The following is a 230,509-nucleotide window of genomic DNA, read 5'->3' as shown; positions in this document are numbered from 1 at the left end:
TGAAAAAGATCAGATTGTCCATTTTCACTTCAATCATAGAAACCAAAATTTGCAGTTATGTTAAAAACCATAATGATAAAAAAAGTTTGCAAAGATGTCAAAAAAAAGGAAAAAGAAAAAAGATGTAGATGCAAACGTTTTTTTTCGGACCTGCCGTTGTGTTTTCAGTGAAAATACTCTTGTGGCTCCAACAAGAGGAACTGTTTGGTCTTGAGATGCCTCTTTATTTTTGAGGGTTTCAGCACCTTGTTTGAAATTAACCTCACTAAACTCAGTGGGCTTTGGATTAGAGTCGCCGCAATAAACAGCAATAATACCCCTGACTTGATATCTGCTGCCTTTTCTCATTAGTTTATGAAATTGAGTTTAACTACTCAGGTCGCTGATGCTCGGCCAGAAATCAAACGGAGATCGTCGCTATTAGTTGATGGCTCGTCTGTTGTTTTTATCAGATGATATCAGAGCAATGAGAGTCTGTAACGAGTCAGAGGTTATAACAGGCAGAGTATACAGCGCTGATGTACTGGTAGAAGAAGAGCTATTGATGAATTGATGAATTCCATTGTTTTATCATAAAGTGTGTTCCCACCAGCAGTGAACTGAACAGGGTTGGGTTGCAAGCAGACTGCGGGTTCTGTGGGATTGTTTACACGTCAAAAAAGTTTGATAGGTCCACACCGAACTACGCTGGAGAAAGCTCCCTGAGGAACCTCTCCGTCTCCGGAGCGCGTACCCGCAGCTGCGTTTCCTCAGACTGACGACGTCTAATTAGCCTGTGACTGCGGTGTCTTTATTTATGTCTCTATGTCTCTACAGGTCCACTTCAAACTACTCCACCCCCGAGCTCAGGCCTGTGGACCACTAGAGGAGGCTTCTTGGCCCACTGGTGGTCCACAGCCCACAGGTTTAGAAACCCTGCTCTACAGAGATCTGCACATTGTAATACAACACAATTACTGTTTATTTGCTGAATGATTATATTGAGGTTTTATGACACCCCCCCCCCCCCCCCCCATTATGTTCACCTCAGCAAATAAAAGAAATTGCAGAGAAAAAAAGCCATATTTAACGTTCTTCCCTCAGATGTTGTGTAAATATTTCAAACTGTTTCGTTGTTGATGATCGTTTGACCGGGGGTGCATATGACTGCGTTTATTAATGGAATGAAAACCAGTCAAATGTGACTGGCGCCAAATCACTGTCTGTCCAGTTCTTCAAAAGAAAGCGAGTGCGTCCATGCCACCAGCCTGTCCACTTCGCTCTCCCAGCATTCCTTCGTCTCTGGGTCACCGGCAGAGTCGTTTGGTGCAGAAACATGAGGAGTCAGCAGGTCTACAAGAACATCCAAAGAGAAAATGGTGAGAATGCAGCCCATAAAACCAGCATTACTGAAAGGGGTCCAAACAGGCGCCTACAGATTTCTATGTTTTTAAAAGTGGAGCATTTACTGACTCTAAAGTGTACGACGCGTTTTGGGCCACTGTTAATACAAATAAAAACAGTAGACTTTGAGAAAGAAGTTGTAATATTATGAGAGAAAAGTCATAATATTTGGAGGATAAAGTGGACTAACTGTAGGGGGTCTGACTGTAGGGGGGCTACTATAGCGCGAGGGGTCTCGGTTGCTGTCCTGGCGCTGAAGCTCCACTCACTCCTGTCTCTCTGTGGATCATTTTGATCTTCATCCTCACTGTCTGTGAAACTCCATGCCCTCTTTGAATGGGGGGAGATGAAGCCCCCCGATATCCGTGTAGACGACCCTGCCTGAGATTCTCCTTCAACAACACAGACAGACGGTTTCCTCCGAGTCCGTCCGGCTCTTTATTCTAGATAAACAGTTTCCTGCCCAACCGGTTCTTATACTAATACCAGGCTGGTGCTGATGAGCAGGAGAGACGGGGAGGCTGAGTGTTTCTTTATGGGGGAATTTATATGAAAGTGCCGGTCCACCAACTCAACGCCCCTCATTTAACACCAGCAGGTGCTGACTTTCTTTCTGGAAACGCTTTTTTTCTCAAAATGCTTCAACTTTTTTCTTGAAATAGTACTTTTTTTATCAAAATATTACGACTTTATTCTCGAAATATTACATCTTTTTTTCTCAAAATAGTACGATTTTTCTTGAAATAGTACAACTTTATTCTCGAACTCTACTGGTTACTGGTCTACTTTATTTTTTATTAACAGTGGCCCTAAAACGATGTAAATAAATGTGTCTGTAAGCGATTTTCTCTTTAGTTTTGATGGTCAAACCAAAGCACTGTATTCCTGATAGACCGTCTCAAAGACATGTTACCTGGACTTCTACAGAGCATGTAGATCTTTCTCATTTGGTTGACTCGAGCCTTTTTCTTCTCACTGTGCTTCTTCAAGCGTCTCAGCCCCGGCCCATACATGATATCTTTAAAACTGACAGAAGAACAGATGGATATAACTATTAAACATCACTAGGTACCACAGGTCCCAGGGAAAAACTGTAAGCCAGTGGTGTAGCTTTAATGACTTTCCACTGCTTTAATGACTTTCCATTGAAAAAGTCCAGCTGGAACAAAATCCTGGGGAGGATTTTTCCTTCTTGGACCTGGATTACTCACCTCTAGTCCTTCAAAGCTTATTGTCCCTGGTGTAAGTTTTATATGATAATGGAATCGCGTTGGTATCGGCAGAAAAAAAATGCACTCTGGAAGAGCGGAACGTTCAGGTGACGGGGGGCTACTGCACTAAAACATCTGCAGTTTATTCATTCTCCTGTGTCACCTACAAATAAGCGGATATCTTTAGTCCTACTTTCTGTATTTTATAAATGTTTGGGTCTAGATACTGTAAAATATGTACACGAAAAAGAATAGTTATCAGGACTGATCCACAATTCCCATATGTGTGCAGCTCCTTCACCAACTAAGTATTGTACAAGAAGTAAAGATGCACTAGTATTTGGTCTGATTGGTCAAAAGTGGCATTATTATTATTATAATTATTATTATAGTTGTGCTTTGGATGAGCATCTAACAGTACATTTTTTATTGCATGTTATTATCAGAATCAAATAGGGGTTTTATATTGTTTTGGTAAAAAAAAATCAGGCCCCATGTGACTAAAAAACGAAATAGTAAATTTGATGGGAAAACTCGTTTTTGACTTTGATCAGTTTGGAGAAGTGAAAACACGTGGACCTGAAGACCTGAAGACCTGAAGAGGATAGTTTTGATCTGTCAACTCACATTTGATGCTGTTCTTGAGCACAGACATCTGACCCGCTGGGCGGCCTGCCGTAACACGCTGCAAACCTTCCTGGACACTTCATCAGCTCATCCAGGGCTACAAAAGCCAATGAGAGATCACACAGGGAGTGCAACCTACAGTTCACCAAGAGGGTTGAGATTTCTCTGAGATTATACTAGCTTGCTGTGTATATATGTATAAAATCCCTATGGTGTGGGGCTGTTTTTTAGGAGTTGGGCTCGGCCCCTTAGTTCCAGTGAAAGGAGCTCTTAAAGCTTCAGCACCAAGAGATTTTGGACAATTTCACGCTCCCAACTTTGTGGGAGCAGTTTGGGGACGGCCCCTTCCTGTTCCAACATGACTGCACACCAGTGCTCAAAGCAGGTCCATAAAGACGTGGATGAGCCAGTTTGGTGTGGAAGAACTTGACTGGCCTGCACAGAGTCCTGACCTCAACCCAAACACCTTTGGGATGAATTAGAGCGGAGACTGTGAGCCAGGCCTTCTCGTCCAACATCAGTGTCTGACCTCACAAATGCTCTTCTGGAAGAACGGTCAAAAAAAATCCCATCAACACTCCTAACCCTTGTGGAAAGCCTTCCCAGAAGAGTTGAAGCTGTTATAGCTGCAAAGGGTGGGCCGACATCATATTAAACCCTATGGGTTCAGAATGGGATGTCACTCAAGTTCATATGTGTGTGAAGCCAGACGAGCCAATACTTTTGGAAATATAGTGTGTGTGTGTGTGTGTGTGTGTGTGTGTGTGTGTGTGTGTGTGTGTGTGTGTGTGTGTATATATATATATATATATATATATAGACCCATCAGGCATAACATCATGACCACCTCCTTGTTTCTACGCTCACTGTCCACTTCATCAACTCCACTTACTGCATAGCTGCACTTTGTAGTTCTACAGTTACAGACTGTAGTCCATCTGTTTCTCTGATACTCTGTTACCCTGTTCTTCAGTGGTCAGGACCCCTATGGACCCTCACAAAGCAGGTACTATTTGGGTGGTGGACTTTGGAAATGGAGTGTCCCATCCGTCTGGTGCCCTCTTTTCCTCGCCGCCTTGGTGTTCATCTTCACTCACCAGAAAACTCACAACTTATAAAGGTGTGGGCGTTCCCAAGCTGTTCCCTGAGGTAACACCACTTCATAGTCAATTCACATACTGCTATATGGCCTTTGGCGTGTCAGCGTACATACACAAGCATTTATATGTATGTATATGTTAGTATGCCACTTACATTCTTCTCTCATCAAAAGTCCAGCTTTCGTGGTGGCCATCTTAATCCAGGCTCTGAGATACTCCTCAAAGGCGATTCTGTAAACAACTCTTGAGATACAAATTAGTTGATTAGCAAAGTTTCTTTATTAAAAAGAAACTTCCACGCGTCTTGAAGGACAACGGGTCAAGCCGAGCTGTACTCGAAGCTTGAAGGGCTCGAAGGACTCATTTTCTTTACGAAAGAACCCTTGAAGCACCATCTCGTTTAAGAGTGTAGATGACTGGAGAGAGTGAAACACATTTTTACCTGCTTTGAGATTCCAGTCCAGCATCACCTACAGCTTCCATGACGGAGGCTTCGTCTGGATTCATGAAAACCCATTTATTTCTTTGACACGAGTAAATAGCAGTACATGTGCATCTGAGCTGTTGAAATACTTCCAGAAGATAATCAACTGCGGCTGCATGATTCAACTGATGAGGTGTAAACTGAGTCATTCAGAGTGGGTTTGGTGTGAAATGGTTCAGACGTCTTTCAGTGGTGGTGATGGGAACCAGGTGTCACCATGACTACAGCACAGATATAGACACTGTATTGACCATCCAGAAACACCAGAGAACCTACACGAGTCTTCTGAGTTTATATTTGGAACGATGACGATGGTAAAATAGAGCAAAATCTAAAAAATAAAACTTTTTTATCCTATCACCACCACTGTGAACGATTCTGACTAAAGCCTCGGCTGTGTCTCACCGTTAGTGATGGACTGACTGAGGGCACCTGGATCAGTCATAAGAGCATCAGGAGCCTCCATACTGGAACCACGAGGTACTCTAGAACATATAAAACAACACGGCAATAAAGCGGGAGAAGCTGCTGTCCTGTCAACTGGAACTGGAAGATATTCACTCATATACACAGTACACTCTTAAAAAGGTTCTTCAAGGGTTCTTTAGTAAAGAAAATGGTTCTATATAGAACCATGAACACTCTTTGCATGCTTAAAGGGCTCGTCGCATAATGAAAGGGCTCTTCAGATAGATGGGGGATGTGCCGTAGATGGTTCTATATAGAACCTTTTTCGAAAAGGGTTCATCCGTTGATACAGGCCTGACATCGTAACAGTAGAACCCTTTTTGGTGCTACACAGATCCCTTCTCAAAAAGGTTCTGTATAGGACCATATAAGAAGCACTGTCCATGAATCTGAAGAACCTTTTCACGATGCAAAAAAACCCTTAAATCATGCCAAGGGTCTCACGGTTCTACACAGAACCCCTTTCTTTACTAAGGAACCTTGGAAGAACCATCATTTTCAAGTGTGTGGGGTCCAACAGTTTGAGACCACGCTGAGAATCTGTGACTTTTGTCATTGAAACATGCAAGTGAACAACTTCTGGACAGGGCTGTGAAAAAGTATTCACTTCCAGTTCAATTCAAATCCAGTTGACTAGTGGGCTCATTTTCACTGGCCACACCAAGGCGTGGTCACTGTTAGACCTGCTGAATCTAAACATCCCTCAAATAGAGCCTGTCTGGCAATGTGAATCAGGCTAGAAGGTCTTACAAAGCAGCATGCGATGCCAGTGCTAAGGCTCTGGGACTCCAAGCAAAGCAAACTGGCAAAAATAGAAGAAAGTAGGTGAGGGGCAAAGCACTGCATTTGTAGATAAACAAAATTGTGAAATCTCCTGGCTGGATTTTGGAAGCGCTACAGTTTGTAAGAACTTGGTTGAATGAGGCCATTTCCAGTTCTAGCCCAGCTGAAAAACACACAGCAGCATGAACTCCATGCTGGTCTAGCGCTGGTCTAGCTGGTCACCCAGCATGGTCATGCTGGTTGACCGGAATATCAACATCCAAAACACCAACCTGTGCTGCAATGCGCTGGTTGTTCCAATAGGAGTGCTGTAGCTTTGAGACATTACAAATGGACAGTAAGCCTGTTTTCACAAGTAAAAATCACCACATAACAACAGAGGAAATACAAACAAACACAAATGCAGGAAAACGTAGCAAGATTTATGTTTAAAAGAGTCCAGTTCAAGCGCAGTTCCCCTATATTTTTCAAAATATCTGAATAGCTCAGTGGCTATTGGTAAACAGAGTCATTCTGAGTGGGTTCGGTGTGAAATGGTTGATTGTAGAGACTCAGATGTCTTTACAGTGGTGGTGATGGGAACCAGACGTCATCTTGACTACAACACAAATATAGACGTTTTATTTACTGTCCAGAACCACCAGTGAACCCACACGAGTCTTCTGAGTTTTATATGGACTGTTGATGGTGGTAAAATAGTCATAAGTCTGAAAATAATAAGTTTTCTTTGGGGACTATTTTGCCTCAGAACGTCCTGCATGTACACCTCCGCCGTGAATGGATTCAAATACATTTTAAGCCAAAATTTTACCACAGAACTACAATAAAACAACGTCTCCGACAACAGACAGTATTATATGCAACTTCACACAGCTAAATATCTTCTGTTGTGACTCAGTAAGTTTCTCTTGCATGGAGATTTGAACAGAAAACTGGTTTACGTCTTTAATTATGCAGACTTTTTGAAAAAAAAGAGTTCCCCTTTAACGGTTGGTTACTGACCGATTAGATGCACTAACTTTAGCTACTGGATGCTAACTGTTAGCGTGTTTTTATGAACAAATAAAAGCTTACTGCCCGTATTTACATTCATTTTCTCAGGGCTTTCGCCCAGTACTGTTAGGTCACCCTCATTTATGTGAAATATGTAGGAAACTGAAGCCAATAGTGTCACTTACAGCTGTAATTTATGTTTGAAGCGAAGCGCCAGTGGCGGTTTGTCGTTGCTAGGCGACACTAGACGGAGGCTCCGCTCCAAACGGCATACGCGCTGCCTGCGTAGGGAGGAGGGAGCGAGTCAGTCTAGTGTGGAGGGAAGCCACACTTACTGGACACCCACCCCAAAATGTCTTTCTTTGAAAAGGCATTTGGAAACAAAATACGGCCATAAAACTATTTAATTGTAATTGTTTCATTTGTGTTAATTCGTTAAAATGTCAAATTACTTAAAAACAAAAACAAAAGGGGAATTATATATATTCAGCTGAAGCTGTTGTAGCTGCAAAGGGTGGGCCCACATCATATTAAACCCTATGGATCAAGAATGGGATGTCACTCAAGTGAAGTGATACTTTTTTAATCCCACAAACGGGGAAATTCCACCTCTGTGAAGTGAAACACCACATACACACTAGTGAATAAACACACACTAAGGGGCAGTGAGCACACTTGCCCGGAAGGCAGACGAGCGAATATTTTTGGAAATGCCATGTGATACTAATACTGCATTATCAGCAATCTGCATTAAACATTATTATGTAGTGATATATGCTGCATTAGGTGGAGTCAGTCATGTTTTAATAAACTCTACGTGAGGTCACTGGAGCTTCCTCCTTGTTGTGGTACCAAAAATCAAATTGACTATTCACACATTCCAAAGTATTGAATTGAATTGTGTAATTCCAGGATCATGACTAGAACTAAGTGCTTGATAATGACCAAACAGGCAGTATCAGTGTTCCAGATACCGACCGACTTTTCATAGAGGAAAACAGAACCTTTGCTGGGAATCGAAGGGCAAGTGAGAAAACACCAAATGGTCCTTCTAAAATCTAGTTTTATTACAAAGGCAAGCCACAAAAATACAAAGTGATATCATGTAATAACTGTAGGACTGCTTCTTCCCATCCTCTCACGCAGCTGAGACAGCTTCAGTGCGATGGTGACCAGCTCGGCCAGCTTCACCTGTAGCAGGATTAAGTTCAGAGGTTGGTCATAGTCCACAGTTGTACACAAACCAAATGACATGTTTTCATGAACTTCTAGGTGAGAATAAGGTAACGTCCTCTACAGCAGTGGTCACCGACCCTGATTCTGGACATCGGTCTTCCTGAGGAGTCCACTTCCAACCACCAAATGGGCAGAAGTGTTAAGCAGTGGTCATCAGAGCCGGGTTGCACCAGGTTTGTGTAGATTTTGCTTGAGCTTGTGCATCTTTGCTAAGTCCTTAGGTACACTAGTTAGTTTCAAACCGTCCTTTCATTGAACCAGAGTGATGATCAGAGCTTCATGCAGAATCACAGCATATAGTGTTCAGAATTTTCAGCTTAGTTAATCAAAAAAGTCATGTTTTTAGTCTTCTTTGTGCTTTCTGCATGGTTTCTGATGGTTTCCCCAAAACGTTCACCTGCTTGGGGGGGCTGTAAATATTTAGTAACTCATAAGCTCAAAGTTAAAACTTGTTTGTGTGGTGCATCTCGTTTGGATTTAATGATGCATAAACCTGAACTTAGTAAACACTTATGATACAACTAGTCTACGTTTGAACTTATGTAGAGCTGGTGCATCATCTGGCCACAGCCCTCTTCCTTGAGATCTGCTTTCCTGCTGTTTAGTGTCAGCCTGCATCTAACATGCTGACGCCCCCAGGTACCTAACATTGCTGTGCCTGATCCAGCCAATCAAGAACGTCTGAAGACGTTAATCAGCTGGAGCAGGTGTAGCAGATGGTGGCAGATCTCCAGGGCCAGGGCTGGTGACCACTGCTGTAGAAGATGTGTTAACTGTCCTTATTAGACCAGAGTCGCCCAAATGTTAGAATGACACGTGTGCAGTTAACCCTAGAAGTTGACACTGTTACGTTTACTCGCTCCCTGTAATTATTTTATGCCCTCAGTTTGAGCAAGATTACGTCGAATACTGTTTAGGTCTGTAGTTTTGTAAGTTTGTAGGCATATGTAAAATTAAACCAGATAAAAAATGCTTCGGCCATGTACCTGTGGGTCTTGGAAAATCTTGTTTATGTCTTTCTCGTAGCTGTCGACATAGAGGCGTATTGTGGCCCCCGAGCTGCCGGTTCCACTCAGACGGAAGATGATGCGTGAACCATCTTTGAAAATGATCCGCAAGCCCTGTAGAGGGTAAGATTTAATCTTAGCGTGTACGCAAAGTGGAAATACCTGCCTTGTAGTTAAATGTGTCAGAGCACTGGTTCTCAAACCGATCCTCATGGACCCCCACGTGTTAATCCCTGTGTGTTTTAAAATGGATTGGAGCAAAATCTGGATCATCAGAGGGTTCCTGAGGACCAGTTGCAGTACCACTGTGTTAGAGACTGCAGCTTAAAGCCAACCTCTACCCCAAGAGGAGCCCTGTCCTGGTCCTGGACAACTGCCATCCTGGAGAATTCAGATCTATCTGACTCTATTATTCAGATGCACCGAAGTCCTTCATCATTGGATCAGGTGTTTGTTTAGGGTTGGAGCTAAACTCTGCAGGGTATCTCCAGGACCTCCAGGACCAGGACTATGCTACCCTGCTCTAGCCTTTCACCAATGGTCAGTTTCTAAATACAGATCTGCTCTTGATTGGATATTTTTTATATTTTTGGATACTGAGTTTGACTATGTAGGTTGGGCTGGGCTCACATAGAAAGTGCTTGGACTGTATTTGGTTTCAAACCAAATTTTAAGACCTGATTAATGCCATGTTGGGAATGCATCACCACCAACGTGGAGTACATCAGTGGTCAACAACCATCTTCCTTGAGATCGACTTTCCGAGTTTAGTTGCAACCTGCATCGAATGTGGCGCCCCCTTTATCACCCTTTAACACTAAGGCATCTGGTCCACCCAATCAAGACTGTCTAAAGAAGAACTCCTCAGGATCTGCAGGACCAGGGTTGGTGACCACTGTTGTACATCATACATCAATTGGACGGTGAGTTCACAGTGGTTGGTGGTTATGAAATACACAGAAATTAATTAGATGACCTGGTTTCTTGAGATGCTTCCATCCACTGGGTCATTGTATTCAAAGTTGTCTGCTCTGTCCACCTCGTAGGTTTTCTCCCCTACAGTAAACTTCTGGCCAATGAAAGCCTTGTCCAAAATGATCACTTCGAGCTCCAGCATCATCTCCACTGCTGCGTCTATGTCAACCTCCTCATAATCGTACCTGCAACAGGTTAGAATGGATCAGTCAGTGTGTGGTCATCATAATGGAGTGATAGGCTGCAGAAAACATTGTGTGGCATTATAATAATGTGTCTTATTGAGATGTTTCACTGTTCCACAAAGAAAGAACAAAATAGGCCACTTTTGAATGTTCAACAAGTTGAATGTCTACCTGGTGTAGTAGTTCCTGCCATAGGTTTTCCAGTGTTCTATCATGACCTCCTCAACGCTTTGCTTTCTGGTAGCAAGAATGGAGAGCCATGCAAGCACAGCCCAAAGTCCGTCCTTTTCACGTATATGGTCAGAACCTGGAGAAGAGCAGAACAGGGTCAAATCAGGTCAAATCTTATTTTTATGGCATTTTTGTAGTAGATATTTTTACAAAGTGGCTTTCCACAAAAGTGGGTCTAGTCACCTAATGAGCATCACCAAGAGAGGAGTGGCAGGAAAAGCTTGAGTAGAGCACTTAGAGGAAAAACTTAGAGGATCCAAGATGAGAAACTCTCTAAGGGTATGATGACGAACCACTGAAAGAAAGAAACAAAGTCTTACAAGGAAAACTAGGAAAAAAACACTGAGAGGAAAAAAGACTCAATAGGAGAAGCTCCGTAAGATCAGGAAGAAGAAATAGAACGGACTGAGGGGAACCAAGACTCTTCCAAAAACCAAAAACTTTCTAAGGGCATGAAGAAGAACCACTGGGAAGAACCAAGACTCAGAAAGAGATACTCCATAAGAGCATGAAGAAGAACCACTGAGAAGAACCAAGACTCAAAAGTAGAATCTCTGTAACGGCACAAAGAAGAAACTGAGAGGAACCAAGACTCAAAAGGAGAAACTTTATAATAGCATGAAGAAGAACCACTGAGAAGAACCATTACATTACATTACATTTAGCAGACGCTTTTATCCAAAGCGACTTACAAATAATGAGGTACAAAGAACAAACATAGTCAGGCCTTAAAGGAGGCCAAAGGGTAATAGCGGGGTAGAGAAGGGAAGGAGGGCAAGAAGGAGAAGAGGTTGGTAGAACCAAAAGGAGAAACTCCACAAGAGCATGAAGAAGAACCACTGAGAATAATCAAGACTCAAAGGAGAACCCATCCTTTTCTAGGCACCGTAGCAGAATTATAATTGTGGACATTCATAAAATAGTCTATTAATATATTCAAAAGCCTGTTATCTTGACTCACACGTTAGCTACCTGTGCCAAAGCTCTCCTCTCCACACAGTGAAAGGCGACCAGCGTCCATCAGGTTCCCGAAGAACTTCCACCCAGTTGGTGTCTCGTACAGTTGGATCTTTGTTGCTTTAGCCACACTAAGAAATGACAAGCACTGTGTTACCTGAGCTCATCAGCATTTACCTTAGCAGTCAGTCCTGCCAGTAGCATCAATACGTTTATTTTGTATGAATTATTTCTCACTTGAAACAAGTTGAGAACTTTTATTACAAGTCCAGATTCTACACCTTCACGTACCACATTACAGAATGTAATTCACAATGAGACTAACTGTAATTTAATCATTAGTTGTCTTGTATTTACTTGTCCAGTGCTCCGCTGGTGGGCATACTCCTGGCGAAGCCTCTCACTCCCATGTGCTGGAAGTAGGGGATGCAGAAGATGTTTGCTGCAATGACAGCAACTGAATCTGAGGGGCTAATGAAGAAGCCGTGCTTTCCCAAGATCATATTACGATCCTAGAGAGAGAGAGAGAGAGAGAGAGGCAGACACAGGGTCAGGCAGGGTCAAAAGGGTTTGTCTAGGTCACTGAAAACTTAGAGAGCTTGCAGTACCTTCAAACTTAAAAGTGGTCATCACACCAATACAGCTACAAACTGTGACCCATCTGTCAGTTTGACAGCCTCCCCCAAGCCCAGGGGTTTCAAGCTACCAGCAGCCAACATTTGGCCCACGAGACAGCTTCATACGGCCCATTAGATGTTTAAAACATATCCTTAAACATGGGCCACAAATTATGTTTTGTTTTCTGCATTTTTATTTTGAAAATGTAATCTCACCTTTTTGTAAATATGTGCTTAAAGGTGCAGTGTGTAAGATTTAAGGGGATCTTTTAGGGGTCTATTCATTTCATTAGTGTATAATCACCTGTAATTGCGAATCTGGCACTGTAGTTCCAGTTGGAAGACGTAGAAAGAAGAAGAATCAGTGGTTACTGCCAGTGCTGGCTGACCATTTTGTGGTGTGAGAAGTTTCAGAACCCGAATTTTGACAAATACAGGATCATATTTAATATTTAGCACAAGAAAAAGGAACTGAGGGTGAATCCTTGTCGTCAAAGAAGCGAAAATATGAGGAAGCAAAACGAAATCAGGATAGGTGATGGCAGAAAACCACCGTAGGTTCTACTACACACTTGAAAAGGGAGGGGTGAGGGAGGGGGGTTCAGTTGAGTGCAATCTGCAACCTCACCACTAGATGTCATTAAATCTTACACAGTGAATCTTAAAATGACTTAAGTTACAGTTTATATCAGAATCGTTGCTCTCCTGTAGTTGTACAGATGCCCCCCTTGGAGAAGATCTGCTGCTGTCGAGACATTATTTGGACCGTTCTCTGCACCAGTGAGACACCAAAATATCGGCCACTGGAAGCCCACCAACAGGAGGGCTGGGGTGAGTTCTTTACTGATGCTGGACATTTTGAAACTTTGGTGTTGAAACAGTTCAGCAAATCTGAATTACAAGTTTTAACCATTGATCACGTCAGATAAAAGCATCATCATAACAGTGTCCCCCACACTATTAGTACAGCACAGGAGCTGCTGTTATTATTAAATGATTGTTTAAGTGTAGTTTCGAATGCTATCGAAATGAGGACTGTGTGGTTTGGCTTGATCTACGGTTCACTCACATGCACAAAAAGCTCTGCGCAGAAATCAAGGGCTTTTGTTCTAATGGAGGTAAGAAACGGGTCAAGCTCAGCTGGTGTGCATTGAAACACTGATCGCAATGTAAGCATTTGTGTTCTATGACGAGTAAAAAATGCTTCAGGAGCATGTCTGATGTGAATTGGTCATTTTCCATGCATATTCACCGATTTGCATTGCAGTATCACAATGTCACCATTCATTGTTACACCTCTGCAAATGGGCTAAAATCAAATGGCAAGCTGGACCTACAGGGTAGGTGTTTCTAATAAAGTGTCCGAGACTGGATTTTCTCAAAAACAAAAAGTCTCAAAAACACCCACACCGTCACCATCGAAGGCAGCTCCAAAGTCATACTGGCCACTCTTCATGCTCTCAACAAGATCTGCAGCATAGGTCAGGTTAGGATCCGGATGCCGACCACCAAAGTCCTCCTGAGGGACGCAGTTAATGGCCGAGTTGGCAGGGGAGCCCAGCTCCTCACACAGGATTTTTTTCACATATGGCCCAAGCACTTTGGAAGGGACACAGAGACAAATTTAGACAAAGAATGTTGAGAAAGATGACAGATATGATATACATAGAGAGTAAAGGGATGAGTGGGTTACAGTGTGTGAGCGGGACTCCTGAAGATGGTTTTGTAATTTTGCAGCCAAATTTAAATTTGCTGTGTTTACTAAACTAAATTATTTGTGTGGTGCACTGCAGAAACCCTTAACTGCCCTTAACTGACTAATCCTGACATTTTGGACTTTTGGAAAGTTGGAAATTTGGAAAAAATTGTTTTGACAATGGCAAAAAAGATGGCAATTTAAGGGCTCTCTAAAAACATTGGTTTAATTATGGCATTTTTCTGGAACTTTTAGTGCAACTTCTTGGAAACAAAGAAAACGTGCCTTCATGTTTGTACAAGCCATACTTTTTATTAATGGTAAATTTAGTAAATAAACATTAATTGTGCGTTCAAATGTGCAGCATTGTGTTCTCTGTAGAGGATGTGTTCACTTATTTACACGTAGAAAATCAAAAGTGTCATTTGACCAGAGGTTTTTTCACGCGACTGTAGCATGCTAGCTTTGGGTTACGCTGGAGATTCGTACAGAGTGAAAAGGTGGGCAGTGCATAGTTTTGTTAAAGCTATGTGGGCGGGGCAACCTACATCAGACTTGTGATTGGTGAGGGACTAGGACCACCCAGTTTATGCCAAAAGGGGAGAATTTTGGCAAAATATAAAGGTCATTTATTTGGACGAATAGACAGACAGACAGACAGACGGACGTTGTGCCAGCTAGGTTAGCTTTCGCTTGGTTGTTAGCTTCAGTTACACTTGCACCCAGATTTGTTTAAATGATAACCTGTTGGTTTTCGTCTTTTTCAGGGCAAAGAATACGCAGGAAAGGCAACAGCAACATGGATGCTAAAAGGCTAGCTTGCTAGGTATGTTACCTTGCCTACACTCTTGTGGTTCTTTAGTAAAGACTGGTTCCATATAGAACCTTGAACACTAAAAGAACCACCTGTATGCTTAAAGGCTTCTTTTCCTGGTGAAATTGTACTTCACATTGATGGCGAATGTGTTGCACCAAAAAGGGTTTTTCTGATTAAGCTTCTGTTACAAGCTTGACGTCGTAAGAATAGCAGAAGCCTGTTTCTCCATCAATCTGAGGAGCACGCGAATGGTTCTTTGAGTGTTCAGGTTTGTAAATAGAATCAGTCCTTACTAAAGAACCCTTGAGGAACCTTCTTTTTTAGGAATGTGCAACAAATAATGAGTCGTGTTTAAGAAACTGCAACAAATACAAAATCAAAATGTTGTAAAACCTCATTTTTCCAAAATGGATTATTGTTTTTGTATATAGATGTCACCGACAGGCTCCTGCACGTCTCCACTAAATACTGTATACAGTAAATACAGTACTAAATACTGTATGTTGGTCTGTCACTGGTCCAGAATGAATGACCAGAGAATCTTATTTTGAATGCTGACCACTCCTAGGCTAAGCTATTTGAACTCCTCTCGTGGGATTAATGGCAGGATATTGGATATCCTGCCGTCTTGAAATGCCATTCATTTCGAGAGTGCATTCAGTGTTACTGGGCTTCCTTTCTGAAAGGGGAAATCCGCCTCTGGTTTCACTGTTATGTCAGACATCTCATCTTAATCATTTGGTGAACAGCAGGATGGAAACTCTATCTGACCCAAACCTACATAGCCAGGTCCTCAAGAAGTGCACAGCTGTGCCTGGGACTAGATCCTGTAAATCTGTAAATGGACCTAAAAACATCATATAGGCAGAGCATGTGTCAGTCTAAGGCTTGATCAGAAGACCTAAGGTCCATAGTCAAACAGCTCCCACCTCCATGCATGGCATCTAAGCGTATGCGTATGTGGTTCTCGCCGGACAGCAGCTCCTTCAGGACCGCGAAGTCAAAGATGTTCCTCAGCATGTTCGCGTAGGATTCCACCGAGTCCACAATCTCAACTGTGTGACGGATAACAGAGAAGGTATCACTGGCTGAGCCCACTCAGTATCTCCTTCCAACAAGCCTTACTAATGTAATATTGAAGCTCTAATAGGGGTGTCACAAAATCCAGTATTCAGTTTGATAAATATTTCGATACACTGGTTGAAAATGTGCTCAACGTCAATATATTAATATTTCCATTTTCAGTTTCTGAGAGCCTTCAACATCATAAAAGAGCAAAATTTGAAACAAAAGCTGTCCCAATCTAATGTTCTAGCCACAATCTGACAGGCTAGTCACAATACAGCGATACTACAGGCAACCTTAAAAAGATGGTTCTTTAAGGGTTCTTTAGTAAAGGAAATAGCTCTGTTTAGAACTTTGAGTTCAATACAGAAGCTTGCTTGAATAATTCTTTGCCTGGTGAAATAGTTCTTAAGGTCGATGGAGAACGTGTTGTATATGGTTCTACATAAGAGGGTACAATCTTAGCATCGTAGCAGTAGCAGAACCCTTTTTTGTGCTTATTCAGAACACATTCTCCATCAAGCTGGAGAATCATTTCACCATGCATAGAACCATTAAGCAAGAAATGGTTCTATGAAGAACTTGTGGTTCTAAATAGAACCATTTTCTTTACTAAAGAACCACTGAAGAACCGTCTTTTTTAAGTGTGTACAGTACACAGCGATGCAGTTCAATACAGTGCAGTGAGCTGGAAAGGCCTTCACCTGTAAATGGTTTGAATTTGTTCTCCAAGTCGAAGGTCTGCTTCCCAAGGGTTGCCAGATCCAGTCTGAGTTCAGGGCAGATGGCATATTCTTCGATGGTTCTGCTTATTTGGAAGATTTTTTCTGTGACCGCTTCCGGAGCGGGTCCTGTGTTTGAGACATAATACAGAAACACTGTTATTAACTCTATTTAAATGTATACACCAACCATCCATAACGTTAAAACCACCTCCTCGTTTCTCCACTCACTGTCCACTTTATCAGCTCCACTTACTGTATAGTTCCACTCTGTAGTTCTACAGTTACAGACTGTAGTCCATCTGTTTCTCTGATACTCTGTTACCCTGTTCTTCAGTGGTCAGGACCCCCATGGACCCTCACAGAGCAGGTACAATTTGGGTGGTGGATCATTCTCAGCACTGACGTGGTGGTGGTGTGTTAGTGTGTGTTGCGCTGGTGTGAGTGGATCAGACACAGCAGTGCTGCTGGAGTTTTTAAACATTGTGTCCACTCACTGTCCACTCAATTAGACACTCCTACCTTGTCGGTCCACCTTGTAGATGTAAAGTCAGAGACGACAGCTCATCTGCTGCTGCAGTTTGTGTTGGTCATCCTCTGTCCTTCATCAGTGGTCACAGGACGCTGTTGGCTGGATATTTCTGGTTGGTGGACTGTTCTCAGTCCAGCAGTGACAGCAAGGTGTTTAAAAACTCCAGCAGCACTGCTGTGTCTGATCCACTTGTACCAGCGCAACACACACTAACACACCACCACCACGTCAGTGTCACTGCAGTGCTGAGAATGACCCACCACCCAAATAGTACCTGCTTTCTTTGTGTGAAGATCAATTGATTATAGATGCTGGTCGGTAATACAGAATGTCTTACTGAGTGAAATCCTCCTAAATCTAATATTTCTGTTTGAGGTTGTCATAAGAATATAATTTGCTTATTTATTCCTAGACACTTTGTTTTATTTTCAATATTTCATATTTAATATAGAGGGCGCCACATTATTTTGCCATTGATCTTTTCTTTTTATGTTTCAAGTATTTTCTTCTTGTAGTGTCTGTAGATTAAATGACTTAAAACCTACAAAAAAAGAAGTTGAATAAACTTCCATCCATCCATCCATCCATCCATCCATCCATCCATCCATCCATCCATTTTTTTTATTACCTCCATTAGCAATATTGAACTTGATGCCAAAATCTCCATCTGGTCCTCCAGGGTTGTGACTGGCGGTGAGCAGAATTCCACCAATGGCTTTGAACTTCCTGATCACACAAGACACAGCCGGTGTGGACATGATGCCATTCTGACCGATCACCAGACGGCCTACCTGAGAGAAGTTAGCATGGTAGCACAGGTGAGCTTCAGAGCAAACTGATAAACCGTAAAAGATCACAACTGGAGGACTTTCGCTCAGGCAGTTTACTGGTTTAGTTTCGGCTGATCGGTGTTGCAGTTTTACGAGGCAGTCTGAGGCAGGTAAGTGTTTGAATGCTGCTGCTAGGCCGAACTGTCGTCTCGCTGTGCTTCTCATCCAGTTGCCTCTCACTTTATTTGACTTCATTTTTAGTTGGAAACTGATTGTTCACTTAAGAATGAAAAGTTTCTGTTTTGGCTTGTCAAAGAGCAAATGGTGTTATTTGTATTGAGACTTTGGCTAATAGAACATTTCTTCTATTCCCTTAGACCAGACAGTGTGATACATCCTTAATACAGTCCTGTGAAATGCCAGAGACCATCCTTATTATTATCCTCATTATTCAACAATATGATATCATATTTCAGTATTTTTGTCCACTTTTGACCTTCATTCCAGCTTCCATTCTTTTCAGGAGACTCACTTTCAGTTCCTCAAAGAACCTGCAGACACACCTCCAAAGTTCAGTCTTAGAAGCTGGTTGATCATTTTCTGAACTAATCAAACCCATTCAGTGGTGTTGAGGTCTGGACTCTGGGGTGGTCAGTCCATCGTTCAGCTTCTTTGTTTGATGTGTCCGTCTCCTTTTCTCAGCGAGGTTCTTCTTGAACAGCTACACGTCCTTTCAGACCCACAACGCTGAGTGGTCTTCTCACAGTGGAAGGATGGACAGAAACACCTGTGGATGTTTTCAGATCTGAAGCAGCTTGATCTTCTCCTCTCTCTCAGAGATCAAAGCTTTCAGTTCTGTTTATCTGATGGGGAAGTTTTGGTGTCTACCAGGTCTTCCAGGTGGTTGTTAGGAGGCCCATTTTCTCTGGAGCTTTTAATGATTATTTGATCTCCAGTTTTGGAAACCCTTTCTTCTGTTATTTTCCTTTGACTTACATCTGCATCTGTATGGTGCTAGTGGATAGTATATCTCATTTTATCTTTTATGGCTGTTTCAACTGGGAATTTAGTGAAGGAATTATACAATAATATGATTATAAAAAACTGTAGGTGCTACCCCTTATAAACATGAAGGTGTCATTTGGCCCAAAATTACAAACCAGAATATCAAATTTGTTTACCAAAATTGTTTACAATGACCAGAAAAACACAGCAATAAATTGCTGAATTTAAAGCTATATATATATATATATATATATATATATATATAGTCATCAAACCGACTATAGCAGTTTACTTAGCACTTAGTAGCACTTTTCTAACATAGCTTCTCCACCTGCGCTGACAAAATTAGAAGGCCATTTATAGTTACAGGTGTCATCGTGTGTAATTTACTTAAAATCTGCCCTATATATATCCTCTACCCCGCTAGGGGTGTCGAATAAATATCTTTGTGCCAGATTTAGGATTGGATAGGTGACAACAACAAAGCAGCTTTACATAATTACATCTATTTAAAGCTATCATGCACCTGGCTCCCACTGATCATTTGAAATTGGATGTTGGTGTAAATGTCAATTGTTTCTTTTCTATGTTCTGTAAAGTTTTATGCTAAATTGAGGGACATTTGTCATCACAGACATCCAGAGAAAGTGAATCTGATAGGTGGTAGAAAGCTGGCCTTAGCATAACACGGACAAGGACTGCAAACAGACTGACAGGTTGACATTTAGCGTAATCGATACCCTGCCGACCGACTCCAACCAACAAAACTCACTGAAATCCGGCAACTGACCCCATTGGCTGCAGCCATTTGTACGATGACTTGGATGGCGGTCGTGTTGAAGTAACGCCCATCACCTCCCACCACCATTGTTGACCCTTGGCGGTCTCGCAGGTCGATGGAGGACAAGGTACTCTGAATGAAGTTGTGCAGATAGTTCCGTTTGGACTGGAAGACGTAGACCTTCTTCCTCAGGCCGCTGGTGCCAGGCCTCTGGTCGGGATACGGGGTGGTGGGAATGGTCAGCACCTGCAGGGGACTCTCATCCATTGTGGAAGGAGAGAAGAAGCTCGGAGAGGTAACCTGCCGCTGCACGCTCCCCTTTCGCGGGGCAATGGGAATGGGCAGGCAAGAGGAGAGGAGGGAAGCCTTATGGCAGCCCGGAGCATTCCACAGGCTGGCAGCGAGGCTGTTAAGGATCCAAAAATAAAGAGGCGAGGGAGGACAGTAACTGAAGACGGGCTCCTCCTCGCACATGTGCAGGGGCATCACTGTCAGACTTCCTGCTCACCAGTGACCCATTGAGGAGGATGCCTAAGATGATCGGAAGGCTGAAGAGATACTCTTTTATGTTGGTCACTAAACTGAGCCGGTGTTGAGCTAATAAGCTGATAAGTAATTGTGGCGTCTTGAGCTGTCATGACTCGTACATGCAGCATCTGGAGTGGTTTTAATATACACTCACTTGCCACTTTATTAGGTACACCTTGCTAGTAAAAGGTTGGACCCCCTTTCGTCTTCAGAACTGCCTTAATTCTTCATGGCAGACTTTCAACAAGGTGTTGGAAACGTTCCTCAGAGATTCTGGTTGGTTATTTGAGTTCCTGCTGCCTTTCTACCATCTGGAACCAGTCTGCCCGTTCTCCTCTGACCTCTCACATCAACAAGGCATTTTCCTCCACACAACTGACCGCTCACTGGATATTTCCTCTTTTTCAGACCGTTCTCTGTAAACCCTAGAGATGGTTGTGTGTGAAAATCCCAGCAGATCAGCAGTTTCTGAAATACTCAGACCAGCCCGTCTGGCACCAACAACCACGCCACGTTCAAAGTCCCTTAAATCCCCTTTCTTCCCCGTTCTGATGCTCGGTCTGCACTTCAGCACTGCACTTAAAAACAGTCTTAAAAAGAAAAATATTAGATACTTTGACTAGATTTCCCACAATTTCACCTGCCAGAATAGCATTTTTTGGTGGTTTTGTGCTTCCAGTGAAATTAAACAGGGTCGTTTTTCTCCTACAATTAAATGGTTAATATGTTAACAAAGTCCTTGAGAATGGTTTGATATGAAATGTACCATTCTAGAAGTTACAGAGTCAGAATTGTTCACAGAGCTGGTGATAGGAACCAGATGTCCACTGCTAAAAGCTCCCTCACAGAAAGTTATCACAGTTATCACAATAGATATTAATATGCTGCATAATGCTTGAGACTTTGATTTATTATAGTTTTATGATATGAAGTTTTGGTATGTGTATATATATATATATATTTTTTTTTTTTTTTTTTTTTTAAACCCACTGCAGGAAATGATAGCAAGTAAAATTATCTTAAATTTTATCAATACATCTAGAGTAACTTATTTTGATATTGTTGAAATTATACAATTTTTTCATTCATTTACAGATATTTTTACTTGTTTTAGTGATTTTAGTAAGTTAAATCATTTTATATTATGCCTATATATATAGTAGGTCATACATATGTATATTGGAAATAAGATAAATAATAAACGCTTAAAATAATCCCAAAATGAGAAATCATTCAGGTTTCAGACTATTTCACTTGCCAAGATATCATTTTCTGTAGTGCAGACATCCAGCCTTTGGATGATTGTGGTTTATTGTTGAATCAAGAAACCTGCAGTTGTTATAAACCATTTTTCCGATTGTTTTGTATTATATAATCAGAAGCATAAATCCAGCTATGAGCAATTTATTAACCTTAGCATCCTTATGAATATGGTTAGGAATGAACATGTAAAAATTCTTGAATGCAGGTTTTGGAGAAGCTGAGATTTTTGATTATGAATATGGGGAAAAACTGATTTTGAGGAAAACTTCAAACGGGTCCTTGGAACTGCAGTGAGACCCCTGAGAACGTGCACCATTTGTGTTCTCATGAGCACAAACGTATTTGAATAGTCTGTTTAGATTCTGCAAGAAACAAGCTTTTCAGTGACGTATGCCTCAGTGTGGTCAAGCCAAGTGTGGGCGGAGCTAAGCCTTTATTAACTTTGCTAACTTTTAGGAAATAGATGTGAAGTAAACACAGTAAACATAATAAATATATTTAAATATAGTGAATATAATTCTGTTTAGACATTTTTACAATTACAGTTTAAGAGAAGATATAGATAAAACTCTTCCAAAAATCTGAAAAACTATAATAATAATAATAATAATAATAATATTATCATGTATATTTATAGAGCACTTTTCATACCAGTGGCTGCTCAAAGTGCTTTACAGCCAGGTGATAAAGCTTAACAGGAATAGAAGAAACTGAGTATTAATCTAAAATAAGACAATGACAGATCTAATTTAAATAAAGATTAATGTCATGAGATGTAGAGGCCTAATCTCATTTCTTATTTTTACCCCTGCCCTTTGTTTTTCGGGCATCATCTTTCCCCTTGGAACTGAGTTCCAGCGTAGTGGTTGAACTCTTGCACTGAGCTGGACAATCAGTCCCCCCCAAAAAACGTGTGTTTTCAGATTTATGACTATTTTACCCTCATCATCAGTCCATATAAGCCCAGATGACTCGTGTGGGTTCACTGGTGGTTCTGGATAGTAAATAAAACGTCTATATCTGTTTTGTAGTCATGACGACGTCTGGTTCCCATCACCACCACTGTAAAGACGTCTGAGTCTCTACAATCAACCATTTCACACCAAACCCACTCAGAAGGACTCTTTACATCTCAAGGACTGAATTACACACAACTTCAGAAAAATAGATGAAAAGGTGTGGAAATGTTTTATTTTTATATTGATACAGTAAATTTTCAGAAAGTTTGAGGAATTATTGTCGAAGTCTCATTTGGAAGCCTCAGAAAGAAGACAAAGTGATTCAAGAAGATTCATCCGATTTCAAAGCGCCTTATTTTTTACAACCGCGAGGCGTCGAGGAACCAATCACACTCCAACTGTAAGAGGGGGTCCCAGAGTTTCTGACTGGTTCCTTCAGTCTGAGAGGAGATGAGACCCCTGAGCAGAGCGTTCTGCGTTCTCCACGTCAATAAGAGTGAATCCATCATAACTGTGCAGCCTGATTTTCATCAGCAGTGAAGCTCCAGCAGCTCAGAGCGTTCGGCGCTGGTTCCACAGCACTGGATGATCTCCAAAATCCCACTGAAAGAGCCATGAGAGCAGCGACGCCCGACACACTCAGTCCAGTCTGGGATGAGTTTGACTGTGGTGTTGATGTCGTCCGTCCAGCTGGAGGAGGTTCAGACTGAGACCTTGTAGAATTACATAATAAACTTTATGCTCATTTACACTGTTTACAGCTCACTGCACTGATCTGTGATGATTTACAAGCCAAATAAATCACTTTGTATTCGGATGAATGTTTTTTTTAATTGCTTTTTAAAGGGCTTACAACACAAATACAAAATAAAACATTTAAAGACAAAAGTACTAAAGCAACAACTACAAAATGCAGCCTTATAATCATGAATCAATATGCAAATAAAATAACATGAAAGGAAAAATAAAGAAATAAATCAAAACATTAAAAAAAGGGGGGGGGGGGGGTATTGTGCGTTCAACAGGGGGGTTACCAAAGTCCTCCGCAGGAAGCTGCGGGAGGGAACTGAAAAAGGTGATGAAAGGTGACCAGCACCTATAAAAGAACCCCTCAAACTAAACTTGATCTTCTCGAGGCGCAAAAAGAAAACAACATAAATCTTTTTGATTCCCTCTGTATTATAATCCTGTAAACATCACTGCAGGTGGTCTGTTTAGTGAGTTACCTGTCCATATGTCTGCTGCACTACAGCACCAGCTGTCCCTGCTAACATCACGAAACGCATTAATAGAAAAGCAGAGAAACCGTCATCTTTCCAGCGGCGGGTTACAGAAGTCCTGTCAACCTGGAACGTCCCATAGAACAGAGGAACGGTGTTGATGAAATTTTGTCTTTGACCACAAAGCGGCAGTAGAATGACTGTCAACAAACCGAAGTGAGCACCACCAGCGTGACCGGCCCTCTGTTCAGTCTTCAAAACAGCTGATGATTTTAGATCGGAGACGAAACACTGATGTTCTCTCCATTCCTCTGATTTCCCTCACTGCAGTATGGAGGTGCTCAGGGTGTCTGACTTTTGGTTGGATCGGATTATTCAGACAAGATCAATGATGGACCCTGAGCCACAGCCATGCTCTTTTTTGGGGGAGGGTGACTTTTGTAGGCCAGATTCAGGATACTGTGTCACGGTGCTCAGCTGTACAGGTCACTCGGGAAGCCCGTGTCAGCCCTCACTGTCCCAGGTCGGTGAACGTTGTGTAATAACGAAGGCAGAGATAGCAGATCGGATTTGGCTGCGACTAATACTAGGAGATTTTTTTAATACTTATTAACTGTCAGTTATATGATTCCTCACAGTTTTGGCAGTAGATGCTGTGTAATCATGCATTAAGTACCAGGCTTGATATGGTCAGTGCATGATACCTGTAATTACTGCCTGGTCAGATGAGTTTGAGTGTAGTTTTATGTGACTCTCACTGAGACCTGCTGATGACATTTTATAGCAGTAAAGCACAGCCAGGACCTAGAAAGATCAGAGTAGGAGATAATAAACTCATAGCTAACACTTAGTAAGGTGTGGGAATTAGATCATTAATTAATGGCCATGCCATAGAAAGGCATGGCAACAAAATAATGAACTCATCGTTGATAAAATGACATGATTATATTGTTCTCAAGCCTTTCTGAATCGTGGCTATGAATTGTCTTGTCTCACTAAGTTGTGAGAACAAGATAATTATGTCAGTCACAACTTAGTCAAGTGTGAAGAAGATTATAAGCTATAGCCATTACTCAGTAAAGTGTGGGAACAGGATGATGAAGTCATAGCCATTCATTGATAAAGTGTGGGAACGAGGTAGTTATGTTATAGCCGTTACTTAGTAGAGTGTGGGAACAAGATAAATTATAGCCATTAGTAAAGTGTGGGAACAAGATAATTAAGCCATAGCCATTACTTAGTAAAGTTGGGAACAAGATAATTAAGCCATGCCCATTACGTAGCAAGGAATGGGAACAAGATAATTCAATCATAGCCATTACTTAGTAAAGTGTGGGAACAAGATAATTAAGCCATAGCCATTATTTAGTGAATTGCGGCAACAAGATAATCAAGCCTTAGCCATTACTGAGAAAGTGTGGATACAGGATTATTAAATCATAGTCATTAATTAGTAACGTGTGGGAACAAGATAATTAAATTACAGCCATTACTTAGTAGAGTGTGGGAACAAGATAACTAGGCCATAGCCATCACTTAGGGAACAGTAAAATTAAGTGATAGCCATTATTCTGTAAAGTGTGGGAGCAAGATAAATAAGTTATAGCCTTTATTTAGAAAAGTGTGGGTACAAGATAATCTCATGACATGAGAATGAGCAAAAGAATATTATACAGCCTTTAAAGTCACCAAACTCCAACAACAAGCTCCACACTGTCTGCATCAGACAAAAGACTCGCGTAGTGGGACGTGTGACGATACAAACGAGTGGATCAGACTTGCGTGGCGTCCTCGGTCCATTAAGACCATCTTTTTGCTACAGCTGCCACAGACTACATCATGATGTAAAAGCAATAGGTCCACAGTCTCTGCAAGGGAAGCAAGCCTTTATTAGAAGTCGTGTAAAAATAATAACAGCTGTGAATAATAAAACTGCGGCAAACTCAAGCCTCTGGGATTGTCCACTAAATAAAGCCCACATTAACGGAAGCAGATGTGTCCACCGCGTTGATTACGATGTCATCAGGTTACCACCCTGCTTTAAGATAAATATAAATATTCTGTGATAAGTCTCTGTGCTGATTGGAGCCGCCTGCTTTAGGAAGACACCACTGACCATTAGGTCAGCAAAACAAAAATATAAATAAAATTGACCAAAATCTTTTTTTTCCTTTTAGCTTTTATTCGTTTTCTTCTACCTGTGATGGGTCATGTTTGAATAATGGGGCATGTGTTAGCCTGTCAAAGGGCAAAGCGCAGTAATGCCTGTTTATAACGGTTATAGTGCAGCTAATATACAGCACAAAAAGTCAAAGAGAGAGCTGTGGTGACATCACTGATATCCTACTAGTGTCTTTCACGCCGCAGATGTGCAGGCTAAGCTTTTTTAGCATGATGAATGGAGATCTGTGAGGATTTCAGGTGGCCTTGTCCTTTATTGTGCTTCCACTGGATTCCCTTCCTGCGAGGTCTGCTCTGGATGCACCTTCCATTCGGGTTGATATCGCCACAAGCGCTGAACCACCATCCTCCTAGAAAAGAGCCGGAGAAGACGCTGTAAGCAGTAGGAAGCACTGCAGTGTTACTGTAATGATGAATGAAGCTTAGAGAATGCAAATCAAGCGTTCGAAATTGTGTAACACAGACTTTTCAGAAGCTGGTCTGAACAGTCAGATTAAGGAAGGAATTTCCGGAAGCTGATATTCCACAAAGAGTATACTTCACTTTTTTATAGTCAAATATACGTCTCTGTGCTCTCTGACAGGATAAAAACCAATACCACCTTAATTTAGTCTGTGTGTGACGTGTTTCACAAAAGGCCATTTTTTCTTGCACCCTAATTGGGAATTCCAATGTTATGATAGCACCAAGTTAACTTGGCATATATTTACATATTTACTGTTGATGCATGTAAAAAGGAAGAATAACATATTATATCGTTTTTATAGTTCAGCTCAAAGATTTAAACTCAAAAGCTGTTTCTGGATATTATTAAAGCCCGATAGCATGAGCATAACTGCAATGGTGACAGTATGAAGGCTGGGTGAGTGGGCGTGGTTATTCAGTGACAGTATGAAGGCTGGGTGAGTGGGCGTGGTTATTCAGTGACAGTATGAAGGCTGGGTGAGTGGGCGTGGTTATTCAGTGACAGTATGAAGGCTGGGTGAGTGGGCGTGGTTATTCAGTGACAGTATGAGGGCTGGGTGAGTGGGCGTGGTTATTCAGTGACAGTATGAAGGCTGGGTGAGTGGGCGTGGTTATTCAGTGTCAGTATGAAGGCTGGGTGAGTGGGCGTGGTTATTCAGTGACAGTATGAAGGCTGGGTGAGTGGGCGTGGTTATTCTGTGACAGTATGAAGGCTGGGTGAGTGGGCGTGGTTATTCAGTGACAGTATGAAGGCTGGGTGAGTGGGCGTGGTTATTCAGTGACAGTATGAAGGCTGGGTGAGTGGGCGTGGTTATTCAGTGACAGTATGAAGGCTGGGTGAGTGGGCGTGGTTATTCAGTGACAGTATGAAGGCTGGGTGAGTGGGCGTGGTTATTCAGTGACAGTATGAAGGCTGGGTGAGTGGGCGTGGTTATTCAGTGACAGTATGAAGGCTGGGTGAGTGGGCGTGGTTATTCAGTGTCAGTATGAAGGCTGGGTGAGTGGGCGTGGTTATTCTGTAACAGTATGAAGGCTGGGTGAGTGGGCGTGGTTATTCAGTGTCAGTATGAAGGCTGGGTGAGTGGGCGTGGTTATTCAGTGTCAGTATGAAGGCTGGGTGAGTGGGCGTGGTTATTCAGTGACAGTATGAAGGCTGGGTGAGTGGGCGTGGTTATTCAGTGACAGTATGAAGGCTGGGTGAGTGGGCGTGGTTATTCAGTGTCAGTATGAAGGCTGGGTGAGTGGGCGTGGTTATTCAGTGACAGTATGAAGGCTGGGTGAGTGGGCGTGGTTATTCAGTGACAGTATGAAGGCTGGGTGAGTGGGCGTGGTTATTCAGTGACAGTATGAAGGCTGGGTGAGTGGGCGTGGTTATTCAGTGACAGTATGAAGGCTGGGTGAGTGGGCGTGGTTATTCAGTGAGACAGCAGTACCTGTGTAGTCACGGACACAGCTTTCGTCATGATACCCATCATTGTGGTCTTTGGTGGAGAATCTCACTGCATGGAAGTCTGTATCCCGGGTCGGGTGCACTAGCTTGAGGTGGATGGTGTAGTTGGAGTCAGGGCCTTCCAGGTTGTACTGGAACTCCGTGGACTTTTTCTCCTGTTTCCAGTCCTCCATTTGAAGTCGCAGGAGAGAGTCACCCTGCCTGGCAATGGAGAGGATCTTTGTCAGGCCGAGCCAGAACTCACCTACAAATGAACACAATTAGCAGATTCTTGATCTCTGGAAAGTAAGCAGAGATATCCAGCTCTCTTTCTCAATAAAGCATCACACTACTGTTACTGTCAATAGGAGATTAAGTGGCAAAACATGACTATTGAGGCTAAGTTTTCAGTTTGGGCTGTAAATGTCAAAACTTGGTCAAAATATAAGAGGAAAAATGAATAATAACAGTTTCTGCTGGTACCACCCTGGGATGTTAATAGTATGCCAGTGCTAAGCTAAGAGTGGTGCACAAAAAATTAAACGAGGAGATTTCCTAATTATGTTTGTGGTTAATCTAAGATGCATGGCCTTCAGCTCAGCTCCTGAAGTTCCTATCAGAATACAGTGATAGCACATAGAACTAAATTTTGATTGGATACTTTGGATGGATGTTTTGATAGTTTAAAGCTTTCTTTAATTACATCAAGTATATACACTTTGTCGATTAAAAATGAACAAAATATTACATATATTAGTTCCCGTAAACCATTAGGCCTTCTGTGAAGGTCCTGAAGGCCTTGAGGGTTCCTAGCTTAGGAGAGTGGAGATCAGTGACATCCCCTTACTATATTTAAAAAACACTAAACAACTATAAACAACTGCTCTAACTTAGTCTGGGTCAAGTCATGCTTAGTTTGGGGTGAAATTTTAGGATATACTAGAGGCTGAGGAAGGCCTGAAAAAGGCTGTGACAGTCCAAAGTTGCTGAAATTTAAGCTGTCAGGAATGTTAACGTCAAGTCAGAGTTCTCCACTGTGCTCCTGGCTGCTTGTGTCCGTACAGTGATGTCAAGAGGAAATCTCATTCATGTGTTCCTTGCTGCAGGAGAACCAGCATTCCATATGCGCTACTCACTCCTGAAGTCTCCAAATCCATCCTCATAGCTTTGCCAGGACAGGTTGAAATTTACAGAGCCGTCGTGTCTGCGTTGAATGACGGTGAACGCCCCCTCTGTGGACAGCAGAGGTGAAGTTAGGAGGTTGTCTACATACAACTGGTTGAGAGAGTCACTCCATGCCTGGAATAGTAAATGTGTGTTCTAACCCTGTGTGAATTCGCAGTACACAAGAAACGGCTCTGACTGGTTTGGTTTGATGGCATAGAGGCCGCTAGTGTTCTCTCCCGTGCTGAAGACCTCGCCACAGTCCCTTGGGAAATCTGCAATAGCACCATTCTCAGAGATCTGCAGTCCAAAAGCCTTTTTACACAATTTTTACAAAATTTTTCACTCATCTCAGACGTTGGCCAGCCAGGACATGACTTGTGTCCAAATCTTGCTTCTTTAGTTTAGCGCTGGAGCTACGAGGCTAATGTAGCTAACACTAGAAGTCAGTAGTCACCCAAATACATCCCCAAAATGTCTCTCAACCTCCTCAAGCCATGTGGTTTAGAACGCAGGTTGACTTACTGTAAGCTATAATACAGCAGGCAGCCACTGTAGACAACGATTCTGACTCTCCCACATGCATCACGCAAGCACTTAGACACTAGATTACATTCACACTTTCTGTTTGTATTTATAAACACATTTTTCAGTTTGAAAGTTAAAGATGAGCAGTTATTGATAAAGAGAGTTTGCGAACAGAATCTGATGCATCCGTTTAAGTGATTAAGTGACCCTAATTAGTCCCACAACGGGGGAATTTCACCTCCGCATTTAACCCAGCCGTGCTGTGAAACACCACATACACACTAGTGAACACACACACACCAGGGGGCAGTAAGCACACTTGCCCAGAGCGGTGGGCAGCCCTATCTGCAGCACCCGGGGAGCAGTTGGGGGTTAGGTGCCTTGATCAAGTCAGATACTGTCAGCTCAGAGGATCAAACTGGCGACCTTTCGGGTCACAAGGCTGGTTCTCAAGAAAAGCCATGCAATCAGTTACTATATCATTTTGAGTTGAGCTGACCTCTCGTTTTTAACAGTATGTGAAATACATGCACAAATCGGAATTCAATACTTGTCTAAAATTCACATCGAAAAGGCTGTGTGACATCACTGAAGACCTGGATGCAGGTTGAGAGAAGCTTTATATAAGCTATATTTCTAGAAAAGATTTGGGTGACTATTGACTTCTAGTGTCAGCGTCATTTGGTTCACAGCAGCAGTTTGAAACTAAAGAAGCAAAATTTGCTCACCAAGTGTGTCTCAGCTGGCCGACAACACATTCCCTTAAAATAGTTGTTGGTGTCCTCACCACTCGAGAAGCTTCCATCAGTGGAAGAGTTAGACAGGTATTCTGACATGCTGTAGGTTTGGGTGTCCCATTGAAATTTAGAGGTAGTTTCTTGAAGACTGGCAGAGTTGAGCTAAAATGTGACAGTTTTACATATTTTATGCGTCACACATGCATGTTTGAATACATTATATATTTGTTTTTACAGTCATTTTCGGACGGGCAGGCTACACCTACAAGAGGTCTGTTCAATACATTTGAAATCCAACCAAAAAATTCTACCTTATTCTCCAAACCCTTGATCTTGTTTTTCTGGTAGTTGAGATGCTCACTTTGTTCCTTCACTGCCTTCAGCAGCTCTGAGATACTCCGCTCTTGGGCTTGGATCACCTCCTGATCAAAATATGGTGTTTAGGTGTTTGCCATTTTATCTCCATTTCATATCTACTGTCAGTCATAACTTTGGACAGAGCTATACAAAAAGGGTTTTTCTTATTTGAACCATTTCACACATTTTAGAAAACATCAAAACAATTAATTAACACATATGGAATTCTGCAGCGAGTAAAAAAAACAAATTCAAGCTGTTTTTTTTGTCATGATCCAAGTTAACATACTCTTGGCATTCACTCAAGCAGCTTCATGAGTGTGTATATATATACACACACACTATATTGTCAAAACTATTTGCTCATCTGCCTACACGCACATATGAAATTGAGTGAGATCCAACTCTTCTGGGAAGGCTTTCCACAAGGGTTAGGAGTGTTTATGGGAATTTTTGACCGTTCTTCCAGAAGCGCATTTGTGAGGTCAGACACTGATGTTGGACGAGAAGGCCTGGCTCACAGTCTCCACTCTAATTCATCCCAAAGGTGTTCTATCAGGTTGAGGTCAGGACTCAGGTCCAGTCAAGTTCTTCCACACCAAACTGGCTCATCCGTGTCTTTTTGGACCTGCTTTGTGCACTGGTGCGCAGTCATGTTGGAACAGGAAGGGGCCGTCCCTGAACTGTTCCCACAAAGTTGGGAGCATGAAATTGTGCAAAATCTCTTGGTGCTAAAGCTTTAAGAGTTCCTTTCACTGGAACTAAGGAGCCGAGCCCAACTCCTGAAAAACAACCCCACACCATGATCCCCCCTCCACCAAACTTTACACTCGGCACAATGCAGTCAGACAAGTACCGTCTCCTGGCAACCGCCAAACCCAGACTCGTCCATTGGATTTTCAGATGGAGAAGCGTGATTGGTCACTCCAGAGAACTCGTCTCCACTGCTTGGAGTCCAGTTGCGGCGATTTACACCACTGCATTCCACGCTTTGCATTGCGCTTGGTGATGTAAGGCTTGGATGCAGCTGCTCGGCCATGGAAACCCATTCCATGAAGCTCTCTACGCTGTTCTTGAGCTGATCTGAAGGCCACATGAAGTTTGGAGGTCTGTAGTGATTAACTCTGCAGAAAGTCGGTGACCTCTGCGCACTATGCCCCTCAGCATCCGCTGACCGCTCTGTCATTTTACGTGGCCGACCACTTCGTGGCTGAGCTGCTGTCGTTCCCAATCGCTTCCACTGTGTTATAATCCCACTGACAGTTGACTGTGGAATATTTAGTAGTGAGGAAATTTCACGACTGGACTTGCTGCCCAGGTGGCGTCCGATCACGGTACCACGCTGGAACTCACTGAGCTCCTGAGAGCGACCCATTCTTTCACTAATGTCTGTAGAAGCAGTCTGCAGGCCGAGGGGCTCGGCTTTATACACCTGTGGCCGTGGAAGTGATTGGAATTACAGGAGAAAGATAAAACCTATTTAACTATATTAACTTTTAATGTAAGTCAATGTCAAGAAGTTATTAGTAACCAAATAGTATTCAGATTGTGCTTCAAAGGTTAGCAGATTGCTAAACTGTAAGTGAGTATTCACACAGAACAAATGCATTTTAAAGGTGCAGTGTGTAAAATTTAGGGAGATCTATAAGCAAAAATGGAGCATAGTATAGAAAACCATATTTTAACTGTTGTATAAACACCTGTAAGCACAAATTGTTGTTTTCTTTAGCTTAGAATGAGCCCTTCATATCTACATATGGAGCAGGTCCTCTTCCAACAGAGGCTGGCGTGTTGCGCAAGAATGTTTCCACAGTAGACCAGAATGGACAAACCAAACACTGGCTCCAGTGATGCCTTTAGCATTTTTACGTTGAAGCAGCAGCTTGAATTTGGTGGTGCGGGAGCTCCAGTTGGAAGACATAAAAAGAAGAAGAATCAGTGGTTGCTGCTGGCGCTGGCTGACCATTTTGTGTTGTGACAAGTTTGAGAATCCAAGTTTTGACAAATGGAAGATCATACTTATTATTTAGCACAAGAAAAAGTGAGGGAGGATGAATCCTCATCAACAAAGAGGCGAAAACCTGATGGCCACCAAAGGTTCTACTACACATTTGGAAAGGGAGGCGTGAGGGAGGGGCATTCAGTTGGTTGCATTCTGCAGTCTCACCACAAGATACCACTTAATCTTAGACACTGCACCTTTGAGAAGGCCAGGGTTCTGCACTTTTTCTAAAAAAGACCAGTAACTTTAATAATACCACGCTAAGCAACGTTTCAGGCACAGTCCAAATGTTACTTCTTAGAGTTACATAAGAGTTCATTCCTAACTAAATATGCCTGAGGGTGATGCTTTAGCTGATTAGTGACCCACAGTTGGGATTTAAGATTCAGCTCAAGTTTCAACTGTGTCAAGCTCCACCTGTGCAGGAACATTAATAGGGTTCTAGCCTTTTTCTTAGTTTCATGACATAAAACAAAGTTGTCTGGCAGGCTCAGAGGCTTAGCATTAGCACATGCGGCTGAGAAACTTCACAAGAGTGCCCACCTTACCTTCAATGCAGTAATTTCTGCAACCTGATCTGCTGAGAGCAGGCCATGAGAAAGCCCACTCATCTTCTCCTCCAGCCCTCCGACCTGTTCCCGCAGCTGGGTTCTCTCCATCATGATTTCCTCTACTTTGGAGTTTATCTCCAGCGACAGACTCTTGATCTCCTCGTTGTTGGCTTTGAGGACCACCGTGGTCTTTTTTAGCTCCTCTTCTTCCTCTTTGATCTCGCTGGCCAGAACAGAGAGCTGGTAGAAGGACTTGTCGAATATGTTGAGCTTTTGCAAGATGTCATTGATCTGGCCTTTTGTCTTCTGCACGAAGTCCCTCAGGTTCTTGCCGAGCTGCAGGAGGCCATTCGCTATGAGACGGACATCATCCAGGCCTGCAAAGGTTGACCGAGTCCCTACTTGAGGCAGGTCAGGCTCCTCAGTGCCCATATTCTCTGCTGCTAGGATTGCATTGGTCAGTACAATCAGTATCATCAGCAGAGCCAGCTTCATGGTTGCCTTACTCTTTGCCATTTGTTCACACAAATGTTGTTAGTAATGTTCTTTCAGTGCTTTGCGTCAACAGGCCCTTTATATTTGTACTGTCGCAAGTTGGGTTGATCATTAAACAGACACAGGATGAACTGATGTGACTTTGTAAATGCCTCAAATGTGCAAACAAATCTTTGAAGAGCAACATTTCTTCATAGGCTACTTCAGATTAGCAGAGGTTATACTGTCCTTTGATTATTTGTACCACAGTCTTCTTTTGGAAAATATGTGAGGTGGCGGAAGTGCACAAGTATTCATATCACAAGTGTAGTACAGGGAAACCGTCTGTTAAAATCAATAATTTAACATCACAGTGTTTATCACATAGTCCAGGAGTGCCTCAGGGCTGTGTCCCGGTGGCTTTTTTCTCTCAATATCAATGATCTTGAATCTGTTGAAGTTGCCATAGAATGGAAAACCGTGTTTGCATTGGCATGGTTGAAGAAGGAGAGTTCGGCACATGGAACTTATAGCGTGAACCTCAAACACTGCTGTCTCCTTCAAATGCAAATCCCGCATTTGAAAGAAGGAGGTAGAACAGGCCAGTTCCAAAACCCTGAATATTTACACCCCCAAAGAAGTTGTACTGTTCCAGGCTGTAAACGGGATCTCGTCACTTTCCATTCCCTTCCCAACGAACCAAAATGACAATATCGAGCAACTTCACTCAGCGTTTGACACTGAAGAGACTGAAGAGACGGAGGGAAAGTTCCAGCTTTACTAACATCACAACCCCAACAGCAACCTGTAAGCAGCAATGCTGTGATTTTATCCAAAACAGATCATATTACATTTACTTTGTGTTGTTGTAGAGATTGAAAGCAAGTAGCTCAAAGAACCTTTGCATGATTAAAGAGTTCTTGGCATCATGAAATATACATAATATAGCACCAAAAAAGGTTCTTCTATGGTTACAAGCTAGATACCGTACCATATACAGCACATTCTCCATCAATCTGAAGAACCATTTCACCATTCAAAGTACCCTTTAACCATGCAATGGGTTCTTTGGGTTCTTTGGGTGTGCATGATTCTATATAGAGCCAAGTGTTATGGTTCTTTAAGGGTTTTTAGTAAAGACAGTGATCCTATATAGAACCATGAACACTCACAGAACCATTTGCATGCTTAAATGTTTCCTTGCAGGGTGAAACGGTTCTCCAGATTGATGGAGAATGTGTTATATGTATATTGTGCTATATGGAACCTTTCTTAAAATGGTTCTAGGTAGCACCAAAAAGGGCTCTGCTATTGTTACAATGTCAAGCTTCTATATAGAACCATATACACCACATTCTCCATCAATCTGAGGAACCATGTCACCATGCAGAGAACCATTTCAGCATGCAAATGGTTCGTTGAGTTCTCAATAGAACCACTGTCTTTACTAAAGAAACCTTGAATCTTTTTAAGAGTGCACTTAAAGTAAAAAATAAAAGTTTTTTTTAAAGTTTCTAATTAAATTTTTGTTAATTAGATGTACGTAGGCATTACATTAAAGTGTAAACAGTGGTTTAAGTTGTTAGACTTGCTTGCATCTGTAAAATCATACAAATAACTGACTTGGATATGAGCTTTATCATCTTTTTGCAGCGCGTACACCAGGAATAGTTTTTAACCCACCAGGTCTAATAGTTTTTTGTAAGTGAGGCCATGGATGGGAATTCTTTTCTGACGTATTTGCACCTTCCAAAATATGCACTGGCTCGCTGCTGTCGCTGCCTTTGGATTGAAGCGGCAGAACATATTCTGCAAAAAATCTGTGTCTGAACCGCAAGGAATCCGCCTGTAGCAGCTTTTGAACAGTGGAGAAGGAGCGGAGTGGATCTTTATGGCCGGTGTTCAGTTCAAAACCACCACACACATCATGCTAAATAATCTAGCACACATTCTGCTTCTTTTTGGAGGTGAAAGACTGGGGAGATAAAATCCAGCAACATTTTCCTTCTCAACCCACATGAGCATTAGCACTGTTAGAGATACGGCCTAGAACACCACCGCTAGACATGAGACACGGCATCGTATCGTGGTGCCCGCCACAGGCCACGCTGCTGTGGGGAGCTTTGGCCATGCAAAGTGGCTCTCGGGTTGTGTCACACTCCTGGTGCAAAATGAGACATTTCATTGCTGTTGTTATCAGTGAAGCAGTTTGTTTTGTTTGTAGCTATTTGTCACGATTGGCCCCTCACAGTCCTGTCCTTGTGTTTTGGTTTAGCCCATGTGCGTTTGTTTTGGTTTAGCCCCCTCGTTTCATGACTCCACCCTTGATTGTCTCCACCTGTTTTTCCGCCTGTCCCTCATTTTCCCTGTGTATTTAAGCCCTGTGTTTGCCCCTTGCGTTGGCTGGTCTATGTTGGTGTTATCTGCTGTTGTTTGTACTGATCTATGTACTGTTGCTTGTTCTGTTGGATTCTGGTGTCTGTCATGTCTGCCCCCCGATCTATCCGTGTTGGCTCTATGACCATGGACTGTTATGACTATGACCCTGGATTTGCCCTTAATAAATCTTGCTTATCTCCGCATATGTGGTCCGCCTCCTCGCTCCCTGTTACACTATTACTTTAATTGTGACCGAGCAGGGGGTGTTGGAAGTGTCTACCCTCCTCATGTTTCACGTCTGCCCATTCCATCTCTCCTTCTCCTTGTTTTGTGTTGGTTTAGCGCTGAACTGCATATTTCCTTGCCTCTGTTGAGGTGCCGGGCATTTCTTGAAGAAAATGCAGAGTGATTGTGCAGTTTAAGCTAGCTAAGGTTTTGCCGTGTGGTTGCTGTGGTAGCCCAGGTGGTTGCTAGGAGTGTGCTATGTGGTTGCTATGGTATCCCAGGTGGTTGCTGGTGGGTGTTGCTAATGGACTTTTGCATCAACATGAAAAAAATTGGGTGCACAAACTTTTGCACCCTATTAATTCCTAAAATAAAGTTTTAAAATTTAACAGTCCCAATCAGACCAACCATAGAACCAGATAGAACATGATCTCCATCAATCTGAAGAACGATTTCACAGTGTAAAGAGCCATTTAAGCATGCAGAACTAAGCTATATAGAACTCATGGTTCTAGAATCATTCCCTTTACTAAAGAACTCTTGAAGAACCATCTTTTAAAGATTGTACACCGGGGGTCTCTGACCAACAACAGTACTTTTCACTAATTGTTGCAAGTACATCTAAGTCTCTACCCATAGTACACGTTGTTTTTACAGACCTCGTTCTCATTAATGCTTTGATTAAACACCACTTTACACCTGTTACTGTTCATAAATATAGACGAGACCATTTCAGCAGGCACCAAGAACATTTATTAACCTTTAGAAACCTAAAATTTGGGGGGTTTTTTGGTATTTTTTGGGTCAATTACAATGATAACGTATTTACATGTGGCAGTCACAGACATGCCATATGTTGAGATGACCCTGGGTTACACAGGTATGCCATTGTCTGATGTAAATGCTAACAGAAATTTGATATCTTTATGAATTTGCATCATTATTGATCAAAACTTTAACTAGCGCCTGCTAAATTGTGTATTTTTTGTTAAATTATAGAGATCTTGAAAACAATTTTCACCTCAAAAATTGTTAGTCTGTAGTGGCTCTGAGCTGAAAGTGCAATCATTTTGATGGTGATTCATTCTAGTGGTTATTATGAGTAAAAATAAACAATTTGGATGTTTTTTTTAATTGATATTCTGTCCTCATCTATTCATGCAGAGTGCTAAAAGTCTGATACACAGCAAGACAGGCTTTATTTTTAATTAGAATTTGAGTTGCATATTTACTATCAGATATTTTTAATGCTCAAAATCAATGTAAAGTGAAAGCCCTTTGTTTATAATGTGAAGGCTATAAGCAGAGATATAACAGTAGCGAGTGTGGTTTGGGTGATTTTGGAGCTGGACTATCGGCCGATGGTCGATTTGCTCGCAAATTGTGGTCTCCTAAGAACAGTTTGGAAAATAGAACAGAATCTTGTTCATAATTTCTCAAATTAAACTAATAACGCTGCAGAAAAACATCTCCTAAAAGGTTATCCGCACTTTTCTTTAATCTACTGGTAACCAATGACAACAAGCAGAAATCCAAACAAGCTTTCCGACAAGGCAGAGCTACAAAGCAAATAGTCAAAAAGCTTTAGAAATGCTAATCTACGTCTTTCATTATGTGACCTAGACTGTTACTTTTCCATCAGATGTGTTGATATTTTGGTTCCTGGCTCACAATGAGTAGCTGACATTAGCAGGCTAGCTAGTTGGGTGTCAATCATCGCATTACCACATATTCGAGTAGTATTTTCTAACATGCTGAATTGCATTGGACACTTAAAACTGAGCCCACTGACTGAATTTTCAATAATAACACATGAATCTTTGAACAGTATTAGTTGCTTTGAGTAGACGGCATGTCCAACCAAACGACACCAAGGTTTGAAGAAATTTAGAAAGCAAAACACCACTTTTATTACCGACTGTGGAGCCTTTACATTCTCAACGCATGGTGTACTCACAGCTGTTACCGTGGGGACTGGGTGGGCGGAGCCTGATACAGCTCCATGACTTGCCATTGGCAGAATGGGCTGTAGTCTGAACTTGAGACGTTCAACAGACACACACTTAAGAACGATATGTGGTTTTCCTGTCAAAAATAGTTATCTAGTTTTTTGAGTTTTTTGAGATCTGAGCCAGAACGCTCTTCTATCTCAACTATTACTCCCAAATTGGGGTTCTGGTGTGTTCTGGCCCATTTCCATTTCTGGTCATCAAGTAAAGGTTTATGCAGATGTCATTACTGCCCTTGAACCCAGTGAAGGGCTACCAATCATTCTCATGATTAGGCCTACATTGACTTTAGCACAGAAACATGACACATCTGCAAAATAACACCAATATGTACTGCTCCTGTGTGGTCAGCATGCATTGAAAAACTTTCAGAGCCACTGTCGACACTCAGAGCATCACAAACTACCCTTTCTCCTCGACAAAGAATCTTCTTTTCCATAAGATGATGCAACACGTTGCCTGATTTTCTTCCTGCCATAGTTGCAGTGGCAGCGTGCCATCCGAAATTGAAGGGTAGAGTGTTCTCACTCTAGTGCACTGTGGTCACCCCGACAGTGTAACCCTCTGTTTGCCAGTGATGACTGCTTTCAAAAACGTCTATTTTGTGTGGACAGCACACTTCTCCATCATGTGGTCTCTAATCCTCAAGTTTAATAAGCCTTTAACTGTACCATTACTTCCTTTGTTTGAGGAGTGACCCTTCATTTGATCAGAAGTGTATACCAAGAGTTTCCACTTCCTGAGGCTGCATTTACTTCACTTTGACATGAGAGAAGAAGCGAAAGCCAACTAACAGCTCAAAAGGGAGCCTGAATCAAACCCACACTTCAGAACCTCAGATCCTCTCCAGGAACATTCATGTCCAGAAGGCACCTAGTTAAATATTAACCTATATTAGGATGAGTCTGCGTGTGCAGCAGACCTGACCATATGCCCTGTTCGGGAAAAAAGATTGTGCCTTTGTGTGGACAGGACTGAAAATCTACCTTCTCTCTGAAGTCTTACAGTTACTAATGGCTTTCAGGTCAACATGAAACGGGAAAGTAGTTTTCCTTTTGTGCTGTGACGCATTCATGAGTGAGACGCTGTATGACGGGGGTCTCTGAGCAGGCTGAGCATGATCGGCGAGGGTGGTGGAAGGGAGAGGTGATGATATTGTATTGTTTACTGCCCAAGCATCAAACACAAGGCCTGTGGGCCAAATCCAGCCCACGACGCAGTCCTCTCCAACCAGCAAAAATATTTACATTTTCTATTAATACTAGCCTGTTCCACAATACGCTGTGCTACAGTCCCCAGCATACTAACCCCATCCCTCAAAATAAGACTCCTTCTCAGAATAATCCAAAGAATAAACGCTCTAAAACACTTTTTGAACACTCTACGATATTATTGGTTAAGATTATTTTGCCCCACTCACTGATACCTGGTGATGTAATCAAAACTCAGAAGATGTTAGAGGTGGGAACAAGATTACAGGAAAACTATATATGACTGTATGATTTTAGCATCACTGCTAGGTCGAGCGCTGTCCACCCCTCTATGGTTTTTAGGGGTGGACAAGAGCAGCTCTGCGGTCATAAACTGACCGTGAACGAATAGCAAGAGCAAGGGTCTCAAACTACCAGCCTGGAGGCCACATCACAAGCTTCATATGACCATTCACATCTTTATCCTTTTATTTATCCTTAAATATCACCCACAAATCTTTTAGTTTTAATGTAATTGCTTTGTTTTCATAGACGGCTGCTGGACAGGCAAGTTTCTTTTCCAGTTGACTAATTATAGGCCTCAAAACGTGCCTGTAACCAGGCAACAAGTTTGGCCACAACAAACCTACTTGCAGCACATCTACAAAAAGTCTGGATATGCACATGTGCTTGTTTGCCAATGATGACAAACATAAGCCTGTCCTTGACAACATGTCTTTTTCAAAGCATGAAAGTCGTGCTCAAATGATTGGCCGACCCCTCTGGGAGAAGTCCACCTGACTTCTCACCTGGCTCCTAGATAAGCTGAGTTAGAGATCCCTGGGTTAGAGGATGGGCAGCCTGTGCATTAACAGATGAGCTACAGCCTCTAACTGCACACCATATGTAATATTTTCAGTTCAAAACTGAAAGTGGAATTACTGAGAAATTATTATGTGATTATGTTATTACTGAGAATCTTATTATGGAAATAAGAACACACTAAAATGTGGTGAGCATGCGAATTGTCCTGTGAAGCTTGAAATAATCATTTAAAAATCAGAGATAACGGGAGGGATTTGGTGGGAGTTTTTTCAACCACTCTGTACGTCTTTACGTCACAGGTGCAGGCTCAGAAAGAACATCTAGCTCGACGTTACACCGATGAAGATATGATGACAATAGAAGATAATTCATTCATGCCGTGATTCATGATTCATCCACCAAACACAACCAACATCACAAAATCTTTTCTTGCACGTTGCGTGCAATTACATATGTACGCCAGAGAGGTCTCCAAATCCCCAAATCCTACATAGTGTTGCTTCAACTCTTATTTTTCTCATTTAAATCTGTAATTCTCTTTGCAAGAGAATTGTCATGCTTGCGCCGTAAACGAGTCTCGTGTCAAATGGGAAGTTTTGCATGTTGTTATTCTCACCATGACGGTGTTTTTTGTATACACTGGCATCCTTATCTGGAATGTATTAAAGTGCTTGAGGCCAAAACGACAATCCACGGAAAAGATTCCATTTGTGTAAAATGACTCGAGGCGTGAAGCCAAACAGTCAGTTCTGTGCACAGTTTTAGGTGTTAGCACTCGAGTGTGAAAGGCTTGGCTTGTTTACTGTCATTTTTCCACGTCCCCTCGTGATAAAACCGTGAAGTCAAACTACGGAGCGAAGAGAAGATTACAGCTTTTTCCATCATGGTGAAGCAGTTCTGAAACTGCAAGTACGTAGGCCGGAAAAGCTCCAGTCAACTTAAGTTAAGTTGATTTTTTTGAGATTGGACGTTGGCTGTGCAGTGACAGCCTCGCCATTTCCAACATTTCTTTGGAAATGAACAGCGTGAACAGAACATTTTGTCTTACACTTTTTGCTACGTAAGATTTTAAAATAATACCTGGAGAAAACATTCGTGGCTGCCAAAAAATCTATGCAGCTATAATCATGGACGACTGCTTCCAAATGCTTTCTGTAGCATTCCATCTTTAAATGATTGGCTAAACTGTCAGCACTGCCGCCTGTACTTTCCTAGTGTAATGGTCAGTTAAGCTGCTTTACCCTTTCACTTTAACTCAGCGGTTCTTAGGGGTTAACCAAGAATCATCGTCAGAGCAGAGAGCAAACATAATGTATGTATACGCACACACACACACACACACACACACACACACACACACACACACACATATCTTCTAAGCTGCTTCTTTGTCAGGGACAGGGGGTGCTGGAGCCTATCCCAGCGGTCATTGGGCGAAAAGCAGGATACACCCTGGACAGACACATTCACTCATACACTCAAACCTAAGGGCAGTTTAGCATGTCCAAACGGCCTGACTGCATGGAAACCGGAGAACCCGGAGGAAACCCACGAAGACACGGGGAGAACATTCAAACTCCCCACACAGAGAGGACCCTGGTCTCTATGTATACAATCAAATCAAATATATAATCAAAATCACAGAAACAAGGCAGAAATCTGTTTACTGCCGTTATGCATCCTACATTATTTTCTTTGAATGTAGGTATCCCTGGGTTCGTTTTAATCTAACCAAGTCAGGACACACCCTAAATGCCACCATTTGACTGTTTGGCTAGTTTCGAACCTTAGTCTGTGGTCACTGTAAAGTCTGAAAAAGTAAGTGATTCAGCTTTAATGCATTTACAATCATGTCATTGTGGCTTTCAGCACCACTGTGCAAAGCTACCAATAAACTTGACCCTATGAGAACCTCTTTAGTAGAAAACATTCATGTACATGGACTGAGTAACAAATTAATTGGACCCTGCTACATAACATTGACATGAAAACGCCATAAACATATCATAGCAGACTGTGTCCAGTAATATAAAAGTGTCATGTTACGATTGTTGGTAACTGACATGGCATTTGCTATTTGGTATCATGGCCCTAATTAACCCTTTGGGGTCTGAGGGCATTTTCTTGATTTTTTTCATGTCTTTTTAAACTGGCCTTTAATGGCACTTACATACATGTTACACATGTTTCTTATCAAATCATTATCGTCACTACTTTCTAGTAGCTGGAAACTCTCAGCACGGCATTTAACACGAGTCTCCGATGTGGACTGAAGGGTTTCTGGTGTGACAGTGAGTCCTTAGTGATTTCCTGAGTGTCCATTGATCAGTTTCACACAGAATGTAGACGGACACACGAATCCACCAGTTCCACGCCGTGAGAGGCAGATGACATGTAACTCAGCCCCTCTTCATAGGCTCATAACTCCGGATGTGAGTCTCGTATGAGCTCCTGATAAGATGGAATGGAAAGGGCGAAGGGTTTGAACTTTAATGAGCTGTATTATCACAAAGAGAGAGAAACAGATACTGAAACATTGAATTCAGGGTTCATGCACCCCAGAGGGCTACAGTACACTCTAGGTACTCTGCTCCTCTGTGTGGCGACACTAAAGTGGTTAATGTTCTCTTGAAACCCTCTGAGGTCTCTGAACGGTAGATCACAGTGCACAACCTTGCTTCACAGGGCGATGGACCAGCACAGAGTCTACCATAAAAGCTTCAGAATATCAGCAACCCCTGTAACCCCCATGCTCGCTTTTACATAAGAACAATTAAACGGTTTTATACCGTGTATTTGTTAGCACAAACTTAATAGTGGATCAGATGGATTAGATTGGATTAGACATCGTTCCTGGTCCTGGAGATCTACCTGGAGATCTACCTTTCACTCCAGTTCTGATTCTAACTCACCTGACCCTGTGAAGGCTTTAGCTTGTGAATATTAGAGTCAGGCATGTTGGGTCTGAACTCTCCAGGTTGGTAGATCTCCAGGACCAGGAATGGGCACCCCTGATCTGAGGGATACTTTAAAGGTACAGTATGTAAGGTTTAGGAGCATCTATTAGCAGAAATATAGAAATATACAAAGCCATGTTTTCATTAGTGTATAATCACCTGTAACTACAAACAGCTACAAGTTAGCTTCGAACAAGACCTTCACATCTACATATGGAGCGGGTCCTCTTCAACCAGAGGCCGGCATGTTGCGTCGCTATGTTTCTACAGTGGTCCAGAACTGACAAACCAAACACTGACTCTAGAAGGTGCCTTTCACGTTTTTTACAATGAAGTGCCAGCTTGAATTTGGTTGTGCTGTAGCTTTGGTTGTTGCCGGTGCTGGCTGACCATTTTGTGTTGTGAGAAGTTTGACAACCAAAATTTTGACAAATGGAGGAACATACTGACAACTGAGGAGCTAAAAAGCAAGAAAGGGTGAATCCTCATCGTCAAATAAGCAAAAAACGTGGAGAAGCAAAACGAAATCGGGACGTGCGATGGCAGAAAACCCGACCGCCACTTGTAGGTTCTACTACATGTTTGGAAAAGGAGCGATGAGGGAGAGGGATTCAATTGACTGCGATGGTGATGGGAACCAGACGTCTTGAAAGAGTTTAATGCCTCTAAAAGCTCCCTTACATAAAGTTATGACATCAAATGGTTACAAATACACCGCCAGATGCCTGAGACATTGCTTGGTGATAGTTTTGGCCTAACATTTATTTTTTAATCCCATTTATGGTGAGAGATAGATGCAGAGTGTTGTGAGGCAAAATAGTCCCCAAAGAGAACATATTTTTTCAGGTTTTCCACTATTTTACCATCATCAACATCAAACGTGTAGGTTTTGGATGGTAAATAAAATGTCTACATCTGTGTTGTAGTCATGGTGACGCCTGGTTCCCATCACCACCACTGTAGAGACATCAGAATCTATTTACATTTTAACCACTGAATTATGCAGAAATGTTGAATTCCCCTTTAAGGTGAGTGGCTGTCTGTGAAGCCAGTTAAACTGCATAAGCTCACAACAGAGGTGGGAGTTGCAATTTGCATCAGATAAGTTTGAGAAAAGAAAGCAGTTCAGAGTTTAGCTTTAGGAGGGCTTTGTGAGTTTAAATGTATGAAGAGAAAAATAACAACAACTTTACAAATAGTTTGTGGCCAGGCTGATCCGGGCCTACAGCTTTTATGGTAAAAGACGTTGCGGTTGCCAGTCTTGCAGACGCAGCAGGAATGCTGTGGTGCATTTTATTAGGATGACTTTACTGTTTTAGGGCAGTGATTGAATTTGAAGACCCCAAGAATCAACACTGATCAGCCGCGTTCTGAGCTCCTGTGTTTAGATGGCATTCAGAACTGTTTACAGGTTGATAATTAACCTGATGGTGTTGGCATCAGAGGTAAAGGAGTTACTGTTACTGTGAGTTTTGGGCAGTTGGGAGGACGCCAGCGTTCAGGATCAAAGGAGACTGGGTTTTGTGGGTCAGTTTCATCACTCGTCTGCTCTATTAGGAAATCCACCATATCATTAGCTTGGGACAGTGATCAGCTCAAAATGACTGTGCGGGTTTGAGTAAGAGCTCATCCAGGCCAGATTTTGAATAATTTGCAGTTTTACAGTTTTTACAGCATGACCGCTTGAACCCAGCGGTGGAAAGCTCACAGTTATATACAGTTTTGGCGCCCTGGGTCAAGTGATGTCTTGTTGTTGTTCTAAGTGGAAATATGTGAACATATCCTCTACAGAGAACACAATTCTTCACACTTTAATACACAATTACTGCTTATTTGTGGAATTTAATTTACTTTATTTATTTTAATTCACATTAGGGGAAAATATAAAACATACAATAAATAGAAATAAAGTTGAAAATATGTTTCTGCGCATCCAGAAAGGATCAGAAAGGATGTGCAGCCATCAAGAAGCCACTTATTGGAAAAGGGAAGAAAAAATAAACAAAGAAACTGCTGGTGTTCTCGGAACAGTGGACTGACCACCCCAGAGTCCAGACCTCAGCATCACTGAAAATGTTTGCTTGCGAGAAGCAGAAAGTGTTACAGTGTTATCTAACGATATCTTCTTCTTCTTCTGTTTCGTTTTTCTTTAACACCCTAGCACCCACCTGGGATACCATAGCAACCACCTAGCAACACCCTAGCACCCACCTGGGATACCATAGCAACCCCCTAGCAACACTCTAGCAACCACCTAGCAACACCCTAGCACCCACCTGGGATACCATACCAACCACCTAGCAACACTCTAGCAACCACCTAGCAACACCCTAGCATCCACCTGGGATATCATAGCAAGAACGTAGCAACACCCTAGCAACCACATGGCAACTCCCTGGAACCCACCTGGGATACCATAGCAACACCCTAGCAACCACCTAGCAACCCCCTGGGTTACTATAGCAACCATCTAGCAACACCCTAGTACCCAATTGGGATACCATAACAACCACCTAGCAACAACATAGCACCCACTTGGGATACCATAGCAACCCTTTGCAACAACCTAAAATACCAAAATACCATAGTAAGTGTTCTGCACCCTAGCAACCGCCTAGCAACTGCTTAAGCTGTGCATTCAGTCTGCATTTTTTTAGGAAATGTACTTTTCTAGTTATAATGGCTGTTTGGAACATTTTTAAGCAGAAAGTTACTGTAAAATAGTAAGTGACCTATTGACAAAATACAAGCTTTGGGGAGTTTCGCCATTAAAAGAGTCTCTAAACTCTTCCCTGAGAATCTCAGCTCTGTCTGCGGTGAGAACGCGGGAGATTTCATCAACACATATATAACAGGGACAAGGTGTATTGAGGGAAAAGGAGACCTAATGGACTTCCTGAGTACTGCTGGACCCTCAAACGAGATACTCGAGAAGCAAAATACATCAGAAAAGCCTCCACTGTGGCCTTTTAGGTAATGCATTTTAACGTAAATATGTATTTTACAATTTTCAATCATAATTTGAAATCATGAACTACTGTTAGTCATCTTATTTAGTTTATGTAACAAAAAACATGCATCATCCCACTTTGGTGCCCCTCAGCCAGCCCAGTCTTATTCTTTCACACACAAGAGAAGAAAAATAATTCATTCATTTTCATCAGAAAAAAGTAGACTTTGTGTTTTTAAAACATTTTAAAAAGCACATATGGGGCCCCCTAGTGGCTCAGGGGCCCCCAGGGATTGCTTACGGTCCTTATAGCAAAACACAGCCCTGTTTATTTGTGAAACTCATGCAAAGAACTTTGCGTATTGGTGCCTTTTGGAGGCCAAATGTGCTGTTTTACTGGATGACGAAAGTGTTTCAGGAATTCTGTTTAAGCAAATAAGCCCTATTGTGCTATTATGTACTTTTTTTCCTTTTTTATCACTGGTATGTCTGGAGGGGGTTGAACAGATCTACCCCCTTCTGAAAGCCCCTGTGGTATTTTCTCCATTACAGTGAATGGCGATTCCTGCTGTGGGGTATTGAATTACACTCCTACAGCGGAGTGTGCACACAAGTGTGCGCATGGACAGAAGTATGTGCGGGCTTTTTGACCACCCTGGCTGCTCTGAGACCTCGAAAACTTTGCTCTGACCCCCTCCCAACACATGGGGGTTGTTTTGATGAATGCCTCCCCAGCGCTCCAGCGCTCGACAACCAGCCCACATGGCCTTACTGGATGACCGGTTGCAATTTCACCCCGCCCAGCTACTCCGATTGGCCAGAAGGGGTCGGTGAGAGGCGTGAGGGCCCGCACTCCAGCCTCCCCACTGTCAACTCACAATAACGCTGCTTATGTTTTCAAAGAATTTCACGTCTGCTGTTCTGTAGCAGCTCTTTCACTCAGTACAATACGTCTGGTGAGCGGATGGAAAGGCCGAGCTGGGCCGGGATCCAGGTAGGCAGATACCGGCTGAGAGAAGGAGGAGGAGGTGATGCTGAAGTTGCAGTTTTTGAGGTAATGGATGTTTTTTATGTGTTTCATTTGAGATACAAACCTTTCTCTTCATATACACTCTTTCCTATGCAACTCGACGTATACACATGGTACGGTTTCCTTCATGAAACATTTAAATTTCCACAAGACGAAAAAGTCATTGTCCTCCCTTGACAATGGACAGAGATCCGCTCCAAGACAGCACAGGATGATGTTAGATATAAACAGCCTAATGTCATTTCAAGTCGGAGCTGCTGAGATGTTGCTCTGATATCGTCAAGGAGCCGCATCGACGTTGGCTTCTGCTTTGGGGTGCGTCTCATGTAGCTGCTGTGTGTGTGCACATATTGCTTTTGGCAAAGAGCCTGGATGATCTGCGTGATCCAAATTCTGTGGACATGGGGGAAAAAAGAGTGAAGACAGAGAGGATGAAAGGCAAGAGGGAGGGAGAACGAAAGAAAGAAAATGGAGTAGGCTTTGGGAAGATTTGGAAAAAGAAGTGAAAAAAACAGGACAGTGCAGACTGTACAGTGTTGACCAAGGGAGCCCAAACCTTTTGCCTTTGGGGTCCAAAGTGCACCGTTTGTGGTGGGCTGAGGTCCAAAAAGACAATTGGTAACTTTATAAGAGAAGAAAAAAACACTTTTATGTCTCAGTGGAGATTAACGCAAACAGGTTTTATTTCAGGTCATTTTGGAGCTTTTCGGACGACCCATGAAATCTTTTACACAGTGTAAAGTCCAGTTGACGTCATGTAAAATGATATACAAATGCTATACAAACAAAGAGCACAGGTATGTTTGAAATGGAGTTGTATAATGTAGAAAATGTATAAAAACCAGAAAAAGAAGATAATGCATGCAAAAATTCCGCGTTTTCACAGATTTTCTAAGTGAAAATAAGTTAACACATCCTCTACGCTCCTTAACAAGATGGTTCTTCAAGGTTTTTTAGTAAAGAATGTCTTTTTACAGAACCATGAATGCTCAAAGAGCCAGTTGCATGCTGAAATGGTTCTTTGTATGGTGGTTCTTCAGATTGGTGGAAAATGTGTTGTATGTGACTCTATATAGCAGAAAAACGGTTCTTCTACTGTTGGAAGCTTGACAGGAATAGAACAGCATGTATAGAACCATTTTCAAAAAGGTTCAGTATAGGGCAGTTGTGGGCTGGAGGTTAGGGATCTGGCCCTGTGACCTGATTCGATCCCCAGGGCCGACAGTCCATGACTGAGGTGTCCTTGAGCAAGACACCTAACCCCCAACTGCTCCCCGGGCGCCATGGTTAGGGCTGCCCACCGCTCTGGGCAAGTGTGCTCACTGCCCCCTAGTGTGTGTGTTCACTTGTGTGTTTCACTTCATGGGTGGGTTAAATGTGGAGGTGGAATTTGTGGGATTAAAAAAGTATCACTTAACTTATAGAACCATCCACAACACATTCTCCATCAATCTGAAGAACCATTAAACATGGAAATGGGTCTATATTGAACTCATTGTTCTAAATAAACTGTTGTCTTTAGTAAACAAGCCTTGAAGAATCCAGTTTTTTTGCTGAATTTAACACATTAGAAAAGCTAAAAATGTGTCAAAACTTTTGAAAAGGCCACATTTTGTATTTTTTTTTCTCATTTCAGTAAAAAGACAGCAAGTGCGTATTAAAACGTGCAGATGTCTGTTCTCCGTAGAGAACGTGCTCACTTATTTACACTTAAATCAACCAAATGTGTCATTTGAGCAGGGGTGCCCAATCTTCTGCCTATGACTGTGTATACAGTATAACGTGTTAGTGCTCTCACTGGGTGAGTGGGTGGGGTTAGCGCACCTTTGTGGTGGGCCAAATTAAACAGCAACTCTGTTCCACACTGTTGTAGGCTGTTGAAAACAGACTCCTCACAGCAGAGGCTACTGGATGTGCTTCCAGTCCAGAGTGGTCAGCGGAGGAGACAGCAGGGCCTGCCACACCCTCTCTGCTCAGAGCGAAGGCCTGAAGGGGTCAGGGAGGGGCAGGCCCAGTCTTTGGCCTTCATCCTGAACCCGAACTCCAAATAGAGGAGGAGGAATGAGGTTCTGTGCCGAGGAAACCACACCGCTTACGGGGCCAAACAGGAAGATCAGAATGGCTCTTAGCGCTGCGCTCCATTGTGTATGTGCACGAGAAAATGTGCAGGACAGGAGAGGCTGAAACTTTCACTAAAGCTGCTTCTACACGCGCAGAAGAGTTCGCATAAATGACAGAACAATCCCTGCCGCTCTCAAGCGCTGCGTGTGTAGTTGTAGAGAAGCAGCCCACTCACTATAAACATAGGTGGTGACATTTCTCTGAATCACTGTGGGCAGAAAGAGTATATTCCCCTTCTGGCACACAACAGAGCAGCAGGGCCGAAATTCCCTCCGCAGAGTAAAACGCTCTTTGCTCCTCTCAAGTTTCCATAGTGTGCATTTGCCCCCCTTCCCTGTCGCTCGACCCAAAAGCAGAAAAATGTCCGTTCTCTCTCACAGAGCGCACTGTTTGAACGATTTGGGTTTTTAAGGCTGGAGCAGTTTTTAAGCTGTCATGAGTTCAAATTGAATTTGTGGTGCGAGCAGGAATGCAATGGAAATAAATGTGTTTAATGAGAGCAGGGAGTACTTGCAAAAAATAGTTGCTTAAAGGGAGCGACAATTAAGACCGAGAGAACGGAGAAAATGTTTTATGGAACAGACGAGCTTGTTTCAGTTGGAAAAGATCTCTTTCAGGAAAAGTCTGTCTGGCTGACACTGGGGTGGGGACCGTCAAGCATGTCAAACGTGCAGAATAACTGTCAGTTAAGGATCATAATTGTACCATGTTCCTATTTTTTAGGTTGTTCGTACACTTTGAACTTAGTCTACACCTTTAAACTAAAGTCTAAACTTGTCGATAAATGATTTTACGATGAATCATATTTTTCATACCAGCAGGTTACACTATGTGGCCAAAAGTATGTGGACACGGCATCTGTTTGAGCTCGGTGTACATTCTATTCTAAAACCAGGGGCAATTTGTACGGAATTGTACCCTATTGCGGCCATAACACCCTCCACTCTTTCCACAAGACTTTGGAGGGTGTCTATGGGAGTTGCCCATAGTGCCCATTCAATCAAAAGAGAGCTTGTGAGGTCAGGCACTGATGTTGCCTCAAGATGTAGCATTAACATCACCCTTCAGTGGAACTAAGGAGCACAAACCCTGAAAAACAGAACAGCCCATTATCCCTCCTCCACCAAACTTTATTGGTGGCACTTCTGTTGGCAGTTCTCAAGGCTTACGCCAAACCCACATTCATCCTTCAGACTTCCAGATAGTGAAGCATATGTTATCACTCCAGAAAACACATTTGCACTGTTTCAGAGTTCAGTGGTGGCACTGTAGATGTGACAGAGGATGAGTTCATCCTGCAGCCTGTGGGTTTGCATGGTTTATCAGTTTTTTATGAAACAGGTGAGGTTAAATGTAACAGACTGAGGTAATATAACAGATGTAGATATACCAGCTGTACAAAAGGCTGGTAAATCAGGGCAAATTACTTCAATATAAATCTATGTTGTTTGCAAAGGATGAGCTTTCCAACTTATATATATGTGAAATAAAATACACAAATATTTAAAAATATTAGCATTAAAATATGAGAAACATTTGTGAATGTGTAAAACAGCTAATCAAGTTTTAACCACAAAACTCGAAGAAAACTTTAAGAGGCTTAGTTTTAGCACTGTGTTAGAAAGTACCATGCTACAGTAATGTGATTACTTTGTACTTCACATTTTAAGTTCAGTTTAAACATCGATTAAGACATTTTTAAGCACGGGTGCAAAGTTGGAGATGAATATGGATCAACGTATTCATACAAATGGCAAAATAATAATGCTAAAAAAAGCTGAATTATGGCCCTGTTTGTTTCAGACTAGCGGTAATGAGAACTTCATTTCAATCTTTTCCCCTTTTCCCATTTAAACCACAGCTAATCTGTAAGCATTTCTGTTGCTGGTGCTGTTGTTCTCACTTGGCTCATGCTTCAGCTAAATGAGTGGAAATTTTCTCATCAGGAGTGGAAACATTCGGAGGCAGACCACTACATATGGCATAACTAGGATCTTGTAGGTTCAGTGCATGGCCTTTCATATGAAAAAATACTTTAGATTAATAAAAATTAATTAATAAATAATTTGTTTACTAAAAAGCTGAACCATGCCACTCCACCCACCAGCATCTATCCTAAATGTCCACATGTAGGATCTCAGAGTTATAAATGATGAGTAAATTACGTTGCATGGTCTTATTGAAAACGCTTACCAGTGATGAGATGCATTATGAATCAGAAGGAGATAAACAGACACCAGGGTACAGTTGACAACATAGTGCAAATAGTGCAGATGGCCCTACATTTATTTAATTTCCAGTCAAAACAGTCATAAAATACAAGTTATTTATCGTTTTCAGGAGGCATTAGTGAGGAGAATCGACACAAGATAAACAGAAAATAACAGAGTTTCCAAAACTGGAGCTCAAAAAATGATTAAAAGCTACAGAAAATGGAAGAGCTGGCAGACACCAAAACTTCCCCCATCAGATAAACAGCGCTTAAAGCTTTCGTCTCTGAGAGAGGAGAACATCAAGCTGCTTCAGATCTGAGAACATCCACAGGTGTTTCTGTCCATCCTTCCACTGGGAGAAGACCACTCAGCGCTGTGGGTCTGAGAGGACGTGTAGCTGATCAAGAAGTACCTCACTGAGAAAAGGAGACGGACACGCCGAACAAAGAAGCTGAACGATGGACTGACCGCCCCAGAGTCCAGACCTCAGCACCACTGAATGCATTTGGAAGCAGAAAGTACAACCAACTTCTAGGATTGAACCCCCCATCCCCCCAAAAAAGCAAGGATGGTGTAAATAGTGGGCTGATAAAAAATAATATTATAGTATGTACTGAGACTTCTTTTATAGATATCGCTGCTGTCTGAGCAAAACCTGCTCGGTGTTTTTAGTTTGTTTTTAATATAATTAAAAAATGTCTGCTGCCCTTAATAGATTTCACGATAAATGGCCCAAAACGTCTGGGAAAAAACTCAGGTTCCACTGACTTATACTAAAAGTGAAGAAGATTTTTTCCTTCTCCTGTAGAGTTACTATTTTGGAGATATGAAGTTTTCTTCACAGACAACAGAGATATGTTTACTCTGTTTATCTGACGCAGTAACTTATAGTTAATGGCTGTTTTGAGTGGAAATGAAATAATGAAGGTTGCTCTCTGACATTCGTACAGGACTGTATGTTGCTAAGAAATTTGATCTTTCGGCAAGTCCTGGGTTACAACTGTGTCAGCATGTATATGAGGGGTCGCGGGACCCCTATGCTGTGTATTTCCCCACCCCCTGCCTCCCACTCAGCTCCGCAGGGGGAAACTGCCTGAACGTGGAACAGGGGATGCAGGAGATGTTGTGTTTTGAGTTACGTTTCCTGCTTTAGGACCCTGTGCGCCCCTATTTTCCTGTTGGTGAAACTCAGTAGACGTTGAAAATGAGTGCAGGCCCTCTGTCCATTTTGTTACTTCAGCTTTCCTTCAGATCAGCCGGCCAGGTGTGGAAAACTGCCTCTCATCACGCCAAATGATAAGCCCCTATTGCTGGGAGCATGTGCTCTTCTCCTGATCTTATCGGTGGAGTTGGACGTAACTGGGCTGGAGAGATATGAGGATTACATGGCTGAGATTTTTGATAAGATGGCCTTCACTTCTCATAGAGTGAGCTTTTTTAGAACCCGGCATGCATGCTGGGTATTTTGTGAGAGTGAGTGGAAGTGTTTGGTCTCAGCTGTTTGTGTGTTTACTGCATAGCTCACATTGTTTGGGCTGTGGCTGCCTTTGTGGTGCCTCCACTGTGCCGCGTGGTCAGACGGCGAGAGTCGAGGTGGGGGTAGAGAGTTTGAGGAGAAAGGCACACAGAGTCTTCTGTGCAGGACAGCTGTAAAATTCAAAAATAAATGCACACACAACCTCTGTCCCTATTCCTGTCACCTTAAATTCAGTACAATCTAATTACTGTTGTGCTTCTTTTATTCTCAGGTATTAAACCAGGAAAAAAACCTTTCTGCAAGTGAATAAAGCCAATGACTGAAGCCTACGAGCAATGGATACACAAAAAGGTATAAATATGAACACCTATAGTTTATCTCTACTGTCTGGAGAACACTGGGCCTCATTAACCAATATCCTCCCAAGTTTCTGCTTAAATCTGTTCTTCAGAAAGGTCTTAAGAAATGTGGCATTTTTAGTGTGCAATTTACATCAGACAGTCTGTGTGCTACTGTAAGTGTTTTAGGCTGAAACTAACTAAAATACAACAAAAGATCTTCTGCAGTGACATCCTCGCACCCCAAACAACAGCATCTGCCACTAGAACTAGCCCCTATAAGCAAGCTTCTAACAAAATACTTTTTACATGCCTCCAGAAAACTCACCCTTTTTAAAACTTGGTAATGATGACTACTCCACTACTGTCAGCTGGTAAAAATGAATAACTGTGCAACCCCAAGTGAGTTGCAAGTCATATGATTTCCATAGAATGAACACGTTCCAGTTTGCATCCAGTGAGAGCAACGGTGGAACGGTGGCTGAAAGTCTCAACCAGTGTGTGTACATATACAACCCCAATTCCAGTGAAGTTGGGACATTGTGTAAAATATAAATAAAAACAGAATACGATGATCTGCAAATCCTTTTCAACCTATATTCACTTGAATACACTACAAAGACGAGATATTTAGTGTCCAAACGGATAAACTTTATTGTTTTTTGCAAATATTCACTCATTTTGAATTTGATGCCTGCAACACGTTCCAGAGAAGTTGGGACAGGCATGTTCACCACTGAGTTACATCACCTTTCCTTTAACACTCAATAAGCGTTTGGGAACTGAGGACACTGATTGTTGAAGCTTTGTAGGTGGAATTCTTTCCCATTCCTGCTTGATGTACAGCTTCAGTTGCTCAGCAGTCCGGGGTCTCCGCTGTCGTATTTTGAGCTTCATAACGCGCCACACATTTTCAATGGGAGACCGGTCTGGACTGCAGGCAGGCCAGTCTAGTACCCGCACTCTTTTACTACGAAGCCACGCTGTTGTAGCACGTGCAGAATGTGGCTTGGCATCGTCTTGCTGAAATAAGCAGGACGTCCCTGAAAAAGACGCTGCTTGGATGGCAGCAGATGTTGCTCCAAAACCTGTATGTACCTTTCAGAATTAATGGGGCCTTCACAGATGTGCAAGTTACCCCTGCCATGGGCACTAACACACCCCCACACCATCAGAGATGCTGGCTTTTGAACTTTGTGCTGATAACAATCCAGACAGTCCTTTTCCTCTTTGGCCCGGACGACACGACGTCCATGATTTCCAAATGAGGACGCGTCAGACCACAGGACACTTTTCCACTCTGCGTCAGTCCATCTCAGATGAGCTCGGCCCAGAGAAGCCGGCGGCGTTTCTGGGTGTTGTTGATATGTGGCTTCGCTTTGCATGGCAGAGTTTTAACTTGCACTTGTAGACGGAGCGACGAACTGAGTTCACTGACAGTGGTTTTCTGAAGTGTTCCTGAGCCCAGTTATGGACTGTAGATGATGAAATCCCTAAATTCCTTGCAGTTGCATGTTGAGAAACGTTGTTCTTAAACTGTTGGACTATTTGCTCACGCAGTTGTTCACTAAGTGGTGAACCTCGCCCGTCCTTGCTCGTGAACAACTGAGCCTTTCAGGGATGCTCCCTTTATACCCAATCATGACGCTCACCTGTTTCCCATTAACCTGTTCACCTGTGGAATGTTTTTTGAGCATTCCTCAAATTTCCCAGTCTTTTGTTGCCCCTGTCCCAACTTCTTTGGAACGTGTTGCAGGCATCAAATTCAAAATGAGTGAATAATTGTGAAAAACAATAAAGTTTATCCGTTTGAACATTAAATATCTTGTCTTTGTAGTGTATTCAGATGAATATAGTTTGAAAAGGATTTGCAAATCATCGTATTCTGTTTTTATTTATGTTTTACACAACGTCCCAACTTGGAATTGGGGTTGTATATCAACAGTCAGTGGTTCAACTCCTTCATGATTGTAGCATTTTGCTCATTCATATAGCACATGAATTCTGCCATAGTCCGCTGGAGGTGACTATGGAGGTGAGATTTTGTTTTAAAAGGCATTTGAAGGCTGTAGTTGAACGAGAGGGCTACAATTACCAATTCTATCATAACAACATACAGCACCCTTCAGCTGGGCTTCAGCCTGCTCTACTACAAAAGGTCAAAATAGAAAAATTACTTAATGATGTTCAAAAAAGTGTGTGTAATGTATTATTAACTTTGACAGCCCTACTTTACTACATTACGTACTATATGTAAAACCTAATTCCATTTACCTGTTTTCTCAGTGAATGGTGTATCTCCAAAAGAAAATGGAAGTCACAGAAGACCACCTTGCTATTCTGTTGAGACACCTTATGGATTTCATTTGGACTTAGACTTCCTTAAGTATGTTGATGACATTGAAAAGGGCAACACCATCAGGAGGGTGCCGATTCAGCGTAGACAACGTGGGCGGAGCAGTGGGTCCCTCTCACGTAACCTTAGCCTACCTGGACATGGGTGCAGGCCCTCTCAGTGGAACTCAACTGGCATCTTATTTCCCAAGCCTCGACTGGCAGACTCTCACCAGCGCTATGAGTTTCGGTCTACTGACAGTAGTTCACCTGGTTGTAAGCCTTCCTACAGTTCCTTCACAACTGCTGAGATGGATGCCACTATTCAGGCTTTTGACGAGCAGCCTTTAGGACTTCACGTAAGGCCAAATTTACTGCGGGCCACTAGTTTACCACTTACAGTGTTACTGAGGAAACGCTCCGAATCCAATGAGGACCCAATCAGCCCCAATGGTTCAAGGGACTACCTTACACAAGAAAATGGATCTTCTGAAGACGTCTTCCACAGCCAAGAAAGAAAGACAGGAGGGGTGAATGGGACTCTTCAGCGACTTACTACAGCTTTACAGCGAGTGGGAGAACTAGAAGAGGAGATCAGGGTTATACCAGATCTCAAAGCACAGATTTGCATCCTGCAAGAGGAGCGAGAGATGCTTCTGCACAAATTCCAATTTCAAAATGACAGCAAAGGACCACTGGACGTTTCTACTGGTGTGCCACAAAGCTCAAATCATTCAGGCCTTCCAGCACAAGTTTTGGAGAATCAGAACAAAGCAAACGATGACTGGATGAATCGAGAGTATGATCAACTGGAAGAGAATGTCAAGGCTTCCTCTGAGCAAGTTGATGCAATGGTGATACCCTTAACCTCAGAGAGAGAGGTCTCAGTGACAGGAAATCTCATTAAGACAGTCCATGAAAACAGAGATCCTTTGGATCATGGAGACAGATACAAGTCCCTCACTGAGACGCTGCAGAGGAAAGTTGTAATGCTGGAGCAGAAGCTCCATGAACTCGAGTCCGAGCTGGACAAGACAAGAGATCAACTAAAGGAGCAGGTGCAGGAGAGCCGTATGAAGAATGAGAGAATCAAGGATCTGAACAAACAAGCTGAACAAGTCTGGGTCAGAGCAGAGAGAACGGCAGTGCATCCAGACAATGCGATGAATGGACAAGGCGTACAGATTTCACCTGAGAGTGTGTCTGAAAAGTCTGAACCATCTGTTCAAAATCAGTCACAGGACTCAAGTAAAGGTGGCCAAGTATGTTTAGAAGAAGGAGGTAAATCTCATGCATCAAGGGGACCTGTGAGGTCGCATGCTGAGATGGAACATCATGTGAAAAGAGTAAAAGAGCTCCTGCATGAACAGTGGGAATGTCTCTGCAGGAAAGAGTCATCAGGAAGAGTCCTGTCTTCTGAACACCTGCCCCCACGGGTCTGCTCCATCCAAGAACAGCTGGTCACTTTAGTCAGCCTCCTTTCACTTTATGTATCCCCTGCAGGAGAGGTACCACTACCAGGTAAATTCATAAATTAATGGGAAAAGAACACCACTGCAGGAATTTGGTAACAGTAGCTCGTAGAAGTGGCTAGGAACTTTCCTTGCAGAAAGGAGAAACTGCATGTTAGAAACAGGCTGACAACTTTGTGGGTAGGAATTCTTGCTTCCACTGGTACCAGCAGAAATGTACATCCAAGGTGTGAACTACAGGGGGCCCTGAGGGGTCTGGGACCTCCAATTCACCTTTTGGACCTCCTGAACCAAATCAAAATCAAAGTTTAAGGGGGGGTCACATTAAGATAAACTTAATGATGCTATGCTGTCTTTTAGGAGTGAAACAGACACTCAAATGCAAATTCAGGGAAAGGTCTTTGTTTATCCCATTTCACACAAAGTCAAGGTTTTGTGTTTGGTATTCTTAACTAACTAGAGATGCAGCACTGCTCTGTTTCAGAGTGGCACTTCAACAAATTAGTTCTCCCAGTTGGTCCTTCATAGCATAGCAAATGTAACTACGCCTGGGATACCTCTGAAAAAATTAACAATATTCCATAATATATTAGAATCTGCACTATGGTGAGTTAGGAGCCAGCCAACCCCAGAGAAGCCAGCCAACATGGAACCCCCCAAATACCAGGGGGTATTTCGCACACTCTGTACATTCTTCTGGTTCATACCTGGTGGGGCCTGAGTGCTATAAAAATACAGATACTAATCCTAGCAATGGCATAAACAAAAAACTTTTATTGGCATGTCACGGGTGCTATTTTGCTAATACTGATAAAACCTTGGATTGTCAATTGTGAGTCATTTGATATCGGTCAGACCTTAATAGTTAGTAGCCCTTCTGTCAGCTACACAACATGCCATGAAAGTGTCAAGAATGCCCCTGTTTCTCTTTGTACTTCTGCAATCATCTTTTATTTTCACACCTATCTAAGCTCAAGAATCCAAGATGGTGGACCCACTTTCTGTGGCGAATAAGTCCAGGACAGAATGTCCTACAAGAGTTGACGCAAGAGCAATGTAAGGACTGTGACCTGCTGTACACTTTCAGATATATGAGTTGATTCATAATATTTAGTAACTCTGGAGAGTAAGGTTTAGTAGACGTTACAGTAGGCACATCTGTTTGATTGATTTCATTGTACGAAGCTGACAGATTCACTTCAGCTTGTTCAATCTTGGCAGGTCTGGTGAAGGAAAAGATGAAGTGGAGAGTATCATCAGTCCAAAGGAACATGCTGAGAAAGAGTCTGACCACAAGATTTTCCACAGAGAAGCAGAGCAGGCAAGCAGTATACTGAGCACCAAAGAGGATCATACTCATGGTGGAGGTGACTCAGAACAGATTATGAAAGACGTACATCTGCTAGAACAGACAAGTGGAGCTCAATGTCCAGTGAAAGATGAGGACAAGCAGGGTAGCTCATGCTTAGGAGCTGAGTCTGAGGAGCTATCACAAGAGGGAGGAGGCAGGTGAGATAACATTTATATGTGCTTGTTTTTATAAACATATTTGGAGGTTTGGCATCATCACGTCATCATCATCCTACTAAAATCTTTTTTCCCAGGGAGGCAAAAATTGACAAAGACTTCATGGCTGCATGTTACTTCTTAGAAGACCACATGAATGAAGTGTCCAACCCAAATGATGAAATGGTAATTCAAACACATACACAGAGGTCCTTGTTTGTCAAAGCTGGGTAGACACCAATACACCCAGAATGACATGTGAACTAATACAAACTGCTCCCCGTCTGATTCATCGAAACGCCACATGGCATTGATCCGAGCGGTGATATGAATCAGGAATCAGGAACATATGAATCAGGTTCAGCTGCATGGAAACAGGCACCACTCACACTATATTGCCGAAAGTATTTGCTCTTCTGCCTTCACACACATATGAAATTGAGTGACAATATGATGTCCCACCCGTTGCAGCTATAACAGCTTCAACTCTTCTGGGAAGGCTTTCCACAAGGGTTAGGAGCATGTTTTTGGGAATTTTGACCGTTCTTCCAGAAATGCATTTGTGAGGTCAGACACTGATGTTGGGGAGAAGGCCTGGCTTGCAGTCTCCACTCTAATTCATCCCAAAGGTGTTTTATCAGGTTGAGGTCAGGACTCTCTGCAGGCCAGTCAAGTTCTTCCACACTGGTTCATCCGTGTCTTTATGGACCTGCTTTGTGCACTGGTGCTCAGTCATGTTGGAACAGGAAGAGGCCGTCCCCAAACTGTTCCCAGAAAGTTGGGAGCATGAAATTGTCCAAAATCCCTTGGTGCTGAAGCATTAAGAGTTCCTTTCACTGAAATTAAGGGGCCGAGTCCAACTCTTGAAAAACAACCCCACACCATGATCCCCCCTCCACCAAACTTTACACTCTGCACAATGCAGTCAGACAAGTACCGTCTGGCAACCGCCAAACCCACATTCGTCCATCGGATTTCAGTGGCGGCGCTTTACACCGCGGTTCTTGAGCTGATCTGAAGACCACATGAAGTTTGGAGGTCTGTAGTGACTGACTCTGCAGAAAGTTGGTGACCTCTGCGCACTATGCCCCTCAGCATCCGCTGACCCCACTCTGTCATTTTACGTGGCCGACCACTTTGTGGCTGAGCTGCTGTCGTTCCCAATCGCTTCCACTTTGTTATAATCCCACTGACAGTTGACTGTGGAATATTTAGTAGTGAGGAAATTTCACGACTGGACTTGCTGCACAGGTGGCGTCCGATCACGGCACCACGCTGTAACTCACTGAGCTCCTGAGAGCGACCCATTCTTTCACTAATGTCTGTAGAAGCAGTCTTGTAGCACTACTGGGTTTTTTTCTCCATTCCAACTGATCAGATGTCTGAAAAAAGAAATATTGTGACATATTGTGTATGGTGAAAATTTACTGAAGTATCACAGCATAACATTTTTTTCCGTATTGCCCAGCTCTACTATAAAGTAGAATGTGTGATTTTGCTCAGTTCGGTCATCCCTTAAAAGTTTACTAACACATATTAATAACTGGCTCATCACAGTGCTTTATCTGTCTACTCAATGCATTTATGCAAAGAAGCCATTTTTGAGGTCTTTAAAGCAATAGTTAATAAACAAGCATTGATGATGTTTCTTCTAAAGATGGAATATTTATATATTTTTTAATTTAGTGGGTACATATGCTGCAAGTATTTTCCTAAAAATGTAAAAAATGAATTCTGAATGCTGCCTTTACAAAATGTACCTTGAACTAAATACAGATACCTCATTTCTGTATTTTGAATATATATATCTCTCTCTCTCTCTCTGTCTCGCTCTCTCTCTCTCTCTCTCTCTCTCTATATATATATATATATATATATATATATATATATATATATATATATATATATATATATATATATATATATATATATATATATATATATATTCCCAATAACCAATACCAAATACTCAATGATTCTGTTACATCCCAACCCTGGACTAATAGAAAACTAATATCGTATCAGATTTTTTCACTTCTATTGAAATAATGGTGTCTGTTTTTCTGCAGAGGCAGGCTCTCACAGTGGTGTTCCAGCAGTGGTTCCACGTGTCTGCTGAAGAAGACTCGTGTGCAGACACAGTCGCTCTGTATCTTAATGAAGTGTCCACAAAAACACCCACCATCCTTCAGTTTCTGGTGAACATGGTGGACGACAATGGGAACACGGCCCTGCATTATAGCGTGTCCCACTCTAACTTTAGCATCGCCAAGCTTCTTTTAGACACAGGCAAGTGAAAATACAGGACCACCGAATATTAAATCAAATGACTAACATATCAGCTGACGAGAACATCTCGCTATAGAAAGCACACGTAATTAATAATCCTTCTCTGAGTTCAGACACATGAGCTCTGCAAATACACCGCAGCTGCTGTCCTCAGCTAGCTGGGTTTTGGTTTGGCTTAGTACAGTAGTAGTTTCTCATTTCTTTATTGTTTCTTCTGCTCTGCCTTCCTTTTAAAGGAGAATTCCCGAAATTTAAACTTTCTGCATAATTAAAGGGTTAAGATGTAAACAACGTCATTCCAAGTGGTTTGGTGTGAAATCCTCCACAGTAGGTTCTACATAGAACCATAAATACTCAAAGAACCATTTGCATGATTAAAGGGTTCTCCAGATTCTCCAGTGAAATGGGATTGGGCCTTATGGTACTTCACATCTGCTTCTTCTCTTTCAGGTGGGTGTGAGGTGGACCTGAGGAACAAGATCGGATACACAGCCATTATGCTGGCCTCTCTTGTACCTGTGGATTCTCCAAAGGACATGAAGGTGATCCAGAAGCTGATGGAGCTTGGCGACGTTAATGCGCATGCAGGCCAGGTAAGAAATAAGCTGCTTTATCGGGAGCCCAGAAGGATAATTGCACACTGATTTGGTGGGTAATCCGAGTTCACTGATTAAAGCTGTCTTCATTAAATTCCCTCTAATATAGTTTAGTTCTGCCAGTGCTGCTGTATTTATGCTTTCTCACACCTTTTTAATCTGCCTTTCCTCATAAAGGTGGGTCAGACAGCCCTCCACCTGGCGGTCAGACACGGCCGGGTGTCCACAGTGCAGCAGCTGTTAGCACAAGGAGCTAACATTAATGCTCAGGATCAAGCGGGAACCACCGCACTGATCAGCGCCTGCGACCGTGGCCACACCGACATCGTCCGCATTCTGCTGGAGCACCCCGACTGCGACATCAACTTAACAGATAAAGTGAGTCCAGCTCAAATTGGGCACAGTTGGGGAAAAGTCCCTAAATTCAACAGACTGGAAAACATGTCTGCATAACTGAAGATAATCAAAGTCATTCCGAGTGTTGCTAGAGAAGCGCACTGAGTCAGAATCGTTCACAGTGGTGGTGATAGGAACCAGATGTCCACCTCACACAAGGGTATCACATGACATGGCTATGAATTCACTGCCTGATGCCTGAGACACTGTTTTACGATAGTTTTGAGAAGGTTTCTGTTCTAAAATATATTTTTGACACATTCATGTCGAAAATAACAGTGAAACTGCAGCTGGAACCTCTTTCAGTGTCAGCGCTGAGGAATTTTTTGAGTTATGTTTATATATAATCTGCCTTTGATTTGCTGTGAATCACAGTTGTAGACTGCATTTTGTAGATTGGTGCTTTGTTTTCTGGGTGAATACAGAATTAAGTAAGCGCCCCCTAATGGGAAAAAAAAAGAATGAAGTAAGTGCCCCCTAATGGGAAATAAAAAGCAGAATTCAGTAAGCGCCTCCTAGTGGAAAAAAACAGAATTCAGTAAGCGCCCCCTAGTGGGAAATAAAAAGCAGAATTCAATAAGCGCCCCCTAGTGGGAAATAAAAAGCAGAATTCAATAAGCGCCCCCTAGTGGGAAATAAAAAGCAGAATTCAATAAGCGCCCCCTAGTGGAAAAAAACAGAATTCAGTAAGCGCCCCCTAGTGGGAAATAAAAAGCAGAATTCAGTAAGCGCCGCCTAGTGGAAAAAAAACCAATTCAGTAAGCGCCCCCTAGTGGGAAATAAAAAGCAGAATTCAGTAAGTGCCCCCTAGTGGAAATAAAAAACAGAATTCAGTAAGCACCCCCTAGTGGACAAAGACAGAATTCAGCAAGCACCCCTTAGTGGACAAAAACAGAATCAGACAATCAGAATTCAGCACCCCTTAGTGGACAAAACTAAAATTAAAGTTTACGTTCTGAAGGTCTGGATTCTTTTCTGCCTATAACGTACAGTAAATTTACATCTACGACTGTTTATATACTTTAGACATTTATTTCATAGGGACACTGGACAGCTTATGTCCCAGAACTGACTATGAGGTCAGTTGTATCCACTGTTTGGGCAACAGAATGATTTATATTAACCAGATTGAACACTGTGGATTAGATTCTGAACACACCTTCACAGAGTGAAAGAGAAGGACAGCTGTAGAACAAGGCAGCAGCCTAATCACTTTCTTCATTAGGGAAAATGTGATAATCCAAAACAGACATGGCTTATCTTCTCTCCCGAGACAGAGGGAGCTATCTGGATGCATGCAAGACAAAATGAAATCTGTCAAGCTCCTCCACAGCTGAATCTGCCCTTTAAGTCCAGTCACGTCTCCCTCACATTAGTCTTGGAGGGCTGATCAGAGAGCCCTGGCATGATGTGCAGTAAAGTCTCTGAAGCCAGTAGCAAAAAAGCTGTCTTTCTTGGCTGAATTCCCGCTTCTGATACCCACCAGTGAGGCAGTATAACTTTGATAGCAGAAGATGAAGAGACTGCATTACCTAAAAAACGCTAATAATGTTAATAATGATTCCTTTACTAGTTAGCATGTGCAAATGAGGTCATGCTAAATGGCCTTCATGCATCGTCAACCAAGGAAGCATTTGTTGTGAGTAATGTATTTAAGCAAGCTGTTCGTGAATTATACATTCGGATCAAATTCCCCAGCACACCTGGTCTGATGCTAATTTGGTGTAATAAAACAAAGTTCTTAGCTGAGCTTGCAGCCATTAGACTGCACTATATTACAGGGAAGCCTGATCTTATCTCTTCCCCTCTGCTCTTTTATAAATCTACTGTTATATCATAGTTCAGTGTCAGCGTTTGGCAGAAAATCCATTTTAGGCCAAACGCTGATTTCAAAACTATTGTAGAACAGTGCCTCAGTATAAGATAAGGCATCATATTCATAACCATTTCACGTGAAGACTTTCTGTGAGGCTTTGAACACTTCAGACGTCTGGTTGCTGTCGCCACCACTGTAAACAGTTCTGAAGTTTCTTTAGAACGAAACATTTTATACCATAGCAATGTCCTAGCAACATCTTAGCAACCAACTGGGATACCACAGCAACAGCCTAGCAACACCTTAGCGCCCACTAGGGATAGCATAACATAACACAGCTTAGCAACCACCTGGGATGGCCTAGCGATGACATAGCACTGGCCTAGCAAAACATTATCAACCACCTGGGATAGTATAGCAGTGGCCTAGCAACATCTTAGCAACTGCCTGGGATACCATAGCAGCGCTCTAGGAACACCTTAGCGACCACCTGGGATATCAAAGCAATGCCCTAGCAAAACCTCAGAAACCACATGGGATAGGATAACAGCAGCCTAGCAATATCTTATTAACCAACTGGGATAGCACAGCAATGGTCTAGCAACACCTTACAAACCACCTGGGACAGCATAACAGCGGCCTAGCAACATCTTAACAAACACCTGGGATAGCATAGCAATGGCCTAGCAACACCTTAGAAACCACCTGGGATAGCATAGCAGCAGCCTAGCAAGACCTTATCAACAACCTGGGGTACCATGGCAGATGCCTATCATCGACTTAACCACCACTTGGGGTGACATAGCAATGGCCTAGCAACATCTTAGCAACCACCTGGGATAGCACTGCAATGGCCTAGGAACACAGTAGCAACCACCTACGATGACACCATAATGGCCTGGTGACCCTTTTGCAACCGCCTGGGATACCAGAGCAACAGCCTAGCAGCACCATAGCAACCAGCTGGGCTTCCATAGCTACAGCTTTATCAAGCCAACCTAAAGTTTGTTCATAAACTTCCCCCTTTTAGTTATTTTTATTTTTCATTTCTCCCCTGGTGTTAACTGTTCCGTGTTTTTCTGTGCAGGGTGGACGCAGTGCCCTGTCACTGGCCACACAGGCCTCCCACACGGAGATCGCTGACCTACTCAAAGACCGGGCCAAGAACAGAGGCCCCGACAGATGCAAGATGGCTTAAAGAGTGCCTGCTTTCTCTGAATGCTTTCTCCTGTCTAGTATTTCTCCATGCATGCAGTAATCGCTTTCTGACAAACGCCACAGTCTATCCTCTAACGGGTGGTCGTATGCAGTTTGTCCAGGCATCAGTACAGATTCTGACATATTTCATTGTTATTATTATTGTTTATTATAATTTGATTAATTGCAGTGATATATATGCTAAACTGTTTAGAAAACCACTTTCTACAAATTGCACTTGCCAGGAAAATAATACCACATATATGATAATCATATTTAGAGTCTGATGTGCTTTTGAATCAATAAGCAAAAAACGTTTTTCATCCCTGTGATGTATTTGATAAAAGCTTATTTTGCACAATACACAGAGTCATTGCTCTAATCACTGTCGATTTGTGATTACTTCAGAGTCGGTTTGTTCTTCTGTCTGTTATGTAATTAGCGAGCTGAGCGGTTATTGAACTGAGCAGATCCAGAGGCGAACGCTCCAGCAGACTCATCTCACACAGGAATGCTGTAGAATTACAGGCAGCGAAGCAGCAGAACGTCCCGCGAGACCTGCTGACCCACATCAACACCCACACGAGGAAAACACAAACCTGGCAGGCAGCTCTGTCTTCATTCAGTGTCCTCATTCATAGTTTGATTATACTTCAGAGAAGTAAATGAAACTGCAGGAGCCTGTATGAGGGTCCACGCTTCAGCCCCTCACTGCCATAACATAACTCATAAGATTGTAACTTACACATTCATTTTACAGAAGACACTGAGTCATTTATGTGTTAATAATTCACAGAGGGAAATGAACAATGTACAGTAGTTAATGAATAAATCATGTAGTTAATGAATAATGTACAGTTGTTAATGAATAAATCATGTAGTTAATGAATAATGTACAGTTGTTAATGAATAAATCATGTAGTTAATGAATAATGTACAGTTGTTAATGAACAAATCATGTAGTTAATGAATAATGTACAGTCGTTCATGAATAAATCATGTAGTTAATGAATAATGTACAGTTGTTAATGAATAAATCATGTAGTTAATGACTAATTAGCAGTAGTTAATGAATAATTTACAGTAGTTAATGAACAATTCAAAGTAACTAATTCATAGTAGTTAATGAATAAACTATGTGGTTAATTAATTTATAGTAACTGAATAATTCATAGTAGTTACTGAACATCTAGTAGTTATACTTTACAGTAGTTACTAGTTACTGAATAATTCATAGTAGTTACTAAGTAATACACAGTAGTTCATAAATAATTTATTGTAGCTACTGAATAATTCATAGTTACTAGTGAATAATCTAATGCAGTTAATGAATTACAGTTAATTTACAGTAGTTACTGAACAGTTCGTAGTTGGGTCACACTTCATTTTGATATCTACTTTCAATTTTTTGTACATAATTTACTTTCAAGTTACATTCAACTAAATATGTACTAAACTGACCATAATTGTCTTTAAATCTGAACCTGCTCTAATCCCAACCCTAACCTTAACCTCACCCCAAAACCTAAACCCAACCCTCACCCTGGTCCTAACCCTGACCCTGCTCCAAATCCTAACCCTGACCCCACCACTGTTTAGAGTCATAAGAGTTTCAATATATAGTTTGTTAACAATTTGGACATCTGTAAATGATCTATAGGAGACTATAGTGTTCTATCCAAATAAGGTGAGACCCCTAGTTGTTACTAAATAATTCACAGCAGTTCATGAATAATTCATAATAGTTACTGAATAATTTGAAGTAGTTATGGACTAATCTACAGCAGTTCATGAATAATTTATGGTATTTACTGAATAATTCATGGTAGTGAATAGTTTCTCAACAATTTATCTTAGTCATTTATATTAACTGAACAATTTACAGCAGTGACTGCACAATAAGTCTCAAAGCGCTCTTAAAACATGTTTATACGGACTGCTTTTTAAATGAGGCACCATACAAAGAAGCCAATGAGAACACATCTCATTTACATATACCAGTTTTAAAGGTACAGCAACAAAAGCAGCCTCTTCAATTGTAAGGGATCAAGAGGGGTTATGTAAAACTGAGTTATGACATAAAACCATACAAACTTAAGTGGATAAACGTGTAAAAATGCATTTATTAAAAATGTAGGATGTCACGTTAACTAAACGAATAAGCCTCGAGTTAAAAACGTGAGATGATCTACCTCAGCAGGAAGCTACGGAGCCCTGCTGGTGACATCCCATATAAAAAAATATAATGCATGGCCCAGCCGTATTCACGACTTAGTAAAGCATGATAATGAGATAATTAAGTTGTGGCCACCACTTAGCAAGGCATGGGAACAAGATCATGCCTTACTAAGTCATGGCCACACATCAGGATCTTACTATGTTATGGCCATGCATTGGGATCTCATTCCAATGCCTTACTAAGCTGTGGCCAAGACTTAATTATCTTGTTCCCATGCCTTACTAAGTCATGGCTACGCATTATTTTTAGTTATACAGGATGTCATCAGCAGGGCTCCATAGGATGCAGTCTTTAGTCCCATTTCTTTCTAGGTGTCTTCTGTGTCCTCTGTATTACAGGTTCTGGACTCTCTGGACGCTGTTCTGACCTACTTATCATCATCTGCACAAAGACACACAGTAAGTTAAGACGAAAATATATAATTAGTCATAACAGGAGAGAACTGAAGCTCTAATTTCGTCCACTTGGAGGCGCTCTGTCATTGGTCACAATTTGTTGTCCATTATCACTGCAGTGCACTCGGTGGTGAGACCATTAAATCCAAAACCTTCTTAAACCCTCTCAGACGGCTCTCATTAGCTTTACAATGATTAAAGAGGAAAGTGAGCGATTCGAGTGAGGAGCTCGAGTGAAAGGCCAGAAGACGAGTGGGTTCAAACATTGGTATTTTTATAACAATATATATATTATAGAGAGAGAGAGAGAGAGAGAGAGAGAGAGAGAGAGGTATCAAGAACAACAACTGATACAAATGCCACAGGAAAGAAATGCTCAACTGAGTGAGGAACCCAACAATAAGAGGTACGGATGCAAACCGAAAAACAAGGCACAAAAAAACCCTTTGATAAAATAACGCTGTATACAAAACACAGAGCAATGAGAGCGCAATAAAAGTGATCTATTCAGAATGTGCCATAACAAGGAGTGATGTAAACAGACTAAAAAACACTAACACAACACTTTGGCAGAACGTAAGATATATTTCCAAAACTCATTTTATACAAATAAATTAATTCATGATCAACAGTGTCGTCGAAAATCTTATGTACATTTTTACACAACTGTATCAAAAGTATTTGTATGAAAACATATCTACAACACTTTCACACCACAGAGTACTTCACACTCGTTTCCTCTCACTAACACACACACAGCCTAATCCAAGCCTCATCCCCCACAGCTTTTATTCTGAATTCTGCTTCTAATCCGCATCAGTGAGGTAATGTTAGAGTACAGAGAGTCTGTGCTTTATAGACCAGGATGTGACGGAGGGGGAAGGAGTGGCTGTTTTTGGGATTATCATTTTATTTGATGAGACTACTTTCAGATGTCTGCATTATTCAGTGGTATGAACATTCTGAGTGGGTTTGGTGTGAAATGGTTGATTGTAGAGGTTCAGAAGTCTTTACAGTGGTGGTGATGGGAACCAGACGTCGCCATGACTACAACACAAATACAGACTTTTATTTACTATCCAGAACCACCAGAGAACCTACACGTGTCTTCTGAGTTTAGATATGGAATGGAATGGGAAGTTTTCTGGGGGGACTATTTTGCTTTATAAATATGTTTTAGGCCAAAACTATCCTGAAACTATCCTGAATTCATTACCATTTCATGTAATAACTTTGTGTGAGGGAGCTTTTAGAGGTGGATGTCTGGTTCCTATCACCACCACTGTGAATAGTTTCTCTAGAACAGAGCGTTTCACACCAAGCCACTCTGAACGACTGTTTACATCTTACCCATTTATTTATGCAGTAATTTTGAAAAATCGAGAAGATTTTGGCCTAAAACATTTGTAAATACCAGATGGCAAGCGTCTATCCGTCTGCTGGCTTGGTAATGACAGCATTATCTGGCCCTCAGACCACCCACATTTTTGTCCTTCTTACAAGGACACAGCTTTTTATTTGGGAAAATAAACTTAGACAAATATTACAAACAACTGAGAGAAAATATATAATAGTCCTAATATAAATTGATTTTGTGGGCTAGAGGGGTTACAGCTGTATACAGCTATTAAAATTATTTCCAAAGGATAACGAAAGAAAGAAATGAGGGAAATGTAAGTAAACTGAACTGTGAGTTACTGAAAAGTGGAATTCTGTCTAACGCTCTGCTTGACCACCAGTGGGCTGCCTGGTAAATGCTGAGCAAAAAGCCAGTGGGCCGCCAGCTTTGCTGTCAGTGGGCCAACAGTGGCCCGCTTTCCTCTTACTGTCTAGGGATGTACATGCAGGGTGTTATAGAGGCACAATAGACCCATTTTAGCATCATCAGTAATCCATATAAAACTCACTAGACTCGTGTAGGATCACTGGTGGTTCTAGATATTAAATAAAATGTCTATATTGTTGTTGTAGTCATGCCAACCCCTGGTTCCTATCACCACCACTGTAAAGAAATCTTAGGCTTCTCTACATTTGACATGAAGCCACTGTGAATGGCTATGCTTAACCACAGATCACTGAATAACGCGGAAATCTTGAGAAAAGTGTTTTCCTTCTAAATGTTTATAGAGTTCGACTGTAGACCACGACCTGCTTTAACATACAACACTCTGCATCTGGTTGTGTGCGAACAGTCAAAATCATCAACATGACAAATGCTGTGTTTCATATAAGTATGACTACAGTATCATCACGGACCCTTAAATGAAAGCATGAAAACATACAGGGGGCTAAAGCAGCTGTTCCTCCTCTGTTAACATGGCAGCAAAGCGCTTACGTTTCCTCCTCATGTGGTTTAACAGAAACCAGAGAACCTACGGATTATAAGTATGTTACATATTGCAGCTGTTCACACCTTTTCTGTGTTACAACACTCGGATGTCATTAATATATAGTGTAATATCACACACACACACACACACACACACACACACACACACACACACACACACACACACACAGAGCGTTCCATCTCCCTGAGATGATACTGCACACATCAGTCCACATATGAGGTTGTTATTGTTTCCCCCAAACAGAGTAAATCTGTACCTGAAACTTTCAGTTACTAGCAAACAAGACAAGTGATCCAACTCTGTTCAAACGGATAGTTTGGGTCATTCAGAGAGTGTTGAGAGGAAAACTGCCACTCAGTAATGTGTTCTAGGTCTGCCAGATGCTAGAGGGCGCTCCCGAGTCCAAGATGAATACTTCCCTGCGGAGATTTTGTGTGTAACTTTCCACAATGAAAGGAAGTTCCTGCATAAATAGCTACAAACAAGTTAAACGCTCCTGTTATGCTGTGGGTCAAAATGACTCGTTGAAAAATACAGGAGAAAAATATTTCTAATTTTTGGGGCATGAAATCTTTTCTGCTGGATTTTTGGTTCACTTGGTGTGATTTGAATTGAAAGAGTCAGTTTGACCCAAACTTTTGACAGTTTGTCAAAAATGTTGAAAAAGTCTAAATAAGAATAAAAAAAACAAACAACAACTGTGTTGAATGTCCACTTTTTTCCAATGTCCAAAAAAAAACATACAGAATTAATTTCTTAATAAAACACGAGCGCATCATTATAAATAAACTAGGATCTGAAATGGGTGAAAAACATGATTGAGCTAAACATTGATTCCATTGATTTTCATTAAAAGCTAAAGATCATGTTTATGAAAAAAAAAAAAGTTCTTCTTTCGGATGGTTAAACATGCACTGGGTTAGTTTGACACATCATTGCTGTTCCTCACAGTCGAACATCAGAGGAGGGTTCATTCTTTCATTTTTTAACTCTTTATTCACCCCCATTCATTGCAAACTCACTCTGCTTATCTAGAGCAGATCAACAGATCACAAGCAGCTCAATCACATGTTAAGCCAAAGCTTTTTTTATGCAACGCTGCTTCAAGAGTCCAAAGTAACCATTTTTCTCTCTGGACAAAAGCTCCTGATTTAAACTGGTACTGCCTGTGCGTTTTGCAGCCGCTGTACTTTTTGTATGCACGATGTAAATTCTTCAGAGCGCTTAGAATAAAAGGAATGTTTTACCTACACACGTCACAACTTAATTCAGGAGGTAGAACCACAATTTAGGAGTTGGATAAGAAGAGAATTCATTTGAAATCTATGAGTTTGTGATGGTTTAGGTTCGTGCGGATCCTGTTTACGTCGCTCTAATGAGACACTGGCGAAGCGGACGTGCACCGTAAAGCTGCGGTCACATCAGACTTGTTCGTTTCTTCTCCAGGGTGGAACAAAACTCTCAGGAGATTGCAAGTTTGGTCGACGGTGATGCCACAGCCAAGAGGGCGCAGCTGGCCTCGCTCTCTCTGGGTGAGCAGAGTGGGGGTAACCGAAAGCTAACGTAACAGAACTGGCAGTCAGTGTTATTGTACAAGTGTGTTGAGCTGTCCATTGATGTTGCACTTGGCAGTGATAGTATCGTGTGACTGGGGGAGACTAAACTGGGGAAAAATTGGGGAAAAATGATAAAAAAATCTCTGGGTTCTCACAAATCGCGATCGACTGGCAGGTATATTACATTTTAATAATGTTTATCATCATCTACCACTTTTTAAACAAGTAGCACTTTTGAGATATGTCCAAAGGAGGCTTAGTAAACCGAGAACATTAAAAATGACTAGGCAGAGACATTTTTCTGCGGCTCCCCAGGAGACCTAGACGAATTTGATAAGGAATTAACTGCTATGGGAGTTTTCACCATTCAGATGAAATGTGGTCAGTGTGACTGCAGCCTAAGGGCAATGAAGAAAAGAAAAAAAAGAGGGACAGAGCAGAAAAGACATTTAAACTCATAGGCATTAACAACTGACACTGAGCTATAGCAAGTGGCTTAAACCTTCACAGCTTCACACAGTGACTGACACATTTCACAGCATCCGCTCCACTGATTAACACCACGGATTGTCCCCGTAACTAAGGTGCTGCTCCAGATTCACATCCCTGCCAGAAAAAGCCACAGCTCTGAGGAGAATAGAGAGCATGTTGAGGACACTGAGAGGGAAATACGTTGATCTGTATGTAAACAAAGCAAAATATTATTAATAGTGTCCAGTCCAGAGAGAGAAACTGGACTGTATGGTCCATCTGAGTGATGATAGCATGATGAAGATCACCACTACTGCTCCTGTCGGTCTAAAGGCCATCCTGGAGTGAACCTCACCTTCGTCATCTTATGGTCAGACACTGTGGACTTATGCGGGCTGTGACGCTCGGCCTGGCTGACGCTCGGCCTTATCTCAGTGTCTTGTCACTTCAGTGGTCAGACCGACTCTGGCTAAACATCACTCTGTTGTCTCGTAGCGTCCGTGTGCCTCCATCTCTCCTCCTCACTTTGCGCTGGATATGGTGGGCTGCTCGGCATACCAGTGTGTCGCAGGGTCCGGCAAGCCGCTCCCAAGAGGAAGGGCGATGAAGGGTGTCCCCGCACTCACCCCGCCCACGCCCACCACGGGCACTGGGTAGGGGTGGTGGTGGTGATGATGGGGGCCGGGAAGGCCCTCGGTCGTCCGTCCGATGTGGATCTCGTCCTCCTCGGCGTCGCCGGTGGTCTTGCGGTACACTGGGTTGTCGAAGTTCATGCTCTTGGTGCTCCGGCGCCTCCAGTTGCGGTAGATGAGGTAAACGGCAGTGCACAGCAGGCCCAGCACCACTGTGGCAACAATAGGAACTGCATGTGTTTAACATACAGCCACGGGGAGGGGGGGAGATGTTAACGAGCGCTTGAATAGGCGGCGGAATGACTGACAAGACAAGGATGGGGAGACAGGAGAAGACCAGAAGATAGAGGAAAGAGAAAGGTGGGGCAACAGGCCTGGGTGCTAGTAATATTATTAAAATAATGTTTTTTACACTGATAACCCATTTTGGCTTTTTCCATTAAACATACTGTTCTTTTCATCAGTCTGAGGGGTTTCAGAGGTACTGGCAGGAGCTTCAGTTGTACTGGAAGAGGCTTCATTTGTACTGGGAGGGGTTTTGTTTGTACTGGGAGGGGTTTTGGTTGTACTGGGAAGAGTTTTGTTTGTAGTGGGAGGGGTTTTGGTTGTACTGGGAGGGGTTTGGGTTGTACTGGGAGGGGTTTTGGTTGTACTGGGAGGGGTTTTGGTTGTACTGGGAGGGGTTTGGGTTGTACTGGGAGGGATTTTGGTTGTACTGGGAGGGGTTGGGTTGTACCGGGAGGGGTTTGGGTTGTACCGGGGGAGTGGTTTGGGTTGTCAAATGTGTCATAGAGAGACGGATGTGTTTACGGTGCTATAACATGTGGCTGAAGTCCACTGCCTGAAGGGGTCTGAACGATCGAATTTGTATCTGATTCAAATGCGTCAAATGTGTCTTGCATTTTTATGTGGCTTGGCCTTAACCAGCACTGTCCATACTAAGTCTTATGGGTGGGAATTTAAGGTCCTCAAGGTGCTGACTGTAAAGGCCCAGTAAGTGTGATGTTTAATTCGTATTCACTGCATCTTTACATACAGAAAAACAGATAACGGTAGGACTATATCGCTCAGCCCCAAGCCAGTCTGAGAGAGGAACTAGAGAAAGCAGCAGACAAAGAGCAGATACAGGTGGAAAGAGGTGAGGAGCGTCGACTGAACTTGAAAGCATATAAAATGCAAAGGAAAGAGAAAGACATGCAGGGGATAGAGAGACGAGTGAAAGAGGAGTGGAAAGGCGAGACGAGCATAATGAACAGTCTGAGTAATGAATAGACTATATCGGGGCACAGACCCCAAGTGCTTGTTTTTCATGCAATTTGAAAACAGCAATGAAAAGGCACAGATACTGAAGTCCTTATTGTCTTTCAGACCTACACTGACCATCAACAGTCTAAGGCCAGCTAGTGTTTACTGAATGAACAGGTTTTCTTTAAGCACTGAGAATGTAAAAGACTTGGCTCATAAATGTCAGTTGTTTAAACCAGCTTTGGGCCAAAAGAGGATCAGCACACAGCTGCTTCAGGCTAACTAAAGCTTTGGAGGGATTTTTTCGTTATTGAAAATGGTGAAAATCAAACACAACTCGGAAAACCTCCAATGAAGGCAAACTCACCAAAAACGTTGATGGGCAGTTTTTTTTGCTTTTAATACCTTTGGGCCAGATGTATGTAAGAGCAGAGGTGCAGTGCAAAATTTGCCTTGATGCAACCGCAATGACCTTATTCATCAACGCTGCTCACAGTCAAATCATCAGAGTGCATTCTGGTTGTCACGTCCGGTAGGAGTGTGCGTTAATTTCAACGTAATATTTTGACAGCCTGAAAAATGACTAACTATTCAGAACCTGTCTCAATAACATTAATGATATCAGTAATAATAGAAAATAATGATAAAACTGTGTGCACAGCAATCGTCGTACTAAAGTGGATGTACTTATGTTTACGTGCACACTGACATAAACAAATGCTGCAATTGTGTGTTCCATTCTAAGACTTTTGCTTAATAGTACTGATACAGTAAATAACTACCTCCCTAAAATACAAAACACAGATTACTCAGTACAGTAGAAGCTTATATACTGCAGTCTTATTATTCAAGAAACTGTTATGAAACTGGCTTACGAAATCAGTCAACTCTCTGAAAAAAGGCCATGACATTTGGTTAATTTCATCTCATTGTTTTCAGTTGTAATTTTGACTCTATAAAGATATGTAAGCTCTGGCCAGTAGGGGGCAGGAATGCACAACCTCAAACTCCACCTATGAGGCTATACACTGGCTCCAGAGTGTATTTGAGTACTTTCCCTCTGTTGGCTCACTGTTGCTGTATGTAACCCATACCGATATGTAAATAAGCGCGTGGGCGCTTGTTTTCACGCACTGAAGCTGATTTCTATTGCGGCCGAATCATAGTTGGTTCCACTGTTGTACAAGGGTTCCTGTTGTACATCAGATGCAGAGCAGAGCAGTTCTTACACTGTTCAGGACATTCAGCTTTGATGAATAAAGGCCTGTGTTTGAAATTGTGTTTGAAAAGCAGTCATACAGTCACTAATAGGAGTCTTGCCCAAGGACTCTTATTAGTATAGTGTAGGGTACTTGCCCTGGTGGGGGACTGAACCCCAGTCTACAGTGTCGAAGGCAGAGGTGTTAACCACTACACTACATCAACCACTACCTGCCACAAAAGGCTGTGTACGTTGGACCTTTTGTATTCTGCATGATCATCTTGTCATTTTTTGATATAATAATGTAATTATTTGATATAATAATGTAATTATACATGCTTTGTTGATTTTCTAAGCGAAAATAAGTTTCCACATCCTCCACTTCTGCAAATTTGAATGCACAATTACTGTGTTAACTGACTGTCCTCTACAGATGCGGCAGATAAAGACTTCTGCTGGAGAGTTCTCTTAACCTCGTGCGGACTCTCCTCTGCATTGCAGTACAGAGTCTCGCTTGATCATTGTCACCCATTCGGTGATACTGCCAAGAGAGTTTGCGTGTGATAAATCTAAAATCAGTGTACAGTGGACACACACACAAACTGAATTTCCATAGAGCTGAGTTTGCTGCCCCAGGCTCAGCGGTTAGATCAGAGAGGGAGACAGCTGGACACTTAAAATAGCCACACGAGCAGCACCTGGGGGGCAGAGAGCAGCAGGACGTACCTATGGGGATTACAACACCAAGCACAGCCACCGTCAGACTGTGGCCCAGGAGGAGCAGATCATTGCCAGCTGGAGAAAACAGACAGAAACAGAGGGAGAGAATTGAAACAAAAGCAAATGGATTAATATTTTAGAACCATTGACTCCTAAATTGTACTAAAGCAATATTTATAGTTGTACCGATATCACTTTTTCCCCTTCTGTGCCACAAAAAACAAGCTAATCTTCATTAAATGGCAGTTAAAAATATATTAATAATAATAATAATATTATAATAGTATTTAACAAATCATGTAAATGGAAATACTTTGAATTCTTCCAAACTTAAAGTATTAGATTCATGCCATTAGAAATTTGAATTTAAACACAAAATTCTCAATTTGAATTTTCTTATTTTCAATCTGTGTCATGCCATCAAACTGAATTCGGAACTCAAATTTCATTTTAAGCTTTTAAAGATGAACATAAAAGCAATAAGATTCAAATTCAGAATACTCACAGAAGCCTGACTCAGACATTCAGGTAAAGCACTAACGTTTTTTTGTACTGCAGGTGTGTTATTTGTGGCTAAGAGCAGAGTTTCAGCTGGTATTTTACAGCCTGCCTACCTGTTAGCCATCTGCTGAGCTGGTCTGTACAGAGCTAACTGTAAATGAAATAAACGGCTGCAGCCCCTTAAAAAACTAAACAAAACAAAAAGTTCTTCTGTAGTTTGTTTAGTAGTTTAGTCAGGTTTGGGACGTTTACTTCATGTACACGCTCCCATCTTTCCGTACTGGGTGCATTTGACGTGGCCAGCCAATCAGATTTTAGAATTTAGCAAAAATTCACAAGAGGGTAGCATTACAATGATTTTACCCCAGTAAAGGGATGTTGGTAGAGAGATGAACTGCCACTCATTACTGTCCCCCTAGTTATCGAGTCCAAAAGGAGCAGCAAAATATTTCAACAATGCATCCCCCCGCGACCCTGACGGAGAAGCGGATTAGAAAATGGATGGATGGATGGATGGATGGTGTTATATATCCAGTTAGAGGACTTTCTAATGATGCTCCATCTACGTCCATGTATTTTAGTAAGAGTGAACCACTGGACTCTCAGTAGCAGTAATGCTAACCAATCAGCACTCAGTAGCAGTAATGCTAACCAATCAGCACTCAGTAGCACTAATGCTAACCAATCAGCTCTCAGTAGCAGTAATGCTAACCAATCAGCTCTCAGTAGCAGTAATGCTAACCAATCAGCTCTCAGTAGCAGTAATGCTAACCAATCAGCTCTCAGTAGCAGTAATGCTAACCAATCAGCTCTCAGTAGCAGTAATGCTAACCAATCAGCACTCAGTAGCAGTAATGCTAACCAATCAGCACTCAGTAGCAGTAATGCTAACCAATCAGCACTCAGTAGCAGTAATGCTAACCAATCAGCACTCAGTAGCAGCAATGCTAACCAATCAGCTCTCAGTAGCAGTAATGCCAACCAATCAGCTCTCAGTAGCAGTAATGCCAACCAATCAGCTCTCAGTAGCAGTAATGCTAACCAATCAGCTCTCAGTAGCAGTAATGCTAACCAATCAGCTCTCAGTAGCAGTAATGCCAACCAATCAGCTCTCAGTAGCAGTAATGCTACCACAATCCTACTGCTCAAAACAAAAACATTAAATTTAATCTTTTTGCTTTCCAAAATTAAAGCATATATACCAATGTTTAATAAAACCATGAATTTATCATTAATAATCTCAATAATTTCAATAAATAATTAAAACAAAATATTTTGTGAACAGCCAATAATTTGCCACATTGATGCAGAGCTTAATTGATTGGAGGTGTTCATGTGTGTCCACTGAGCACTTTACATCAGTTTTAATGCTGCTCAGTCAGGCTTTACAGCAGAACTATCTGTTTTATAAAATATCATCTAAAGTCTAATATTAACAGACTCAGCTCGGGGACGTTTCTCCAGTGTATGAAGAAATACTCCTCAAACATGTTTCATCATTGATCTCGCGCAGGAGAGCAGAGGCTTTGATTCAGCAGCAGACAGACAGACAGACAGGCAGACAGACAGACAGACAGACAGACAGACAGACAGACAGACAGACAGACAGACAGACAGACAGACAGACAGACAGACACTGCGCCGAGCTGAGCGCTTTAAACTTAACTGGATTTCATTCATCGACTCATAACTAGATTCATAACACTGGAGAAACGGCTCTCCTGCAGCAGATACAATAAAACCACACAAACCAGGGAAAACAAAAGCGGTACTCTATCAGTGTGTCCCACAACGATGGAGCATCCCTGCTGGAAGTCCGTGATGTTTGAGGAATGGAGGTTAAATCAGAGACACTGAGAATCTACACAAGCAGCCGTACTGACGGACACACACTGAGCATGTTAGCATTTTAAAACTGAGGACATTCAGTGATCAAAGGCATTAAATCACTATTCAGTGCCATTTTAAACGATACAAACAACACCGTTACAAAATAAAAGTCTTGCTGATTCTTAATATTACTGCTATTTTGTTTTACTCTTTTATAACAATTACATGGAATTAGTTACACTCGACTCTGCACTTCTGACTTTTCTGGTTGTTTGTTTGAATTTTATTAGAACGTCACTCTGGATATGAATTTTATTAGAACATCGCTCTGGATATGAATTTTATTAGAACTTTGCTCTGGATATGAATTTTATTAGAACTTTGCTCTGGATATATGTATTATTACAACTTCATTCTGGATATCATTTTAGAGTCATCTAATGTTTGGTCATCTTTTTTAAGCTTTGTAAAACGCTCTGAACGCTGTGAGGTTTTTCAGCTCCGGCAGCACAACAGAATCACTGTATACGTTACTCTACACAGCTGGATAAACTACTGAATACAGAGATTAGCAGCTTTTGAATGGTAACGCAGGTGGTGTCAAGTGCAGGTCTCTCACAGTGATGAGACAGGTTGCTGGTGTCTCCTGACGCTGTGATCAGTAGCACCGCTGGACTCGGGGAGGGGGCTGCTGTGGTGTTGGAGGCTCCAGCTGGGTCGTCTGGGGTGGGCCTGGGTGAGAGGGGGGTGAGATGACCTGTGTCAGGCGCACTGTCTGCCTGAGAGGTCACTGTGTCCGGCGCGTCAGGGGAATCAGAGGGTAGCTCGGCACCAGCCTCTATCACCGTCTCCATGGTAACGTTACTTGAGATGCTTGAGGGTGGGGCTGTGACATTTTGGACTGGGAACAAAGCAAAAGACACACAGTTACATCATTATATCATTATTCCGTACACAATTATAGTCAGAGGTTAAACCTTTATAGTGCTCATTTCTACTTGTGCCTCTATGGAATTTCTACTATGTCTTGTTATCACTAAGCTGAGCCATTAAATTAAAGCCATTAACTCATTTGGCTGTTCTACATTAAACATGTAAATTTGAAGCTTGCAAAAGACATTAATATGTGTTTAATTTGAAGCTTGTAACAGACATCAACATACATTTGAGCTTGTTTTTATCAGTTTTACAGTGAGTCTTTCAGTAAAGAGTCCTGGCGCAGAGCTGCAGCCGCTGTTTTCCATTCCTAACAACTAACCAAAACCTGGTTAGACTATGACTTGTCTTCACAATCAATGATGTATCACAATTGGTCTATGAACGTGATGTTTTATTCTCACAAACCTGGCCCTACCTACTGTAATCAAACTGTGATTGGCTGATGCCACTATACTTTGCAATTACGCTGTTAGATAATCTAAAGTGTAAAGCGTATTGAGGTCATTTACTTCCAGCAAGAGGAGACAGCATGAACGTTGGCGAAGTGGGCGGAGTCGGCGACATGACAAAGTTGAGCTGGTGTGAACGCAGGGTAAGGCTGTCGGTCCAGCTCCTGGAGTCCTAGATCGCTTGGCTAAATGCCTCAAACAACAAATGTAATTGTACTATTTTTTGTGATGGGCGTGTCAAGAATTCAACCCTTTTGTTTCCAAGCAAAACTTTTCACTGACTTAATTTTTTTTAAGTTTTATATTTTTTTACAGAGATTTTATAGTTTTTTTGGTTCAAAGAAAATACTACGCTTTCTCTAAAAGCCCCGAGGATTTCCTCTGGTCAAAGTAGAGTAAATGCCTCTTTTCCTGTCTGGAAGAACTCTGCGACTGTCAGCCTTCATTTGTTTCATTTCCAGAACTTTTCTTTTTTCAGGAGATCTTTCTGAGGAGATCAGATATAAGATCCACTTACTTTCTCTTTCCTTATGCAAGTGGAAAAAATCTGAAGTTTCCAAAACTGAAATGATTAAACGCTACAGAGAAAATGAGACTCCTAACAACCACCTGGAAGACCTAGTAGACACCAAAACTGCCCCCATCAGATAAACAGTCCTTCTAAGATGGAACTGATTTCTTTGAGAAACTGAAAGTGAGTCTTCTGAAAAGAATGGAAGCTGTAATAAAGATAAACAGTGTTGCACTAAAGTTGTTGAGTCTTCTGTTTATGCTTTTCTAGCTTCATATGTTGGATCTGGCATCGTAATCGACTCTCATTTATACAGAAATGAGTCATGTATGCAAATGAACTATACTTGTTCTGACACTGTCCTGTCAATAACTTCATAACTGTTGTATGAAATTCACTGAAGTAATTTTATTGTCTAAGATACTTTCAAGCACCAACAGTCAGCAGCATTAGAATACGTCAGTACACACTGGTGGGTGGGGAACTCTGACTGACTTTGATTGAAATTTCTCTGTTATGATAAAAGACAAAGGCTAAATAACTGATGACAAATAAATCAAACAATGACAGATCAAAGAAAAAAAAATGTAATATTTAACCTCTGCATTGGTACTTCAATTTTCAAATCTTTTGGCAGGATATTAGTCCATTTATCAAATCACTCTCATTTCTATCTCTTCGCTTCATTTCATTTGTTCTCTCACTCTCTGATGATGGTGACTTATTATCCACAGTTGCGTTCTCCGTGCTGTTTGCATATAAATGACTCAGGGGGAACTGTGTGATCACATAATGAAGGCTGTGGGAATAATATGTAAATATGCAAGAAAAAAAGTCCAGCGTTATTCTTCACTGCCAACCAGTGCAAATATATATATAAAAACAGTTTAGCTTAGCATCTGATATAAATCGATATTCAGTGTTTTCTTCAACAGTCTTCACTGCAGGTTGAGGCCCCATACAGGCCTTTAACCCTCTGTATTAATGCTTAATTTCATGGAGGTCATTCTATCTAAGGCTGGCTTTACATGGTGACACTTTCATGCAACTGTATTTGCTTGAAATCCACATGAAACTAAATTGCACTTGAGTTGCACAATGTAAAGTATCCTGCAACTCGCTTGAAACTCAACTGCCACAGTTGCAAGCAACTCAACTACATGAAACAATCAAAACGGCAATAAGCATCACAAGGCTTAACTACTGCAACTCGCTCTTGGCTGGTCTTCCCATGCAGACCATCAAGCCTCTGCAGCTCATCCTGAATGCGGCAGCACGACTCGTCTTCAATCTGCCCAAGTTCAGCCACGTCACCCCACTGCTGCGCTCCCTTCACTGGCTTCCTGTAGCTGCGCGCATCAGATTTAAAACCCTAACGCTGGCCTACAAAGCCAGAAATGGACCAGCCCCTACCTGCTCAATGGCAATGGTAAAATCTCGAACTGAACCACGAGCCCTTCGAGCTTCGAGTCCAGCTCGGCTTGACCCGCCATCCTTCAAGGTGCACGGAAGACGAGCGTGGAGAATGTTCTCTGTACTGGAGGCCAGGTGGTGGAATGAACTCCCACTGGCTGTCCGAACAGCAGAGTCTCTCACTGTCTTCAAACACAGACTGAAGACTCATCTTTTTACACAGCACTTAAATGAGCACTGAATTATAGGCTGCACTTATTTTATTTATTGTATTGTATCTTATTGTTATTGTATTGCATTGAATGGCACAGAGTTCTGCGTTCAACTCTGTTTCTTTTTCTCTTGGTGTCCGCAGTGACATATTTGTATCTAGCAGTATCTGAGCTCAGGACTGTCTTTTCTCTAAGCTACTGGTAACTGGCAAAGATACTTTCTCTAGATTGACAAAGCACTTCTTGTAAGTCGCTCTGGATAAGAGCGTCTGCTAAATGCTGTAAATGTAAATGTAAGATCATGACAAACGACATACTTCCAAACTGCTGATCTCACCAGATGTATAGAGAAGAAAATCACACAGAAGACGTCTACTACACATTCATTTTGAAAGGCTTGAGTTAATATGTAAGCACATACTTTGAGTTTTTTGTGTTTGTGTGTCTCTCTCACAGTCCCTCCCTTCACAGGTGTACCGGCTTTGTCATGTGAGGAGGACCTCCGACCAAGTAGAGGCCTGGCTGGTGTAGCTGGGGGGAGCCTAAACCTTCAGGATAGCTAAAGGGAGAGACGACTGAACATGGGCAGTACTTCTTTTAACGTGGTTTTCATGAGTTTCTCTTACTTTAGTTTTGGTGTTTGACCTGCACATTTTTAACTTTTGTTTTACAAGAGATTATTTGATCATTTGTACCACCTACGGTTTCAAACAGGTGATGTAGAGCTCTACTCTGTCTAGTTCCCTAGGTCAGAGGGCACTGACACATGCACTTCTGAGGATTGACCAGGGAAGTGTGGAGTAGTTAGCTTTTGTTTGTCAGCTAAGTACATTTCGTTTCAGTGTTGGCAAGCGCGGTTAGGTTTTTGTCTTGTTCTTGTCTTTAGTGCTGTCCACAGTTTGCTTCTTCCAGTGTGGTACTAGATATAAAAACACAGTGTTTTATTGTGGTTGGTGTCAATAAAATGGCCTTGAAAGCTCTACTGGATGGCTCCACCAGTTCAGTCTTTAAATGCCATATGTTACTGATCCCACAGCGCTCTAGACAAAATGTGGGGATGTAACACTTGACATACACACAACAGACAAAACACTCAAATATAAAGACCTTTAGACAGACAAAAGACAGATATATAGATGGGGGTGGGGGAAGAACAGAAATGACAGCTGGGAAAAAACAAACAAAACATACATGACGTTACACAGCGAGGGCCACTAGCTGTTATTTTGGCTAACTAGTGGAGCATGACTCTGAATTGTCACATGCAATTTTGTTTATGAATTGCTTTGTGTAACTGTCAAGTTGCATGGAAATGATGCTGCAAGCAACTTCCAACATGCAACGAGTTGCGTGAAAGTTTCCCAGTGTAAAGCCGGCCTAAAGCTTTGTGTAATTAAATCCTGTTGTCAGCCACAGTGCAGCAGATTCTCTAATAAAGAAGGAACAAATTAAATGATGAAGAAAAGAGATAATATGATAACTGGACTAATCAACGTATATAGTTTGATCATTATAGTAATTATGCTATGAACTATTTTCAAAAAAAACTTTTTTCTTTCTCTTTTACTGCAATTTACAAATAAAAGCTGAAAATTTCCAGTAAAGTTCCAATAAATAAAAATCTCTCTCTATAAATCTGTCATTGTTATTAAATCATGACTTTTTCCTTCTTCTCCACCCCTCATTTCTTTAATGTCCAGTCAAAACAGCTGTAAATATTCTTAAACTTATTCATTGTCTGAGGAGATCAGATATAAGATAATCCACGTGCATAAGAGAGGAACGTTAAAGAAAAGTAAGAGAACTTTTGGAGTTTTGGAGAAATTTTGGAGGTGTGGAAAACTCAAAAAATGACTAAATTGTGTCTGTTTTGACTGGGAAACTAAACAAGTGATGGATGGTCCCTGCCTTCTGCACAGTACTGTATGGCATTATGACTAACTAGACGATCTGAACCGTATCAAGACTACTGTAGAACATTTTTGAGTAAAGCTGTTTCAGTCGGGGCATGAGGAGATTTCTCAGGCGTTCTTCAGGGGTGGAATGAGAAGTCTCAATAACTTAAACACTGAAGCTTCCAGAAAGAACACAGAGGAACCGCACAGGAGCTTTAGGCATTGAGATTTCTGTGAAAATGGACCGTCTGAACTCAGCCCAGCGTCTAATCCCAGCGCGGCACGAGTGTGTGATTATTCCAGCAGCGTACAGCACAAACAAAGTGCACAGAATACACAGCTGTCAGTGTGTGTATGTATATATATATATATTGTATATAAAATATTGTTTACAGATCTGATTTTTTGCTAGAATAAAGTTTAAATGCCTTTGTAAGGCGGGAGCTTACGTGTTTTGAATTTTGCCTCAGCATTTGGTGGAGAGAGAGAGAGAGAGATGAAATGTGCAATACGTGGATGTGGCCAATACTGGGGGACAGCCGATGTTGGGGGTAGCTATGTTATGCATGTATCTATATAGCATCTATATGAGATATTTCGATATGCAGAGTTTGTTGCCTGTGTGTGTGTGTGTGTAACAAAGGTGTTATCCTGAGATCACTAGATAATTAACTTGTTATCTTAACAATCCAGAATATTACAGCAACAGGTGTTGCTGTAATATTCTGGATTGTTAAAATAACAAGTTAATTATCTAGTGATCTCAGGATAACACCTTTTGGACTTCTTCCAGGAGCATTTCTGTTCTGGTGTGACTCACTTTCTTTGTGTGGTGAGCTGAATGTGTTTGCTGTATTTGTCGTGTGTTTATGAGTTTGCAATGCATTGTGCTGTTCGCTGGGTCTCGTCTGCTGTAGAAAGCGTGTGTTCACCTGTGTAAAAGGGTATGAACATTACAGAAGCGCTGTGGTAAAATAATATAAGCTCCCCTCTCCGTGTAGAACTAATCCCATCCGAATAGCAACGGCTTTTCAGTTCGATGAGCGATGGTGTGCTAGGTAAGACAGGGTTAAAAGAGAGCTCAAGTGTATTAAAAGAGGCTCACCAGGGACACACAGGCGGGTGTCTGGACTCAGTTCCTCCCCGTCGGGACAGGCGCAGGTGTATTTGGGTGAGTGTTCACTGATCTGAGGCGCGCGCAGGCACAGGAACGCGCAGCCACCGTTACTGACGCCAGCCAGGTTACAGCTGTCCGGAGCTGCAAACAGACCACACCATCACAACAGTCAGTGCATTGTTACAGCCAGCAAAGCGGCCAGTCTATCTAAACCTGGGCTGTCCAGCTTTGGTCCCGGTGGTTTCCTGCTCAAACAGAGCACGTAAAATCACCAGACTGTGATGGACACTGGCCCGTCAGGACCAGACAGGGCAGTACTGATCTAAGTGCTTCCATAATCAGGGATTCAAGCTGTGTTTGCACTGATATGGTGGAAATGAGACTCTCAATATGCTGTGAAGAACTCGTAAAGCACCTGTTTAAACCAGAGAGGCCGAGTTTTCTGACTACTGTTCAATGGTTCTTTAGTAGAGGAACTGGTTCTAATACAGAACCATTTCATGCTTAAATGGCAAAATGGTTCTTCAGATTGATGGAGAATGTGTCTTTTTGCAAACGGTTCTATACAGCACCAAGAAAGGTTCTCCTATTGTTACAAGTGTGACATACACACTTAAGAAAGATGGTTCTTTTAGGGTTCTTTAGTAAAAAAAAAGGTTTTATATAGAATCATGAACAGTCATGATTAAATCATGAACGCACATTGCATGATTAAACTGTTCTTCATATCGTGAAGGGTTCTACAACATCAAGCTCATAGCCTTGCAGTCTCAATAGACAAACACGGGCAGTTATAGGATGCCCCCTGCCACAAGTTTGTGAAATTCCTGCCCTGCTAGATCTGCCCCTGTCAACTGTAAGTGCTATTATTGTGAAATGGAAGCACCTAGAAGCAACAAAAGCTCAGCCAAGAAGCGGTACACCATGAGAACTATTACTATACATTCCATACAGGGCAGATTACCTGATGATAGTCCACGATATCACCAGTTTATAGTCAAAAATGTAAACAAATGCCCACTTTTAGACATACAGGTCTTACAGGTATATCAAATTCTGCACCCACCTGCCACACTAGACCTGAACGCTTCAAATAATATTCTGCTGGTTTCTGTTGGCTGATCTAATAGAGGCACATCTTCCGTTTACACCTGAGTGCTGAGTTTAACTTCCCTTGTTCTGACCTTCTGTTGACTGCCCTCCTTTCCCTGCAGGAACCCCAGGAGCTGACAGGTTTCTGCACAGGCTGACGGGGTTGCGGCTCCAATGCAGCAGGAGCTCATCCCAAGTGGCTCTGGACCTTCATTATAATCTCTACACCTTCATTTTAACCTCTATATTGTCATCCTAACTTCCACCAGATCCCAGCGTTGCCTGCGGGCCACATTACTGCAGCTCTTATCTCTTCACTCAGGGTGAAAAATACCAGCTGTACTTCAGTAACTTCACACAGTTATCGTTAAACTCACTGGAAAAAGGTACAATAGCATATACAATTACATAGTGTGCTGTACGAGAGTCTTAGAGAGGCATGAATATTCTTAAAGCCTTTTTATCTGGACAGTAAGGGTGGTTTTGCCAATACATAACAATAAATACAAACAAACACAAATACAGTGAAATGAACTAATATTTGTCATTGAAAGATAAAGTTAGATGTTGGTCGAATGCAGTTAGAAGAGCCCAGGTTTGGTCCAGGACCTCTCGCTGCATGGCCGTTAAATTTGTATTTATTCTAATGTCAGTGGGGTTGTAGGAACAGATAAACACTTACTGCTCAGCAGCTTTACATATCATTTTCTCCAAATCCTGAAGACCTTTTCTACAGCGCTGTATATATGTATATATACCTATGCAAAGGTTTTGGCACCCCTGGATGTTCGAAATGAAAATCAGGTTTTAACACAGCCTCTACAGAGCCACACTTCTGCACATTTTAATACGCAATTACTGTTTACTTGCTGAATTTAACATCTTGGAAAAAAAAATAAAACAGAATGTGGACTGTGCAAACGTTATGGACCATTTTAAAATTTATGTTTCATTTTTTTTACATAAAACTCAAAGTAAAAGAAATAAAAATTAATTTTTAAGTGTGTTAATTATCTACGAGTTGACATGTTACCGTGTCAACTTGTGCTAACTTGTTTTCACACACACAGGGTGGCAAAACTTCTGCATATGATATATATCTACAGCACTGTAGAAAACGTCTTCAGGCTAAATTATACGTAAAGTTGTGGTTTGATCTGGGAAGTAAGTATTTATCTCTTCCAAAAATCTGAAACCCCACTAACAGAATAAACACAAATTTAACAAATCACTATATATATATATATATATATATATATATATATATATACACATATTCATAGTATTTATATATGGACTATACATATATAGCCATTGTCCCAAGAAAAAAAATAAGCGACCTCAAAATAAAAACAATCTTAACTTTTAATGTAAGTGAACGTAAAGAAACTGTATTTTTTCTTTGTTGCTCTAAACATGAGAAAAAACAGATGCTTTTCTCTGGACACTGACGATATATGTAGTCCATACTATACTTCTTCAAAAATGTAAATATATAAAAGTATACAGTATATAAATAGTATTTTAAATATTTACACATTCAGGACTTTTTCATTGGGGGGGTGTGGGGGGGGGGTGCAAGGTGATAACAACCACGAATTAAAGAAAATAAAGTAAAAAAAACCTTGGTAAATCTGGCATGCCCCTTTCAATCGCCTTTACAATAATCTTGTTAAGTCATAAAATCACCTGTCATTAGGCCACTTAATATGTCTATTATATTTTAATGCCATCTATATTTGAGATTTACACATCACTTTGCCTTGGATATATGTAGTACCCATCCTTTCACCCAGTTTGTACTCAGCACCCCCAACCGTACATATTAGGCCTACAGTATAAAGTCTATATATAGTATATAAAGTGTATACAGTGCATTGTATTATAATATATGTATTATAAATGGCTAAAGCTTTCTCAGAATTAAACATTTGGCTCCAACAAACCTTGGGGCTGGCTCAGCTCGTGGAACACCACTATATCATGTGGGTCGTTTAGATGTTCAGCCAGGCTGGTCACATCCTGACCGGTCAGCCTGTTGGCGCTGAAGACGGCCTCCTTCTCTCGGTCCGTCCAGTACACTCGGTCCTGAGCGAGGGAAGAAGAGAGACAGCGGAAAAACTGAGAGGAGCTGAGGTTAGACAGGAAGAGCACCAGAGCAGCAGGAGACAAGCAAAGCTGCACAGTTTGGACTGTTTTGTGAAAAAGATCGAAGAAAGCGGTGAGTGAAATCCCACATGCTTGGTCCAAGCTGTTTTCATGTAGTCCTGCCAAGATACTTTAAACTGAAAGGCATCACTGTTCTGCTCTTTCACAACAACCTGCTGACAGACTCTTTCATTCCAAGACCACAGTTACTATATTCTTCCTTTGTACTGAGGCTCTGCTGTCAGAGTGGGAGGTCCACGAGCTCCACTCAAGCAAAAGCTGCATGCTGAAAAGCCTTGAGTGCCTGTGGGTGGGGACGGTAGCGGTGAAATAAAGGCCGGGTAATCACAGACTCCTGATGGAAACAAGTGAGATGTCATTTTGCTTTTCGTCTCCAGAGTAACAGGAGCCTCTCAGTCGGGCTCTAAAGAGATGTTATTGTAGAACGTCAGGTCAAACTGACCAAACCCACAATAACTTCAGAGCCACGATTAAGGGTGAAGTCCTGTATTTACCTGTTTCTCCTTATCAGTGCACCAACTGCGTTAACATACGGGACCTGCTATGATACACAGGGTGCAACAGCTGTTCTAACTACGATATTGTTGGTCAGAAATTAAGCTACGTTTTCCTGTCAGTCGAGAATCTCCCTTCAGAATGCAATGTAGTACAGTGCTAGGCTCAGTCCCTGTCTGGGAAACTGAGCCTAAATCTTCTTAGAACATTAAAAGGGGCAGTTGTGGGCTGGAGGTTAGGCAACTGGCCCTGTGACCGGAAGGTTGCCGGTTCGTATCCCCAGTGCCGACAGTACATGACTGAGGTGTCCTTGACCTCACCCCCAACTGCTCCTGGGCACCATGAATAAAGTGTAATAAATGAGAACAGATGATCATATTACACAACATCACAGAAAACTATCAATCAGCAAAGCACTGTTTAATTAAAGTGTGAAATTAAGAGTAAAATTAAAATCTAAAATGCAAGCATGAAAAAAGCCAATACTGGCTTGGCTTCCGTGGTACGTTCTGCAGGATACATACTGTGGAGCAGGTTTTATAAATAATAAATGTGTATTTTCTTTACCAGCATAAATAAAACAGCACAAACTTTAGTTTTTTAGCCAGATGCGTCTTGACTTTCAGCTTTGGTTTGGTTTTCTTTTAACTTCATTACTGATACGCATAATATCATTAATATAATTTATATAAAGTGATTGTAGAGGGTCCATGTGCATGACTAGATATTAGTGCATGACCAGCAAGATGTTATGAAGGTCATGTCAGTTGTTAGCAATTACACTGAGAATCAGTTTGTCTGCGGGGTGTATTCCATTAGGGAACCTATTAAAGAACACTAGAGTCTGCGGTTTATTCGTACCAGACTGTCTCAGCTAACTGAGCTGCTGCACTACTCTGAGCTCAGAGTGCTGTACAAACCTGCCACATGAAGAAATGTTACTACAATAGAATACGACAGCGAGGTGACAGAGTCAGCACTCTCATTAATTCTACCATCACACACACACTCACACAGCCACACACACACACACACACACATTAGACTGCTGTGTCTGTGTGTGAGCGATAGGGCCAGGGAGTAATCACGGAGTGTGTGTGTGTGTGTGTGGGTGTGTAGTGGAGCGCAGCATAGAGGGTGGACTTGGAGCTGTTTAAACTGGTGTGGGGACTACAGATGTGGTTCTGTTGGCTAAAATCATGTGGGTGCCTATGTCATTATAGGAATGTTTAAGGTTGAAAAACATTTTTAATCATTACTAATTAAGTGTTTTTCTCGCCAAAGTGCTGCTGTGGTTTGCCACAAATCTGGGCACTCCTGGTCCAATTACACATTTCACTGATTTCTGAAGTGAAAACAGGGCTGCTGTACATTTTGCTGTACATAAAATTCAAGCTCAAATTCAAAATCCAACTCAACAAAGCTTAAATACTACCATATCGCACATAAACGCAAATATGAGGTATTAATTCAAGCCACTGTACTGCAGTGCCCTTGCACAGTGTGTGTGAGTACAAACTGAGGCCTCATCCACACATACTTGGATATTTTTACTATTTTTTTCTCTGTTTTCCATAAAATCTTTGTCCACATCAGCAGGGTTTCCAAAAATGTCTCCATCCAGACCAAAAATGCTCACATGAGCATGCTAGCAGGGTAACGGGCAATAACACCTCCCAAAATTTGATGCAAAAAGCCTTATGTCAGCATTAAGATTAAGAGACCCGTACTGGTCCCACAACGGGGAAATTTCACCTCCACATTTAACCGTGCAGTTAAACACCACATACACACTAGTGAATGCACACATACTAGGGGCAGTGAGCATGTGAGCGGTGGGCAGCCCTATCCGCAGTGCCCAGGGAGCAGTTAGGGGTTAGGTGCCTTGTTCAAGGGCACTTCAGTCACTTACTGTCGGCTCAGGGAATCAAACCGGCGACCTTCCGGTCACAGGGCTGGTTCCCTAACCTCCATCCCAGGCAGAGACTTTCCAACAAAGTGACGGCAGCATTACAACTACAGTAAGGTTTGACTTGCAGGCCGTTAGATTCAAAGTTCGATTTCGACCAGAAAATAAAAGCTTAAAAACTAAAAGAAAGCCAACTGCTTGCTGCTATGTGGCTGTGTGCTTTACCAGAGCTACGCCACTGTCTCTAAAATGCTCACAGAGTTCTGATCAAGCAGAGAATGTTGCTCAAAATAATTAAAGTGATGTAATTAAAATGTATTATTATCGATTATAGTGATGTCAGACTCATGATACACCTCTCACATACACACCCCATCCTCTGCGGTTCAGGACCTTCTTTAGCTCATACTCTTTTTGTAATTAACTAATTAAATCAAACGCCAAAAGAACGTTTGCTTCTTTGGGCAATAAACTATTTTGAAACACAAACTGACCTCAAACACGGCGAGGGCGTAGGGATGGCCGAGTCTTTCACTGGACGACAGGATCACTCTGCGCTGAGCTCCATTAAAGTCCACACTGGAGATCAAGTGGAGCTTCGAGTCCACCCAATACAAGCGCTTTCCCACCACGTCTGCACACACAAAGAAAAACATACTGACATTTGGAAGAAGAGACAAAACAGTCACTCTTAACTCAGCTCTCTTCTCCAAAGAGATACTTGTAGTGAGTCTGCTACTCTTACCCAGCGTGATTCCATTCGGCCACTCGATGCCCTCAGACACCAAAACCTGACGGTCCACTCCATTCATGCCTGCTTTCTCAATCTTGGGCCTCATTCCCCAGTCAGACCAGTACATAAACCTGTGAGGAACACAGAATATATTACATGACTTGTGAACAGAATCAACCAATCAACCAATCTATCAATCAATCTATCAATCTATCTTCAATACTGTACAAAAATCAGGGGCCACTCTTCATTTGTTTAACTTCCATTAAGCACAAGTTATTTTCAGAAGATATTTATGAGGAAATCAGATATTAGATAATCCAGGAGAAAATTAAGGAGGAGTTCAAAAATGTACTAAAAGCTACAACGAAACTGGAGCTAACAACCACCTGGAAGAGCTGGTAGACACCAAAACTGCCCCCATCAGATAAACAGCAGATAAAGCTTCCTCTTTGGGGAGAAAATCAAGCTGCTTCAGATCTGAAAACATCCACGGGTGCTTCTGTCCGTCCTTCCACTGTGAGAAGACCACTCAGCGCTTAAGGAGTAGAAAGAAGCAGCCTTTCCCCCTAAACACTACACAGAAGCTCACCCTTGCTCTGGATCCACAGCGATGGCCCGTGGTTCACTCAGCTCCGTGTCGATCAGAACTCGCCTCTTGCTGCCGTCGGCCGAAGCCACAGAGATGCTCCTGTCGCCCGAGTCCGTCCAGTACAGGTTGTGCTGAACCCAGTCGAGAGCCAGGCCCTCCGGGGAGTGCAGCTCAGAGTCGATCAGAGTCACGTGACGGGACGGGTCAGACGCCTCGTGGATGAACGCACTGAGGAGAGAAAAACAGCATTTAACTCAAGATCGTCCTCTTTACTGTAGATCCATCGTCTTTCCCTCGTTTACTGTTTTTGGACGCAGAGTATTTTAGGGTTTGTAAAGAGCAAAGTGTAAACACCCCTGGTCAAATTAAACGTGTTAACACGTCCTCTACAGAGAACACACTTACGGTATTGAGGTATTTTTCAGCTAATTTTAGTGCTCAGTTTCTATGTATTTGATTGAAGACAGTGAAAATAAAACACAAGATATAAAATGTGCCAGAACTTTTGCACAGGTAACATTTTATGTTGCATTTTCTCCTGAGAAAACAGTAACTGTGCACTAAAATGTGCAGAAGTGTGTTCTCTGTTGAGGATGTGTTCACTTACTCACACTTGACCAGGGGTGTTTACACTTTCGCCCAGTATTGGATTTCTTCATTTCTGAGAAGATTAGACATAAGATAATCCAATTCCACAAAAAAGGAAAAGAGTTTGCAAAACGAAAGACCACAAAACTGATTAAAAGCTCCAGAGAAAATGGGCCTCCTAACAACCACCTGGAAGACCTGGTAGACACCAAAACTGCCCCATCAGATAAACAGCGCTGTAGGCTTTCATCTCTGAGAGAGAGGAGAAGATCAAGCTGCTTCAGATCTGAAAACATCCACAGGTGATTCTGTCCAACCTTCCACTGTGAGAAGACCACTCAGTGCTGTGGGTCTGCGCTATGGGCGTTAACAAAGGCATGCTGTAAGTTTATATGAATTTATATTTAGTTATTTATCAGTCATTTTTAATGATTTTTAACCCATATCACATGTTCGTAAGTAGAAGGGGAGATGTTTTATTATGATTCTAGTCTGATGAAAAGCAGTGCTGTATGTATATGTATAATGCGTTATATAAAGTAATGAATTTTGTAATATAACTGCATTTAAACATTTATGAATTGAAAGACTACTAAGGGTTAAACTGTGAATCCGAGTTTTTGACCTAGAGAGATTAACCTAGTGCTAACACTGAATTTTGACAAGTACTTTCAGGCTGTCCTGAAACACTCAGTGCTACAATTACTTTCATGCTAAATATCGACAGTCTATTAGACTTTTCAAGCATATGAACAGCAGTCAGGGCTTGACCAGCACTCTCCATATTTGAGGACCTGTCTCTTTCTCAGAAGAGTGATCAGTTCCGGGGGTTTCCCTGGAGTACTGGACGATGCTCAAGGTCTGTGCATAATCATAGCCGCAAAAGGTCAGACTCACTTCACAGCTCTGTAGCAAACTGGTTCCGACTCACAAAGGAGTGGCCCTGAAAACTAATGACTTTGGCTTTTATCAGAAGAGAAGCCGAGAGACAGGGCAGGGGTGGAACACCGCCTTTAATAAGACACCCACTGAGGTCCCTATTATTAGGAGAGAGAATGTCCCCAATTAACCAGAGCTCATGGGATGGCCGGCAGGTAAAAGAGAGAACGGGAATGATGTGTGAAGACAGCCTGAGCAATAATAGGAAGTGCATAGATTAGGACAATTTGAAACTGAATAAAGTTCTGTAACTAGGTTGGATCCAGGGGTCGAAACCACTAATTTAGCATCAGCACTTCCCAAACAAAAGTGGGCGAAATCTCAGTGTTTTAGAGCATTACATCTTAGAATAGGAGATATTAGTCCATAAACAACCTCACTAAACACTTCTACATACTACAATAGAAAATATTAGTCCATGAACAACCTCAATAAACATTCTTATATGCTAGAAAAGGAGATATTAGTCCATAAACAACTTCGATAAACACTCATATGCTCTAGAAGAGGAGATATGAGTCCATAGACAACCTCAATAAACACTCCTATACTACAGAATAGAATACATTAATCCATAAACAATTTCAATAAACACTTGTATATGCTAGAGTAAGAAATATTAGCCCATAATCAACCTCTGTAAAACATTTCTATACACTAAAATCGAAGATATCAGTACAAAACAATATTAATAAACACTCGTATATGCTGGAATAAGATAACAACCTCTGGAATCATTTTTATATGCTGGTATAAGAGTTATTAGTCCATAAACAACCTCGATAAAACACTCCTGCTCACTTGAATTAGAGATATTAATCCACAAACAATTTAACAAACACTTTTTTACATTAATCCATAAAAAATGCTCCTATACAATAGGAGATATGAGCCTGCAAAGCAGCCTTAATAAAGAATTAGAGATATTAGTCCCATAAATAATCTCAATCAACACTCCTATACACTAGAATAGGATATATAAGTCCATAACTAACCAAAATAAATATCCCTCAACACTAGAATAGGAGATATTAGTCCATAAACAATATCAGTAAACACTCCTATGCTAGAATAGAAGATATTAGTCCATAAACAATATCAGCAAACACTCCTATGCTAGAATAGGAGATATTAGTCCATAAACAATATCAGCAAACACTCCTATGCTAGAATAGGAGATATTAGTCCATAAACAATATCAGTAAACACTCCTACGCTAGAATAGGAGATATTAGTCCATAAACAATATCAGTAAACACTCCTACGCTAGAATAGGAGATATTAGTCCATAAACAATATCAGTAAACACTCCTACGCTAGAATAGGAGATATTAGTCCATAAACAATATCAGTAAACACTCCTACGCTAGAATAGGAGATATTAGTCCATAAACAATATCAGTAAACACTCCTATGCTAGAATAGGAGATATTAGTCCATAAACAATATCAGTAAACACTCCTACGCTAGAATAGGAGATATTAGTCCATAAACAATATCAGTAAACACTCCTACGCTAGAATAGGAGATATTAGTCCATAAACAATATCAGTAAACACTCCTACGCTAGAATAGGAGATATTAGTCCATAAACAATATCAGCAAACACTCCTATGCTAGAATAGGAGATATTAGTCCATAAACAATATCAGCAAACACTCCTATGCTAGAATAGGAGATATTAGTCCATAAACAATATCAGTAAACACTCCTACGCTAGAATAGGAGATATTAGTCCATAAACAATATCAGTAAACACTCCTACGCTAGAATAGGAGATATGAGTCCATAAACAATATCAGCAAACACTCCTATGCTAGAATAGGAGATATTAGTCCATAAACAATATCAGTAAACACTCCTATGCTAGAATAGGAGATATTAGTCCATAAACAATATCAGCAAACACTCCTATGCTAGAATAGGAGATATTAGTCCATAAACAATATCAGCAAACACTCCTATGCTAGAATAGGAGATATTAGTCCATAAACAATATCAGTAAACACTCCTATGCTAGAATAGGAGATATTAGTCCATAAACAATATCAGTAAACACTCCTACGCTAGAATAGGAGATATTAGTCCATAAACAGATTCATTAAGCACTTTTATAGACTATCAGTCCACAAACATTAACAATAAATGCTCCTATGCTAGAACAGATTTGTACATAAACAAAATCAGTAAACACTCCTAAACCCTAGAATAACAGATTAGTTTATACACAACTTCAATAAATGTTCCAATATCCTAGAAAAGGAGATACTAGTCCAAATCTATTACAGTTTAGAGAAATATGTACTGAGGTTGTTTATGGACGAATGTCTTTTATTCTTATATATAGGAGCGTTTATTGAGGTTATTTAATAACAAACATATAAAATTCTACTGAGTATTTACTGAAGTTGTTTATGTATCATATACATTATGCAATTTTTTAGCAGCAGATTCTTTTGTCTGCTGTATTAACGGCCATTAAATGTCCAGGACACAGACACAACTGCTCATATATGAGGAAATTCTTTCTTAAGAAATTGCTTCAGTTTTAGCGATATGCTTTGTGAAATCCCAAGATACGAGTGGCTGGGAGGCACCTCTATAACATTACCATAATGAGCCCATACAGCTGGCTTTAGGGATTAAAATACAGTTCAGAGTCTCATTCTCAGGGGTGCAATACTTTAAGCTCTTTATCGACTGCTTCCAGGCACATTTTCGGAATAACCGACAGAAAAGAAAGGTCAGCATGAGGTCACCTGTAGATCTTGCGCTGGAAGCGGTCACACCAGAACATGCGGTTGGCGGCCACGTCAACATCTATGGCCACAGCGTTCTTCTGGGTGGGGACCACCTGGGTGTAGTCCCGCTTCACAAGGTCGATGCGTCGGATCTCGTGTCTGTTGGTGAACATCAGGTAAGGGCTCTTCCCTGCGTGGAGCAGAACAAAGTGGTGACAAATCTGTTTCCCAGCACTACCTTTGTTTGTTTGCTTCTCTCAGAACAAAAGTACATTATTTACCATAATAGACCATTAACTCTTCTACAGTTATTACTGTTGGGTTTTATACTTTCAGTTTACTTTCCGTTGCTATTTATTAATGTATTTGCATAAAGTAAAATAAAATTATTCTAGCATGTAAGAGTGTTTATTTAGGTTGTTTATGTTCTATTATCTCCTATTCCAGCTTACAGAAGCATTTACTGAGGTTGTGTATTAACTACTATCTCCATGCCTAATGTCTCCTATTCTAGTGTATAGGCGTGTTTACTGAGGTTGTTTATTAATTAATATCTCCTATTCTAGTGTAAGTGAGTATTTATTGAGGTTGTTCATTAACTGGTATCTCCTATTCCACTGTACAGTAGCGTTTAATGAGGTTGTTTATTAACTAATATCTCTCATTCTAGTGTATATGAGTGTTTATTGAGGTTAATTAACTAATATCTCTCATTCTAGTGTAGAGGTGTGTTTATTGAGGTTCTTTAATAACGAACATCTCCATTTCTACTGTATATGAGTGTTTATTGAAGTTGTTTATTAACTACTTTCATTTTGCTGTATATGAGTGTTTATTGAGGTTGTTCATTAACAAATACTTCCTTTTCTACTCTGTTTGAGTATATATTGAGGTTGTTAATTAACTAATATCTCCCTTTCTACTGTATATGAGTGTTTATTGAGGTTGTTTATTAACTACTATCTCATTCTGCTGTATATGAGTGTTTATTGAGGTTGTTTATTAACAAATATCTCCCTTTCTACTATATATGAGTGTTTATTGAGGTTGTTTATTAACTAATATCTCCTATTCTAGTATATAGGTGTGTTTATATACATATGTAACAGACAATTACACAGAAGCCTCAACCACTACATATCATTAAAATAGTTCAGCTTCCACTCTTTTCAGAACACTTGTTTCTGAGTTTTTCAAAGAAATTTGTAGCCATACCTCCAAAGTTCAGTATTAGAAGTTACTTGCACTTTCTGCTTCAGTCTTTGCTCCAGTTTTGAAAAGTCCTGTTTAGTAATTGGTCTCCTATTCTATCTCCTATTCTAGTGTAAGTGAGCATTTATTGAGGTTGTTCATTAACTGGTATCTTCTATTCCACTGTACAGTAGCATTTAATGAGGCTGTTTATTAACTAATATCTCTTATTCTAGTGTATATGAGTGTTTATTGAGGTTGTTTACTATTATCTCCCATTCCACTGTGTATGAATAGAGGTTAATTCACTAATATCTCCCATTCTAGAGTATATATATTTGTAGCCATACCTCCAAAGTTCAGTATTGGAAGTTAGTTGCACTTTCTGCTTCAGTCTTTGCTCCAGTTTTGAAAACTCCTATTTTTTTTATTTTTATTTTTTACTTACTTTCCTTTGACTTTCTCCCTCCTTATGCAAAGTGGATCGTGTTCCATCCAGTCTCCACAGAAATCTTTCTTAAAACACTGATAACTGCCTCTCTGATGGAAATTTCACAAATGGAGGGTGGTCTCAGTCAGCCCCTAATGTTTACATACCTACAAACAATTACAAACTTGCACACCTTCAGTGCTGTTCACTATAGACTGTAAACATGTGAGGAACCCCTGTGCTTGGTAGATGATATACGTATCCGTCCTTGCACCTGTGTGTGCCCTACTTTTATGATCAATGGTGGGCTGCAACGAAAGTGCCAAGACGAATTCTGCAGTACTTGACAGTGGAAGAGTGGAGGTTCTTTCATCAGACAGGACAATTCTAGTTAAGTATAAAACCTCTCAAAGCAGCCTTCAGGCAAACTGGCTTCATCTGAGAATATCAAGAAGTATTTCTCAAGGCTAGTTCAGTCCAGCTCAGAGACTAAAGCTGGAGTTATACCACACGAGTTCTACTCTGAAGTTGTGCTAGTTCAAGTCTGCACATTTTGGAGCTGACAAAAGCTGATGACTGGCTCTGAAAATGGAGAAGACTCTAATTTCTCACCATCCAATGTACCTTCAGGCCAGTTGGAATATAACAAGCAGGTCTGATTATATTAGACAACAATCAAGTGGTAATCTAGTAATGTAAATGGGACCACTTGCATCTGAATGGATCCCATCAAAGGAAACTGAGAGAGCAAAACAAGCTGTTGTACCTCCCTATACCAACTGTTATTCTGTTCTAACCATTTGCTTCTTCATTTTTTTGGAAAATTAAATTGAAAAGATGCAAACAAAGTTATTCTGAGTGGTTTATTGTGAAATGCACCCATCCATCCATCCATTTTCAAAGCCGCTTCTCCGTCAGGGGTGAAATGCACCATTCTATAGAAATGTATTAAGTTGTTTGCAGTGGTGGTGAAAGGAACCAGACATCTGAAGCAGTTAATGCCCCTAAAAGCTCCCTCACTGAAAGTTAAAACATTAAATGGTTATGAATACACTGCTTTAGGCCTGAGACACTGTGTTATGACACTTTTGAGATAAGCTTTTGGCCTAAAACCTAATGTTTATCCATTCATGGTGGAAAGGTACAGGGTGCTGTAAGGCAAAACAGACCCCAAGGAAAACTTAATTTTGTGGTTTTACTGCTACTTTGCCATTATTAACAATACAGATAAAACTCAGACAGCACAGGCCTGCATAGGTCCACTGGTTTTGGATAATAAATAAAATGTCTACATTTGTGTTGTAGACACTGACCTCTGGCTCCTATAACATTTCACACTTAAAGGGAATCCACTGTTTTTTATTTGATTCCTGCATAATTACAGTCATTCAGAGTGGGTTGGTGTAAAACGGTCCGTTCTAGAGAAACTTACTGTTCGTTCTTAGTGGTGGTGACAGAAGAGGAACCAGATGTCTGAACCATTTAATGCCTCTACTCAGAGAAAGCTATCATATGGAATGGTTACAAATACGCTGCTTGAGATACTGCTTTATGATAGATTTGAGATAAGATTTTGGCCTAAAGCTTACTTCCCAAAAAAAAGATAAAGTTAAAAAATCAGGTTTACCACTTTCGCCATAACCAGCATTACATATGAAAACTCAAAAGACTTGTGTGGGTTAATTTGTCATTTTGGATATAAAATGGCTATATTTGCACTGTAATCACTCTGAGCCCTGGTAAAGAAATCATGTCTCTCTACAACGCAGCACTTTGTGAAGTTAAACATATTTGTATATTCAGGCTACAGTAGTTTAGCCTTACCCATTTAAACTGACGATAAGAAGGATTTCAGCCTGGAATATTTTCTCAATGAGGGATAGCCAATCAAAACATTTACATATACACTATATGGGCAAAAGTACCTGGCCATATAGTCACCATCACACCTTTATGCGCATCCCATTTCAAAGCCGTGGGCATAACAATAAGATTTTGGAGTGTGTCTGTAGGAATTTGTGCCCAATCAGCAAAAAAAGCATTTGTGAGGTCATCATCACAAAGATGTTCATTGGGGTTAAAGTCAGGGCGTGTGCTGGTTACTAAAGTTCCTCCACACCAAACTCATCAAACCATGTGGCTTTGTGCGCAGGGCGGTCACGCTAGAACAGGAAGGGCCTTCAACAAACTGTTGCCACAAAGTTGGAAGGTTATAGTTGTTTAAGATATCTTAGAAAGCTGTAGCATTAACAACACCCTTTACTGTAACTGACTGCCCAAACCCCATACAGCACTCAGCAGCCCCACTTTGTGATTATGCGAGGTTTACTGCTTCGTGGCTGAGCTGTTATTGCTCCTAGAAGCTTCCATTTTTACAATAATATCACTTACAGTTGTCTAGGGCAGATCTAGCAGGGCAGAAGTTCAGAAATTGACTAGTGGCAAAGGTGCTATCCTATGACAGTGCCATGTTTAAAGCCCCCGAGCTCATCAGTTCGATCCATTCTATTTACAAAGTTTGTCTATGAAGTCCAAATGGTTATGTGTTTGACCATCTGTTAGCAATGGGTGTGACTGAAATACCTCAATAGTTAGGAGGGGTGTCCACATACCACATAGTAAGCCATAGGCCACTACAGGCCATTCGGTGTACAAATATTGCATAAAGTTAATTTTATTTAACTTTAACTTTGTCCTTTTTTATCAGCTCCACTTACTATACAGGAGCACTTCGTAGTTCTACAGTTACAGACTGTAGTCCATCTGTTTCTCTGATACTCTGTTACCCTGTTCTTCAGTGGTCAGGACCCCCATGGACCCTCACAGAGCAGGTACTATTTGGGTGGTGAATCATTCTCAGCACAACAGTAAGTGTGTGTTGCGCTGGTACAAGTGGATCAGACACAGCAGTGCTGTCTGTAACTGTAGAACTACAAAGTGCACCTATACAGTAAGTGAAGCTGATAAAATGGACAATGAGCATAGAAACAAGGAGCTGGTCATAATGTTATGCCTGATTGGTGTATCAGTTTTAAAGTCATGGTAACAAAAACAGCCTGTTAAATACTGAGGGGTGAAGAGTGGCTGCAAAATGGTCACTTAAAAATGAATTAAGGACTCAAAACCAGGTAAATGTGGGGAAAAACACGTAAACAAAATGTCAGGTTTGTTTGCTTTAAGTGGAGTCTCCTACCCTCTGCTTTGCAGGTCTTGCTCACTGGGTCCATCTCATAGCCCGGGTGGCACTCGCACTTGAAGTCTCCTTTGAGGTTGATGCAGATTTGACTGCAGGCATCTGGATTCTCACACTCATCAATGTCTGTGGAGAGACATGTAGCACAAACATGCTCAGTCCAACGAGGCGACAATAGAGCCAAATCAGCAACAGGGAATCTGCCATTAATGAATTACTGGCTCTCAAAAGAAACTCATTACTGAATCTCATCTGGGCAAGTAATAGCATGCACAGAAACAAAGGCAAAACTGATTACATGCTCTTCCCCATTTAAAGTGTTATTATACTGTTATTTTTTTTTCATTAAGGCAATTTTGTGATCAAAAGAGACAATATAATGAGATCTGAGAAACTGGTTTGCAAACATTCTAATCCTTAATCCCTGTTGGTCTGCACAACATCAACATCAACAACGTATTTTATATTAATTATCTGAAATATAACCCAATACATAGGTTTAAATGAGATTAACTCAGCTTTCACCTCCGCATGTCCTTTTATCCAGGAGTTTGTAGCCAGTGGGACACTGGCACTCGTAGCCGATGGGTCGGTCCACACAGATATGTGAACAGCCTCCGTTGTTTAGCATGCATTCGTTCAGACCTGTGAAAGAAATTGACCATTTTTAACATTATTTTGGTAAAATTAAACTGAAAAGATGCACACAAAGCTATTCACAGTGGTTTATTGTGAAATGCACCATTCTGGAGAAAACTATTGAGTTGTTTTGCAGTGGTGGTGAAAGGAACCAGACATCTGAAGCAGTTAACGCCCCTAAAAGCTCCCTCACTGCTTTAGGCCTGAGACACGTGTTATGATACTTCTGAGATAAGCGTTTGGCCTAAAACCTAATGTTTATCCATTCATGGTGGAAAGGTACATACAGGATGTTGTAAGGCAAAACAGGCCACAAGGAAAAGTTCATTTTATGGTTTTACTGATATTTTGCCATAATTAACATTACAGATAAAACTCAGAAGACTCGTGTAGGTTCGCTGGTGGTTTAGATAGTAAATAAAATATCTATATTTGTGTTGTAGACATTGTGACCCCTGGTTCCTATCACCACCACTGTAAAATCTGAGTTAATAAGTTTACCTAGAGTACAACAACTTCACATCAAACCACTCGGTTTAACGGCTCAACAACAAAACATGATTTAAAGTGTTTCTCTTTGCCTTTATTACAGCTTCCATTCTTTTGTGGAGACTCACTCTCTATTTTTCAAAGAACTCTGCTGGGATAGTTTTCCACACCTCCAAAGCTGGTTGCACTTTCAGCTTCTTAAGAACCAAGTAATCAAACATGTTCAGTGATGTTGAAGTCTGGACTCTGGAGTGGTCAGTCCATTGTTCAGCTTCTTTGTTTGATGTGTCCGTCTCCTTTTCTCAGTGAGGTTCTTCTTGATCAGCTACACATCCTTTCAGACCTACAGCAGTGAGTGGTCTTCTCACAGTGGAAGGATGGACAGAAACACCTGTAGATGTTTTCAGATCTGAAGCAGCTTGATCTTCTCCTCTCTCTCAGAGATCAAAGCTTTCAGTGCTGTTTATCTGATTTTTGGTGTCTACTGGCTCTTCCAGGTGGTTATTAGGAGGCCCGTTTTCTCTGTAGCTTTTAATGAATTTTTGAACTCCAGTTTTGCAAACTCTTTCTTCACTTATTTACCTTGGACTTTTCTCTTCTTTATGCAAGTAGATTATCTTATGTCTACTTTCGTGGTGGGCGTGGGTAGCGCTGTCGCCTCACAGCGAGGAGGGCCTGGGTTCGATTCCCCTGCCGGGGTCCTCTCTGTGTGGAGTTTGCATGTTCTCCCCGTGTCTGCGTGGGTTTCCTCCGGGTTCTCCGGTTTCCTCCCACAGTCCAAAGACATGCAGTCAGGCTGATTGGACGTGCTAAATTACCCCTGGGTGTGAGTGACTGTCTGTGTCTGTCTGTCTGCCCTGCGATGGACTGGCGACCTGTCCAGGGTGTATCATGCCTTCCGCCCGATGACCGCTAGGATACGCTCCAGCACCCCCAGCGACCCTGACGGAGAAGCGGCTTAGAAAATGGACTTTTGCACAGTACTATTTGTGTGTTTTGCATGGAAGAGAGCATGTATGCTAATTTCATTGGTGTCAATTTCCATTAGGAAGCCCTTTTCTGATCATTTGCATTTTTAAGAGTTCTGCTCTTGGCTAATGAACCGTTCCCTTCTGACGCTTGTTTGCTATTTGATATGTGAGTAAAGTTTACTCAGAGTGCACTGAGGCCACTTTAGAAGCTCTTCTGCTTTGTATATTGAGTCCCTGGGCTTTGTGCTTTGTTGCCTCCTGAAGGAGCTCAGCTCTCTGGGTTAACACTTAGGTTTTCTGGCTTAAAATCACAGCACGAGGGGTAAACACCCTGTGGATACTGTTTTAATGAGGCAAAATAGAGTCTGATGACACATTAGGAGAAGAGAGAAGCGCTGGCTCTTCTTTTCGTTCTTTTTCTCTGCCTCTGTGCGATCCTTCATCCTGTCCTCCTTCTCTCCCTCAGGCGTGGACCTGTGGACCAGGTGTTCTGTCGACAGCCCCATGTTCATTAGGAGGTGCTGGCATCCGGACAATAAGCAAGGAAATGAGCAATTAGGGCCTCGGCCCGCAGGCTCAGAGCCAGCCGTATGGCAGGCTTTCTGACTCGAGTGGGGGAACGAGAGGAGAACACAATAATGGACAGAACCAGTGCTCAGGGATGAACTGGCCTTCGGGACAACTGGGAGAATTTGCGTATTTATGCTCCGCCCACAAATCCATGCTTTTGTAGCGACGGTTGGATAAAGTCCCATTCAGACTGTTGAGTTCTTTGGTTTTTGTCAAAATTCCTGAATTCATTTTTAAATGTATCGTGTGTTACTATTTAAAATGCTATTTATTTTGTAAGCTTGTGTAAATTGACGTTGTTAAGATTCCTTTTAGCTACAACACTGTCCAGCTTGGTAGCGTCACATTTTATACTGAAAACTCGGTTTTACACATCGACTCGTTGGGTTGAATAAGGTTTTTGCCTATGTTCTGTCAGCTTTTTCCAACCAAGCAACACTTGTAATTAAAGAATGTTTTGTGGGCGGAGCATGACCAGGGCAATGCCAGGCCAGTCACTCTGTTCAGTGACCATTCTGTTGATCAACAAACAGAGAGAGAAAGAGAAAGTGAAAGAACGAGAGAGCAAGTACATCAACTGGCTAATTTTGGCCATACTTAGCTAGTTAGCTGGCTAGCCAGGTTATTCAGCCAGGTGATGTAAGCTACATTCTTAAAAAGGGTTCTTCAAGGGTTCTTTAGTAAATCGTTCTATATAGGACCATGAACACTCAAAGAATCCTTGAAAGTGTTCAAGGAACTGTTGAAAGTGTTCTTTGCATAATTAAATTGTTTTTTTCATACTGATTGAGAAATTTGCTTGAATATGGTTCTATATAGCACCTTTTGGAAAGCGGTTCTATATAGAACCAAACAGGGTTCTTCTATTGCTAACAATAGAAGAATGCTTTTTGGTGCTGAATAGAACCATTTTCAAAACGGTGCTATAATGAACCACATACAACATATTCTCCACCAATCTGAAGAACGATTTCACGATGCCAAGAACAGGTTGTTCGTAAATTTACACAGAACCATTTTCTTTACATTTATGGCATCTTATCCAGAGCGACTTACAATCTGACGATTTTACACAGGTAGGTAAAGGTGGTGTTAGGAGTCTTGCCCAAGGACTCTTATTGGCATAGTGTAGGGTGCTTGTCCTGGTGAGGACTGAACCCCAGTCTACAGTGAAGAAGACAGAGGTGTTACCCACTACACTAACCAACCATTTACTAAAGAACCTTCGAAGAACAATCTCAGCTCAGTCTCCAGGATATATTTTGTTTTTTCCATCTGAATTTACGTGACCAAATTGCTAGGCAAATTATTCAGTAACTGCATGAAACAAATATAATTTTTTATTTTATTTTAATTATTTATTTTGTAAAAGCCCCCCTCAAATGAACAAATTGCTATAAGCGTACAATTTACTGCTGAAAGCCAAAAATCTCAGACGCTCTTTCAGTAGAGTTCATCTTCTGTTAGTATAAGGGTTTACAATTATATCACCCATCTATTTGACTGGAAAAAAGTTGAAGATTCATACGACGCCCACCTTTTGAAAGCTATGAAGAATATGACGAAGTGCGTTTTGGAATCACTGGTGGTACTTTAGCTTGTTATAGTACTAAATAACTGGTAAACTAGTACCCTCTAAAACAGTATCTGTCAAACAGCATTGAAGCAAACTAGATGATTTATTCCAGTCTAAATAAAGTGACAATGTACATTGTACCAGTGATTGTACAATGAAGAGTACAAGGATGGTGTCAGGCCGATCGCAGTCCAGGGTCAAATTTTTTACCCAATTTTCTCCCCAAGTCATTGCCAGTTCCATCCGCTTGCTAGTCCTTCCTCTATCATGTGATACTAACAGGGTGGGAGGGTGCAGGATAGCATGACCTCCAAAACACGCGAAGCTTCACCGAATCTTTTCATATTTACACTAACGTAGTGTTATTGAACAGCTCAATATGCTTGGAGGAGAATGTTAACTGCTGTAATGTCAGCTAAAAGAGACAGATGCTGGCTCTGAGGGATGGCAAGCTTGCCAGCTCTCACCGTTTTGGCATGAGATTCACAATTTTGGATCACTTCTCAAGCTCCCACACTACGCAACAAAATCTCAAGCCAACCATCCAAACAAACCGTGCTGAAAACAAAAAAGCAAAACCACTGTGAATATTTTATACTACTATTTTTGTCTTAATAATATCTAATTGGCTCACACGCATCTGCTGCCGACAGTGATGGAGCAGTCACTCAAAAAGTCCAGTGCAGCTGGCTCATTACTTCTCTCCAACTGCAAAAATGTTCTTTGAGTTTACTCTTAAGAACTTTTGAGCAGTGTAATGATGGACACGAACACACAATTTACAAATCTCACTCCAGTCTCACACAAACCACCTGAAAATCTCACTCCAGTCTCACTCAAACCACCTGAAACTCTCAGTCCAGTCTCACTCAAACCACCTGAAACTCTCAGTCCAGTCTCACTCAAACCACCTGAAACTCTCAGTCCAGTCTCACACAAACCACCTGAAACTCTCAGTCCAGTCTCACTCAAACCACCTGAAACTCTCACTCCAGTCTCACACAAACCACCTGAAAATCTCACTCCAGTCTCACTCAAACCACCTGAAACTCTCAGTCCAGTCTCACTCAAACCACCTGAAACTCTCAGTCCAGTCTCACTCAAACCACCTGAAACTCTCAGTCCAGTCTCACACAAACCACCTGAAACTCTCAGTCCAGTCTCATTCAAACCACCTGAAACTCTCAGTCCAGTCTCACTCAAACCACCTGAAACTCTCACTCCAGTCTCACTCAAACCACCTGAAACTCTCAGTCCAGTCTCACTCAAACCACCTGAAACTCTCAGTCCAGTCTCATTCAAACCACCTGAAACTCTCAGTCCAGTCTCACTCAAACCACCTGAAACTCTCAGTCCAGTCTCACTCAAACCACCTGAAAACCTCACTCCAGTCTCATTCAAACCACCTGAAAATCATACTCTAGTCATCTCATCAAAGTTGGCAACCCTGGTGACTCGGCGGAGATATAGCACCATCCTACCTCCCCACAGAGCATAAGTCCAGCTATGCTCTCTTGAACTTCGGGTCATGGATACCTGTGGCTTGGACCACGTTGTCAGGGCTAAAATCTACAGCATTTTGCATTTTGTTCTGTGAGTGAGAATTATGTTATGTATGGATGGACGGCAGATAACAAGTATACATCGGTTCACTGGCTGGATAAGGTCGTCAGCCCCCTCACACCACCCAGATTATTGCCCTGTGTACATGGCTTTAAATCTCCTGGGAGTTTTTTAATTAACACAGCCTTTTATTTAAAAAGGCACACATTACCAACAACTGAAAATGTTGCTGACACTGTGCTGGATCGGTTACAGATGCCTGTGTATTGTATACCGAACTGCTCAGCAGCTCTCCGCTCTCATAAAGCTCATGAACCGCCAGGAAAAGCCACACACTGCTCTAACCAGCTGCTACAGACGAAGAAGGGCATTCAATGGACAGCAGAGAGAAACCGAAGCTCCTGTAACACAATAGGATTATCATCTCGTAGCTAGCTGGCTTGTTTTAAAAGCAGAGCTATAATCAAAATTTTAGCTCATAGTCCCTTCGGTCAGTAATGAAACACAGAACTTCAGATTAAACCTCAAAGTTTTTGTCAAACAGAAGGAAAAACCCGCTACTGAAGAGAATCTTGTAAAGGAAAACAGACTGAGTGAAAATGAGTGATGGGAAGTGGCATTTCGTCTAAAGCTGTGCAAAACCACTAGTGGGCCTCTTGGAAAACGCTGAGTAAAGTGTACATCAGCGGGCCAACAGTCTTGGGACCCTCGGATGTCACATGGCAGAGTTTATAACACACACACACACACACACACACACACACACACACACGCAAAACTATCACACCTTCATCCCGTCCACTCTTCTCTCTGATGCTAATGAACGTCTTGAGACTCGTCAAAGCCTCTCTCATGTTTGTCAGAAGAGAGCGGCGATCATTTCGCCTGCCCCAGATATTACTGAGACGTTTGAGTACAGGAATAAAAGGGTTTCTCCCTCTCCTCTCTCTCGGAACCGCGAGTTAAGCTGGGATGTGATCTTAGCTGTGATCCAAGGGCTCTCTTACATAATCACCATCCCAATTATCCTCCTCTAAGCTCCACACACCCTCACATCTCCTTACCGCACTCCTTCTTGGGCTCGTCTGATCGATCCTTGCAGTCTTTGACGTTATCGCACACCTTCGCTCCATCTATACACTCCCCGTTTCGGCAGAGGAACTTCAAAGGGCCTTCACACTTTGTGGCTGCGGTGGAACAGACAAAACAAGCAGAGATCAGACTAAACAAACGAAGAGAACAGACTAAGCAGCATCACTTATGCCCTAATCTCAGTAATATACTGGAGAGTCTGATTCATATAGTGCTATGGTCATAGGTAAAAGTTTGGGAGCCCTTGTTTAATTAAAAAAAAAGTGGAAAAAAAAAGCACAGAATTAAGATACTCATCAAAAAAGTTGAAAGCTAACCTTCTGCACATCTGTTGTTTATTTGTTCGACTTAGTTTAGTTAAAAGTTGTTTACTACTATCTCATTTAGGTCAGAAAGGTTGAAACCTCCGTGAAGCTGGCCCCCCCAATGTAGTCAGCATTTTTGTGAAATTAAACTTTTTTTTTAACCTATGATGTCACTAACCCCCCCCCCCCCCCCACCACCACCACTTCAACATTTTCACACTTGGACTGTCTCAGCGTCTGAAGTGGACTCAGACCGCCGAGTCATGGTTTCTTTTGCATATGTGAACACGCCAAACGAACTCAGACCCCTCTAAACGGCCCCAAAAAATGAACTGAGACCACCTCTCGGCCAATAGAGCAGCATGCGGGTCTGGTGGTTCGTCTCGTCACCGGATAGGTCGGATTTATCAGAGAACGCGGCCCACTTGGCGAGCGCTGTGAAAGGTTTCCGAGTTCTAATGGAGCTGTGGTCTGAACAAGAAGTGGTCTGAGATCCCAAAAGACCAGGAAGAAGACTGAGGCCTCTTTAGAGGTCACTTACATTGTGAACAGAAAAAGAGGCCATTTGGAGTTGGTTCCCTTCCAGGGTCACTTTAACAGAACTCGGTTGGGTTCTTTGAAAACGAACTATATGTGAAAACACTGTAAATTGCACAAAAATGGTCTTTTTTTTATTTGTGCTGCGTTTGAGTTGTTATAAGAAAAGTTTGTACTCTTTTGTAATTTATTAAGCAAGAATGTTTCGACGAATGACGTCACTCAGCCCCCCATCTGTGGGGGCTGTGTGATGGCATTCATTAAAAAAAAAAAATTCAGCCTCTAACTTGATAATTAACCATTTTTTTCAAGTCTTTTCAAAGAAGCTCATTAGTTAAGCTAATATATATTAGTAATTAATATATTGGTTATAGCTAATATCTCTCTCTCTCTCTATATATATATATATATATATATATAGCTAATAAGTCCACTCAGTTCAGCTTATTTTTTTGAGGTTACTCAATTCAGTGTTAAATATTAAAGATTCATTTAATAATATTGTTTACTTGCTCAAAAACAGTGACGCCGTCATATGGAGGCGAGCCAGAAGGACATTGCATGGTGGCTCTCTGAGCTCAGTGGGGGTTTTGTGTATAAATATCATACAGTTTCACCTCCCTGCTTCCTAGATAAACACTACACAAGGTCAGCAAGTCCGAATCAGCGGGGGCGGTCAAACGCGCACACTCACCGTTGACACAGCCAGCCTCGTCGCTCCTGTCCAAGCAGTCGAAGGCTTTGTTGCACTGTTTGATGCCGTGAATGCAGGAGCCGTCCCCGCACTGGAACTCATCTGGACGACACGTCAGGAGCGCTGCGGTGGACAAACACATTCACCGCTTAGAGCAGGGGTGTCAAACGCAACCACTAAAAGGGCCATATTAAAAATCCGTGGGCCAGCTGGGCTTATATTTCATTTTGCCGTGACCTGAATGGGCAATTTTATTTAAAATATGCCAAAACCGCAACATCAATATAGGCATTAAGTACTTATTAAAAACTAATTCTAAATAAAAATAGTTTTAGGTAGCTTTTAAAAAAAAAAACCACTTCATTAACTGACACTGCGATGAATAAACAAGCAGTACCTGTTTGTACACACACACACACACACACACACACACACACACACACACACACAGTGAGAAGAGAAACGGCATCAACACCTCTGTTCCACCCCAGAGAGCTCTCGTCATCGCACTGGAGGTGTAATGACGTTTCAGTCTAAATGTGGCCATTCCTCTGCATCCATGTTGGAAGGGATTTGGAGGCCCTACTGTTGTAAAACTGGAAATTCACTCTTTACTCTGGAAATTCACTCCTCACTCTTCCCAGTGAGGCCATAAGAAGAAGAGAAGAGGGAAGAGGATAGATGAGGTCTGAATCTGAATCTCATGCTAAATCACAGGTTTATCTGCACATACGGACACCTTACTGTACATATTGCACTGCTCATCCTGCACATCTGGACACTCCACACCTAGACACTTTATTTCAGGACTAATATATGAACATATTTTTTCAGTATTGTCAGAATATGCTGTTATTGCACTGCCCTTTTCATCTCAGGTTACAGGTCTTATTGCAGATTTTTGTATATTTCTGTTCATTTATATGCCTTTTTTGAGTTTTTTGTTTTTTTTTTCTTCTTCTTTTTGTATTGTTTCACCCAGATGGCGGACGGATACTGGCTGCTAAATTTCCTTCAGGATCAATACAGTATCTGTCTGTCCGTCTGTCTGTCGATCTATTTTATGATGACTGAACTGTTTTTTAAAGAACTGTAAGTGAACTGAATCACTGAGTGTGTTTACATGTACTCAATAATCCGATCATAATACGATTTCTGCAGTTATCTTATTATTCAAAGGGTCATAGAAACAACACTCAAAAATCTAGAAATTTCTCAGACTGCGGTACCGGAAACAAGCGAGCAGCGTCGCCGAGAGACGCAGCAAAACACTTTCGGAGCTTGACAAAATGAAGGATTTAATTATTCTTCATCTTCTAGATGATGTGTGTTCATATTTTCAGGTAAAGCAGCGCAATGTTTTTTTTAAAGCTGCAGGATGAAGTTTAAGTTTTATATTATGTCACGTCTCCTCTGTGAGTTCATTGGCTGGTTGTAAAGCAGAAATCTGATTACTGTCTGACTCATGTAGAGCTGGACTTTCCCCTTTATCTGATTACTCAAGTGCATGTAAATGTGCCGATCAGATAACTGGCAAAATCTGATTTTCTTCAGTTATCGGATTATTAAGTGCATGTAAACACATTCAATGTGAAATCAACAGTGGCAACAAGGCACTGAGTCAGTTCCCAAAGAATCAGAGGCAAATCAAATCATTATAATCTGAAACTGAGTGTTTCCTAAAGAATCGTAACTGAACTGTGTGAATAATGATGAAATTGGTAATAATGTGATGCACTGAATCCTTTCCTCAAGAAGTGTAAGTGAATTCAATTGTGGTGAAATTGAACATTTCTTGACACGAATCGTTTTATAAAGAATCATAATTGAATTGAATCACACTGAACTGTTTTATAAAGAATAACTGAATCATGGCAAAACTGGAAATGGCACGACGCACTGAACTGTTTCGTAAAGAATCATATTACAGTGAGGTCACTAATTCACACATCTCGCCTGCTCTGGACGGCACACGGCAGAAGAAGGTCAGGTAACCCCTCCGGGCTGAACCTGCATTATCTGCGGCTGCTGCACCACCAGCCGGGTTACAGGCATTAAAAGCCCTTCAGGAGGGCCGAGACAGCGTCTGCACTGTCAGATTCTCATCCTGCATGAACGAGCCATCTCACGTCAATCTGATTACAAACGCAGGCCGGGACTGGGCTGCCAGCGCTATCAGTGATGGAACAGAGAATAAGACGAATTCATTTCATTTCTTAATGGAGTGCAATGCATGACAAAAAGGCATGTGCACTTATCTGAACTCGCCATCCACTTTATTACAACCCCCTACCTTCTACTTCCACTTCATAGGTGCACTATTACAGAGTGACGTCCATCTAAATAATATTAAATAAATTGAGTGACGAATTGTAATTGAATTGCAGTGACTGGAAATTTTGCGATGCATTACATCGGTGCTTAAAGAATCACAATCAAATTGGACTGAATTGTGGTGAATTGGAAATTTCATGATACTTTGAATTGTTTCCTAAAGAAGCATTATTGAATCCAGGTTACTCGCAAAATTCATGATGCATTGAATAATTTCCTATTAAATCTCAATCGATTCTTCATCGAACTTTAGTGAATTGAACATTTCATGCTGCACAGAATAATTTCCGAAAGAATCGGAATGAAATCAAATCGTTGTGAACTGGAAAAGTTACGAAAAACTGAACCATTTCCTAAAATAATTATGGTGAATCAGAACTTTCATGATGCATCGAACTGATTCCTAAAGAATCATGACTGAACTGTGGTGAACTGACAATTTCATGATGCTTTGAACTGTTCCCCTAAAGAAGCGTAACTCAATGGAGGGTAAGTGTAAGGCTAAGAGGGTTTGAGATGCAGTGAATCAGTCTCTAAAGAATCGTAATCGGATTGTGGTAAAGTGAAAATTTAATGCTATATAGAATTGTTTCCTAAAGAATCATAACGAAACTGAATCACTGTGTACTGGAAAAGTTATAATACACAATCATTTCCTAAACGGTCTTTACTGAATCATGGTGAATCAGAAATTTCATGATGCATCGAATCATTTCCTAAAGAATCGTAATCGAATCAAGATGAATGGGAAAGTTCATTATGCACTGAATCGTTTCCTAAAGAATCATAATTTAATGGAATTATGGAATTAAGTCATGGTGGAATTGCTCCAAATCAATTGCTAAGGGATTGTGATTAAACCAAAATTGGATATTTCATGAAGCACTGAATCGTTTCTTAAAATATCATGAATAGGATCGAATCATGATGAAATTGGTATTTTCATGATGCATTGAACCATTTTGTAAAGATTCTATTTGAACTGTAGCGAAACCGGAAATTTCATGATACACTGAATCGTTTCATAAAGTAATGTAATCGAATCAAATCAAAAAATTGTTCAAATCACCCCACTAAAGCTGGCGTGTTTGAGCAGGGACATGACTAAACTGTGCTGGACACTGGCCCTCCAGGACCGTCTGGTGTAACGGGACTTTCATGGTAAGCGTGAGTGACTGAATCCTGGTAAAATCCTGTTTAAGTGCCACAGCATGAATGTGTGTGAACATTACCGGTTAAGGTATGTCAGCATCGTACCAGGTTCTCAGAGTGAAAATGGCTTCAAAGTCCACATAAAAACGCTGATTGTGAGTCTCCGTATAAATGAGTTTCGAACTGAACTGCAGGCGTCACCTCCTGCTGAACCCCCGCTGAGCTCTAACTGTGTTCAAGGGCTCTCAGCTGCCCAAGGACACACGGCAAGAGGTTGCCTAGCAACCCTCGGCCACCTGCATGTGCCTCTCCGCCGGCTGGCGTCCCTTTTCTCTCGGGCTGGTGTGACACGGTAAGTGACCCATCTCAGTGTACGCCCCCCCCACCTGCGAGTCAGAGGCAGGACTTTCAGAGTGATAGCCCTACAGCAGCTCATCTGAGAGAGGTCACAACCCCCTAATAACCCCTTAAACGGCTTAGTGTTCAGTCATTAATCTTAAGATTTATCTGCTGTGAATTATTAGTTATTATTTTTCAGTATTCAGTGTGTCCACTCTTGTATTACAGCTCACTTTCAGCTCCAGGGATATTTTCCCACACCTCCAAAGTCTCAGAAGTTGGTTGCACGTTCTGCTTCTCATGATCTAAGCAATCCCAAACACATTCAGTCTGGACTCTGGGGCGGTCAGTTCATTGTTTGGAGAACACCAGCAGCTTCTATGTTTGATTTCTTCTTTTTAGTCAGTTTCCTTGGTGCACTGTGTGGTATGTATCCAAACACCTCAGCAGGAATTTTCCGTTGCGCCACACCTGCTTTCTGCATTCTGGTTCGGCTTCTCAAGGATGAGGCCAGAACTGACGGCCGCTGCGTTTGGCTGGACGGATTCAGATACGCCTGCCTGCAGCGGTTCAAATGATTGATTGGATCGCTCCTTCAGACATTCCAGGCTTTGATGAAGGCTGCGGCCGGCTGTGCGATAAGGAGCGACGAGCGGCTTCATGCATGACAAACAAATCCGACGATTTATCTAAATGACGTGTCATTGGACTGACCATGGAGCAAAAAGAGCATGATGATCATTTGTGGCAGCTGATAATCGGCAGGTTTTGCTGCACTCCTAACGCTTTGAAAGTCCACGGGTATATAGCCGTATGCAAAAGTATGAGCACCCCCGATGAAACGACGTGTGAAAATAAGTTAACACGTCCTCTACAGAGAACTTGGCATTTTTCTGGAGGCTTTAGTGCACAATTTCTATTCGCTTGCTGACTTTAAAGAGCCCACAGCAAATCTGCTTCACTTTTTTGAAGGAAATAGTATGTAAACACTGTTGCGGTCAACACAGTCCAAATATGGAAAACAGCCTGTTTTGAATTCCCTGTTTTTGTGATGTCATGAAAATAGCAGTTGAGCTCCACCCAATTCATACTTAAGTTATAAAGAGTGTTTTGGCCTAGACTGCTATTTGAACAAGGCACATGACAGGGCAGCCAATCAGAACAGAGCTCATTTAACTATATGAATCTTCGTTTCTGGTACATAAAACCACATAAACGCCACCTAAAAAGTAAACGAGCCATAACTTTTGCACAGACCACATTTTATATTGTTAAATTCAGGACATAAACAGTAACTGTGCGTTAGAATGTGCAGAGGTTCTCTATAGAGGATGTTTTAACTCATTTTCACACAGAACATCAATACAGAGAGCCATTTGACCAGGGGCGCCAAGACTTTTGCACACGACCGCATAAGCATCAGCTTTCAAGTGTGAAATATAAATGAAGTTTGCCAAAAAAACAAAAAAAAATCCCTGTGTTTCCTCTCTACAGTGGCATCTCCCGTGAGCAGAATTCTTATTTGGAAAACTGCAACAATGGGGCCTCTGCAGGCCTCTGGATGGGACCTCTGACCCTAAAAGCAGAGCAGCGGAGAAATCCCTGTCTTGGAAAACGGAGGAGTTTGTTTACGAAGCCACTCCAACTTCACAAATAAGGCTTATCAAGCCAAAACACCGGCCCGTAATCTTCGGCAGCCGGGTGAGTCTGCGTGGCTCCCGCTGTTCGCCGCTTTTGACACGCTCTTCTGCAAGGTGGGCCCTGAATGTGATAACCGCCTGGTAAACAACAAACACCCACCAGCACACGCCGAGATACAGAATCCCCCCAAAAAGCTGAGTATCAGGGGAGAGGCAGGCAGGCAGCACGCAGAGGTCCTGGGGCCGAATACACGAAAGCTTTCCAAAGAGTGCCCTTAGCTACGAAGCTAAGCAGCTAAAAACACAGAGAAAGCCTTAAAAAGAAAAACGAAATAAAAACGGAACGATTTGCTGAAAAATCGAATTTTCCACTCACTCCAGATGTCGGGAAATCAGCGAAGACGTGTTTGGAGTCCAAGTTTTGCTTCTTTAGTTTAAACCTGGAGCTGCGAGGCTGATGTTGCTGACGCTTGAAGTCAATAGTCACCCAAATCTCTTCTGTAAATGCATCGCCAATTCGTCTCTCTATCCACTTACACCGCATCCAGGTGCTAATGAAGGCTGCACAGACTTGTTGATGTGGTTTAAGAAACATTATGACTCACTGTGAACTATAAACAAATCAATAAAACTTCCCCTCTAAAACTCGGCGGTGCTCAGTTAACACCAGGGCCAAGATTCACAAAGATCTGGGATCAGATTCCTCCACATAAATGATCACAAATCCACGGTCACAAACGCTGATTCTAGATCAGCAGTGCTGCTCTGGAGGTGTGTGAATACAGACCTTATAGTCTAAACTAGCTTTACTTAATAAACTAGTGTTTATTTTAACAGCTCACAGTCAGTCATACTGTGTCCCAATCCACATGGACAGTCGGAGAAGTGCACAAGGTCTAAGAGGGTTTTGAAGTTTTGTGGATGTATTTTCAGCAGCGTTGGTCTCATAACTCCATGGATAAACTAAAGAAGCAATGTTTCCACACCAAACACGCCTTGGCTGATCTACTACACCTGGAATAAGAGGAAAATTGAGTAAGTTTGATTTTTTGCTGACCTGCTCCTTAAAGAAGTTCTCAAATATTCTTCTAAGAAAGTCATAATTATTTTCACAAGTGCTTTTTGCTTATTGGCAATGTAGCCTATTGATTTACAGCCCATCATAGACACTGAGATGCACTTTGAACACACCTAATATTGAACACACATAATTTAGCCATCATGCTAAATTACGTCTCACTCGTTAAAGGGGGATTCCACCAATTTTCAAAACCCTCAAAACCCGATTGTGGAGAAGCTTAGCAAATCTTTACAGTGGTGGTGATAGGAACCAGACGTCATGATGTCTACAACACAAACATAGCCACTTTATTTACTATCCAAAACCACCAGTGAACCTACAGGTGTCTTCTGAGTTTGTATTGCTAATGTTGACGATGGGAATATAGTCATAAATATGAAAAAAAATGATGTTTTCTGAGGGGACTATTTTGTCTTATAACACCCTGCATGTATCCATCCACCGTGAATGGATTTTTAAAAATGTTTTAGGCCAAAACCTCCAAAAAAGCATCGTAAAACAACACCTTGGACATCAGCTTTTCGAGGTGGACGTCTGGTTCCTATCACCACCACTGTGAACGATTCTAACTCGGCAAGTTTCTCTGGAATGTATCATTTCACACTAAAATGTGGAATTCCTCTTTAAAAGGAAGCAGCCCAAGGCCAAACCATCGTGATGTTACACCAAACGCATACACTCCTGCCCAGACTGATGGTGAAGTAACGGACTCTTCCAAAGCTTCTATAAATAAGGCAGTGTCAATCTTTCTGGCCATCAATGTCACAGTGAGTCGGTCTGTTTCGAGGCAGTTGCTCTGTGAGTAATGACAGCAGCCAGGGCAGCAGAAATCACTTTTCAGCCACAGCAGACAGCAAAACGACAAGCTGTCCAAAAAAAATTAACCCTAGAGCTTCTGCTGTCGATTTCTAATGTAATGAATTATATTTACCTTTGATTTATGATCCCAAACATGATAAAAAATAGTACAGGAAGGGGTTTCTTTCTATAAAACAACTGTACACTCAACAATCATCTCTTCTTCTGCTTTCACATTTTTAAACGACTATGTGTGTGTGTGTGTGTGTGTGTGTGTATCCTTAAAAGTCTGTGTGCAAATATATGTAATTGGGGGGGTCTTTTTTGTATATTTAACCCTCTACTGCACACATTATGAGAGCAACTTAAAAAAAATATTCCATTTTCTAGAACAAAATGGACCAGATTTTTTTATTCAAAAACATTTTTTATAAAATAATAAATGGATCATTTTGGGGTGCGTTGGAGTTTGTTGCCTTGAGGCAACATTGTGCGACAATGGGAAGATGATAGATGGGAATGACATAGAGCCGTGTTCCCTGAAGTGCTGAGACTAGGCTTGAGACTGGCCAAATCCAATCTCCCTGTCGCACAATGCTGCTTCTAGACAACAAACATATTTTTTGCAAATTCTCATAACTATATATATATATATTTAAAAGTCCTTACTAAAAGATAGTATGACCAAGAACATGCTTTCTACACTCAAACTCAAACTCTTCCCTTTATTGTTAACCATGTCATTGTCTTTAAATATCCATCCATCCATCCATCCATTTTCTAAGCCGCTTCTCCGTCAGGGTCGCTGGGGATGCTGGAGCCTATCCCAGCGGTCTTCGGGCAAAAGGCAGGATACACCCTGGACAGGTCGCCAGTCCATCGCAGGGCAGACAGACAGACACAGACAGTCACTCACACCCAGGGGCAATTTAGCAAATCCAATTGGCCTGACTGCATGTCTTTGGACTGTAGGAGGAACCGGAGAACCCGGAGGAAACCCACGCAGACACGGGGAGAACATGCAAACTCCACACAGAGAGGACCCCGGTCACCCGGCTGGGGAATCGAACCCAGGCCCTCCTTGCTGTGAGGCGACAGCGCTACCCACCACGCCACCGTGCCGCCATTGTCTTTAAATATGTTTAATCTTATTGTAAAGTGGGGAAAACGGGTTTGTTGCACTGTGCAATAGAGGGTTAAGTACCAAAAGGGGGCTGTGCACCTAGCATTTTCACTCATATTCACACCTGGGTAAATGTAATGTGATAATAAATGTGATTTGATTGGATTTATTTGTATTCTAGTCTTAACTGTCACATTTGGGCAGGGATTCACTATTAAACCACTCAAAACCAAAACAGTATAGTTCGTTTGATTTAGCCATCTGGATCAGACAGGGGTCACATCTGAGTTCATAAGTAGAAAAGGAGATATTTTGTGATGCTTTTAAAGCCGTATTATTGTGTGCACAGTATTTATTAATTTATTTTTTGGTTGGAAAATACATATTTGCAATTTTACGGCCATTTCCTGACAATGCACAACCTGTCGAAATGTGTCACGTATAAAAGAGGATGACAATTCATTGCATAACTAGACAATGATGTAATTATATAATAATGTCGTTCAAACAGTAGAATGAAAGTAATGACTCTAGAATTGTGTGCATTAAGTCTGCTGTCTCAAGCGAATCCACTGGAGTACAGCTGTCTGTAACCTCTTTTCACTGTAGCGTTAAAATGTCTGCGTCTGCAGTGCAGCTCCCGCTGAATTCGGCAATATTTTTATTCAGTGATATGAGTAATATACACTGACCAGCCACTTCATTGAGTCCACCTCCTTGTTTCTACACTATTTATCAATTTTATCAGCTCCACTGACCATATAGCTGCACTCTGTAGTCCTACAGTTACAAACTATAGTCCATCTACTTCTCTACAAACTTTGGGACCCTGTTCTTCAATGGACCCTCACAGAGCAGGTACTATTTGGGTGGTGGGTCATTCTCAGCACTGCAGTAACGCTGACGTGGTGGTGGTGTGTTAGTGTGTGCTGCGCTGGTCTGAGTGGATCAGACACAGAAGGGCTGCTGGAGTTTTAAACACCTCAGTGTCACTGCTGGACTGAGAATAGTCCACCAAACAAAAATATCCAGCCAACAGCGTCCTGTGACCACTGATGAAGGACTAGAGGATGACCAACACAAACTGTGCAGCAGCAGATGAGCTGTCGTCTCTGACTTTACATCTACAAGGTGGACCGACAAGGTAGGAGTGTCTAATAGAGTGGACAGTGAGTGGTTAAAAACTCAGTGCTGAGAATGACCCACCGCCCAAATAGTACCTGCTCTGTGAGGGTCCATGGGGGTCCTGACCACTGAAGAACAGGGTAACAGAGTATCAAGAGAAACAGATGGACTACAGTCTGTAACTGTAGAACTACAAAGTGCTCCTATATGGTCAGTGGGGCTGATAAAATGGACATCAAATGGTCAGTGTAAATTTCAATTGGAAACAAACTGGACCTTCATCTTTATCAGTGAGTAAAGGTCAACGTTTACATTCACTTTGTTTCAGTGCTAGACTTCTTGGGTCAGTTGTATATGATTAGCTGATATGAACAAAGCTCCAGTTGTCCATTTTGTCTCAGCATGGCCATCTTCGTGAAGAGGTTGAGCTGTGTTTCACAGCAGGGGGGTCTGACACCTCCCCTTTAACCTCTCACTGCTCACTACTACACTAAATTTCACACACAGGGAGACAGAATCCCAGTTATCTGATAACAGAGTCATGGGAGGAAATATTTTATTTGATAATATGATTAAAAATAGATATAAAGTCGACTGAAATTTAGTCCATGGTCATTCCGCTTGCAGGACATCCAGGGAAAAGACCAGGAAATGTGGATTGGAAACACTAAACGACTAGTTAAAGCTTGATTTTGGAGAATACCTGGTTTTTGGTTCTTGATCTTGACTCAGACTCAGTCTGGCCTCCGTCTTGGCCTTGGGCCAGCCCCCTTTAGACTCAAAAAGTATCAGCTTTACTCAGTAAAGGTGGTCTTGGCTGAAACGCAAAAATGACTACATGCTGTTTTCATCGCTAACTGTGACTGTGATAGACCCCTTCAGTCTACTTTGATAGTACCGACCTTACATCTCCATATGAATATGCATTTCAAGATAAGTATCTAGAACAGCTCTGCTGTTGAGTGTGCTGAGCTTTCTTCTGTAATTTCCATCAAAATAGGCCTGGTGTGGCAACGTGTGCCCATTCGGTCTCACTCAGATGTCGGTTTGCGCAGACAACAAAGTGGAGTCCCAGATGCTCAGGAGGCTGCTGCTGCACAAAGGCACAACAGAGCTCTTACCATGGAAACACAGGCCAAGATGCCAGACCTCATCTCCAGCTTTCTCACACACACAGATACACACTAATCCATACGCACACACCTTCACACTGCTTAGACCGATACTCCCACACGCACAAGGACCTACTTAAGTAAATGGATGCATTAATGACCCAAAGATGTCTGAGATATGGCTATGAATAATAGCTCTAGATAATACTTGTTTGGTATACACTCTTTGCCCAGTGGCCACTTTAACAGAAACTCCTCTCTTGAAGATCCACCTTGCTGGTGTAGTTAGAGACTCATTTTTCATGCACAATTCGTGTTAGACATCCTCTAGGCCAGAGGCCTCAAATCTGGACCAGGTTCCAGTCCCGGATTTCAGTATTGCTTTTGGCTGGAATTTAGTAGATGTTGAATTATTATTAATTAGGGCGATTTAATAATATAGGCATTATTTTCACACATGCACTTTTACACAGGAATTGAACGGCTATTGAATGAGAAGGGGTTATATAAGAACACAAGCTGTAAAGGTAAACTGGAAGCAGGCATATGACTACACAAGACCTCATGAAAATCCAGGGAAATGCACACAAGCCTAAGAACATGATGCGCAATGCCTAGTGTCGGCTGGGGGGGTGTAAAGCATGTTGCCACTTGACTCTGCAGCAGTGGAAGTGCTGACGGACGATGCTGGGTTTGGCGGATACCAGGAGAATGCTACTGATCAAACTGCATAGTGGCAAAGTCTGGTGGAAGAGGCATAATCAGCTGGGGCAGTTTTAAGGGTTTGGTCTCCCTGGCTGCAGGAAATTGTTAATGCTACAGCCAACAAAGATTTTTTTAGATAATATTATGCTTCTAACTTTGTGGGAAGAGTTTGGTGAAGACCTTTCCCCTAAGCTCAAGCCCACTGAACATCTTTGGAATTCACTGGAATGTCACAAGCCAGGCCTTCTTAGTGCCTCAACAAATGCTCTTTTAACTGAATGGGCATTAATGTCCACAGACACATTCCAAAATTATGTGGAAATCTTCCTAGAAGGGTGCTGGCTGTGGATCTGGAAGGAAGGTAGAGCTCATAATACTGATAAGGCAATGAGTTGTTTATGTGAGTAGGAATAAAAGCATTAACACGGTCCACTCACGGCAGTCAGCTTCGTCTGACTTGTCCTTGCAGTCCGGGTCTCTATCACACCTCCAGGCCAGCTTGATGCACTCCCCACTACCGCAACGAAAAGCTCCAGCGCCACACTCTGCCCTGCGGCCGGGGGGCGTGGCTGGTCGCACAACTTCACTCCCACATCGCTCTGCCCACTCGTCAGAGCCGTCAGAGCAGTCTGGGTCCCCGTCGCAGGTCCAGGGCTTGGGGACGCACTCAGAGGCGTTGCAGCGGAACTCGTGCGGGCCGCATGTGGGTGGAGAGCACTTCTCCTCGTCACTGGAGTCCCCGCAGTCGTCATCACCATCACACACATAGACCGGCGCCAGGCACTTATGGTTACGGCACTGGAACTCTCCAGCTGGGCAGGCGCGGGCATCTGTGGAAAAAAGGGGAACAGAGCAACCGTGAGCAACGAAAACGAAACAAACCAATGAACCAGTGCCACATAAATCTTAGAAATCTAGAGCTGCTGTAGTCGTTTTGTTACTTATTGAGTTTACATTACACAGTAATTTAACCCTTTAAACTGTAGGACCCTGTGAGTGAGTCCATTTCTCACTCATAACTTAGATATTAGTTTCTTAGCATTTACTGAGTAATAAGTCTTAAGGTCATTAACTGTACAATAAACCTGTAGTTTAAAGGATTAAAGAAAATAACTATATAATAAATGCTTCTATTCTAATGAATTCTAAGGGGTTGTATTTCTTGGCTTTGTTTTGACAAAGGACAACATTTCAGGAACTGAAACGGTTTGGTGGGAGAGCTTGTTTTTATTTATCTAATATTCTTTCATCTTTTTTTTTACCCAATATTCTCCCCAATTTAGTCGTTTCCAATCACACCCGCTACTAGGGGGCAGTCGTGGGCTTGAGGTTGCCGGTTCAACCCCAGGGCCCCAGGGCCGACAGCACATGACTGAGGTGTCCTTGAGCAAGACACCTAACCCCCAACTGCTCCCCGGTTGCTGTGGATAGGACTGCCTACCGCTCTGGGCAAGTGTGCTCACTGCCCCCTAGTGTGTGTGTCTATTCACTAGTGTGTATGTGGTGTTTCACTTCATGGATGGGTTAAATGCGGAGGTGGAATTTCCCCGTTTGTGGGATTAATAAAGTATAACTAATATTTTTAACACAAAGAACATGAAGAACACTGAATTAAATCTTGAACTGAAAACTGCATTGAACCCGAAAATACAGTTATCATGACTTGATAAATTGTATTGACAAATTCGAGACATTATTTTGTTCTTTTGAGTACAATAGATAGAGAATGTTTCCATCAAAAAAAGCTAGAGAATGTTTCCATCGTTCATCAGAAGAAGACTATATGCAGGACAACTTTACATCAAATTAAAATCACACTCTTCTACTCACAAACAAAAATGCGGTATGGATTGAAAGTTTAGAATCTACACTCTATACCAAGATTTTTCTGCTTGTTTCAATTATTATGAGTGAAAAATAATTAATATCATGCTCCGGAGTGGCACCACAGTCTAAGCATTGGCCCTATCTTATCAGAGACTGTGAACTTGTCACAGCCCTCCATGGACAGGAGTCCAAGCATAATTATCCTCTCTCTCTGGATCGGCAGGATGGTTCTCCTCCCACAACCAGCCAATGCTGGCATCTCATAGCTCACATAACAGAACAACTAGTTAGTGTTCACCTCCAAGCGTGCTGAGCTGTCCAGTGACGTGACAATAGCAGGTTAAAAAGGTGTGGTGGAGATTTGTTTGTCTCAGGGGAAGATATGTTGCTCATATATACATACATAATATATACATACATATATATATATATGTGTGTGTGTGTGTGTGTGTGTGTGTGTGTGTGTGTGTGTGTGTGTGTATATCCTTTAGCATTGATGGTGACTTCACATTGAAGCTCATGTCATGGGGACTAATACATGACAGATCCTGGCTTTTTAACTTTACACTGGTAATAATCTGGACGGTCCTTTTCTCCTTTGGCCTGGAAAACATGTAATTCATTAATTGAATAAATAATTTGAAATGTTGACTAATCAGATCACACTACACGTTTCCAGCACTGCATCAGTCCATTTCAGAAGTGATTAAACTCGAGAAGTCGGCTGTGTTGATTGATATGTAGTTTTAACTGTGCTCTGTGCCCTTCCAGTCTGGTAGCACTGTGTAATGGGGGAGACTAATTTAAAATCTCATCTTCCTTGTTAAATGAACACATGCTAATTCTCAGCTTGTTGCATGTAGGGTACAGTTAGCAAGTTAGGATGGATTTTCACTCTGCTTTAGCTAAATGGAAACCTCGCTGGAGGGAACAAGACAGGCTTCCCGCCTGCACTTTAAGATTGAAATCAAACCGACTGAACGCAGAGAGAAAAGAGAGAGGGAGAACAGGGGATTGAGAGAGGGAATTGCTGCCAGACTGGGACACTGAGGTGTTCCGCAGCACCAAATCTGAACGCTGTCAGATCAAAAGATGTCTCAGATTGGAAAAGAGAGAGAGAGACATTAGAAAAGACAGAAAAATATGGTGGAGAAAATGGAATGACTTGCCAATCAAAATTGCGTTTTGAATGCAAAGTAGCGGAAAGCAATAGACACGAAGAGACGGAGTCAGCAGAGAGGAGAGAAATAAAGAGCAGCAGTAAAGGTGAGGAAAATTGAGACGCTAGATGAAGCCTGAGAACGCCACGCTGTTCAATATGACACATTTCAATTGGACAAACGTAGACTGCAGTGTAGTGGGCGTTGAGTGACACAGCGCAGATTATGTGCTTAAACTGTCACTGACAGACTTTCAGAATGCATTACTCCCAGACATTTAACACGCCGTCATTCCAGCACACATCTGCCCTGCGGTTATTTCTGAAAAAGAGGATAATGGGAATAATGGGCAACATTTGGTGTTGCTTACAAGGAACAAAGCAGCTACATATGAGTAGTTGTATGTAGTGAGGGTGGGCTATAAGGCAAAAATACAACATCGTAAACTATGTGAACACATGATTTTGAATGATGTGTTTGATGATCATGAACACAACCAAATCAAAAACTACCAATCTACCATTAATGACCAAACCATACCAAAACTCACCAAACCACACCAAAAACGGTCAAACCGTAACAAGAAATACTTAGCCACGCCAAGACATTTCAAAACCTACCAAACGGGCACTGAGAGGCCAGTTCTAGGTGGACTTTAGCATGCCTATAAATATTATTGTACATTATTAATACATATCATTAGCAGCATTTTATATTTATTACAGCTGCTGGTGAATTTTTAGTCATGTCGTTCTCCTATTAGTGGATTTTTAGTCATGTCGTTCTCCTATTAGTGGATTTTTAGTCATGTCGTTCTCCTATTAGTGGATTTTTAGTCATGCCGTTCTCCTATTAGTGGATTTTTAGTCATGTCGTTCTCCTATTAGTGGATTTTTAGTCATGTCGTTCTCCTATTAGTGGATTTTTAGTCATGTCGTTCTCCTATTAGTGGATTTTTAGTCTTGTCGTTCTCCTATTAGTGGATTTTTAGTCATGTCGTTCTCCTATTAGTGGATTTTTAGTCATGTCGTTCTCCTATTAGTGGATTTTTAGTCTTGTCGTTCTCCTATTAGTGGATTTTTAGTCATGTCGTTGTCCTATTGGTGGATTTTTAGTCATGTCGTTCTCCTATTAGTGGATTTTTAGTCATGTCGTTCTCCTATTAGTGGATTTTTAGTCATGTCGTTCTCCTATTAGTGGATTTTTAGTCATGTCGTTCTCCTATTAGTGGATTTTTAGTCATGCCGGTCTCCTATTAGTGGATTTTTAGTCATGTCGTTCTCCTATTAGTGGATTTTTAGTCATGTCGTTCTCCTATTAGTGGATTTTTAGTCATGTCGTTCTCCTATTAGTGGATTTTTAGTCATGCCGGTCTCCTATTAGTGGATTTTTAGTCTTGTCGTTCTCCTATTGGTGGATTTCATGCCATTCTCCTATTAGACGATTTTTAGTCTTGTCGTTCTCCTATCAGTAGATCTCTTCAAACTCACGACCAAAGAATTTTTTTAAAATTTGCAAGAACATTTTGGCAAAAATCAAAGCGTGAACAGCTGTCTTCACTCTGTATCCCTCCAAGACTGTGGAACATGAACAGGTTGTTGTGATTGACCACAGCACTGTGAGTCACAACAGGTTCTGCCACCCAAGAAAGCAAAACAGTTTTGTACGTCGCCCTTCGTCACTGATTGAAAGAGACAGCATGGCAGAAAACAGAAGTGAATCACCGAAGATGCGAAGCGGCCCGGGGCTGCCATGAGATCACGTTTGCCTCACCGTGTGGCTTGACAGCAGGACGGGAGGAGAAGAGAGATTCTGCAGATCTTTCTCTCCTTCATGTTTAAAGGGTTTTGTCACTGTGGTGTAATGTTTGTCACTCTTCTCCACAGACAGACTCAACTTATAAATGATTAACCCTGGAAGACAGGATATGATATCTTTAAAAGTATTTCAACATCAATATGCCAAAACTGCATGTTAAGCCAGAGAGGCTGAGCTTTCTGATCAGTACTCTGTGTTACTGTGAGGGAAGCGTCCCTGTGAAATCACAGCAGCTCTAATCTTCACTACATCGCCACGGTCCTCTGGACTATCTGACCACCAATCATTAATTATCAAAATAATGACTTATTTTCTCAAACTTTCAGCGTATTATGTTGAAAAAATGACCTATTTTCTTGAAATCTCAGCATGTCAAAATAATGACTTATTTTCTTAACATTTTAGTATCTTATGTCAAAACAAGTCCTTATTTATTCACAATTTTATTTCACAATTATGCCAAAATAGCCATTTACATTTCTTTAAAGCTCAACAAATTTTAGGCATAGTGTACTAAGTCACTAACTCATTTTCTCAGAATTTCAGAGGTTTATGCCAAAATAAAGAATGTTTTAAAAATGTCAGGACATGTTGAAATAATGATTTGTTTTCTCTCAATTCAGAAAAGAATTATTTTCTCAAGGTTTATTCTCATAATTTTGAGTTAGTAAATTCTGACATATGTCAAAGTAAGCAGGTATTAATTTTCCACATAGTAATTTCAAGAGAGTAGTTTCTAAAAATGGGGAAATAAGACATTATTATAAGAAAACAATATTATTTTTAGAAAAATAATTCAAAATACTACTACTGGAAACCAACAGGAGGGAAAAAATGAGCCAATGTTCACTCAGAACCAGGCGCCAGCAACACATTACATTATAGTCAAAACTGTGAAGTTATGCTGAGGAGTCTGTTTTCCGCTCTCTAAATAGGTTTAAATACCCCACTGCTCATATGAAATCTATGAGGTGAAGAGTCACATGTCCTGCACAAGGAACTGGACATCCACACCAACAAATATCATACAGTGTAGATCAGATCTCTGCCCATTCTCGAATCATTCACCAAACCCATGCACACCTCGCCAGCAGCTTCATTAGCATGAAAGGGCCTGTGGCGCAAGATTAGCCTAGATTAATCTTATATTAACACAAGTGGGAGCAGCCAATTATCCTCACTGTGCCTAATCTCCAATCTTACTCAGTTTAAATGCAGCATGAATCAACCTCTTCACTGTTTATTCATCGACCCAGCACTAAAAACAACGATTACACATGTGGCTATTCTTGTCCAGTGAGCATCTGACCACCAAGCCAAAGATATTTTCAGTTTCAGTAACTGTTTAAATGTCCTATGTGGGCTCCCCAGCACAGTGACGCAAGCACGGCCTTATCGCCCTCCCCCCTCATTCAGCACAACGCTAATGATCATGGTAGATGATCATGTTAGAACAGCATGAGCAGTTTGTTCTCCTCCAAGCGTGTTGAAGCAGTTTGAAAAATCTGGCTGAGAGGAGATGTTACCCTTCGCCCTCCCAGATTGGCAGCATCGTCTAATGGTGAATCTAGAATTGGACGTGACTAAGATTGGGGGCAGGAGGGACGATGCCTGTGGTACACACCGATTGAAATGAATTTGACTAATTAATAAATTTAATGTATACATGTTTTTGTATGTCGTTTTTTCATCATCCCTTAAAATAAAACTGTCCCTTAAAGAAGCTCAATGTCTAAACTCGGACCTATCATATCACTTAACTTTTTATATCAAAATAATTTCATTTTTTTTATGAAAATTCAGTGTATTATGGCAAATTTCTTACTAATTTTCTCATTGCTTAATTAGTTTTCACTTTAAATTGTATCATATTTGCGTTTGTAAATAGAGGCTTGTTATGTAACCAACGATGTAACAAAGCAATTACATTTAAAAAATGATGCAATGTAGACTGCACTAAAATCACAATGACTCTAGAACCAGACATGAGAAAGTCTGCATTCTTCAAAACTGCATTCTTCTTGTTGTTGGGGGTCTGGGGGTCTTAATTTTGTTTCATTCCTTACTTTGATGGTCTCGGTTACAATGATGTAAAGAGCGGACTCGTTGGCAGTCAGAGCTGGGAGAAGGCCGGTTTGTCCCACTTCTCTGGAAACCGCACCGCTGTGACGATGAGAGGTTCTGATCAGCGGAGATAGAGCCGCGGGTTGTGAAACGCCCTGGAGGAGGGCAGTGTGACTGACCGGTCTGCTTACATTAGCTTCTAACAGTGCTGGAGTGTTCCTGTTAACGCAGAGCTGGAGGGAGGCTGTGTTTGTGTGCGTGGGCCAGGGGAAGGTCATGCTTTTGTGCCTGAGAGCATCGGCTTTCAGAAAGCGGCCCAAAACATGTTTCAGCTCAGGTACCTCCCAATATCAATATCAACACAGGCCACAGTCGTACTGGCCTGCTGCCTTGCTGTTCTGGACCATAGCTACTCTCTTATAGCACTCGTTTAATTTACTGACCGTCATCAATAAAATCCACACCTGACCTTTCTATTCTAACCATTAACACAATTTCTCCAAGAATAATTCAGTAAAAAAAGTGGAAACAGTTCTCCTGCTTCAGGACACAAACTTCAGCATGGTTTTCATGCATTAGCCGCTCACTGGTCATATGATCTGCTTGCCGAGTCCAACAAACCTTCAAAAATCTGACAAAACTGTACATTTAACAGAAAGTCTCAACAACTAAATATAATACAGCGTTTAGTTTGTCCCTCTTTACCTTCAGTCCAGCTTCCATTCTTATCAGGAGCCTCACTTTCAGCTCCTCGAAGAACCTGCAGACACGCCTCCAAAGTTCAGTCTTAGAAGCTGGTTGATGATTTTCTGAAGTAATCAAACCCATCAAGTGATGTTGAGGTCTGGACTCTGGGGTGGTCAGTCCATCGTTCAGCTTCTTTGTTTGATGTGTCCGTCTCCTTTTCTCAGCGAGGTCCTTCTTGATCAAATACACACCCTTTCAGACCCACAGCGCTGAGTCGTCTTTGGTTTGTATCTGCTTTGGTGGTGTATCAGGTTGTGGATGGTTGTTAGGAGTCTTGTAATTTTCTCTTGAAAAGTAAATAACTTATTGTGAAATTAAATATGTCTCTGACATTTCTCTTTTGTAGAGTGTTGTAGGTCTAGTATATCGGTGTACACATACAGAAGGTGGCTCATCCGTTGCTGTTCAATTTATCAGCAGTTCTGCAGTCAGAAAATGACCAATGCAGGAGGACGAGAGAATAATAAAGCCTTGGGTACAGTACACGACTTTTAAAGTCTGGACAGATTATAAAAGACTGGGCATCTCACTCTATACTGTTGGGTTTTGGTGATTTTTTTGGGCAACTGAAATTTTGGGGATTACACACTGACATGTAGCTGCTGCAGCACATAAACATGTTTAAGTGAAGCTCATGGATTTAAAAATGTGATGATGAGTTGGTATTGCTTAAACTTGATTGCGCTCGTGCCTTAAACTTAGCTCATTAAAAAGCTTTGCTCCACACATGAGAGACTTTCCACCATTTCTCTGTTTACTTGCTGCATTGTCTTCTTTCGTGCTCTCAGTTTTCATTGGCTGTTGCAGGAGTCTGTTCAGATTGAGTTGTTGACCGGTTCGAACCAGATTATACTGCTCTGAAACGCAATCAGGAGGCCAAAAAAAGAGTCTGTGCCCCTCACACACTACTTCATTCTCTCTCAAACTGTTGACCTTGACCCAAAAATCTGTAGAGTCGACTAGCACAGACTGAGAACTGGAGCTAAAACCAGGGTAAAGTGTAGTGTAACCCCGGCTTAAGACGGACTGTGCATCAACAGAGCTACAGCCTCTAACTGTACACCAGCAAGGTGAAGCTACAAGCAAATGACCAGTAACTGTATGGTCAAAAACAGCTCAGAGGAGTTTGCTTTGTGAGCAGGCTAGACAGAACGCGCGTGTGATAATTGGCGAAGAGCTTTAAGCTTCCATAGGGCCTGTTTTAACACTAATCAAACTCTGCTCTGGAGAGAGTCATGCATAATTCAACATACGGGTGACTCAATTAGCCCGACGCCAAAGAGCGACTGACTTGATTAAACTACATGTTGCACCCCTTAAGCCTCCGATTGGGAGAAAAGGGCGAGAGAGGAGTTCAGCCATAATAGATTCCATTTCCGATGAACGCTCAGACAAGCCTCCGTCACCGCCACTGTTCATGTAGGCGTAATTTGTAATCATGGATAGGCAGAGCTGTGTATGATGACTACAGAGAGGGGGAAGATGATGTATGATGGAGGAAGTTTGTGTTGGAAATGGCTTCATCACCATGGCATACAAAGTGCACTGTTTCTACTGCTAGTCATGGGGCAGCATGTACAAACCCCGCTCAAAACAAGTTGGGATATAAACATGGGAATTCCCAATTTGGTGCCTGCAACACATTCCAAAAAAGTTCCAGAACGTTTCTGAGAACTGAGAAAGTTTCCTCGGTTTTACAAATGATTACTGAAGGTAATTCTGAATAATGGCTTTTTGTTTGGAACATTACAGGCAGAAAACTAGACTGTGTGTGTGTGTGTGTGTGTGTGTGTGTGTGTGTGTGTGTGTGTGTGTGTGTGTATATATATATTTATATATAAATACACACACACACCGGCCACTTACCTAATAAAGTGGACAGTGAGAATATATATATATATATATATATATATATATATACACACACACACACACACAATTTGGTGATATGTAGAAAGGAGCATGAAGTCCTTCTTAGAAAAGTTTTCCTTATATCTGTTCTTCACTCAGATGGATTAGACTTATGAGGCCTACACTGGTGGATAATCAGCGCTGTATAACTCGGCAGCGGCCTGGCAGGAAATCAATACTGATCAGGCGCAGGAGGGGGGTGGCGCTGCGTTTATGGCCAGATTGCTCAAGACATCGGTTCAATAAGTTGATGAGAACGCAGGATCTGACCGCAGAGGACAGTCAGGGCACTCCACTTAGCCCACAACTAAAAACATATCCAATGCCACTGTTGTGAAGCCTAACTGAGTTTTCTGGTCTATGGTCATCTTCACAACCTGAAGTACAGGGATTTTGATCAAGTACATATATATCCTATATCAGTACTGCAGAGGCGGCAGCATTGAATATGCCCTCTTGGGCCCCTGAGTGATATGACTCAGTGTCTACTAGCTGGCAAAATTAATGAATCTGATCCTCTGGTTTTCTTCCTTTCAATGAAGCACACAACTGTAAAAAGAAAATAACTTGGCAGCCTCAAAATCATGTAATAGTAAGTTACCTAACTAGTAAGTTTCGCTAAATTCATCTGGTAAAGGCAGCCAGGTTATTCACTTTCTAGGTTAATATCTCAAACAAGAGAGAGAGTGAGACGCTGAAATGCCACAATAAGAAAAAGGAAAGCAGCCCAGGCCAGAACGCAGCTAAAGCTGTATGTGTTGCGTATAAATCTGAAGGATGTTTCTTAATTCAAAACTCTGGAATTAAAAGGAAACGAAGGGTGAAAAAGTTGAATTTGCTCCTTTGGTCAGTAAGAGGCCAGCTGCCCCGGCAATTAATTGCCTTTGTTATTTCAAGAGCTTTGCATAATATCCCTTTACGACTTGCGGTGTTCTCTCTCTCTCTCTCTCTCTCTCTCTCTTTTTTTTTTTTGCTTTCAGAGTCCTATTAGTCACGAGAAGAGGGCTAATTTATGCTTATTTACTGAAAGCACAGTGTAAATATGTCTCAGTAAGGACTGGTTTGGCTTATATGTGCTTTTTTGCCCTGCCCTGTAATAGAGGACAATTTATGAACGTGGGGCAGAGAGAAATCTTCAAACACACCCCCACAGCGAGAGAGAGAGAGAGAGAGAGAGAGAGAGGGGGGGGGGGGGGGGGGGGGGGGGGGGGGGGGGGGGGGGAGCAATAGAGAAAGATGCAGAGAGAGGAGGGAGACAAACAGAAGAGAGAAATAGGAGAAAGAAAGAGAAACAGAAAGAAAAAAAGAAGGAAAGAAAGAAGGAAAGAAAGAAAGAAAGAGAATAAAAAAATAAAAAGAGAGTGAGAACGAGACAAGGGGAGAGAAACAAAAGAGAAAGAATAAAGAGAAACAAAGACAGATAAATGGAGGCATGAGACACAGAAGAGAGCGACAGAGAAATAAAGAAAACAGAGACAGAAACAGAGACAGAAGAGAGATGGAGAGAAAGAAAAGAGTGAAACAGAGGATTAGAAAGAGAGAGAGAAAACAAGAGAGAGAGAGATAAACGGGGAAAGGGAGAGAGAAAAGGGGAGGGATGGCAATAGAGCGAGAGAGACAAGAGAGAGATACAGGGAGAGTAGAGAGAATCAGGAGAGAGAAAAAGGAGAGACAAGAACAGAGAGAGAGAAAGAGAGAAAGAACAATAATAAAAAGGAGCAATGAGAAAAGAGGAAGAGGGGAAGGGAGGGAGAGCAATAAAGAGAGAGAAAGAAAAGAGAAACAGCGGAATGTAAATGGAGTCGAGACAGAAGAGAGAAAGACAGAGACAAGAAGAGAGAGAAAGAGAAAGAGAGAACGAGATGGAGAGAGAAAGAAAGAGAAAGGGCGAAAGAGGAAGAGAGAGAAAGAGACAGAGAAGGAGAGAGAAAGAGAAAGAGATAGGGAGAAAGAGAGAGAGAGAAAAAAGTGGAGAGTATGAGAGAGAAACAGAGAGGTAAAGAGAGAAAGAGAGAGAATGAGATGGAGAGAGAAAGAAAGAGAAAGGGAGAGAGAAAGAGGAAGAGAGAGAAAGAGACAGAGAAGGAGAGAGAAAGAGAAAGAGATAGGGAGAAAGAGAGAGAGAGAAAAAAGTGGAGAGTATGAGAGAGAAACAGAGAGGTAAAGAGAGAAAGAGAGAGAACGAGATGGAGAGAGAAAGAAAGAGAAAGGGAGAGAGAAAGAGGAAAAGAGAGAAAGAGACAGAGAAGGAGAGAGAAAGAGAAAGAGATAGGGAGAAAGAGAGAGAGAGAAAAAAGTGGAGAGTATGAGAGAGAAACAGAGAGGTAAAGAGAGAAAGAGAGAGAACGAGATGGAGAGAGAAAGAAAGAGAAAGGGAGAGAGAAAGAGAGAGAAAGAGACAGAGAAGGAGAGAGAAAGAGAAAGAGATAGGGAGAAAGAGAGAGAAAGAAAAAAGTGGAGAGTATGAGAGAGAAACAGAGAGGTAAAGAGAGAAAGAGAGAGAACGAGATGGAGAGAGAAAGAAAGAGAAAGGGAGAGAGAAAGAGGAAGAGAGAGAAAGAGACAGAGAAGGAGAGAGAAAGAGAAAGAGATAGGGAGAAAGAGAGAGAGAGAAAAAAGTGGAGAGTATGAGAGAGAAACAGAGAGGTAAAGAGAGAAAGAGAGAGAATGAGATGGAGAGAGAAAGAAAGAGAAAGGGAGAGAGAAAGAGGAAGAGAGAGAAAGAGACAGAGAAGGAGAGAGAAAGAGAAAGAGATAGGGAGAAAGAGAGAGAGAGAAAAAAGTGGAGAGTATGAGAGAGAAACAGAGAGGTAAAGAGAGAAAGAGAGAGAATGAGATGGAGAGAGAAAGAAAGAGAAAGGGAGAGAGAAAGAGGAAGAGAGAGAAAGAGACAGAGAAGGAGAGAGAAAGAGAAAGAGATAGGGAGAAAGAGAGAGAGAGAAAAAAGTGGAGAGTATGAGAGAGAAACAGAGAGGTAAAGAGAGAAAGAGAGCTAGAAAAAGAGAAGGGGGTGAGAGAGGATGAGAGAGAAGGGAACAAGAAACTGAGGGAGTAAGAGACAGTGAGAAGAGAGGGGGATGTACAGTATGAGGGGAAAACAGGAAAAGGGAGGAAAAAGCACTGAAGCCGGAGTGAGAGAGTGAAAGAGTGAGAGAGAGAGAGAGAGAATTTCACACTGCTTCTCAAAAGTAGGGCAGGAGTGGGGGATCACAGCGGGGGTCTCGGTGGACCCTGATTGGTCGGGGTAGCCCCGCCATTTCTGACAGAAGCACCTCTCCTACAGTAGCGGCTCAGTCAGTCACCTTCAGCTCAGGAGACAAGGACACTCTCAGAAACCTCATCATGTCCTGTTAATTAGCCGATATTAATTGACTGATGGCAAATCTTCACCGAATCAGCTGAGCTTCTGCAAATCTGCCAGAGACTTAAGGCAAAGACGCACCTCACGGATTCAGTGATCCGCAGCGTTTCGACACGGCTGACCTCGTCTGAGCACCTGATTAGCGTCGGTTTGTGATCTGGCTGAGCTCAACATCAGCTACTCATCAAAATACTGGTGTTACAGTAACATACAGCAGCATTTACCACTTCTTCAACCGAAGTCTGTTAAATTTGCACCTGTCACGAGCTCCACCTTATAATACAACACTGCACAAAAGTTAAAAAAGCAAAATGAGCAAAGCTGGGACTCCTAACAACCACCTGGAAGACCTGGTAGGCCAGCAAATCAGATACACAGCACGTCCAGCTTTCCTCTATGAGTGATGCTGCAGCTGGTGTTCTCAGAACAATGGACTGACCACCCCAGAGTCCACACATCAACATCACTGAATATGTTTGGGACTCTAATTGTCCTTTAATGTGTGCAGCCAGATGTTGATGATCTTCTACCAGCCTGTTGTTGGGGGTGCTGTGTTCTTTGCAGCAGTCTGCTGAGGAGGCAGCATCAGAGGGGGAGATGCAAAAAGACCCAACAAACTGATCAAGAAGGCTGGCTCAGTCCTGGGCTGCTTACTGGGTGGTTTTGAGGTGGTGGTTGAAAGGAGGTCACTTAATAAACTTACTGCTATCCTGGACAACACATCACACCCCCTGCATGACCTACTGGTCAGGCAGCGGAGCAACTTCAGCAACAGACTCGTTCAAATCTGCTGTAGTAAGAAACATTACAGGAGATCTTGCTGTACAGCACCTCATCACTGTGCCGGGAATATGTGTACACTGAACCACTTGTGGGTCAGGCTCACTGAGCACCAACTGGACATTACATTATATCTCTCTACTCATATTACTATGCACTGCCACTTTGTTTACACATCCATAAATATTTCACATCGCACAACTGTTAACACAGGTTATCGTTTACATTACACAGTCACTTCGCACGCTTCGCACTACCCCTCTATCTCAACAAGAACCGAGACACCCAACCCCCAGACGTGACTGGGCAAAACGGAAGGGTAAGGGTTCAGTGGTAGGCGAGAGGGGTGAGATGGGTTCGGGCCTAAATCTGTAATGTTGTTCCTTGGCTTGGAACCACATACAAGTTTCTGATTTGAAAGGAGAGTTGAAGAGAAATGCTATTAAGCCAATAACTTCGTGAGGATGAAGGAACTCACCTGCAGCACAGTCTTCCTCGTCCGCTCCGTTTTCACAGTCCCTCTCGCCGTCGCAGCGCCATGACAACGACACACACTTCCCGCCGCAGTCGAACTTGTCCGGTGGGCACGTTTGCTTGACTGCTGCGGAGACGAGACAACAGATGCCAACAGTTAGACAGGCAAGCGCTGAATACGACACAAAGCTACCAGCGCATCTGTCTGAACCATATGGAGCACCAGCGTCGTGTTGATATGCTGCTATACGCAGAGCCACCGCGGACCAATAAAAGCTGCAAGAATGGGATTTTTATGTTGAATGGTTTTAGATTATTCTACAGAATCAGCTGCACTTATAATGGGAATTACCGTCTTTTCAAAAGCACTGTGCTCTGCCAGATCTTGTCCAATGCTTCCAATTGCTCCCTTGAAAGGAAACCCGCTATAAACAGACAGGCTGGGAGAACAACCCTGGACTGAGTTTCAAAACAGCTACCACTACAATGTTAGCCTTCATGCTAGCTTTTTCAGGAAATCTATACCTCATTCTCTTTGTTTTGACGGAATTCACGGTTTAATATCATTTTCATGTTTTCGTTCCTCTAAACTTTCTTTCTCCATAATATGTAATATGGAATCTCTTTGTGTCAACTGATCCTAACTGCTAGCCTAGCCACTTAGCTACAGGCTAATAAATATAACCAGAGCCGGTTTATGAGGAGCCTGGCCACTTCCTATTCCCCCATTATATCAAAAACAGGACTGCTAATCAGCAGAGGGCACTCACGAGTGAGTCCTCAATGAATGGGAGTGAATGGAACCCAACGGCTAAAAACGAAAAGTTAAAATAGTTTCTAATCACTCGCCCAGAACGTTTCTTTAATTTTAGAAAGTAGAACGATGGATTTCACTAAAAACAAAAAATCTCACCTGTACGTTTCCTTCATTCTACAGCAAACAGGGTTTTGGGCAGCAGGGGGCGGGCTTTACTGCTAGAGCGGGATGATTGATGGGCGAGCGGAGCAGCTCATTGGCTGTTCTCGCTCTCTGACGTCATGAACTCCTATAACTCGAGTTTAAAAGCTCTTAAAAATATTACAGCGGTGTTAAAATGTTTTATGTTGATCAGGAAATGATTGTGTTCTTTTACACAAAAATATTTAAGCATTTCTAAACTATGATTTTGCTCAAATGCTCCATATCGACCCATTCATTTTGGACTCGCTCGTGAGCGCCCTCTAGCGTTGGAGAAAACCGGGTGACATTGCGGAGTGGGAATTCTCAATCTACAAGTTCTCTGGTATAACCCAGCTAACCCTGTATGGTAGCCTAGCCACTGAGCTACAAGCTAATAAATATAACCAAGCTAATGTTAATGTAGCTCTTATCCTGGCTGTTGGAGAAACTCAGCAATTCTATCTTTATTCAACACAGAATGGATACTAGAGACAAGTATTAACCCTTTCAGCAATAAAAAATAAACCAAACTGAGGTAGGATTCCTAGACAGCCAATTAGCTACCTTGCTAACTTAGCGTTTATCTTGATGTCCTCCTTATCTGAGGAGCAATTTGTCACTTCAGTAATCCATTCTCTATATTTTCCTGCTGATTTAAAGACGTCGGTCGGTGCGCATTATATCCAGCTTCCCAGCAGGCATGTAAGCCATCCGATCTCCTACATTCACCTGCTAACAGCTCAGAACAGCTCACCCTGAGAAATCCACCCCAAAGCACTTGGGTTTTCCAGACGTTCTTGAGGATTTTCTAGACTTTAAATGGGAAAATCCCACTCTAGAGGCTACTGTGGCACTGCTGTATGAGGCAAGCTGGTATAGATGTGTACAGATGTAGTAGTTCACTTTTTCAATCTGGCCCACAGTATCCATTTAATTTCATCCTTTCATATTTCTCCTCTCCTGGCCTTTCATAGGTAAGGGGTATCAAATAGCTCCTCTCAGAGGAACCAGCCAACCCCCATCTCACAATCTGCTCCATTTGGTGAGCTGGACGCTGCTACTACACTGATGCACAGTATCAAACACGGTGTCATCAATAATGCAGCCGTGGACACAGAGCTCTGGACGGCGGCTAAACGGCTGAGGAGTTCAGCAGGGATTCGCAGTCACTCTCTTAGCTACAGTGACTTATTTATTTGACGAGGCAACTTAGGGAAGCTGTGCCCTCTCTAAACATGCTTGTAGAGAGTCTCAGTCTATTTTTTCACCGTGAAAGTGCTTCTATGCAATTTCCCTCTGGGATCAATAAAGGATCTGATTCTAATAATGAAAATATGTCACGTAAAATGAGTCGCGACTGTTTTTGGTGCATAAAATCACACAAACGTCAATGATAGACCTCAATGAAAAAACATACAATGCACTAAAAAAATGCTTAAATTGCTTAAATGCGTATTTTTTCGCTTTCTGGCTTCGGATATTTCCTCCTTTTAGTCAAACTGCTCCCATTATTTCTGCTCTCCAATTCGGCTGTTTGTCATCCTGTCGCTTGTGACACAAGCCCAGTATCTCACCAGCTATTTGACGCACACATCAGATAACGCAAAGCTAAACGAAGTGCGCTACCAAGTCCATTACTGCGCAGCTTAAAGACAAGCCGTGCGAGAGTGAGAGACAGAGGAAGATGTTAAACGAAGAGCAGAACTGAATGAAGAAATGAAGAGAAGATCACAACCATTAATCTTTCAGTACAGGAAAGAAAAAGACTGTGTGTGTGTGTTGGGAGTGTGTTGGAACAGAAAGCACAGCCACCAATTATTCAGCACAACATGAGGCTGACATTGGCTTCTTATTCGCCAGGCCCTTATTCAGATTTTGGCTCCACCTTAAATGGTGTGGAGTGCTGCACTCAAAAATATGTTTTTTTTAAATGGTAAACTATTACAAATGGTTTATTTTGATTATATAGATTGGTATTTGTGTCAGTACAGTGCACAGTTTACATTTTCCATCAAAAATAAAGGCTTAGTACTTCTACAAAAGAGCCATTTTTCAATATACTAGAATACACTGTATTTCCAAAAGTATCCACTCATCCAGCTTCACACACATATGAACTTGAGTGACATCCCATTCTTAATCCATAGGGTTTAATATGATCTCGGCCCACCCTTTGCAGCTATAACAGCTTCAACTCTTCTGGGAAGGCTTTCCACAAGGGTTAGGAGTGTTTATGGGAATTTCTGACCGTTCTTCCAGAAGCGCATTTGTGAGGTCAGACACTGATGTTGGACGAGAAGGCCTGGCTCACAGTCTCCGCTCTAATTCATCCCAAAGGTGTTCTATGGGGTTGAGGTCAGGACTTTGTGCAGGCCAGTCAAGTTCTTCCACACCAAACTGGCTCATCCACGTCTTTATGGACCTGCTTTGTGCACTGGTGAGCAGTCATGTTGGAACAGGAAGGGGCCGTCCCCAAACTGTTCCCACAAAGTTGGGAGTGTGAAATTGTCCAAGATCTCTTGGTGCTGAAGCTTTAAGAGTTCCTTTCACTGGAACTGAGGGGCCGAGCCCAACTCCTGAAAAACACCCCCACACCATGATCCCCCCTCCACCAAACTTTACACTCGGCACAATGCAGTCAGACAAGTACCGTCTCCTGCCAACCGCCAAACCCAGACTCGTCCATCGGATTTCCAGACGGAGAAGCGTGATTGGTCACTCCAGAGAACACGTCTCCACTGCTCTAGAGTCCAGTGGCGGCGCTTTACACTACTGTATTCCACGCTTTGCATTGCGCTTGGTGATGTAAGGCTTGGATACAGCCGCTCGGCCATGGAAACCCATTCCATGAAGCTCTCTATGCTGTTCTTGAGCTGATCTGAAGGCCACTGAGCTCCTGAGAGTGACCCATTCTTTCATAAATGTAGAAGCAGTCCGCAGGCCTAGTGGCTTGGTTTTATACACTTGTGGCCATGGAAGTGATTGGAACACCTGAATTCAACGATTTGGCATGGGTGACCGAATACTTTTGGAAATATAGTATGTGCTGAGAGGGTTATGATGTGGCTCTAATTCTGATTCCAAAAGATGGGAATCCACGATTACAAAAACAAGACATCTGGTTTGGTAATGCCAACATCCTCAATTAACTGACATTAACATTAATTATGATCTTACACATCTCCTCTAATGTTTTCCGTTAGAGAAATGAGTAACAATTCACTCTTTCGACTAATCTCTTGTGAAATTGGGCAAGTTTTCACATGTAGAAATATGCCACGGCATACTGTAAAGTTTTTCAGAGGCATTTCAAGCACAGTTACAGCTGTAGACTAGGGTGAACTAATCTGCTACAGAGCCACCCTGAGGCAGAGCAGTGCTGCACAGTTAGGTAAGAATATTAAAGACCGAAGTTGAAGTGGGATAAATAAGGAGCTTTCCCTGAATTTGTATGTGAGTGTTTGTTTTTCCCTAACGAACAACATAACTTCATAAGATAATTTTTTAAGGGAACCCACAAAATTTTTGAGAGATTCAGGGGGTCCAAGACATTAATTATGAGGTCCTAGATGCCCCAGGACCCCCTGAGCGTAACACAATACATAAAAAACAACAATTTATTATTAAATCTGTTTTTTTAATGGATAAATGATCAATTTAGTGATATTTTGAGGAGGAAAGAAAATTTCAGGAAGGCTGAGAGAAAAAGTGTACGTGTATGTGTGAGTTCGCGGGTTCGTGAGTGAGTGAATAAAAAGAGTGACAGAGAAAGAGTGGGAGGATGAGCATAGATGTGCGCGAAAGCAAGAGACATTGCCAAATGACCTTTACACTGGCATCCCCCTTCATCGTATACGCCGCTGAATGGGGGGTGAGTAGAGAGAAAGGTCGCGGCGAGCTCCGGGGAAACATCTCACCGCTGATGGCTATTTGATGAAGCGTCAGCTTAATTCCACTTTAGCAGAGGCCTGATGAGTCTCTGAACATGTATTAGAGGCCGATTAGTTTGGTTTATTAAATTATTCCAGCTGTCAGGGAGGCCAGGCATGTGTTAACAGGCTTATAATAATATAAAGTGGTGGAGGCGCTTTCAACAGTGTGGCTAGTCTCGCATAGCTTTACACTGTCCATCTTGTTCTGAGCCTTTCAGCGCTGGCTTACCAGTCACGCCTAGCTGTAGATAACATGCAGGGTAGTGGCAGCATAGCTGCATGTGCATTTAGAAATACTGATGCCTCATTACACTGCAGACCTTTAAGTAGAACGACTAGTATAAAAATGAATAATTATATGGAATTTGCCATACTGTGGATATCGCAAGCCAAAACCAGAGGCAGCCTTGTGCCAAAAGGAGTAATGACTGGCTTTTCTCGCTGCGCCATGTTGGTGCAGATTATCACCCTGTGATGGACTTCGTTTGCTTTTATTGTCGTACTGAAGTGGACAAACAGATTTAAAGTTATCTGTTGAGGAAGGCGAAGAAGGACGAATCAGTAAAACCCATCCAGCAGACCAGGTACAGCAGTAAACACTGAACAGCAGGCTGCCTGTATTAAATACAGTAAACAATAAAGTATTATTTTACAGACCAACAACAAGTACAAAACACAACTGAGGATGAATGAGTAAAACAACAAATAGAACAAGAGAAAAACGAAGATCTGGTTCCAAGAAGCTGAAGTGCATTTTAGCATTCACACAACAAAGACAAGAAAGCTTTTAGATTATAGTCTCATGGTGTCTCATTGATACAATAATAGTAACAACAAAAACAACAATAATAATAATCATTGATTGAAACCAATCCAACTCTGGAATGTTTGCCTGTTTGGAGATGGTGTGTTTTTTATTCAGCTTTTTTGAGGGATTTTTTCCATATTTTAGACGTACCCACTAGTTAGGACTCCCCCAATCACAAGGGACCACCAGCGCTAGGAGAGTGAATACAAACACAGGCTTCCCCCGAGTCCCGTGATTCTGCTGCTAATGCAACATAATTGGACAGCTGTACGCGCTCGGAGGAGATCACTAACCACCAGTTCTGCAGTTCTGTCACGTCAGCCAACAGACTCCTGTGCTGGCTAGCATTGTGCTGAGTAACGGGGGAGACGGGGGGACATCCTACCCATCCACAGAGACTGAGGCCAACTGTGCTCTCTCAGACTCCAGGCCACAGATGGCTGTAGTATCACCCTGTGCATCATGCAGCAAAATGCACTGAAATAAGAAAATTAAGCAGAAAAACGTTTTTTAATTTAATTTATAAATCATTCATTCATCATAGTTAACCGCTAGTCCAGATGGGGTCGTGGTAGCAGTTGAGAGAGCAGAGAATCCCAGACGACCCTGTCCCCCGCAACTTCCTCCAACTCATTCCCACAGACCCCAAGCCGCTCCCAGGCCAACTTGGAGATATAATCTCTCCAGCGGGTCCTAGGACGATCCCGGGGTCTTATCTCGGTAGGCCATGCCTGGTACACCTCCACCGGGAGGCGTCCAGGGGGCATCTGGATCAGATGCCTGAACCACCTCAGCTGGCTCCCCTCAATGCGGAGGAGTAGCGACTCTACTCCGAGGTCCTCCCGGATGACCGAGCTCCTCATCCTACTGAATAGAGTAGCTCATTTCCACCGCTTGCATTCACAATCTCATTCTTTTGGTCATTACCCACAGCTCATGACCATACGTGAGGGTCGGGATGTAGACTGACCAGTAAACAGAAAGCTTTGCCTTGGCTCAGCTCCCTCTTCACCACTACAGTCCGGTGCAGTGACCGCTTTACTGCTGCCGCCTGTCCCAGCCTGCGGCTGATCTCATGATCCCTCTTCCCATCACTCGTGAACAAGACCCCGAGACACTTAAACTCCTCCACCTGGGGCAGGTCATTTCCCCTTACCTGGAGTGGGCATTTAATTTATTTCATTACGAAATACTAGCAAAATAGTCTGTGCTGCAAACAGTTTTCCCAGTTGGTCTACCAGGCTTGAAACTTTCTTTTGATCAAAAGTCAGAATGCTGTTGAGGATAAACAAACATACCGTGCACTTTTAGAAATTATATTTTTGTTAAGCAGCCACTCTGCAGCTCAAATGCTGTACGTATCAAAGGCCAGAGCGTTCGAGCTGTAGTGCTCGCACTGCCGCATCGTTCACGCCACACAGACACTGTATGTGTGAATCGAGCCTTAGACGCCCAGCTGTGGATTTCTGTGGCATTGCTGGAGATTGAACTCAGGACCTCCTGGCAAGGAATGTTGATTCCTCCAAGTCGACTAATGTCACAGTGCTGGATTATTGCCTGCTAAATCATCACCACAGTTTCTGAAATATCTAAATCATTCCAACTCTGGAATGTTCAGGTGGATTGGAAATGGTGGGCTTATATACTACTTTTTAATCTAACATACAGTTTTCATACAGTAACTGTTAAACGACACTTTTCCCCCATAAAAAGTTAATGACATCAGCGTGACACAAGCACCCTAACAATGTCCTACCATTAATATGGAATATCATAGCAACACTTCTGCAATCAACTAAAGTACTAACATCCATTTGGAAACTCCCTATGAACCATCTGGTTGCTTAATCATTGCTTAATTGCTTATTATATTTGTTGTTATTATTTTGTTATTACATATTTTTAACTATTATTATTTTTCCCCCATTCATAAAGAGCAAGTGTAGTTAAACTCTCTTAGATTCCCGGCCACAGATGGCTGTGGCAACATCGGAGACTGAACTCATGACTTCCTGGCAACAGGCCGAAGTTAGACTAATTTAGATTTCTCCAAGTCAAGTCGTCAAATGTCCCAGATGATAAACCAGCTCATATGTCTCCGTCGGCTCAGGCATGTTAAAGAATATTCAAGTGTATCTGTCGTGGAAGAACTGATCACATGTGACAGCCACCCAGTTCCCATACGAAGGAACATGTTTATTAAAAAACAAATGAATAAATAAGTCCAAGTTACAAACGGAAGTCAGGCCTGAATACTAGGTTCTACGGGTTGGGCTAGCCACCGTATCTCTACTCAAAGAGTTATATGCTTAAATTCTGGTTAATTTTAGCAAGAATGAGGACAGGAGATGTAGAGATGAGGAGCTGTTTCAGGAAGCATCCTCCATATAATGTCTATTGGGCTGTTTGATGTTCTGCCAGATGTTGTAACCCAGATTTCTGTGATTTCTGAGTCCCGTTTGATTCGCTTGCATCGATGTATGTAAAATGCTGTTTCATTTGAATCACGTTGGATCTTTCTTGTGTAGGAAAGAGCAGAGAACAAGTGTAACGGATATTTACCGTGTAAACGTTTGGGCAAAGTGTGCAAAAGTTTGGGCACCCTTATGTTATGTTAAACATAACAAACTCAAACTACGTTTTGAGTTTAACACATTTGAAAATACAGGGTGATTCAAAAAGATCCAAAGCGATTTATTTTCACTTGTAAATCATTATAGAACAAAGCAGTTAATTCTCAACAGTTTAAACGAGCATAAAGTTTATTATGTAATTTTACAAGTGCTCAATATGAACCTCCTCCAACTGTATGGACATCAACGCCATGGTCAAATTCGTCCTATACTGAATTAAGCATGTCAGGTGTCACTACACGATTTCGGAGATCATCCCGTGTTGTGGAACAAACAACAAACGCTCTGAGCTGCTGGAGGTTCACTGCGCAGTTATGAATAAGAGTTATTCACTGTTATTGAAGTGGAGAACGCAGAACGCTTTCTGCTCAGGGGTCTCAGCTCCTCTCAGACTGAAGGGAGCCAGTCAGAAACTCTATGACCCCCTCTTACAATTGGATTGTGATTGGTTCCTCGACGCCTCACGGTTGTAAAAATATGCCGCTTTGAAATCTGATGAATCTTTTTGAAGACATACATTTGAAAATTTGCTGTATGACCTTTTGCAGGCCACATTTTACGTTGAATTTTTTCTCCAATGTTAAATTCAGGAAATAAACAGTAGTTGTAGATTAAAATGGGCAGATATTTGTACATATTTTAAAACAATGAATGAAGTACTTTGTCCAGGGGAGCCCATATTTTGCACATGACTGTAATCAGGTTTGAAAGCTTATCTGGTTCAGACAACATAGAATCAACTGAATTGTTTTGCGCTGATTTATCACAGTGTTTTAGCGACTGTTACAACTAGCTATTGCAATAGATGAAACCTTTGGTTGAAAGTTGTGACATTCAGATGTGGCTTTCAGCTGAAATGTCCATAAACAGTGGATACTGGACACAGTTTTATTTACAGCATATATGCATAATAAGTACTAAATATTGGCCAAATGAACCCTACTACAATTTTGCCTACAGATGGTTCAATTCATTGTTTTCAATGTATTTAGCAGGACGTATTCTTTCTTTTCTCTATCAGATAAACATCCCTTTGGCTACTGTACTCTCTTTTTGGATTTCAACATGCAATGAATGAGCTGCATCCATATGCAAGGGTTCCACTACAAGGGTGCTATGATGGCACATCGTCACCCGTGCATGGTTTCCTAGAAGCCTACAAGGTTTCAGAACATCACTGGAAATATCAATAAGAAATAACTGACTTCAGTGGAAGCCGCCCTCCTGCTGATTGAGCTCATACGAATTCCAGGGGGAAAAAACAGAAGAATCTTATCAAGCAAAAACATTGTTAAGACAGTAATCTCAACATTCATTTCAGCTTTACAGAACAATTGGATTTTAAGCAAAAAAAAAGATTGGATGAATTACTAAAGGATAAAAGCTGCTTAGAAAATATAATGAAATATTGCAAAGACTATTCTAATAACAATTTACAAAGCATAGGGAGCAACATATGGCAGCCAGTTAAAAGAACTGGGGCATGAAAATGCCAGCTTTTGCCATATTCGGTCTGGTAGAGGTCATACATCTTCACAGCTTTCGGCCTTCAGCTGTTAATTTGCCGTTTTTTCCTAGCATTGAATGACGGCTAACATGTTGGTCTTTGAAATTCTGAAAAAGTGGCATAGCACCTAAGGCTAAACTCTAAATCAGGTGGTGTTGGTACGGTCCACTGGAGGACTGTACTGTACTTACAATGTGTTGGAGGGATTGTTCGTGTTTAAGTGCTGGGGATAAGCTCAGGCAGCCAGGCTTGTGTGAGAGTTTCCACTGATGTGTAAACTGAAGGCTACTCCAGCGTGAAATGGTGAAAGCACGCAGAACGCTGCTCGCACTGTGAGTCTGTGATGCTTCTACACCGCTATGTGCCCAAACACATTTTGTTCTCATGAGATAACAAGATAATGAACTTGTTATCTCAAGATAACAATCCAGAAAATTATATCTATCTCATGGCCTCTCTGGACCTCCGCATAAATGACGTTTTGTTGGCTTTCTATGTGAAAACAAGTTAAACATTCTCTTTATCTTTATCCTCATTTTATTATATGTTTATAAATTATCCCCTTATTTTATGTTAAAATGAGATAATAAACAGTAATTCGTGCTTTAAAATGTTCAGACATGTTTTCTTCAAAAACGTCAGTTGACCAGGCGCGCCCAGACTTTTGCACTGTCGTTTTACCCCATCATGCCACCAAGCTGGAAGGGTGAAGGTCAGCACGAGCTTCCACCAAGACACATGAAGCACCACCAAATCTTTTTTGCAGGTTTCGTTAGCTAACAGATTGGCTAGGATAACACTCAGTGATGGGGGGAGCCAGGACCACCCTACCCAACCAGACAGAGTCTGCTGGACCCCTGGTCCAAGACACGGTTAGTGATCGAACCCACAAATCCTGACGAAAGAATGAGGCAGTCAGACTTTGAGCACAGGACCACTGTAGGCTCGATATTTTGGTGGGTGGGCTTCTCTGAGTTGATATCAGCTTAATATGCTTCGCCTCTTTTAAACCAATTCTTCAGGCGTTGTACTTCGATATGGAAGGATGATGCATTTTCAGACAGTTTATGACCTCAAATTTATAATACTAGTCTTTAAGAGACCTTATCTAAGGGAAAACGGCGCTTTATGGAGATTCATTTTGATAAATAATAACAATTTTTGTCAGTTGCTTTTAATACTGGTCCATTATTTGGCCTCCGGCATGAAAAACATCCCAGAGTGAGACTGTGGACGTCCGCCTCCTCATGCAGCCATGCCAGTTAGTTAGCGTGAGAAGACTCGGCTACGGTTTAATGTGCGTAATGAAGGCCTGTTTGTGCACGCTAACATCTTCACTACTGAACTCGGCCTTTAATTGCTCGTTCTTTCAAACGCAGCAGCCAGTGCGTGTTGCCCGGCGTCCTGCGAGGATTCTCTCCCATTTCAATGCATTAAGGCGCGCTTTTATCTGACATTTCTATTGAAGATGCCTGTTTAAGATTAAAAAATCCTATTAGCATGCTAACAGACTAAAGCCTGAGCCCTGAATAAAAGCAGAAGTGTTTGATGTGTTGAAGAGAAAACACACCTGCTCACATACAGCACGGTGCTGAAGTCAGAAACCAGTCAAGTCAGTTTCCAGTCAAAACGGCCATTAAGCACAAGTTACACACATATTGAACAGAACATTATACAGAAGCCTCAACAGCTAAAGATAATACCGAAGTTTTCGGGATTTCGTGTGCGCACTCTTTACTTTTATGGCAGCTTCTGTTCTTTTCAGGAGACGTTCAGTTTTTCAAAATAATCTGCAGCCACACCCCCAAAGATCAGTTTTAGAAGTTGGTTGCACTTTCTGCTTTTTACAGTCCAAGCAATCCCAAACACATGTAAAGTCGTTAAATTCTGGACCTTGGACCGCTGAATGAGGAGAGCATTTGGTTGCCCATCGCTGTATATTGTGGTCATTTCATGAATTTTTAAACCGTTTGTCGTATAAGAATGAACATATGTTAATACAGCACTGTTTAATGCAAAAACTCTGGCTTTAAAAGCACTTTTTGGTCACCAAAATTACTACAGTGAGTCGTATTTAGCACCAATCCAGCAGCGCCCCTCTTCTCATGCTGGGGTGGAATCTCAAATGGCGCTGCTCCCTACATAGTGACTTACACTTACAGCATTTGGCAGACGCTCTTTTCCAGAACGACTTGTTTTTGTTTTTTTTATATCATTTTTTACACAGGTGGACGAAGGTAGCGTTGGGAGTCTTACCCAATGACTCTTACGGGTATAGTGTAGGGTGCCTGCCCAGGTCGGGGATTGAACCCCAGTCTCCAGCATAGAAGGCAGAGGTGTTACCCACTACACTAACCAACCACTACATAGGAGTTTAAATACTGGACCTGCAGCCCAACAGTGAATAATACAGCTAAGAAATCGTCATTTGGGGACTCAGAGACATCCACACTCAATAAATGATGCACTGTTTTGCTGTAGAGACTGGAATTTCTAAACTTTCACAGCTAGAACCCCCATTTGGGATTCAGCCTGGGTTTGACGCGACTTCTGAAATTTGTGTGTAAGACATTCAAGTGACATTTTCAGACTTTTACACGGCCGTTCTACAGTTAATCATACCGTAAGTTCTTTATTCAGCCTGTGACACTAATGATAATTTTATATAGGCTATTGGCTATCTTTTAGCCTGTTAGCTAGCTGACCAGCCTAATTCTAGTTAAGAACATAAGTTGCCAGTGTGGGTATATCGTGGATTTTACAACGGCTTCGAACGCAGCTCAGCCAATCAGATTTTAGGACCGGAAGGATCGGTTTTATAATAAAAGGTAAGGTAGCTTAAGAACGTCACAGTCTTCTCAGGAGTGATCTTGGGGTGGTTATCTTGATGTAGAATTGATTTCTTCCCGATCTAATCTTTTTTTCACAGAGAATTGGACGAGGCTACTGAAATCTGTACTTCTCGGCATTCATGATGCCTTGAATCAAAAACAAATCAACTCCTCCAGATGTCCAGATGTTATACATCCCCAAACCTAAACAGATCCTCCACCATGCTTGACTGATGACCATAGACACGAGTCATTCACTGCCATACATACTGCCTTCTGTTACTTCTAAAGATCTCAATTTTAGACTCATCAGTGCATAAAGCCTTACATCACATCTCAGACGTCCAGGAAACTCCTGTTTCTTCTCTTACTTTCCTTTCAATTTCTCTTTCCACATGCAAGTGGATTATCGGATATCTAATCTGCCGAGAAATATCTCCTTAAAAAATAAATAACCATAAATAAATAAACCAAAGAGCGATTGTGGTAATGGAAATTGTGGTAGTTATGGCTAAAGAAGGGAATATACTGTACAACACATTTCCCTATTGTACCAAAGCCGTTGGCCAAGTTATATCTGAATGCACTGTCCAGCTGTGGTCAGATGAGTAGCTTGACTGAATTCCAGGATTAAGAGCCAGAAATCAACTCACAGTGAGACACAGCACACTGAGCTGGAAGTACTGTAGCAGAACATGCTTGTGTGTGTGTTTGTGTGTGTGTGTGTGTTGGGGGTGGGGGGTGGGGTGTAGGTAAAGCTCGGTGTCTGTAGCTATGCTCAGCTGTGTCTAGCATATTGTAGCCATGACAACAGGATCGTATTTTACTGTGTCAATGAAAAACCATATAAAGTTGCTGCCTCAGTAGTTACTGTAGTGAGAAACAATTTATAGGAAAAGTGAAAGGAATAACAACATAGAAGCTTTGTAGTGCTTTGATGGAGCTGTGGGCAGTAAACACTCCTGGCCCCTTTATTAGAAACACCCTTACCTTGTATTTCCACTCACCTACCTTGTGCTTCCACTAACTGGTCACTTTATTAGAAACACCTACATTGTGCTTCCACTGATTGGCCACTTGATTAGAAACACCTACCCTGTACTTCTAGTCACTGGCCACTTTATTAGAAACACCCACTTTGTACTTCCACTCACTGGCCACTTTATTAGAAACACCTGCCCTGTACTTTTACTCACTGGCCACTTTATTAGAAACACCCACTTTGTACTTCCACTCACTGGCCACTTTATTAGAAACACCTACCCTGTACTTCTAGTCACTGGCCACTTTATTAGAAACACCCACTTTGTACTTCCACTCACTGGCCACTTTATTAGAAACACCTGCCCTGTACTTCCACTCACTGGCCACTTTATTAGAAACACCTGCCCTGTACTTTTACTCACTGGCCACTTTATTAGAAACACCCACTTTGTACTTCCACTCACTGGCCACTTTATTAGAAACACCTGCCCTGTACTTTTACTCACTGGCCACTTTATTAGAAACACCCACTTTGTACTTCCACTCACTGGCCACTTTATTAGAAACACCTGCCCTGTAATTTTACTCACTGGCCATTTTATTAGAAACACCCAGCTTGTGCTTCAACTAACAGGCCACGTAAAAAACACCAACCTTTATTAGAAGCACCTACTGTGTACTTCACTTACTGGCCACTTTATTAGAAACACTCACCTTGTGCTTTTACTCACTGGCCACTTTATTAGAAACATCCACCTTATACTTCCCCTCACCGGCCACTTTATGAGCTCCAGCTACTGCGGTACGCAGGTATAAAATTACAGACTGTAGCTCTGTTGCTCCACAACTTATCACTCCCCCAAAACCAAAACTTTCACCCTTTATAGTTTTGTTAAAACATATAATCAATATTTCACTGAACTGCTGGCCTCTTAAGTGGAACACTGAATTGGAACAAGCACCCAAACAGTGACTTCAGTAAATAATTACTGGAACCTTGAATGGTTAACCGACTTCTCTGGTTACCGTACACATCCCTATTTAAAGCCACATGTATGTTACAGTTACATATGGAACCAAAATTCAAAAGGAGAACCTTCCTAAGATCATAAGGAAGAACCACAAAGTGGAACCAATACTCAAAAAGGGGAACCCATTCTCTTCTGGGCCACAGCAGGAACACTCTTAGCTAAAAACGTGCTCATATAGTATCAAACGTACTAATAGCAGAATGGTTTTTGATCCTATGTAGAACTGTATTTAAACAGTTTTTAAAAGTTTATAACAGGTTATTAATCTTGGAGATGATACAAAATAATAATAATAATATTAATAATATAACTGATGCAATAAAGATAATTAAAAGTAGCATTATTAAAACAGCACACATAAAAAATGAGAATTTTTTAAACTTTATAAAATTCTGTGAGTTAATATTTCTACATATCACCTTTTCCTCTACTAAAGAACCCATGAAGAACCCCTTTTTAAATGTAGATTCTGAAGCTGAGGTTTGAATTATACAGTAAATTTACTGTATTCTGAGGAATTTTGCTGCATCATCATTTTAAATTGTTCAAAATTGGCCAAAAGCTGTACGAAAAAGAACAAAGTTTTAAAATGCTTACATTAACACTGCTGCCATATTTCACATCAGAGCTCCTTGCAGTTTTTAATGCTCAGAGCTTCAAGCTGAACCACAAACTCCTCCACGCTTGTACAGCACTGCTGTAGAGCTTTTAGCAGAATGGGCTGTTAACCAGTTAAAAAGAAAAATGACACCTTCATCATTATTACATGATATCCATGTCTTTATCCTCAGCGTTCTCAGTGTTAAATAAAACAGCGTACTGGACTTTATTTGAAGGTTCTGGCGCGGTAAATCTATAAAACTACTATGTGTAAAAAAGACCTCAGGATGAGTAAACATTAAGCCCGAAAAAATACTGTTTGTAAAGGCGCTAAACGGAAAGAAAAAGACCGATATCATAGCCGTTATCATATAAACCAATGAGTGGTCCCAGGCCTTAAACACACCTTAAGCAATCCCAACAACACCAACAGGAAATAAGAAGACAACACTAAGACAGTGAAAACTAGCACAAGCCTGCTCTGTATAATAGAGTCCGTTACCTCATACGAACTCAGAACTATCACCCACAATTCTGCATCGATAATACAAATCAATTCTTTAGCTGGAAAACTGCCTCTATACACCACTGACGCCGTCTTTATAGAGCACCACTGTCGACTTCTTCTCCGGCTGGGCTAAATCTCAGCCTCATTCATGTTTAATTGGGTTTCTAGCATAAACAGCCCACTCCGCAGACGTCGCTCCACGTCTGTGTCATACTGAGCCTCCACGAGATGACATCCCGCTCAACTTGCTCGAGATGCCTTTTGAATCATTCATGAGAGCGGTCCATACGCAGGGTCTAGTGTGCTGGCCTCTTTCTGAATTAACTCCGTCTTTGTCTAGTTTAAATAACGTGCACTCAGCTCACGTCCCAAGACTCAAATAACAGCGGTTTAAAATATTCAGTACTATTTACTTTTATTGGTATTCGGTATGCAGGCCAGGCCAGCGGCCACTGAACAGTGTCAAAACCTGAATGATCTTCTCACTGACCTTCTATTAGTAGCTAATAGTGTAAAACACACGGAGCTTTTGCTATTATTCTGTGCCAGAATAAGAGACGTTGTATGAATGGATTGTGTGGGGATAACTGGAGAGATCAAACGTGACATGACTAATGTATAAAAAGTTGTGCAGCAGGACTGAATGAACCTTTTGTGAGGTGTCGATCACAGATCTATCAGTGTCAGACAGATTAAGGCTCAATCCCATTCCTTATTTTTACCCCTACTCCCTGTTTTCGAGCGTCACGTTGCTCCTCGGAACTGAGCTACAGGGCAGTGGTTGAGATCTTCCCTCTGAAATGAGGCCCTCAAATAAAAGAGCATCACTTCATTAACAGCTACCAGCGCTGCTCTGTGGGCGACCCTGCCCGTCTGCAGGGACAGCAGAGGAGGGGAAAGTTCAGCTCCTCACTGTTGGGCTTTAGTCACATTCAGGGATCATACGCCTTCAAAGAGGGGGGCAGTTATTTATTATCACCCCCCCTAATTCTTCAGTGAAATGAAGCTGAAGTCAGAGATTCTCCAGCATCTCATTCTAATGTTTCAGTTCCACCTTAAATGGAGCAGCAGTTCTGATGCTTGAGGCGCCACAATGCATCTCCTGCACCATTTAAGGTGGAACGGATAATTTAGCGAGCTGGCTAATGAGACTTCAGCACAGTACTAGCGATTTTTTAATGCAGACTTTCTCAGTACAACAAAAAGTGATTTGTGGGACATTACATAGCAGCTTAATTTCGTATGAATGAACCTGAACCTATCAAGGTCCAATATACTAAAATATGTTAATGAGATTGATGAAATATACTAATGAGATGGCAGGTGGCATGAGGACAGCGCCCGAGTCCCAAGACCTGACCACAACCCGTGCTGTTGAGGCCAACCCAGTGTCAGTTGGCTCTCCTTAAGGAAAGCATGAGCTCCTGAGCTGAGAGGGAGGGACAGAACAGCATGGTGCACCAGCCACGCCGCTAGACGCTAGCTAGTGTTAGCTAGGTGACTAAGCGCTACTCAACCTCACAGGATAATTCTGACTCATTGAAACTCAGCTGAAGCAAATTTATACAGTAAAGACTCAAATCTGACCAGGTAAAGCTTCATTCTTGTTTGTAGAGCTGTTAGGGGCGGCGTTTACAATTTGCATAATCGTGCATATTCAGACAGCGTTGCACTCTTAATGACAAGGTTTAGTGATGCTCATTTGGCATTTTAGACTGAAAACAGTGAGTCTTGGAGAGTTAGTTAGCTGATGTCGAGCTTGATGAATTCTCCAAATGATGCTGAACTTGTTCATCTGCGAGACTTCCTAAGTGGCTTAGTTGCTTGTAGGAACACTGGAATGTGCAAAATAAGCAGCCAGTATGGTCCATCTCTTTTCTTTTGTACCCTTTAGCAACGGTCATTTGTTTTATCATGAGTACAGACTACGCCCTTAATCTACTCTTATGTTAGGATGACGAATGATTGTGGAGGAAACTTGAGGGAACTTCTGCGAAGGTTTCAGGCAGCTTCATGACCAAACACAAAACCAGACACGAAAACTTTGCCATGGGAAAAAAAATGTGCAGCACGTCAGTTCGGATGGAGGAGTAATTTTAGGTACGGTCCATCTGCCAAACTTAGTTATTTCATAAGCTGCCGAGCCATGTTTTCTAAAATAATTTCTAATATATCTCAAATGTCACCTGAGTTACATCTCAGAGAGCAATTTCTTCTCCGGTCATCCCTTCGCAACCCTGAGATGTGGATAAACAGAATAAAAGGTGACATATCCACTCTGGAGAGGTGTGATATGCTTCCAGTTAGGCATGACCACCAGAAATGCCTTTATGAAGTTAGTTTCCATCTCCAAGAAAGTCCCAAAAATGATAAGTGCTGTAGTCCCCTGAACAAAATGCAAAACCAACAAGCCGATCAAGACCAGGTAAAACGTCCAGACTGCGCACTTAGCTTGCTTAGCATAGAGTGGAGCTGACAGCAGTGGCCCTTAAATAGAAACACATCAGCAGACACATTTTGGGTAGTTTCTCACTCATGCTCAGGCTTTTTTACATTATTATGCTACTCTGTTTCAAATTCCCGAAGGCCACACTTTTGAACTGTACCATTAGGTAAAGCTCCCACCATTTATCTCCCGAACAAATACGTTTTTGTCTCAGATATCAAAAAAGGTTACTTTGCCATCGGAGTGTTCTTTAGTTCTTTTCATTAGGGCTGGGTATCAAATTTCAATACTCTCACAACATTGACCAAATTACTTCAATCGCTGTCTGATCATCAGTGAGCCAATTAGTATGCTCGTTTTCTGAAACTGTGGGTGTGGCTTAAGCATCAGGTGCTAGAAGTGGCTATAGTCAAAGTCTGAGTCGCGAGTCGGTAAGCATGTCTCTGAGTCGCGAGTCGGTTAAATGCATTTCCATGTCGAGAGTCAGATAAGCCCACGTCCGATTTGAGTCATAAGGCAGTTCAGCGCGTATCTAAGTCAAGACCCAAGTTAGTTAAGCATGTGCACTTGTCTAGTCCCAGGTCAGTTGGCATGCGTCCGAGTCAAAACGCAGTACACGCATCGCCATGCGATGGACTGGCGACCTGTCCAGGGTGTATCCTGCCTTTTGACGGCTGGGATAGGCTCCAGCACCCCCCACGACCCTGAGGGAGAAGCGGCTTAGAAGATGGATGTGTGTGTGTGTGTGTGTGTGATGTCATTAGCCGGTAGTGTTGAGAGTTGAACACTGAAATAGGTGTCTGAGTGCTACTTTCCCCACATATCGACTTGCTTGTAGAAAACAGCATCATAATATTACATAATCTTTAATGATAGTCGCATGCATGTTTACGTATACATGTTTATATATATATATATGTGTGTGTGTGTGTGTGTGTGTGTGTGTACACACATAATAGGTGAACAAGTTGCCAGATCCACTAAAAGGCGTAATCTATTAAAATGAAAAGGAATTACTTACTGCAGGTGGACTCTGCCTCGTCGGATCCGTCCGGACACTCGGGCTCCCCGTCGCAGCGCCAGCGGCCAGGCACACACTGCCCGTTCTGACAAGCGAATTCTGATGGTGCACACGTCTTCCTCACTAGGGAAAGAGGCCGTTTCAGGTTTTAGTATTATGATGAAAGCTGTGATGGTAAGAATCTGAATAGAGGACAGACAGTTCAAAACGCATCATTTCTGTATGCACTGTGATTCATGGTCACTCCCAAACACAATTCCTCTATACCGTGGGACAAGAAATGAATGAAAACTACAGATTCGTCTTCATGAAAATCTGCATCAACATGTTTTCATACTTGTGGTATCTGATATCACTCTTCACACACCACTCACTACTGGCTTGCACTAGTTTTATCGAGGTTAACATTTTGGGGCGAAACCGAATACGGCCCCAGAATTTTTTTCCCTTGTCCAACCTAACCGGACAAGATTCTCTTTCAAGCTGACCTGACCTGAACTCATCATGTTTTGAATCTGGAACTGACTCTAGAGCAACAAAATTCTGTTCAAAGTCGACCCGACCCAAACCACACCATCATGTTTTAAGACTGGATTCTGTAAGAGCCCAAAATGACCCAACCTGAACTAAATCATCATGTACTGAAACCGAAACTGACCGCATTATGGGTATAGGTATGTCTGAAACTGACCCAAACTACATACATCAGCACCCAAAGCGCAAAATTAGATTCTACAGAACAGGGGCAGTTACTGTACTGCCAATAACAACGTTGAGTATAGTGATGATCAATAAAATATAATATGGTGTCCAAGCCTTACTGTCCAAGTTTACATTCTGCTATAACAAATCTATTCATCAAATAATGTTGAATCTTAAATGTTTAATCTGGATAAACTGCCCATACAGCGCTGTTCTGTTCTCACACTGTACGGTGATGTTATAGCGATCGATCCACCTTGGGAGCCACAATATTTAATACCCATTTTACCATTTTGGCTGTCTCATATGTGCTAATATGCCAGAATAGGATAAAAATACAATGTAATCGAAAACGCAGCTTCTTGTTTGAATTTTCTGCCCCCATATGTTGTACTTCGATAAATGTAGGTTTATTTGCTAAAACTACTGGACCATAGTTAAGTGTTTTATTTTATTTTTGTTTAATTTTAGTTGTTAGGTTCTTGACCACTTGACCAGCAGATGTCCACCTCAACTATTGATTTAAGTGTATTCTGACTTTGAGCAGAATGTCTATTGTCCTGTCTTAATCATAAGCAAATGGACAAAATGGCAAGAGCTGGCTGGTTAGCTCAGTTGGTTAGAGTGTGGTGCTAATAACGCCAAGGTCGCAGGTTCTATCCCCGTACGGACCACGTTTGCTCTGGGGGCAGTTGTGGGCTGGAGGTTAGGGATCTGGCCCTGTGACCTGCTTCGATCCCCAGTGCTGACAGTTCATGACTGAGGTGTCCTTGAGCAAGACACCTAACCCCCAACTGCTCCCTGGGTGCTGTGGATAGGGCTGCTCACTGCCCCCTAGTGTGTGTGTTCACTAGTGTGTATGTGGTGTTTCACTTCATGGATGGGTTAAATGCAGAGGTGGAATTTCCCCGTTTGTGGGATCAAAAAAGTATCACTTAAATAGCTGCAAAGGAAACGGTCTTCCCTGTGTCTGTGTGTCATCACATGGACCCACTGACCAGACCATTGGACTGGTTTGGATGCCTATGTGTTGGTCTCCTGATTTGCTGGTCTGCTGTTTTAGCCATGCTAAATTAGCACAGCAGTAGACTGTGTTTGGCTAAGGCGCAAGATTTCCTTAAATAAAGCTAAAAACACAAAGAGAATCCACATATAAACTATTCTTCATGCACTGAAATTACAGAAAGTTATTTCTCGGTAACTCTGTGTTGTTTTTCATTCATTTGATCAACAGTTAACTCGTACATTTTATCACTGCTTTCATTTTCATAATAGTTTTCACAGTATTTGGTCACAGAATTCATGCCTGCATCGTAGAAACACTGTATTTTATAGCTGAATTTATGCAAATCATGATGTTTGCCTTTGCAATCAAGCACTGAAGACTACAATTAATGCCTTCCATTTAGCTGTGTGAGTGCAGCTTCAGAATGAGCCATTTCTATGACGTCTTGGATAATGAGTGTTGGAGTGAGCCACAGAAAGTTCAGTTAAGTGCCGAGAGTGTTTAAATTACAGGTGTTCCAGGACTCCACAAATCACAAGCAGTAGAGCTCAATGATGACCACAACCAAATATATGCAACCATCATTTCTGTTACCATCATGAAGCTCTGACCTGAAGCAGCTGCTCAAGTTTAGTTTAAGTGACCCTTATTAGTCCCACAACGGGGAAATTTCACCTCTGCATTTAACCCGTCCGTGCAGTGAAACACCACATACACACTAGTGAGCACACACACTTTCAAAACCCTGGAAGCACATGCTGGACTAATGCGCTCAAAACAACTACCGAGGCCCACAGCGTCCATGGAGGAGGTCCGGCAAAGTGGCAGTGCCTGGATTAGATGCTGACTCTGCTATGGGTCACTATAAGGAATTGTATTTTGGCGCACTGGACAAAACCGTTAAAGAAAACCATGATTGGTTTCAGGAAAAAGGACATGGAAAGCGTGATCGTACTGAACTGCATTCTCCAGAACACACACTGAAGTGGACCTGACATCTGTTTGTCGTCACTATAGATTCCCCAAAAAGCAGACGAGTGCAGAGCTGTCTCTCTTCATCGCTATATGATTAAAAGAAATCAGCCTTGCTCAACGATTAGCACTTTTTAAAGCGTCAGATCTGGGTAATAGCCTTGTAAACGTCGATAAACTCTTCAAGTTGCTCCTGACTGCGCCAGTGAGCAGCGCATCAGACGAAAGGAACTTCTCTTGCTTGTGTCGATGGAAAACCTACATGAGAAACACTATGAGTCAGGAGAGGCCGTGTCTTTGATGCCGTGTCTGGTGGGCACATCTTGCGCTTCACTAAGGTAGGACATTGGTTATACCTTGATAAATACAGGTTATTTGCTAAATATAGGTTTTATACTTACCACATAGTTGCTTGAGATGGCTGACATAGTCTCAAATGTTGCCGATGCATGGATGTAATCTATTCTGACTGCGCTGTTAGCTGGATTATGAACAGAATATCAGGGTACATGTAAACGTGGCTATTCTTGTTTTTCTGTTAATCTTCCATTAAAATGTAGGGACTTCCAAAGCTGCACCTGTGTGTTGTGGTTTTACTATGGAACTGCAGTTAAACCCATTCAGTAAAATGGTCCATATTTTCACAATGAATCATAATGTTAGATGTGTGTTCTGTGGAAATGTTTTACCTTAATCTAGAGTTTAAAAAAAAAATAAAGAAAAATTATACAAAAATAATCTGAAAACTACTCACTGGCCACTTTATTAGGTTCAATCTCTTGTTAACACAGATAGCTGATCAGCCAATCACACGGCAGCAACTCAGCACATTTAGGCATGTAGAGGTGGTCAAGACACCCTGCTGAAGTGCAGGCCGAGCATCAGAACGGGGAAGAAAGGGGATTTAAGGGACTCTGAACGTGGCGTGGTTGGTGGTGCCAGACGGGCTGGTCTGAGTATTTCAGAAACTGCTGATCTACTGGGATTTTCACGCTCAACCATCTCTAGGGTTTACAGAGAACGGTCTGAAAAAGAGGAAATATCCAGTGAGCTGTGTTGTGTGGACGAGAATGCCTTGTTGATGTGAGAGGTCAGAGGAGAACGGGCAGACTGGTTCCAGATGATAGAAAGACAACAGGAACTCAAATAACCAACCAAAATCTCTGAGGAACGTTTCCAACACCTTGTTGAAAGTCTGCCACGAAGAATTAAGACAGGAATGAAGGCGAAAGGGGGTCCAACCTTTTACTAGCAAGGTGCACTTAATAAATTGGCCGGTGTATAAGAGGGAGGACTTAATCGTGAGATATCAACATTAGTTTGCTCTGACTGGCCATAGATCAGCACATCAGTTCCATTATCTCATGGTATAGTACAGTGTCAACAATATTACTGTTACTCATTAATATTGTGGCAGCTGCCACTTGTTCCAGGTCGTAGGAGGGGCTCTTGAGGCACGGTTTGCAATACCTTTATTAGATACCTAATAAAGCGGCGGGTGGGTGTATAAGCTCAAGCAAACACAAGGTCTCTAATATTAGAATTAAAAAAGTTCACTTTTCTCACCTGCTGCATACTCAGTGTAAGCAAACAGCACCGGAGTAGGCAGCTATCACAAAATCTTACATAACTCCCCTGAGGCCTGTCAGCTAATGTGAAGGATGTTGAAACCGGCTGCCCTGCTTCGTGTAGCCCCTAGCTTTATTTGGATGGATGGTCTGTATTTCCCCCGGCCAACTGACAGAGACCTGCAATCTGAAGGAATCGCCCCCTCTCCCTGGCACCATTCAGCAGGTTCAGCTTCGCCTGAGATTGTGTTTCCAGCAGGAATATTAAATCAGCGACTCATCTATCGGCTCCCTTCGCTGCAGTAAACATCCTTTTTTTCAGCCTCTCCTTGGACCGTAATCGTATCAGACACCCTGCAGAACTTCCCTTCCCTCCTCTCTGAAACCACAGGCCCAGAGTTGTTTATCACAAGTGCCGGGAAACAATGTAACAGGAGCTGATCTGAGTTTAATAAGGAGAAATGCGGAGTGATGTATCTGACATCGTCCATTATTGAGCGTACGCGGCGCCTGCGGTGAAGCGATGTTTCAGATGAAGGAGAGGAGCCTGCGGAACTTCATTCTACAGAAGAGCACCTTATCATTCATGTTCAATTGACCTGAATTCAATCTTCTTTACATAACGCTTCTTAAAACTGACACTGTACCAAATCGGCTCTCCAGAAACTTAATCACGGCTGAATGCACCAGCGGCAAAAAACGCTGTGGGCATGATGGAAACACTCTGACAGGACCCAAGACTCAAAAGTAAAAATTCCCTAAAGGTATGAGGAAATACTGAGAGGAACCAAGGCTCAAGAGGAAAACATTCTAAAAGCATGAGGAAGTACTGAGAGGAACCAAGACTCAAGAGGAAAACATTCTAAAAGCATGAGGAAATACTGAGAGGAACCAAGACTCAAGAGGAAAACATTCTAAAAGCATGAGGAGATACTGAGAGGAACCAAGACTCTAAGAGAAAATTGTCTAAGAGGATGAGGAAATAATCAGAGGAACCAAGACTCAGATGTAAAAACACATTATGAGCTTGAGGAAGAAACTAAGAAACTTGAGAGGAACCAAGACATCAAAAGGAAAAGCTCACCAAGAGCATGAAAAAACATTTAGAAGAACCAAGACTCAAAAGGAGAAAATCACTATGAGCATAAGGATGAAACACTGGGTGGAACCAAGACTCGGAAAGAGAATGCCGTCCTACTCTGGGCTGTACACGACAGCGCAGTTAGGGTACAAATAAGATAAATTTACAGGGAGGATTAAACAGAGGAACCTGACATCAGAGAAAAGATCTGGGAATTAAACCAGTGACTGAAGTTAAAAGTTAGTCAGGAAAGTGTGGGAAAAAGAAAGGCCAATAGTGTAAGATGTTGGATCTTGTGACTCAGTTCAGAAGCTGTGCTTCACCCAATGATGATTAATCTCACTAGTACTCTCACTCCAACAGCACAGATGGAGGGGCACGAGAAGTTAGGAGTCAAAAGAAAACAAGAGAGCTAAAGAACTCAAAAAGGTCAATAGCAACATTTATATGTAGCCTAATCCGTTAATAATCCAGCTAATAGATCATTCGAAATAGGATACTTCCATGTAAACACCTCAATCGGAATAGTCTAGTCCAACTGAGGCCATCTGGAATACAATTTCTATCAACTTCTTGATTGAGGTGGGAAATCCTGTAAATAATCCATTAAACAGAAGAAATTATATCTGTGTCAACGCCTGTATCCGATTACATTCCCTATCGGAAAGTTCACGTCTGTTCCGCATGTGCATTGCATCTTAGTGAGAGTTGATAACATTCAACACGGCGGAGCAGAACCTGGTCTGCAGAGGAGACAAAGTTCATGATCTTTAAAAGATGGCGGTGAGACGGACGTCCAGCTTATGTGTCTCAGAACACGACGTCTTCCTCTCGGCCTTCTTTAATAAGGACATGTTTTCCTGAGTCTCTCATCATTTTAAAGTGATTAAAAACACAAGCACTGCTCACTGCTGCTCATCTCACTCTGACTGGACTCACGTGATGCTCGTTATCATGGTAACATCTACAATAAATGGTTCTCTACGCATGCGTGTAATTTTGGATCGGATCACTTGCAGTGATGACGTGAAAGTAAACCTTAATTAAGAAGGCTGGACCTACTATAGAGACGATGGAACGTTTTCTGTACTAAACAAATGAACCGTGGTGTAGCAAAAGTTTCCGGTCTCAGTTCACTTCCAATTGAACCCTAGATTAGTTCTCTGATGGTGGGAACATTTTGTTGTCACGGTCGGCACCAAATGACAACATTGGAACATGCTTTTCTGCTTCTTTATCTGTCTGTTTTAATATCCGACTCTGGATAGACACTCATATCATTCCAGCAGGATGAGCTGCTGATAATGATGGCAGAGCAATAAAACAGCTTTGATGATTTGCACTGAATGGTGTCAGCCAGGTTTGTGTAGTCTGGACTTTTTTCTTCCTGAATTCACATGGATGTTAAGCGCTAGCACTCATGCACATAATTTGGTGCATTTTAACCAAAACAAACCAAATGAAAAATATAGAATGCCACAAACACCCAAACTCAGGTTCAGATTTTCTGCAATGCACACATCACGCAGTGTTGAGGCACGTTTGGGAACTGCTACTACGCACTGATAAGGCAAAAGGCCAAGGCAACTCAAAGGCCATCCCCTACAGGCCCATATGCAATTGCAAACCTTGCACACTGAGACGCTATTTCACTGCTCTCAGTGAATGGTGAGGGTGGTGGGATGGGGAAAGAGGAGCATTGTGTTACAGGTTATTATTATTGCTCCTGCTTGCTGGTGCACGGTGACATCATCAGAAATCAGAAGATGGGGGCTCAAGAGTGGTGCAACCGTCTAAGCGTTGGCCGTGTCATCAGGAGATCGTGAGTTTGATCCCTGGTGATGCTACAGCCGTCCGTAGCCGGGAGTCCAAGAGAGCACAACTGGCCTCGCTCTCTCTGGGTGGGCAGGATGGCCACAGGTCTCGGAGGAAGCCTGTGCTGCCTTCACCCTCGCATTGGTAGTATCGTGTGATTGGGGGAGTCCTAACTAGCAGGTGGAATTGGAGACGACTAAATTGGGGACAGAAAAAAAGAAAAAGAAATCAGAAGACATCCTAGAGTTGGACAAATCCAACATGCTTTGTTGAAAGAATTTGGAAAAACAAAAGTCATGTACCAGATTTATAAACTTCAGCAGTAACAGCGCTGTGCAGTGACAAATGTGCGGTGAAAACAGTTTGAAAGAGCGCAATTATCAAATCACAAGAGCTGCAATTTAATTATGTCCTACATTATTTACAATGTCATAACAAAGAGCTTCTGAACAAGAACCACTAGTCAGAAACAAACACACTTCGAGTCTATGAGGAAGTCTTTAAGCTACCATTGGAGACGGTGAAAAAACCACAGATGGAACCTTTTGAAATCTTCTTCAGCATCGCATATAAAGACATCAGAATGAATCACCTCAGGCAAGGCATAGCTACTCTCTTCAAAGCGCTTTGAGCAGAACGAGCGTGGAAAAGGCGAACGTGCCCACGCAAACGCGGCCCGGTCAAACAAACAGAACATGACAAGAGCAAAGTACGGAGCTGGAGCACCACCCCCCCCACCACCGGAGGAAGAGAGCTCCGCTTCGGAAGGCCTACCTGCCAGCCGCAATCGGCTGCCGTCTCATTTCAGACAACTGAGAGCAACAGCCTTTCTCTGCTTCTCTGCTGTCTAGTCTTGGGTGGTGAATCTCTCTCAGCGCTGAGCTCTGTGTGCTTTCATCTTAAAGCACTCATTTAATGAAAATCTTATTCATGTAATTTACACAACCTCACTGAGAAAAGGAGACGGACACATCAAACAAAGAAGCTGAGCAATGGACTGACCGCCCCAGAGTCCAGACCTCAGCACCACTGAATGTGTTTGATTACTTCAGAAAATCATCAACCAGCTTCTAAGACTGAACTTTGGAGGCGTGTCTGCAGGTTCTTTGAGGAGCTGAAAGTGAGTCTTCTGAAAAGACCGGAAGTTGGACTGAAGGAAAAGGGTGACTCACTATACATAATTTGATATATTTAGTTGTTCTGTGTCATTTTCTGTAAAATATGAAAATGAAAAAACTTACTGTTTTTTTTTGTACTTACTGGCCATTTTGATTGGAAATTAAATTCATCATAAACTGTCTCAGAAGGTTCATTAAGGTTCACTGGTGGTTTTGGCTAGTAAATAAAATGGCTGTACTTGTGTTGTACTCATGGTGACCCCTGGTTCCTATCACCACCACTGTAAAGAGATCTTCCACTCTAAAAGACTGTTTACATCTCAACAATTGAGCTATGCAGAAATTGAGAAAAAATTGGAGAAGAATCCCAGTCTGACCGCATTCCTGCACCCCAATGAATATTTAGAAAGGTAGCAGGGATGAGAAATACTACAACAGATTATAGAATGAAAATAAACGTCCTTAATCCTACAAAAAGAGAAACAGGAGCCTTCGCTTTGCCTCCCTCACTCACACACACAGACGTACAATCCCGATACCCTCGGAAAGGCACGGTGTATTTCTGCTCGTCGTTTTAAAGTCGAGGACAATCCAAATGGAAGATTAGCGTTTCGTTTGCGTTCCCATCCTTGAAATTAAATGGCGTGCGTTTGGGGACCCAAATCGCATTACGGTGGATTGCAGCGCTGCGTCTGGGCCTAAACGACGAGCTACTGCAGACTGTCCTCCCTCTGCTGGAAGAGCCTGACAGGGCTCCTGATACCCCACCATCCCCCGTCATTGTTAGCAGACGCTCTCGAATCCCTCTTCCATTAGATGAGAAGCTGACACGCCCTTCTGTGAATCTGAACTCATTTGACTGGCCTGGGTTACTCAGCTTTGCTCCTGACCCCAGGTCCATGTGGGCGACAAAAGATGATCAAAGCAATACATCGACTCAAACCCACAGTCAGATAACAAGATGAAGCCTTGCTTCTGTTGATTTCACACAACAAGGTTCCAACATTGACCCACGGCTAAATCCGATTAGATTTAAGAGCATACCAGAGCACAGAGGCTTTTGTTTTTGTTTCTTACTCCAGTAATTTGGTTTCTTCTACGAATAGAAATTTCAACCCTATAGAGTCTAATCTGGTGCGCTGCATACCCCTCTGCTTCTATTGGCTTCAATCAAATGCTGAATTCAGAGAAATGGCTGTTTGTATATATATAGTCTGTATAAACCTGTGTTCTTGTCCTATATCAGTGGTTCTTCCTCATGGTCTTAGGAAGCTTTAGCCTTTGAGCCTTGGTTCCTCTCAGTGGTTCTTCCTCATGGTCTTAGGAAGCTTTAGCCTTTGAGTCTTGGTTCATCTCAGTGGTTCTTCCTCATGGTCTTAGGAAGCTTTAGCCTTTGAGCCTTGGTTCCTCTCAGTGGTTGTTCCTCATGGTCTTAGGAAGCTTTAGCCTTTGAGTCTTGGTTCCTCTCAGTGGCTCTTCCTCATGGTCTTAGGAAGCTTTAGCCTTTGAGCCTTGGTTCCTCTCAGTGGTTCTTCCTCATGGTCTTAGGAAGCTTTAGCCTTTGAGTCTTGGTTCCTCTCAGTGGTTCTTCCTCATGGTCTTAGGAAGCTTTAGCCTTTGAGCCTTGGTTCCTCTCAGTGGTTCTTCCTCATAGTCTTAGGAAGCTTTACCTTTTGAGTCTTGGTTCCTCTCAGTGGTTCTTCCTCGTGGTCGTAGGAAGCTTTAGCCTTTGAGTCAGCAGAGGGCGCTCGCGAGGGAGCCCTCAATGAATGGGAGTAAATGGAACCCAACGGCTTCTTTAATTTTAGAAAGTAGAAGGATGGATTTCACAAAAAAAAACCAAAGAAATCTCACTTGTATGTTTCCTTTATTCTACAGCAAACGGGTTTTGGGCAGCAGGGGGCGGGCTTTACTGCTAGAGCGGGATGATTGATTGGTGAGCGGAGCAACTCATTGGCTGTTCGTGCTCACTGACGTCATGGACCTACATTAGGCACCATTTTAAACTCCTATAACTCGAGTTTAAAAGCTCTTAAAAATGTAACAGCGGTGTTAAAATGTTTTCTGTGTTCAGAAAATTATTGTATTATTTTAAATAAAAAATGTTTAAGCATTTATAAACTACGATCTTTCTCAGATGGTCCATATCAACCCATTCATTTTGGACTCTAGCATTGGAGAAAACCGGAAGACATTGGAGAGCGGGAATTCTCCTCTGTACAAGGTTTCTGGTTTTAGCCTTTGAGTCTTTGTTTATCATTGCCGAACATAGTTTTTCATTTTGAGTTTCTTTTCGGTTTCTTACACTGTTTCTACCTCATGTTCTTTAAAAAATTTAGCTTTGGAGTCTTGGTTCCTCTCAGTGGTTCTCCTTCATGCTCTTAGGAAGTTTTTTCTTTGGAGTCTTGGTTCCTCTCAGCGGTTCTCCTTCATGCTCTTAGGAAGTTTTTTCTTTGGAGTCTTGGTTCCTCTCGGCGGTTCTCCTTCATGCTCTTGGGAAGTTTTTTCTTTGGAGTCTTGGTTCCTCTCAGCGGTTCTCCTTCATCCTCTTAGGAAGTTTTTTCTTTGGAGTCTTGGTTCCTCTCAGCGGTTCTCCTTCGTGCTCTTGGGAAGTTTTTTCTTTGGAGTCTTGGTTCCTCTCAGTGGTTCTCCTTCATCCTCTTAGGAAGTTTTTTCTTTGGAGTCTTGGTCCCTCTCAGTGGTTCTCCTTCATGCTCTTGGGAAGTTTTTCCTTTTGAGTCTTGGTTCCTCTCAGTGGTTCTCCTTCATTCTCTTAGGAAGTTTTTTCTTTGGAGTCTTGGTCCCTCTCAGTGGTTCTCCTTCATGCTCTTGGGAAGTTTTTCCTTTTGAGTCTTGGTTCCTCTTAGTGGTTCTTCTTCATGTTGTCAGGGAGTTTTTTCGTTCTGAGTCTTGGTTCCTCTAGTGGTTCACCTTCATGCTATTAGGGAGTTTTTCCTGACACTGTCTACTATAGCGACACTCATTAGGTGGCTGTAGCCACATTTCTGGACAAGTTAACCTTTTGACATTGTCTACTGCAGAAAGCACCATACAGATAAAATTTAACTGAACTGAAAAACCTCTACTTGTTTATCTAGAGTTGTAGAAATGCACAACAAATCCATGTCCAATATTTATGCCCAAGTTTTCAAGCCTTTGTGAATCCCCTGTCATTTTTTGCTACAGCTAATCTATACTGACCTGAAGCCGCTGCCTCATTTTCCCTTACTGTCGTAACAACAAGATCTGTCTGACAGTGCCTGGCCCTGGATTACTGCCCTTGCAGAAAGGCTTTGTAGAAGTGAAAATACCACAGTCGAAAGGCTGACCACAACTCACGCCTGCAGAAACGCACCAGCGAATAGCCTCAAACATCCTGACAAATCTGCCCTTCCTCCAAAGGGTCTAAATCAATACTTGGCTCACTGGAACTCAGGCCTACACTGCATTATCTAATTTGCTGATGAATGAAACTCCATTGACTGTAAGAAATAAATTCTTGATTTTTTTTCTTGTTTTATTCCTCTATTTTCCACTGTTTCGCTCATTCTTGAAACTCTCTCTTTGATGTTTAGGTCAATGTGAGAGAGACGCGGCGTGCAGGACCGACTGAAAGAGATTTTTCCTGACTTGTACTTAAAGCCTTAGCTTTATTATTCTCACTGGTGGCTTTCTGCTGTCCTACTTCTAATTGTCTCTCATGGGATGGTGTGTAAGACAGCAGAGCCTAATGTTTGTCTGGTCCACCCAGATGTCTGCTTTTCAGCTCATTTACATTCATCTACTGCATCTCAACAAAAAATCCATCACACAGTAATGAGGAGAATGATACCATTTAATACACGAGAATTGCAGCGTCGCTCCGTCTCTAACCTCTGAACTGGAAGCCGTTGTAGCAGCAGGACGAAGGGAAAACGCTACGGCAGCCGTGCTGGCGCGCTGCCCGATCCATTACATTTCACTGAATAATCAATATCGCATCTCAGTGTTCGGGAATTTAAGACTTTCACTGAGCAAATGGCTTCATTAAGTCTCTGAGGGAAATAACACAGCAACAGATGTCTAGATTACATCTCAACAGACGCTGGATATTATATCCTAGGACCAGATCAATATATTGGTTGGTCATGATATCAGCTGATACCAACTCACAGTTTTAATAGTATTGAGAAACGTTGCTGATAATTATGCCGTGATTTGAACACAAACAGCATGGCAATAGGATGAAACCTGACTGGTTGTGCCAACTAAGGAGCCTAATATGAAATAAACTCCAATTAACTAGAGCAGTGTTTCTCAACACTGGTCCTTTAGGCCCACTGCTCTGCACATTTTAGCCTTTTCCTGCTCCCAATACGCCTGATCCAACAAATCAGCTCATTAACAAGCCCTTGCTTAGCTGAAGTGGGCGTAATGAAGCAAGAAAAACTTGGACAGCGGGCCTCCAGGACCAGGGATGAGAAACACTGAGCTAGATCACAGTGATACAGAACAAATTGGTGAATCTAATAAAAAAATAACAAATGTCAAATATGTACAAATGTAAATGAATATGAGAATAACATGTTTCTCAGAAGTGAACTGAGAAAATAAGATGAATAAGTAGCAATTAAAAGAAACCAAAACCACAGAATTCTGGATAGCTGCAGGTTTTATATTATTTAAGACTGAGTTTCGGCTTTTTATTTGAGTTTAAGGCATTTGCCAATCACGTTAGTCAGTAAGATGTTGTTTGACTAAAACTGCTATTCATTAAAATATAACTGTAAACCTATCGTTTGGTATTAGTGTTTTTCAGAATTCGTAGCCTCTTAGCTCAGTCGTGAAGACAAGCTATTTTCAGCTGAAAAAGATCTGTAACTAATCTATAGGGGACTGTAGTGGACTATCCAAACAAAGTGAGACCTATTTTTTGGTTGCTGGTTAATGCAGATGGAAGCCAGACAGCTAACGTTAGGAAGCCAAATACCACATCAGTGCATTTCTTCATCGCTGTGTGGGGGATTCCCAATGGTTGTTTGATGTATTTGTATTTGTGTAATGCATGCTGGGTAATGTAGTCAGAGAACACTGTTGGATGGAAACAAAAAAATCATGAATTCTGTCAAACCAAAGAGACTAATGGAAGTTATACTGCATAACATGACAAATAGCATATTAAATGGTAGTTAAAGGCCCTGTTAAACCATGTCTTGCACAATATGGTCAGCCTCAAAGGGAATGAGTGGACTGACGATTGTGTGCAGCCAACTATTCATCTATTTGTTGGGACCGAATATCCCCAGGAAGACACTGTGAGGACAAACTCTCTCTCTTCAAAAGTTTTATTAATAAAAGAAGGGTTTATGCATTATAGGCGACATTCAAATCTTTTTTCATAAAGAGCGGATTAAAAATACAAGAAATATCAACACTACATTATGATTAATTCCTTATTAATTATTTAAAGCAAAGCTGTTATTCTTTTACAAAATTCATTATATCCAAAATTTTGCAGCATTTTGGAAAGAAACTCTTACAGAGCACAGCTGAACCACTGGGAGTACATCAGTGGCATGTACCTGACCTCAGAAATGACCTCCGCAGCAAAAGAACCTTAATGTCCACCACCCACCATGTTCAAGTACACAAGTCCAGGCTTAATGAGCACGTCCAAGGTTCAGGCACCTCCAGGTAAGCAGTTGCCATGTCTACTAAGCTGCTGGCCATGTCTACAAATCTGCTTCTAAGCGAAAAACAAACACTCACTAAAAGCAAAACAGACCACGGCACCACATTTTGAGCCCTGTTAATGTTGAATAACACCCACTCATTAGCACAGATTAGTGCCAAAAAAGGCAGCGAGTGTGGCCTCAAATCCATCCAACTACTTTTCTATTTTAGTTTGCAAATCAGGATTTGAGGCAAGATCGCCACCGACACTCAATGCTGTCTATGTAGCACACTACAGCTCCTGATGGGACCACAATAAGATGCTGTAAGGCATCTGGAACGTGGCCAACAGCTACTCTGAGTAGAGCAAACCATACTAGTCACAAACCAACATTCACTTTAATAGCCAGAGCTATGAGGACTTTCCAGTGCAAGTACTGCAATTACGATCCTTTAAACAGCGTAAAACCAAAGTCTGAAGTGTCCACCTGGGAATATCTTTATATTTTCTCTGGGATGTTCCACACAAAATAACATACAGAATCAGAAAGCTTAGCTTAATGTGGAACTCCGAGCATGCTGATATCTCAAATTGCTGAGGTAATTTAAGGTAACAATGATTAACAGTAGCGGCTAACGCTAGTGGCTTCAATAACCCATTAAGACTGAACTTGTCAGCAAGAAAGCATTCATGACACATTCACGTCTTAATGGGTCAGTAAAGCCGCAAGCATTAGCCACTGGCAGCGGTTGGCTTTCAAGGGCCTCGGCAATCTTCACTTCAGGCAGTCTGTCCTCTCAATATGTCCACAATCATCTGACAAATGCTTCTTGCTGATGAAGCCAGTATCTTTGCCAGGGAGAGCAAACTGCCTTGGAGAGATGCTTGAGTTCAACCCTGGGCAGTGCTTATTACAAGTAGAGCTTTTAAAGATTTCGTCCTGATTCAGGCAATAGTGGCAAGCTTCAAGCCATTCTTCTACAGGCAAGGCTCAGCGGAAGCTCTGATCACTGGGCACATGCCACACAGGGGGTCGGGTAGAGCACTCCAGGGGGTGTGGAGCCATCTGGTATCTCCAATCCTCCGTCAGAAGAAATCTCAGCAGTAAGAGTGTCTCTTACCAGCTAGAGCGTCTCTCAGCAGCTGGTACAGCTAGAGCGTCTCTCCGCAGATAGAGCATCTCTCAGCAGCTGGAACAGCTAGAGAATCTGTTGGTAACTAGAACAGCTAGAACATATCTTAGCAACAAGAGCATCCCTCAGCAGCTGGTACAGCTAGAGCATCTCTCAGCAGCTGGTACAGCTAGACCGTCTCTCAGCAGCTGGTACAGCTAGAGCATCTCTCCGCAGATAGAGCATCTCTCAGCAGCTGGAACAGCTAGAGCATCTGTTGGTAACTAGAACAGCTAGAACATATCTTAGCAACAAGAGCATCCCTCAGTAGCTGGTACAGGTAGAGCATCTCTCCGCAGCTAGATCGTCTCTCAGCTGGAACAGCTAGAGCATCTGTTGGTAACTAGAACAGCTAGAACATATCTTAGCAACAAGAGCGTCTCTCAGTAGCTGGTACAGCTAGAGCATCTCTCCGCAGCTAGAGCGTCTCTCAGCAGCTGGTACAGCTAGAGCATCTCTCCACAGCTAGAGCGTCTCTCAGCAGCTGGTACAGCTAGAGCATCTCTCCACAGCTAGAGCGTCTCTCAGCAGCTGAAACAGCTAGATCATCTGTTGGTAACTAGAACAGCTAGAACATATCTTAGCAATAAGAGCATCTCTCAGTACCTGGTACAGCTAGAGCATCTCTCCGCAGCTAGAGCGTCTCTCAGCAGCTGGTACAGCTAGAGCATCTCTAGACAGCTAGAGCTTCTCTCAGCAGCTGAAACAGCTAGATCATCTGTTGGTAACTAGAACAGCTAGAACATAGCTTAGCAACAAGAGCGTCTCTCAGTAGCTGGTACAGCTAGAGCATCTCTCCGCAGCTAGAGCGTCTCTCAGCAGCTGAAACAGCTAGATCATCTGTTGGTAACTAGAACAGCTAAAGCATACCTTAGTAACAAGTGCGTCTCTGAGTAGCTGGTAAGCTAGATCGTTTCTTAGCAACTAGTGCGTCTCTCAGCAGCTGGAACAGCTAGAGCATCTGTTGGTAACTAGAACAGCTAAAGCATACCTTAGTAACAAGTGCGTCTCTGAGTAGCTGGTACAGCTAGATCGTTTCTTAGCAACTAGTGCGTCTCTCAGCAGCTGGAACAGTAAACTGTCTTGGATGATCTCAGATTATCCCAAATGTAGTTGAGAGGCAGCTAAATTCATAAATGCAGTTGATCAGCCAAGAAATTTATTGCTGAAAACAGCTTTCTTTTTACAACAGAAGGAGGAAACAGCTGTGTGACATACTTTTGTTCATTTTCATCGATAACAGACACATCATACAGTGTCAGAAACCACATGATCTTGATGCATCTTGAGGCAGGTACGTGATGATTTAGGTATGCTGTTTGCACAATGCACAGTTGAAAGGATATAAACTTCAATTGCTTGTCAGCTACATTAGCCATTAGCCTCGTAGCTCTTGCGCAAACCCAAAAAGCAATCTTCAGAAACTAAACGTGGCTTGTGTACATTTGAGGTGAAGGAAAAAAGTACATTTTATTTTGTCGCCATGCCTTTAAGGGAAGCAGCAATGCAGTGGTTCATCTAGGCCTGGTTCCTCAGTCCTAGTCCTGAAAAACAACCCCTCTGCCTTGTGTCTTCTCTTATCTGACCGACCGTGTTCACATCAGGCGAGGCTTGTTAATGAGATGATGAGTTGAATCAGGTGTGTTAGAGCAGGAAAACTAATATACGCAGGACCAGGATTGAGAATCACCTATCTAGGCCATTAAGAGACTGCATCAGCGTAAATTTTCTTCCAGGCAAATGCAAACGGGAGACGTGTAGGTGGACAGTGTGTGTGTGTGTATGTGTGTGTGTGTTTTCACCATTATCAGCTCGTCTAACATCTCGACCTCCACAGCAGAACGAATAAAGAACTGACTCAACAAGACGAAAATACCGTGCTCAAATCCCCATGGCAGGTCCTTTTCAGGGCCAGAGAACGTTTGCATCCTTTCTGAACTTTGTGAACCCAGGGGGAAAGTTCTCTCTCCAAAGGTTTGGCTCCTTAGCAACATCATACCATAGTGACAGACGTGTCATTAATACTACATTAACTATTAATGCAGCCAATCACTGGAGCTGTCCCTTGGGGTCAATCTACATGTGTCATGAAGTGCCAGCTGTTTTCTACACGCATCCTCATTAGCATATTTTCTACAAAGCAATACGCCATAGATGAAGAAACAAGACACAACCAGGCCTTCGGATTAAAGCTTAATATTGACGTCTCTTCACCGAAACGTATTCTAAAAGCATCTTTATCACATAAATGGCCAGATTTACTGACCGTTTGCAGTGGCACTAATGCATTATGTGCATGCAAAGGCACTCACAGCTAGGGCTGGGAAGACATCCTCCAAATCGTCTCCAAATATTACCACAGTGTATAGAATTATGGGGGTGAGGTGTAAAAACATTCCAAATGATAAATGTATGCAATATGAATTCAATCAGAAGGTTTAGTTTACTTACATGGTCGCCAAATAAGTGAATGTACATCGTTGTCTAGCCATCAATCAATTAATATCAACCTATCTATTTAACAATGAGAGAAAGAAGAGAAGAGCTAGTTAGCTAGTTAGCTAGCATATTTACAGCTCTGCTCACCAGAGAACATGTACATGAACTAAAGCACCGACACAAGTTTAGATGATTCAGTTCTGAGGGACTGTAGAGAAAAAAGACAGAAAAGCGGAATTAAACCTGTTCTGTGGTGTTTGCATCGTTAGTCTGATTGGATAACTTAACGTCAGCTTAGCAACCAGGCTACCTACCCACCAGTGCCACTCACCACAGTACAGGCTTGATTCTGACTAAATGCTGCTCTGCTGAAAGCAGTATAACGTCTGAGAGAGTAAAAGTTGTGACAGAATGCCAAAATCAAACCTGTTCTGTTTTGGGGTTGTAGAATTTTGGCCAAGCTAACAATAGTTTAGTTAGTACATTTTCACAAATATTCACAAATGAAAATATTCCCATGTTTCTCTCCTAAGAAAGATGGGACATTGTGTGGTTTGTGTCAGACAAATCTTGATTTACCGGAACTACTAGTGGGATGGTCACCCTGAACTTTAGCTCAACTACTGATCTTCTGGTTCTCTCTAATTGCATTTATTTTCTTCACGCTGATTTCCCCAAAACCGCTTGTTTTTTAGATGGATTAGTCGATGAAACTGAAAAATACTCAGTAGATTAATTAGCTGCAAGCTGTTTTGCAATAAATGCTTTCTCAAACAATATGAGCCATTTGAGAAAACAAAACAGCAGCTATCAGGTTTCAGTAGCGGCAAATCTAGACTGGAGTTCAGTGTGGAAATCCCATCTGTGTATGTGATTAAACTGCACTCGAAGATGAACATTCTGTGACTAATGTATTGTGGATTTAATTAAATTTTCTTCAAATGAGCCACGTTTCCAAAAAAAATCTCACTCTCTTCAAGGCTGGGACTGTTTTTTTTTTTTAAAGAACCTTCAGAGGGAATCCTCTTCATCTAGTAGCGCCAATGTCATTGTTTTTCCTCTTTATTGCAGTTGTTGTCCCCAGATCATTCATCGAGTAAAATACTTCCACCTTTGAAACAGTGAGAGCGATTCGCATCCCCCAGCTTTTCATAAAAGACATGTAAGCCTTTCTGTTGTTGGGTTACGAAAGCAGCGGCCTAGGCGTCAACCTTCCTAGAGCAGCGCTCCTTGTGAGACGCGCTCCAGTAGAAATGTGCCTGACACGGAATGCTCCGATGTTATTCTTGGCATCTCTAAATCGTTTCGCCTCAGATAAATTCTGTCGAGAGCAGCGCGCTAATATCTATATTAAAGATCGAGGCCCAGTCTGTCATCATATTTGTAGAGCCTCAGAGCTTTTAGGGATGGAAATAACAGTGGAATAACAGCATGGTCAGCCGCTCAGCATCACCCCAGTGATCAGCTGATTACGATGCTCTCAGTCATCCAACACGAGTTTTATTGATCTGGCACAGGCTGCACTAATAATGCGGAACAGAGAGTAATCGCTCCAAATGCTCTGCAATTACAGCATATATGAAGCGAACTGCACAAACACTGGAACACAGATATTATATTTATGATCTATGAGTGAGATAATAAGATTGGCAGCCTCAGTTTTGGAATTATGGGCAACTGTTCCAGCAACGTAATCTGTAATACACAATCTGGCCAAAAGTATGTGGACAAAACCATGGGCATTAATATGGAGTTGCTCCCCACTTAAGCGGCTATGACAGCCTCCAGTCTTCTGGGAAGGCTTTCTACAAGATTTTGGAGTGTAACTGAAGGAATCTGCGAAGCTACGCATCAAGAACCAGACCACTATCCCTTCTCTGCCAAGCTTTATTGTTGCCACTATACACCAATCGGGCATAACATTATGACCACCGCCTTGTTTCTACGCTCATTGTCCTCTTTATCAGCTCCACTTACTGTATAGCTGGTCTTTGTAGTTCTACAGTTACAGACTGTAGTCCATCTGTTTCTCTGATACTCTGTTACCCTGTTCTTCACTGGTCAGGACCGCTATGGACCCTCACAGAGCAGGTACTATTTGGGCGGTGGATCATTCTCAGCACTGCAGTAACATTGATGTGGTGGTGTGTTGGTGTGCGTTGTGCTGGTCTGAGTGGATCAGGCACAGCAGTGCTGCTGGAGTTTTTAAACACTTCGGTGTCAGTGCTGGACTCAGAATAGTCCACCAACCAAAAACACCCAGTCAACAGCGTCCTGTGACCACTGATGAAGGACTAGAGGACGACCAACACAAACGGTGCAGCAGCAGATGAGCTATCATCTCTGACTTTACATCTACAAGGTGGACTGACAAGGTAGGAGTGTCTAATAGAGTGGACAGTGAATGGACTACACAGAACTCGTTTGCACTGCTCCAGAGTCCAGTGGCTGCATGCTTTACACCACTCCAGCCGACACTTGGCATTGCGCATAGTGATCTGAAGAACTGTGTGCAGCTGTTTGGCCACAGAGAGGCAGTTCATGAAGCTCCTAACCCACAGTTCTTGTGCTGATGTTGCTTCTAGAGGCAGTTTGGAACCCTGTAGTGAGAGAACCCAAAACACTTTCTGCTCAGGTGTCTCCATCTCCTCACAGACTGAAGGCAGCCATCTCACCCCTCTTTCAATTGGACTGTGATTGGTTCCTGGGCGCCTCATGGTTGTAAAAATATGGCGCTTTGAAATCAGATGAATCGTTTTGAATCACCCTGTGTATATCATAAATGACTTCACTGTCCTCTCAGGTTAAGTCTTTAATTCACTCTATGTCGGATGCCACTTTTAAAATGTAAATAAAAAACCGACAACAGAAATATTTGTCGACAATATCTACAATGTCGAATAACTGTTTCAGCCCAACTGTTCAGGTTGTATCTGTAGTACCTGTCACCATTGTAGAGGATGTTTTTCAATGTCTGAGTCTCACAGCAACCCCTCTACGAATGGATTATGACGTAGTCAGTTTAGCTTCTCCATGGGAAAAGACCGTACTATAGCCCTGACATGTAGGAGGACAAATTCATGCTCTGTGTGCCAGCAGTTAATATAATTCAACTGTATTGTGACAGCAGAGAAATCTTCTGACTCATAAGGGCTCTGAAAGACTCTGGGCTCCCTCGCACTATGATTCAGTGGTTAATTCTGGGAATCCTCTTGGTTCTTTGAACACTGGCACAGCATGAAATTCAGGCCACCCCCTTAAATAGTAATTCTCAAAAAGATGTTATCAACAATATAGGCCAGTGTACTTTTTTGACAACCCATCATCCTCTAGATGAAGACCACTGTTTTACAGAGTGGCTTGTTGTGCCGGTTGCATGCAAGCATGTTTTAGCATTATTTACATTCTATACTGCCACAATTTATTAGAAACACCTTCTTGTATCTTTACTCACTGTCCATTTTATCAGCTTCACTGACCACATATGAGCACTTTGCAGTTCTAGAGTTACAGACTGTAGTCCATCTGTTTCTCTGATACTTTGTTACCCTGTTCTTCAGTGGTCAGGATCCCCAAAAGACCCCCACAGAACAGGTATCATTTGGGTGGTGGGTCAGCACTGCATTGCCTCTACTGTGGTGGTGGCATGTTAGCGTGTGCTGTGCTGGTACGAGTGGATCAGACGGCAGTGCTGCTAGGTTTTTAAACACTGCTCACTCATTATCCACTCTAGTAGACACTCCAACCTCGTAGATGTAAAGTCAGAGACGATAGCTCATCTGCTGCTGCAGTGTGTGTTGGTCATCCTTTAGTCCCACTAGCTGTCACGGAACGCTATCCACAGGAATCTCTTGGCTGGATGTTTTTGACTGGTGGACTATTCTCAGTCACCTCCAGCAGCACTGCTGTGTCTGATCCACTCACACCAGCACAACACACACTAACACACCACCACCACCACGTCAGCTTGGAAAAGAAGAGATGTCATGTCATCTCTAGGTATGTAGGCTATAACCTCTCGATTTTGGTAGCCCCTGCTCTTGACCCATATTACCCTTCTCCATCACATTTCCTTACATTTATTCCCTTAACAATCACAGAGAAAGCAAAGAAATTGTTACCAAAAAGACTGTAAGGGTGGCCACTAGGAAGAGGTCATAGACGCTAGTCTGAGCCGTGCCTTGACATCAATGTTAAGCTCTCTCGCCAAGCATTTGCTAATCTTCCCTTAGAGCCACAGTCCCTAATCGCAGATAATGGCTGGATTTGAACTGCAGAGTCCCTAATAACCACACTGGGAGCTGGTTCAAGCAGCTAGACAAAATAGGAAGGCCCACAGAGAGAGAAAAGACACATCTCACACTGCTAATCTGCGGCACAGAGAGGAGGCCTCAGTTAGCTTAAGACGCTAACCCCCGCACAAGTTCAAGGATTAAGTCATTCGTGCTTGGGACTGTACACTGAGCATCAAGTGTCAGATAAAGTGGGCATAGCTAGTAGAACCGTGTCAGGAATTAGGTTAAAGGATGTTCTCAAGTGGAAATTGAACATCTGGGATGATTTTCCGAACCAGAGCACAATGCTAACAAAAGCGGGCGAACAACATTGTCTGCCGCCGTGAACATGGCACACGCTGCAGGTTCACGGAAGCATTAAAGAGGGGGAAATTGCAGCGTTCTGCAATTTTTTGGAACGAGTGTATGTTGAGAATGAGTAATGAAGGTGAAAGAGTTTGTGTGCAGATGGTCTTATAAAGTAACGTTAGTGCTACACCCACTTACTCAAAGTGCCCCAGTTCCACGGTGAAGGAATGCCCTCTGTGGGGGATAAGTAATGGGGCACGATGTTAAAGTGGCGAGATGAACATATCTCATGAATTCTTCAGCGTCGTCTGGGACTTGCTTCTCACCACATACTAACAGCAGGAGTTACGGCCATTCTTTGGAATCAAAGACAAAGTTTTCGGCTCCAAATCCTGCTGCCGGGAAAGCAGGTCCATGACTTTTTGATGTTGCTCTAGATTTTTTTTTTTTCCTTCTAATCCCGCAGCACTTTTATTCTGTCTCATCTGCTATCGAACCGTTTTCCCACTTTCTGTCTTGGGGCTGCACAATTAATCACGTATTAATCAAAATTGCAGTTTTGGCCTCAGCAATTAAACACAAAAGCCTGCAATTAGCACATTGTATATAGTAAGTGTGCCTGCTGCATCATAATCAAGCATTTCCAGTGATAAACCACACTGTGGCGGCATCAGAAAAGACCAGATGTTTCTACTGAAAATTGCAGGTGTCCATGTGTCTCAAAACACGGGCATCGAAACGCACCAATCAATCGTTATTATGATTATTACACTGCAATCAATGCATTATTCAATATAGTCACAGCAAGCATTTTGGTCAGGGCTTCTCCCTCTCTCTGCCTTTCTACATCTCCCAGTCTCCTTTGGTGCTGTGTTTGCTTTGCTCTATTGTCTGGGTGGGCGCTCTTTCTAGGCCCACCACAAAGGGCTTCAGCCTGCAGGCTGACAGTGCAGCCCTCTTGATCAGAGTGGCTTGAGGAAGCAGTGGGGGGAGATCAAGCTCGGTGCATCACTTACAATGAGGACAGACGGTTTAGGGACGCGTTTATTTCCCTGCATCATTCAGTCCCATTATTGTGATTATCATGTTCGTTTCATTACTGGTGCTGTTCAAATGTTGGTATGCTACTTAATGAAATGCATTAATTGGGCCTTTAACAAATCGTGATTTTGACTCTAATGCAGTTGCGCAGCATCAGTAGGTTTCTAGGTTCACGCAGGCGGAACTACAGAGGAAATGAACCAATTAACATTATGAGGATCAGCGGAGCGAACAGTATCATACAGACTCTTCATTACATGAGTTGAATCCAGATTGTTTGGCCTAAGAAGTCAATTGCCAGAAAGCTGCGACTTCCACAGTTAAATCCAAAACATGAACTGCTTTAGAGTTACTGTCTTCTGAGAGTGGATATCTGTGGAAACCCATTCCTGCCAGGTAGAGAAAGAAAAGGCCTTGCTTTGTTCCTGCTTTCTGTTTTTACAGTAATATTTTGACTCAAACAAATGACCAAATTTTGAGTTATTATGAAAGTCTGATACGTCAAAATAACTGGTTTTTAAATTTCAAGAAAGCGACTTTTGATATATTAATAAAGTAATAAAAAAAATAAGTAATCATTTTGACATATTACATCAGCACAGCATAAAAATAAAATATTTTGATAAAATATGTTACTTCAAAACTTTAAGTGAATGTTTTGGATAAGTCAAGATACTACACTCAGAAAAAAAGGTGCAACACTGTCACTGGGGCAGGACCCCTCTTGTCACTGTTGTGGTACCCTCAGGGGTCCATCTCAGTACCTTTAGTCAGGGAACATAACTGAACCAGAATCCACTGAAATGATATTTTCTAAGCTGTACTGACTCCACACACCCTGCCTCGCCTCCAGGCTTTTTATTAAATGGTTCTGTTTTAAAACATTAGTTTATAAAAAGATGCAAATACCTACTTTTCCAGTAGGACAAACTAATTTAAGTACATAATTGGACCACTGTTGAACCTTTGAGGGAACGTTTACACTGTTTGTACCTTGATGAATGAATCAGGCACCTGCATGGTCCCTTTATTTCTAACAGCGTAAGCCATTATTTGAACATTGTAATATTTCAACATAAGTAAGTCATTAACAGAAGGTACATTATTTGAAGTCATTTGCATGAAATTGTTACATATGTTGAAATAATGAGTTATTAAATTTCAATATAGAAATACTAAAATGACAGTAAGTCAAAATTAAGAAAACAAGCCATTATTTTCAACTACTGAGTCAAGGATTTCAGAAATGAAGTCTTTATTTTCAGATACTAAGTAATTTTTTTAGCATAGTAAGTAATTACTTCATGATACCAAGTTAATATTTAGATAAAATAAGTCATTATTTTAACACAGTAAGTCAATATTCCAAGAACTCATTATTTCAACATATTAAGCCATTATTTGAGATGTCAAGTCAACAATTCTAGAAAATTAATCATAATTTCGAGATACTAAGTCATTCATTTTGAAACAGTAAGTCAAATATTTTGAGAAAACAAGACAAGACGGAGAAAAAAATGGTAGTTGGATTTTTTTTCTCCTCTATTTAGCAGGAGTGGGCTTCCATAGACATCAGTATCAACTCCATAAAACCAAACTATATTATTATCATCTGTATTCATGCTTGAATGTGAGAAAGGGACCCACATAATGTATGACATAATCAAAACATCAACTATCAGAAATATCCCACCACAGAAATTCAATGAGTAGTCCATTGGTTTGCTGACCAACTTTGACTTTCCAGAAGCCTCGGTTTGATGGCAGGCTGCTCATTACAGCAGTGAGAACTGGCCTGCAGATTAAAAACGCTCGCAGAGCCAAACAGATACAGTGATGTCCAACCGCACCAAGGGCCTCGGACTGTATCCGGATGAAGACACTTTGAATTTCTGCATGGCTGCCAAAGCTGGTTGTTTTCTTATGCAGCCCGAAAAAAAACAAACCTACACACGCACACCTCAGGATGGAGGCAGGCAGCTCTCCCCTGCTGCTATTGTCCCACTTATGCAATCTCCCAAATAATTGACATGGCTTTGATGGCTGAATAAATAAGCTGAGCTCTCAGCAGTATGTCCTGACACAAGCCCAACGCTCCTTTGAACCCAACGTGCACATGCCACACGCCGCCCGTTATAAGGGTGCATCAACCCCAGTGTTTTCATGGATGTCACAGCATCGTTTCATCTGCCTCACACTTGGATGACAACCAAAAAGAGACAGAAAGTGCTCTGAAGGGCTGAAGAGGCGCTAATCACAAACATCTCAATTGCGTCAATTCTTGAATCTTGAATCTTGAATTAGGGAGATCGCATGAAAAAAACCCAAAAAGTCACTACCTGCACTAATGTAAGTGACCCTAACCCACAATTAGAACCCTTATGTAAATCTTTCTGCACTCATATTCAAGCTCACCGCATTCCTGTGCTCTGACCGCAGGAAACCAGCGCTGGGTGAGTGAGTCAGTGCGAACACAAAAAAAATTACTCATCTCCAAGCAAAAGGATTAGAAAGAATGAGAGATACTAAGGAGGCGCTCAATCTCCCCGGAATGACGCATTGTAAGAGCGCTGGATTATTTGCAATAACTAAAGCTCTGTGCGCCTCATCCGTTGGGTTGAGTGCGTACTCAGGGTGGGGATGCCATTGTTGGGGGGGATAAAGAGGACGGTGGGGGATGGGATGAGGACACATCAGGGGAATACATTACAGGAAAAGGTCAGCTGTTTGTGTACCAGTAAGCGAACTGAACTGGGAACAGATCAGTGCGATACACTGATCAGTGAAACCAATCAACTTATCTACCGTTCTGTTTAAAAATAAACAGCCAGCAGATGCTACCACTGACCAAACGAATCACACCAAGTGTTCTTGCTGGCATTTGACCGACAAGCGCTGATAGTCTCTCGGTCATCAAGTGCACCAGGAGCTAAAAACATAGCAAGTGACCTTAGCTGGGGTTTAAATATGCGCTGGACATACACTGTTTTTGGTGGAAGGCACTGCCTATAGCTGATACATCCACACTGCACTAAAGAGTACAGCAAGAACTACAGCTGAGCTGGTGTCGTCTCTAAACAAGCCAGTTTTTGGAGAACAAGTGTCTTGAATAGAAAAGTATACGATGCTTGGTTGATACAGAAGCTGATATTCTGGTGACTCTACAAAGTCTGACCCAATAAGAACCAACTGGACTTGGGTTTCTAGTTCTAGCTCATTTTCTACCTGCTAGAGACATCTGGAACCATTATAATAACTATGACTAAATGACATCTGGAACCATTATAATAACTATGACTAAATGACATCTGGAACCATTATAATAACTATGACTAAATGACATCTGGAACCATTATAATAACTATGACTAAATGACATCTGGAACCATTATAATAACTATGACTAAATGACATCTGGAACCATTATAATAACTATGACTAAATGACATCTGGTCACTACACGCCACTCTAAAGCATCTAATTTGGCATATTAGCTACTCCGCTTGCTAGTTAGCTTAACTCATTGGTTGTCATGAATAGGACTCGGCAATATGACGATATATATCATAATCATGATAAATGATGTCAAAATACAATACAATATGCTCTCCTGAACATACCCTGAATATCATCAGTACTCGTAGAAACTGACCGACTGCATGATTCATTATAAAGGCAGCAGAATTAGTCCCGTTTAACTGGATTTAGTGCCAAATACTGAATACTGAAATCATTGTGTTCACTGGTTTTGATGGGATTTTTTAAAAACTTTTTTCTCAGTTCCAACTGATCAGTCCTGCCCCCTTGTTTCCAGACCCTGCTCCTGACTGCGACCACTTGTGTTAACCACCTGTGTCTTGTTAACCCTCGTTATCCTTTGTATTTAAGTCCTGTGTTTTCCCCTGTGAGTTTGCTGGTCTCTGTGTATTAAACTGTATGGTGTTGTTTCTTCCGGCCTCCGTTGTGTGTTTAGTCTGTGTTCCTTTTTGTTATGTCTGTCCCTCGATCTCTGTGTTGGCTCTTTGACCCTGGACTGTCTTGACCCTGATTACGGCTTTGCCGCTAATAAATCTCGCTTTTCTCAGCGTATGCGTCCGCCTCATCATCGCTCCCACACGTTACCCCAACATATTATTCTAAATTACACTCTGGGGCATTTATTGATGATGCAACAGTGCTTGGTGACTTTATCTTCACCAGAAAGAGTGAATTATTTGCTAAATGGTTGTTAGCCAGGGGAAAACTGCCTTCAACTATGAGGTCCCTGTTGCTACCAACCATAGGCAGGTAGCAAAAACCATAAAAGTAGAAAACGGGAACTATGATTTTTCCAAATTCTGGTATTTTGTGGAGTGGGAAAATGCCGTTTAGTTACAGTTAGCATTTATAGATTAGCATCTGACCATTTCTTCTTAGTGTTTCTCCGTAAGGAAAAGATGATCAGATACTAATCTAAGCGCTAGTCGTAACTTGGTGGTCCTGCAGTATACACTGATCCACTATAACATTAAAACTACATCATTGTTTCTGCACTCACTGTCCATTTTATCAGCTCCTCTGACCATAAAGAGCACTTTGTAGTTCTACAGTTACAGACTGTGGTCCATCTGTTTCTCTGCACACTTTGTTACCCTGTTCTTCAATGTTCAGGACCCCCACAGAACCCTCACAGAGTTGGGTCTGTGTTGTGCTGGTGTGAGTGGATCAGACACAGCAGTGCTGCTGGAGTTTATAAACACTTCACTGTCACTGCTGGACTGAGAACCAAAAATGTCCAAACAATAGCGTCCTGCGGATGGCGTCTTGTGACCACTGATGAAGGACCAGAGGATGACCAACACAAACTGTGCAGCAGCAGATGAGCTGTCGTCTCTGACTTTACATCTACAAGGTGGACTGACAAAGCAGGAGTGCCTAATAGAGTGGACAGTGAGTGGACACAGTGTTTAAAAACTCCAGCAGCACTGCTGCGTCTGATCCACTCGCACCAGCACAACACATACTAACACACAAGTGATACTGCAGTGCTGAGAATAACCCATCACCTAAATAATACCTGCTCTGTGGGCTCCTAGGGGGGTCCCGACCACTGAAAAACAGGGTGAACACAGTACACATAGAAACAGATGGACTACAGTCTGTAATAGCAGAAATACAAAGTGCACCTATATGGTCAGTGGAGGTGATACAATGGACAGTGAGCGTAGATACAAAGAGGAGGTTTTAATGCTATGGCTGATCGATGTAATACGATATATCTTTCATGCTATTTTTTCATGTTTTGGGCTTCCCTTAATTAGGCCATTAACGGTGTATTATACAGTGTAAGAAATCCTGAGGGAGAGCGATTTTGGACTCCTTCCCTCGTCTGACCTGCTGCCCTTTTATTGCAGGAAACTAAATGAGTGGTCACAACAGTGAGTTCAATGGGTGCATGAAGTGGTGACACATGAATTATGAAAGAAAACAAACACTTCCCATGACCTGCTTTCTGCTCACGGCCCGGGGAGTCACTCCGTTTCGCTGGCGAGGCCAAACACATTCTGCCTGGACCTTTAGCGAGCCAGAGTGGCCGAATGTACAGCAACGGTCATAAAATCTTCTGGTGCTACACATTTTTAGGTGCGAAGAAAGAACAAAGCACAGTGAGGTGGGATGGTTTCGCTGGAAGGATTTCCACCCTTTTATTTGGCTTGTTTTCGCGCCAAATATATGTAGGCCACATGCTCAGAAGCAGAGAGAACGGAGGAAGAGAGGAATGAAAAAGGGAAAAAAAGACTAGAGATGAACCCATACTAGTGCGTCCAGAGCCGATTGTGAATGTGCACCTGTGACAATTAGGAAGCGTTACTATTTTATAATTAGTCCTTTCACCTCAAGGGCAAGATTAGCAATAGAACAATATGCAAATCAGCACCAGAAGGTCTGACACAGTTATGTACAGTCAGAACACACTCCCGACTCATTACGCAGCCTGGAAAACGTGTGTGTGAGACACACTCAAACAAAGAAATCTGAATGATGTTCTTGAAATGTCAAAAGTAAAAAAAAAATAATAAATGGCCAACGTTAATTTTCTCCATAATAGCACGTTGAAAGGAGAACAGAGTGAATGTCAAAGGAAAGACAATGACATTTCCCAACAATAGAACTCCGATTACTAAGTAAAGACTTTTACCATTGGCTTCCAAAATGGCAGAAATGAAAACAAAGCTTAACACTAACGTTATCCAGCGTTAAATAAGCTCAGAGATCATTTTTAACCACGACAGACTCAACTCTGTGCCATTTTGAGCTGGCAGGCAAGTGCAGATGATGCTTTTCGACATAGGCCAAGCACACGTGGCAATAATCTAGTGGCATAAAACGAAGTATATGAACTATTTCAGCTTGCCTCGACAGCATCTTACAGGCTTTAAGGACTCACTGGTGTTTATGAACGAGTATGAATGCTTATTCTCAATATCACACTTAGATACAATGATATTTATGTTACATGATTAGCTATAATTTCTGTGTTTCTTCAGTTTTTGGTTAAAAGATATCCCAGTTTTCGATTTATGACATTCGCACAGGCCTTTTTCCTGACGGACGTCCCAAAGACGCAGAGACACAAGTGCTGTAATGTGAGGCTCGATGATACAGAAGTCATTTCCAAAGACAAGTCTTTTTAAATCTTTGGTTAGCGGCATGTTTTCAGTTTAGATGAGCGTACAGCCAAGTTCATATTCCACCGCTAACTTCAATTCTAATACAGAAATAACTTCAATTACATAAATCTCTTTTAGGAGTGACAACACAGCAAGTTTTTTCAGTGTCTTATACTAAATTCATATCAGCTAAACTGGTTAGCTGATATGCTGCATGTGTCCGTCTCTCCGCTCAGAGTTTCATCGAACCAGCAAACGTCAGTGCTAGTTTTCGTAAGACTCCCCGACACCACTGAGAATTTATTTCTGTTTTTATTTCTGTGGTCTGTTTTCGCACATGCGCAGACTGAGAAATCTGAAAGAAATCAGAGTAAGAGTCCACACGCACTGAGAAATCTGACTACTGAGCTAAAACCCAGCCTCTTTACCACATTTCTTAATCATCTAACATCTAAGAAATCGGAGTGCGCTGTTTACAGGACCAATAATCAGACAACTGCAGAAATCTGATTATGATCGGGTTACTCAGAGCATGTTAACACACTAAATGCTGTTTATGCACATTACAGTGTCTGAATTGGCAGTTTTCTATGAGATCCCACCCCTTTTGGGAGCTCCACCAATCATCACATAGAAGCTGAGCTTCCAGGTAGGACACAAATTACAGCCTCTGTCCGATAATGCTGGGTTTTCATACCCAAAAAGCACTCGCGATAGCCTCATAGACTTCCAGCATGGTGTTGAATCTGCTATGAACTTGCATTGAAGCCCAGCCTCAATATGGTTCTATGGGCTGCACTTCCACAAACACATTCATGTAGACTATATGGTCTGTCAGACGCAGCTGCCAGAGTTCAGTGATACAGAGTGGATTACAAACGTTATAGAGGGTGTATAACATGTGTGTTTAAGTCTTAAAGCAACTGCCATTGATGTCACTGAGGAACTGAATGAATCCCTTAAATGTCCAGCACTGGTTAGCTATACCCGAGGGGATAGCTGAGTCTGATTGGTTACAATCACCATCAGTGCCAGAAACCTGAAAACAAAGATTAATGCTAATGTTATTGGGCATTAATTAAGCTCAGAGAGCCTTTTTAAGTGACATGGTTTTCGACTCCATACCATCCTGACCCCTACAAATATGACTGGATATGGTATGATGTCACTGGAGGCAGTCACCATCAACACTGCAAAACGGCCTGACCGCTGGCAACAAATCCCATCTGATCCTTCCTTGCACTTATTTGACTTGCTTGAAGGAGCTGACCAACTTCTAGACTGTCTGATACAGGGATAGAGTCCTTGGGGACCCCAGCTAGGCTGCACTGCTGTTATGTTCCATTTCATAACACACCTGAGCCAGTAATCAGCATCATGTAACCCCTGATTGCCTGTCTCAGGTGTGTTTAAAGCTGGAATGGAATAAAAATATAGTCTGGCTGGGGGTCCCCAAGGACTGGATGGAAAACCCTGCTCTGAGATCCACATATCAGGGTCCATGTGTTCCCTGTTCCATGTCTTAGCATCCTATCTGATTAAGCGCCGGACTAAACAGTGGCTTAATTTCCTCTCACCTCTATCAAAGGCTTTCTTCAGTGTAATCAAGAAAGATTTAAAGCAGAAATATTCTCACTTTTCTCATCATAGGTGGTCCCATGGCATTAAATGTAAAACGCCTCAGAACCAAACATCAGTTTGGATGGTTTAAAACTGAAAATAGATCAATCCCATGAGGAGATTAAGCCCACTGTGACGGACTCTGGCCCTTCAGAGACGCCTAAAGCTGGAGTTTTCGTCATCAGGCATTAACCTATGACAGAACATGCTTCCTCTTCAGCTCTTACTTGTGAACGTTCTCCTCATCAGGGACTAATGGCTGATTTCTTCATTCGATATTAACCTCTGAGATAGCCTGGACCTGCTGACTTCTATTACAAGTATTATTATAGCTTACGAATACTTCAGGTAGTCAGCAGTAAAGTCTATGGAAATGTGTTAATAATAAGCATTAGGATATAATGGGACTTCCTCCCCAACCATGAACTTATTAGCATTGACTTATTAACTTAGGACAGTCTCCTTCCTCGGCTGCTGGAGCCCCCCACACCAGCTGTTACTCAGGACTCTTACGCATCAGCTGTTAACGTACAACAGCCTTCATATTCAGCTATTAACTTATGACAGTCTATATATTCAGCTATGAACTCACGACAGTCTTGCTCACCAGTTCTTAACTTACAACAGTCTTCCTCATCAGCTGTTAACGTACAACCGCCTTCATATTCATTATCCTACGCCAGTCTATATATTCAGCTATGAACATACGACAGTCTTGCTCATCGGCTCTTAACTTACAACAGTCTTCATAATAAGCTATAAACCTATGACAGTCTTCCTCATCAGCTATTAACTTACGACAGTCTATATATTCAGCTATGAACTTACGACAGTCTTGCTCACCAGTTCTTAACTTACAACAGTCTTCCTCATCAGCTGTTAACGTACAACCGCCTTCATATTCATTATCCTACGCCAGTCTATATATTCAGCTATGAACATACGACAGTCTTGCTCATCGGCTCTTAACTTACTACAGTCTTCATAATAAGCTATAAACCTATGACAGTCTTCCTCATCAGCTATTAACTTACGACAGTCTATATATTCAGCTATGAACTTATGACAGTCTTGCTCACCAGTTCTTAACTTACAACAGTCTTCCTCATCAGCTGTTAACGTACAACCGCCTTCATATTCATTATCCTACGCCAGTCTATATATTCAGCTATGAACATACGACAGTCTTGCTCACCAGTTCTTAACTTACAACAGTCTTCCTCATCAGCTGTTAACGTACAACCGCCTTCATATTCATTATCCTACGCCAGTCTATATATTCAGCTATGAACTCACGACAGTCTTGCTCATCGGCTCTTAACTTCCTACAGTCTTCATAATAAGTTATAAACCTATGACAGTCTTCCTCATCAGCTATTAACTTACGACAGTCTATATATTCAGCTATGAACTCACGACAGTCTTGCTCATCGGCTCTTAACTTCCTACAGTCTTCATAATAAGTTATAAACCTATGACAGTCTTCCTCATCAGCTATTAACTTACGACAGTCTATATATTCAGCTATGAACTCACGACAGTCTTGCTCATCGGCTCTTAACTTCCTACAGTCTTCATAATAAGTTATAAACCTATGACAGTCTTCCTCATCAGCTATTAACTTACGACAGTCTATATATTCAGCTATGAACTCACGACAGTCTTGCTCATCGGCTCTTAACTTCCTACAGTCTTCATAATAAGTTAGAAACCTATGACAGTCTTCCTCATCAGCTACTGACTTACGACAGTCTTGCCTATCAGCGTCAGCAAATATTAACTTACAGCAGTCTTGCCCACGATTATATGACTTTTTCTCACCAGTGGGTCAAAAACAACAGCAATCACCATCTATTACTAATGAATCTTCCTCATCACATATTGATTTACCACAGTCTTCCTCATCACATACTGACTTACAGAGGTCTGACTTCCCACAGTCTTCCTCGTCATCCATTATTTATGGCAGTCTTGCACATCATCTAACACTTATGACTCAATCATCACGTACTGGCTTACAGGCACGTTGGCACATATTACTGACAGACTTCCTCATCTGATACTGACTTATGACTCTTCATCAGCTATTACTCAGTCTTCCTCATCTGATACTGACTTATGACTCTTCATCAGCTATTACTCAGTCTTCCTCATCTGATACTGACTTATGACTCTTCATCAGCTATTACTCAGTCTTCCTCATCTGATATTGACTTATGACTCTTCATCAGCTATTACTCAGTCTTCCTCATCTGATACTGACTTATGACTCTTCATCAGCTATTACTCAGTCTTCCTCATCTGATACTGACTTATGACTCTTCATCAGCTATTACTCAGTCTTCCTCATCTGATACTGACTTATGACTCTTCATCAGCTATTACTCACAGTCTTCCTCATCTGATACTGACTTATGACTCTTCATCAGCTATCACTCAGTCTTCCTCATCTGATACTGACTTATGACTCTTCATCAGCTATCACTCAGTCTTCCTCATCTGATACTGACTTATGACTCTTCATCAGCTATCACTCAGTCTTCCTCATCTGATACTGACTTATGACTCTTCATCAGCTATCACTCAGTCTTCCTCATCTGATACTGACTTATGACTCTTCATCAGCTATTACTCACAGTCTTCCTCAACCGAAACTGACTTATGACTCTTCATCAGCTATTACTCACAGTCTTCCTCATCTTATACTGACTTATGACTCTTCATCAGCTATTACTCACAGTCTTCCTCATCTGATACTGACTTATGACTCTTCATCAGCTATTACTCAGTCTTCCTCATCTCATACTGACTTATGACTCTTCATCAGCTATTACTCACAGTCTTCCTCATCTCATACTGACTTATGACTCTTCATCAGCTATTACTCACAGTCTTCCTCATCTGATACTGCCTTATGACTCTTCATCAGCTATTACTCACAGTCTTCCTCATCTGATACTGCCTTATGACTCTTCATCTGCTATTACTCACAGTCTTCCTCATCTCATACTGACTTATGACTCTTCATCTGCTATTACTCACAGTCTTCCTCATCTGATACTGCCTTATGACTCTTCATCTGCTATTTCTCACAGTCTTCCTCATCTGATACTGCCTTATGACTCTTCATCTGCTATTACTCACAGTCTTCCTCATCTCATACTGACTTATGACTCTTCATCTGCTATTACTCACAGTCTTCCTCATCTGATACTGCCTTATGACTCTTCATCTGCTATTTCTCACAGTCTTCCTCATCTGATACTGACTTATGACTCCTCATCTGCTATTACTCACAGTCTTCCTCATCTGATACTGACTTATGACTCCTCATCTGCTATTACTCACAGTCTTCCTCATCTGATACTGCCTTATGACTCTTCATCAGCTTTTACTCACAGTCTTCCTCATCTGATACTGACTTATGACTCCTCATCTGCTATTACTCACAGTCTTCCTCATCTGATACTGACTTATGACTCCTCATCAGCTATTACTCACAGTCTTCCTCATCTGATACTGACTTATGACTCTTCATCAGCTATTACTCACAGTCTTCCTCATCTGATACTGACTTATGACTCTTCATCTGCTATTTCTCACAGTCTTCCTCATCTGATACTGACTTATGACTCCTCATCAGCTATTACTCACAGTCTTCCTCATCTCATACTGACTTATGACTCTTCATCTGCTATTTCTCACAGTCTTCCTCATCTGATACTGACTTATGACTCCTCATCTGCTATTTCTCACAGTCTTCCTCATCTGATACTGACTTATGACTCTTCATCAGCTATTACTCAGTCTTCCTCATCTTATACTGACTTATGACTCTTCATCAGCTATTACTCAGTCTTCCTCATCTCATACTGACTTATGACTCTTCATCAGCTATTACTCACAGTCTTCCTCATCTGATACTGCCTTATGACTCTTCATCTGCTATTACTCAGTCTTCCTCATCTCATACTGACTTATGACTCTTCATCAGCTATTACTCACAGTCTTCCTCATCTGATACTGCCTTATGACTCTTCATCTGCTATTACTCAGTCTTCCTCATCTTATACTGACTTATGACTCTTCATCTGCTATTACTCACAGTCTTCCTCATCTGATACTGACTTATGACTCTTCATCAGCTATTACTCAGTCTTCCTCATCTTATACTGACTTATGACTCTTCATCAGCTATTACTCACAATCTTCCTCATCTGATACTGACTTATGACTCTTCCTCCGCTATTATTCATACTCTTCCTTATCTGATACCAACTTATGACTCTTCATCAGCTATCACTCACAGTCTTCCTTATCTGATACTGACTTACGACTCTTCATCATCTGATACTGACTTATGACTCTTCATCTGCTATTACTGACAGTCTTCCTCATCTGACAATGACTTATGACTCTTCGTCGGCTATTACTCACAGTCTTCCTCGTCTCATCATGGATTAGGACTCTTGATCATTTATTACTTACAACAGTCTTCCTCATCGCTGTTGTCCGAACAGTCATCATCATCGTCACACCTCCATATGCTCATGATGCATTTCTTGTTCTTGCACTGAAACTGTCCGTCCTCGCACTCCTCCTCGCTCCCTGAGTGATCAAAAGCAGGAGAGAAAGCGTTACAGATTAGAGAAAGCGCCATACCAATCACATCAGCCATCAATACACCGAGAGGGGATTGACTCAAAAGGCTCTGAGCGGCGCTTCACGACCAAACAATACTAAAAAATGCGAGAAACGCAATAAATGAACGACATGCTCCTTATTTTATTACAAGCATTCCCATCAATTATGGTCCCACAAGAGGAAGAGGAAGATGATGTTGATGATGCTCTGGGAACAATAACTGTCAGGTGGAGACAAACCGTTTCTGTAACAGACTGCTCGTGGTGTAATTAGGCTTTTTGGCTATAAATGTGGGCGCCTGCTCCAGTCATAGATTTCCACCAGTACACGGGCTGCAAGAAAGTAGTCCAAATATGCACATTTCGCAGGTCTAGCGTTATAAATCCGCTCAATTCAGCATCGTTTCACTCCTTCTGGGCTTAGTGTGAAAATAACCAACCTTTTCCTGAATACAGCCCCATCGTAACCAAGTGGAAAAACAGTAATTTTCCTATTACGGTCCACATTTCGGAGATGGGTTTTATGGCGTTCATCCACAAACAAAGCAGGTCCGGATAGTGCTGCTCTCTATCGACGCGGACGGAGCTGCTTCAGCGAGCGTCCAATCAGCGAGCGCGGGAGGGGCTTATGCAAATGAAAGGGAAGGCCTAATGTGAATTATGAATGAGGGCGGCGTTGCCCAGGCGACGGGAACGCAGAGCTTGACCATCGCTTCCCGGGCAGTTTGAATGAAAGGGGAACTCCACCGACTTTTCAAAATTTACATAGTAAACGTCAAAGCCATTCAGAGCGGTTTGGTGTGAAATGCTGCGTTCTAGACAGACGTCAGTCGAGTGGTGGTGATAGGAACCAGACACCCACCTCTAAAAGCTCTCCCACAGCTGGAATGTTTATGAATATGCTGCATTGTTTTAAGATAATTTTATGATAGATTTTGGCTTAAAATGTATTTTAATCCATTCGTGGTGGAGGAGTACACACAGGGCACTGTGTGGCAAAATAGTCCCCAATGAAAACTTATTACATTTGGATTTATGACTGGTACATAATACACATAGCAAGCCAGATATAAATAAAATGCCTGTATTTGTGGCGACCCCTGGTTCCTATCACCACCACTGTGCGATCTGAGTCTCCACAATCAACCATTTCACACCAAACCACTCAAAATAACTGTATATAACAAGGACAGAAATATTCAGAAATGTTGAAATATTGGTGGAATTCCCCTTTAAGGCATGGCGTTTATAGAGGCAAATCGGTGGGCGGGTTTATGCAAATATATGTATTAAAAAGGAACGGTAACGTTTCCAGCGTCACCAACTTCGCTGAATCACCTATCACAGGCCGCAGGAGGGCTTTATGCAAATATGAAGGGCGGGGCTAACAGTAATATTCGATTTCATGCTAATATTAAGGGAGGAGCTTGTCCAAATACGATTTATCTGCTTGGAAGAGGGAAACAGCAAAGGAAGAAAGCAACATAGGAACCTTTTGAGAAGATTTCTTCATGGACAGCAGGTCAGTGTTCACAGAGAACAGCCAAACCGCGATGAAAAGAAAATCCATATTTTCACCTGTATCAATCAAACAGGCGGGCCAAGTATTAACGACATAGAACAGCTTGTTGCAGCACTATAAAAACTGAAAAGGAGGGTTTTTAGAGCTCTTGCTAAGGTGACTTTCACAAGGGCGGCTATTACAGCTCAGTAAAACAATGGGATCCAAACCACTGGCTGCATAGCAGGCCCTCCAACAATAAAGGAGATTCTGTCAGTCAAAACTAGGCCACGGATAATCAGTCATTTTAATAATGGTAAGCTGGAGCTGGACCCCTTCCCCCAGCCTTTTATTCGTTTCCGTGAGAAAAAAAAGAGCAATTTACAGGCGCTGGGGGACTCGGGCTCGTTCCCACTTGATTTTAAAAAAGGTCTCGGCGTGTAACCTGTCTACATTCGGCTTCTGCATGAATAAACCCCACCTCATTTTAAAACCCTGAGGATGGGGAAGGGTGTTATTTCTTTGAAGCAAGAGCTTCTAGTCAGATTACTTAAATCAAAAGTTGCCTGTACGCTCAAATTTAATGTCCAGGCTGCTACCGATTTGCCAATTCAGTTCAGGCCCTCTGTTTATGCGTGAAACAGGCATTTTGAATATGTGAGGAACAACCGAGGAACTGACCACTTCATTAAAAACACCTTGTTTCTACACTCACTGTCCATTTTATCAGCTCCATTGACCATATAGCTGCACTTTGTAGTCCTACAGTTACAGGCTGTAGTCCATCTGTTTCTCTGATACTCTGTTACCCTGTTCTTCAGTGGTCAGGACCCCCTCAGGACCCTCACAGATCAGGTATTCAGGCGATGGGTTATTCTCAGCACTGCAGTGCCAATGAAGTGGTGGCAGTGTTAGTGTGTGTTGCGCTGGTGCGAGGGGATCAGACACAGCAGTGCTGCTGGAGTTTTTCAACACTGTGTCCACTCACTGTCCACTCTATTAGACACTCCTACCTTGTCGGTCCACCTTGTAGAAGTAAAGTCAGAGAAAGTAGCTCATCTGCTGCTGCACAGTTTGTGTTGGTCATCCTCTAGTCCTTCATTGGTGGTCACAGGACGCCGCACACAGGACTCTGTTGGCCAGATGTTTTTGGTTCTCAGTCCAGCAGCGACACTGAGGTGTTTGAAGACTCCAGCAGCACTGCTGTATTCTTTATCTCCCGGATATCGTTTGGCCTTCTCTGAAGGCCTCGAAGTCCATGAAGGTTCCTGAGAAAATCACATTCTTAGTAGACTATATCTGCTGTGCATAGCACCGAGAGAAGGAACACTGAATACTAGAAGATGGAGAACTTGAAAGAAGACATATGTTATGTAAAACTGCCCCTCCTACAGTCCTACAGACTAGTGAGGACAGATAATAGAAAGAAAGGCCTATGCAGATTGACTAATAAGTCATAGCACTCAGGTGTCATCACTCTTGATACGACATCCGAGCCGAAGCTCCGAAGCACTTCACGCAGAACATCAGTGAGGGAATCTAATGGATCATTTTAGTCCTCCTGTTTCTTGCCATTGCATGTAATACTAATACATTTGGGCGACTATGTGGCGCAGGACTGTGATCTATAGACACGTCTGTGTTAAACGAGCCTTGAAAGTTTCAGAGTCGAAGGCTCTACTGAAAAGGAAAAAGATTAAAAAAAAAAAAATTGTCACCAGAGCAAAAGCAGGGAAGTCGGAGATCTGATCCGGAGCCGACAGGCCTGGAAAAAAGAAAGAAAACCGAAAGTGAAAAGGTCAAACGGGTCCTCGTGGTTTATACTTGGAACTCAAAAGCCAGTGAGCGACCATCAGAGGCGTCCTAGAGATTGAGGTCCAAAATGTTCGACATCTGGATTTTCTCATCCGTCAAAGCTCTGCAGCTGTTTATTTTCCCTCCCAAATAAGCAGAGTGCCATGGTCTGATTTCTTTGCGGATCACCAGCATTCAATGGCTCATTCGTCAGAGAGGCGCAACAGTCCACCTAAAACTAAGCCTGAATACGTGGAAATGTTGACGCTACCGAATAACCGGTTTCGAAATATTTCAGTGTTTTACTAAACCCTTTATGAGCTCAGTCTAGCGCTGCTGGACTGAGAATAGTCCACCAACCAAAAATATCCAGCCAACAGCGTCCTGTGGGCAGCGTCCGGTGACCACTGATGAAGGACTAGAGGATGACCAACACAAACTGTGCAGCAGCAGATGAGCCGTCGTCTCTGACTTCACAGCTACAAGGTGGAGTGTCTAATAGAGTGGACAGTGAGTGGACAAAAACTCCAGCAGCACTGCTGTGTCTGATCCGCTCAGACCAGCACAACACTTACTAACACATCACCACCACCACATCAGTGTTACTGCAGTGCTGAGAATGACCCACCACCCAAGTAGTACCTGCTCTGTGAGGGTCCATGGGGGTCCTGACCACTGAAGAACAGGGTAACAGAGTATAAATAATAAACGTTCTTTTAAAGGAGACCACTTATTTCACAAAACTGAAAAATGAAAATGTTTTCTTCGGAGACTTACAACGAGCTGCACCTCTCCGCCGAGTATTTTTTTAAAAAATCATACAGCAAAATGATCCAACCGATGAATAAAATAATGTCTCAGGTATTATAACGTATTCGTAACCATTTCGTGAAACAAACGGTAGCTTTTCGAGACGTTGAACACTTCGGATGTCTGGTTCCTATGAGCTCATACGTAAATGTCTCTAGGACGGTTTCATTTCCCTTCAAACCACTCAGAAAGGCCCCGTTTACATCTCAGCCATTTCACTGTGCGGAACGTTTGAGAAACTGGTGGAATCAGCCTTTCAGGACACCCGAGCGACTGCAGCCACTGACCGATAACACATCTTTTCGGATGGAAATAAAAACGTAGCTGATCCAAGTGAACCCGGAATACGTCCCCTGCTGTGTCCACAGGCAGGTGCTCTTACTCCTCCACTACAGCAGGTAGAAGTACAGATAGTACCTGTCCTTCACTCTACGGAGCCCCTAACGTGACATGGTGAATATTTTTAAGAGGGCATGGCCACGAATTGCTAAATTGAGGCCACAAGTTACTATATTGAGGCTACCACTTACTATATGAGGCCACCAATTAATACACAGACCATAAATTATTATATTGAGGCCACAAATCACTATACTGAGACCATAAATTACTATAGTAAGGCCACAAGTTACTATAATGAGACCACCAATTAATACACAGAGACCATATATTACTATATTGAGACCACAAATTACTCTATTGAGGCCACAAAAAAGTACTATGTTGAAGCCACAGGTTACTATACTGAGGCCACCAATTAATACACTGATAAATTCTTATATTGAGATGACAAATACACTGAGACCATAAATTACTATATTGAGGCCACATACTAATATATTAAGGCCATAAATTACTATATTGATGCCCCCAAATCATTATACTGAGACCATAACGTACTATATTGAGGCAACAATTTACTATACTGAGCCCATAAGTTACTATATTGAGGCCACAATTTACTATACTGAGACCATAAATTACTATATTGAGGCCACAATTTACTATACTGAGACCATAAAGTACTATATTGAGGCCACAAGTTACTATACTGAGGCTACCAATAGCTATATTGCGGCCACAAATTAATGAAATACTGAGACAACAAATTACTGTACTGACTCTATTTTGACAGCCTCGATATTTTAATTCGTGGCTATGCTTTATGAATAAATGATCCGCATGTCACCTTCGGGGCTCCATTCTCCTCAAGTAATACTTTAGATTAGTAAATCTAACTTTACTGCTACTCTTAGCGCAGAAACACAGCCCGTGTGACCCGGTCATTAACGGGGAAACTCCAGACTGACCTGTCTCGCCTGTCTGAGTCTGAACGGCTTGGGAAAGCTCGGCCTTCGGCTTTCCCACGGCAGAAACGCTACAGTGTTGACCAGTCGGGCCTCCTGCTGACGAAGTAGCGGTAGCGGAACGTGGTGCTCCTCTTAGTTTGGCTGCCAGCGTTTCGACGGCGGTACCGGCCGCGGGTTTAGCTGCTGTCAATGCGCCGTTAACGGTACCCGTCCGTTTCTCAGCCGTGACCGTTACAGGCGATGAATTCAAAAGACAACACCCTGAAAAAGGCGCGAAGCCCGAAGTGCGCGCGGTGCCGTAACCATGGCTTCGCCGTGGAGCTGAAAGGCCACGCGGGAAAATGCCCGTTTCTGGCGTGCGCGTGCTGGAAGTGCTCGCTCATCACGAAGCGGACGAAGATCATGGCGAGCCACAGGCGGATCCGCGGAGGCCTGCCGAGCGACGCGGGCAAAACGGCGGCTGGCGGTGCGAACGGCGACGTACCAGGGAGCGGCTCGAGAGCGGCGGGCGATGCTTCGAAGCGAGTAGCGGACACTGGGAGCTCTGCAGTCCCGCAGCACAGCGTCCGCGGGACCCGGGGCCTCGACGGAGCCGTTACCAGAGGTAAAGTAACCGGTAAACGATAAACGGCACAGTGCCTCCACTAGCGAGGCTTGTACTGGCGCCCGCTTACATTCGTAAAAGTTCCCTGAAGTTCGCTGCTTATTTAATAAACTCTCTATTCTGGTTATTTTGTTTAGACTCTCAAAGTTTAAAGTCACAAATATCTAAACTGTTTATTAAAACTCCATTTAGACTCGCGTAGAGCTGACTTATCGACATTAACTCGAGGTTAGCTAACGTCAGGTCCAGAAAGTAAAAATCCATCCCAGGATTTTGTTCCAACTGCTTGCACAGCTCTGCTGGTGGTTTGATCTAAACAGAGAAGCCAGGTGGTTGGAACAAAATCCTGGGATGGATTTTTCCATCTCCGCACCTAGCTTAGATGCCGCGTTGGGTCCAGCCAACGACCAGCACCGCTGCTGGGCTGCATTCAGTACCATTACAGAGCGGCAGTGTAAGAGACTTAGTCAGCTTACTGTCCAAAATGATACTGTTTTAAGAATATTGCTCTCAGAAAGAGAGGAGAGGATTAAATAACGGAGGGAAGGCAGTGATCCACGCTCGTGTGTGTGTGTGTGTGTGTGTGTGTGTGTGTGTGTGTGTGTGTGTGTGTGTGTGATGCGTACTGTTTGTGTGATGTTTGTGTAAGTTAACGGTCGTGTGGTTGGTGACCTGCACCTGTTAATGTGATTGTTTTTCCTCTGATTTTATACTACGCTTATTTCATTTAATAGTCATGATATAATCCTTAATCCGTGTAGATGTTCATAACATATTATTAACCCGAAGTTAGGTTCCTGTTCGAATTTTCCCGTTTCACCTTAAATGGAGCCGCTCCAGGCACCAGAAAGTGACTGCTGCACCGTTTCAGGTGGGACGGGAAAAGTCAAACAAGGAGCGGGCGAATAGGAGGCCAACTTCAGCTTCGGACTTCTTAATACAAGCGAATTTGTCCACAAGCTGATCTTGACCGCACCAACATGGCGGACGCGCAGACGTATCGTCTCACAGAGAACAACGGGCAACGCGGCGTCTATGTGTGTAACGTTCAAAGTGAAACCTAATTGGATGTGGGAAGATTATTATGCGGCATTATTAAGCAATGCAGTTTATTCATTTGATATACTTTTTTAAAACCCGCCAAAATCATGACAAACCAGCCCAAATTTGTCCACACGCCAAAGCACTTTTTCCCAACCTAAACCCACAGATAAGCACACATTAATGCATAAATATGTCTAGATATCCGTGCTTAAACTGATCAAAACCCACCCAATTTGGCAGGAAACTGACAAATCTGGTACTTTTGCTCTCTCATTAACGTAGGTAGAAATATAGATAGTACTCTATTTTTAAATACTTTGTGGCCACAAATTACTATATTGAGGCCAATACTACACTGCAGCTGGTGGTGTGAATGGCAACGTACCATGGAGCAGCGGGCAATGCTTCCAAGCAAACAGTGGGCACTGGGAGCTCTGAAAAGCTTAAAATCGAAAATATAAGGAGAGAATCATGGGGTGTTTACAAAAAAAGTATTTACAAAAAAAAGTAGTGATTCATTAGAGGGGTCTTATCACAGCCTTTTGCGATATCAAGATTGCAAAGGCCAATATTGCAGCAATCATTAACATAATGTTCATTGTGCAGCTCTACCTTGAAAAACATGCTCACATTGAAAACCTTAATCTTATTTTTCAGACCCAGCCCATCCTTGGGAGTGTGTTCTCACAGAAATGCCGCAGAACAACACTTACTCAGGCGAGATGTTAGGGATGGTGATGCCTTTGCAGCTGTCTTCCCACCATCCCGAGAGCTTTGTGTATCCAACATTTCTGGTGAGCCTCCAAGCGCCTCCCCCAGTAGCTCTCAGAGAAGCCACAGGTTTTCCTTACCTCCCACCCAGTGCAGTGGCATACTCACCAGAGCGGGGGGTGTCACAGGTAATTTTTTTGAGCTGAACTGCAGGTGTTGAATTAAAATTGAATCCTGTTTAAGGTATTTCAGCACTGCAGACACTGGTCTGGTCATGGTGTTGAGTTTACTAGCAAATGGTCTGGCACATATGAAGAAAAGACTTGTGACCCATTTTGTTTAAAAGTATTTATTGTTGCTTGTTTCAGATTTCTGATGGGAGCTTTCAGGCCAGTTTACATTCAGATCATATTCCAGAACAGGGGTCTCAATTGAAGTTCTGGAGACCCACTGTGCTGCAGTTTTGAATATTCCCTGCCCAAACACACCTGAATGAGCTAAGAGTCAGGGCAGAATTAGATCAAGCAAAACCAGTCATTGTCTTACATGGTAGACAATCATTTAAAAATAATGTGTGTTCATTCTAACTGTAAATTCATCGCACTGCTTCTATTGTTGCCAAGTGTAGGTTTACACTATTAGAGATGGTACAATACCATTTAAAAACAGCTGAACTTTAAAATGAGCTATTCCACTACATCATTCCACTATGACATACAAAGACATATACCATCTCTATATGGTATGTATAATTGCATTCATGGTCAGCTTCTTTTCAGACGATGTAGTCACATTATAATTAGTGGTCTTTTTAAGTGAACTACTCTAACCCGAGCAGATGCCACTTGTTTTAGCTCAGCTTGAGGCATGGTTATATGACAGCCAAATACTACTGAAAATGAAAGTTAAATTTGGATTATAATGTGAAAAAAACATCCAACATTGCTGAAAGTGTTATTTATACAAGTAATAATAAATGATATAAATTGTAATTGAAATTGGTTTAAGTGAATGGAGAGTGATCTCTTGGGTCAGAAGTGGATATGGTCACTGATTGAGACGCTCTGTATCTCTGTAATGATGCTCTTTGGCAGTGACTGAAATATGCTCCTTTAAAAAAATCAGTTTGTAGTATTTCAGAATCAGCAGTAGTGTCGCAAACAAAAAAAACAATGTCTGTTTTGGTATCTTACATCATTTCCATAATGTCTACAGGAAGGTCTAGCGTCCTGCTATGCATCATACCTTCCATACCCCTGGGTTCGGGAGGAGTACAGCCCAAAGCCTCACCTCTATGCTCTGTCCAACAGGGAGACTGACTATGGAGGTGGGGGTCCTTCTCCACCATATGAACGTGACCAAGGTATGATTGGAATAGAAGGAAAGACATCTCAACCTTTACCAGGGAAGCCCAATCCTGGTCCTGGAGACCTACTCCACTTTCCTGACCCTAGTAAAAAGGAGTATCTGAAAGTTAGGGACAGATGTGTAGGATCTGAAGGGTGATAAGGAACCAGGACCAGGAATAAGCACCCGTGGTCTATATCATTAATTTGTCCTTCAGAAGAATAATTAAGCTATGTTTACACAACAGGTAAAAGTGCCCCAGATCTGGTTTTCTCACCGAATCCGAATTTTTTGTTTGGATATTTACTGTATCTTTTAAATGTGACCTACACATGACATCAGTCTCAACAGATCAGCCCTTAAACTGTACCACATGCACAAAAGAACAGTGCTTCATGTGGCTCATCCAGGGGTAAATGGTCATGACCTTCAACGAACACCAGCTGGCATCACAGGAGTGCTTATGGAGTTACAGTGGTTCCAGTTTGAGCTTGTGGTAAACAGGGCACGTCATTCAGCGTCGGGCACTTCTTTAAACTTTCTCCCTCTCTTGGCGCTGCAGCCTCGTTCTCTTATGGCTGCGTTCGGCCTTTTAGTTCAAAATGTCTTTCAACACAGAGTTTTTGGATAATTCTCTTCTAATTTTTGTACAGAAACATCATGCTAAATGTTTATGTGGTCACAGCAGCGCAAAATTATGACGAATGAGGAGGTGGATTGACGTAAAAGTCACGTGAATTCTGAAATGGCTGTTCAGACTGATATGTACCACATATGAAAGCGCCTCAAATCGAAATCGAAGAATGTCAGGTGTGTTTTTTGCTGTTCACACCGACACACACACACAAATCTGTGTCGCACATGAAGAAAAAGACAGGATTTGGGCCACTTTTACCTGCTGTGTGAACAAAGCCTTAGAGTACATTTTCAGCTGCCAAAGAGATTTCATTTCTTCTTTCCAGCAAAGTATTAAAACTTTTGTCTCCTGGTTTCTCCGTACAGGGATAGTTCAAGTAGACCAAGAAAGAGATCTCATAATCGTGGACAGTGATTCCCAGGATACGGCCTGAACAGAAAGAGAAGAACATCAACTCGTGCGTCCTCTCGAAAAACTTTGTTTTCATTTTCAGACGCATAAAGAGTTTGATTTTGGAAACCTGCAAACCGATTAATGAAGGTGCGCCAAGACTTCTTGAAAAGTCCCACCGTTGTGGTTGATGATTTAAAATAACATGCACATTTACCTTATGGATGAAAACCAATACATGCCGAAATCTAATGTTCAACGATGTTTATTATCATGCACAGTAGAATTTTGACAATTTTCAATCTGGCCTGATAACTTTTAATAAGCTTTATGGCTGTTTAAGTCTGATTTGGACCAAACTGCACTGCCAGCGGGGATCATCCATTGAAGATCCTTTAAAAATGGCATGTACATGCACAGGTTTGAAGTTTGTTCTTTGTGTTTACTGTAAGTTCTTGATGTTTCTATGTTTACATTTGCTTGATCTGTTTAAGATCTTCAGCAGCACATAAACATGAAAGTGCAAGAAAGTTTAACTCGTTCGAAGCTAGTTTACTCGGCGTAGCTTGAGGCAATCTTAAGTATATTTTGGCACCCCAGCTCAATATTTCAGCTTTGTACAAGACCAGGCTAGGCCTACTTTCTAATAAACATTGTTCCATTCTTGTGGTTTGCTGCCCTGTTATTTTAATATATAAAGAATTTCATTTTAAAACGGCATTTATCATTAGTCTGAGACTTCCCATACAAGGTCTCGTCCGTTTTCATGGGATTAAGCCATTTCAGCCAGTTTAGACAAACAGGGCCTGATTCTGGAACACACACACTAATGATGTACTGGAGGTACAGTTCAGCATTTTCCCCAGTTGACCTCAAACTCCTTGGAACCACCGGTGGGTCCAAAACGCTCTTCGTCATGTTCTTCATAACGTTCATGTTCCATAAGCTCCATTCAGAAGCTGGGCGTCGTGTGAGGCTGTAGCTCTTCTCTCCAGTCTAATAGACGGTGATGTCATTTTAAACCCTTATAATAAAAGAAGCTGAACTTTGTTTTTCTACTGAAAGTCGACCCGTTTTTCCCCAAATCTGGGCTCTAAACTATAAACAGACGGCGTCTCTTCAGTGATCTGCTCTGGAAACATCACTTTAATAAAATAACACAAAGAGCGGCGCAGATTTTTGGCTTTCAGCAGTGAACTGTAAGCATGTACTTGTATGTGGCCCATAAGTGGAGATCATAAAACACATACTGTTTATTTGAGGGGAGCTTTTACAAAAAATACATAAAAATCTGCATTTATTTGGTGCAATTACTGGATAATTTTCCTTACGATTTGGTCTTGAAAATTCAGATGGAAAAACAAAATAAACCCACGAGCATAAGACCTAAATTACAGCCTACGGTCTTAAAGTTTCTTTATAAAGATGTTTCTTTAGTAAAGACAGTCATTCTATATAGAACCAAGAACACTCAACGACCCATTTGCATGCTTACAAAGATCTTTGAAATGTTTCTTGAGACTGATGGAGAGCATGCTGTATAGGGTTCTAGATAGAACCAGAAAGGGTTCTACTATGACAGACTTGTTCTATTGTTACATCATTTTGGTGCTATTTTCAAAAAGGTGCTATATTGAACCATATACAACATATCAATCTTAAGAACCATGTTTAAGCATGCAAATTGGTTGTTGAGTGTTTATGGTTCACAGTCTTGACTAAAGAACCCTTGAAGAACCTTCCATTTTAAATATATATATATATATATATATATATATATATATATATATATATATAAAAATTACAGTTGCAATATTAGTCGGAAAAATCACATTTAGATATTTTTCCCCAAACTGTTCAGCCCTACTGGTCAGTTTCTGACCACAGGGCCACTGCTGATATTACTTGGGTGATAGACCATGTTCAGAACAGCAGTGACACTGACATGCCCCTCCCCACCGCCTCAGTATGTTTTAAAACGAGGCCCATTTTAACATGCCTTCATCCACTTGGCCTTGGCCATTTACCCTCGGGGGAAACCCCAAAGGCATCTCAAGGGCTATTACATTTCTTCAGTAGCTCAAGTGAAGTTTACAGTGGGATCTTGTGAACATAAGTGTCAACCTCAGCCGCAGAGTTGCTTTACAACCCTGAAAGAAAATGCAATAAAACTGCAATAAATATTTCAAAGTGATATTTGATTTGCTGGGCTTTACCCCCAATTGTTATTCATGAATGTTTCCACAACTTTAGTCAGCTAAAGCCCACTCAGCCAGCAACAACACCCGAACAGCAACACATCAGCTTTTAAACCAAAGCCTAAAGCTAGACAAATCAATCGTTCACAACTTTTACCTATTTTAAGTTCACATTTATAAGCATATTACTTTGCAGCTCAATAAAGCTAACCTAGTGGTGGTCGAGTGGGGTCAGATTGGTCAGTCCCCCTCCTTCCCCTGAGTGATGAGTTGAAGTTGGCGAAGGTTGGCAAATATCAATGCTGATACAGGATCATAGTAATGTGTGGTGTGTGGTGCTGGTACAAGTATGTAAGGCACAGCAGTGTTACTGGGGTTTTTATACACGTCAGGCGTCTCAAACTCCTTTTGGGCCTCAACTTACCAGCTAATTAGCAAGGCCTTCATGAGTGTATGAAGAGAGAAAATGCTCGTCTCTACAGACCTATGACCCAGAAGGAGCCCAATTTGCAACCCCTGGGCTAACGAATCACACAAACTGAAAAAGTAGTTTCCAGAAAGCTTGAAAGAACAACACTATCATGCACTTCGTCAAAAACACATTATGGTGCGGTGGGCAGCGCTGTCACCTCACAGCGAGGAGGGCCTGGGTTCAATTCCCCGACCGGGGTCCTCTCTGTGTCTGCGTGGGTTTCCAACGGGTTCTCCGGTTTCCTCCCACAGTCCAAAGACATGCAGTCAGGCCGATTGGACATGCTAAATTGCCCCTGTGTGCGAGTGACTGTCTGTGTCTGTCTGTCTGCCCTGTGATGGACTGGCGACCTGTCCAGGGTGTATCCTGCCTTCCGCCCGAAGACTGCTGGGATAGGCTCCAGCACCCCCCCGCGCCCCTGACGGAGAAGCTTGGACAATGGATGGATGGATGGGCTATTTCTCGTATATATATAAAGGCCATTCCCAACAATGCACACAATAGAAAAAATAAAATTCAAATTTTGCAGTGGAGCCCTTGAATCCCATTACATAATCACCAGATTAGTTATTGGACACTGACCATGGTTTCAACTGTTGTTATTTCCATGTTAATGTTTCCTTGAGATTCACATTCCTTGAGATTTCAGTCATATTTTTCTCTCTCTTGGCTTTAGTTTCGAAGTGGCACCAGCCCCTTTCACTCGCCATGCATCCATGACAGCAACCGTAAACTCAGCAGCAGTCGAGAGACTTCAAACAGGGCCGGTGGGCGGCTAAGCCAATTAGCACAGCCGTCCATTACGCTCCCATGAATATTAATATCATCCTCTGGCACAGCTGAGTGGAGCATTTAAAGCCGATTTAGGCATGTCAAGATTCAGAAGATTCAGGCAAATGAAATAGAAGACAAGTGTTTCTTTGCTTGTTCCAAGTCCGAAAGCTAAATTAGTCTGTATAATTATGAGAGCAGCGCTAATTTAAGATCATCGACTTTAATACAGAGAAATGTTTGGGTTTCTGTGCGACCGCTTGCTCTCAGACAGCAAGCACAACTGAGGCAACGAGTGCACTACACAACTGTCAGAGTACCAGTATTAGTCAACGGCGGTTCTCCCACAAATGACAAAACAGACATTATAATTACAGGGTTATCTCGATCTACAGAACATGGGGAATCGCCGTCATTTCTTCTGCTCAGTCCCAAGCTTAACAAGGGGATCACAAAGGATCACCAAATCCTTTACAAGACAAAAATCCATCCAGTTAGTTCATGTTGCACAATTCAAAGAAGGAGAATAAAAGAACAGCTGAGAATAAAATATAAAAAAAATCCAAGGAGAGTCCTCAAACGGCACCGCAAAGCAGACTAACGAAGTAGGAATTACTTCGAGAGTCGCTTTTCAGAGTCCGCTCACCAAAAAAAAGCCGAGCACAGCCCACACAGACGCTGCTGCAGTGTAGAGGACAAGTCCACTTAGGTATCAACATGAGGGACGCTAACTGGACACATCGCTCACTTTCGGGCCTTCATTTTCCGCCTTGTCTCCTTCCCTGGTCGCTTCTGTGAAACAAACAAAAAACATTTTGGTTCAAAACGTGCATGTACACTGATCAGGCACAACGTTCTGACCACCTCCTCGTTTCTACGCTCACTGTCCACTTTATCTTCTCCACTGACTGTATAGCTGCACTCTGTAGTTCTACAGTTACAGACTGTAGTCCATCTGTTTCTCTGATACTCTGTTACCCTGTTCTTCAGTGGTCAGGACCCCCATGGACCCTCACTGAGCAGGTACTATTTGGGCGGTGGATCATTCTCAGCACTGCAGTAACATTGATGTGGTGGTGTGTTGGTGTGCGTTGTGCTGGTCTGAGTGGATCAGACACAGCAGGACGCTGTGTTGGCTTGATATTTTTGGTTGGTGGACTATTCTCAGTCCAGCACAGAGGTGTTTAAAAACTCCAGCAGTCTGATCCACTCAGACCAGCACAACGCACACTAACACACCATCACCACATCAGTGTGGCTGCTGGAACTGGAACAAGTTACGCTCTTGCGCCCTCGTGTGTACAATTTAAAAACGGTCCTCAAGTTGAAGGAAAATTCCCACCTATTCAAATATCAGTTTTTAACTGAAAGCAAATGGTCAAGCATTTATCATTGGTCACCCCTAAACACCTCATGAACGGTTATAGAGCAGGTAAAATGGCATAAAGAGAGCCTTACGTTTTTCTTCCCTCCTTTGTTGAACTTCTTTCCTCCTTTCCCGTGAGCGGTTTTGGCCCGGAACCCGGACACGTCGTTAAAGCTCTCTTTCGTGTTCCATTTGGAGCCTTTCTTCTTGCCCCCAAAACCAAACTTCTGATCCTTGTACTTCCTTTTAGCGTTAGGGCTGAGGACAGAACACAGAACAGGGTTTACTTTATGAAAACGTATGTGGAACAGAACAAGGTCCTTCTGCAGGGACACAACAGGAGGTAGGGTGGCTGGATGTTTTTGGGTGGCTGGATGGTTGTGGAAGGGAGGGTGGATCTGGGTGGTTAGATGATAGTGCGTGGGTATATGGATGGTTGGTAGTGGGTGAGCGAGTAGGATGGTAGGGAGGATGGATGGTTGTGGATGGTTTGGGTGGTTTTTTGGGTGGTTTAGGTGAGGATGGTTTGGGAGGGAGGGAGGATGGATGGTTGTGGGTGGTTGGATGATGGATGGATGATAGTGGGTGGGTCGGTGGATGGATGGATGGGTGGTTGTGGGTGTGTGGATGTTTTTGGATGGTTTGGGAGGGAGGGAGGGAGGGAGGGAGGGAGGGAGGGAGGGATGGATGGTTAGGGTGGATGAATTTCACACAGGTCTGTCTCTGGAAGCAGTGATGCTTTTTATCTTCTGAAAATAACAATCCAAGCTATTTTCTCACTGACCAGTTCCACGCCTCTTTAAGTAACTATGTCCAAAAGCCGATTCCAGTCAACTCCTTAAAGAAACTCCACTGATCTCTCTGAATTTCTACATAGTCTAATCATTAAGAAGTGAACTAAGCCATTCCGGTGGTCTGATGTGAAACGGTGCTGGGAACCCAAACGGCTTGCTTTTTCATACTAAAAGAGTTTGTTGCAGTTTGTAAACACTGTTAAAGCTTCAAAACACACCACTCACTCCTCCGTCCGTACATGAAACTGAGCTGCGAACGCGGCCCGGACTGAATTCACTGCTTTTGTGATGTCATGAAAAAACTAATCTATTACATACATCCACCTCCTGCACCTACATCACTACAGCCCTGTCCACTCTGAAGATACACCGAGTGTTTCAGCCTGGACTGCTTTTTGAACGAGGCACGATACAGCACAGCCAATCAGAACGGATATAGTTTGCATACACTGGTCTTAAAGGCACAGCAACAAAAACAGCCAGTTTAAATCGAAGGGCTAAAATTAACATAGTAAAAACATAGCAGGGGTCATACTAACCCTTTTTTGCTCATCTGTGACTTGGACGCAGTTGACCCTTTCTTCCCCTCCTGATCTCCTTCCAAGAAGTCCAATTTGTCCGTCATACCTGAGGAAGATCAGTGCACCGATAAAAGTGTTTTTCCTCCCAATTCATTGAAGTTCCTGAGTCACATCTGCTCATTTTGTGAGTAAAAAATATGGAACAACAAACCAAACCTTTCTGATATTTCTTGACCGCGGTCATCATGGCCTTTTTCGCTTTCTGTCTCTTCTGCAGTACCTCTACTTGCACCTGTGAAAAGGTAAAGGCAATTTGAATTCCAAAAAAAGTGCAAGGAAAAAAAAAAAACAACACCCAGAGTTCATTTGCAGCAAGAGCCAAGTTCAAAGCTGACCTTTTTGCCAAATTTCCTCTGTTCTCTCAGCTTCTTGGCTTTCTCGGACTTCTCGATTGCCATCTGCTTTTGCATGAGCTTTTTCCTGACCTGAAAAAAAAGCAGACAAAAATGAATGGTCTGTGCTTCCAAGAATATTCCAAGAGATAACTGATGACTTTCCAGGCACTGACAAACACTAAGGAGCAGCAGTACTTTCATGTTTATAGTGCAACCAAAATCAAGAGCACTTCAAGATCACAATTCTGCAGGTTTATCACAAACCATGAACATCATTTCTCCTTCGCCAGTCAACTCGAACGATCTCAAATCACGTCGAGTCTATGAAACACAAGAACTGAAGTATTCCTGCGAGTACTGCTTTCAGTCACAAGAGCATCAGTGAGGTCAGATCTGAGGTCAGTTTGATCGGTTCTGGATGCTCCAGCTCATCCCGAAGGTACTGGATGGAGATCCATCACTCCAGAGAATGCAGTTCCACTGCTCCACAGCACCTTCAAACAGCTTACCTAGTAGATATAAAGGTGCTGGTTGTTCACAGAAGCAGTGAGTGAGGTGAAGAATGTACCTTCTGCATATGCTGATCTGTTTTAGCCATCTCTGCAAAGTAATCATCCGGCCGCTTGGTAGGAATCTGCAGCTTCTTTAACTTCGGCAGGGCCTCTAGAACAGTCGCTTGAGCCTGGCGATAGCTGGGGATGCGGCATTAAGGGTTACGCGTTAATACACATGGCGTCTGAATGGCAGTTATAGCTGCTCAAACATAAGATGGGCTCAAACAAACACCTTCACAGGTGTTCAGATACATACGATCAGAGAACAGCGTGAAATAACTTAGCTACTGTGCAACTACAGCCAAAGTAATAATCGATGCTTGGAGGTATCGTGATTCTCTCTTGAAAGATTCTGACTCGCTTCACAAAACATCCTAATCGAATTTTTATATCCACCTTATTTTATATTTATATTTATTGCATTTGGCTGACGCTCTTATCCAGAGCAACTTACAATTTGATCATTTTACACAAGTAGGCCAAGGTGGTGTTAGGAGTCTTGCCCAAGGACCCTTATTGGTATAGTGTAGGGTGTTTGCCCAGGTGGGGATTGAACCCCAGTCTACAGCGTAGATGGCAAAGGTGTTAACCACTACACTAACCAACCACCTTTTAATTTTAAATTGCGCTCTTCCTTTTCTGTCAAATAGACTCACTTTTTTTCATATACAAGATGGACGTGGCTTTGGAACTCACTCCTTTTCTTGAGCCCAGGCAGCAGTCCAACATCATCGAAAGCTTCACTATGTAAGTTTTGGGGATTTGGAGACCTCTCTGGTGGAAATGCACTATTGCATGCAATGTGTAGTCAAAGCTTGGTGAAGGACGGATGTAAAGTGTCTATGACTGTCATCATATCTTCATTAGCACAATGTTGATTTTGCATTTTAAAACCTAAACGTCAAGCTGCACCTTCTTTTCGACTCTATGCATAAGACGTTAAAGATTTATGACGTGGCCAGACAGATTAACGACTCAACTCCTCTGACTTTTAAGTGATTATCCCAGGCTTTACAGGGCGACTCACAACAGCACATGCTGACCATATTTTAGCTCCTGACTTGATTGACTTCACTGAAGTCATCGTCGAATTTCTCAGTATAATTAACATAATTTTCATGGAAAATTGAATAAAGCCAATGTTACAAAAGCATATAAACTACTAGTAGAGTTGAAAGTAGGTCTATACGCTGCACCTCGTTAATGACAAATGCAGGAGAAAACCTCAATGTAAAAACAGACACATTAAGAAGTTTTACAACCACATCCGGGCACTGAATCGAAAGCAGGACGAATCATGAGGTGCCCAGAGATTCCCATCCCTAAAACGTTGCATACCTAACGAAACACACACTTACAAGTACATTTCCCTCTGAAAATCGTCCTCGGCGTCGATTTCTCCACTGCTTTGTTTTTTGTTTAATGTCCCCTCGATTTTCGCCAAAACGTCCACTGCTGGGTGGTTAGTGAGGTCCAACCTCTCCACCCACGGCAGGTTCTTCTTAAACTCAGCCAGGCACATCTTCAGACCCTCCTTGTAAAACAGAATGTAACCTCGTTAATATTACACAACCACCTCACAGCGTAACCCACGTGAAGAACAGCGGCAGAGGGGACTCACTATGTTGTTGACGGCCTTCTTTGGTTCTTCCAAAGGAACATTTAACCCGGGCTTAAGCAGCCCCTTGGAAAACGCCTCCTGAAGCTGAATTAAAAAAGAGAGAGAGAGGGATGGTCTTCAGGTGTCATACAATTGCATTATAAAGAATGACATATCTGCATCAGATTGGGGGCAGACGTGGGCTGGAGGTTAGGCGACCAGCCTTGCACCCGAAAGGCCGCTGGTTCGATCCCCTCAGCCGACAGTACAGGACTGAGGTGCCCCTGAGCAAGGCACCTTACCCCCAACTGCTCCATGGACGCTGCAGATAGGGCTGCCCACCGCTCTGGCCAAGTGTGCTCACTGCCCCCTAGTGTGTATGTGGTGTTTCACTGAACTGATGGGTTAAATGCTGAGGTGAAATTTCCCTGTTGTGGGACTAATAAGGGTCACTTAATCTTAATCTTGAATACCGTTTATTTCTGTAGGGTCATCAACTGTGTTAAATGACAAATGGACACATCGTGTAGTAACAGGGTTTTCCAGAGAATAACAGATCAATAAACACTAATTTGAATGATCAGTTCAGTCGGACCGTATGTCTAATGCTGATATTTATATTAAAACCAACGCTGATATTGATTTGATTCCTGCCCTGGTTTAGACTATTAAGCAGCAAGTAAACATTGTTTCGTTGTTTCCCCTCATTAAAATGAAAAATGATCAAACGTTGCTTTCGGTTGGGCTACTTATGTGGGATTAGAACTGGACGATATAGCAAATAGAAAACCCACAATATTTCAGGATGTCTTTTGCGATACAAGATGTTTTTTCTGATATCTTCAGTTAGGATGTACAAAGTAGTGCCATGTTTTTAAAAATACCATCAAAAACTACGAATCCATACCACGTAATGTTTTACACTGCACTACATTCAGTTAAACACGACAAACTGTGCTGTTTTTTGATCAAATATGCAGTCGAGAAGCGAACATATCCAGGACATCAGAAAAGGCATGTTTTGACATATCGGGATGTCATTTGTCATGACGGCGATAAATTCTGTCACACTGCCCAGCTCTATGTGGGACCCTGTACAGGTAGGCACATCTTATCTAACTGTAAGACGTAATTCTAATCAATCAGAATCAAGCTTTACTGGTCAGGCAGGCTTGTAGGCTTCGCATGCAAGGAATCTGGTTTTGGGTAGAGGAGCTCACAGAGCGCAGCATCAGACAGACGGTCACATGTAGAGGAGGAGATCAAATAAATATGAAATATAACAAAATACAATAGAATAAAACATGCATTCCTACCAACACACACACACTCACTCAGGCACACACACACACACACACACACACACTCACACAGACACACACACTCACACACACACTCATTCACACAGACACACACACACTCACTCACTCAGACACACACTCACTCACACAAACTCACTCACTCACACAGACACATAGACACACACACACTCACTCACTCACACAGACACACACACACTCACTCACTCACACAGACACACACTCTCACTCACTCACTCACTCACACACACACACACACACACAGACCTGTAAACCTTACAATGTGCACACTAGTGGCAGAGAAAGGGGTCAGTGGGGTGACCGACAGATGAGTGGACTGATATGGCAGGTAAACAATGAAGTGCAGATAAAGGAAATCAGGCAGACGCCAAATGTCCCCCTATTCCCAAAATACTGCCCTACAAAGGCCATTAAATCTCCACACTCACACCAACTACACTACACTAGCAGTCCAGCAAGAGCGGCTGGGTCAGCGTTTAATCTGACCTCCACACCGTCCACACCGTCCACACTCTCACCTCTGCGTCCGACAGCTCGCCGTAATCCTCCTCGGAGTCCAGTCCCATCTGGGTTTCCATCTCCACATCTGCCATTTTAACCGCGAGCGGGTTCTTCACGAGGGTGAAAGAACGGAGGAGAACTTTTCTTCCCTCTCACGTGTCGCCAAATGCCCCACGCAGCGCGGGCCAAAAAACCGTCCGGGCAGCAACTCAGATCATCCGACAAGAGTTCCGACCAAGAGTCGCCTCCTCGAAGTGCAGTAGCTGTTTAACTGAGTGTCAGTAAAATGATTCAAGTATTAAACGTTTTCCTATCATGATCATCATCATCATCATTTCTGTCCGAAATCACAAATCACGTTAGAATCCTTTTTCTTTTTTTAAACGACTACGTGCAATATTTTAGATCGCATAACGGATCAATGCGACGAAGCTGAGCTTCTGTAGGGTAACCGTTCTCTATCACCGAACCCCTAAGGTGACGCTGTGGTTATTATTACTATACTGATGCCGCGATTTACTTCATCGAGGGCACGAGTTACTGTACTGAGTACACAAATTACCACATCGAGGCCACGCGTTATGATAATAAAAAAAAAAAATAATAAATCATATATTTCAATAGAAGTAAAGCGTGTTATTTAAAAAAATACGAATCAGTGAAAACTGTCCCTGAGTATACTGATAACGACTGTGTCATTAAACAGTCACTACCTAGCCCTGCTCGTAAATATGTCAATCTACAGCTACTACAAAGGCTTAAAAAATCTGAATAATTATACATAAAAAAAATTAAGTTAATAAAATAAATAATAATAAGACTGAAAGCTCCAGCACCCCCCGCGACCCTGACGGAGAAGCGGCTTAGAAAATGGATGGATAATAATAATAATAATAATAATAATAATAATAATAATGTGTCGCTGTGTCTTTGCTGTTGCTACGGTAACACGACGGCTTGGCGTTGCCATGGTTGCCGTAAGCCGTGGCTGCTGTTTATATGACTAGCTAGCGAGTTAACTTCACCGCCTGTTCACTGTACATCTGAATAAAGGGATAGTTTGTCGAGGTAAATGTGTTTTATGCGTTTCAATATAAAAAAGCAACAGTTTGACATGCTTACCTGTGTGTTTAGCTGTCGTTAATGAGAGCTGTCGGTGACTTTTGTCGTCTTTTTCACAGACCAAGCGGAGCTATGTTAACGTTAGCGTGACGTCGTGCTGCCGTCGAGGTCACTCTCAGCTCCTAAAAACCTCTAAATGCTTCATTAAGTTCCTGTCATTTGTCTTTGCTGGCGCAGGTTCTGAGGCATGGCCGCGGTGGTGGCGCAGTCCCACCACATTTTCGGTCTGCGGACGGGAGTGAGAAACAACCTGCTCTTCTTCGACGAGCAAACGGTCATCTTCCCTTCAGGAAACAACTGTGTGCGCTATAACATCGACCAGAAATGGCAGAGGTTCATCCCGGGTGAGGGCTCCGAGAAGACGGGCTTGATGTCTGTGTACTTCAGCCTCCTGGGCCTTTTCTGATCTTACTGCACCTTCAGTCTAGCAGATCTGTACTTAGGCATATAGTTAGACTGACATCTCGTACATCTTCTGTCCTTATCCTGCACAATCTGGAAGATTTCTATATCAGTATTATATCCCTGAGAACCTGCATCTCATTTATTATCCCCCTCAGACTGACCACACAGACGGAATGTGGACAACAGCACATTTCATAGTTTTGATCCATAACTTATTACTGTAAAACTGTACGTTGGAATAGTGCTATACTGGGGTATATTGTGTATATGTGTATATTCAGGTTCGTGTATATATATATATATATATATATATATATATATATATATATGCTGGAGGTGCTGGAGCCTATCCCAGCGGTCATCGGGCGGAAGGCAGGACACACCCTGGACAGGTTGCCATATATATATATGATATATGGCCATATATCAAATTTCCATATGGGATTTCCTAGACTTTTCTCACACTTCCATTTGATCCAATTTGATTCTGTTTTGTTGCTTGAGCACCTTTAGTGCTTTATTTTAGGACACAAGGCTCCAGATTGTGAAGAACCGAGCAAACATCTGTGTCTGTCCTGACAGATGCTTGATGTACAACGCTATGGAGAACTCAGATAGTGAAAACTGCTACTTTTTTATTCAAGTTTTTTTGTAGCTAATTTGACTTCTTTCATTAAGATTTAGGTAAAAATACTTGGATCTTTGGTTCTAGCCTCCTTTTCCCGTCCTCTACCTCTAGCTGTGACATTCAACATGGTTTTCCATCCATTATATAAATATTCTGCATGTCGTACTGCATCTACCCCACACAGGCACAGAGAGGAGTCACAGCATGCAGGCACTGGCCATCAGTGCCAACCGGCGCTACCTGGCCGTGGCCGAGCGCGGAGAGAAGGGCACCATCACTGTTTATGACCTGCAGCACGAGCAGAGCCGCAAGAGGAAGGTGCTGACCGGGGGGGAAGTTGCGGTGCAGGAGTTCGTCTGCATGGCCTTCTCTCCTGACTCTAAGTACCTCCTAGGCCAGGCCGGAGGCCCCGAGTGGACCCTGTTCTACTGGGTCTGGGAGAAACACAAGGTGATGGCCACTGTGAAGACCACAAGCACTGGCCCCATATCTCAGGTAGGTTAAAAAAATCCCAGAACATATAAACATGATGGTTTGGTGAAACATCTGCATCTGGGTTTAAGCAGCATCTTATATTAATATTTTATATATATGAATATATAAATTAATAATATTCATATTATGTCCAATGCAATGAAATTTCAGATCTACACTCTTAAAAACAAGACATTGGCTCTCTATAGAACCATGGACACTTAAAGAACCATTGGCATGCACGGTGAAATGGCTCTTCAGATTGATGGAGAATGTGCCGAAGATGGTTTTATATAGGATCTTTTTGAAAAGGGTTCTACATACCACCAAAAAGGGTTCCACTTTACATCAGCTGTGATGTAAATACCAGGAAATAAAGGCAGAAGCTCTGACGTATCGTCTTATGTTCACTCGCCCAGAGTCTTCATTGTATAGTAAATACAAATGAACTGGCCTTGCCGTTCCAGTACTGCGTGTTCTAGGCATTCATACCATCATTTCATAGCTTTCATTCAGTTCTCTTTCACAGACACTGACCAGTTTCAGTCGCTGTATTCTCGGTGAAAATGTCCAGTGTTTACTCAGAATTCTTTCTCATTCACAGGTCAGCTTTAACCCTCAGGACAACACACAGATATGTGTAAGCGGTAACGGTGTGTTCAAGCTTTTCCGCTATGCCGAGGGGGCCTTGAAGCAGTCCAATGCTGTAAAGGAGACGCAGAACATTCTGTCTCACGCCTGGATGTCCGAGGAGCGGGTCATCGCTGGAACCGAGACGGGCCGGCTGCTGGTGTTCGAGTCAGGTGACCTACGCTGGGAGATGAGCGTGACCAGCAAGGCGTCCACACAGGAGGCTGAGAGGTACAATCTTTGCAAAAAGGGCTCTTCATAGCACCAAAAAAAGTTTTTTTGGCTTGTAGTAACAGTGGGACCCTTCTTGGTGCTATATAGAACCAGGATCCTGTATAGAACCATCTATAGCACCTTCTCCGTTAATCTTTTGAACACTTTCACAGTGCAAAGAACCCTTTTATCATGAAAAGGGTGTTCTTTGAGGATTCATGGTTCTATATAGAACCATTTTCTTGACCCTTAAAGAACCATCTTTTTTAAGAGTGAACAGAATCAGAAACCATATCAGCAGGTCTACCTGACTGTGCTAAACAAATGCGTATGGTTTGAAGTGATGGGTGTGGTGATTTTGTCATGACGTGAGCCCAATTCTAATAGCTACCATAGCTCCAGAGTACAGTATATTCAGGTGTGTTGGCTGATTGAGTTCATTTAGGTGAGGAATAAAATGTGTATATAAATACTACCGACTAATACGACTAACGTTTCTGTCCTGTGTGAAGCTGTACAGCTCTCTGATGCCCAACGTGGCCGTATGTCACCTTTAATTAGCTGTGTTTTTCCCTTTCTCACTCTATTGTGTCCTGATCTCTTTCCTGACAGACGTACGGAGAAGAAGTCGGAGGACGCCCCCTCTGTGCCTGCCTCATTGCCGCGGGTGACAGCCATCACAGCCTACTCTAAAGGCTTCGCCTGCTCTGCTGGCCCAGGCACTGTGTGCCTCTTCGAGAAAACAGAGGAGAAGGACAACTACAGGAGAACCAGGGAAATAAAGGTGGCTGTGTCCGTTTTTCCAATCATTTGCTCAATGAAGAACCAAATTGAAGCGATCAGAGTAAACGATGGCCGAGCTGGCTTCAGATTTGTTAGTGTCATTTTTCATTTTCGCTCTGCTTTGATCTCCAGATCCCCCCAGACCCTTGCAGTAATGAGCCGAGTCAGGCGGAGCAGCAGGAGATCACCACCCTGTGCATCAGCCCTTCAGAGGAAACACTGGCCACCAGCACTGACCGAGGCCAGCTCTACCACATCACCCTCTCTTCAGCTGAGATGAGCAAGGTGCTGACCAAGTGGCCAAGGCCTCTTAGGATTGGGTCAAACTTGTTGATTTCAGTTTGACCTTTCAAGGAAACTCATGTCTTCCAGTAAAGAAATCCACCAAATAAGGATTTGTACCTTTTAAGAATGATTAAATTACTGGATTATATTCACTTAAGACAATTATAGTTATTCAATATTCCTCTTACTCCTGGTGTAGATGGTCAGCCAAGATATGTTTGTCTGTAGGTTTAGCGCTGGAGCTGCAAGTTTAATGCACCTAACAAACACTAGAAGTCACCGAAATCTGCTCCGTAAACATTCGAAACGTGTTCAAAACACATCCAGCTCTTCTTTAAGGTTGTGCACTGTGGTTCAGGATATAGTATGATGTACTGTGAACTTCCAAAACAGTGGGCAGCCATTTAAGACAACAGGTTTTGTGCTAAAATTCGACTGGTCACTACAGTTTACATTCACTTTCTGTTGTTTCTATTCATAAATCCTGAACTTATGAACAGATGTTCATTTTATAGTTCACAGTAAGTCATCCTGCAGTGAGTGGTCTTTGAGATGAAGGGTTTCCGTTACTGTTTGATGGTTTGGTCACAGCTCAGTTCAGTTATAACAATAGGTCTGTGTCCTAAGCCACATTAACAATCTTAGTGAAGACCTGGACGCAGTTGCAGCGAGTTGAGAGAACTTTTGAGGTGACTGTTGAGTTCCAGTGTTTCTTAGCCATGTTGTCCTTGTAGCTAAACTTAAGAAGCTAAATATGGACACTAAACATGTCTTGGTTTATATTGTTAATTATATTAAGGCCATGACTTTCATTGCGTGTGACTTAAAGTAATAATTTCACCATGGACACTTATACATGTATGAATGCTTATAAATGTAGTAATGCATTGCTCCCCTCATACGTTTTCAGGGTGAACAGGCCCAGTTTGAGTTCCTGTCCCACTCCTTCCACTCGAGCGTCATCACAGGTCTGTCTATCTGCATGCGCAAACCTCTCATCGCCACCTGCTCGCTGGACCACTCTGTGCGCATCTGGAACTTTGAAACCAAGTAAGAACGGCTGGTCTTAGATGCAGGGTATCCAGTTTTTCCTGCCACAGAATGCTGCAAAGAGTAACTGCAAAAAGAAGCAGATTGCCAGCTTAAGTTCTCTCAGAGAGTTCCTCCACTGTTTCATTTCTGGCCGTTCATTTTTGTCCGCTGGCTAGAAGCATGGCATCTCATTTTCTGGTGGTATTTCATTTGAGTGGAGTGCTTAGAGAGTTAATAAATCTTAAGGTTCAGCTAGTGAGAGAAGTGATGCGTTTAATTTAAAGTCTGTTCTCTTATGTGTGGCAGAGCAGTGAGGGACCTTCTGCTGGCAGTAGAGTAACCAATCATCAGCTTCAGAGCTCCAAGCTGAGGCCATTATGCTCAGATGCAGCTTTATAATTCACACAAAAAGAGACAAAGAGGCTGATTAAGCTTTATAAGTCTAGAGTTATTACTAGGGGTGGGCAGTGTGAATGCATTTTGAGATAATTTACATCTTTGAGTGCCACCGCTACAGTAATGCTTTTTTCTACCAGCACTTCTATGGGGTTTTCAGTGTAATGTTATTGCCAGTCTTCTTAAATGCAGATGTTTTAAGCATTTTAGGCTTGTAAACAGACATTCAAGTGGCATATTCTTCATTTTTGTTGCGATTTACAGTAAATTCTTCAGTAAACCCTAACTGAATATTATTGGAGGAGCCTGTTAGCCTGTTAGTTGTCTGCTCAGCTGTTCATCACATACCTAGTTTAAACAAAATATGAACTTCATATACACACAGTTTCTACCAGTAAGTAATTGTACTTCATATATTACATTTGTAACTAAAGATCCTGCTGGTGTGGGTTTCCTCTCTTTCAAATGGATTTTGTGTGCTAAGCTCACCCTTGTGAAGAATTTTCAGTCAGCTAGATCACCTAGCTCACTAAGCCGAACATACATTTTCATTTTTTTAAAGCTGGGTATTTGTCAGTTCAAATCAGTGCATTTTAAATGGCCTTACAGGTGTATTGTGTTTGTTTCACCTTATACTGAGATGTATAGTGCAAATGTCTTGAAGTGTTATGATTTTGCCTAGTGACTACAATTTTTTTCAATACTGTTTTAGTGTAATTGTGTGTAACGGTTCTATACATCGCCAACACAGTTGATCATATAAGTAGATATGCAGTTAATTCCATTCTGCAATTGTGACTTTTGCTATTTGTTTCAATGTAAAACATGAATAACAAAATCATTTCTTTCTTCAAATTGAATCACTATGGAAAAATCTAGTAATGAAAATGTTGTTAAATTGTGTAGTGTAAATTGTGAAGAAAGTGTTCAGAGTATAAATTGCGATTAATCGTATAAATTGCGATTAATCGTATAAATTGCGATTAAAAGTATTGGGGCGGCTGTAGTTGAGGCTGAATGGAGATTTGTTGCTTTGCAGTGCTCTGGAGCTGTACAAGGAGTTCCAGGAGGAGTTGTACAGCGTGGCCCTCCACCCCTCTGGACTCTTCATCGTCGTGGGCTTCTCCGACAAGATCCGGCTCATGAATCTGCTCACCGATGACATCCGAACCTTCAAGGAGTTCACCGTGCGCGGCTGCCGAGAGGTTCGCTCTGCCTAGTCGATTGTCTGTCTCTCGTGTCCATGTCTTTTCATGCAAACTACCTGTACTGAGGTTCTTGAAAATGTATAAAATGCTCCACACGTCCATAGCAGGGGCGTAGCTAGAACGTTTAGAATGGGATGGCCAGATAAAGTAAATTGAGGGTTGAGGTCAGGACTCTGTGCAAGCCAGTCAAGTTCTTCCACACCAAACTGGCTCATCCGTGTCTTTATGGACCTGCTTTGTGCACTGGTGCGCAGTCATGTTGGAGCAGGAAGGGGCCGTCCCCAAACTGTTCCCACAAAGTTGGGAGTGTGAAATTGTCCAAAATCTCTTGGTGCTGAAGCTTTAAGAGTTCCTTTCACTGGAACTAAGAGGCCGAGCCCAACACCTGAAAAACAACCCCACACCATGATCCCCCCTCCGCCAAACTTTACACTCGGCCCAATGCAGTCAGACAAGTACCATCTCCTGGCAACTGCCAAACCCAGACTCATCCATCAGATTTCCAGATGGAGAAGCGTGATTGGTCACTCCAGAGAGCACGTCTCCACTGCTCTAGAGTCCAGTGGCGGCGCTTTACACCACTGCATTCCACACTTTGCATTGCATTTGTAAGGCTTGGATGGAGCTGCTCAGCCATGGAAACCCATTCCATGAAGCTCTCTACGCTGTTCTTGCGCAAATCTGTTTGTAGAAGCAGTCTGCAGGCCTGGGTGCTTGGTTTTATACACCTGTGGCCATGGAAGTAATTGGAACACTTGAATTCAATCATTTGGATGGGTGAGTGAATACTTTTGGCAGTATAGTGCATGTCTCATTATGTGCTAATGTACTAATATAGGCAAAAAAAAATAATAAACACAAACACACATTGCTCTGCTTTACCTTTAGCTCAGCTATAGCTTTTCTTGCAGATTAAACAGACCAGCTGGAATGAGTATTAACACAAATATGTCCATTTGTCACCAAATTGTTAATGTTCGTCTTAAATCTTTCTCTTTGTCTTTTCGTTAGCTAATAGCTGCCTGTGTTGCTATGGTGACCAGCAGTCTGCGCTGATCTTCAGGGCTAAAGGGTGAATTAGCAGTTCTACATTAACTGCAGAGTTCAAGACCATTTATTGTTAAACTGTGTTGAATGATCAGCAGAGCTTTATTTTACTGTAAAGGAGAATCACTTAACATTTACCTAAAAATCTAATTCTGTGGAGCCGCAACAGGGCAGTAAAAGTGTCTCATGTTGCTGACCCCTGGACTAGGCAGAGGTAGGCAGTTGACCCCATGAGCCCAGAGCCCCATGAAAATACAAATTAGATATACTGTAAATGCTGATGTACAGTAACCTATTCCAGAATGTATATAAACATTTAAAAATGCCTGTTATTTTTTCAGTCATTTCAATGCAGCGCCACCCCCTGGACAGAGATAATACCATGTTGTCACATGATGAAACAACTGCGTACAGAAGGCCTAGAAGCCTTTATGAGTGAAACAAAGCATGAGTGTGTGCTCTGAACGTAATCTCCGTCTCTTTTCAGTGTGCCTTCAGCCACGGGGGACACATGTTCGCCGCTGTCAACGGCAACGTGATCCACATCTACTCAACCACCACATTCAACAGCATCTTGAACCTGAAGGGCCATAATGGGAAGGTTAGTCCCAATGCTGTCTCGTACTACAGTGAGTTTTACATCATTTCAATCTGCCAAACAGCTGGCTGAAACCATCGAATACACCAGAGTAGCTGCAGTGTTTTGGAGCAGATGTAAGCGCTGAGTGCTATTCTGGCTTTTGTATGCACGTCCATATGTTTCACGGTGACATAAGCCTCAACTCATTTAGCAAAGCTCAGCTGTTTTTGAGAAAGTCATCAGTACCATATGGCTGACCCCTAAAATAGCGCAAGATCAACAACAGCAGATTTGACCATCTGATAGGAATCAGCTGCCACTGCTCAAGTTTAATAACATCTAAAGTTCAAACATTTGGCCCACAAAGAGGTCATCCTCACTCTATGTAGGACGCAGTAGAGTGCCCTACTGATACCGCTGGCTGATAATACTGCATCATAAAATGTCTTCTATCTTCAGTAGTTCTGCTGGAGAACTCAATGCATTTGTTTTCACTAGGTGCCAGTATTATGATAAATCTGAATTGGTACATTTAAGAAATGAATGACTCACCTTTCTTATTACTGTACAGCAAAACCAAACATACACCACCTTTTAAAAATGGAATATATTAAAACCAATTTTAAAATGCATATGTGGAACTGTGTAAAAGACCACACTTTAATTATTTTTTTATTTCCAATTAGTACAAGTTATTTGTTTTACAGTGACGGGAAAAAAGAAAACATATACAGTTTTTAGTATTCAGCGTGTCCCTCTAGAATGTGTGTACTTTCCATTGCCTCTAAAAGTTCAGTCTTAGAAGTTGGTTTTGTATTTTCTGCTTCTCACATTCCAAGTGGTCCCAAACCCATTCAGGGATGTTGAGGTCTGGACTCTGGGGTGGTCAGTCCATTGTCCGTCTCCTTTTCTCAGTGAGGTTCTTCTTGATCAGCTACACGTCCTTTCAGACCCACAGCGCTGAGTGGTCTTCTCACAGTGGAAGGATGCACAGAAACACCTGTGGATGTTTTCGGATCTGAAGCTGCTTGATTTTCTCCTCGCTCTCAGAGATGAAGGCTTTAAGTGTTTTTTATCTGGTAGGGGCTGATGATGTTTTGGTGTCTACCAGGTCTTCCAGGTGGTTGTTAGGAGGCCTATTATTTGTGTAGTTTTGGAATCTCCTGCATTTTCACTATTTTACCTTTGACTTGCAGCCTCCTTATACAAGTGGGTTATTTATATATTCTCAAAAATATCTTCTGAAAAGCGAATAGCTTGCACTTTATGGCCATTTTGACTGGAAGTGAAGTAAATGAAGGGTGGTCTCTGACTTTTTCACAGCCCGACTCTGATTTCTGACTCCACAGGTGCGGTCGATCGCATGGAGCGCAGACGACAGCCACCTGGTCTCGTGTGGGATGGACGGAGCCGTGTACGAGTGGAACACTCTCAGTGGAAAGCGCGAGTCCGAGAGCGTGCTCAAGTCCTGCAGCTACACAGGCGTGGCCCTGTCCCCTGAAACCAAATCCATATTTGCTGTGGGGAGCGACTGCACACTGAAGGAGATCCATGATTGCCAGGCATGACATACTGACATCATACAATTTACCCCCCTACCCCAAACGTAGTCAATTACTCAATACATGTTTGGAGTCAGAAATTAGCTTGTTTTGTTTGGCACTGGAGCTTTGAGGCAGTAGGAGGTGAGTAGACACGTTTACAACAGATGTAGTAATGGTTAAATCTTTAGTCTTGGCCAAAGTGACCCTTTAAAGAAGCAAACTTTGGACACCAAACACCAAACTTGTGAGATCATCTACTTTTGGCATAAGGGGAAACTTGCTTAAGCTTACTTTAGGTTCTGAGTGATTTTGGAATGAAATGTAGACTTTTTTATTTACATCAGATCCTAAGGGAAGTGGTTTCAGACGATGTCCTCTACACAACCATCGCCATGACCCATTCGGGGAGAGCGCTCTTCACAGGCACTGCCATTGGGACCGTGAGGGCCATCAAATACCCTTTACCCCTGCAAAAAGAATGGACAGAGTACCAGGCCCATTCTGCTCCCATCACCAAAGTGTGTATATGGTCAAAAAGGTTATCGTTCTGCTGTGTTCTATCAATCACATCGCGCTTACGTTGCCTTCTGTCCACAGATGGTTGTTACATTTGATGACCAGTACCTGCTGACTGTTTCAGAGGATGGATGTCTCCTCATCTGGAAAATCATTGACAAGGAGGGTTGGGGGCTGAAACGAGACAAAGAAATGACCTATGCAGAGGAGATCCTCATTACCAAGTCTGATCTGGAGGAAAAAGTAAACATAAGTAATACACCATATACTGCATGTAAGAAGTCTCAGATTGAAATCATTATAAAGTGCAATGACCTCCCTTTATGTAATTAAACTTAAAGAAAAAAATTCATGTCATTTAGTGTCATTTAGAAATAATTCTGAGGAGATTAGATATGACATAATCCACTTGCATAAGTCACAGGAAAGTAGGCAAAAAACAGGAGTTCAAAAAATCATTAAAAGCTACAGAGAAAATGTGGCTCCTAACAACCACCTGGAAGAGCTGGTAGACACCAAAACTGCCCCAATCAGATAAACAGTGCTTAAAGCTTCCATCTCTGAGAGAGAGGAAAAAATCAAGCAGCTTCAGATCTGAAAACATCCACAGGTGTTTCTGTCCATCCTTCCACTGTGAGAAGACCACTCAGCGCTACGGGTCTGAAAGGATGTGTAGCTGATCAAGAAGAACCTCACTGAGAAAAAGAGACGGACACATCAAACAAAGAAACTGACCATGGAGGTTTCTGCCAGTTTCAACCTCATGAGATGATTTTGTGTGTCATTATCCAGAATCAAATCATGCTGGAGCTGAAAACCAGAGTGGAGGAGCTAAAGATGGAGAATGAGTACCAGCTGCGACTGAAGGACATGACCTACAACGAGAAGATCAAAGACCTCACCGAGAAGTTCACCCAGCAGATGGAGTCACTCAGGACCGAAAATAAGGTAAGAGCTCCGAAACGCATACAGATAATTCAACAGTGTAACCACCTTAACCCTTGTGTGGTGTTGATGTGGTCTGAGTACAGCTTAATACAGCAATAACAGTTTATGTAAAAATACCATTCATTCGTTCATTTTCTAAGCTGCTTCTCCCTCAGGGAGAAGGGGGGTGCTGGAGCCTATCTCAGCAGTCATTGGGCAAAAGGCAGGATACACCCTGGACACGTCGCCAGTCCATCGCAGGGCAGACAGACAGACATACACAATCACACGCACACCTAGGGGCAACTTAGCATGTCCAATTGGCGTAACTGCATGTCTTTGGACTGTGGGAGGAAACCGGAGAACCCGGAGGAAACCCACGCAGACACGGGGAGAACATGCAAACTCCACACAGAGAGGACTCTGGTCGCCTGGCTGGGGAATCGAACCCAGGCCCTCCTTGCTTTTAGGCGATAGCGCTACCGTGCCACCCTTGTAAAAGTACCAGATGTTTACCAGACATCCTTTAGCAGATCCTGTCCATGTTGTCCATCCTCACACACACACACACACACTAACAGCAGACCATGTAGGAGGAGAACAGAGTGAAGGATACAGCACCTCTATATTTTACTCCCCGCGGGTTCAGCCCAACACCACATGTGTAGTATAAATGTATGGGGGATGAACAGTGTGAAGGCCCTGAAAACGGGTGATTTTATTTGTTCTTCACAGAAAATGATCGAAGGCCAGGGAATAACAATGAAATAATAATAAATCATCATTTCTTTTTTGGTAAACTTTGAAAATGGGTCAGACAGACCTGAACACCACACACGGGTAAAAAATGTAGCTGTGGCCTGTAAGAGAAATGTATTAACCTTGAAGTTAATAGTTTTGTTCCCAGCTTGAAAGACGTGTTTTCCCCGAAGTGAACATTGCTCTATATCTCACTGCAGGTGTTGAAAACAGAGACAGAGAAGCAGGAGGTTGTGCACCACGAGGCTCTGATTGAGGTCATGGAGAGACATAGCAAAGAGCAGCAGGACCTGGGTACATAACAGCTCTCCATAGTTCAATAATGATCTGTTTCACATTATTTTTCTTCTCCTGTAAAGTTATCATTTTGGAGATATGAGGTTTTGTTCCAACAGCGGTGGTTGGTATAGCGTAGTAACCAAGGAAAAGGGCTGGAATTCCAACAAGGCATTTCAGGCAGCATAGAAAAGTGGTTTCTGTGGGACAGAGTTTCTCCTTCTGGAGGGAACACTGAACTTTGTGACTTTGCCGAATGTTTACATGCACAAAAAGCTACAACACATTAAAGGAAAGGGAAAAAAACAAAAGTAGAATAGGTCCCCTTTAAAGACAATGGTGATGCTACACTCAATAAGCACTCATATTATATTCGAAATATAAAGTGTATTAACTAATGAACTAATTCTTACATTATAGTTCATTGTAGGAGACGCTCGAGCCATTTGAACATTTTTACTTCTGACTTTGCCACAAACAGAAAACGGACACTGTTAAGACCACATCTGACCCACAGCCGATTTGGTCCGACTCTGAAGACGAGACGACACTAAATTCCCAAACTGTCGTCACCACTGAGCAGCTTTTCAGTCGGCAGCTGTGACAGAAGAACAGCTGAACAACCTGGAATCAGCCAGAAATGAACCCAACACCATTCGGCAAACTAAACGGGCTGTAAGAAGCTTTACAGACCGGCTGGAACAAAACAACATTAATAGTGATCTGGAAAAACTGACCAAACTGAGCTGAACCTGATATTGGCTCGGTTTTATGGCTCAGTCTGATTTGGTCCGACGCTGAAGATCAGACACGTCTGGCGACTGGTGTTGGGTTCATTTCTGGCTGATTCCAGGTTGTTCAGCTGTTCTTCTGTCACAGCTGCCGACTGAGCAGCGAGTGGGCGGAGCTCGTTATTCTGATGCAGCTACAAGCTGCTGGTTAAGGAGCTGTAATTAGGAGGAAGGAACTGAACATTAAAACATATTAAACGCCGCGTTCACGGCCAGTTTATTCATTTCTTACTGTATTTATTTAACCGCTGTATTAAAGCAGTAGAGCACTCGAGGAGCGAGTTATCACTATAACATCACGGCTGTGATTTAGTTGCCGTAGATAATAACAAACTCTTTCCCGTGTTCTGTTGCTTAAACATTGCATGGAGTAGCTTAATAATGTAATGATAGTGTGCAGTTCATCCATTGTGGCCACAGAATTAGTTCTCACTCATGATGACTACACGTAGCATCTCCTGTCCAAGCTCACATGAGTTAGCCTCTAGTTATTTGTTTACTAAGGCTAGCAGGAACTTGCGTTTGCAGAGTCCACCAACAACCAGAAGCTGATGCTGGAGTATGAGAAGCACCAAGAGCTGCAGCTGAAGTCTCAGCAGATGCAGGAGAGCTATGAGGAGAAGCTGCGGCAGCTGGAGGACAGCAAAGTCCGTGCCCTGGAGGAGATCACGCAGTTCTACGAGGCCAAGATCCAGGAGAAGGTCCTCACGCTGGGCCAGGTGAGCCTCTCTCACCTTAGGTTTAGTCATTGATCTTCTTCTTCTTCTTTCGGCTGCTCCCTTTAGGGGTCGCCACAGCGGATCATCTGCCTCCATCTTGCCCTATCCACTGCCTCCTCTACTTTCACACCAACCATCTCCATGTCCACCTTCACTACATCCATAAACCTTCTCTGAGGTCTACCTCTTCTCCTTCTACCCGGCAGCTCCATCTCCAACATTCTTTGACCAATATATCCACTATTCCTCCTCAACACATGTCCAACCCATCTCAACCTGGCCTCTCTGGCTTTATCTCCAAACTGCTCCACCTTCACCGTCCCTCTGATCTGCTCATTTCTAATCTTGTCCATCCTTGTCACTCCCAACGAAAATCTCAGCATCTTCATCTCCGCCACCTCCAGCTCAGCCTCCTGTCTTTTAGACAGAGCCACAGTCTCCAAACCGTACATCATAGCAGGTTTAGTCATTGATCTCTTTTATTATTTTATTATTATTTGGCTCACCTGTCCTCTCGGGTGTTTTACAGTTCCGTGATAGTAGTATACAGCCAGTGGCAGTGCCAGAGTGTAACAGCATGCTGTATTTGATGTATGCCACACTTTATCAATAGTTAAAAATACGACTTCATTCTTTTTAGGGAAAAAATAACAATTAACAGGTGATATTTAGCAAAATCTTAGTGTTATAAGCAGTGTAATAAACAGGTTTTGAAAAAGGTTTTGACTCACTGAGAGTGTTTACATGCACTTAATTACCCGATACCTGCAGATAATCAGATTTTGTCTGTAATCCGATCAACACGTTTACATGCACTTGAATAATCAGATAAAGGGGGAACTCCAGGTCTACAAGAGTCAGACAGTAATCAGATTTCTGCTTTACATCCAGCCAATGAACTCACAGAGGAGACGTAATGTAAAACTTCATGCTTTTTATTAAAACGTCACACCACTTTACCTGAAAATACGAACATACATCCTCTAGAAGATGAAGATTATTGGAATACTTCGTTTCATCGAGCATGTATTGCTATCAGTGTCGCTCCAAAAGTGTTTGCTGCGTCTCACAGCGAGGCTGCTCGCTCATTTCCAATACCGCGGTCTGTTCTCGCGCTGCTCAGACTGAGAAATCCGAAAGAAATCAGAGTAAGAGCTCACAGCACTGAGCTAAAACCCAGCCTCTTTATCAGATTTCCTAACCGGATTTCTAGACCTCACTCTGATCTAAGAAAGTCTGTTTACATCATTTGAATAATCAGATAACTGCAGAAATCCGATGATGGCCTGATTATTAAAGCACCTATTGTTATTGGAATATAAGCATAATTGTGTCGCACATACCTACATTTTCTAATACGGTGCTTATATTCTAGAGCTTTTAAACTATTGGTAGAAGTCCATAAAAAATATATGTTTGATGAATAACAGCGCTGTACAGGATTTCATGATAATGTAGAAAGCTGTAAAGTATAAAGAACAAAAGCTAATATCTAGAGTGCATTATATTCAAAAAGCAGTGACCAAAATTCACATTTTATGACAACAAAACATGTAAGTCTGGTTACCTTGACTTACATTAAAAGTAAAGTATAGATTGATCTCCTATAAAGTAATTATTTTGGATATACGAGGTTTTGTTCCGAGAGCAGCTATATAATTTAAAAAATTTTTTACATAAAATGCCAGGTGTCCTTTACATCGTATGTACATTTTATACTGAATGGACCAAACGAAACTGCCCAAAATTTATGGGAAAAAAGTCTGGTTCCTTTGACTTACATTAAACGTAAAGTATGTATCTGCCTTCTACTGTAAAGTTACCTTTTTGGAAATACAAGGTTTTGCTTCGACAGCTGTGACGTGACTTAATAAGGGGCAAAAGTTCATGCTGTCAGAAGTACAGGTACAGAAAGGGTACCGTGATGACAATGTACTTTCTAGGACTTCTAGCATCTTTTTTTGTTTAAAATGTATCTACAGCACCAAAACTGCATGCTTTCGATTGTTGGGCCTGATGAACAATTTCTGATTGGAGCCTTGAATTAATTTTAGCACTGCATTGTTCATCATCTCCTCACTCCAGTGTCAGGACGAATCGTGGCAGCAGGTGCGGGAATTTGAGGAGATGACGAAGCAGATGGAGGAAGACACCGACCGCGAGCTCCAAGACATCCGTGTCAAATACGAGCGCAAGCTACGGGAAGAGAAGGAGACCAACCTGAGGCTCAAGGGAGAGACAGGTGTCATGAAGAAGAAGGTCTGTAGCCTCACTGTTGTGTTTCTTCCCAATATGGGCTCTGACCTGCTCTACTGAAACACATTAGGGCCCAGTCCCATTTGACCCCTCGCCCCTACCTCTTAGCCCTCTGTATTTTGCGCATTCACGTCTAGGGGTAGGATGTCCCAGTTTTCGTTGAGATAGAGGGGTAGGGCAAAGTGTTAGGGCTACATGCCCCTCCAAATGGAGGTTTCCAAACAGAGTGTTACGAGAAAAAAAGAAAGAACGGCGAGATGGCTGTGTGGGCGACCAAAGAAACCCACCAATGTGAGAATTTTCTCAGTTAAAAGTTACAATAACCACCGTTTTATCTTAGTTTAAGGTCATTTCAGTGGATTCTGGTCGTTTTTCTTCATAACAAGCATAAAAAAATTGCTAATAGCATGTTAATGTCTTGGTAGGTAGCTCTCTAACTTTCCCGTTCCACCTTAAATAGTCCAGCAGTTCTGACGCCTGAAGCCCCAGAATGTAACTGCTGCACCGTTTAAGGTGAAACAGGAAGACGCTGGCGAATTTCTGACTATAGCTTCATATCACCAAAGAATTTGTGGTGGGCAATAAATAAATAATTGTCTTATATCCCTCTTTGAAGGCATGTGATGCAGTGAGGAGCTGGACTTTCCCCTCCTCTGCGGTCACTGCAGACTGGCAGGGTCGTCTACAGAGCAGCACTAGTAGCTGTTAATGAAGTGACTTATAGGGTCGCATTTCATAGGGAAGATTTTAACCACTACCCTTTGTTCCAAGTTCCAAAGGGTTAGGGTGACACTCGAAAACAAGGCATAGGGGTAAAACGAAGAAATGGGACTGGGCCTTTATGTCTTGAGCTTTTGTTTGTTCTGACATGACGTACGGCTCTGTGCTTCTTCCACTGTGAACTAAATGTGTACGTGTTGCGCTGGTTTAGTTCAGCAGCCTGCAGAGGGAGATCGATGACCGAAATGTGGAGATCGAGAAGCTGAAGGTGGAGCAGCAGAAGCTGCTGGCGTTCATCAAGTCACTGGAGAAGGACATCCTGGGCCTGAAGAGGGGGATCCAGGAGAGCCATCTGACCATCCAGGACAAGGTGGGCTGGTACAGACACCACAAGGACGAATACTCCTTGAGGAACATAGAGGAGCACAAATCGCTGAACCAGCTCACGGTCAAGATTCGATTCAGTTTAAAGAAAAATTCTGTGGCTAGAACATCACAGAGCTGCTACAGAGCTGAATAGATATCACAACCTCTAGAAGTTTGTAAGTGACTTTAGATCAGAGTGACCTGTTTACACGACCATTTGAATAATCAGATAACTACAGGAATCCGATTATGATTGGATTATCAAGTGCCTGTAAACGCACCTACATACCTACATTTTCTAATACGGTGCTTATATTCTAGAGCTTTCAAACAATTGGTAGGAGTCCATAAAAATCAATGACTTTTGATGAATAACAGAGCAGTAGAGGATTTCATGATAATGTGGAAAGCTGTAAAGTATAAAGAACAAACTGCCAAAAAATAACGCCTTATGTTCAAAAAGCAGTGACCAGAATTTGCTTCATAGTGTTGACAGTAATTTTATGACAACAAAAGTTGTTGCTTTTTTTTTCCATATAGACATCAAGTCTGAAAGGTGCACATTTTAGTGTACATTTAGCAGAAAAGGGAAATATCTCTCTTACAAATCAGCCAAAACATGTTTTTGAAAGTGGCAACTTGTGAACATTAGCTCCAAGTGCAAACCAAGACGTTACGCTTTGGTCAAGTCATGCAGAGATAGAATATGTGAAACGTATGAAAATAGGTGAAGAAGGTGCAAACTGCATTCATGAATCAGTAGCAGCGTTCTAGGCAGTGTGACTCCAAGACCCTGGTTAACAGCCCATTCTGCTAAAATTTTTATGGCCTGTAAAACTTGGACTGTGAACAGGCCAGTAGGCAGATAGGCTTTGTCACCACCATCTGGCACAATCAGAAACGGTCATAGATACAATATATTTAGCTGTAAAATATCTGTGGCTTTAATACAGAGAAAATGGGACTCCTAACAACCATGCAAGACCTGGTGGACCAGAAAACCAAATATTCCTCTTATTCATAATCAGCCAAAACATGTTTGGAAGCGGCCACCTGTTAACCTCGGAGCTGAAATGTAACCCAAGCCACGCTTTTTATTTTTCATTTAGCCAGTGTGACTCCATTTATTTAACCCTCTATTGCACAATGTTGCCTCAGGGCAACAAACTCATTTTTCTCGCTTTACAATAACGATATACATATTTAAAGACAGCGATAGGGTTAACGATAAAGGGAAGAGTGAGTAAGTCAATAAAAAGCATGTGCTTACTCATATCTCATTTAAACCTCATTTTTAACAATTAGTATGTATTTTTAGTGATGAAAAAAAATCTATTATCAATGAATCATTAATTCAGTTCTCAAAATGGCTTATTAGCCCTAATCTACATAACTGTTTCCTCAAGTAATTCCTGACATTGCATTACATACCGTAAACACGGACATAAACTACGTCGCATTGCTTAAAACCGTAGCAACAACAGTAGTGACCTCAAGCACTGAATTGTGCATGTCCTTTTGTCTGATTGGCTACTTCAGGGGCAAAACTGTGTGACCTTTATTTTTACACTACACTCGTCCTTTAAGCACAGAGTGTAATGGTATTCTGGACGCTGCTCTGGTTTGTTCCTCTGACTGCTCACAAATCAACAGATGGATTATATTTATGGTTTCGCGAGATAAAACGCCGTCACGTTTAGGACTTCTAATAGAAAACCTGTGCTGTGTGTGTGTAATATGGATGAAATACTGAAGGTCGTGGTTCCATGGTGTAACACTATAAACCATTCAGGACAGACTGAGCTGAGCAATAGATGAGATTATTCTCCATTCCATTCCTGCAGGACAAGCTCATTTATGATCTAAAGAAGAAGAACCAGGAACTGGAGAAGTTCAAGTTTGTGCTGGACTACACAGTCAAAGACCTGAAGTCGAAAATCGAGCCGAGAGAGAATGACATCAAAGAGCTGAAGGGGCAGATCCAAGAGGTGGGAAAATGTAGTCCTACAGGTGGCCTGCTTTAAAATCCCAGGCTTCTTGCATGCCAAGGCTTATTATTCAGCAACTGCAGGACATGTTCTTAGTTTATACAGGGCGATTCATTCGAAAGAGGCCCCGAATATTCTGTTATAACTCTCTCTAGGACAAAGCAATCTGAACGAAACAACATGCAATGTGCTCCTCAGTATATGGAGCTTCGAACAAGCTGAGATACCCCTGCGTCGGAGCGATGAGGTAGGTGCCGGACAGCCATCGCAACGTTTAACCTCTCTAATGCTTGCCGATACATTCCAGAACATGGAGCGCCGT

General features: G+C 42.2%; 6 protein-coding genes across 9 annotated transcripts in view; 2 read left to right on the top strand and 4 right to left on the bottom strand.

Moving 5' to 3' along the window:
- Window positions 1-8,095: 8,095 nt before the first annotated feature.
- LOC108430699 (phosphoglucomutase-1-like) lies at window positions 8,096-20,046 on the bottom strand. Its single transcript, XM_037534367.1, is given in 13 exon segments — window positions 8,096-8,240; window positions 9,272-9,406; window positions 10,269-10,452; window positions 10,624-10,759; window positions 11,656-11,771; window positions 11,998-12,152; window positions 13,666-13,856; window positions 15,700-15,825; window positions 16,540-16,686; window positions 17,718-17,880; window positions 19,655-19,916; window positions 19,918-19,964; window positions 19,966-20,046. Coding segments are annotated over 13 exon segments (1,818 nt in total). The 5' UTR covers window positions 20,032-20,046; the 3' UTR covers window positions 8,096-8,150.
- Window positions 20,047-25,210: 5,164 nt separating this feature from the next.
- LOC108430742 (angiopoietin-related protein 3-like) lies at window positions 25,211-33,562 on the bottom strand. The gene is made up of 7 exons (XM_017703403.1): window positions 33,027-33,562; window positions 30,431-30,541; window positions 30,170-30,281; window positions 29,016-29,129; window positions 28,827-28,922; window positions 27,695-27,955; window positions 25,211-26,146 (listed from the first exon to the last, which is right to left on the bottom strand). Exons 1-7 carry the CDS (start codon window positions 33,543-33,545, stop codon window positions 25,992-25,994), a joined length of 1,368 nt encoding a protein of 455 aa, XP_017558892.1. The 5' UTR covers window positions 33,546-33,562; the 3' UTR covers window positions 25,211-25,991.
- A 13,366-nt stretch (window positions 33,563-46,928) lies between these two features.
- LOC108430741 (KN motif and ankyrin repeat domain-containing protein 2-like) lies at window positions 46,929-65,205 on the top strand. 2 transcript variants are annotated; one of them, XM_017703401.2, is made up of 10 exons: window positions 46,929-47,092; window positions 53,151-53,230; window positions 55,504-57,072; window positions 57,995-58,079; window positions 58,245-58,532; window positions 58,628-58,715; window positions 60,599-60,818; window positions 61,269-61,411; window positions 61,592-61,792; window positions 64,714-65,205. In XM_017703401.2, the coding sequence occupies exons 2-10, from the start codon at window positions 53,215-53,217 to the stop codon at window positions 64,822-64,824; spliced, it is 2,721 nt and encodes a 906-aa protein (XP_017558890.1). In that variant the 5' UTR covers window positions 46,929-47,092; window positions 53,151-53,214; the 3' UTR covers window positions 64,825-65,205. The 2 variants fall into 2 exon arrangements, with proteins under 2 accessions (XP_017558890.1, XP_017558891.1); XM_017703402.2 differs by having other exon boundaries at window positions 46,947-47,032.
- Window positions 65,206-67,527: 2,322 nt separating this feature from the next.
- LOC108430740 (low-density lipoprotein receptor-related protein 8) lies at window positions 67,528-190,422 on the bottom strand. Of its 2 annotated transcripts, none has more exons than XM_017703399.2 (18): window positions 190,303-190,422; window positions 189,708-189,827; window positions 153,801-153,923; window positions 134,564-134,686; window positions 120,855-121,247; window positions 109,009-109,131; window positions 107,445-107,567; window positions 101,098-101,217; window positions 100,573-100,698; window positions 95,777-95,948; window positions 91,491-91,718; window positions 90,911-91,029; window positions 90,660-90,799; window positions 87,539-87,680; window positions 84,489-84,641; window positions 78,584-78,865; window positions 75,640-75,708; window positions 67,528-72,697 (listed from the first exon to the last, which is right to left on the bottom strand). In XM_017703399.2, exons 1-18 carry the CDS (start codon window positions 190,394-190,396, stop codon window positions 72,357-72,359), a joined length of 2,991 nt encoding a protein of 996 aa, XP_017558888.1. In that variant the 5' UTR covers window positions 190,397-190,422; the 3' UTR covers window positions 67,528-72,356. The 2 variants fall into 2 exon arrangements, with proteins under 2 accessions (XP_017558888.1, XP_017558889.1); XM_017703400.2 differs by having other exon boundaries at window positions 67,528-72,679.
- A 13,233-nt stretch (window positions 190,423-203,655) lies between these two features.
- ebna1bp2 (EBNA1 binding protein 2) lies at window positions 203,656-210,787 on the bottom strand. The gene is made up of 9 exons (XM_017703397.2): window positions 210,540-210,787; window positions 208,703-208,786; window positions 208,440-208,615; window positions 207,096-207,219; window positions 206,528-206,617; window positions 206,349-206,424; window positions 206,151-206,238; window positions 204,910-205,075; window positions 203,656-204,243 (listed from the first exon to the last, which is right to left on the bottom strand). The coding sequence occupies exons 1-9, from the start codon at window positions 210,612-210,614 to the stop codon at window positions 204,196-204,198; spliced, it is 927 nt and encodes a 308-aa protein (XP_017558886.1). The 5' UTR covers window positions 210,615-210,787; the 3' UTR covers window positions 203,656-204,195.
- A 705-nt stretch (window positions 210,788-211,492) lies between these two features.
- cfap57 (cilia and flagella associated protein 57) overlaps window positions 211,493-230,509 on the top strand; it is a 24,319-nt gene continuing 5,302 nt past the window's right edge. For both annotated transcript variants that reach the window (XM_037543341.1, XM_017703396.2), the window contains exons 1-18: window positions 211,493-211,590; window positions 211,822-211,988; window positions 212,862-213,172; window positions 213,756-214,012; window positions 214,607-214,778; window positions 214,910-215,062; window positions 215,973-216,112; window positions 217,530-217,695; window positions 219,233-219,346; window positions 220,675-220,887; window positions 221,214-221,387; window positions 221,467-221,628; window positions 222,178-222,333; window positions 223,272-223,365; window positions 224,667-224,857; window positions 226,943-227,116; window positions 228,045-228,203; window positions 230,044-230,187. In XM_037543341.1, coding sequence (XP_037399238.1) covers window positions 211,832-211,988; window positions 212,862-213,172; window positions 213,756-214,012; window positions 214,607-214,778; window positions 214,910-215,062; window positions 215,973-216,112; window positions 217,530-217,695; window positions 219,233-219,346; window positions 220,675-220,887; window positions 221,214-221,387; window positions 221,467-221,628; window positions 222,178-222,333; window positions 223,272-223,365; window positions 224,667-224,857; window positions 226,943-227,116; window positions 228,045-228,203; window positions 230,044-230,187 — 2,937 coding nt within the window. In that variant the 5' untranslated portion in view covers window positions 211,493-211,590; window positions 211,822-211,831. The remainder of the gene's footprint in view (window positions 211,591-211,821; window positions 211,989-212,861; window positions 213,173-213,755; window positions 214,013-214,606; window positions 214,779-214,909; window positions 215,063-215,972; window positions 216,113-217,529; window positions 217,696-219,232; window positions 219,347-220,674; window positions 220,888-221,213; window positions 221,388-221,466; window positions 221,629-222,177; window positions 222,334-223,271; window positions 223,366-224,666; window positions 224,858-226,942; window positions 227,117-228,044; window positions 228,204-230,043; window positions 230,188-230,509) is intronic.

This window comes from Pygocentrus nattereri, chromosome 2 (assembly GCF_015220715.1).
Source record: "Pygocentrus nattereri isolate fPygNat1 chromosome 2, fPygNat1.pri, whole genome shotgun sequence".
NCBI classification, from domain to species: domain Eukaryota; kingdom Metazoa; phylum Chordata; class Actinopteri; order Characiformes; family Serrasalmidae; genus Pygocentrus; species Pygocentrus nattereri.
Note: the sequence above shows the minus strand (reverse complement) of the source record. Positions and strands in the feature narration are given on the sequence as shown.

Bases quoted from the DNA above. Each gene is read 5' to 3' on its own strand.
- LOC108430742 (XM_017703403.1), bottom strand. From the start codon at position 33,545: ATGGCAAAGAGTAAGGCAACCATGAAGCTGGCTCTGCTGATGATACTG. The intron at 28,923-29,015 runs GTTAGAACACAC...TGCTGTCCACAG, and splicing joins GTACTGCGAATTCACACAGG to AGGGGGCGTTCACCGTCATT. The intron at 26,147-27,694 runs GTACTGCTGTCT...GCTCTTTTCTAG, and splicing joins CTGTGTCCGTGACTACACAG to GAGGATGGTGGTTCAGCGCT.
- LOC108430741 (XM_017703401.2), top strand. The intron at 58,080-58,244 runs GTAAGGACTGTG...CAATCTTGGCAG, and splicing joins AGAGTTGACGCAAGAGCAAT to GTCTGGTGAAGGAAAAGATG. The intron at 58,533-58,627 runs GTGAGATAACAT...CTTTTTTCCCAG, and splicing joins TCACAAGAGGGAGGAGGCAG to GGAGGCAAAAATTGACAAAG.
- LOC108430740 (XM_017703399.2), bottom strand. From the start codon at position 190,396: ATGAACGCCATAAAACCCATCTCCGAAATGTGGACCGTAATAGGAAAA. The intron at 189,828-190,302 runs GTTGGTTATTTT...TTGATCACTCAG, and splicing joins GGGGCTGTATTCAGGAAAAG to GGAGCGAGGAGGAGTGCGAG. The intron at 84,642-87,538 runs GTTTGTTGGAGC...GTCTGTTTGCAG, and splicing joins CGAGCTGAGCCAGCCCCAAG to CTCCGGACAGCTGTAACCTG.
- ebna1bp2 (XM_017703397.2), bottom strand. From the start codon at position 210,614: ATGGCAGATGTGGAGATGGAAACCCAGATGGGACTGGACTCCGAGGAG. The intron at 208,787-210,539 runs GTGAGAGTGTGG...TTTTTAATTCAG, and splicing joins GCGAGCTGTCGGACGCAGAG to CTTCAGGAGGCGTTTTCCAA. The intron at 205,076-206,150 runs GTTAGTATGACC...TTCTGTCCTCAG, and splicing joins TCACAGATGAGCAAAAAAGG to CCCTAACGCTAAAAGGAAGT.